This window comes from Culicoides brevitarsis, chromosome 1 (assembly GCF_036172545.1).
Source record: "Culicoides brevitarsis isolate CSIRO-B50_1 chromosome 1, AGI_CSIRO_Cbre_v1, whole genome shotgun sequence".
Classification (NCBI taxonomy): domain Eukaryota; kingdom Metazoa; phylum Arthropoda; class Insecta; order Diptera; family Ceratopogonidae; genus Culicoides; species Culicoides brevitarsis.
The window spans coordinates 28,208,573-28,496,930 of NC_087085.1; the positions used below are offsets into that span (position 1 = coordinate 28,208,573).

General features: G+C 27.3%; 23 protein-coding genes across 24 annotated transcripts; 10 read left to right on the forward strand and 13 right to left on the reverse strand.

Annotated features, from left to right (window-relative positions):
• The first annotated feature begins 332 nt into the window (after positions 1-332).
• Positions 333-3,740, forward strand: LOC134837569 (uncharacterized). The gene is made up of 5 exons (XM_063852951.1): positions 333-645; positions 1,342-1,582; positions 2,904-2,989; positions 3,056-3,355; positions 3,419-3,740. Exons 1-5 carry the CDS (start codon positions 333-335, stop codon positions 3,676-3,678), a joined length of 1,200 nt encoding a protein of 399 aa, XP_063709021.1. The 3' UTR covers positions 3,679-3,740.
• Positions 3,741-4,639: 899 nt separating this feature from the next.
• On the reverse strand, positions 4,640-8,006 carry LOC134837570 (uncharacterized). The gene is made up of 5 exons (XM_063852952.1): positions 7,936-8,006; positions 7,741-7,878; positions 4,988-7,611; positions 4,847-4,933; positions 4,640-4,788 (listed from the first exon to the last, which is right to left on the reverse strand). The coding sequence occupies exons 1-5, from the start codon at positions 8,004-8,006 to the stop codon at positions 4,640-4,642; spliced, it is 3,069 nt and encodes a 1,022-aa protein (XP_063709022.1).
• A 5,611-nt stretch (positions 8,007-13,617) lies between these two features.
• LOC134837571 (uncharacterized) lies at positions 13,618-15,159 on the reverse strand. The gene is made up of 5 exons (XM_063852953.1): positions 14,809-15,159; positions 14,134-14,320; positions 14,032-14,079; positions 13,846-13,973; positions 13,618-13,785 (listed from the first exon to the last, which is right to left on the reverse strand). The coding sequence occupies exons 1-5, from the start codon at positions 15,031-15,033 to the stop codon at positions 13,618-13,620; spliced, it is 756 nt and encodes a 251-aa protein (XP_063709023.1). The 5' UTR covers positions 15,034-15,159.
• Positions 15,160-16,755: 1,596 nt separating this feature from the next.
• On the forward strand, positions 16,756-17,470 carry LOC134836923 (protein Abitram). The gene has a single exon (XM_063852208.1). The coding sequence runs from the start codon at positions 16,888-16,890 to the stop codon at positions 17,398-17,400; it is 513 nt and encodes a 170-aa protein (XP_063708278.1). The 5' UTR covers positions 16,756-16,887; the 3' UTR covers positions 17,401-17,470.
• A 1,266-nt stretch (positions 17,471-18,736) lies between these two features.
• LOC134836525 (F-actin-capping protein subunit alpha) lies at positions 18,737-20,744 on the reverse strand. Its single transcript, XM_063851709.1, has 4 exons — positions 20,619-20,744; positions 20,220-20,468; positions 19,802-20,145; positions 18,737-19,136 (listed from the first exon to the last, which is right to left on the reverse strand). The coding sequence occupies exons 2-4, from the start codon at positions 20,455-20,457 to the stop codon at positions 18,861-18,863; spliced, it is 858 nt and encodes a 285-aa protein (XP_063707779.1). The 5' UTR covers positions 20,458-20,468; positions 20,619-20,744; the 3' UTR covers positions 18,737-18,860.
• A 1,218-nt stretch (positions 20,745-21,962) lies between these two features.
• On the forward strand, positions 21,963-30,504 carry LOC134836914 (bifunctional heparan sulfate N-deacetylase/N-sulfotransferase). Its single transcript, XM_063852197.1, has 6 exons — positions 21,963-22,149; positions 24,416-24,870; positions 25,652-26,955; positions 28,059-28,798; positions 28,857-29,209; positions 30,097-30,504. The coding sequence occupies exons 2-6, from the start codon at positions 24,623-24,625 to the stop codon at positions 30,197-30,199; spliced, it is 2,748 nt and encodes a 915-aa protein (XP_063708267.1). The 5' UTR covers positions 21,963-22,149; positions 24,416-24,622; the 3' UTR covers positions 30,200-30,504.
• On the reverse strand, positions 22,388-23,257 carry LOC134827198 (uncharacterized). Its single transcript, XM_063839770.1, has 2 exons — positions 22,725-23,257; positions 22,388-22,667 (listed from the first exon to the last, which is right to left on the reverse strand). Exons 1-2 carry the CDS (start codon positions 23,228-23,230, stop codon positions 22,424-22,426), a joined length of 750 nt encoding a protein of 249 aa, XP_063695840.1. The 5' UTR covers positions 23,231-23,257; the 3' UTR covers positions 22,388-22,423.
• On the reverse strand, positions 30,480-33,836 carry LOC134836915 (zinc finger protein 557-like). The gene is made up of 5 exons (XM_063852198.1): positions 33,662-33,836; positions 32,820-33,602; positions 31,204-31,289; positions 31,001-31,142; positions 30,480-30,938 (listed from the first exon to the last, which is right to left on the reverse strand). The coding sequence occupies exons 1-5, from the start codon at positions 33,797-33,799 to the stop codon at positions 30,543-30,545; spliced, it is 1,545 nt and encodes a 514-aa protein (XP_063708268.1). The 5' UTR covers positions 33,800-33,836; the 3' UTR covers positions 30,480-30,542.
• Positions 33,837-33,921: 85 nt separating this feature from the next.
• LOC134838503 (uncharacterized) lies at positions 33,922-35,494 on the forward strand. The gene is made up of 2 exons (XM_063854047.1): positions 33,922-34,096; positions 34,161-35,494. Exons 1-2 carry the CDS (start codon positions 33,971-33,973, stop codon positions 35,298-35,300), a joined length of 1,266 nt encoding a protein of 421 aa, XP_063710117.1. The 5' UTR covers positions 33,922-33,970; the 3' UTR covers positions 35,301-35,494.
• A 693-nt stretch (positions 35,495-36,187) lies between these two features.
• Positions 36,188-38,274, forward strand: LOC134828226 (zinc finger protein 90-like). Its single transcript, XM_063841257.1, has 5 exons — positions 36,188-36,329; positions 36,399-36,561; positions 36,613-36,934; positions 37,934-38,103; positions 38,166-38,274. Exons 1-5 carry the CDS (start codon positions 36,201-36,203, stop codon positions 38,216-38,218), a joined length of 837 nt encoding a protein of 278 aa, XP_063697327.1. The 5' UTR covers positions 36,188-36,200; the 3' UTR covers positions 38,219-38,274.
• Positions 38,267-42,158, reverse strand: LOC134828225 (ATP-binding cassette sub-family F member 2). The gene is made up of 5 exons (XM_063841256.1): positions 42,083-42,158; positions 41,479-41,835; positions 39,660-40,914; positions 38,793-38,916; positions 38,267-38,730 (listed from the first exon to the last, which is right to left on the reverse strand). The coding sequence occupies exons 2-5, from the start codon at positions 41,825-41,827 to the stop codon at positions 38,596-38,598; spliced, it is 1,863 nt and encodes a 620-aa protein (XP_063697326.1). The 5' UTR covers positions 41,828-41,835; positions 42,083-42,158; the 3' UTR covers positions 38,267-38,595.
• A 1,716-nt stretch (positions 42,159-43,874) lies between these two features.
• On the forward strand, positions 43,875-45,339 carry LOC134836993 (zinc finger and BTB domain-containing protein 20-like). The gene is made up of 2 exons (XM_063852296.1): positions 43,875-44,068; positions 44,126-45,339. Exons 1-2 carry the CDS (start codon positions 43,943-43,945, stop codon positions 45,272-45,274), a joined length of 1,275 nt encoding a protein of 424 aa, XP_063708366.1. The 5' UTR covers positions 43,875-43,942; the 3' UTR covers positions 45,275-45,339.
• Positions 45,340-46,597: 1,258 nt separating this feature from the next.
• LOC134831078 (chromosomal protein D1) lies at positions 46,598-47,930 on the forward strand. The gene is made up of 2 exons (XM_063844724.1): positions 46,598-46,804; positions 46,872-47,930. Exons 1-2 carry the CDS (start codon positions 46,676-46,678, stop codon positions 47,814-47,816), a joined length of 1,074 nt encoding a protein of 357 aa, XP_063700794.1. The 5' UTR covers positions 46,598-46,675; the 3' UTR covers positions 47,817-47,930.
• Positions 47,931-50,075: 2,145 nt separating this feature from the next.
• On the forward strand, positions 50,076-52,289 carry LOC134838096 (zinc finger protein 578-like). Its single transcript, XM_063853553.1, has 2 exons — positions 50,076-51,081; positions 51,815-52,289. Exons 1-2 carry the CDS (start codon positions 50,169-50,171, stop codon positions 52,234-52,236), a joined length of 1,335 nt encoding a protein of 444 aa, XP_063709623.1. The 5' UTR covers positions 50,076-50,168; the 3' UTR covers positions 52,237-52,289.
• Positions 52,290-55,456, reverse strand: LOC134838095 (protein singed wings 2). The gene is made up of 7 exons (XM_063853552.1): positions 55,342-55,456; positions 54,999-55,281; positions 54,070-54,226; positions 53,491-53,633; positions 53,254-53,427; positions 52,744-52,902; positions 52,290-52,688 (listed from the first exon to the last, which is right to left on the reverse strand). Exons 1-7 carry the CDS (start codon positions 55,398-55,400, stop codon positions 52,314-52,316), a joined length of 1,350 nt encoding a protein of 449 aa, XP_063709622.1. The 5' UTR covers positions 55,401-55,456; the 3' UTR covers positions 52,290-52,313.
• A 221-nt stretch (positions 55,457-55,677) lies between these two features.
• LOC134837572 (zinc finger and BTB domain-containing protein 17-like) lies at positions 55,678-58,256 on the reverse strand. The gene is made up of 4 exons (XM_063852955.1): positions 58,119-58,256; positions 57,192-58,060; positions 56,047-56,185; positions 55,678-55,989 (listed from the first exon to the last, which is right to left on the reverse strand). The coding sequence occupies exons 1-4, from the start codon at positions 58,254-58,256 to the stop codon at positions 55,678-55,680; spliced, it is 1,458 nt and encodes a 485-aa protein (XP_063709025.1).
• A 1,287-nt stretch (positions 58,257-59,543) lies between these two features.
• LOC134838094 (PR domain zinc finger protein 5-like) lies at positions 59,544-61,168 on the reverse strand. Its single transcript, XM_063853551.1, has 4 exons — positions 61,030-61,168; positions 60,134-60,969; positions 59,938-60,076; positions 59,544-59,873 (listed from the first exon to the last, which is right to left on the reverse strand). Exons 1-4 carry the CDS (start codon positions 61,165-61,167, stop codon positions 59,559-59,561), a joined length of 1,428 nt encoding a protein of 475 aa, XP_063709621.1. The 5' UTR covers position 61,168; the 3' UTR covers positions 59,544-59,558.
• A 1,895-nt stretch (positions 61,169-63,063) lies between these two features.
• LOC134830727 (amyloid beta A4 precursor protein-binding family B member 1-interacting protein) lies at positions 63,064-224,580 on the forward strand. 2 transcript variants are annotated; one of them, XM_063844298.1, is made up of 7 exons: positions 63,064-63,142; positions 77,467-77,519; positions 102,142-102,371; positions 136,165-136,334; positions 221,353-221,814; positions 221,880-222,286; positions 222,347-224,580. In XM_063844298.1, exons 4-7 carry the CDS (start codon positions 136,176-136,178, stop codon positions 224,310-224,312), a joined length of 2,994 nt encoding a protein of 997 aa, XP_063700368.1. In that variant the 5' UTR covers positions 63,064-63,142; positions 77,467-77,519; positions 102,142-102,371; positions 136,165-136,175; the 3' UTR covers positions 224,313-224,580. The 2 variants fall into 2 exon arrangements, with proteins under 2 accessions (XP_063700368.1, XP_063700377.1); XM_063844307.1 differs by lacking the exons at positions 63,064-63,142; positions 77,467-77,519; positions 102,142-102,371; positions 136,165-136,334 and adding an exon at positions 164,684-164,879.
• On the reverse strand, positions 74,801-77,020 carry LOC134829800 (sialidase-like). Its single transcript, XM_063843064.1, has 2 exons — positions 75,134-77,020; positions 74,801-75,058 (listed from the first exon to the last, which is right to left on the reverse strand). The coding sequence occupies exons 1-2, from the start codon at positions 76,950-76,952 to the stop codon at positions 74,883-74,885; spliced, it is 1,995 nt and encodes a 664-aa protein (XP_063699134.1). The 5' UTR covers positions 76,953-77,020; the 3' UTR covers positions 74,801-74,882.
• On the forward strand, positions 85,238-85,954 carry LOC134837573 (cilia- and flagella-associated protein 299-like). The gene has a single exon (XM_063852956.1). It carries the CDS (start codon positions 85,238-85,240, stop codon positions 85,952-85,954), a length of 717 nt encoding a protein of 238 aa, XP_063709026.1.
• Positions 105,319-106,734, reverse strand: LOC134837574 (progestin and adipoQ receptor family member 3-like). The gene is made up of 5 exons (XM_063852957.1): positions 106,648-106,734; positions 106,304-106,588; positions 106,060-106,248; positions 105,825-105,996; positions 105,319-105,398 (listed from the first exon to the last, which is right to left on the reverse strand). Exons 2-5 carry the CDS (start codon positions 106,526-106,528, stop codon positions 105,319-105,321), a joined length of 666 nt encoding a protein of 221 aa, XP_063709027.1. The 5' UTR covers positions 106,529-106,588; positions 106,648-106,734.
• A 1,183-nt stretch (positions 224,581-225,763) lies between the features above and the next one.
• On the reverse strand, positions 225,764-227,705 carry LOC134827145 (uncharacterized). The gene is made up of 6 exons (XM_063839701.1): positions 227,599-227,705; positions 227,453-227,522; positions 226,697-227,392; positions 226,557-226,632; positions 226,393-226,499; positions 225,764-225,972 (listed from the first exon to the last, which is right to left on the reverse strand). Exons 3-6 carry the CDS (start codon positions 226,767-226,769, stop codon positions 225,860-225,862), a joined length of 369 nt encoding a protein of 122 aa, XP_063695771.1. The 5' UTR covers positions 226,770-227,392; positions 227,453-227,522; positions 227,599-227,705; the 3' UTR covers positions 225,764-225,859.
• A 3,036-nt stretch (positions 227,706-230,741) lies between these two features.
• LOC134837575 (uncharacterized abhydrolase domain-containing protein DDB_G0269086-like) lies at positions 230,742-233,515 on the reverse strand. Its single transcript, XM_063852958.1, has 2 exons — positions 233,507-233,515; positions 230,742-232,808 (listed from the first exon to the last, which is right to left on the reverse strand). The coding sequence occupies exons 1-2, from the start codon at positions 233,513-233,515 to the stop codon at positions 230,742-230,744; spliced, it is 2,076 nt and encodes a 691-aa protein (XP_063709028.1).
• Between the last annotated feature and the right edge of the window lie 54,843 nt (positions 233,516-288,358).

Sequence of the window (288,358 nt, forward strand, 5' to 3'; positions counted from 1 at the left end):
AAAAAGAAGAAAAAAATAATTTTGACCACATTTCTTCATTATTAAACAAACAAGTGTTTGTAGCGAGACAGTCTGAACGATGTAGAACAATAAAAAAAACGAAGAATGTGAATGAAAAAAAAAAACAAGTTGTCGTTACTTGCTGCTTCAACAGTTTTTTTCTGCTTGATATTTACACGGTTCAATAACAACAAGCAGAAAAAGAGCAAACGTGACTTGGTAAAAAAATTGCGCCAAAAATGTTCGATTAATTAATAACTCATCATCATCATCATCATCTTCTTCTTTTGAAAACGGGAAAAACTTTTGGGTGAGAATCAATGTTGAAACACATGCCTCCGAGTAACAATGGAGGCTCCTCGGCAAACACACATCCGCGTCCTCCAAGGAGTCTCAATCGATCGATACAACCGCTGAATGTCTCCACGCTGACAAATGGCACGCAGCAAACGCAAAACAGTCATGTCCCGAACGGGCACGTGCCAAATGGCAAAGTTATGAATGGATATCCACCGCGGATGCCAATTTATCATCCGACACCGATACCTGCTCCGTCATCCATGTCGTCGCAAAATAACTTAATTTACAACAAAGAACGTGCGGGAGCGAGAGAAGCTCTTACTAGCTTAGGATTATTATGTTTAGGTGAGTTTTTTACAATTTTTTTTAAAAAAAAAAAATATTTTAAATTTATTTAAATAAATTTAATTTAAAATTAATTAAATAAAATATTTTTTTCAGAGATTATTTATTCAAATTTAAAAATTTGTTTTTAAAAAAATATTTTTTTCTTTTGTAAAAAAATAAAAATAATTAAATAATACTTAATTTATTTTTTTTTTTAAGTAAAAAAATATTAGGAAAATTTTAATTATTTTAATAATTTTTTTAAATAAATTTATAAAATTATTTTTAAAAAATTGTTAAATAAAAAATATTTAAATTCTATAAAAATAAATTTCAATTAATTTTTTTTTAATTATTTGAAAATTTTTAATTATTAATTAAAAATTTTATTTTATTTTATTTAAAAAATTTAATTTTTTAAATTTTTTATAAATAAATTAATTATTTTTTTAAAAATTTAAATAAAATATTTTAAATAAATTTATAAAATTATTTTTAAAAAATTGTTAAATAAAAAATATTTTTTTAAACAAAAAAATTATAATTTTCACTAAAATAATATTTGAAATATTTTTTGTAATTAAATTTTAATTATTTAAAAAATTTAAATATTTTTATTAATTTTTTATAAATAAATTAATTTATTTAATTTTTTGATTAAATATTTTAAATCTCTTTTACTAAATAAATTTTAATAAAATAATTTTTTTTCAGTCTCACTCTTATTAGCGTTATTATCTCTCATATTCCTGCTAAAAATATCTCCCGGAGGTCGAGAACCGCCGCCCCCGCCGATGCTCACAGCGCCCGAAGACTATGCCATCGTGTATGATGTGACACTCGCTCTTTGCGCTCTCTCGCTGTCCCTCAACCTCTGCTGCTTACTTGTCTGCGCCATTCAATTTCTGTTTGCCGTCAAACTTGTGAGAACGCCGCCTCAACCAATCACTGGAAGGTAATTATTCTTCAATTAATTCCCTTTCTTTTCACTAAAAATCGTAAAAAATTGTAATAAAAAACGAAAAGTGTGCCCGAATTATGTTAATAATTTATGTATCATATCACGAGTGACACAAAATAAAACAAAAAAATAAAAAAGGGGGAAAGGTGCATCATCATTAACGGTCACTCGAAGCAATAGACCGTGACACCTACTTGCAAAAATGCACCTGACATGTTCCCTGAAAAAATAAAAAAATAAATAAAGGGACGAAAAAAAAATTAAAACGTGAATTGAACGAAAAAGAAAAGCAACTTACTCGAGCAAATCGTGGGCAAATTGCGAAGAAATATGTTTGCACTTGACTTGTTACTTTTACTTTGACAACAAACGAGCTTCATGTTACCTCAATTTTGTTTCAAATGTTTTTGTTTTAAGTAGATTATAAATTAGAAAAAGTAAGTTCTTAACAAAAGTTGTCATTTTTTGAATGAAACAAGGAGATTAGAACTGCCTGGCGTTAAAATACGTGTCGGGCATTTATGGGGTTTCAACTTTTGTCTAAAAAAATACAAACAGAAGACATTCAAGTGAGTTTTAGAAAAGAGGGGAAATCATTAAATTTGTTTAAAATTAGTAATTAAATAATAAATTTAACTAAAATTCAAAATAAAAAAAAATATTTTTTAAAATAAAAAAAAATTAATGTGTTTTTAGTACATTTTTAACAAATATTAGATAAAAATTAAAAAAAAAAGTTAAAAATATTTTTTAAATTTTTTTTTAAATAAATATTTTAAAATTTAAAAAAAAAATTCTTAAAGAAAAATGTTTGGATTTATAAAAAAAAATCCATTTAATAATTTTCACTGAAATACCCCAAAAAAAAATTTTTGAAAAAAAATAATTTTGAATATTTTAAAATATTTTTTTTTTGAAAATATTTTTATTTAAAAAATTTAAATATTTTTAAATCAATTAAATTTAATTAATTAAAATTAATTTTAAATTAATGTTCAAAAATATTCAATAAATAATTAAATAAATTAAATTATAAAACTAAATAAAATATTAAATAAAAAATAAATTAATTTTAATAAATTTCAATTTAAAAAATTTATAATTTTTAAAAAGTTATTTAATAAATTTGGTCTTATTTAACTCAAATTTTAATTATTTAATTAAATTTTAATTTTAATTTCGTTTTATTTTGGTTAAGATTTAATTAAAAATTTAATTTTTCTGTAAATTTATGTACAAAAATAACCAAAAAAGCTCAAATCCAAAATTTTTCAGTAAATATAACTAAAAGCAGGTATCATGTTATTCATTTCAGAGGCAACAAGTACTTGGAAAAGTCGAGTGTGAGTCGCGTTTGTGCTGTCGGTGGATTCTTCATCTCCATTCCAATCTTCCTAACAGGTGCGTTAACTTTTTATATCAAAAAAAAAATTATTAACCAATTTTTTTTAAATTTATTCTCCACAGGCATCATCTTGTACACATTCACGCAATTCCATTCAACACCTGCCATCGTCACGAGCATTCTCATCGGCATCGGGATCCTCTTTTGCGGCGGTGCGATGGTTCACAATGTCTTCGTATGGCAAAAAGAGAAAACCATCAGTGTGCGTCAAATGGCCATGCCCCTGAATATCAGTGCAATTTCGCAAGGCACGACGCCATATCTCAATCATCAGCTCAACAGCACTGCCACGAGCAACCATCAAGTTAGTTTTAATCCGAATTTGACTTACAACACCAACAACAACAACAACACGGCGCAAAGTAATCACAACACGACGTTCAATCAGACGCCCCTGAATCCGGTTTTGCATACATTTAGTCGAGCGACGCCCGTAACGCAATTGACGCCAATGTCTGGGGCGCATTCTCACATCAGTTTTGGGCATCCGTATTTGCCGTATGGCGTAAGAACGGCAACAGCAACGCCTCCGACACCGAAAGTTGGACCGATGGGACCAATTGGACTCGTGGCACGTGATGCGAGTGGATCAATTAGTCCGGGAATTGGACCGGCACCGACTTTGGATGTCAGCAGTGTTACGGCAACGAATTCGCCACATCACGAACTATCGACTTTAGTTTAGATATAAAATTAGTTTAGATAAGGTTGAATCAATTTTTAAATTTTTTGTTCTTTGTTCCATTTGAGAAGTCAAAAATTCAGTAAAATGGCGAAAAAATTAAAAAAAAAATTAAGAAAAAAAATTTGATAAAACTAAGTCGATTTTTAGGAGTTTTTAAATTTTTCAATAACAATTTTTCACAAATTTATAGAATTTTTTATCAATTTTATATGAATTTTTTTATTTTATAATCTGAAATATATTTTTAAAAATTTTGAAAAATCAAATTAAATACCTAACATCAACAAAATTGAAAAAAACGGCTAAATTTTGTCAATTTTTAAATAATATTTTTTTTAAATTAATAATTTTAATTTGGTTTTTTATTGCAATTTTAACAAAAATTGAAGAAATTTTATTGAAATTATTAATTTATTTAATTTTAATTTTTTTGAAAATTCGATTTTAGTCACTAATCACGTTCTTATAAAATTTATTTTAATACAAAAAAAATTATTTCAGATGTAAATTTGAAAATTCATATCAATTTGACATATATATTCGATAAATTCATGATAAATTTTAAAAAAAAAAAAATTGAAAAATTAAACAAAAAAAAAGTAAAAAAATAAAATTAAATATAAAATTTTATAAAAAAAAATCAAATTTAAAAAAAAAGCTGCCTGTCAAAAAAAATTTAATATAATAATAAATGATTATATAATAAAATAATAATTTTTAAAAAATTGAAAAAAAAAATATTTAAAAAAAAAATATTGAAAAATTCTCAAAAGCCTACTAGAACTAATTTTTGATGAAACTTTTAAATTTTTAATTTCACAAATAGAACTTGGGACAAAAAATTAAAAAAAATTGAAGCAGGATAAGAAACACGAAAAAAATTGTAAATATCTCGAATAATTTTAACAAATAAATAATTTATTCTTATGTTTAAACATTAAATAATTCTTGTTTTTTTAAATTAATATTTTTTGAATAATCCTTTTTGAGCCTTTTTCGATGGTTTTTCACTTGGAAACAGCGATTTCATGGTCTTGGCTTTGTCTTGTTCCTTCTTTCTCTTGAAAAGATCGCTCAAAAAGTCCTTTTTGGGTTTTTCTTTTTTCAAAACTACAAGAAAAATCTTAAATCAAGCCAAAAATTTAATTTTAAAAAAATCAAAACTTACGACTTCGCACTGATCGTTGTTGAGTTTCAGCTTCTTTGTCCTCAAATTCCTTGTTTTTTAATGCTTCTCGCTCTTTTTGTTCAGAAACTATCAAAAAAATTAATTTAAAAATTTTTTTAATAAAAAAAATTAAAAACTTACGACTTCTTTCGTATCGCTGTTGAATATCGTCATCCGTGGCAAAGACCGTCTCAGCATCCGGATTGTAATTAACATTCACGTCATTTTCATCTTCGTCCAAATTTGGGTTCTTGCCTTGACGTTTCATCAATTCCTGCTCAATTTTCTCCATTTCCGACTTAATTTTCGACACCAACGTATCGTAGCTCGGTGGATTTTCGGATTTTTTCTCGGTTTGGTCCTCGCCATTTCCCAAATCGCCCATTAAACTCAAAATTTCGCCATTTCCTCCTTCAACGGCGGCACTGTCCTCCCAAACGGGCACATTTTCCTCCTTGACATCATCTTCTTTGTCCACTTTCGAGTCTTCTCCGTCAGCTTTTCGCTTCGTGATATACAACTCACTCTTGGTAAAGGCATATTTTCGTGGTTTTTGATGGCTTTCGTGCAACGTGCATTCCGTCATCGGCAAAAAGTGATAAAAATCGGGCCCCGAAAGGTGTTTTAAGAGTGTTGCGCTGTGATGAACGGGCGATTCAGGTCGTTTCAGGCTCTCATATCGGTTCGGATGGAACGCCAGTGGTAGTTGATGATGATTTTTCTCGCACGAAGGACGCTCCTTTTTGTGCAGGTAACGCGTCACGTCGTTAAAATACTTGTGCGAGTCCTTTTGGTAGTACTTCACGTAGTCATCGAAGGGTTCGAAGTGCGGTTCGTAGTATTTATGCGACTTTGGCGTTGGCGCGGGCTCAGTAGAAGGCTCCTCCGGCTCGGGTGTCGCTTTGGGGCGAGGCTTTGAATGTTTTTTGTGGTCCCGAAAAAATTCCTCATCGCCATGCTTCACATCGAAGACGTATTTGGGACCTTCTCCGTGCTCTTTTTCATAAAAAGGACGATAAGTGGTCGTTTTTTCGTGTTTCGGATGGTAATAATGGGGTTTCTCGTACGAAACTGGTCGTTCGTAATGAACATCCGCGTGGTAAAAATCCTTTTTGTGAGGCTTAGACGTTGTTTTTTGCTTGAATTCGTCATATTTTGAAGGATAATGCTTCTCTTCGTCAAAATGGGACTTGAAAGGCTTCTTTGTCGTAAACTTTTTCTTGCCATGATGATCTTCTTCGTAGTAAAAAGGCTCGTATTTGGACTTTACATGCGATTTTTCATGGTGCTGATGCGAAAATTTTTCTTTTTCCTCCTCGAAATGATGATATTTGTGAGGTTTTTTCGTCTCATGCTTGTGATAAGGCTCTTCTTCGTGGAAATAATAAGGATTTTCGTGCTCGTAGTTAGACTTTACAAGAGATTTTTTCGAGAAATGGTCCTCATTTTTCGAAAAATAGTGTTTGTCTTCGTAAAAGTGATGTCCGACGGTTTTGTGAGGCTTCTTTGTCGTTTTTGGCTTCTTGTAGGATGGTTCGTCGTCATGTTCGGGATAGCGATGGACCTTTTTAGGCTCAAAATCATCTCCTTTTGGGTAAAAATGTTCTTTTTGTGGCTTTTTAGTGGTTTTTGGCTTCTTGTAGGAAGGTTCCTCGTCATATTCGGGATACTTGTACACCGGTTTTGGTTCGTAATCGTCTCCTTTTGGGTAGTAATGATGTTCTTTATGAGGTTTTTTCGTAGTTTTTGGCTTTTTATACGAAGGTTCGTCAAAATGATACGAAGATTTGTGCTCAAAATCGTCTCCTTTGGGGTAAAAATGTTCTTTATGAGGCTTTTTGTGACTTAAAGGCTCTTCCCTGTGATGATTCGAGTGCAAATAGTAAGGAACTTCAGCAACATAATACTTTTCACAAGGCTTATCGTGCACCGGAAACTTTTCTTCGCGATAATTTAACTTTTCATGATCGTGCTTCTCGTAAAAATTCGGTTTGTAGGAAGATTTTTTCTCGTGATCGACCTTTTTTGGTTCATATTTCTTGTCTTCGTGCTCATAATGATACTTTTCATGATGTTTCGGGGACTTTTGGTCGTAATCGTGTTTTTTGTGACTCGATTTCTCCTCCTTGGACCAATGTTTGTCGTAATAATCGTGCGATTTGTGCGTTTCTTCCGTGTTTGTTTCTACTTGAGGATAATTTTTTTGAGGAAAATCCTTTTTTTCTTTGTACGAATGGGATTTTTGATGATCACGTTCGTAGAAAGGATCTTGCGGGTGGTACTTGGGCTTCTCAGTTGTAGTTTTTTTGGGTTCCGGAGTCGTTTTGCGATACGATTTTTCAGTAGTTGTCTCGTAATGGGGCTTTTTGTGGGAATATTTGTCTTCGTGATGGTCATGGTGAGGATGTTTTGGCGATTTTTCATGGCGATTGTGAGCGTAATAGTGTTTGTCGTAGTTGCGATCGTCTTCTTCGAAGTGACGGCGATGCGAGACAGCTTTGAAATTTTTTGGTTCGTCTCGTTCGTGGTAACTTTTGTACTTGTTTCCTTCGTAAGAAGCACCTTTTTTGCATCCGACACATGGAACGGGCTTGTGTTCTGCCTCTTCTTTGACTTCGCAATCGGTTTTTAAGTGATACAAGTGATCCATTAAATTTTGTAATTTTTTTAATAATTCTTCCGAACTGGATTTTGACAACTTTTCCAAGTCAAATTCTTTTTTGAACTCGAAATTTAGTTGATTTTTCATCTCAGAACAGGATTTTCTGTGAAAATTTAAATTTATTTTTAAATTAAAAAAATAATTTAATTAAAATTTTTTATTAATTAAAAAATATTAATAAAAATTTTAATTTTTTTAAAAATAATTTAAAATAATTTTTGAAAAAACTTACTTGTCACTGCTTTTCGGATCGTGAACTTTTTCCAATTCAATTTTGACCAATTTGTAATCTCCTCGTTTTTCGCGTTCAAAATCGTCGTCAAATAATTGATCTTCATGCTCTAAAACAGCAGGACCCTCAAAGGAAACTCTATTAGAAAAAAAAATAATAAAAAATTTTTTTTAACAAATTTTATAAGAAACTTACTCCTCAGTGGCTTGTATCCTCTGTATCGAAAATGCCACAAGACATAAAGTCAAGAAAAGTATTTTTTGCATTTTAGCAAACTTTTCTATTTTTTTGTTGACTCAAGTTGAAAAATTGCTTTTACTACCGTTTTAGAAGAAAGAACTTCTTGGTATGCACTTTTTACAAAGAGAAACGTGGTACTTATACTAAAAGTTTTGCTTGTTTATTTTTTCATTTTATTTTGGCTTAGGAATAAACAAGTTACATTAGCACTTTGGGCAAACTTGATAAAATCACGCTTTTGGTTTTATATCACCACAAAGGTTAAGGGCAGTTGACAAAAATATAATTATCTTGATAAAACAAAGTTGTGGGTTTTTGTCAGTTTTGGGGCACGCGTCACGTGAAAGAATTTTTTAATAAAATTTTTAATTTTTAAAGTTTCTAGGAAGTTCTGCTTTTGAACGTTTAATGTACGAAATTAAATTAAAATTTAATTAAAGTCGTATTTTAAGTCTTATTTAGTATATTAAATCAAATTGGATTAATTAAATAAAGGAAAAAAATTGATTGAGTAATTTTGTCCACGATTTTTAAGAAAATATAGCTTTGGAGAAAGAAAATTCCAAAACGAAGGAAATCGTGCCTTAAAGGAAATGTGTATTTTGTTGAAAAAATGACTCCTGACAAATTTAGCTTCTATTAATTATTTTTTTTTTAATTTTTTTTCAAAATCAAAGAAACTGCGGCATGCGAAATATTTAAAAACAGCTTGAAAAAAAAGTGATAAAGAGGATGATATATGAATTTATATTGATGAAACGTATGTCAAAGTGTAAAAAATCTAGTGAAATTTATTTAATATTTTTAATTTTTTTTTTAGCTTATTACTCCAATATTGCAAATTAATAAATTTTTGTGAAGCACGATCTTAAACATGTGAAAATTATTAAATAAAATAAATGAATAAAATAAAATAATTAAAATATTAAATAAATAAAATTAATTAAAAAAAAAGAATTTTGAAGATCCTTATTTAATATTTTGTTGAATATTTGATATTTTTATTAAAATTTTGTTTTTAATTATTTTTTTTTTTTAATTTATTTATTATTTTTTTTTATATTTTTATATGCGAATAATGAAATTTAAAAATCAAAAAATGAAAGAGTTTCATAATAAGTACAGTGGCGGATTATCCTGTAGGCTATAGGCCCCGAGCATTCTGTAGAACAAAAATCTTTAAAATATTGAGGCCTATTTAATGGTTCAAAAAGGTCAATTAGCCAATTAATCCGCAACTGAATAAGTATTATAAAATTCTGTAAAAAATTTCATTTAAATATTTTTTCATACTTAGGTCGTAATTTGTACTTCGTTCAAAATAAAGAAATAAAAATTTAAGAAAAAAAATATCACATTTCGACTCATATTTTACACAGTCAACGTCACAAATAAATGGCACTAATGTCGATGATTTTCCATTCAGAAAGTTTTTTTTAAATTTCATTTGTTGAACATTTTTTTTCATTCTTTATCAAATTTATATTGATGTTGCCATACAAGATCTGTTTTTACAATTTTTCGCAAAAACTATGCGTTTCCGAGCATGAAAAGTGATTCTTATGACTCAAGAAATGTTTAGCGCGAAAAAAAAATTCAAAAAAATTTTCACTGAAATCCTCTTATTTTTAAACAAATAGAAAGTAAAAGGCGCTTCCACAAATTTATTAGAATTTTAAAACTGAGCTTTAAACAAGGTTTTGCACTTGAACTATGTCATATTTTTATTATTATTTTTTTCATGAATATGTTTTATTATAAAAAAAATAAATAAATAAACAATATCACAAGAGGTCTTCGGACCGCAGTGATGCAACCTCAAACTTTACCTTAATAAACAAGTTCAATTATTATTTTTCACCTACCTGTCAGAAAAAGCAAAATTTCAGACCTGTATTAACTTCGAGTATACTAAAAACAAAATAAAAAAAAACTAAAAAGTTATTTCAAATTAAATTAATATCAAAATTATATGAAATTTAATTAAGAAAAGTTATTAAATTAAATTATTAAATTTTAAAAATTAAAAAAAAAATTTTTCAGTAAAAAAAAATTAATTTATTTTTAAAAAATATTAAAATAATGTAAAAAAAACAAATAAAATATAAATAAACATTTTAGTGGCTATTTCTATAAGATACATCATCAATGATGGGTTTTCCTGCTGTCGCAAGATCGGTATCTCCCAATTCCGCTGAATTTTCATTTCCATCTACCAAACTTCTTTTTTGGTGAAATTCCAGTTTTCTAAATCTCTGATCTTTCGACATCAATTTCTTGTAAAGTCTCGCTCGTTTCCTCTCTTCCTTATTTTCCTTCATTTGAGCCTTTTTGGCTTGCTTTCTACTCTTAAAGTCGTCTGGATGTGAATTGTTATCCACCGACACAAATTCAACTTTTACTGGCGTGACCATATTATGAGGGTTGGATCGGTCGTAATTCAAGGCTTCCTTGCTGTAATGCACTTTTAGCATGTCCTTCTTTTTAGTTTTATATTGTTGATTGGTGTAATAAGGCGAAACGTAGTCTGGCGTCTCGTAAAAGGGCTTCGGAGGCAAGAAAATTGCTGGAATTCGCGTTTGTTGGTGATATCCGTAACGGTCGTAAGATCGCTCGTCTGCCAATTTTAACATCACCATTTTGTATAAAATTTCCATGAATTTTTGGGATAAAAGTTCCTGCTCGATTTCACGTTCTGCATGAGTTTTGATGTCGTAGTAGTAATTCGCTATCGGATCTCGTCTTAAGTGATGTAATTTGTTGAAGGCACCGAAGCAGTTTTCAATGTAGTTTTGGAGGGTTTCACTGCAACTGAAAATAAATTTTAAAAAAATGTAAAAAAAAATCGAATTTTTGACATAAACTTAAGAGATTTATGAGACTTAAACTTAAGTTTAAGTAAAATTTTGACATAAACTTAAAAATTTTGAGACTTAAGGTTAAGTTTAAGAAAATTTTTAAGAATTTTTTGAATAAATTTTTAAAAATTTTGACTTAAACTTGAAAAAATTTAATTTAACTTAACATTAACTTAAGCTTAAGTCATAATATTTATAAAATTTTACTCGAACTTAAGCTTAAGTCTCAAAAATTTTTATAGCTTAAGTCAAAATATTTTCAAAAATTAGTTCGAGCTTAAGTCCCAAAATTTTAAAGTTTAAGTCTAAAGTTTGTTAAAATTTTACTTGAACTTAAGCTTAAGTCAAAATATTTGCAAAACTTAATTCAAAGTTTTAAGTTTACGTCTTAAAATTTTAAAAGCTTAAGTCAAAATTTCATAAAGTAACATTTAAAAAATTTGACTTAAACTTTAAAAATTTTAATATTTAATTTCAAAGTTGAATTAAGTTTTGCAAATATTTTGACTTAAGCTTAAGTTTGAGTAAAATTTTGACTTAAAAAAATTTTTACTTTAACTCAAAACCTTTTTGACAATTTTCTAAACAAAATTTAAATTTTCTTTAAAAAAATATTTTTTTTAACAAAATTTGACTTAATGTGACTTAAGCTCTGACTTAAAAAATTATTCAGCCTTGAGAAAAAAACTTACTAAGAACTTTCTCGTGACTCTTCTAAAGGAACACTCCCTTTCACGTAAAAATCTCCCGGTCTCTTATCATGTCCTCTCATACTGTAATATTCCTCAAAATCCGGGTCATAATTCAAAAAATGATCCGCTGGACCTGGATATCCCTCATATTTCCCTACTTGATAATCCTCATAATCGTAATCGGGCTCAAAGGGTTTTTTGAAACGATTTTCCTCAAATCTCGGTGCATCATATTTCGTCACATATTTCGTCTCTTCATGTCTCGGTTGATATTCTTCCTCACGTTTCAAACTCCTTTCGTGCTTCTCTCGTTCCAGTTTCTCGTAAAACGGTTCCTTCCACTTGTATCGCGCAAACAACGGCAAAAAATTCCCCGAAAACACCAACAAAAATATTAATTGCACGAAAATATTCGTCTGCATTGTGTCTCGCGTGTCAAAAATTACAACGGAAAAGTAAAAAGTTTTTATTTATTTATTTTTTTTATGAACCACTTGTTGCACTGCGCGATTTTTCCTGTGATTTTATTAAAAATACTGCATGATGTCGTAACAGAGTGCAATAAAAGACTGATTCTTAAATGCTTGGATGCAAAGAAGTCATCATCGTAATTTTTTTTTGCTGCTGTTTGTTTTTTCGCAAAGCCGAGGTAACACACGAGGAAAAAGGTCATTGTAATATTTATTTATTTTTTTTCAGCAAATATGTTAAATAACGCATCCAAGAACGCCAAGCGCTGTCATGTAACGTCAACTTTGTAAGAATTTCGCGAGCAGCCATCAACCTTCGTGAGTATTGATTTGTTATAGAAGGGTTTGAAAAAATTATTAGAAATGGAAAATATGAAAACTTGTAGCACAGCCAGTCTCTATATCAACCTTCAACCACAACGGTATCAATCAATCAACCTATTTTTAGTAATATTTTTGATGTTAATAACCAAGCGAGTCGTATATCCTCACAAAAAATATAATAAAATGGAAAAATAGCGAAAAAAAAGTTCGAGCACATGATAATAATTTAAATGTTGTGTGAGGTCTTGCATGTGTGAGAATGATTTGCGAAACTTTTTTTTTTGTTGTTGTAAAATAACTTTTCCAATTATCATTTCCGATGCGTGTGTGAGGGAATTTTTACTTTTATGACGGTTTTATTTTATTTTTTTGATTTAATTTTATTTTTTCAACTAAAAAGCTCAGAACTAGTGAGTTTTTCAACAGAATTTTAGAAGTTTCAAATTTATTTAGAAATTAGAATAAATTTTAAAACCTTCTTTAAATATTATTTAAAATTAAAAAAAAAATGACACTAAAAAGAGTAAACTATAAAAATCGATAAAAATATTTTTAAAAAAATTAAAATTAAAAAAAAAATACAAAATTAAAAAAGTAGGTAATAATTAAAAAACATTAAAAAAATAAAAAAAAAATAAAAATTAATTTGAAAATTTAATTTTAAATTTATTTAAAAATTAATTATATTTTAATTAAATTACCTTTAAAATTTCGATTTTCATTATTATTTTTTAAAAATTATTTTAAATATTTTTTATTTTTCTCAAAAAAAAAATTAAAATTTTACTTAAAAAAATATCAATTTAATTCCAAAATTTAAAAAAATTGTGAGACTAAAAGAATAAAAAAATTAAAATTTAAAAATTGAAATTAATTTTAAAAAAATACCTTTAAAGCTTCGAACTTTTTTTTATTTTTTAAAAATTATTTTAAATAATTTAAATAAAAAAAAATTAAAATAAATTGAGATTTTTTTAAAGAAAGAATCAAAACTTACTCGTAATTTTATAATTTTAGCCAAATTTTTTTTAGCAATTCTTAATTCCTCCAATTTTTTTATTTCATATTACTCGGTACTCTTTTTTTTATTTGTTTTTTGAGAAATATAAAAATTATTTTTCAGAACTTTTAAATTTTCACAACATTATATATTTTATAATTAAATTTTCTTAAATATTTTTGTTAATTTTTTTCATTAATTATTTTAACCACTTTTTTTTGCTAATTTTGAAAAATTGGAACTTTAGAAATTTTAAATCCATTTGTTAGATATTATTATTAAAACACAATTTTTCACTTATTTTTCTTTAATTTCTTGTTAAAATCATACAATTTGGTAAAATCCTGCAATTTCGGGGTCTTTCGTATGAATAAATACGCCGTCTGCTCATTTTCTATATTTTTGAATATTCGTTCTCCTACGTTATCCGTATAAAATGCATAATGAATTTCCTTTGATAACTATTTTGAAAAAATAAAAAAATATTTTTAAGATAAAAATTAAAGAAAATGATTTTTTACATGCATGTGCGCCGCTTTAGCTTTCTCAGCTTCTTCCTTTCGAAAGCACGTATAACTAAAAACATCGGTTTTGAGACTTTTTGATGCCTCGTAAGCCTGTTTCATGAGGACTTCTTCGAAGTTTTTCTCTGAAAATGATGAAAAATTTAAAAAATTTCAAGAAATAAGGGAAACATTTTAACAAACCTTCAATTTCATCAGAAACGCACAAATCGAAGCAGTGAAAACAGGTACCTAAGTTTTTGGATCGCAGAACGTTATTTGCAGAAAATGGCAGTAAGGACATACCTTTTGTCAGTTCCGACGTTTTAATGATGTCATATTGTAACGTAAAAATTTTTGATAATTTTGTGGAAATTGTCGGCATAATTTTCCACAAGGTCCAGTCGTATTCGTCGATGCTCATTATTTTGCACAGTGCGAGGCCAAGTAATTTTCCCGTTTCAATGGAAATTGCTGCGATTGAGCAACAGTCCTAAAATTTAATTTAATAATTATTTATTATTTACATTTTAATTAATTTAAAAAAAAATTAATTTATATTTAATATAAATTTTAATTATTTTAAAATTAAAAAAATTTAATTAATTAATTTTAATTTAAAATAAATTATTAAATAAACAAATTTAATTTTAATTAAAAAATATAATTAAAATTTTTAATAATTCAAATTTTAATAAATTAATTTTAAAAAAATTATTTAATTAATTAATTAAATTAAAATTTAATATAAAATTTATTTTTTTAATTAATAATTATTATTTTTTCATAATTTTTTAAATTTATTTTTTTAATTATTCAAATTTATTTAATTTAATTAAAATATTATTTAATTTATTAATTTAATTAAAAAATTAATATTTAATTAAAATAATTTATTTCGAATATTAATAACTTTTAAAATTATTTTTTAAATTAATATTTTTATTTTTTTAAAAATTTTTTTTAGGAAAATTTCCTTACCTTCAAAATATGTAACAACCGCGCACAATATTCCTCAATAACCTCTTCATCCTTGTCGATGCCCAAATTAATCCACAACGGATTTGTAGTAATCGAAAATTTCTTCAGCAATTCCAGTGAATCCTGAATTCTCGTGACTGGCAGGTCCTGCAGCCGAATATCGCCACGAACATCCCAAATAATCGGATCGAACTCATTGTCAATTACTTCTTCTTTTTCAGCCATTTTAGAATTTCACATTTTATAAATTTTCACATTTTGACATAAATACCAAAATAAATTTTTGTTGCTACTTTGTTAACAAAAAAAAAATAAAAATTCACCGGTGCAGTAAAGAAATTCTACTCGACTATTTTGTTGAACGATTGGCGCGATACTGAAACGTTGAACATGTTTCACTTCGAGTTTTATACTTATAATAATAAATTTTGTATCTGAAATCAATATGTAGCAACCACAATATAGTTGCTGTTGTTGTGAATAGACAGCTGAGCGAACTGAACATACTAGCGATCAAATATTATTTGCGATATAATAAATTTTGGCGATTATTTTCCTTTTGTGCATGCATGGTAGTTATTGTTACCTATTATTGTTAATGTTTGTGTAATGTCATGTTCTGTTTAGGCAATCGAAAAAATGACGAGGAAAATAAAAAGAAAATTTATTACAATTTTTATTGAACAATGAATATTTTTTATGTTTGAGGTTTTTGATGATAACGGTGAAAAAATATCCGTTAGATGGTGTTTTGGAACTTTTATTTTATCAAAATTTCAAATTTTTTAATAAATTTGGCCGCTCCAAATTTTTTTTGAACTTTTTGTCAAATGCCCCATTTCAAAAGACGAATGTGGCAAAATAAAAAAAGGTAAAAATTTCTTAAAAAATGACCGTTTTTGGTCTATTTTCATAATTTTTTAAACAATTTTTAAAAAATTTTTCATTTTTTATTATTTTTTTAAACTTTTGTATTGAAAATGATATTTTTACAAGAATTTTCTTCTCTAATTTTTTTTTTCGAAAATCAATTAATTTTTGATTAAATTTAATGAATTTTTTTTTTGATGTTTCAACCCCCCTTTCCGATTTTGCCGAAAAAATTCAAAAGGAAAAATAAAAATAATTAAAAAAAGAGTAATTTTATCAAAATTTTTCAAGAAAATTCATTTTTTTTTAAACAAAAATTTTTTTTTTAAGAATTTTTGTATTAAAAAACGATAATAAAATGTCCAGTTTTTGAAAAATTCGGAAAAAAATATTTTTCAAAATATGATGACTTTACTTGCTTTAAAAAGAAGTTCATTATACCTAGAAACGAAAATTTAATGACAAAACCCTAAATTTTTGAAAACGTTAATTGACCAATATTTTTATTTTTTCTTAAATTTTCATTTTGTGAAATTTTAAATAAAAACTTAAAATAATAAAAGTAAAAATTATTTTAATGTGTTCAATCAACGATTAACCTTCAAAAACGTCAAAAAAATAGTAAAAAAAATTAATTTTTAATTTTAAGGCTTAAAACTGGTCAAATAGTTTGTCCGAAATTTTCATTCAACCGCCATTTTCTGATTTTTTGTTAGAAAAAATGTAATTTTAAAATATTTCCAACTGTTTCATTTTTACCGTAAAAAATATTTGAATTTTCTACTCAATTCACTCAAATTTTGTCGCCAACATGCGTCAAATGTTCAAAACAATTACCGCATCGCTCGCAAAAACACTTCTTACTAAAAAAAATCCTTCATTAAAAATTCAATTTTAGTCAATAAATCGCATCAAATGCACACCGATTTATCGCCGCACCTCCACACACCCGAGTGTAATTTGTTAATTAAAGCTCTGAAAGACTGTCATCAAGAATATCGCTTCAGAAGGTTCTTAGGTAAGCTCTAATTTTTTATTTTTCTCACCTTTTCACACGATTTTTAATTCCAGGTGCTTGCAACTCATTCGATGACGAAGTAGTCAAGTGTTTGCGAAAAGAACGAAAGCAACGTCAAGCTGAAAATTTCGAAAAATCCAAAAAACGTCTTGAACGTCAAAGACAAAATTCAAATTCAGAATAAAAAAACAATGAAGGACGATTACCACGAAAGTTTCACCGCTGATGACATCCAAAATTTCCCTTCTGTCGTCGATCGTTTCTACGAAAAGTTCCGATATTCGTACCAAACGGAGGAAAATCACCTCGTTCTTGCCCATTCAAATGGCATCGTCCTTGTGCAATTGTGTCCCGAGCATCCCGTGTTCCAAAGTGGCATCGCCGAAATTAGTTACGACGTGGGGCAGGTCGATCGGAGCAATAATGAGGTGAAAGGGAAAAGTAAACGCGGGGGATTGGTGTTGCAAGAAAGGACACAACTTGCCGTAATTCGGTCCAAAGACGGGAAAGAATATAAAATTGTGTCGCCATTGGCGGGAAAATTAGTAGAAGTGAACAAAAGTTTGGCGGAAAATCCAGATTTGGTGAGAAAGGAAGGCGATGGTTATGTTGCGATAATTTTACCGAAGCAGGATGTCCTGAAAAAGGAGAAAGTTAAATGGGAGCAGATTGGAGGTCCAATTGTTAGAATAGAAAATGTTTAAAAATTTTTAAAAAATATTTAGTAATAAAAGTTAATAGAGCAATAAATTGAAGAAAATGTTTTGAATTTTATCATTTTTAATTTTTTTTTTTGGGAAATTTTTCAGAAATTTTCGTAACCCGAATATTTTAAAAGTATTAAATTTTTCTATGTTCAGTAAACTTTTAAAAAATTTATGTCGCAAAAAAATGAAAATTTCCGGGGGGGGGGGGACAAAATTAATGAAAAAGACTCAATTTTTTTTACTAAATTTTTTTGATTTTTGAACGTTAATCGTTAATTGAACACATTAAAAATAATTTTTACTTTTATTATTTTAAGTTTTTAAGTAAAAATTTTAATAAAATTTCACAAAATAAAAATTTAAGAAAAAATAAAAAATTTGGTCACGTGACTCAAAAATTTATTCATCAAATTTTCGATAGATAATGCGTTTTTAAAGCAAGTAAAGTTCATATTTAATATAATTTTAATTTTTACTGGACATTATTATCGTTTTTTAATCAAAAAGTACCAAAAAAATGTCAAAAATTTTCCTTTTTTGTTATTATTTTTATTTTTCCCCCTGAATTTTTTCGGCAAAATCGGAGGGGGGGCGACATAAAGTGAAATAATTAAATTTAATGGCCTCAGTAAACTTTTAAAAAATTTGGAAAAAAAAGGAAAATTTCCGTTTTTTTAAATTTTAATGAAAAAGACTCAATTTTTTCTCAATTTTCAATTTTATCAAAAAGACTCCGATTCGACGAAAAATTTAATTTAATTTTTAATTTTAACGAATTTTAACGCTTTTTTAACGAATTTAATTTTTCCAAAAAAATTATAAAAATATTTAAAAATTTTCAATAATTTTTTTAAGCCACGCTAGTCGAATTTCTAAAATATTTTTCATTCAAATTAACTTAAATTTAAATACTCGCTCCAGTCAATTTTCATTCGGGTTACGGGCAATTGTCGTCGTAACGCTTTGAAGGTGGTGTCGGACATCGTTTGAAAAACACAATTTAAAAATTTTTTTTCAATTAAAGTAACTGATTTTACGTTCAAGAATGTTAGAAAAAAATAAAATAATTAATTATTATTAATAATTAATTAATTAAACTTAATTTTATTCAATAATTAATTTTTATTAATTTTTAAAAAATTTAAATTAATTTTAAAGTAAAGTATTTTTCACGCTCCTTACCAAAATTTTTAAGCGATAAATTTTTAAATAAAAATCGAGGTGAAAATTGATTATTTTCCTTTATTTTAATTTTTTTTTAATAATTTTTCAATAAATCATCGGATCACGTTGGATCGTTAGCCATTATTATTAATTAATAGATTTCAATATATATATTTATGAAAATTATTATTATTATTAATATTAATTACTTTTTTGAAAAAAAAAATAAGGTTTATAGAAAAAAAAATATATAATAATAATTAGAAGAAGAACTTCGTTTTAAATGCTAGTTATTATTGTGTCTTCAGCTCTTTGCCAATACTGTACGATACTATCTTGCTCCAGTCAATTTTCATTCGGGTTACGGGCAATTGTCGTCGTAACGCTTTGAAGGTGGTGTCGGACATCGTTTGATAATTGTCCGAAATAGCTTGCTGGTAATCGTTTTCCTCATCCTTAATTAATTTCATAATTTCCTTGGCAGTTTGTTGTTCGTTTGACACAGCAAATGATTCCTTGCACTCCTTCGAGGAGACAAGTTGGACGTTTCCATCTTCGTAGTAATGGACCTACGGGAGACAAAAAATCTATTTTTAGCGAAAACTATAATTTTTGTAGGCGTGAAAGTGAAATGAAAATGTGAAAATTGACATTTTAGTCAAAGAAATTTTTCTATTTAAATGCATATTATGTGAAAAATGCAAATTTACATAATATTTCCAAAATTTTTTTTTTGCGAAATTTAATTTTTATATTTAAATACATTATTTAAAAATTAAAATTCAATAGAACAAAATAAAAAAATTGGTATCATTTTATAATTTTTGAAAAATTAAAAAAAAATAATTTTATTTAAAAATTTTTTTTTATGAAATTTTAAAATATTAGGATATGAAAAAAAAAATTAATTATTTTGTTTTATTATAAGAAAAGAAAAAGTAATTTTGATATAAAAATCAAAAAAAATATTAGATTTTTTTTTAAATTTAGTCATTTGCTTAAACCTTATTTTTTAAAATTATTTTTTTTATTAATTATTTTATTAAATTATTTTATTATAATTTTTTTATTTTGATTTTTTACCGAAATATTTTTTCTTGAAATTTTTTTTCTTGTTATTTTCTAGATAATTAAATCAAAAATTTTCAAATTTGTCAAAAATTTCAATTTTTCTTATTTTTTTCCACTTTTCACACACAAAAAAAAAATATTTCACGCTGAATATTTCACTCACCTGAACTTTTAGCACCCCCTTCAGCTCACCCGTTGCCGTTCCCGGCGTAAAATGCACATTCCACTGCGACCTCCATCGACCGTTCCAGTAGTTTTTCGGTTGGAATTGATGATCTTCGATGCAAATTGCGAGACTAATCTGTCCGCCACTCGATTTCCCAAAGACGGAACAAACGCCGTGACGATAGTGATTCGCTGTGTAGGCAAGAGCTTCGAGATCCAATGCGGCGCGCCACGGCTCAGCCAAAGCATCGACTTCGTACGGCTGATATTCGCTCGCTTCCTTCCGTAAATGCTCATATTTGAATGATTGTTTTGTACGGGGATCATAAAAACGACCTCCTCCTACAAATTGCATCGAAAAAAAAAATATTTTTTTTTAGTTTTTGATAAGCGAAAAAGCGATAAGAAATCATTACCCAAGTCATTGTATTCGGTGATTAGACCGGGATATTGACTTTGCTCGATGCGGACTGGCGTCAGTTGATCCTTGTTGTATTGCGCAAAGGCATTGCTCGCACCTTCCTTCAGCAGTGTATCGTTCTTGAGGAGCTCTCGCACATCGTTAAACACTTCGTTGAATTCGCCAGGCGGTGCGTGAAGAATAAAATCCGACACGATTCGCACTTTCTCTTGATCACTGATTTCGGGTTCCATCACTGCACACACTGGAAATTCGACAAAAAATTATTTTATTAATAGATGTGTCGAAAAGAAAAAGTAATAATAAAGGCAGATGACACATCGGCACTCCCATTCATTTAATGCGTTTCGATCGCCGAAAAGTAGACCAACAAGTGTCTTGCGGCGATGCTCACCTCTTCGGGGGTAATTTGTCGTGTCGATTGGTCACTTTTGAGTTGATTTTAGCGAGGATTTGGCCTTATTTTGAGTTTAAATGTTTACGATTGCCTTGATACACTTTTTTTAATGAATTAGTTACGCGAGACGAATGAAAGTGATAAAAAATGACCCAATATGAAATTTAAAATTTGTTTGTGTATTGGGAAAATTAGTTGAATTAACAGAATGGTGAATTGAGTTATCAAATTCATTCGTCTCATTAAGTGAGGGCGAATTGGGCGTCATCCATTAATGGAGTCAAAAGATTCGGAGGGGGAATGGGGGTCAGCAAATTAACGAGGGAGAACAAGTTATTCGAGATTTTCAGTTTTAAGTTTGTTTTAAAATATTTGTCACTTAATTTTACCGATAGGAAATTTTCCTTCGGGTAAAATCAAAAAATTCGTAGAATATATTTGAAAAATTTTAAAATCTCAAAATAAAATTTTGTTTAAAATATTAAATTTTGTTCAAAATCATTAATTTGTTTCAAAATTTTTAAAATCGAAAATTTCCAATTTATTCAAAAAATTTAAAAAACATCAAAATCATGGAAAATAGAAAATCTTAAATTCTTAGAAAATCAGAAAATTATTTGAACAGAATTAATTGAAATGCGGTAAAGTTTAAATTTTCCAAAACTTTTCCCAATTTAATTTTGAATTTATTTAACCAAGATTTTAAATATTTCGTTTACATTTAAATTTGAACATTTTTAAGAATTTTGATCAATTTTTATTCAATTGAAAAGATTTTTTTTTAAATTTTTTTACGAGTTCACATTTAAATTTGAAGTCGTCTATTAAAAATGTTTGAAATTTTGAACTATGTGTGTATCTTGAAAGGTTCTACAAAATTGTGTGAAAAATTTGTAGTATTTTTGAATTGAAATGGGGCATTAAAGAAAATGAAAAATATTGAAAAGTAATTTCTCGCACGGTATACACAACCCCTGAATGTAGACAAAGTATTCCTTCAGATATTCAGAAGTAGCTAAAAAAATTTGTTTCTGAAGGACTATTCCGAAAAATTTTCACAAATTTCAAAAAATCATAAGAACAATTTTTATTTAACGAGAAAATTTGGGAAATTCTTACTTTTTTTTCTAAAAAAAATTTAAAAATCTTTAAAAAAATTTTTTTTTGAGGAAAAAGTTTTTAACTTTGACCAATTTACTTTTGAAAACGAAACTTCGTAACAAAATTAACCAAACCCGCGAAATTTCGAAGAATCATGATTATGGGGGAGGATAAGGGTCAAAAACTCCAACGCCCCAAATGAACGACGCCCTTTGTTTGAATTAGTAGTTCGCAAATTGAGATACCAATAAACTAAAACTCGAAGATGGAAAATTGAAAAATCTCGGAAAATTAATCAAAATCACAGCGAAAAAAACAAGTAAACTCGAGTGCAATAAGACAAAAGGAACACGAAATAAATGAGAAAGTTGGGAAGTTGTTCGAGTACGGAAATTCTGGCGATGGGACAGTTACAAACACACAACAGGTACAACAAACAATCGTCGAACAACAAAAATAAGTAGTTGCTAAGTGAATCCAAAAGGAAGTTTTTTCCTTAAAAGGACCTTCCTGTCGCCCCACAAAAACCATTCCACGTATCTTATTGACCAAAAATCGCATCCCCGGAGTCATTTTAAGGTGAAATTGAATTTTCTCCTCACTTCCGTTCCCCGTTCTTCATCCTCGAAAAAAATCCAATCAGAAAAAATCAAGTGTTTGGTTGCGTGGGTTGAACGTTGATTTATTTACCATTTCTTTTTTCAAATATTTCGTTGCTCGTCGTAGTGATGATGATGGGTGACGGTCGGCGTTCCGGGATACAAATTAAATTCAGCCAACGTTCCCGTCGGCAATTTCGCGGGCTGATTTATGTTGTGAATGGATCGGATAATGGAGAGCGGGAGCGGCGGGACAGGTGTCGGAGGTCTCTGGGGATAATCCTCGTACTCGTAATCGTCAATTTTTAGTGTCCGTTTCAAGTGGTGAATGTAACAAATCGCAATTCTACCAAAAAATTCATTTAAAAAATATTTCACGAGAAAAAATTGACAAAAAACTCACCGTAAACACTCGATTTTGGAATATTTCTTGCCCGACGGCTTCGAAATGGGCAATTTTGTGCGAAGTAAATCGAAAGCCTTGTTCATGTCTCGCATTCTATTCCGTTCGCGGTCACAGGCGCTCTTCCGGTACTCCTGATCAGACATTTTCGGAGAGCTTTTAGCTGAAGAAGTCGTATTTTCGCGCGATATTTCGCCATTTCGATACTCTTGAACCGGATAATAAGGCGATCTCGGGTACGGAATGACATTCGGCGAGGGGTAAGCAACCTCATATTCGATATACGGATACGGCGGAAGATAGGAAAAATGATGACGGGCATCAGGTTTGTAAATTTTTGGGTACTGTTCGTCGTTTTGTGGCTGGTAATGTTGCGAAGTGCCAATTTCCAGGATAGTTTTTTGTTGATTTTGATTATTTTGTTGCGAATCAACGTGCAGGTCAAGCGCTACGGGCTCCGCGACATACGTGAGGTTTTGTGGGGCAGATGGCGGAGTGTCGTCCATCGCGTAAAAAACTTCATTGAAGAACGTTAGAACGTGTCTAGAACTGAAATGAAGACAAAAGAGAGTGTCGTTGAACAATGAAACGAGTAAAAAGAAGAAAAAATATTTTGTTTGAACAAGTGTAAAAGTTTAAATAAAAAACATAGTTATTGATACTCACCTATAGCTTCATTATTCACGGCATATTGACAACTTGAAATAATTAAAAACAGCAGCTAGGTTGCAGGTTTCTCGAAATAATGATTCACTGGAATTTTGATAGAAATCTCCAAAAATTTTAAAAATAACATTTTGAAAAATTTAGACTTTAGAAAAAAATTATTTTAGATCTCGAAATGAACTTTTTAGATCTCGAAATGAAATTTTTAGATCTCGAAATGAAATTTTTAGATCTCGAAATGAAATTTTTAGATCTCGAAATGAAATTTTTAGATCTCGAAATGAACTTTTTAGATCTCGAAATGAAATTTTTAGATCTCAAAATGAACTTTTTAGATCTCGAAATGAACTTTTTAGATCTCGAAATGAAATTTTTAGATCTCAAAATGAAATTTTTAGATCTCGAAATGAACTTTTTAGATTTCGAAATGAAATTTTTAGATCTCGAAATGAAATTTTTAGATCTCGAAATGAAATTCTTTAATCTCGAAATGAAACTTTATCTCGAAATGAACTTTTTAGATCTCGAAATGAACCTTTTAAGTTTCAAAATGAAATTATTAGATCTCAAAATGAAATTTTTAGATCTCGAAATGAAATTTTTAGATCTCGAAATGAAATTTTTAGATCTCGAAATGAAATTTGTAGATCTCGACATGAACTTTAGGTTCTCGAAATGAAATTTTTAGATCTCAAAATGAAATTTTTAGAACTTGTTTTAGATCTCGAAATGAAATTTTTAGGTCTCAAAATGAACTTTTAACAATTTAAAATGAATTTTCAGATCACGAAATGAAATTTTTAGATCTCGAAATGAAATTTTTAGATCTCGAAATGAACTTTTTAGATTTCGAAATGAAATTTTTAGATCTCGAAATGAAATTTTTAGATCTCGAAATGAATTTTTACTTTTAAAAATCAAATTAAATAAAAAAAAAATCATGGTCATCCTATGATAAATTACAAACCAATAATTTTCATTTTACTAATTTTTCATAATTTTTCGTTCTATTTTTATTCTTGCAGATGTCGCATGATACGACGATCGAGAAAGTAAAATGTCCTCGAAGCTGCTCGTTTATGGAAAATGAATGCCAATAATTGACACAGCAACACTTCTATATACCATACATATGCCATTGTTTGATAATTTATTTGCCATCGAACGTAGTTTTAGTTTTTATTTTCGTGCTATAAACAAACAAAGTAGTCGTAAGAGTTAAATTGTAAGAGATGGAGGCTGTTCCGTTGTTACATGGCAGCGGAGAGGAGCGCGTCGAGAAGCAATCGTCGTCGTCGTCGTCGCTGCTGCCGCCGCCGCTAACCTCATCATCAAAAAATAGTAGTAATAGTTGTTTCTCCTGTTGCGTTTACTTTTTACCAAATCTAAATGTACGACGATGTGTTTCGATGTTAATCGTCCTCACGATTCTCAGTATTCTCTATTACACACATTTGATGGACGATTCACCGATTTCAAAGTAAGTTTTAAATTCAAATTTTATTTTTTTATCAAATTTCGAGTAAAAATTGCTCTAAATAAAAATAGTTTTGCAAAAAAAAAAAAAAATTCACTAAAATTTAAAAAAAAAATTTTTTTTTTGTTTCGTGAAAGTTTGCAAAAAATTAAATTAAATATTTTAATTTTAAATAAAATTTTTATTTTTTAGAATTGTTTTTTAATTTTTACGAACTTTTAGTTTAGTTTTTTAATTTAAAATCATCATATAAATCATTTATTTTTTTTAAGAAATAAAAAAATCGAAAAAAATTATTATAAAAAAAAGAAGAAAAATCAGTTCAAAATAATACAGAAAATTTTTGAGAATTTTTATTTGATCTTAAAGAAAATTTTCAATATTTTAAACATTTTTTTATCTTTTTTAATTTTTCTTTTTTTCTCATTTTTAATTAATGTAATTTAATTTAATAAAATTTAATTCTTATTTTATTTAAAATTTTATGATTAATTTAGATTAATCAAAGAATTTTATAATTTTTATTTCAATGAAAAAAAATAATTGTTTTTTTGCTTTTTTGAAATTTTGATTTTTATATCAAATTTATTTTTAAAAAATTAAAATTTAATTTATTTTTTTAAAATTTGTCTAATAAAGAGCAGAGAAGAAGAAAATTTAAACTAAAAAAAAAAATTTTTAATAAAATTCTAAATTGACAAATTTTTTTTTAAAAGAATTTTGCGCTAACCTATTAAATTTTCAATTACATTTTTCTAACAAAATTTTTCTTAATTATTTTCAGTTTTATTCGTCACGACACGAAACCAACGCCAGTGATCCATTGTCGAATGCTCGACGAGTTAGGTGACTTTGACGACTTCAAAACCATCGATCATCGTTCCGACGCCCGTCTGCGACTCGAGCGCAAAGTTTTGATCTTTGTCGAGACTCTCTACTCGCGCATTGGTCGCGACATCGCCGAACTGCTCGTTTACAATCGAATAAAATACAAATTAGAAGTCGCGGGAAAAAGTCTGCCCATTTTGACGAGTCAGGACAAAGGCAAGTACGCTGTCGTGGTGTTTGAGAACATTGACAAGTACCTGGAAATGGACAAATGGAATCGGGAGTTGCTCGATAAATATTGTCGCGAATATTCCGTGGGCATTGTCGGATTCAAGGGACCCACAGAAGAGCCGTTGCGACAATCACGGATGAAAAATTACCCCTTGTACTTAAATACGAACCTGAAATTGCAAGATGCGTATTTGAATCCGAATTCGAACGTGTTGCGACTCACAAAAGCAGGTGACACGTATTATGGGGTCCTGCCGGGTGCGGAATGGACCACTTTTGAGTTCAATCATTCGACGTACGAGCCAATTGAATGGACGCAGCGTGTAGAGCACGACGCAACATCACAACGGAAGCCGGAAGTGACGGTGCTGCAAGATCACGGACAAGTAGATAGCATCAAAAAAGTGCTTTTTGGTGCCGGATTACGATTCTGGCTGCATCGCTTGCTCTTTCTCGATGCCCTGAGCTACTTGAGTCACGGACAACTCAGCATTAGCTTGGAACGGATGATTCTCGTCGACATCGATGACATTTTTGTGGGCGAAAAGGGAACGCGGTTGAAGCCAGATGACGTGCGAGCTCTTATTGCGACGCAAAACAAGATAAATCATCTCGTGCCCGGTTTCAAATTCAATCTCGGCTTTTCGGGAAAATATTATCATCACGGGACGCGCGAGGAAAATTTGGGAGACGACATGCTGCTGGAAAATGTGGGTGAATTTAATTGGTTCTCGCACATGTTCAACCATCAACAACCCCATTTGTATGACAATATCTCGGCTTTGGTGGCCGACATGATGCTAAATAAGGATTTTGCGAATACGAAAGCGATTCCCGCGGATTCGGGGTACTCGGTGTCGCCACATCACTCGGGCGTGTATCCGGCGCACGATTTGCTGTACATGGCATGGAAGAAGGTGTGGAATGTGAAGGTCACGAGTACCGAGGAGTATCCGCATTTGCGACCTGCAAGACTTCGCAGGGGATTTGTACATAGGAATATTAAAGTTTTACCGCGACAAACGTGTGGTGAGTAGATTTTTTTCTGTTTTTTGTGTGTTTTGAATTTATTTTAAGTCATTTTAAAAATTAAAAAAAATTTAAAAATCGAAAATCCAATAAGAAAATTTAAGAAAAAAAGTTATCAAAATTATTTTTTTACTTTTTTTCATTGAAAATTTTTTTAGAATTGATTTTGCCACTTTTATATTCTTAAAAATAAAAAAAAAATTAAATTCATACCTACTTTGAATTTTTAACATCAATATTTTCCGAAAAAAATCATAAATTTATTTTTTTAAATAAATATTTAATTTGGCTTATTTTATTTAAATCGGTAGAAAAAAATAAAATAAAATAAAGTTATTTGTTACAAAAAAATAATAAATAAATTTTGTAAATGAAAATTCATATAAAATACTGATTTAAAGAAAAAATAAAAAAAAATACAATTTCACGAAAATTTTAATTTTTTAAATTAATTTTTATTCAAATTTTTAAATTTAAACTTTTTAAGAAATAATTTTTTTTTATTTCTTAAAAGTTGCTTTAAAAAATGAAATTTTGAGACAAAAAATTTTTATCAATTGAATTTTTTTTTAAGTTAATCGATGAAATATTTCTGAAAGTTGAAAAATATTGTGAAACTTGTTTTTCTATTTTTTTTCGTTTATTTTCAAAAAAAAAAATCTAAAACTAAAAATCTTAAAATTTTAAAAATCTAAAAATCTTAAATTCTTCTTAAAATTCTAAAAAAAAAAGTACTTTTGATGAATATTTTTTTTTATTTTTTCCTATTGGATTTTTTTTCGAGTTTAAAAAATTTTTAGATTTTTTTTTTAATTGTTCATTCGATTTTAAAAAATTTTTAAAAAGCAATGTTCGAGAACGATTTTTCGTTATTTTTGAGAAAAAAAAATTTTGAACTTTTTTTTTGAAAATTTTGTATGAAAAAGTATTTCAAAAATTATATTTTTATAAATTTTAAAAAATATTTTTGCTAATTTTCAAAAAAAAAAATCATTTTTAGAAAAAAAAAATTTTAAATTTTTATACAAAAAGTTTGAAATAATTTTGCAGCGATTTAATTTACCTAAAAATCTTTTCTAATTTAAATATTTTTCCAATTTCAGGCCTCTTTACTCACACAATGTACATCGATCGCTACCCGGGAGGACGCGACAAACTCGACGAATCCATCCAAGGTGGCGAATTATTCCAAACGATGGTCTACAACCCCATCAACATCTTCATGACACACATGTCGAACTACGGCAGCGATCGTTTGGCTCTCTATACCTTCGAATCCGTGATCAAATTCCTCCGGTGTTGGACCAACATCAAACTGACATCCGCCAAACCCGTCGAACTGGGCGAAAAATACTTCAAACTGCATCCCGACGAGATCGATCCCGTTTGGGGAAATCCGTGTGACGATCCGCGTCATCTGAAAATCTGGTCGCGCAACAAAAGTTGCGACACTTTGCCAAATTTCCTGATTGTTGGTCCACAAAAAACGGGTACCACTGCCTTGTATACGTTCCTCAGCATGCATCCGCATGTCGGAAGTAACTTACCGAGTCCCAGCACCTTCGAGGAAATTCAATTCTTCAACGGCAATAATTACTACAAAGGCCTCGATTGGTACATGAACTTTTTCCCCGCCCAAACGAACGCGTCGGGCGGCATTCATTTGTTCGAAAAATCCGCGACGTACTTTGATGGCGATCTCGTGCCACGACGAGCGCATGCCTTGTTGCCACACGCGAAAATTGTCGTCATTCTGATTTCGCCCGCGAAACGAGCTTATTCGTGGTACCAACACACAAGGGCGCATGGAGATGCCGTCGCCAATAATCACAGTTTTTATGAGGTAAAATTTTTTTAATGGAATTAAATTTAAATTTTTAACAAAATTTTTGCTTTTCAAGGTCATTTCGGCGAATGACGATGCGCCAAAACCGTTGAAGGACCTCAAAAATCGATGTTTAAATCCTGGAAAGTATGCTCAACATTTGGAAAGATGGCTCAATTTTTACTCGGCTCAGCAGCTGCACATCATCGATGGCGAACAGTTAAAGTGGCATCCGGTGCAGGTGATGAACGAGCTGCAAAGATTCCTTAAATTACCAAACATTATCGATTATGCGGAACGTCTGAGGTACGATACGCGCAAAGGATTTTTCTGCCAAATCATAAATGACACGAAAAATAAGTGTCTCGGGAAATCCAAAGGTAGACAATATTCCACGATGGATGAACGGAGTGCGAAATATCTTCAAAGGTGAGTTTTGTTTAGTCTTACTTCGACAAAAAATTATCATAATGTCTTTAAATTGACTAAAAATTTACCCGAGTTGAACTCAAATTGATGAAATTTGACCTTGAATGAACTCAAAATGAACCTTTTGGACCCTAAATGAACAAAAATGAATCAAATTATACCTTAAATGTCCTCAAAATGAACCTTTCTGACCCTAAATGAACAAAAATGAACCAAATCAGACCTTGAATGAACTCAAAATGAACCAAATTAGGCCTTGAATGAACTCAAAATGAACCTTTTGGACCCTAAATGAACAAAAATGAATCAAATTAGACCTTGAATGAACTCAAAATGAACCTTTTGGACCCTAAATGAACAAAAATGAATCAAATTAGACCTTGAATGAACTCAAAATGAACCTTTTGGACCCTAAATGAACAAAAATGAATCTAATTAGACCTTGAATGAACTCAAAATGAACCTTTTGGACCCTAAATGAACAAAAATGAATCAAATTAGACCTTGAATGAACTCAAAATGAACCTTTTGGACCCTAAATGAACAAAAATGAATCTTAGACCTTGAATGAACTCAAAATGAACCTTTTGGACCCTAAATGAACAAAAATGAATCAAATTAGACCTTGAATGAACTCAAAATGAACCTTTTGGACCCTAAATGAACAAAAAGGAATCAAATTAGACCTTGAATGAACTCAAAATGAACCTTTTGAACCCTGAAATGACTAAAAATGAATTAAATCAGGCCTTGCATGACCTCAAAATGAATCTTTTGGACCCTGAATGAAAAAAAATGAACCAAATAAGACCCCAAAATGAACAAATATGAACCCCTGAAATCCAATAAATTTAAAATTAACCAATTAACCAATCTTTTATTTTCAGATTTTATTTGGCCCACAACACCGCACTCGTGAAGCTCCTAAAAAAATTGGGCTCCAAACCGATTCCACAGTGGTTAAAAGACGATCTTTCGACAACATCATAGCAATAACTGAACTTATCAGCAAAAAATTAGCTCTTATTTATAAAGTTCTGATATTACTGATAACAATATTTATATACGAGAGTAAACTTTGACTTCTAATTTGAACTTTAACATGATGGAATTAAAAATATTTTTGAGTTAATTCTAGATTTTAAGGAAAAAATGAACCTGTACAGTACGACTAAACACGATTAATTATTATTATTAAAAAAAAATAAATATATGTTCAAAATTTTAAATATCTCTAAAAAATACAATAATAACGATAAAAAGTAAAATGTTAAAATAATAAATACTTGAATTAATTGAAAAAATCTCTTTTTTATTCAAATTTCAATTTTTTTTAAGTTTGTTGAAGTTGCAAATGTGATTTTTCCTTTTCCGCCAAATAATCCCAACTCTTTTTTCCGCAGATTTTTCGAATGTCGGCGCCACTGTAGACAATTCCGTGAACGCGTTCAAAATGTTTCCGCAAATACTCGTTCTGGTAGTAGCCGGTGCTGCAAAGGTTGCAGTTGAAAGGTCTCGTCTTCGTGTGACTAAATTTGTGTTTCAACAAGGTACCGGCTGTCTTGAAGGTCATATCACAGAGATCACATTTGAATTTTCGGAGTTGTTGATGCACAGCAGACATGTGCGTTCGCATCGAGCTGCTTTTGAGTTTTTTGCCGCACACTTTGCAATCGGCGAACATGCCTTCTTCGCTGTGGTACGACTGGATGTGCTTCCGAAGTGTCGTCTAAAAAAATGAAAATGAGATGAAAAATTGGATTTTTTGGTGAAATTGCAGAAAAAACTTACAGCAAAAGCGAATTTCTTGCCACAATCGCTGCATTGATGCGTTTTTTCGAGATGTGATGAAACCTGGTGCATTCGGAATTGAGATCGAGTTTTGTAGGTTTTTCCGCATTCGTTGCAGATGATCGGGGATTCGTTGGGAGCACTACAAAAATAATCTCAAATTTAATTTTTATGATTGAAATTGGAAAAAAATTTAAACTTACTGAAATTTTTTCATGTGTATCCAGAGAGCTGATTTCCATTTGCATTCATATCCGCAGTGGTCGCAGTAGAATTTTCGTCCATTGATCTAAAAATGTAAAAAAAAAAATATTTTTTTTTCAAACAAAGTCATTCTAATTTTTTTTTTTAATTTCTTGTTCCAAAAACTTTAAGAAATAAAATCCAAATAAAATAAAAAATTAAAATAAAATCACTGATTAAAAAAATAAATTTAGAATAAAGAAAAAAAAAATATAAAATAAAAAATAAATTATTGGTTTTTAGATTTTTTGAAATTTTGTCTTTTTGTCTATTTTTTTTTTAATTTATTTATTTTATTTTTTTATTTTAGAACCATGGATTTTTTTTCCAATAAATTTTCGTTTTGAAAATAAAAAAAAATAATTTTAAATAATTCAATTAATTTTTTTTCATGCAAATAAACAAAAAAATGAAAAACATCACAATTTAATTTAAAAAAAAATCATTTGATATTTTTTCAATTTTTAACCCATTTGTGGCCGGCGTTGCGTTTTCGAATTTTTTGAGTTTGGCTCGGAAATTTAAACCTTTTTTTTTTATCAATTTTGAAAGAAAAAGGATTTTTTAGCGTGTTTTTTCAAATGCAATTTCTTATTTTTTAATTTTTTTTTTTATTTAAAAAAATTTTCGAATTTTAAATACCTACAAAATTTTTTTGGAATATTACAGTTCGAGCAAATAAACTAATAAAAAAAAACTTAGAAGTGCAAAAAAATATTTTAACTTTTTTCCTTCAAAATTGATTTTTTAAAAAAATTAATTTCAAAAAAAAAACGAAAATTTTTTACCTCGAAAGTCTATTTTTATTTTAATTTTTTTTAAATAAAATTTTTAAATTTCAAAAGTTTTAATTTTTTATTTTTTATTAGATACTTTTTTCTTTCCAAAACATTTTTTATTTTATTTAGATTTAAAATTTGATCAAATTCAAAAATTTTTTTTTTGAACGTTGCGTTTTCGCAACACCATTTTCTCTATTTTTTTGATGCAGTATTTTTGTAGTCAAAAGGCTCTCACTATACCAAATTTCATCATAAAATTCCAACGTTTTCTCAAAGTGGCAAAATGGGTTAAAAAATTTTTTTAAAAATGTTTTTTTTAATTTTTTTTAAAAATTTCTCAACCTTTTTTTATTATAATTTTTTTTTTTTATTTTTTTTTTTTTCAAAAATTATTTTAAAATTTTAATAATTGATTTTTTAATTTAAAAAACAAAAAAAAAAGTTAAAAATTTCATCAAAAATTAAAAATTTTATTATTAAAAAATTTTTGTCTTAAAATTGGTTTTCAAATAAAAAAAAAATTTTTTGTAGTAATAATGAAAAAAAGTTTTTGTTTTAAAAAATTTTGAAAGTTTTTAATTTTTTGAGTAAATTTTTTTTTAATTTTAATTAAAGTCTATTCTAAAAATTATTCGAATAAAAATTAAAAAAAAAAACAAAGTACTATAAAAACCCCAAAAACGGTAACTTTTGAAGAAAAAATTATTTTTTTTAATCATTTAGGCTTTTCAAATGAAGCATGAAGCTCAAAATAATTTGTTGCAGCGTAAAATCTCTAAAAAAAATCATCTTACCTTTTCCTTTTCCATCCGTACATGCGTTTCATACTCATTTTGATCGAAAAACGCCTTGTTACAATAACTACACTGCATCGCGCCTTGATGTTTCGACATGATATGATACTTTAAATTCGTATTTGACGAATACGAGGCATCACAACAGTCACAAACGTACGATCTCTTCTTCCTTTCCTTGTGAACTGCCAAATGCACTCGATATTCCTGCCGATTTTTGAACGAAGCATCACAAATTTTACAAACTTTGGGATGTTCGTAGTCCCGATGCTTGTTGAAATGCTCCATAATGTGACCGGAATCACGTAAAATCTCCTGACAAACGTTACATTTGTACTTTTGGTCCTCAATTTGCATGACATGAGCACTTAGAATATGTTTCACTAAATATCGCGTGAAAAATTCGCCACAAATGCTACAAAAAGCAGCTTCACATTTGGTTTCTTCACGATTTTTCGTGGATTTTTTTGATTTTTTCTGCTTTTTTGGTGGCGGCGGGTCTGATTCAGTCTTTAAAATGTTCGATTCGCCCTCTTCAAAGAGTTCTGTCTTCAAATGGGGCTCATTTTGGTCATTTTCATCTTCTTCGTCGAAGGTATTTTCGACTTTTATTTGTGTTTCATCGGATTGCAGATGGTCAACATACACGAAATGGGTACTGCCTCCAATGATATTCCGTCTCAAAATCTCAATTGAGTTCAGGCATTGCTTTCTGAAGGTCCCGATGTTGTCCAAAGTTTCTATACAATCGTCACAAAGCTCAAAATTTGTAGTTTCAAGAAGCTAAAAGCCCAAAAAATTAAAAATAAATGAAAAATTTATGAAAATTTTGGGGAACTTACTTCATCATCGACTAATTTTCGGTAAATTCTGATGACATTTTCACTGATTTCCGTTTCATTATGCGTCAAACTCTCATTTTTCAGACAAATAATGCAACAATTATATGCTGAACGTGCTGGTTTCTCGTCAAAATCCATTGAAAAAAATATTTTTCCAGCTTCCTTTCAGCTTAGAGATGTTTGTTTATTTTTTTCGTGCATCGGCGACACTGAGTTCTCGTCCATCGGCGACAAAAATCCAATGTTGATGTTTGAAATTGGTAAAATTGTGTGTCGAAAAGTGGAAATTAATGCGATTTTTCGTGGAAAATGGTCAGCACTGAGGATATTTTGGAAAAATTGGAGCCACGATGTTTGTGTTGTCTCAGCGAGGCATCGGAAAAATTCTCCGCGGAAAATTTGACGCGAATTTTGCAGGATTTAGTGCATGCAGAGGTAAGTTTTTTGCACGTAAAATTTTTTTCCGTCAAAATTTACGCCAAAAAAAATTTTTTTTTAGCTGCCACAGTTGTTCAAATACGTGCCAACGGTATTTTGCGTGGATTGTGTCGCAGCGCTGCAGTTATACGAACAGTTCAAGGCAAAAGTGCAGCGTTCGTTTGTGTCGCTGGAGAAATTGGTCATCGATAGGGGTCTCAATAAGAATGATTATTTGGAGCAGCTGGAGATAATTCCGCGCGTGAGTCCGGATCCGTTTGCGGAGGAGCGAAAACCCATCAAACTGCCTCTAAAAGTGCTGTGGAAGAGTCCGGGTCGCCCACGCAAAGACGGAACCGCAGCACAACCGAGATTTTTCAAAAAGGAGCCAAAATCGCCGCCCGTTTACATTTCCGACTCGTACAAATCCGACAATTCTTCCGAAGATGAGAACTACTGCCGCCGCTCCGACAACGAAGAATGGAATCCGGACCAAAAAAATCCCAATTTAATGAAGAGAGAGAAGAAATACAAGACAAAACTGCCCGGCGTCATGATGAAAGGCGGCAAACGGGGACGTCCGCGAAAAACAACCGATGATAATGCGCCGAAAAAATCAAAGCCACACACGAATGGCATCATGAACAATCATCCAACGGAGCGACTCGAACAATTAAATGGCAATCACACCAAAAATCCTTTTGCGAAACGACCACGAGGTAGACCTGCACGAGCGTCAGATGCCACGTCGATTCTCGTGAAAAAGCAAATTTTGCAAAAATCCAACGAGAGCAATATTCAAGAGTCTCCCCGGATACTCGGCGCGAAAAAAAGACGAGGACGCCCCAAAAAGACCGCATCATCGCCGACCGCCACACTCGTCGTCACGAACAATAAAAAGCTGAAAAAATGTACAAAACCCTCGATGGTCATCAAGTCGTTGCTGAAGAAGAAACCGGGAAGACCGCGAAAAAACTCGGCGGAACTCGCGGGAATGGAGGCAAAAAATAAATCTTCGCCAGAAAGCGAGGCGAATCGCAAACGGAAACGAAGTCAGTTGGAAAAGAGTGTGGGATGGACCACGGAGACAGAGGAAGAAAGTAGGGTAATTAGGGAGGAATATGACTCAGATTCAGTTATGACGGCGACAACAACGGGCACGTTACCAGCGGGTGACGTTAGTAGGTCTAAGAGTTACAAAAGCTTTATTTTAGCATCTTGAATGAAACTTTTTTTGGAGAAATTGTCATATCAAAGATTTTTTTTTGCTGGGCTAGCAGTTTTTTAGTGCAATTCGACATTTTTTTTTAATTAAAATTTTTTAAATTTAATTTTTTTTTGTAAATTTAATATTAATTTTAAAAGAAAATCGAGAAAAAAAATTAAAAATATTTTTTTTTAATTTCATAAAAAAATTGCGTACTCAAAATTATTTTTAAATTAAATTGTAATTATTTTTAATTAAAAAATATTTTTAAAAAAAATTAAATCAAATAAATAAAAATTGTAAAAAAATATAATTAAAAATAAACTTTAAATATTTAATTTTTTTTTTTTGAATTTCACTAAAACTGCAAAAATTTTTGTTAAAATTTCATTTTCTAGTTACCCAAAAAATATTTTTAACTCTTTTTTAGTTTTGTAAGATTTTTTTTTGTTTTTTTTTTCTTGTAAAATTCCATCTTTTCTCTTAATATTAACAAAATAAATCAATAAAATCTTTAAAAAAAAAATTGGTTGGATGAAACATCAAGTCTTTCATTTTCCAATTTTTTGTGAATATAAAAAAAATAAAATAAAGAAATATGGTGAATAAAATAATTATTAATAATAAATTAAATAAATGAAAAATAAATAGAATAAAAATTATAAATAAATTAATAAAATAAAAATCTTTAAAAAATACTTTTGAATTTTTTATTTGAGTCGAATTTTTTTTTAAATTTTTTAACGAAAAAATTTTACTAATTAAAAAAAATTGGAAAAAATTAAAAAAAAAATTTAAAAAAAAATTCAATTGATATTTTTTAATTAATTCGTATGAAGTTAAATAAATTTTCTGTCAATTCATACATGAACAGACCCAATAAGTATTTTGCAGTAAAAATAAACAATTGATAAGATGATGGACAAAAATTGTCGAATTTGTTTTAAATTAAATACCAATAAAATTATCTCACTTCTGGATTTTCCAGAAAATTATTCAATCGACTATTTGTCAATTTTGAAAATGTTGCTGCCGAATTTCGAAGTAAGTTTTTCTTTGTTTGTAAACAAAATTTTACTCAATTTGAATTTTTATTAAATAAATAATTTTCAGCTGATGGAAAATGACTCATTACCGAAACATATATGCAGTGTGTGTGCAAGTGAATTATTAATATCATACAATTTAGTGGCCAAGGTGAAAAAAACCGAGCAAAAAATTAAAAATATTTTGGAGGGTCGTGTAATTAAAATTCCTGTTAATGATATTGAAAATTGTAAGTTTTTTTTTAATTTTTAATTTTTTTTAATTAAAATATTTTTTTTAGCTGACGAAATTCAAGAAACTTGTGATAAACTTGGAGCTTTATGTGACCAATGCTCTTTTGGTTGTGCAGCTGCCAGTAACATAACTGCAAATACTTGCAGATTTTGCGGAAATAAACGTGATACTTGCAATATTTGTAGAATAGAAGGCGATAATATTCTGGATACATCGCTGAATATAATAAAAGAAGAAGTTATTGAAATTCCATCAATTCAATATGAATGCAATGAATGTGGGAGAAAATTTTTAACAAAAACGAAATTGAAAAAACACATTAAATCGCACAATCCTCAAAAGACGCATTATTGCAAGGAATGCAAATGGTAAATAAAATTTTTATGTTTAATTAATTAAACGCAAAAGGCTAATTCAATTTTGAAAAATGTTTTTTTTTAAATTAAATTTTTAAAAAGTTCTCGTAAAATAAAAAAAAATGATTTTCTTATTAAATAAAATAAAAAAGCATTTTTTTTTTAAATTTTTTAAATACTTTTTAAAAAAAAATTTTTTTTTTTAAAAAATTTTCGATGATTTCTCGACATTAAAAAAAAATCATAAAAAAAAAAAGTTTTGAAATACTGTTTCATACAAAATGCCAAAACTGCCAAATATTTTAATTTTTTTATGGTATCTACATTGAGATTCAATTTAAAATTGATGCTAAAAAATTTTAATGATCAAATCTGATTGAATTTTCAAAAATTTTAACAAAAAAAAATTTCATTTTTTTTTTGAAAAATTTTTTAGGAATTTTTTCGAAAAATTTTTTTTTTCAACACAAAAAAATTTAAAAATTTATTTTCTAAAACCTTGAATGCAATTCCTTAAAAATTCTAAAATAAGGAAAAAAAATTTTCAAAATGGTCAATTTTGCAAAATTTAATTGTTTTAAAAAAAGAATTACATTTTGTCATATTTTTTTTTTTTAATTTAATTTTTAAAAAGCTCTCGTAAAATTAAAAAAAATTTTTCTGAATTTTTGAAAATAATTTTTAAAAAATAAAAAAATTATTTAAAAATTTAGAATTTCTAAGATTTTTTTAAAAATAACAGAATTTTTTTTAAAATATTTTGTCATACATTTTCTTTTCAAAATTTTTCAATTTTTAAAATATTTTAAAATTAATTTCTTAATGAATTATGAACCTGTTTTGATTTTTAAAATCAGAATTTTGGACTAATTTATTTTATAATGTTTTTTTTAATTTTAAAATTATTTAATTATTTTTTTAATTTAAATAATTTTAAAATTTGCGACATTTCCGATTTTTGTAATGACCTAAAAATTTTTAATTAGTTTTTTTTTAAATAATTTTTTTTAGGTCATTTTACACATCTGCACAATTAGAACGACACATGATAGTAAATCACTCCGGAGGTAACAACCAATGCATCCATTGCCAAAAAACGTTCAAAGAAAAAAGATTACTTCGGCAGCACATGATAACTCACAATCAACAAAAAAGGTTTAATTGTCAATTTTGTAGTAAAGGTACATATTAAATTTTATAAAATTATTTTTTTCTGATTAAAAATCATTTTAATTTTTTTTAGGATTTAATTTGCTACATCACCTGAAAAATCACGAGGCAACACATAAAAAATAATATTTGGGGCAAAAAACTTAAAATAAATAAAAAATATTTTTTTAAAAATTGTTTGAAGGAAAAATCAAAAAAACTTTTTGATCTTCCAAATAATTTATGTTTTATTTCCGTTTCTTCTTAATAATTTTTTTTTATTCAAATTTAGAGTTCTTACAATTAAATTACAATTCGCTTCAATACTTGACGTGCACTTCTTCGGACCAAAAGTGGCTTTGTTTATTTTTTTAGTTCATTAGAGATTTTGTTGGAGGAATATTTTTTTTTGCTATTGTTTTAATAATATAGATTATGGTAATTTTTTTAGTGGTATAATTTGAGCTAAATAATTTAACAAAAAAATAAAAAAAAAGAAATTTTCTTAAAATGTTGCGTACTGATTATTTTTTGCGAGAAGCTTCTTCCTGTTTAATTGCTTTGTCTAATTTTTTCTTTAAATGTTCTTTGTATTTTATGATATCACCTTCCCATTTAGTAATGGTTCCATGTTCACAAATCCAGATTTCTTCAGCCACCTAAAAAATTTTTTTTTTTGTTAATTTTTTGATATTTTTGAGAAAAAAATTGAAATTTTTACCTGATTGATGAGTCTAAAGTCGTGACTAACGAGAACAAGGCCACCTTCAAAGTTCAGAATTGCGTCTGCCAGCGCGTCAATTGTTTCCATGTCTAAATGGTTAGTAGGTTCATCCAAGAAGAGCCTGAAAATAAAAATAAATTTTTAATTATGAGGGCTTTTTACAAGAAAAATTTGAAATGCTTAAAATGAAAATTAAAAAAAAAATTAAAAATCTAATTTTTAAAAAAAATAGAATAAAATTAAAAAAAAAAATAAAAATAAATTTAATTAAAAAAAGTTAAATAAATTTAATTAAAACTTTAAGTAAATTTATTTTAAATTTTAAAATTTTAAATAAATTAAGTTTTTCCAAATAAAATTAAAGTCCAAAATTTTTGAAAAAAATTCAATAAAAAAAAAATTTTTTTTGAAATAATTTTCATACAAAATGACAGAATTTTAAAAAATTTGAATCAAAATTTTTGTTTTTTTTAAATAAAAATATTCAAATTTTCAAATTAAAATTTTTTAATAAAAGTTAAAAATTAAAAATTAAAATTTCATAAAAAATAACTGTAAAAAAAATATTTGAAAACATAATTAAAAAAATTTAATAATTTTTTTTAAAAAAAAAATTTAAAAAAAAATCCAATTTTGATTTTCAAAACATTTAAAATTTTTTTTTTTGAAAATTTTGAAAAATTATAAAAAAAAAAAAAAAATTTTGATGAAATTTAAACTTAACTTTTTTTCAATTGGAAAAATTTTTTTTAAAATGCCATCAAATCTTTAATTTTTTTAAATATTTTGGAAAATTATAAAATAAGGCATCAAACTTAATTTTCAGGTTTTAGTTTTGGTGCAATTAATTTAAAAAAAACTTACATATGCGGCACCTGCCACGCGAGATACGCAAACACAACTCGACAACGTTGCCCATCTGACAACTGACGAATCGGGCAAACCTGTTGACGTCCCGACAATCCATATCTGCCGATAATTTTCCGCATCTCGTCACGTTCCTTCACTTCGGGGAACGACTTCAACATGTAATCCAACGGACTCAGATCCATGTCGAGCAACTCGTGCAAATGCTGATGATACCGGGCGATGCGCAAGTGCGAATTAGTACGAATCATGCCAGAAGTCGGATGCAGCTCGGATGCCAAGAGTTTCAACAATGTAGATTTGCCGGCGCCATTCGGTCCTACCAACGCAAGTCTCGTATCGAGGTCAATGCCGAATTCGAGGTTCTTGTAGATGTAGGGTGTCGTGTCGCTATACCGGAAACTCACATTTTGCACCATGATGACGGGCGGCGGGATTTTTCCGCATGACGGAAAGCAAAAATTGATCGTTTTTTCGTCGGTAGCTTTTTCGGTTAAACCACCGGCGACCATTTTGGCGAGCGTTTTTTCCTTGGACTGCGCTTGACGCGCCAATTTCGCGGATCCGTGACCGAAACGAGCGATGTAATTTTTCATGTGTGCAATTTGGTCCTGTTCCCAGTTGTACTGCTTCATCTGGTTCTCGAGCAACTCCATGCGCGTCTTCACGAACATGTCGTAGTTACCGGTGTAGCATTTCAAGCGTTTTTTCGTCATGTGAATGATGTTCGAGCAAACGCCGTTCAAGAAATCCTGCGAATGTGAGATAATCACGAGAATCCGTTTGTACTCCTTAAGTTCCTCTTCCAACCAGACACATGCCTCCAAATCCAAGTGATTTGTCGGTTCGTCCAACAACAACAAATGAGGCTTCACGAAAAGAGCGCGTGCCAGTGCGATACGCATTCGCCAACCTCCGGAGAAATCTTTCGCCTTTTTCTGTTGCATGTGTTTGTCGAAGCCGAGACCGAACAGTAAACGGGCTGCCTTCGCTTCCGCCTGATCCGCACTCATTTCGTCGAGCCGCTCGTAAATATCCATCAACTGATCCTGTGATTCGTCGTCTTCGTTTGCCACCAATTCTTCCGCCATCTTCTCCAACTTGATACGTTCCTCGTCGACTTCCATTACGCATTCCAGGGCAGTTTTCGAGCTCGCAGGCATTTCGCGGTTCAAATGATAGATGTCAATGTGACTGGGAATAGGCACCTCGCGGTTACCGAGCACCGATAATAACGACGATTTTCCACAACCTGAAAGGAAAATTTTATTAAAAATATTTTTTTTTTCCAGAAAAATTAGAAAAATAAAAAAAAATAAATTTTTTCAAGCCTTTTGTCTCTTGCTCCATTAAAAAAAAAAAAAAAATTTAAAATTAATTAATAAAATTAATTAAATTAAATAATTAATTAAAAAATAATTTTTTTAAGTATTTTTTTTAATTTTTCGATTTAAAATAAATCAAAGATTTTAAATAAAAATTTAAATTTTTTCTTTAAAAAAAATTTTTTAAATTATTTCCAAATTATTTTTTTTATTTTTGAAAATTTTTTTTTAAGAATAAAATTTTCGGATTTTTCCGAATTAAAAAAAAAATAATTAAAAAAATTTAATAATTTAAAAATATTTCATTTAAAATTTTTTCAAGAAAAAAATTATAAAATTCTTCAAAAATTTTGAATGAAAATCTTATTTTAAAAAAGATAATTGTTTAAACTTAAGCCTTTTTGTATGAAAAATTATTTCAAAAATTTTTCCGAAAAAAAATTTGGGACGAAAAAGTTCGAAAAAAAAATTTAAAGGCCTGAAATTCTCACCATTTGCTCCGAGTAAACCATAACGACGCCCACAATTCAACTCCAACATGGTATCTTGCAGTAACTCGCTTCCGAAGAATGTAATTGAAAAATTGGAAATTTTAATGTCACGGGAACGCGGATGAAGGGCAAAGGTTCCAGTGCATGACCGTGCCTCGGCATTAATGCGCGCCTCCAAATCCAACTTGGCACACAATTCTTCCTCCTCGGTCAATTCAACGCCATTGGCAGCTGCCGCGGCACCATTTGTCGATGGCTCGGGCTTTTCCTCCTTCTTGACAGTCGCAATTTTCTTGTTGCGAGCGTCTTTTTTGCGCTGCATCTCCTTTTTCTTGGAATCACTAGGCATTTTGCTTACTGCAAAAAAAATCATAAAAAAATTACATTAGAGACACGATTTTTTTCCCAATAAAGAAAAATTGCATGACGTATGTGAATGTGTGTAGTTATGTGGAAATATGCAGCCTTCACACAAAAAAATTAATCGATGCTCGAATTTGACAATAACACACTTGAGATGGGAGATTTTTTTGTGCTGGCACGCAAGAATGACCCTTGGAGATGGTAAATTTCCGGTTTTTGGAAATGTTCTCGGGATTATTACCTGGATTTACTTGAATTAATACAGGATCAAGCGAGGAATTATCACGCTTTCCGAATTCAATTTTGACAAGAGAACGATGAGTGGTTCAGACAGTCAATGGCGACCACGTGGATGAGTGGTTTGGGCGACAAACTTGTACAAGTAACTTGGATCTTGAATCAAAATGTTGGAAACTCACACTGTGAAAAAATGATGTTTCGCGCGTGTTTCGAAATTTTAAATAATTGCGAGAAATTTAAAATTCAAAATTTTGACTAACAATTTTTCATGTTTTTCAAAATTTTTTAAACTTTTTGAAGTTTTGATTAAATTTAACCAAAAAACATATAAATAATTACTCAAAATAAAAAAAAAACTTGTTGGAAAGATTTTCAGCGATTAAATTTAAAAAATTATATGAATTTTTGTCTGATTTCCTTGTCTATATTTGGTAAAATTTAGGTATCTTTTTGAACAAATCATATAAATCTCATTTTGAGATTAACAAATAAGTTTTAGTAACTTTAATGAATAAACACAGACGAGAAACCAGTTTTACGAAGATCTTTTCTAAGGACTTTTAAAAAGTTATTTTAAGGAACTTTTATGACTCATTGACTCACTATATTTTACCTATTTTACAATATACCTAAAATTCATCACATTTTTCTGAAAAATTTGATATTTTCGTACAAAATTCAATGATTCACGATCTAAGCTAAGATGCTTTGCAAAACTTGCTTTGTTTTTTTTTTTGTATTTTTTGAACTTGGGAGTTGCGGGAAACGTGATATTTCTAATAAAATTAGAAAAACTGGAGAAAAATCATTTTTTCAGACAAAAGTTTATTTTTATATTTAACACAAAATATTACAAAAATTAAATGTCAAAAAGATTTTCACCATTGTCGATAGAACATTGTACAATGTTAAAAATTGCATGAAAAACTTTCGGGTGCTTTTTTAATGGGTGTCGACAAATATATCCCAAGATTTCGAAATTTTTCAGGCGTCCATTTAAAGTCTCGTGACGTGCCAGAATTCTCTTTTCATTTAGAGAATCTGGAATCTTGAAACTCTTATGATGTCTATATCCTTTGTCGGCTAACGTTACTTCACCTTCTGAGACGTAAATATAATTGTTGCACGCAATTTTTAGGTCATTCATGATTGAAACACCAATTTCATATCGAGCTCCTGCCCCATTGAACTTGTGACTAAACCACTTTTTGTCAAATGGGGTGGGTTCACGTATGCGGAAATCAGTGCCATCAAGAGACCATTAATTTGGTCGTTCCTCCCTTTAATCTTTTTTTCCATTTAACCTGTAGAACATTATTTTTTATAAATTTTTTAAATATTTATTTTTAAGTAAATTATACCATTTCCAATGACGATAAACAATTTATCGTAAACCAGATCAATTTTCGAAAAGTTTTTGGGTTACATTTGACTATCGCTGCGTTAATATGCTCCGTGTTGCACTTCCTCATGAAAAGCAAAGCACAAAGTCAGCAGTTAACAAATCAATTTTTGTTAATTTTTTTTATAACTTCATACGAAATCTTTAGTTTTTTTCAGCTTCAAGAGATATTTTTACTCTTAGAGATTCTTTTTTTGACGAAATAATTTCAAAGAACATTAAAAAAATGTTTTTATCAATTTTCCAAAGTTATTAAAATTCTAACAATTTCTCGCACCACGTCTTGAACACATTTTGGTTGCGAACCATCAGCTTCTCATAAAAATCCAAAATAAACTTGTACAAGAATCTCTCAAATCTCTTATCTCCCGAGTTACTCGAGTAACGGACTACTAAGATTAAGCGCCTCTGTAAGAAGATCCTTGGATTTTTCCATTTTTAGCGAAAAATCTCTGCAAAATGGATATCAATTACAACGAAAGTCTGTTCCCAAAGCCTGTTTGCATCGCATGTCTTGAATTTAATATCAAATTAACCAAAGATGACGAGATTTTTTCCATTTTTAAGGATTTACTTGGAGGGCAGGTACGAAAAGTAACTGTTTTTCGTAGAATTTTATTAATTTTAAATATTTTTTGGTAGTTTCCAGCAAATATCCAGGAGGAAAACGCCCAATTTTGCATTAATTGCATTTTGCAACTGAAACGAATCCAAGTTTTCAAAGATAGAGCATTGACGATGCACGCAACTGTCGGTAAATTGATCAAAATTCACAGTCCAGTTGAGATGAAAGCCCAAAATGACTCTTTTACCAAGTCACAAAGTGCATCAGGGACTCCTTTCAAAGGCTATGCCGTTTACGAACGGATTCAAACTCGCAGCGCAAGACGTCGCGACTCCACAAATGACGTTCCAATGGTTGAAATTCCTCTGAAAACCACTGAAAAATCCGATTGGCGCCAAAATTACGCCGAAATTTTGCGAAACCAGCCAATTGTTGCACTGAAAAAAGTTTCTCCCAACAAATCTGCGTTGCCTGATTTGATGCTGAGAACTCCAACGCCCACAAAAGCTTCGTTAAAGGATCATTCTCTGCCCCGAGGATACTCGTCAACACCTAGATTACCGAAAAATCCGCCATCTTTGCAACGCAGCTCATCGACAATCGTTCCGCCAAACCCCGATTCGTACTGCAGCGAATGCCGATTGTACGTAGACCTGAAAGACATGACAAAACACATCATGAATTCGCATTTTCACAAAACCAAGGCGGGAATTTTCCACTGTCACGTCTGCCAAAAGACCATGAGATCGCAAAGTAGCGCCGTGAGACACTTCCAAATCCATCGCAGCTACGAAAAAGTCCGAAAATGCCAGGAATGTCATCTGGCTTTCGCGAAAATCACGCAATTCAGTTACCATTTTAAAACATTTCACATCAAAAGTCACTCGTGCGACTATTGCAGTGAGAAATTTTCGCGAAAATTCGAATGGCAGAATCACGTGGCGCAATGCCATCCGGAAAATATTCAGTGTTTGCATTGCGGAGAGGTCTTGGATGATCAAACTGCCTACTACGAGCACATTTCGATCCATCCGAATTATCCAAAGGCACGAAATTCGTCGCCAGAGAGCCTTTCGATGCCGTCCGTGATGAATTATCCCGACGAGGAAGCGAGTTTTAATGGATTTCAACAAGGAAATAACACGAGTTTGTTGTCCGAAGATGAGTTGGAGCAGTTTTCCATTCCCTTGTTTGGTAATGAGGTTGATCCAATACCAATTGACTAAATGATTGCTTGATTTTTACCTAGATTTTTTCAGTATTTGTATTTAATAAATGATTTTTTGATTGATTTTTGTGTTTTTTTTTAAAGAAAATTTTAAAATGAAAGAAAAGAAATTTTAAAAAAAAATTTTATAAAAAAAAAAAAATAAAAAATTAAAAAAAAAAAAATTTAAAAATTCCTAAAATTTAAAATTTTTCAAATTTTTTCTTCATCGTTTCATCAAAAGTTGAAAATCCAAAAGGACAAAAAAAAAATTAAAAATTCAATAAAATTTTTTTTTTGGGTTTTTCCTCAATTCGCAAATAAATTAAAGAATAAATTATGGATTTTCTTTCTCAATTTTTTAAAATTATTTTTTAGATTTTTTTTTTTTTTAATTTTTTTTAGATTTTTTTTTTTCAAAATTTTTTGGCAGTTATTTTTATATTTTTTTTCAAATTATCATTAAAAAAATTCATAATTAATTCATAATTAAAATTAAAAAATTAAAAAAATACGAAAAATAATAAACTTTTGTCATTTTTTAAAAAAAAAGTATTTCAAAATATTATTATATTTTGTTTATTTTAAAAAATTTTGGAATATTTTTGAATTTTCATTTGGAAAAGTTTAATAAATAAAATTTTTGAATTTTTGCAAAAGTTTAAGAAAATTATTAAATTTTTTAATTTTAATTTAATTAAATTATTTTTAATTAATAAAACCGTTCTGAAATTTTCGACTAAAATTTTGTTTGTCTAACATTAAAAATATCAAAAAAAAACAAAAAATAAATAGAAGACGAAAACTTACCCTTTTAGTTATTTTGAGCACTTGGGTATTAATATAATTTTTTTATTTAATTTTTTTTATTAATTTTTAAAATAAAATTAAGGCGAATAAATTTAATTTTTTGACAATTTTTTTTTCTTAAAATGAAAAGATGAAAAAGAAAAAAAAATTAAAAAATTTGTTATTAATTATTAAATATAATTTTTTCATGTATGTATTTTTTTACCCGAAAATCGAAGTTTGGTCAAAGTTAATAATTTTTTATTTTATTTTAAATTTTTTCCGTCAAAAATTTTAGATTTTTTGAAATAATTAATTTTTGTAGCGAATTAAATTAAAATTTAAATTAATTTAATTTTTTCATAAATATCTTAAAAAATTATTAAAAAAAGCAAAAAAAAAAATCCCAAATGAAGCTTCTTTAAAAATTAACTGTCAAAAGTTCAAACGTATTGACGACAAAAATTTGTCGCCAAAACTGTTGATTGAGGAGTTCAAAAATGAGTTGTCGCCAATAACCGCGTGCAAGTTTCTTGTTCAACTTTCAGACTGACTCGACTCCATGAAGATTTAAGTACCGTCATAATTTTTAATTAAATTCCATTCAAATATCGCATTTCAACCGAGCAAGATGGATACAAGTGTCGAGGAACAAAACTCGCCAACCGAATGTTGCATCGCGTGTCTCACAAAAGACGAGAACAAGCTCTCAAACGCAAATGCCGCCGGCTTGCTTAAGGATTTCCTGCCCCAGCGCAATGTAAGTTGTTTATTTTTGTGTCTCGGAAAAAAATAACGCCATCGAACAAAATTTTTTTTTCGCTTAGTTGTCACATTTATTCAAGTACATTCCGGCTCAATTGTGCACCGAATGCCTCACGCAGATGGAATCCCACATCAACTTCAAGCTTTGCGTCGAAAATTCCATACAAGAGTTGGAGAATGGTTTGCCAGACAAGCCCAAGGGACGCGGTCGCCCAAAGAAGCCCGAGGGTGAAAAGAAAGCAAAACCCTTGCAAAATGGCAATCACGGGCGTCGAGGACGTCCCCGCAAATCGGATTTGGAGCCGAAAGACGACTATGAGGACGAATCGGAGCGCTCCACAGCAAATGCCGGGGATTCGCCACCGAAAGCGAAGGGCAAACGTGGAAGACCCGTTGGATGGCGCAAATCGACAAATGGCGACACTTCGATGGGAAATGGTTCAACTCCGGGACGTGGGCGCGGACGCCCTCCAAAACATATCGATGACGACTCCAGCAACGAGGGCAATTTCTCACCGGCACCAAAATCCACCGGAAAACGCGGACGTCCCGTAGGATGGCGCAAATCAACTTCGGATTCGAATGTCAAAATCAAGATTGCCGTCCCAGGGAGCAGTGGTCGCAAAGCTGGGCGTCCCCGTAAATCCGAAACTGCTTACAACGATGGCGACGACAACGAAGACGATTCTTCCTCCAATGAGTTGCAAGATGACGAAGATGGAAAGCGTAAACGCAAAACTCTTTATTTTGACATTGACAGCGATGATTCCGATGCTTTGGTAGCCAAGAAGAAGAAGGCAGCTTCGACTTCGGGTGGTTCTTCGTCGGGCAAGAAACGTGGGCGCCCAAAGAAAGTCGATGACGAGGAGAAAGATGCTGACGTTGAACAGGCTCCATCGGTTCCAGATCCTCTTGCTACCCCGGAAAAGGACGAAGAAGAAGAAGAAGAGGAGGAGGAGGAAGCAGCAGACAATGCCGAGAGTGAAAAGATTCCTTCGTATTTTTAAAAGCATAAAATTTGCTTGATTTTCAACTTTTTTGATTAGAACTTTAATATTTCCTTATTTCTGTTGTAAAAACTGACACATTCGATGAAAAATTGAAAAATATCCTAAATTTAAAAAAAAAATGGTTTTTTTAATTGAGCTTCTGTCGCTTGTCGCCCCATTTTTTTTCAACGGTCGATTTGGTACGTAGGGTTACCATATTTGTCTTGTTTAGATGTAAAATTTCAAAATTTTTGAGTTTTTTCAAAATTTTCTGAATTATATTTCATTATAGAATTATTTTCATTATAAAATACAAATTTCATAAAAAAAAAACAAATTTTAAAATTTTCTCAATTTTTGTTTAAAAACTTTTTGAACATTATTTTGAAAAATTTAATTAATTTCTTAATTTTTAGAAATAATTCATTTAATTTTCTTTTTTTTTCTAAAAAATTATTTTCTATTCATTAAAGGCAATTCTTCAAAAATTTTATTTTTTTTTAAACTCTGATATAAAAGAATAAATCTTTTATATTGCTTTTCGAATTTCTAAATACTCAAAAAATCAGGTAAGAAAATTTCTACTTTTTCGACTTAAAACCTGTTTTAAAAAATAATAATATTGTGATAATTTAGCAATATTTGTTTATGGAACACAAATGTTCGATGCTCCATTTAAAGATCTAAAGATCCTTATTCAGGTAAAAAACAGCTCAAAAATTTTCAAATATTGCCCTATACTGTTCAATATTATACCTACTCTTTTTTTGAAATTATTTTATTTATTAAATTGATATTTAATTTTTAAAAATAAAGTTTTTAGGTATAAATTAGGTACATATTTACGATTTTATTGAGTTTTTGGATAAAATTTTTATTTTTATTTTGTTTTGTAAGTATTTTATTTTTAAAAAATTATTTTGCGTAGAAAAAATAAAAAATTCAAATAAAATAAAAAAAATTCATAAAAAATAACTGTCAAAAAAATTAGAAAAATAAATTCAATAAATTTGTGAAAAAAATGTAAATAAGAAAATTTATGTTAAATTAGGATTTTTTAAACGAAAATTATTAAAAATTTAAAACTTTTTAAAAAAATTTCTAAAATTCTTCATTTATGAAAATACACCTAAAAATTTTTGATAAAATTTTCAACTTTTTTTTTTGCCCCATTGGATTTTTGACTTTTAAAATGGGGCATCGGACTTTATTTTTGATTTTCATTTGGAGCGGTCTAAGTATTTTATTTTTAAAAAAATTATTTTGCGTAGAAAAAATAAAAAAATCTTATATAATAAATTTATTATAAAATAAAATATATATTTATTTTCATAAAATTCTTATTTATTTAATACCTACAGTATAATCTCCCAAAATGGGCAATTCTGAGATTCGGCATATTCTGAAATCGGGCACCCCGATTTCTATGAAGTTTTGACCAAAAATTCAAGTTTTATGTTTATTTAGAATATTTTCAATAAAAAATGGTTTAAAATTATATAAAATATCATTAAAAAGATTAAAAACTACAAAAAACTCAAAGTTTTGATGAATTCAAAGTAATCATTTTTTTTTTAATTTTTAAAAATTAAATTTTCTTTTTTTTGTAAAAATTTCTTAAAAATAATTTTTTGAAAATTTTCTCGACAAAATATTATAAAAACGTGCCTAATTTTGTAGGGTAAAATTTTCAACTTTTTTTTTATACTGTATGTACTGTACTATGCTGTATTGGATTTTAATTTTTGGAAAAATCAAATTTTTTTTTTAAAAAAAATATTATGGTCATTCAACTAATTGTCACTATTTCGCCTAATTCATTTTAAAAGTAAAAAAGTGGGTTAAAATTTTATTTTTAAAAAAAATTTTGCGTTAAAAAAATTAAAAAAATTTTATATAATAAATTTATTACCGGTAAAAATACATCTGGAAAATAATTTATTTTTTCATAAAATTCTTATTTATTTAATATATTTTTATTTCTCTGCCTAAAAATTTTGTTCAAAAAAAAAAATTTAGTTATTTATAATTTTTGAGTTATAGAATTGTGCAAAATTAAAATCCAAATTTGAAAAACCATTTGATTTAAAAAAGATTTGATATTTAACTTAAAATTTTATTCTAAAAAATTAATTATTAATACATATTTGAAACGAATTTGAGATAAAATTATAAAAAAAGTTTAAAATAACCTAAAATATTTTTGGAGCGAAAATCTCAAGCAAATAATGAACAACTGGCAACCCTACTAAGTCGCCATTCTCAGGTAAACAAAACAAAAAATTTCCAGAATCTATCATAAATTTGACAAAACCAACAAAAAAAGTAATTTTAATTAATTTGTGGAGCATTCCAAAAGTCTTCGACGCCATGAGTTTCGAAGTGCAAATCTGCCGAACGTGCTTGAGTCGCGAAAAGGCAGAAAACACGAAAAATATCCTTACCGATTATCTGCAGCTGACAACTTACTCGATGAAAGTGAGCATTGTGGAGGCTCTCCTCGAAATTACCAAGATGATTGTGGACACAAACGAGTCCCTGACGCACCGCATTTGCCTCACGTGTGTCCGAAAACTGCGCCAAGCCTACTTGTTCCGCATCATGACGACAAAATCGTACGAAACGCTTTGCGAAGTCACCGACATGGACCAAATTCCGTTCAAAACGGACGACGAACGATCATTTTACATGCAAGAACCCATCAAAGAAGAGGACAGCGAGATGCTGGAAGAGGAAATGGTCGTCGAGGATGATCAAACGACGGAATATTTGCAACTAATTGACGACACGGAGGAATATGACGCTGACACACAAGCCAAAATTACGATCCAAATAAAGAAGGAAGACATGGAAAACGGCGAAATTCGTGATTTTATCGACATTTCGACGAAAAAACCCGTGAGAATTGTCAAAAAAGTGGTCGTGCAACAACCACAGCCTCAAACCGCGACAAGAACTCAAGCAGCAAAACGAACGCCAAATAAGAAGGAAACGCTGAAAGACGGAATAATTTATTGTGACTTGTGCCCGGCGACTTTTAAGAATATTCGAGCGTGTTTCATTCACATGAAAAAGTATCACATGTCGAAAAAACCCTATAAATGTTGGTACGAAGGATGTGGGCGCTTGTACAAGTCAGCGGGACAACGGAAAGCGCACGAGAATTCGATTCATTTGAAGTTGAAGCGATTTGTGTGCGCAACTTGCGGCATGTCGTTCACGGATAATCCAAAGTTGACGAGTCACACGAGGATTCATACGGGCGAAAGGCCTTACAAGTGTGGTAAGTTGAGATTTTTAGGACAGAAAACTTAATTTTTTGAGGTCAAATTGCTAATTTTGTAAGTTTTTGTATAAAAATTGATTTTTTTTAGTTAAAAATTTTGAATTTTTGGCATTTAAAGGAATTTTTGTAGAAAATTTTCATAAAATTTACTCTTAGACCCTCGAAATTTTCGAATTATTTTTAAAAAATTTAGTAAAAAATTTCATTTTATACTTCAAAAATCTTTTTTTGTCAATCTTTGTATGAAAAATTGCTTTTTATGAGCTCAAAAATGTCAAATTAATAAAAAATTTTACTGATTCTCATAGAAAAGTTGAGAAAAAATATCTGTTAAAGCTCAAAAATTGTATGAAAAAATTTTAAAATTAAAAACTTAAGTCTGGAAAAGCAATTTTACCCACTTAAGGTTTATAAACTTACAGAAAATTGAGATTTTGAGCACCCAATTCATCATTTGAAGATCTCGACTGCGTTATTTTCTCAATATTTGCATAAAGTAAATGTTTCATTATAACAAAAATTATAATTTTTAAGCGATCAAATCATTTTTTGACAAAAATTTGGTAAATAAAAATCTCTCTTTAAGCTAAAAAAACTTTTAAAAAATTTAAAAATTAAAAATTTTAATTTTTTAAAGCAATTTTAGCCATTAGTGACGTCAAAACTTTAAAAAAATCGAAATTTTAATAAATTCTTGTCATTAAAAATTTTTTTTTCTTAAATTTTTCAGATTTCCCCAACTGCACGGCCCAGTTCAAGCAACAATACGATCTGACGAAGCACAAACACAGCATTCACTCGACCGAAAGACCCTGGATTTGCGAAGAATGCAACGCCACATTCAAGCTCAAAGGCGGCTTACGTGCCCATCGGCGTCTCATGCACAGTCGCGAAAACCTGAAAAAGTGCTCGGACTGCGAAAAGGAATTTTTGAACATTGCCGCGTTGAACAATCATTACGCCATCATCCATTTGGGGCAACGGAACCACATTTGTCCGATTTGCGATCGAACGTACGCCTATCGCAAGCACATGTTGCGTCACGTGAAAGAGAGTCACGCACAGGAATACGCGCAAATGGTGAGCACTGGCGAAATTGCGATTCGCATGAAGGAACAACTGCTGCCACAGGCAAAGGCAGAGGCACACTAAACGTCGATTGTACTTGGATAAGTTATGAATGGAGTTAAAATAAAAGAAAAATATTAGAAAATTTCCATTTTTTTAAATTAAATAATTTTTACAAGCCACGGTATCCTTCCGTAGTGTCGATATTGGATGTAGTCATAAAATAATTTCGCTAAAATAACGAAAATCAAAAGTCCTAAGATGCAATTTACGATATCAATGACGAGAAATTCTTCGTTTTCTTGGTGACAGAGTTCATTTTTCGTCAATGACATCACTGGACGATTCGAAAAAGGGTTGTCTTGCTCAAAACGACACGTTATGTTGCGAGCATCTCGGATAAATTCGAATTTTGCAAGTAATTGTTGGAATTTTGGAGTGAATTTACAGTTGCAGGTCCACGGGTTTTGGCTCAAAAAGACACTTTGTAGGTTCGGGTTGCGACTAAAGGCGTTTTTTAGAGGGAAAACTGAAATCTGAAAAAATATTTTTTAAAATTTTATGGAATTTTAGAAAAAAAAGGATACTTGCCTTGGAAATTTTATTGGATTCGAGGCTTAAAAGGCGAAAGTTGTTCAAATAAACACTGTTCTCTAAGACTTCAATCGAGGTAACCAAGTTGTTGTTCAAATAAATGTCGTCGATGTCGTGATAAAGGGAGTTCGTTACAAGAGGACGTAAGTCACTGATCTGAAATGAAAAGATTTTTAGTTCATTTTAGATAAAATGTTAAAAAAATTATATTTTAGGCGAAAAATGCTAAAGAATTAAAATTTTGACTGAAAAATTTTTAAAAATCATAAAATAATTTTATTTTTTTTTCATAAATCGTTTTTACGTCACTGAAATTTTGTAAAATTTTCTAAAATTATTTTTTTTTTAATTTCAAAAATTTTCAATTTGAATTTTCTATCAAATTTTGCAAAAATCCAAAAAAATAAAAAAAATATAAAAAAAATTAAATTAATTATCATTTAATTTTGGATAGGTATTATTGTTGAATTTTATCAAACGGCATAAAAAAAATAATTCAAAACTTACGTTATTATGTGAAATATACAAAACAGTTGTGTTCAAAGGCAAAATCTCCGGTAAACTATAAAATCCTCTATTGCTGCAATTAACGGAATAACTTGGCGAGCCTTCACGTTGCATGTAATAAATGCTGCAAGTACAATTTTTGAGTCCACTTTTGCGGCAACTTTCCTTCACTCCCTAAAATTATTTTTAAAATTTAATAAAAATTAAGTGAAATTCATTAAAAATAACAATTTTTACCAAATTATACTCCATAACGGTCACTAAATGTCTCGTATGATATTTTTTGTCGGAACATTTAAGAGTTTGGAGATCCGCGACATAACTTGAGTGACTAACGTTGAGAAGCCATTTCATTGGTTTTGTGCAGTCCCAATGGTTTCCTACAATTTTTAATTAAAATTGTAATTAAATTGTAAAAATAAACATAAATTATAGATAAATATTATCAATTTAAGATCGAAATAAAATTAAAAAAAAATAAAGAAAAAAATTATTTATATAATAAAATAATAATTTATTTCGAGAAAGGTTTTTATTATTAAAACAATTAAAATCGATTAAAACAAAATAAAATTATGAATTTGATAAATACTAAAATGCGAAAAATTTCATAAAAAAATCATAAAAAATTATTTTGGTAAAGAAATTTAGAAAATTCTCAATTTTTTTTACAATTTTCTTCAAAAATTGATCAAAAATTATCAAATAAATTATTTTTTTTATCAGATCGTGATCATTTTAAGACGTTTAATTGAAAAATTTTTATTTTTACTTAAGAAAAAAAATCGATATTTAATTTAAGTATTTAAAACATACCAAATAAATATAATTCTGAAAAGTTTTTCGCCAAAATAAAAGCCTTCGTGATTGTTTGAAGATTATTTCGCCTCAGATCAACAGTTTTCAGTTCCGGTAAATTTTTAAACAGTGTGTTATAAACATCCTTTATCTTGTTATCCGTTACATTTATTTTCTAAAATATTTAAAAAATATTTTTTTTAATTTTGTCTGTTAATCGATTAATTTATTTAAATTAATTTTTTGAATTAATTTATTTTATTTATTAATATTTTTTTAATCATTTTTGAAATATTTTTGTAGAAAAATTTTTAAAATCTTTTTTTTTTTTAAAATTTATAGAAGTACAAATTTTAAATAATTTTTATAAAAACTTTTTTTATTTTTTTCTTTTTTTTTTTCAGGTATTTTTTGAATTTGTTTTAAAAATTGATCATTAAAAATTTTTTTTTAATTTGAAAAAAATTAATTTATTAAAAAACCGTCAAAATTTTTTTAAATCTTTTAAAAATTCAAATTTTGATTTTCTAAAAATTTTTTAAAAATTTTTTTTATTTTTTTTTTTTTTTAAATATTGATGAAATTTTTAACTTTTTTTTTTAATTTTGCCCCATTTTTTTTGGAATAAATTAAAAAAATTAAAAAAAAAGCGGCCTTTAAATAAAATTTTTTTTAATTCTTTTTTTGTTTTCGTAAAATTTTTGAATTTTAAATATTTTTTAAAAATGATCTTAATTTTTATAAAGTCATCAATTTTTTTTCTTCACTAATTTTTTTTTGTAAAATTATTTTCTTTTTTTTTCAAATATTTTTTAATAAGACAAATACCTTTTTATAAAATATTTTTTAATATTAAATATTTTTTTATAAAAAAAAGAAAATTTTTCTGAACTGCAGTTTTTAATTGAAAAGCACAGAAGACTTTCATAATAATTAATTTAACACACCTCCAAATAATTTAAAGCAGGAAAATCCCCCAAAAACTTCGTTAAATTTCCACTTTTTAACGTAAATTCTCTCAAATTTGTAAAATTTTTAAATATTGAAGGTTTCACCACTTTTTCTTGCCAATTTTCAATCGTTAATTTTTCTATTTCCTCAATTACGTTCAAATTTGCAGACGATATCCAATTTACAATGGAAAGTGCGTCGTCACATTCGAGAAAAACGTTATTTTTAACGATACAATTGCTCGTTTCTGTCAATGTTGCTTGAGTAATATTTTCTGCACTGTAAATAAATGTTCACTATGTTATGAAAAAAAAAATAAATATTTTGAATTTACACTACCAGAAAGATGTTGACAGTTGTAAAATCAAAAATGCACAAAATAAAATATTTTTTGTCATCTTTTCTGGTTCAAGGCTTTTTTGTAGTTTTTGTTGCCGCCTTGTAGCCCAACTAACTCAATGGAATAAAGATGATGTACTGATTGTGATACTATTTACATATTTTGATAAGATATTATATTATATGTGTTAATTACCTACATTTTTGCCACACATGTGTCTAAAGTCGCTACACGAAAACAAAACATTGAGATTTTTTCGAGTTTTATTTCTCCCCGGTAATAAAAACAAAATTTCAATTTAACTTGTCAATCTTGAAAAACGCAAATTTTTTTGTTTAATCTGTATCAGAATCTCCTGTTAACTTAAATCCATTCATTTTTCGAATTTCCTTAGCGCTGTGAACGACGCCGTGCACCCTCAGGTAGTGATTTCGCAGGTACTCGTTCATGTAATAGCCAGTGAAGCACATGTGGCAATTATATGGTCGCGTCTTGCTATGCGAGAATTTGTGCTTTTTAAGGGAGCTTTTGTAGAGGAATTTTGCGTCGCATTCATCGCAGGCAAATTCACGAGTTAGAGGAATTTTGTTCTTTTTCTTTCTTTTCGTACCTTCGTGATTGTTAGAAACGTGACGTTTCAAGTTTTTCTGGAAAAAAGAAAAAAAAAATTATTTTTTTTTTAAATTTTTATTGAAATTTCTTACCGCATTTGAGCACTTTTTGCCACAATGAGGACAAACTGCTGATTGTTCCGTGTGATATCTTAGAACGTGGTCCGAAAGTCGTTTTTTTGTCTTGAACATTGTGTCACACTTTTCGCACTTGAAGATTTTGTCAATAGCACTGAAAGAAATTTTCATAAAAAATTATTTTAATAAATAAAAATTAAATTAAATTAAAAATTAAATTAAAAAATAATTTAAATTTTAAAAAAGTTGCTAAAAATTTATTTTAAATTTTTATTTCTTGTTCCATACTTAAAAAATCTAAAATTTTATTTAGGCCGCTCCAAATTTTTTTCTATGTTTTTGTCCCCTGCCCCATTTCAAAAGCCGAAAATCCAATGGGGCAAAATAAAAAAAAAGTTAAAAATTTTATCAAAATTGACCATTTTTTGGTCATTTTCCTTACTTTTTCAAGGAATTTTCAAATTTTTTTTAAATATTGTTAATATTATTTGAAATTTTACATGAATTTTCTTCTATAAAAATATTTCCTAAAAATTATTTTTCAAAAATTTTTGACGGTTATTTTTATGAAATTTTTTTGTTAAAATTTTTAACTTAAAATACTTTTAGATCAATTTTAAATCATCAAATCTCAATGAATTTTAATAAAAACTACTAAAATATTTATAAAGGGCCCAAATTTGTTAAAATTTTGTCATTTTGTTTGAAATATTATTTCAAAACTTTTATTTTTATTTTGCCCCCCCCCCCCATTTTAAAAAAAATGTTTTGGGACAAAAACATCGGAAAAAATTTGGAACGGCCTTACTAAATTAAAAATTTTAATTTAATTAACTTAAAAAAATCAACTTATGATTTTGATTTTTTTTATAAAAAAAAAAAATAAATAAAAAATAAAATAATTTTTATAAAAAAAATTCTTAAAAATTAATTTTTTTTTAAATTACAAAAAAAAAGTTTAGTAAAATTTTTGAAAAAAAAAAAATAAAATTAAAAAATAATTTAATTATTTAATTGAATTTAAAAAATTAAAGAAATTAAATTTTTTAAAATTTAGCTGCTTTTAACTAATAATTCATTTTTTTATTTATTTGATAATTTTTAAAAATAACTTTGGAGCAGCTTAATATTAAAAATTAAAAAAAACGACTTTTACTTACTGTTTATTGAACAAATGCATTTTAATAGCTGCTTTGGTGTTCGTTTTCCGATCACAAAAATGACAAATGAACAGAATTTCCTTTCGTTGCTCTTGCTTTTCTATGTGTTTCTCTATATGTTCTTGTCTTTTTGTCATATCAAAAAATACTTCATGGCAATGATCGCACTTTAGTCCGCCTTGATGCTGCCAAATATGAGCCTTAAAAAATACTTTGTCCAAATAAACTGTCGGGCAAAAGTCACAAATGTAAATTCGCTTTTTGTTCGGATAATGAGTTTTGTGCACATGATTGATGTACTCTTCACGACTTTTTGTCTCGATTTCGTCACATTTTCCGCAGCGCCTTAAGTTTTCGTATTCAAAATGCGAATTTTTTTGATGTTCGTAAAGATTTTCCATCTTGTCGTAGCTTTCAAGGCACAATGCACAGCAAGTTTCGTTGTTTTCACGTTCGATTGTGTGATTATAGTAGACATGCAAATTTATTTGCCTGAAGGAAGCGCAACAAATGTAACAGTAGGTAGTTTTTTGAGGGGCTCTTCTGATGATTTCACGAATTTCCGGCTTTGAAACTGAATTTTCTTTAGTTTTTAGAGGCTTTTTAGTGACTTTCTTTGCTTTTTGTGGCTTTTTCATAATTAGAACAGGTGTCACAGGAAGTTCTTCGACGAAAATTTCTGGTTTAATCTCAATTGTTTCATAATTTTTCAATGAAATATCTTCCAACATCACAACCGGTTGCCGATAGACTTTGGTGCTCAATATTTGAACGGAAGTAATACATTTGCTGCGGAATTCTAAGATGCTGTTTAAGGTATCAACGCATTCAAAGCAGATTTTTGTTTGGATTTCTTGCAGATTTTCGACCTAAAATTAAAAGGAACTTTAAAAAATTAAAAAAAAATAAATAAATAAATAAACTCACGTAATCGTTGATGAAATCTTGGTACAAGGATAGAATTTCTGTTCTGACTTCATGTTCTGTGAGCAATTGGATGTCCGTTCGTAAACAAATTACACAATTTTCTAAGTCAGACTCCCTTTTTATTAATAATTTTTCCATTTTTGTAAATTTTTACCACCGAATTTTGTTTTGTTTACGTTCTGAAATTAAAATTACATTAAAGTTACATTTGCTAATTCAAGAAATTTCAAATTGGCAACACCTTCTTACTTGTTGCGCGGTTTTTTAAATAAGAAAATTATTTATTTTAAGATTTTTCAATTTTATTTTTCATAGAATAAATTAAAAATCGAATTTTCACTGTCAACTCAGATTTTTTTTCTTTTTTAGAACAATAAAAAAAAATAAATATTTTTTGTAAAATAAAAACTTTATTTTTTTGTTTTTCCTTTAAACTTTCTTTTTAAATAAAATTCAGGAAAAATTCTGTTTTCAGTTTTGTAAAAACATATTAAAGATAAAATAAGTTTTTATTTAATAATTTTTTATAATTTTTCTAAAAATGAATATTCTTGCTTATTTCTTACCTTTGAATGTTAGTGCAACAAAAATTAAGTTACAAATTTGTCAAAATTTTTTTAAAATTTGAAAAACATTTTTTCATGAAATTAAATTCGTACACTTCAATTTAAAACAATATTTTAGAGGACAAAATAAATACTGAAAAATTATTTTTTTTTGAATTTTAATTTTTTTTATATTTTTTTTCGGAACAAACAATTGAAAAACATTGAAAAGACAAATTTTAGAAAAAATAAAATACCGCTAAACGAAAATCAAAAATTTTGTCCGATGCCCCATTTTAAAGGTCACTTTTAATCCAGTGGGGCAAAATTTAAAAAAAAGTTTGAAAAATTTTTCAAAATTGATCGTTTTTTTTGTATTTTTCAATATTTTTTTCAAGAATTTTTAAAAAAATCTAAAATAAAAAATTTTCAATTAAATTTTTGTTTTGAAAATCAAATTTTTAACTTAATTTTCTTCTCTAAAAAAATTTTCTAAAAATTAATAATTCTTGCTTATTTCTTAAATTTTTTCAAATTTAATGTTTAAAACTCGGGGAGTTAGACAACAAAAATTTTTATAAAATTTGTAAAAATTCAATTTTAAAATTTTAAAAACATTTTAAATCATGAAATTTTAAATTCGAAACTTCAATTTAAAAAATTTTTAAAAAACAAAATAAAATGAAAAATTATTTTTTTCAAAGTTTTTTTTTTTTTTTCGTTTTAAATTTTTTCGGAACAATTGAAAAAATTAAAACGAAAATCTTGGACTTTATTTTGGACTTTATTTTTGATTTTCATTTGGAGCGGCCTTAATAAAGTAAAGAAAAACACATCAAACTTTTTTTCGATGAAAACATTTTGAAATTTAATTATTTCGTAAAAAATTTTTTTTTTAATCTGGATCCGAGTCCCCAGGTAACTTAAACCCACACATTTTCCGAATATCCTTAGCACTGTAAGTCACATCATGCACTCTCAAATAATGCTTTCTCAGGTACTCGTTCATGTAATAGCCAGTTGAACACATTTGGCATTGATACGGTCTTGTCTTGCTATGCGTAAATTTATGCTTTTTGAGTGTATGGTTTTTATAAAATTTCATTTCGCATTCATCACAGGCAAATTCACGAGTTTCGGGACGAACTGCTTTCTTCAGCGGCTTCCTATTTTCGTTGTGTTTTTGGTAAATGTGACATTTTAGGGACATCTGAAATTTAAAAAAAAATAATTTTTTTTTATTAATTTTGGGGATTTTTGATAAATTTTCTTACCGGACTAGAACACTTTTTGCCACAATGAGGACAAATAGTCGATTTTTCTGCATGAGATCCTAAAATATGGTCCGTAACATGCCTTTTAGACTTGAAAAGTTTATCACATTTTGGACATTTGATAGTTGCGACATTGACACTAAAATAAAAATTATTTTTAAAAATTAAAAAATGTTAAAAAATAAATTTTTCTCACTGTAGATTGATCAAATGAGCTTTAATGATAGCTTTACTGAACGATTTTTGTCCACAAAAATCACAAATATACTGCGTTTCTCTTTCTTTTTCATGTTTTTCTATGTGCTTTTGTCTTTTTTGCATATCAAAGAACGTTTCATAACAATATTGGCACTTTACTCCCCCCAGATGTTGCCACACGTGAGATCTGATGGAAACTTTTTCCAAATAAACGGCTGAACAAAAATCACAAGGATAAATTCGCTTTCTGTCTGGAAAATGCACTTTATGGACATGATTGATGTACTCTTCGCGATTTTTCGTCTCGAAATCCTCACATTTGCCGCAACGTTTGGAACTTTCGTATTCCGAATGTGAAGTTTTTTGATGTTCGTACAAATTTTCGAGCTTTGGAAAGGGTTTAAGGCACAAGGAACAACAAATTTTGTCATTTTCTCGTTCGATGACGTGGAATTGAGTAATATGCAATCGAATTTGTGTAATAGAGCAGCAGCAAATGTAGCAGTACGGACCTATTTGAGGCTTTTTTGATGTCCTAACTTTCTTTTCTTCAGACTTCAGTGCTTTTTTAGTGATTTTCTTTGATTTCAGAGATTTTTTAGTGACTGGCACAACTTGTATGGGAAGTTCTTCAGCGAAAATTTCGGATTTGATCTCGATGGTTTCGAGATTTTTCATTGAAATATCTTCCAACATCACAACCGGTTGCCGATAAACTTTGGTGGTCAATATTTGAACGGAAGTGATACATTTGCTGCGGAATTCTAAGATGCTGTTTAAGGTATCAACGCATTCAAAGCAAATTTTTGTTTGGATTTCTTGCAAGTTTTCGACCTAAAATGAAAATTTGTGTCAAAAATTGAAAAAACTAAAAAAATTTTTAAATTTTCTCACGTAGTTTGAGATAAATTCCTTGTACAAAGATAAAATTTCAGCCTTGACTTCATGTTCCGTGAGTAATTGGATGTCCGTTCGTAAGCAAATAAGACAATTTTCTTCGATAAATTCCGTTTTAATTAATAATTTGTCCATTTTTCTATGACATATTTATCACTGAATTTTATTTTGTTTACTTTTTGTTAATAAAAATCGCCACATCTGCTAATTCAAGATTTATTAAAGGAAGTTCAGATTGGCAACACTCTTTTAACGGCTTAAAATTTATAATGAATAAAAAAATTACTTATTTAATTTTTTGAATAGAAAACCTGAAAATAAAAAAAAAGATATATTTTTTCTATGGATTTGTATTTCAGTGCTCGTCAAATACGGATTAGAATAAAAAGGTTGTCAATTAAGCTACACTGACAAACGATACCTTTTTGGAAAGGTAAGAGAATTAGCAATCTGATAAAAATATTTTTAGGCTCAATTTTTAGCATCTTTTAAGGCTCTTGGAGGCTTTTCCATAAAATTTCTTATATTTTGGTCTAATTTTCATTTTTTTTATTAACAGTTTTAAAAACGTTTCCTGATATGAATGCTATCTATGAAAGCATCATCTTTTAAATTTAATAATTTTTTGAAAAAAATGTTGCATACTTAGAGCCTGAGTGACCTATGAATGACTCATGTACCTAATTTGATGATTTAAAAAAAAATATGTTTTTGGTACAATTTGTAATTACATTAATCATGGAATTTCTTATTTAACAAAATTTTTATTTTAAATTAATAAACTTGAATTTTAAAAAATGTAACTAATAATTAGAGCCTAAAAATTAAGCCTTAAAATATTTTTTTCAGATTGCTATTTCTCTTAATTTCAATTAATTTGTCAAAACTTAAAAAAAAATGTTTTTCGTAGCTCCAAGCTGACGAAAATACAAATAAAAATTTCGAAAAAAATTTTACCATTTAAAAACCATTTTAAGAAAAAATTTTTTTCAGCATTGTTAAATTTTCGCTGTAAAATTTTTCTCAAGATTTAATTTTTTCATAATGGAAAATAAAAAAAAATCATTTAAAAATCATAAAAAAAAATATTATTCAAAATAAAATTTTAATTTCCATTAATAATAAAAAAACTTTTTTGAAAATCGTTAAATAAAAATTTTTTTAAAAAAATTTTTTGGCTTTTGAAATATTAACTATTAACTCAAAAATTTATCAAAAATGAAAAAATTGAAAAAAATTGAAAAAAAAACTGTCATTTTTGAAAATGAAATTTTTAAAGTTTTTTTTTTTATTTTGCCCCATTGGATTTTTGGCTTTTGAAAAGAAGCATGGGACAAAAAAAAATTAGAGCGACCTAATGTACTTAAATTTTTTTCCAACAAATTTTTCTTTCATTAAACCAAACATTTGCCCAATTTGAACCCCTCACACTCCCGCAACTGCTCCTTTACGCGCATGTTCTCTCACATTTCTCACACAAGAAACTTGTTTTCTCGCATCCAAGCAATGTTTATGGGACTATCGACTGTTCCCAGTACAACAATTTCCCATTTCAAGCGATTTATTGAAAGTTGAACGCGACTCTTGGATCAAATGTATGTGTCGTATAATCACATGTCTTCACATAGCGGCACATTAATGTTTATGAAACAGACGAAGGAAATGTATCAAAACAAACTTTTTGCCTCAGTTCTTGAACGCTATTCGAGTGGAATGCATCGTCGTGCCGTTTCGCGATTATTATTATTATTCATAACAGAAAAAAAGTATAAATAAAAAGTAATTGTGTAACTTTGCCGGTTGAAGGCGATAAAAAAAATTAAAAAATAAATATAAAAAATTTTACAAGTGCATTAAAAATAATTTGAAAAAAAAAATTAAAAAATTAAAATTAAATTATTAAAAAAAATAAAATAAATATAAAAAAATATTTAAAAAAAAATTATTTCAATTTTTTCTAAATTAAAAAAAAAAATAATAATAAAGTGCAGTGTAAAAAATAAAAAGAAAATTAAATAAAAAAATTGGCAATTAAAATTAATTTTTTAAAAGGAAATACGAAATTACGAATTAAAAAAAATAGGATTGATAACATCACAAAAATTATTCGGTAGGTATGAATCATTTTCAAAAAATAAAATTAAAAAAAAACGACAAAACTGACCATCCACAAATCTCAATATTTAATTTTGACATCCTGTATTGATTATCATTTCCTCAACATATTTTGCAAAAAAAAATTATCAAAATGTATTCTAGAAATAAATCATGAAAAAAATAAACATAATAAAAAAATATTAAAATTGATAAGAAAATGATGATTATACTACATTGAAAAAAATCGTATAATTTTTTTATATTTTTTTTTCGTTGCCTCGAAAGTGTCAAGTACCTACATTCATATAAAATTTAATATTAAAGACATTATCAGAAACCATCAATATCGAGTCACTTCCTTATCGAAAAGTTAAATTTTTTTTTTGTAGTGAAATGCCAGGCGTTTGCATATTTTTAAAGCCAAAGTGCAAACTCCAAGTAAATATTTTTTTTTTACGTAAAAAGTCATCACTTTTGCTGCACACATGTCACGGTGTGTCATTTTACACGGCTAAATCAATCAAGTGTAACGATTAATGTAATTTTATTTATTTACACAAATCAATTAAAGCTCGAATAAAGAAAAACTTACTCATGTTACTGTAAGCTTGGTTGTTGCTCAAACAGATATACGACGAACGAGTGACTTTATCAGCTGATAATAAATAATAAATATTATTTATTGAACTTGCCGATTGTGATTATTATTTTTTTTTTATTGAAGACATGTGTGTGACATTTTCTTTTTATTTAATTTTATTTGTATTGAAAGTGTTTAATAATATTTTTATGAAGTCAGGTTTTTTACGTAGATGAATTATTTTCCTGGTAATGATAAAAAATTATCGATTTTGATAAGAATTTTACTAAGAAATTATTTGGTCAGACGTCTGAAAAACCCTCGATTTATCGATTATTATTATTTATTTACCTGTACTTAAAAAGATAAGATTTTATTTTGTAAGACTTTCAGTAATTTATTTTTAGACGTGATTGGTGGCAATCCTTTCAATATAATAAAAAAGTTTTTTTTACGTCAATAAAGTTCTAAAGTTCAATAAAAATCACTGCTTGACTATCAATGAATTCTTATGCATTTCGAAAAGAGTTCAATTTTATGGCATGATTTAAAATTTCGGAATCTCGAGAATCGAAGATAAAATAAATAGTTGAATTTTAAATTTTTTTTTTATAAAAATTACTCTAGATATTTGTAATTTTATAGGACTTTATTAAAAAAAATAATAAAAATTAATTTAATTTTTTTTTTAATTATTTTATAAAAAAATATCAAAAATTTCGTAAAAAAATTAATTTTAAAAATATTTAATTAAATAAATTAAATTAAATATTTTTTAAAACTTTAAGAAGTTTGATAATGTGATGAAAATATTTTTTTGAATTTTTTAAATTTTTTTATATTTTTTTTTGTTTAAAAATCTTTTTTTTTATTCTTATTTATAGAAAATAAAAAAATAAAATATTTGTAGAAATTTAAAGAAATGTAAAAAGTTATTATAAAAATTTAAATATTTTTTTTTATGATAAAAATAATTAACTAAAATTCGATGTTTATGTTAAAAAAAAATTATAAAATATATATATTGAGGAAGTTTATTTTAATTTTTTAAAAAGTTTTTTAAATTTTCAAAAGGCATTTCATTATTGAAGATTTAAATTTTATTTTTTTTAAAAATATTATTCATTAAAAAAATATATTTTTTTAAAAATCTATTGCAAAAAATCAAAACTCGACCAGTTTCCCGTTTTTAAATCTCTGAATGAAAACTCGAAAAATGTCATGCCGCGTTGTGTAAATTACCATCGTTTTCTAGATAAAACTCTCCAACTAAACGAAACAATAACAAACGTCGAACAACGAACGGCAAGTAACACGTAATCCATTTTAATGTCATAAATGTCAACTATTATATTTTTTTTAGTACAACTCTAAAGTGAGTCTGTATCGAATTTTATGTGTTGTTTTAATAATAATAAAAATAATCATAATCACAATATTAAAAGAGACTCAAAAAGGTGTAACACACAACTTCTAAAAAATAATATTTTATTCATTTTATCACCCATTGGCCATGTACTTTGTGTGCAGTTTAGATCTCTTTTTCACTGTCTCTCTCACTTCTCCGGTCTGGAACACTCCTCCATATACGGATTTCATGTAAAAAATATTTTAATACTCGAAAAATCTGATTTCTTGTGGACTCGTTCACGCTGTTTCATGTACTTTTTGACTGCATTTATTATTTATTTTATTTGTAGTCAGAGTTTGTGTGTGCGTGTCAGTCAAGCAGTTTGTCGCTGCCTACGCGAAAATCAAAACTTCAAGAGATGCAAGAGAAAATTTTCTGTCGCTGTTTGTTATTTAACATTTTTAACAGTTTTTTCGGTAACAATTTTATTTTTTTTATTTCGAGAAAATTTCTCACTATCATGATTTGATGAAGGAACGACGATGACAGAACAAACAAAATAAAAAAAAAAATCTGAAAAAAATGTAACGATGTACGAGCTAATGATCTGAGCAAACATTATGAATGTCATACCGTTCCGTATATTTCTTCGTCGTCGTTCAATCAAGAAAAGACAGCAAAATGCACTCACTTTTGTGTACGTAAAACATTAATCTTGTAAGGTTGCTGTGAGTTATGAATGAACGATATTTACAGAAATATCTTGAAAAGCTGTCGTTTCAGCTCTTCGCTGTGAAAAAGTACCGAGTTTGTTGTTATTTAATGTTTGCACTTTATGTTCATTGGAATTTATGTTATTTGAACTTGCTAGCTTCTTTTTGATAAAAAGCGAGAAATCAAACACAAAAAAATCTAGCCACAGGTCTTTTGATCCATTTTAATTATAAATAACGCAAAACGATAATTACACATGACCGACAGGCGATTATTTGAAATCAAAACTATAAAAAAATAATCATAACCAACAAACATCACCTTCCTTTGTTTTATTTAAACATTCATATTGTTTCTAATGCCACATCTTCGTTAAGGTGTATGAAATTGGGCGTGCCACAAATGACGGGCAAGAGCAAGGCAAAACTCCCAGACAGGCAGCAAAAAATACAAACCAGCACTTTGATTTCTATATTCTGTCAAAAAAATGGCAAGTTTGCCAATGGGTCAACAATTTTAATGATACATCATGAAATATTTTTGCTAATTATAGTTATTTTCAATCAAAATCTGATATTTTTGATATTTGATACGCATTTAATTCTGCCAGACAAGTGTTTTTAACTCTTAATTAAATTTATTAATATTATTATTAAAAGCAATAAATTTGTTTGTGAAAATAAATCATTAAACTTAATCAAAAATATCTCCAACTGTTTTTATCACCTGAAACGGCATATTTGCTGCACTTCTGTTGGTTTCAGTTTTAATGCAACCGAAAATATGCATTCCATCGATTAATATGATCGGAATCACAGTAGGTCTGATTGAATTTAAATTAGAAATTATAAATGGCTTTATTTTTAATGAATTTATTTTGTGATAAATGCTCGTCACAGCATTTAAAAATGTCATCATCATCAGTATTTTTTTTATATTTGATAATTTATTTAAAGTCTGCCGTCGATTTTGGGAGATTTGGTGGCGCGACTGATCGATTGATTTGCATTTTGTTTTGTTTTTTGACTGTTTTGGAAGACTAGAACTGTAGAAAATGCATGGTTCGCAGCAAAAATAAAACTGCTGGAGAAATCAGAATTAAATTATTGCTTGAATGATTAATTAGGCTTTGGATAATTTTCAGTTGAACTCGATTTTAAAGAATCAATATTCTTTATTTATTAATAAGAGATAAAAATAAAATCGAAGTTTTATAGTACGAAGCTTAGCTCATGATATTGCTCTTCTATTTTGATAGTAGGTCGCGTTTTTATTAGATGTAAATTTCAAACAGACTCCTTATCCTCCAGCTCGAACGTTTTAACGGCATTTGCGAAAGACTTGCCTTTGGCCGGTACATATTTCAAAATGTGAATGTGTTGTCAATTTTTTTTCCGAAAGCAGCTTTCGGTGTCATTGCATGGCTTATCTGCAAAATTATCGTCAGGAACGATTGAAGTTTTGATAAATTTTGCGTCGCCAGCTTCACCCAAGCAATTTTTCTGACTCGCATGAAGGTTAATTGAGCGATTACTTCCTAAATTTCGGTTTATCTGGGCCAACAATGACCATCCTAGTCTGCTTTTCAAGGCAACAGGCTCGAAAGAATCTCCTTCCAACGAGCGAAAAGGTGCGGTAAGCAGTGGCGAATTTTCTCAGCAATGGGGCCTGAGGCTATCATTCTTTCTCAACAATTTTGGGGCCTATTTTAAAGAATTTTGCAATAATGATCCAAAACCCACAGTTGACCACGTACATAAATACCTAAAGAGCTTCAAAAACTTACCGTTGTCACAATTTTTTATGCCTAATGTTAGATTTTAGTCTATGTCTCACTGCCATACAAAACAATTCATTGAGTTGAAGATATAAAGCTTTGTCTTTAGGCTAAGTTATATGGTATGCCATATTTACCTTGAATGCAAAAAAGCTTCTTGTACCTTTCTGATGCGTTGATTATGGTCTTTTTGGCTTCGTCATCAGTTGTTAACTTGTTACCTATAGGAAGAGTTAGATAAATTTATTCTGTAATTTGTTTTCTGAATAACGACTTCGCACCGTATCTCAGAAAAAAAAAGTTTGCGATACACAAATTTCTCACAAAAAACTTAAATGATACTCGTTACAATTTTTAAGCTACTGACTTTTTTCTTTCTAATACTTCTACAAGAGAAAAGTCTAAAATATTAATTTTTAATCTCGCGTAATTTCTTTCTTTCATAGCTCTTTCAAGCCCTTTCTCAGATACCAGTTCATAGTAAAAAATAAGAAAAAAAAGAATGCAAATGACATGAAAAATATTAAAATTTTTAATAAGATCACTTCAACACAGCGTCTTATTAACCGTTGAACAAATTCTTGTGTGGGTTGCTTGAAGAAAAAAAAGGTTCTGTTATGAAAGCCAAGCAAGTATGTCTAATCCATGTTTTTATGATGTAATCGAATAGAATATCATTATTATCAGGTCTCTTTTAATAAAATAATTTGTGAGCGCATTAAATGTAAATATAACAAGCAAAGTATTGCTTGAAAAGAAAACGAAGAATTGTACTAAGTAGAGTCATTACCATTCAAGAGGTTACAAATTTTAAATGAACGATATCGTCGTCGCAACTGATGGCACAGAACAAAAGAAAGTTCCCACAGTGCATTAAAAATTCTTATCTAACATTTTGTGGCAATAACATAACAAAAAGTACAAGACAATGAGACACGTCCAGAATAATTCTTCTTTATTATACTGACAAACAACAACCGATATTGGGTTAAATATTTTCGGGATGGCACACGTTGAATGTTAAAATTTCTAATGATGGTAATAAAAGCGGTGTGTGGAAGAATGGGAAAGGCTTTTCTTTGTTTTTGTATTTTTTGTTCAGAAAAATATTTTGAGAAATTATTTTAATTTTTGGCCTTCTTAATTCTTTAAATTTATTGCTTGGTTTGAATTAATTGGAATAGATTGAAAACCTCAGAGGGTTTTTTTTTTGAAAATTATTAAAGTTTTTAAAAATACTTACCTAAATGAGTCCTCTATCCATTTTGCCTTTAAAGCTGTATCGTAAATAGAATCCATTAACTTTGTTTAATAAGAACAGGACATCCTCTGCATACATTCCAGCACTATCATCATTGCCGCAGATCTGCCTCTGACATTTTTTCATTACTCTAACACAAATATTTCAAATGCATTTCAGGTGCACTCAGCTACGTTATCTTACATCTGCAAATGTTGGTATCTGGTTCAGTAGGTGCAGAAAATTTTATGATATTTTTGTTTTTGCCTACGACATTCTACTCGACTGCTCCAAATATGCAATTTAAATAAATATTTTTGCGTCATATGGCATTATTATCATCATCATTGCAGTAATGTCCTCTACTTCTCCCTTCGACTTTCCCTGCTGGCAATTCCTAATGACACTCTGATATGACTCTATTATAATATCCGATTAATAATGTCAAGAATTTTGTGTCGCATAGCGAGATAGAGAAAAGAAGTAAAACTATTTCTTAATGTATTCTGCATGCACTTCATGTTATGAGTTGGTTTCTCTGTCTCCTTCTATCTCTCGAACGAACTAGTTTGGATTATTTAATGTCATTTAATTTAATAGTTTGAATAGTTTAGGTGAGCGACAGATATTTGTATGTTATGTTGCTTGTCTTTTCCTCGGCATAACAGCAGGTAGCAGCGCATGACAACGTCGTCATGAAAAAAAAAGGTGTAAGAAGGTGGATTGGATAGTTGATGTGTGTTTCGCATGCATTTGCACACCAAACTCGTGAAATTCTATCGCTCGCGTTAGAAGAAAGTCTAAGAGTGTGTGGGATGTAGAAGTAGGCTCATGAAGATAAAAGATGAATTTTTGCCTTGATAAAATATTTATTTGCATTGCGTGACGATGACGAGTTTCTTGGCGTCTAGCAAATATTTATTTCCTATCTTAGGCTGATGCAATAAAGAGAAATGTTTCAAAAAAAAAAAAAATTAAATAAAAAAATAAAATATTTTAAACCTAAAAATTAAAAAATAATTAGTAGGTATATAATTTAAAAAAAAAATAATAAAAACAAAATAGTAAAATAAAATTTTTGGAAATTTAAATAATAAAATTGTTAACAAAAAAATATTTTCATAAAATAAAAAAATAAATAAAAAATAATTATTAAAATTTTTTGTTTTTAATTTTTAATTTTTAGGCCGCTCCAAACGAAAATCAAAAATAAAGTCCGATTTAAATTATTTCATTTTGAACAAAAGTCAAAAATCCAAATGGGGCAAAATAAAAAAAAAGTTAAAAATTTCATCAAAATTGATCGTTTTTTGTTGTATTTTCATAATTTTTCAAGACATTTTCAAAAAAAGTTATAAAAAATTTTCAATTATTTTAATTTTTGTTTTGAAAATCATATTTTAACTTGAATTTTTTTCTCTAAAAAAATTTTTCATTAAATTATTAAATTTTTTTCAAATTTTCTTGAGAGTTATTTTTTATGACATTTTAATTTTTCAATTTTTAACTTAAAATGATCTTAAATCAATTTTTAATTTGAAAGTTTAAAAATATTATTAAATTAACAACAAAAATTTTGAAACGATAAAAAATTATTAAAATTTTGTCATTTTGTATGAAAAAAAATATTTCAAAACTTTTTTTTTATTTTGCCCCCCCCCCCATTTTAAAAAAAAAATTTTGGAAATTTTTGAAAAATTAATAAATAAACGAAAATAAAAATTAAATTAAAAAATTAATTTATAAATTAAATAAAATAATATTTGAAACATTTTTCCTCATTGCATCAGCCTAACTCTTTTTTTGATAGAAAAATAAATATCAAACCGTTTAATAAATTTTTATCAATTAAATACAAAACTAATCCACCACAGGATAGAACACGAACGGTGGTCTGCTTCTAATTCTTCGACTTGGCGTTTTTTATTGCTATCGCAGTTACATTAATTTTACATTCTGGTTTCTTTTCTGACATGTTTACGATATTACCCAGCCTTAGACGTAAAGAAAATCGCTGAAAGTCGTAAAACTCTTACATTGTTAGTTTTTTTCCAATCTATAACAATCATCATTAAATTCATCAGTAGCTTTTTAATTTCCTTCTTGATAACAATAATTACGGATATTCATTTGCTGCTCACCCACACTCCATGAGGTAACTGTAACTTGATAATAATTTTCTTGTCAATATTTTCATACATCATACAGAAATCAGGTTTGATTAGCCACATAATTTTTTTTTCATTAATGATTAATTGATTAGTAATTGACAAGTTGCTGGAAGTGGGTAAACTGCATTTTGTTAAGTGTAAAATTATGTAAAGTATTGCAGTTTTGGTGTTAATGACCGTGTTCAGCTGGAAGCAACGGAGTCGATGGACAAAGGAAAAAGGCGTTAGTGTGATATTACCTGAGAGTCGTAATAAAGCTAAGTAGCTGCTAGCTGCGAGGAATATCATCGAAAGAACAAAGAAAGCGCATTTAGTTTCGAATTTCAGTCACAATGAATCGATATGCGATTGGAAAAAAGTGCTCCTGCATTGAAATTCAATTAAAATAAATTAATTAAATCTATAGCACGTTCAATTGAAATGTAAATTGAAATGAAAAACGTAATCACGAGCGTTGTAAGTGCAATGGAGTCGTGACGTGAGCGTGTTGTTTTGTCCTGAAATAATTTAAAATTTTTTCAGAGGCTAGTATTAATGGACTTTTGTTTATATTTTATAATATTTAGTCTTACCTTTGATTTCAGGTTAAAAAATTTCAATTAGTTGACAGCAAATCAGTTGAGCAAACTTCAAGTTTTGACAAATCGCATCTTCCTCAAAGCACGTCTCTTTTCCTAAAACAAAAAAATGCAAAAAGAATAATTTATAAGTTCATCTTGTACTTTACTCTTTTTTCATTGTATCACTTTCCTAGATGTTCGCGACATAAGAAGTAGCAACACACACACGAACTTGTGCATATATTTGCATTTCCAATTAAAGACTTTACTTTAACAAGCAACGTACATTTACCTCTTCTCCACTTTTTTTCCGTATATTTAACAGATCGGCAAATGATTGTGAACGAGTAAATTTTATGTTTTAAAACATTTATCTTTTTCTCTTTGCGAGCAAAGTTACTTAAATTACCTATTCCTAGGCAGCTTTTATAAAGTTCAAGATGAACAATGTTTTTTCTTCTTTTTTTTACGTGGATTTAACATGAAACCGATGAGATACACGATTTACCTTTTAGCTTGTCTCTTGTCTTTCGATGCACAATAAACAATGGTCTTTATTGTTTTTTATTCAATTAAATTTCAAAAACACTAAATTTTCCACAATCTTTTAACCTTTAAGCAACCGCATTCCATCGCCTGCATTTTGACACATGAATTGTCAAATCAATCAAGATTTATACCGAAACAACTCAATCCACTTGATGGCGCTTCTGATGCACTTCTGTATTCGATTATCGTTACACATCTGACCATATTTGATTGGAAATTGTAACTTTATTTGTGTTATTTTTACGAAGCAATTTATCGAAATATCGAGTCGAAATTTAATCTCTTGGATCAATCTTGGATGCATAATGATTGGCAATTAAAACCCACACACGTACGCACGGAATATGATAATTAAGAGAACACACCAAAAATTTATAGGAGTGAGACACAAATGTCAGGTCTTTAATGTGACCGAAGGTAATTTATGTGCATATAAAAGTTAACAACTAAACTCTATTTTAATTTGAAAAAAGAGGGAAAATATCGGAGAAAAAATTTTTTTGTTTGTTCAAGTAAAGTGCATTTTATCAAATTATTGTCCATTTTGTGACATATGTCTTTTTCTCTGTAAGGGGACTAAATTTATCTAAGTGTAGTAATTAATCATAGACGAATTAACGTGGATAATTTGTCGTTTTTAGTGAATCACAAAGACAAGTTGAGTATTTTTCATTTTTGATAACTTTCATACATTGTGAAAAATTGAAGTCTCTCTTTTTCAAAGAAGTGCGGTAAAAAAATTATTAAATTATTTTGTTAATCAAATTAGAAGAAAAATTATACAAAAAGAGAGATATTAAGTTTAATAAATTAAATTTTAAAGTGTTGATATTGATTCCAAAAAACATCGCAGAATCATCAAAAAGGATGGAAAAAATACAATTTTATGACTTATAGGACCTAAGTCTTATATAAGAAGTCTCATATCCTTAAGGTGAATGACACGATCAAATACGAACAAGCAATGACAACATACAATATGACAAAGGGACTATTGAGGATGAATCTTAAAATTCCTCTCGTTTGGGATTGACATGATTTCGACATAAGAAGAAGATCCGGATTTCAAATACCAATGTCTCGAACGAATTTCTCACGCCACAGTATTTTTCATGAAGGGATAAACTTCTTCAACAGACGCCCTTTAGAAGTCAGACGCACTGACAACTTCCTATTATTACATTTATTCAAAACTGAAACATTTTATCTTCATTTTGATTTAAGTTGCGAAACATTGAGTTTTCACATTATACTCAAAATGCAGAAAAAAGCAATATCAATAAAAACGAATTTGTGTTTTGTTGTTTGTTTTTATTCCGTTTCATTTGCATGTCGTACGATATGAATTTCATATTTTTTGACAAAATGTATACGATAAAGTCCATGAAGATAGCTCATAATAAAATAAAGATAATGATCATAATGTCATTTTGTGTTCGAAAATTGGTCCGGCAATAATAATAATCTGACAAATTATTGGAATATGGGGAAGATTAAAGTGTTTGCGATGGATAATGAAGGTCGAATATTCAAAAATTGTAAATACGTGAGGAAAAAGCTGATGAGCGGCTTACGGAAATTACATTGGCAAGGTTGAAATCTGGGTCAGATAGAAATCCAATCCACACCCCCGGATTTTTATATCTTTTGAAGATTTTTTTCTTTCTTTCAAATGTAGAGTATAAAGTAGACAAATACTGGCGGTGTCCCCAAAAGTCCCCTAAGGTTACAGATAACTATAATTTACTGAATATTTGTGCAATTTATCTGAACAAACAAACGTACAAAATATGTCTTCATTACTATTTTACTCTTTATTCTTACATGATATCGATTCATGTAAAGACATTAAAGACAAATCCTTAACAAGTTTGCTATTTTGTTCGATTCATGTTGGAAATCCGGAGTGTGCAGTAAGAGATAACATTTTTTTCATTTCTGACATTAAACAAGATATTGATGTTTGAGTGTGTCGAATGGAGGTAGGAGGAACGGGTGAAGGAACGATAAATATTGGAACATACTGTAGATTGCAAGTGCAGTTAAGGCTAGAGTAGGTGTTAAAAAAATATTGTTTTTGAATGTTTCTGGTTTGACCTGATCTATAGTCTGCTATCTGTTTGATTGGCAAAATAAGTGGGTTAAGTCTTGTGGGATTACAGGCTGTAAAAACTGACCATGATAAAAGTCAATAACATTATCTAATCTTATCTTAAATGTGTAAGACAAGCTTAATTTGAATAAAAGTATCCAACTTTAAAATTTCTGTCTTCAAAAATTAGCGTTAAAAGTACATTCACCCTCAGTATTTGCCTATCAATTCACTCCGCTATAACCACAAATCAAACAAAGCGACTCACTCATCGCCCGAAAAATCCATTAGTCAATTAAAATTCTGCTCATATGTTGCAAAAATGCGCACAAATATAATCAAAAACGTTTTTCCGCTTCAAACGACTCTTAACTGAATATGCGATAAAAAAAATGTATGTTTGTGTGCATTTACCGGTACATGACAAAAATATTCAGAAAAAAAGAGCTATTCATAATTTGTTTTCATTCATGCTTTGGGGCGATATATGGAAATAAAGCATACATATGGGACAAACAACAAAATTTTGTGAACAGGTTGCAAGAGACTAGTTAGTTAGTGAGTACATGTTCTGCTTTTGATGACTTTTTTGCTACAGGCAATTATTTTTTTTTGCGTTTTTTTATGTTTATGAGGTTATGTCATCAAAACTCGAGTGTATTCGTAAGATCGTTTTTTATTTTTTTCCACCATCACCAAAAGTATAAAAAGTTTTAAATTTATACATAAGTCAGAGATTCTTCGGTCCAAGATTCTGTGACATTTTCGTCGGTGGCAGTCTCATCGTTTGGATCTGCGTTTCCTGCTTCAGCTTGAGTGTCATTTCCGTCGGAAGTTTGGTTGTTGACGGGAGCATCAGTGGGAACTTGCTCTTCTGGTTGAGATGTGTTTCCACCTTGAAGAAAGATTAGAACGGGAATTGGATGAATATGAAGAACATCGTCGTGGATGTTGAGATATAGATATTTACCTGGAGCAGCACCTTCTGGGTTTGATTCGGCTGGTTGTTCAGTTGGAAGTCCTTGTTCGGGTTGAGAAGGATCAACAGGAGCTGAGGGATCAACAGGAGCTGATGGATCAACAGGAGCTGATGGATCAACAGGAGCTGATGGATCAACAGGAGCTGATGGATCAACTGGAGCAGATGGGTCGACAGGCGCTGATGGAGCAGATGGATCAACTGGAGCTGATGGATCAACTGGAGCTGATGGATCGACAGGCGCTGATGGATCAACTGGAGCTGATGGATCAACAGGAGCTGATGGATCAACTGGAGCTGATGGATCTACAGGAGCTGATGGATCTACAGGCGCTGATGGATCAACAGGAGCTGATGGATCAACTGGAGCTGATGGATCAACTGGAGCTGATGGATCAACAGGAGCTGATGGATCTACAGGCGCTGAGGGATCGACAGGCGCTGAGGGATCAACTGGAGCTGATGGATCAACTGGAGCTGATGGATCGACAGGAGCTGATGGATCAACTGGAGCTGATGGATCAACAGGAGCTGATGGATCAACTGGAGCTGATGGATCAACTGGAGCTGATGGATCAACTGGAGCTGATGGATCTACAGGCGCTGACGGATCAACTGGAGCTGAGGGATCAACAGGAGCTGATGGGTCGACAGGAGCTGATGGATCAACAGGAGCTGATGGATCAACTGGAGCTGATGGATCAACAGGAGCTGATGGATCGACAGGCGCTGATGGATCAACTGGAGCTGATGGGTCAACTGGAGCTGATGGATCTACAGGCGCTGAGGGATCAACTGGAGCTGATGGATCAACAGGAGCTGATGGATCAACAGGAGCTGATGGATCAACAGGAGCTGATGGATCAACAGGAGCTGAGGGATCAACTGGAGCTGATGGGTCGACAGGCGCAGATGGATCAACAGGAGCTGATGGATCAACAGGAGCTGATGGATCAACTGGAGCTGATGGATCTACAGGCGCTGATGGATCAACAGGAGCTGATGGATCTACAGGCGCTGATGGATCAACAGGAGCTGATGGATCAACAGGAGCTGATGGATCAACAGGAGCTGATGGATCAACAGGAGCTGATGGATCAACAGGAGCTGATGGATCAACTGGAGCTGATGGGTCAACAGGAGCTGATGGATCAACTGGAGCTGAGGGATCAACAGGAGCTGATGGATCAACAGGAGCTGATGGATCTACTTGTCCTGGTTTCTCTGGATTCTCTTGTCCTGGTTGAGAAGGATTTCCTTGTCCAGGTCTTGATGGATCAACTTGTCCTGGATTTGTTTCTCCTGGTTTCGATGGATTACCTTGACCAGGTTGAGATCCTTCAGGGTTTCCTGGCTTTGATGGTTTGTTTCCCTCTGGCTTTCCTGATGGTTTGTTTCCAGATTGCGATTGTTCATCACTATTGTTACTTGTCGAAGAATTAGATTCATTCGATTCTTTTTGTTTGTTGGCTTCTTTTTCTTTCTTTTCATTGGCTTTCTTTTCTAATTTTTCAACTTTATCGTAAGCCTTTCCTTTTGTTACACCAACACACTTTCTGTACAACCAAAATGGTCGTCGCTTCGACACTAATTTCGCACAATCTTTTAATCCACTCTTGAGATCATCCAAAACCTCTTCAACTTCGTCATCCCATTCATCGTCCAAGTTCAATTCTTTCAATCGTTTTTCCACGGATTTGGTGACATCTTTGTTAACTTTTTCAACCAATTCCTTGTTTCCGTGACGATCGTCGTTGTTGCTGTGAGCAATTACTGCAGTCACAACTGCGAGAATAATTAAGATTTTCATTTTCGTTTCAGTATTTCGTTTTTGATAACTCCCGAATATTATACTTAGTTCTTTCGTTATCAAAGTTTAAAGTGAGACTGATGTTTTTCTCCTTGAAACATGCCAAATTTATAGAGAGCCCTCGTGCTAGCGAAAAATTTGGTGCGTCAATACGATAAGATTGTTTGTCAACTTGATCTTATTTATCTTACGTGTTTTTTCACTTATTCATCTAAGCTAAACCAGTTGCTTATCAAACTTGAAAAAATGTGAGATGATTCACATATTGCAGTACATTTTAGGACATCATACGAGAAAGAATCAGCTGAAAGAGCTTACGTTGTTTTGACGAATGCTGCATTCTGTATCAGTCAATAATAACAAGTTGACAACATCTGTATTCATCTCTGTCGTAAACAGGGCAATAAAGATAACTTGGACCAAATTTTCCTCTTTTCCGTTCCAAAAATACTTAGGAACTACGTGGCTTTTTGAAAAAAAATCATCTAATTTCTGTTTCTATCTTTCATTTCAGGAATTTTCGCGTTTCTTGTGAATCATAAATCAAACATCACAACTTCAACAAAGGTAAGTCCACGTATAGCTTTTGATTAGGATTACTCTAGATAAAAAAAAATCATAAAGATAACGAAAAAAAGTGCATCATTGTAACTAAAAACTAGTCGTCTAGTCGCCGTTCATTGTCATTCCAACACTTTTTTGTTCGTCTTCTTGTTTAAACACAAGCCAAATGAAGACAAATAGTGACGTGTTTCTTCGTTGGCGGTTTATGGCCTTGGCTTTGAGTAAGTCATTCACTGTTTCACATATCGGTTAGTGCATTAAAGTGGTGAAATTGTTTCTGGGAGTTATTTTGACCTCTTCGTCATAATTTTTGTGTTCTTAAATATTTCCAAAAAAATATTTATGTGTAAAAAACATCTTTTTTAATTAATTTAGATGTAAAAAAGCTGTTTTAAATCTGAAGCCTTTTTTTTCTTTATAAAAGGGTTTGGATTTAAAACAGCTTTTTCACATCTAAATTTATTAAAAAAGATGTTTTTAACACAAAAATGATATTTTTGGAAATTTCCAAGAACACAATCATCAAACAACCACAAGAATTTTTCTGTTTTTCATCAGAAGTAAAAATTAGTATTTTCATTGGAAATTTGTTTATTTAAAATTTCATTAATTAGATATTTCCCTTGTAAATAACGAAGCTGTTACAACTTTGACTGTTGAGTTTTTGGCTTTGATCCATCGGAAATTTTGACTTTAGCTTGGTTTCCAGTACTTTTTGTACCATTTCTTAATGAACAGCCAATGCTAGCTAGAACAATAGATGAAGTTGAAACAACAAGCTCAGTTACGTCTTTCATCTTCACAGGTCTATGAATCACTAGCGAAATTAAAAAAAGATTTTGAAAAAAGTCATGCGCAATTTTTGTGATAAAAAAAGTCATAAAGATACTTTTGTTTTATCTTTAATTTGACTTTTTTTTTGTATAAAATCAGTGTCTTCATAACCTTGACTGAATGCAAGTCATTAACACTTTCGACTGCAGACTTCGTTCCAGACGATCCGAGAAACTCACTGAGACGTTACATGAACGCTAATCAATAATAATCAGCTTAATGTCAACTTCTCGGTGCAATTCAATTCCCGTTCAATCGAAAGTGATTGTCAGTCAAGCAAGTGACATGCATTCATAATATTTGTGTCAATATTACTTTTATTTAGACCCACACTCCATTCCAAGTCGAGCATTCAAAGTGATTTATGAACGACTTTATTAATTTAAATTCAATTAATTTTTTTTTATTTTATTTTTTCGTCGTCTTGTGTACAATTTTTAAGTAAATGGAGAATTAAGTCATTGTTTCCATGCATTTTAATTTATATTTTGTCACATAATAACTGCAGAAACGAATAAAATTCATTATTTCATCCTACGCGACAGTTCAGCTTGATTTGTATCTCTTCCATAGACGCGATAATAATTGCATTGTGCGACACTTTACGACACTTGGTAACATAAATTCAGCGTCTTTATTGCCATTAATCATGAGAGCGGCGCACAGCGCAACATAATTCACTCGGCTTTGACTTTTTTCGGGTTATTTATGAAGTTTTTTTCTGGAATTCGAATTTCTTTTTTCCTATTTTTGTCGCGTTTCGGTGGCCTTTTTTATTTGTTCAAGCAAATTGCTGCAAAAATGAATGTCACGAACGATGAACTTTTCCCATCGAAACTTTCGATCCGAAAAGTAATGTTCTCACAAAAAAAAAAAAGTTGCAAGCAAGAAGCTGCATAATAATAACAACAAAAGAAATTCCTTTCCTGATAATAATAAAATTCTCGTCTTTTCAACTAAATAAAAATCGAAGTCTTCGGCAACGAAAAAAAAATTGTATCACACACAGAATGTGGCAATACAAATGCATTCCATTTCTCAACTTTCTTCCAAATAAGGTAGAATTCCCAATTGTCGATTCTTCTTCTATTTATCATTTTGTGTTTGGCAAACATGTTTTCCATCTATGGCTCTTTCGCTCGTCTCTTCTTGTGTTCATTCGTAACTGCATCGTCAAGTAGCGTATCGTCGTCCTCCGTGAATTGCGTTGAATGGCACTCGATGTTTGTTCTGAGCAGTGGCGGACTTAGATTTATGGGTTTCAGGCTCTTCAATGAATTGAATTGTGTTTGGTTTGGATTAAAAATTTTTTTTGAGGTTGTTTGAACTCTTTCAAGGGTTCAGTGTGACCTTTTAGGAGTCAAATTGATTCCTTAAATACAAATTTGATGATCCTTGAAGCTTGAGGAATAAATTTGATCATTTAAGGAATCAATCTAACCTCCAAAGAGATCAGCTTAACCCCTTTTGAAGATCGACAGACCCAAAAAATTAATCTCTCCAAGAGGTTCATTTCATCTCTTAAAGAGGTCAATTTGGTTCCTTTAAGAGGTATATACTCAAAAAGGGACCAAATTGACCTCTTGAAAAATGAAATGAACCTCTTGAAGGTATTAATTTTTTTGGGTCTGAAGATTACTAATTCAAAAGGGATTTAAATTGATCTCTTAGGAGCTTAGATTGATTCCTTAATGAATAAAATCAGTTCCTTGAGGGATCAGAAAATTCACTTAAGGGATCAATTTGACCTCTAAAGGGTCTATTTGACCTCTAAAGGGTCAATTTGACCTCTAAAGGGTCAATTTGATCGCTTAAAAGATTAATCTCATCCATTTTTAGTCTATAGAGTAGATTTCATACCTCAAGAGACATTTTTGAAGAAATACGGGCTCAAAAACCTTAAATGCCTCAGGATACATACGCAACTGATCGTGAGTAGGCAACAACAATGCAATGTAACAAAACTTAAAAATTGAATTTAAATTTGTATCCCAAGGATGCATTTTGTGACTACATACAAGAGTTTTGTTGTTTGAAGTCATGTAATGTTCTGCACATTACAACTGAATGATGATAGACTTTTGTTATGGGCTTAACTTTTTTTCCGATGCATTGATTTTATGTGCAAGAAACTTTCCAATAAATAAAATAAAATAAATGGCAAAAACTGTCGTTGTCAATAAAAAAAGTTACACAAAAAAATCTTGACTTTTTTCCCAAAAACAAAAAAAAATGTTTCTTTAATTTTTATTTATTATAACTTTTATTTTATTACCTTCCCTCAGAATACAAGAAACAAAAAAAAACGCATCCAATCCAGTTTTAATAATTTATTACAACCTATTATGGCATTTTTTTTTCTTCGCCAGTACTTACGTGAATGTATGGGAGTAATACAAGAACGACACTTAAGTACATTAGAAGTATCATTACTCGGCATTTTTAAGGACTAGTAATAAAAACATAACAATAATAACGACGAGAAGTAGTGTTTTGCGTTGCGGAGTTCTTCAGAGTTCTCTTATGACCACTTTTGAGATGTTTTTCGTGGAAGCAATGATTTTTTTTCGGTCTAGCGTTTTTTTCCTGCAAAAGTGGCAAATTACTGGCGTGCAAAAGTAATTCGAGTGTTTTAATGTCTTTTTCGGTTGACAAAAGGAGTGTTAAATTATGGCGTTATCGGAAGAGGAATATGGTTACAGTCAGTTTATAGAAGATTTTTTTCGTAGTTGGAAGAGAATATGGTTGAAAGAAGAAAAACAACTAATTACGATCTTAATGTAGGTGCAAAAAAGCTTTTATTTGGCGTTGAAAATAATTTTTGATGTATTTTTAAATGCGATTTTATGAGAAAATTTTATGATTTTTCAAGAATATTTTTTAAAAATAATTTTAAATAATAATTTTAATTAAAAAAAAAAATAAAAAAATAAATTAATTAAATAAATAATAAAATTAACAAAATAATTAATTAATATTTATTTTTATTAATTTTAGAATTTATAAAAAAATATATTCAATAAAAAATATTTTTTTTTAAATTTTTTTTTTTTTTATTTTAATTAAATTTTTTTATATGTTTTTGTCCCCTGCCCCATTTCAAAAGCCGAAAATCAAAAAAAAATTAAAAATTATTTTTGAAAAATTAATTAAATTTAAAAAATCAATTTTTTTAAAAAAATGGACCAAAATTTGAAATTTGAAATGAAATTTTTTTAAAAAAATTTTAAATTAATTCAAGCATAATAATTAATTAAATTTTATTTATATATATTTTTTTATTTTTACGAAGGAATACCAAAATTGTTTTTAAGATTTCAAAATTTTCATATTAATTTAAATTTTACGTTATAATTTTAAATTTCGATATTATTAAAATTTTTAAAATTTTTATTATAAATTTTTCAAAACTTTTTTTTTATTTTGCCCCCCCCCCATTTTGAAAAAAATTAAAATTTTTTTCGACACTTAAAATATTTTTATAAAACTTGAAAAAATTAAAATTTAATTTTTAATTTTTGAAAAAAATTAATAATTATTTTTTTTTGAAAAATATTAAAAATAAATTCAAGCAAAATTAATATCTAAATTTTATTTAAATTTTTTTTTCGATTTACAAAATTTTTTTAAGATTTTTAAAAATTTAATAACATTAAAATGGAATTAAAATTTTAATTTTAGATTTTTTTTATATTTTTCAAATCTTAAAAACAATTTTGTAATTCCTTCGAAAAAAATTATAATAAAATTTAAAATTAATTATTAATTAGGCTTGAATTTATTTTTAATTTTTCAAAAAAAAGAAAATTGTTATAAAATTTTAGTTAAATAGATATGGATGACTCCTACGATGATCCCAAGATTTTTTTTTTATTTAAAAATTTAATTTTTTCGAATAAAATGTCTAAAATATGATTTGTAGTCATCTGAAAATGACAACAAAAATATTTAAATAATTTTTAAACTAAAACAAAATTCTCAAATTGAAACATTTTTCATTAAAATACAAAAAATATTCGCATATTAAATTTAATTTCTGCAAAACTCCTCTTCAAACCCAACCACATAACAACCACTCAAATCATTCATATCATTCAAACAACCAAAATGAGCAGACAAACACACTCTTTGGGAATGCTTTATTACTCCTGAGGGTAGATTATAATTGATAAAAATGATACCTCTAAAATGACTGATGGATTTGTTATTTTTTTTTTCAAATTCTGAGGGGAGCATTTTTGTTTTTGTTCTTTTCCATGTTTTCCTGTAAAAATTGCACATTTTTTGCATGACTCACCGAGACTCCCCCTCTGAATAATTTTTCAAATGCAGCAAAAAGAGTGCATCAGACAGAAATTGTTTTCCTCTCCTCAATCGGAAAAATTTTTACAAAGATTGAGGTTTTTATTAATTACTGTCTTTGTGGCGGATGGGCGGTTTTTGTGGATTCCTCTCGTGATAAATGACGAGTAATTTGTCATTTTGCATGCGATAAAGTAATGAACTGGAAGAGGAAATGAAAGGACTTTTATTGACAAAGACAATTAAGGAAGGGAATTCCGAACATATGTGTCTCTCTGCTGCCGTCGTTGATGAAGTGCCAATGCGAGAAATTTTACCGCAATAAAATTTAAATGTTTCTAGATTGAAATTTATATCCGAACGTGCTGGCAAATGGAACGATGTCACATTTGCTGAAATACAAAATTTAATGAATTAAATATTTCCTTATTTCAAAATAAAATTTTTCAGTCGAATTACGAAACGTTTCGTTTCAAGGTTTACACGTATTTACATGAATTTTGTGTAAATATTTTCGTCAAAACCGAGTAAAGTCATGTCACTGCTTCAAGTTGCGAATGCGTGTCAAAAATTGTCAACAATTCAGTTGAAGTTTCTTCGAAAAAGGCAGAAAAATGATCAGTCTTGTCTTTCTGTTTGGTAAATTAAGACACAGAATGTCTCCATTCCTCAGTTTTACACTGAAAATTTTATTTATTTTAAATTTTGTGCTTTTCATTTCGGGTCTACCCACTGCTAAAAGTGATAAAAATACGAATTCGACAAGAACTTCGAGACATGCCAGATATCCCTATCAACAATATGTGCCTTCGGGATATTCTAACGTCGATTCTGACTCAGCTGAAAATCAATCAGTTGGTTTAGATCCGTATTACCGACACAACGACAGAAATTCTTATCGAGCACCTTTGCACCATAACGAGGTTCATGTAGAAAAAATCTACAATCCTCATCACGGTTACCAAAGACGTCGATATGAGGATCGTGAAATGGAAGAATTTTATCGACAAAAGGAAAAATTGCTGAATGAACTTCAAAAAGCACTTCATGAGAAAATTCAGAAGGAAGCAGCGGTTGAAGCAACTTCAAAAAAATCAGAAAATCAAGACGAAATAGTGATCGGGCAAAAAGATGCACAAAAAATGGGAGAAAATACGCAAGTTTTGTTGGTGAATTTAGTGGCAATTTCGAACAAAGTGATGGACTTGATGGATAAATTTTTGGAGAAAATGAACGATAAATTAGATCAATTTCCGGAACCGAAGAAAAATGAGTTCGTTCAAAAAGTTGGCAAAAAAGTTGTTAGTATTACTACTCCTCGAACCGTAAAAGTAACGCAACAAACAACAAAGAGAATCAATGAAACTATTACGAAATAAATTTTGTCTTTGAAATAAATGTCAAAAAATTTCATCGACACATTTCAAAAAAAAAAAAAAAAAAAAAAATGCGTCTGTCTGTTCATGATAAAAAAATAAATTAAAAAAAAAAATGATAAATTAAGTAGGTAAAAAATTGAAATTCTATTTTCATACAAAATGAAAAAAATTTTAACTATTTTTGAGTGTTAAATATTTTTTATTTATTTTTTTAAATTATCTTTTTAGAGATTTGCTAATTTAAAATAGATTTCAGAATATTATGTATTAAAAATTAAAGAGAAAAAATTCATAAAAAAAATTCAAAAAAATTTGAAAAATAAATTCACTAATTTTGTAAAAAACAATTTAAATAAGAAAATTTATGTTAAATTACGATTTTTTAAACAAAAATTATTAAAAATTTAAAACTTTAAAAAAAAAAATTTCTAAAAACATCTTGAAAAATTTGGAAAATACACCAAAAATCGGTAATTTTTGATGAAATTTTTAACTTTTTTTTGCCCCATTGGATTTTCGACTTTTAAAATGGGGCATCGGACTTTATTTTTGATTTTCATTTGAAGCGGCCTAAAACGGATTAAAATTAAAAAATTTCAAAAATATTTTTTTTTACAAATTAATAATTAATTTTTATCTAAATCCAGAAATTTAATTTTAAATAAAATAAAATTTAATTTAAATAAACTTTATAAATTATTTTTTTTAAATTTATTTAATTTTAAATGAAAAAAAGATTTTTTAGAATTTTAAAAATTTTAGAAAAAATTTTTAAGTAATTAATTTTTAGCAAAATAAATAAAATTGGTCAATTTATGGTTAATTCGTTTGAATGTTCAGTCAAGTACAAGAAAAAAAAATTAAAATTAAATAAAAAATAAAGGCAAATTAAAATTCGTTAAAAATTTTAAAAGTCAAAATATTTGAGGTAATGTTAATAATTAAATTAATAAAAAATTAAAATAAATAAATAAATTAATTAAATAAATTATAAATAAATTAAAATAATTTAAAAAAATGTAAAAATAGCTTCAAAAGACTTAAAACATCTTTTTTCTAAAAATTATAATGAAATCTTAACTGAAAAAAAAAATTAAAAAATTATTAATAAAAAAAAAAAAAAAATAAAATCATAAAAATGCGATCAAGTTATTCGTTCCACGACAGCTTCAATTTTTTTTATATTTATTTTTTTTTAATTTCGCAATGAACTCAACTTTCACGGATTTCCATCTCATCCAGTTCAACACTTACGACGATTACCTTGACTCGTATGTCACGAACGACGATCTCCGTAACTTGCGCTCTTCAAAATATGCACGTCTCGTTGCCGAACTCGGTTACAACGCCACAACCGAAATGCTCACAAAAGACGATTTCGAACAAAGAAAAGCTTTTGCCACCGAACTTTTGAATCCAACACGAAAAGGACATGAACTTTTCAGTGATGGCGCTGACTTACGAGACCCACTCTTAAAAGAACTCGCTGATCGCGAACGTTCAAATCGCGTCGGAATGCTTTCAACGATAATTTTCTTGCGTCACGTCACAAAACGCGGCGTTGAAATTTCGGGTTACATCGATTTCGAGTGGAGTTTGCGAATGTCTCGAAGTCGTCATGAAGATGCCGTTGATTGGGGTGCCGTTTTCAAGGGAAAGCGCCATCTATGGCCGTCGAAGAAAGATCTCGGGTACTACAACTGGAAAACGGGCGTTTCATTGCTGAATGACACGGAAAATTACAAAGTCATCAGTGATCCGATGCAAGGCTTGATTTTTCTGAATCGTCATGATCGAAAGGTTATTTGCCCGGATCCAGCTTTGGAAACACCGGGCGTCAACACAACAAGAACTGTCATTCTGGATTCGCCACGTTATAATCACTGCGTCCTGTATGATCACGTACTTCGGAAAATGGTATGAAGAGACACAAAGTTGGTGCACAAAATAGTTTTATAATGGAGTTTTATCGCACATCCAACACGAAACGTGACAAAATTCAACTCTGCTGTGTGAAAAATTCACATTTTCCGAATAAAATGAAATTTTTCGGTCTGCAAGTGTGTTAACACTTTTTGAAAAAAAAAAAAAAATCATAACACACACCGGTTTCCCATTACGTGTCATGTTTTTCTCATTCATTCTGCGTCATCCACACCAGAAACATGTTCAATGTTATTCCGTTCCGATGCATGTACATTTTGCTATTTTTGTCGTTATTATTATTATTTTAATATAAAAATAACAATCATACACAAGACTCGTACTAATGAAATGAAAAAACGTTGAAAAGGCATTCAACTGGTAAATTCATCGTTTTTTTGCTACTTACGCATTAACGGAGCGACAGAGAGATGCAAGTAACATCATCATCTATTATGTATGAATACGCATCGCCGTTCGTTCGTTGGGTAGAAAAGTCATCAGAAATTCATGTGACTGTTTCAAATAAATAAATGCATGAAAAAAGAGCCGAATAGAAAAGAAAACATATCGGAGAGAAAACAAAAAAAAAATAAATAAAATAAAAGAACAGAAGAAAACAAGCGTAATGTGTCAAGTTGTCTTGCATAATAAAGTTTTTCTTTCTCGCTTTTGTCTGTGCGACTTTGGCACCGTCTCATATTTCGATTATCTTTATCTGGTGTAATGTCTTTTTATTTTGTAGTTGTAGAATATATTGCCATTCGGAGTAGATGTGAAGTTGCGGAGGGGTGTCAATCAGTCATTTGACTTTTTTTTATAAATAACACAGAAAAAAATTGAAAAACATGATTTTTCACTTAAAGTTTTTAATTTTAAAATAATTTTTCTCAAAATCTTTTAACTTTTCTTTACTATTTTTTTTATTACGAATTATTTAAAAAAATAAAATTTTTCTTTTACTCAATTTAATAATTAAAAAAAAAAAATAAAAATTAATTAATTAATTAATTTAAAAAATATTTTTATTGATATTAAAATTTAATTTTATAAATTTAAAACTTCATTCATAAAAAATAAAAAAAAATTATTTTAATTTTATAAAAAGTCGAAAAAAATTATTTGAGATATTATTACAATTTTTAAACTTTTATTAAAATTAAAAATTTATTATTAAATAAAATTATTTATTTAAATTTATTAATTTTTTTTATTTTTAATTATTTTAGAATTAAGATGAAATTAAAAGCATTTAAAAAATATTTTTAATAAATCGAATTATTTTTTTTAATTTTTTAAAAATTTTATAAATAAAAAAATAATATTTTATATTTTTTGTTGTATTATTAAAAAGTAAAATAAAATTAGTGAAAATAAAAGATAACAGAAAAATGTAATTTTTTATTTTAAAATTTCTTCCAATTTTATATTAAAAAAAAAATTAAATTTAAATTAAAAATTATTTTTATTTTATTATTTATTTATTTTTTTCAATTTTTTTTATTATCAACTTGAGTTTTTTTAAATTAATATTTTTTTAATTAGTAGGTAAGAACTTATGTTTAGGAAAAAAATTGCATTGACACTCCTTCACTTGAATCTGCTTTAAGCAACATTAGCACCAACAAGACAAGAATAAATGAAAGATGAGTAAAAAATATGTGTCGCACACTGGGAGAATAAAAGTTGAACGATTTAAAATCAGATCACTTGAATAAAATTTCTTTTATTGCTTTTGACCCACAATAAAAATTTTCCATGAAAATTGCATAGAACTATTTTTATGGATTTTTATGAGAAAAAGTTTTAAAAACTAAACAATTTTAATGTTTTCTAAAAATTTAAAGAAATTTTTCTTTTTTTAAAAAAAATCATCCCACTGTGATGACTCTTCTTTCTTTACTGCGACAAATAATAATAATAATAATAAAAAGGTTATATAATACCTTTGGATCAACATAGATTATTCGGTCGATGTTACCTCCGTCATCGTCGTGCGCCTCTCTTTTTTACTTTTAACACAAAATCAAACGCCACACAGAACGTACCGTGGTATGAAATTTTCACTTCATTTGACACCATTTAAATTTTCAAATAGATTCATGTGACATCTGAAACATGTGTTAGACAATATTTATGAGGAATTTTTTTTTCATTTCGTGTCTCGTCTCGGAATCTCTTTCTGTGAAAAATTTTCAAATGAAAAGTCAAATGGAGCAGAACGAAGGGAAAAAATTACCTGGACAAGGAAACTCGAAACTAATTATTTATTTTATTTTGATACAAAATATCACTTTGCACTTTACGGCAGCTTGTAAATCAGGCTTAAGAGCGAATTAATTGAATTTAATGTGATAGGCGCCTGTCGATATTTATTACCGTGCATGCTTCATCCATAGTTTTTACAGTTTACATGGTAATCCTGTTTTATGTGTTTTTTTTTGTCGCGATCGTCGTTAATGTTCGTTAAAACATTTAATAATAAAGTGACAATGTTTTAATTTGTATAATGCGACAGAGAGGTGTCAGAAGTGATAAATTCGGAACTGTAACTCTTAATTTTAAAATTAAATCTTTTATGGGACCAAAACTAATGAAATATTACCGCATTTTCATTACCGTTTTTCGGGATTTATGGACTTTTGGGTTATTTCAAGTGTTTTTAAGTTTTATTTGTTATTTTTAGTAGAAAAAAAAATTAAAAATAAATTTTAAAAATTGGGGAAAAAAAATAATTTTTTGTGATTTTATGAAATGCGGTAAAAAATCTAACCGATTTTTCAATAATTTTCAATATAATTTTTTTTATTTTTTTTGTAATAAAATAAAAAAAAACTAAGAAATTGACAAAAAATGAATATTTCTGCATTTTTATATTTTTTTCTAAAATGAGGTAAACTAGAGATATGCAAATTTAATGTTTTAACATTTATGTCACAATAAAAAGTTTCCATGATGACAACTTTGCTACTGTATCTTTTCTCGCTTCACTAAACTTTGTTAAGGTGATAAAATTGATTACTATTTTTTCTCATGCATTATTAGGTTACCGTCTGATGCACACACACTCCCAACACTCTATACAAGAATATTTGTAAAAAATTGGTATTTCGCTGCTAAAAAATATCACGAGGTTTTTTTTATTTCGATTTTTTTTTAAGATTAAATTTTCGAAATTTATTTCTTTAAAATTTTTTATTTTCCTCATAAATTTAAAAAATTATAACCACGTGGTTTTATAATTAATTCATGTGCTTTAATTTTTTTAATTTTTAAATTTCCTTTAATTTTTTTTAACCACGTGGTTTACTTAAGTTTTTCTAATTTACGAGGTTCATTTAATTTTTTTTCAAACCACGTGGTGTAATAATTTTTTTAGTTTCATGGTAATAGTTTAATTTTTTTAAACCACGTGGTTTATTTATTTTTTTATTTTTTAAATTTCCTTTAATTTTTTTAAACCACGTGGTTTACTTAAGTTTTTCTAATTTACGAGGTTCATTTAATTTTTTTTTTCAAACCACGTGGTGTAATAATTTTTTTAGTCTCATGGAATTAGTTTAATTTTTTTAAACCACGTGGTTTATTTTTTTTTTAATTTTCTAAATTTCCTTTAAATTTTTTTAAACCACGTGGTTTACTTAATTTTTGCTAATTTACGAGGTTCATTTAATTTTTTTAAATCACGTGGTTTATTTTTTTTATTTTAAATTTCCTTTAATTTTTTTAAACCACGTGGTTTATTTAATATTTTAACCACTTAATATTTTATTTTATTTTTTTAACCACGTGACTTGATTTTTTTTTGCTAAAACTTAATAAAAAAATATAAAACAATTTTTTTTGGCTGCGATACACAAATTTCGCACAATTTAAAACTTAAAAATTTACAAGATAAATCGTGATCGCTACTGTCGCTTTCTTGCATACTCACATGGCATGCTGCTGACAATTGCTTTTGATTATCATGCTCTGACGGTTTCTTTTCTTTCGTTGCCACGCAACTGCCTTGCTGCTCAAGATGCAATCAATGCACATTGTTTTCTCGCATTCTGCTCATTTAACTCGACGAAGAATCAACTCGAATCAAGCGAATAAATTTTCATGTGTGACGTCTCCCTTCATCATCGTCTTCTGCTTCTTGCCATCCGTGTAGGCAGCGAGAAACATTATTCACAAAGAAAAAACATCCATAAAAAGCATTGACTTTGAATCTCTTCCATGCTTTATCAAAACATTTAATGTCACATAAAATACATGAAAAACATGGCATTTAAAACTATCAACATGGCAGAGACTGAAAATTACTTGTTTATACAAACATTTTAATGCATTTACGACCATTTTCCATCCATACGAACATTTACACAAAATAGTAAAATATTTGATATTAATTTGTCACATTTTTGATATATCGGATGGAAAACACGCATTTCTCCTCGTCTTCGGTCTTGCGTGCACTTCAGCGCTACCAGCAATAGAAATCGTGATACAGATGCAATGTTAAATGTAAATGTCATTCGTAATTAGTGTTTTATGACATTTGATTAATGATTATTAACAATTTTATAACTCTCCGTTGAGCTTCACGATAATTTTATTCAAACATTGTAAATATGTCGAGAGAGGAGGTGTGCAAATGTTAAATAAATTAATAATTATTTTGAAGTGATAGTGTGGTTAAATGTGTTTTATTTGGATAAATAGCGGTTTGATGGAATAAAAATAGGGATTTGTGTCGTGCGTCGTGTTAGATTTATGATTTTTCTTTTCCAATGGAGAAAAGTGAAATTATTACAAAGTCACTTCAGGAAAAACTAGATTTTGGATGAGATATATGCGAGAGTTTAGTGGAGGAAAGGTCAATGAATTATTTTTGTAAAAGCTTAGTTTTATTTTAAAAATAAAAAAAATAAATAAATAAAATGAATAAATATCTAAATAATTCTATTTTTAAAATTAAGATAATATTTAGATTTATAAAAAATCTAAAATTAATTTTTTAAACTTTAAATTATTAATTATTTAAAATAATTTTATCAAATCTAAATAAAAAATAATTATTTAAATTTTTATTAAATTCAAAAATTAAATTTAAATAGAAAAAAATAAATTTTTAAGACAAAAAATAAAAGAAATATTTTAAAAATAATATTTTTTTAGGTATTTTTGCAATAAAAAAAAATAATAAAGAAAAAATATATTTAAAATTAAAATTATTTAAAAATAAATTTAAAAAATTCTTTAATACCTAATTTTATTTAAAAAAAATCTTACAAATTTTTAATTATATTCTAAATACTGGAAAATTTTATAATTTTATATTTTTTTTAGAGAAACTTTATTCAGCAATTTTTAAAAAATAAACAAATATATGGTACATTCCATTCTAAAAAATACCAAAATCACGGTATTATTATCAGAAAATTATTTTGTTTTAAAAATTAGATAAGATAAATAATAATAATAAATATCTTTTTATTTGCTTTTTTTTTTATTTAATTTTTAATATTTTATTTAATTTTTTGAATTAAATAGAACTATAGAAGATTTTACAAAAAATCTCAGAAATTTTTTAAATAATATTTTGACATTTTTTATTAATTTTAAAACAAAATAAATTTAAATTTTAAAATAAATTTTTGTAGCTTCAGATTTTTAGATGTGGAAATTATAAAAATGTTTGTCCTGGTTTTTAACTTTTTTTTTGTAGTCAAAAAACAGTTACAATATTTTAATTTTTTTTAAATAAAACTTTTCTGAAGCATTTTATCAAAAAAAAAAACTCATTTCGTTTTCATTTTTATAATTGCAACTTCAAAAAAATTATTCAAAAAATTTCTCTCCCAAAATATTTCGTCATATATTTAAATAATCACCATAAAAATATTCCTATCTTCTTCCATTTTTTTTATTAAAATTTTTTGAGAGAATAGAAGAACCACACAGAACCGCTTCACATTGCTTATGCAACTCACATTTAATTTATTTGTTCCGTTTGCATTTATTTTTCATTTTTTTTTGTTCGTTTTTTGCCACTGTACTGCGTTTTGCCATCATCATCGCATTACTTACTGCATAATACGGATGTGCAATATTAAAATATCTGCACACTTATAAAATTTTTAAAACCTCTCCTCATACATTGCGCTGCGGTCGCTTAGAATATGCACGAACATTGCGGCTAAATTATTGTTTATATACTTTACGATTGTTGTTGTTGGAATGTGTTTGTTTAGAATTTTTTTTCTGTTGTTTGGTTTTTCTGGTTGCCGTGCCGAGTCTTATTTTAATATTCATATCATTCGTATCACGATGCAGCTATTTTTTTCGGTTGTTGTTTATTTTTCGCATAAACATAAATAATTTTTTTTGTGTTCGTTGCTTTAAAAAAACCTTCTTTCATTTATTTAGAAAATAAAATAGAAATTTTCATGCCCAAATATGTCGGCTTTTGTTCGACTGATTGTGAGATGAACGCAGATGAACTACATAAATAGCGCTAAATGATAAATCTCTGAAGCGAAAAAAGAGAAAAAAAAAACGAATATCAGAAATAAATCAAGGCCACCCAGAGTGCCGCTGACATTGGCAGCCAACTTTGACTACCAATTGATTTACGAAGTTCAATAATTTTTTTTAAATATTTAACAAAAATCGTGTACGAGCGAAAAAAAACATAATTTTCATCAAACTTCCAATCAAGTCTAACCTTTCGCTGTCAGAGACTCGAAAAAAAAAATGTGGAGTGAAATATTCTTCTTTAAAACTTATTGAAGTTATTTATAAATAAATATAATTTTTAAAATTTACAGTGCTTGCACATGAAACTTTCCTCGGTCTGGATAAAATTTATTATTATGAGAACGTCAATTCGTGCAATCAAACTTTGTTATTGGAGTTTAATGAAAAAGTAAGCAAGAAATTTTTTATGCATTAAAAAAAGTTTTTTTTTATAAAATTTATGAGGGATCAATTTTTTAAGTGCATTGCATGCAAATTTTCATCTGCGATGACATTTTCGCGTACTTTCTGCAATGCACGGAAGGTTGGCGAAGGAAAGAAAGTTTGAGTCAATATAAAGTTCTTCTTAGGGTGATGAAATGTTTTGAAATGATTCAATTTTTAAGTTTTCTTTAATTTTAATATTTCAAAAAAATATATAAATTTCATAAAAAAAATAATTGAAAATAAAAAAAAATTATAAAATTTAATAATAATAATAACAAAAAAAATATTTATATTTTTTAATATATTAAAATTATTTTAAGTTAATAAATAAAATCTTGAATTAGCAAAAAACGATTTTCAAATTTTTTAACTGTCATTTTTTTAATTGACATATAAAAAAAATTATCTGAATAAGAATTTTATATTTTAAAAATAATTTTGGAAATTTTTATTGTTTCAATATCTGAAAAAAATTAAATCATTTAAATAATCAAATCGATTTTATATTTATATTTTATTTTTCTAAAAAAATTTTTTTTTATTTTTTTAATCATATTTTTTTTGAAATTTTTTTAATATTTCAAAAAACATTTATAAAGAAATTTTTATTTAAAAAAAATATCTATTTTTTAAGTTCAAATGATTCAAAAAACGGCCGAAAAATTTTTTTTAAAAATTTTTTTTGTTTTTTTAAATAAAATTAAAGTTTAAAAAATAAAATTAAAAAAAAAAATTAAATAAATAAAATATTTATTTTTCTTTATTCATTTTTTATTTAAAAAATTATTTATTCTTTTAAATTTAAATTTAAAATATTACAAAATAATAACAAAATAAAAATTTTTTTAAAATAAATAATTTTTTTATTTTTTTTAAATAAAAATTTATTTAATTTATTTAAAAAGTGAAAAATTTTTCACTTGCACCAACTTATTGAAAAAAAAATTTCCTTGATAAAAAAAATCTCAACTCGTGCATGACAAGCAATAAATAAAGCAATTGTGCTAAAATTGCAATACATAAGCGACAATCGAGTAGAATACACGAAAAACATGCGAACTCGGACAAGAACAGCTGTTTGCTGCCGTTGTTTTTAGTTGTGCAATATCGCTACTGGAAATACGACACAACAAAGTTATAAATCAATATTTAATAGACGTTTATCAATTATTATTACGTTAAACGCTTGAAAACTGCAGCTTTTTGTGCAGCCATTGTGCGGCATGTTTCTGAGATTTAATTTCTCATTTATCTCGATAAAAATTTACATCTTTACGTAAGTTGCAGCAGCCGCAAGGTGATTTAACAAAAGTAGGTAAAAAATAGCATAAAATATGCTAATAACGTTCGCAAGCCACACAGCAATGATGAATATTCCAATTTTTTATTCTCAAATCAAAATTATTATCATTCTTTTTTTCTTCAATCTTTTTTTTTGAAACGAAAAAAAAATCCTGCGAAGAACATCGTCAACGGTAATTTATGAACATCATGGATCAATATGATGGCAAAACGTTTGTTTGTGTAACAATATAAATGATTGTTGAACGTTTTTCTTCTCGTCCTGTGAGAAAATCGAGAAAAACGAAAGAAAAATGATTTTCTACCTTTTCTCTTATTCGCAAAAAATTTTTTTTTCATATCAATGATTTTCATATATGCAAATCAGTTCGTCTCGGGAAGTGTCCTAAGAAAACACACGAATGGAATGTTGCACCCTTTGTCACCTCATCCCTGATCCCCTTTTTGCGAAAATTCAACAATATCATTCTTCTTCGTCTTTTTAGGCTAATAATGAAATGCATGATTTCTTTCCCTTCGTTCCCGTGCTTTTTTAATATATTTAAAGGAAAAAAATGAGCAAAATGTGAGAAAAGGCTTTTTGCCAAATTTTTTTCATATAAGACGGAATATTGATGGGAAAAGTACACGCTTCATGCATTTTTCTTTTCTTTGAACATTTTTTTTCCTTCATTTTTTACTATTTGATGATGCGTAGCTCCGTTTCTTGTTGAAAATTCTGATTTGGATTGTTATTATTATTTTTATTATTAAAATTAAGGTTTTCCCTTTTTTATTGTAATTTTCCTTGTTAAACATGTTCCAGTGATGTCAATATGCGGATTTATGACAAATTTATAAACACATAAAATTTTTGTGGTTTTGGGGAAAATTTATGATGATAACAAATTTTTCATTTTTTTTTATGTGGAAAATGGTCAACCATGTCAAGTTTTTGTGCAGTTTTGGTGTTTTTTCTTCGGTTTTGTGAAGGATACAAAATAAATTATTGTTCGCTATTCCCTTTTTTGATCATTTTCGTAGGTTTTTCAGTGTGAATTCAGTGAATGAACTTTGTGTTTTTTTTTTGCTCTTCCTTGTCTGGCATAACAGAAAATTAGCGAAAACTTTGTTTTTATGATTTCTACTCACGTATTTTGTTTGGAGGAGAACACTAATGAAGGAAAAGAGGAAATGAAAAATTTAGCGGAATTTTATTGAATTTAAGGGAAAATAAGTTGCGCGGTTGAGGGTTTTATTTTTTGGACATCGATTTTCGCCTATCTGAAAAAAATTGTAGATAATGTTGTTTTTAAAAAATATATAAAAATAAAAAAAAAATATTTTTTCATAAAAAAATAAATAATAATTTTTTTTAAATTTTATTAAGATTTATTTTATTTTATTTAATTAATTTTATTAATTTATTTAATTTTATTTTTTTGATGAATTTTTTGTTAACTAATTAAATTAAATAAAATAATTAAAATAAAATAAATTGAATTAAAATATTTAAAAATTTTAAATTAATTAATTGTTAAAAATTTAAAAAAATATTTAAAGAAATATTTTAAGAAATTTAAAAAAATCTGGTTAATTGAAGTTAAAATAAAAATTTTAAAAAAATTAAATAAATTTAATTTGATGAAAATTTATTGATTTTATTTTTCAAATGAAATATTTTATAGGGTTGCCTCTTAAAATATTTTTTCCAACAAATTATTACAAACCACGAAGAGCTCGTAAAAAATACAAAAAAAAATATTGTTCTGGGCTGTATTAAAATTTTCATACAAATATCCCTTTAATCATTGACTTTTCCCAACAAAATAATTTTTTTACTATTTTCGAAACAAAAAACTTTTTTATAGCAAAATTTTACTACATTTTCCCATATTTTTTTTTATTATTTTCTGCTCCTGATAAGGCTGCTTGACTAAAAATGCATACAAAGTTGATGCGTGAGAAATAAAATTATCTGGCCATAAATCACGCGATTTGAACCTTTATTCATTCCTCACAGTGTGTTAGTTCAATTTTTTAACGAAACAATAGACAGTTTGGTCGTGACATTAGCGAAACTTTTCTGCGCTACGTTTTTATTCGCATTTTAAACAAAAGTTCAACATATTTAACGATTTAATTAATTTTATAAATTTATTTTTTTTTCCATTGAAAAACTTTTTCATTCAATTTCAATTTCATCCAGATTTTAGATAATAACCGCCCAATCTAATAAAATATTTCCGAATCACATTTTCCATAATCACACCAACCACTTGCCACCCACAAGAAGAAATGAAAACAGGAACATGTTCTCTCCAAGGAATTGCGTACAAATCTAATTTATCATTTTTTCTTGCTCCACATTTCATACTCAAGGAAGATTCCCATCCAACTCCTTATGCGATAAATCCGACATGTGCGATATATTTCGTACAAAGAAAGAAATAAAGGAGGAAAATAGTCATTTTTAATAAAATAATATCTCTCAAGTCATACCAACATATCGTATTTCTTAGCGTAAGCGACTATAATTCTATTAAAGTAGAACATAACTTTTCTCGCAATAAATGACAAGGAAGCACGACTAGCTGGTAAAAGGCAAAAAGGAAGGGGTTTCCATGCATTATTGTGAAAAATTTGTGTATCGCATAATTTAATAAAAAAATTAATTTAAATTAAAGGATAAAATATTTAGAATTTTTATCAAAAAAAAAAAAAAAATAAAAAATAAAAAAATAAATAAAATTAAATAAATATATAAAAATAAATTTAAATTAAATAATAAATTAAAAAAATTAAATAATTTAATTAAAAAAATAAATAAATTAATAAATTAAATATTTTTAATTCCTAATTTTTTTTATAATTAATTATTAGTCAATTATTATTAATTATTCATTTACAATAAACAATCTTTTTTTATTTTTTTTAATATTTTGTTTTAAACTTTCTAAATTTAATTTTATTTTTTTTTCTTTGAACAAAAATATATTATTTTTTTAAAATTTAAATGGATTCGAGAATTAAAAAAATAAAAGAAATTATTTTTATGAAAAAAATAAAAATTAATTGAAATAAAAAAAATAAAATAAATTAATTTATTTTTTTTTTTTAATAAATTAATTTTAATTAATTTTATTTTCATCAATATGTAAAATTTATTTTGAGATTTATTTAAATTAAAATTTTTTGGTTTATTAATTTTTAGAATTTTCTTAGAATAATTTCAACTTTATATATTTTTTCAAACAAAAATGCGAAACACAAATTTTTCACAATCCAAAATGGTTCATGTTTTTGCAAATAAAAAAAACCCGAACAAGGAAATCTACTCCAACATCCTCCGCTTCTCCTCTATTTTATTTATTTTCCGATGCGATAAAATTATTGCCAACTTGTGTGTGTCATCTTCTTTTATTTTATTGCACAAGCGTTATTATTAAGTCAATTACTCAACTTTATAATTTCCTCATTAATCATCCGCACGATATTTTTTTTGTCGTCAAACACTCAACGAACATTTATGCGAAAGATGTTCTTTTGATCTACAACTTTTTTATTATTTCTTAATAATAATGTTGTATCAAATGAAATTATTTTTTCATTAGTTTAAACATTCAACATATGTTTGAATATGCGATTTATGCAAATATTAATTGTAACAGCGCGAGTAAATATTGACATTTCTCAACAATTCTTGTTCTTTTGACTTTCAATATTTAAACGTTGAAGACAATTTTCTTTTGTTCTAACTTCTTCCATAGACAAATACAGTGAAAGTCTATTGTTCTCGGTAAAAGGAATTCTTCGTCGTTGGATATCTTTGTCGTCAATAATACATTGTAATTTGAATTGTTGGCTAGCTAATCAAATATTATTTTATCATCGTTCATAGGTCAATGACTTGGGTCTTTTATTTGCAATTAATGTCTCTTTCTTGCCATCTTTGGTGCGTTCGTAACGAAATTGATGTGCCAAGATTGTGAATACTAAGTAGGGATACAATAAAAGAACAAATAATAATCATTTATTATTTAAAGTTAGTTAACAGTGAACCTTAATGAGAGGATTGTCTCTCCAACTCGTGCTTCTTCTTTTTTTACGAGTATCGGTAGTGCGTGCTTGCTGGCTAGGAGTCGTTTTTCTTCTAAGTGCAGATTATCGTAAAGAATGACGGGATAATCCGATGGTTTATTGGACATGTTTACGTTTTTTACGCAGTCACTTATTCGCTATAGTTAACTGCCAACTATTTATTAGTCGTTAAAAACTGCTTTAGCTGTCGTTATGTGAGACTAAAGTCCGGTAAAGTGCAAAAAGTCACAATTTTATGGATTAATTTCATGTTTTTTTATGACTTACTTTTTATTTTTAAATCTAGAAAAATCAGGATGGAAAAATTTTTAAAAGGAAATCTAAAAAAAATATATTTTAAAAAAATGAAAAAAAAAATAAAAAAATTTGAATATTTATTTAAATATCAAAATTTTTAAAGCCCGTTAGCCAAAGAATTTTAAACATAAATATAATATGTATTATTTTTATTTTATTTAAGAGTTTAACATAAAACCGTTAATTTAGTATAAATTTATATTTTCCCGCCAAAAATATTTATTTAAATATAATTTAATAGTTTTGGCGGGAAAATAGTATTTAATATAAATTAAACAATTTTGTATAAAATTTTACCTGAGAATTCTTAAAATTTAATATTATTTTTTTCTATATTACAAATTTCACATAAAAAATCATTTTTAAAAAAAAACTAAAAAATTTCTATATATAGGGCATAAAAAAATTAATTTATATTCTCTATTAGTATAAATATTCAGAAATATTTTTTCCGCCAAAAATATTTTTTAGTGTTTATTTAATGTTTTGGCGGGAAATTTTTATTTAATATAATTTGAACAATTTTGTATAAAATTCAAAATGATGAATTTCTTTGAATTTTTTTAAATTTTTAATTTGTTTAAGGTTTTTTTTCCTTAATTATCATATTTTAGACAATTTAAAACCTTTTTTTCATTGAAAATTTTTAAAATTTTGAGATTTCGAAGTTGAAATATAAAAAATCGATGTAAAAAAAATTATTTTATGCCCTAAAGTATTTGTTTGATAGTTTTGATAGAATTTTCACTGTATTTAAAAAAAAACTATTTTCCCGCCAAAAATATTTTAAAGTATATATTTGATAGTTTTGGCGGAAAAAAATTTTTTTACTGTAAATTGAACAATTTTGTACAAAAATTTACTTAAGAATTCTTAAAATTTAATTTAATTTTTTTAACAAGTTTCACATAAAAAATCTAAAATTTAAAAAAATTCTATTTTCCCGCCAAAAATATTTTTGAAGTATTTATTTGATAGTTTTGGCGGGAAAAAAGTATTTACTGTAAATTAAACAATTTTATATAAAAATTTATAATTTATTGAAGGAAAATAAATATATTACTAGCCTTTTGACTTTAAAACTTTTGCAAACCTAGAAAATAATTTGATTTTTTCTTAAAACTAGCAGACCAGTAAACTTCGTTCTACCCCTAGTTACTTTTTAAATTTTAAAATAGATTTCAGCTTTTGAGTTAAGGTCGAGAGAGGAAAAATATCACAAAAATTGTCAAAGAACTTCATCCAACCGGTCACTCAAATACTCAAATCCATCAATAAATCACACGTTAGATTTTCTCACAAAATAAATGCTGTTAAATACTTTATCTGGCACTTCATTGTCGCTTCATGTCCCACATGTCACACTGCATTTGTGTCACTTTTATGCTTATCATCAACGATCTCTGCCTAATTTGCAAAATTGACGACAACGCAAATCGACGACGACACACTTTTAATTACCGCGCTGTAATTTATGTTTTAATCAGCGACTAATTAAGCAATGCACCATAAAAAGCGTCTGAATAATTAACAAAGACTATCATCGATATTTCTCCGCGATTTCCTTATTTGCATATCAATTTCAATTATAATAAAAGTCTCGAGTGTTGTACTTTTTATAGCTCTCTCGTTATTTGTTCGTTGCTAATGTTATTACCGGCAATTACCTGCGAGTGGTATGTCTTAAAATTCAATCATCTCCTCTATCTTGCGCGTCTATCTTGTCTGTTTTTTGCCATTTCTTGTACGCTGCATGAAATTAAGTAAAATGCTTACTTCATCAGATAACGAGCAACAAAATGCCATTTCATGACATCGCATCGAGAGAGAGAAAGATGTAAAATTGTAAAATAATTGTAATTGCAGGCAAAGGCGTTTGATTGCAATTTTTTTTTTCTTATTTTGCTTAAATTGTAAAAATATTTTGTACACAATTTATTTGATTTAGATGCCAAGATAAGCCAAATAAATGTTTCATTTACTCACTCGTCGCGTCGTTTCGTCGTCTCTCCAACTGACAGATGGTGAATATGAGGAGTTTCAGATAAAAATCGCATTAGCCTCCAGGTTGAGGTGCTTACCTGGTGTGCTTTTAATTAATCTCACATCCAGACGAAGAGTTGCAAAGAGTTCAGGAAGTTCATTAATAACTAAGAAAAAATATAATTAGAAGAGAAAGTTTCACATTGAAGCGCAGCATGAGATTCTCGCGTCGTCTTGCTTCATCGTCTCGTAGTTTATGTCGCGGAATGCGAATTCAGTAGCAACGTAAATACAAATGAGCATCAATATATCTTTGGCCGATAACATTTTTCATCATCATTATCTGATTGGATTGTTCGTTGGTCGCATGCTGCACTTTTTTATGCCAGTAACATGGTTTTTTGTTGCATTTAATGTGAGGGTCCAAAGGCGTAATTTTGTGATTAAAATTTTTATTTAAAGAATTTTTTTATTTATAAAAATTTTTAATTTAAAAAGTAAAATTTTCACGATTTTCTTTGTTTTTTTTTTTAATTTATTTTCTTTTTAAAATTAAAGTTTTTTATTAATTTTTTTTTGTATTTAATTTTTTTTTATTTGTTAGAAAAATATTTTTAAAAAATTATTTTTTACTTCAAAATAAATAAAATTTCAAATATAAAAAATATATTTAGAATATATAAAAGCTGGTTTGAAAACTCTAAATGTGTACTGGGCTAAAATTTAGAATGCAGACTGGGTAGACACTTTTAAATGTCTATTAAGGCTAAAAATTGTTAATGTGACTTGGGAAAAATTTAAGAATGCAAATTGGGCAAAAAGTTTAAAATGTTTATAAGGACGAAAATTTGAAAATATGTCTTAGGTCCAACTTTTGAATGTTCATTGGGCAAATTTTGTTTATAAAAAGTTTAAATGTTTAAAAAAAGGCAAAAATTGAGAAAAAATCTTATTATAAAATTTACAAAAATAAAAAATCAGTTTGGAAAAAAATTGAAAATGTGCATTAGGGTAAAAATTGTAATTTTTAAGAATTTTAATTATTTATTTTTTTCACAGAAAATTTTTTAATTTTGTTTTAAATATCATCAAATTTTTTCAAAAAAAAAAAAAATAATAATAATTAAAATTTTGGAAATATTTTGTATGAAAATTAGAAAATTTAATTTAAAAATTTTTTGAACTTTAAAATTCTAAAAATGAAATGAAAAAAATTGAATCCCAGTCAACATTTTCATAATCCCCAACAAATTTTTTAAATCGAAGTACAAATTTGCGTGTCTGCCCTTGCAGATAAAATAAATTCCCGACATTACATTACACATTAATGCACTAAACAACATTAAATAATTCCAGTAGCACTTAATTAATTGACTGGCGCTTTATATGTTCGACTCTTTTTTTTTCTCATCACGCGTGCATTTCGCTGGCATTTCACGCTGGTTACTTATAATTATGGCTTACGAGTGATTGCATGACGTGGAAACAAACAACAAAGACTTTGCTCGTTGTAGTAATTAATTTGATGTGCAAACACATTTTTTAAACATTTTTTTCTCTTTCTTTCTTTTCAGAATGTGCCATGAAGTCATCGTCGAAGGCATCGCTGCTGATGGTGTGCAAAAGATAATAAAAATAAAATATTAATAAACGTTAAACACAGAAATGGACAATTTCAAACAATATTAAAAGAACAGAGAAAAAATTATTATTTATTTATATTAAAATTAAATTAAATTGATTGTCTCATCAGCGCATTCATTGCCTGGCTGCATCGTTTGTCGTGATACAGATTGCTTACAAGGTAAGTGTAAATTTGTTTAAATATCACAACGTCGTCTTTTATTTAGTTTGTTGTTGTAGTGAATTGAATTTTAATTCAATTAAATATTGTTCTTTTGCGTTTCTGTGGATTCGAAGCAACGAGATGCAATTTTTTCTTGGAAATGATCTTGTTTTATTTCTCTTTCAATATTATTGTTGTTATTAATAATATTGAAGTAATTGTATTGTTCTCTTCTTTTCTTTTGTGATTTACTGGAGAAGAAGAAGGAGATAAGTTGAGTCGCCCACACTATTTTAGTTTTGTTTCTGCGAATTGAAAAAAGTTTACGTTCATGATTTTTTTTTTTAATTTTAAAGTGAGAAAAAAATTTTAAAACTTATATTTTATCTTATTTTTCCAATATTAAAAAATAATTAAATTATTTTCAAAAATTTAGATTTTTTTTTATTTTAATTATTTTAGAGAAAAAATTTAAATTTTAAAATTTAACTTTATCTAAGTTTTATTAAAGTATTATTTAAAAAAAATATTTTTTCTCTAAAATAATTTAAATAAAAAAAAAATCTAAAAATTTTTAAAAATAATTTAATTATTTTATATTATTGGAAAAATAAGGCAAAATATAACTTTTTATATTTTTTTCTCACTTTAAAATTAAAATAAAAATGAATTTATTTAATTTAATATTAAAAATAATATTTTACATTAAATAAATAAATATTTAAATTTTATTCGTTTTCAAAAACAAAATAATTTTAGTATAAATTAATAAATTCTATTATTTTTATTTTTCCTAATTTAAAAAAAATATATTTAATTAAAATATTTATTTTTTGTTGCTCAAAAAATTTAATAAGAAAAAAAATGATTAAATAATGTTAAAATAATTTTTAAAATTAATATTAAATAAATAAAAAAAATAATTTATTTTAAGTTAAAAAAAAAAAAATTATCGCTCCTTAAAAATTGAATTTGATTGAAAATTATGTTAATAAAAAAATGCAAATTATTCAAAAAAAAAAGAAGATTCAATTCTTATTCTAAAGAATCCCTTTAGACAACTTTTTCCTACGAATAATTTTTTCACATATTTCACCAATAATGATAATAATAATAACAGAGTGAACGACAAACAAAAACGCAGAAAAAGACAAACAACAACGAAAAAAATGGAGTTCAAAAACGAAAGATTAATGTACTTTTTATGAATAATTTATGATACTTTTGTAAATACTGTAACATTGCTAGATAGATTATTACTCACTTTTTTCTCCGTGGATGTCTAGCAACGCAAGATCTTGTAATGTAAATCTGTTAAAAGTACCGTATCACAGAAAAAATCATTTTTATTGGATTTTCACTTGGAAATTTTCTTGTTTGTAGTTCCGTCCCCTCAAATTTATTTTAGAAGAAAAAAAAACAACAACTTTATATTTTTTCTTGTTTGAATACATAAATAAATCATTCATTGCTGCTGCTGCGTGCGTTGTCGTGTCAGGTGCATACGAATTTATCTATTGTAGATCTATTTTGTTGTGCACAAGACATCCAGACATAAACAAAGCAGCAAAACATATAAACAAACATAGCAGAAGAAGAAAATAAAAGAGGAAGTGACCTATTTATGAGACCGAAGCGAACGAGAGAGATCCTCCTCTGGCAAAAGTTATTTGTTTGTTTTCTTCGACAAGTCTAAATAAATAAAGTTTTATATTTTTCATTGTTTTATTGCATTAGGGTCAAGTACCAGTTGCCAAATGCTTAAGAGTTGCTGAAAAAATTTGATTAAAAAATACTCCAAATGCAGTTTTAATAAAACTCTTAAAATTTGACTTTTTAAGGCGGAATCTGATCAGTTTTTTGAATCAAATTGAAATTTTTATTCAAAATTCTTAGAGCTGGTAACTGGTATTCGACCCTAAAAAACGAACGAAGATGCATTTCTAATTTTGTAACTCAATTGTTTCCGATTTTAACTTTTTCTGTTGTTTTTTTGCTGTCTATGCGAAGTGAGATAAACAGATCAAAACTAACAGATACAGCAATAATAATAAAGAAATTCAATGATTGCGATCACATTTCCTTTTGTTTTAATTCAAATTGTTGTTTTGCGGTTTACTCCATTATTCCCTTTGTCCGACAACGTTTTTGTATCAATTTCGTGCCTTTCTTTTCCTGCTTCTTCTGTCTGCTGATAGATGCACTTTCTATTCTTTTCTATCGGCAAAATCAGGTCGATATCTCGGAAAAGTGTGTTAAGAGACTCTCGAAAAGTTCACGAGTTCACACAATGATTCCCCAGAGTGCTTTTGGAAATGACTTTGCAAATGATAATCACTCAATTTAATTTCAAAATTGTGCCAATAGCAAAGTATTTATTTATAAATAAAATGATAATGCAAGAAAATTTATGGCAATGACTGACAGGCAATATAATAATTTGCAAGACAAGTCGTCATCGTGTGCAAGCAAGCAGCCGGTCGCCATTAAACGCAATAAACAGTTAGTTTTAATCATTTCTTCCGCCTTGAGCGATGCGCGGCTTTGAAGGAGTTTGCGGGGAAGTTATGTAAATACAATTTGATTGTAGAAGACGAAATTTGGCGCTTGTTGACTTTAGTTTAAGAATAATATTAAAATATTTTTTTTTGATATAAATTTTTTATTGAAAGGGGAATGTGGAAGGAAAGTACAAGACAAGAACGGTAATAATTCAATTTTATGTTTTTTTCGTGATTTTTTATACTTACGACCGTGGTTCATGATTTGCATTTGGAATTTTGAGTACTTTTCATGCAAATATTTTTCTTGTCATCTTTCAAATTAATTTTGAAGGACTTTTGAGCTCGGAAATTGAAGTTAAAAAATAATTTGTGTCATAGAATTTTTCTTCTTTTGGAACTTTAACTTGAATTTTATTTTAAATTTAGTAATTTTTTTGAAGGTAAATATTTTTTTAAGTTTTTTAAATATTTTGAATTAAATAACATTTTTCTCTGTCATCAATACATCCGTTATCCATCATAAAAACTGCAAGCATTATTCCTAAAAAATTAAATTTAATGAAAAATTAAATAAAAAAAAATAATTAAAAAAATAAAATAATTTAAAAAAAAAAATATTTAATTAAATATTAAATTTAATAAAAAAATTAAGTTACAAAATAATTAATCAACAAAAAAATATATTTAATAAAAAAAAATCTAAAATAAAATTTAAAATAAAAATTTCATAAAAAAAACCGAAAAAAAATTTTTAAAAATAAATTAAAAAATAAAAAAAAATTATACAATAAATTAAATTAAATAAAAAATTAAAAATAAATTTAAAAATAATTTTTTTTTTTTAAATAAAAATTATTTTTTTTTAAAATAAAAATTATTTTTTTTAAAATAAAATTTAATTAAATTTAACAAAAAAAAAAATAATAATTAATAAATTAATTAATTAAAAAATTAAAAAAATTATTACCAGTATTATGCCAATAATTTAGTGCAACCAATACCAGAATATGCCACAAATTATGAGAATGTCCTAAAAAATCTACTTTTCCAGCAAACCATCGTTCAGGAATTCGAGATGCGTAAAAAAGAAACGCAAATCCAGCTATTGCATAAGCTCCTATTATTCTTGGAATAAAAATCTAAAAAAAATATTTTTTTTTTAAATTAAAAATTTTATGTTAATTTTCAAAAATTTGCCTTACTTCAACCATTTTATTTGAAAAACCTCCCATTTTAAAGAACCAATGACACGAAGGAACAACTCCATAAACTGCCCATAAAAGTAACGACAACATTTTGACATTATTGGGAACACCTAACTTTGGAATTTGTAAAATCATCGCAATCATAAAGATAACTGCAACTGAGGTCAAGTAAAAGTTGCGTGTTTCCTACAAAAAAAATTCTAGAATTAATAGTTTAACTCACGTAAGATTAAAAAATTACCGTTTGAGTATAAAATGCATAATAAATTCCACTTGCAAAGATACAAAATAATGCAATGCCAATTCCAAGCAAATCAAATGTCAGCAAGCAATCGTAAATTTTGGACGATCGACAGCAAAACGTGTGATAAACAGTTGAACAAACGAGACAAAGCTCAAATGATGTCAAAAGACACCCAATTATAATTATGTCCGTTAAATCAGCATGAGCACTGAGATATGTCATGTCCACGTAACTGAGCACTGCGAAATATATGCATCCGAAAAGATGGCTCCAGATATTGATCTGTTTGATAAAAATTAAGTCAAAAATTGTTTTTAAGGTAAAATTATGAGATTTTTCACTGTTTCATTTGTCCACCAAAAAATACTTTCGAGACATAATTTAATTGAAAGTTCTTCTCGATAACCTTTTCTTATGAAAGGATTGAATTTTAAGTGATTTGGCGCATTTTCATAGGTACAAAGTTGAGTTTTAGATGAAATTTCTTCTTTCACTTGTGATTTCTTTTTATTTTTATCATTATAATTTTTATTTTTAAATATTTCTAAAATTTTTATATTTTTTAAAATTTCTAAATTATTAAAAATATCAATAAGTTTCATATTGATAAAAAAAATATTTATATCATTTTTTAATAAATTTATTTTTTTAATATGAATCACAAAGTGTTACTTGAATAACCGCAAAATATAAACTAAACTTTATATCTACCTATATCACAAATAGAAATTGCTTTAACCAATACAATAATATTTTATAAAAAATTCTTGAATAGATTTTATTATAAAAATTACCTTTTGTAATACTTATTGCATATTATTGCACAAAATCGTATGTCTTCTACGCAATTTTAATGAAGAAATTGAATTGAAATAGAAAGTAACTGTGTCAAGCTTATTTATTGCCTATTAGTATTAAATGTATCAATATTTGTAAAATTAATATGATTTCATGTATAAATTTAAAAAAAGGAGCAAACATAAAATTTCGAACTATTTTGTAGAATTTTTAATTAAAAAAAATTGGTTCTATAAAAATATGTGTAAATGCGCTTGAATTTAGTATTAAGTAACAGAGACTATATTTTATGCAAAAAATGGTTTATTTTTATTTATTGGCGGAAATTAATAATTTATTTTATAAATCGTAATTAGTTTTAGTTGATTAGTTGGCAATTATTTTTTAAAAAATATATCAGAATTTTTATTTAGGAAATTTAAATTATTTTTTTTTTTAAATTTTATAGTGAATAAAAAAATTGTATTTAAGGTTTTTTTTAAACGAAATTTAAAAAATATTTTTATTCGATGTTAAATGATTTTTTTGTTTTTTACTCATTTTTTTTATTTTATTTAGTTTAAAAAAAAGCAAATTAAATTTTTAAAATACTTATTTAAAAATAATTTATTTAAAAATTAAAAAATTTCTTTAAAAATTTTTTTTTATAACTTTCAAATTTTCAAAATCAAAAATTATCAGGTAATTTTATTTTTTTCTTATTTTTCGTTTAAATTATTTATTTTTTTAAATAAAAATCAAATTGATTTTTTTGAAAGGTTTTAAAATAAAAATTATTTTAATTTAATTTAAAAAATATTTTTTTTAAAGCTCTTAAATTTTAAATTTTCAAAACTTAATTTTTTTTATTTTATTCAGCAAAATAATTTTTTAGGCAATTATTTAAATATTTTTTTTTAAATTAAAATTTTTTAAACTTTTAATTTTTCTTTAATTGAACACTTAAATCAGTTTTTAAAAAATTCTCAATCAAAATTAATTATTTTTTTTAAATTAAATAAATTATTTTTTTCTGCAAAAAAATAAAAAATATTTTAATTTATATTTTTTAATTAATTAAATTTAAATTTTTTAAATCTCATTCTTTTTAAAATCCAGTAGTGAGAATTATTTAAAAAATTTTTGCCTCTTAATTCTCAGTAATTTATTTCAAACAAAATTGCTACTTCTCAATTTCCAATCGTGTTCCTACAAAAAGATGTCAACTGATATAAATTCAATTTTAATGGAAATTTGAGTAAAACAATACATTTTGCAATCAAACTCATTTGTAAAATAACATCAACTTGTATCAAAATATGTTGCTCAAATGTAACTGATGTTCTTACTCAAACACACAGTGAAGTGCCATCATATTGTTTGTTATTTTATGACAAAGACTTACAAAATAAATTACATTTCATTCAGACGGAAAAAGATGAATTGTGGCTTATTATTGATGGATCGTGAGCTCCATTGACATTCTGCCATATTACTGACGTGCACTGTCGGCGATTTTATTTCATTTTAATTTATCGCATGTCGAAATTATTTTTTGAAAAGTACATTGACATGAGTGGCTCCCATGCTGCACTTAATGACCAATTTTAACGTGCATTAACTCCACAATTTACTGACTTTTTGCGATTTTCGAACAAAAGAATCAATCAATAACTCGAGTCGCAATGATTGAAAATTGCAACATTGTTCGTTCATTTAATTCAAATAAAATGAAACTATTCTATTGTGGTTTATGGGATCTTTTTGCACCGATTGAAAAGTGCAATTTTCGCAAAATAATAACGACAAACGGGAATGGAGGTCAATAGGTTGACGACAATTGAAAGTAAAAATAAACCACAATGATTGTCAGCTCGTGACCTCCTTTTTTGCGGCATTTGACGCGCCTGTGTTTGATTCACAATGCGTCAACTTCCAGAGAATGCGAGAGATTATGAAGTCTGAAATAAAAAGTATAAATTGAATGCAAAACAAGAAAACAATTAGCAACTGCATTAAAATGTGATTTATAATTGCGTGGCGTCAACTGTCGTCTACGTGACGCGAGACGGATGAATAATACTAAAAATATTAATGATTGCTGCTGTGAGTACATAATGAGCTCAATCCATGTTAAGAACTCAATATTTTACTTTTTATGTGACTTTTTATTGAAGTTGTCACGCTTTTAGACATTGTTTCTCGAATTTTCAAAATTGTGTATTGGGTCAAAAGTCAGAATTTTCTCTGGGTCAAAAAAAAACTTTAAGTTGGGTCAAAAAATTAAAATTTGCTTTGGGTCAAAAGTAAAAAAATTTGCTTTGGGTCAAAAGTAAAAAATTTGCATTGGGTAAAAAATTTGCTTTGGGTCAAAAATTCAAAATTTGCATTGGGTCAAGAGTAAAAAATTTGCTTTGGGTCAAGAGTAAAAAATTTGCTTTGGGTCAAAAGTAAAAAATTTGCTTTGGGTCAAAAGTAAAAAATTTGCATTGGGTCAAAAGTTAAAATTTGCTTTGGGTCAAAAATTAAAATTTGCATTGGGTCAAAAGCTAAAATTTGCATTGGGTCAAAAATAAAAATTTGCTTTGGGTCAAAAGTAAAAAATTTGCTTTGGGTCAAAAATTAAAATTTGCTTTGGGTCAAAAGTAAAAAATTTGCATTGGGTCAAAAATTAAAATTTGCAATGGGTCAGGAGTAAAAAATTTGCATTAGGTCAAAAATCAAAATTTAGTTTGGGTCAAAAGTTAAAATTTGCAATGGGTCAAAAGTAAAAAATTTGCATTGGGTTAGAAATTAAAATTTGCATTGGGTCAAAAGTAAAAAATTTGCATTGGGTCAAAAGTAAAAATTTGCATTGGGTCAAAAGTTAAAATTTGCTTTGGGTCAAAAGTAAAAAATTTGCTTGGGGTCCAAAATTCAAAATTGGGGTCAAAAATAAAAATGCAAAAAAATTTTTCTCTTGCCAAAGTTGAAAAATTTTCATTTATTTTTTACTTTTTAGGACTTTTTATAATAAATCAAACTTTAAAAATATTTTTAAAACATTTTCTTTTAAATTTTTATTCGCATAAACAAAACTCTTGCACCGTCAAAGTTGTCGCGAATGCAGAGTGGGAAGTGACATGAGTGACGGATGCATAAAATGCTCATTTTTATAGTTTCGTAAGTCTTAAGTAGTCTCATAAAGATATTTTTCAGTGTTCCTATGAGTGTACTTTTATTCACCCCTTGCGCGATTGACAAAAGAATCTAGACAAAATTGCTGAAGAATAAAAAAGGAGACACGACAGAACATTTACTACACCATTTTATGACAATCGTAAAACACGATGAACATGAAGTGACACAAAAAAAGTGTTCCAGACATGAGAAGCAATAAATTCCGGAAGATAAGAGCCAAAAAAAAAAATTACAAATATCGCCTTTGGCTTGTGATTCCGCCGTACTTGAACGAGTGAACGGGAGAATTGGGGCAATCATAAATAACGAAATTGTCGCAGTAGTATTGCCCCCGATAAATGCAAATTTTGCAAATCGCTGTTTTTTATGCATATTTACAAATTCAAGACAATTTATTTATTTATTATTATTTTGTATCTGCGTTCGTTTCGTTCGTACTCGTTATTTGTAATAATTTTGTGTAAAATATTATCATCATCGTTGGAACAGGCGGACGGTATTGAGTGGTGACAGCACACTTACTCGGAGCTGCATGCGTTATTTGAATGCATTACACTTCACTTTTGTGCAATAAATTATTCATTACTATCAGTTATGACGTTTCGTTGTTTGTTTGCTCGTTCATTCGTGGAAGAGGAGAATGTACCTTTCTATTTGCATGAAAATGTCTAATGGATTGATAAGATGATCATTGTGAAGGAATGCAAAAAAATTAATTGACGTTTCATGAGAATATGGGAATTGACTAAGTTGCAAGGTTAAAGTTTTTAGGGATTAAAGTTTTTTTTTTAAATTACGAACTAATATTTAAAATTTTCAAAATATATACTGGGCCGAAAATTAAAAATGTGTATTGGGGTAAGGTTAAACTTTTGTGTACTTTAAAAATTAAACCGCAAAAAAAAATAAATAATATAGTATTAATAATAATAAATTAAAATAAAAAAAATTAATAAATAAAAATAAATAAATAAAATAATTTTTATTTTATATTTTTTAAATTTTAAAATACATATTCTAAATTAGGTATATTTTTTCAATATTGAAATGTTTATGTTTTTTTTTAGCAGTTTTAATAAATTATCGTTCTTGAGTAATTCATTGAATATAATTTAAAATATTAAGAAATTGTTTTAGAATTTTAAAAAAAAAATATTTTTAATTAAAAAAATAAATAAATAATAATTTTAAAAATAAAAAAATTCAAATCTTCATAACTTTGCATGGACAAATTTAAATTATATTTTAATTTTTTTTTACGAAAATATAACTAATTCAAAATTAATCATCTTTCACGTCACATCCAGTCACATCGCAATTATAAAATGCAATAAAACTATTAAAAACACTCATAAAGATAAGCTCAACTTCACTCATTCCGCGCTCTTTCACAAGAAAAAAACCAACCTTGAGATACTGACCCTTTCCTGACCTTTTTTTTATGTGCAACAACACGTTTTTTTCGACAAAGTTCCTTATTAAGCCATTTTACTCTTACATAACCCCGCGCCGTTACATGAATTTTCACACCAAGCCTGAATTTTTAAATAACTCACGATCCAGGCACAGCAGCGACATAATTAACTCATTTTGTCCATTCAAATCTCATTTAATTGCATTTAAATAAACTCATAAACTCTTAATGTCGCTCGTAATTTGTGCAACACCGATTCTTGTGTCAGATTAAATCGCGAGAATTGAAAGAATTGTAATCACAACAAAATGTTTTTTTTGCGTGTGCGTTGCCGCCAACCTGTTTCGTTAAAATTATTACGTTTATTAAGGAATATGGCAAAACCTTTTTATTTTTTTTTTGTCATTTTGGACTTTGAATGGTCCGCGTGTTAATAATGATCCGACTACATTTTTTAACAAGTAATCGAGTAACATAATAATAGTAAAATTGTTTGGATATTTAATTTTTATTGCAATAATTATAAATTTTATTAATTATTAAAAAAATAACCGCGCCTTTAATTTTATCTCATAAATTTCATCCGAGTTACGTAATTTTTTATTAAAATTGAATTTTTTTTTACGAAAATATTATTTAATCATCAATCTTCGCTAAAAATTTCAATTAATTCGTAAATCACAAATTAGAGATTCTACGATCGCAATAAAATGCAATTATTAAAAACACTCATAAAATTAGCTCAACTTTTTCCGCGCTCTTTCACAAGAAAAAAACTTGAGATACTAACCCTTTCCTGACCTTTTTTTTATAACAACACGTTTTTTTCGACAAAGTTCCTTATTAAGCCATTTTACTCTTACATAACCCCGCGTCGTTACATGAATTTTCACACCAAGCCTGAATTTTTAAATAACCCACGATCCAGTCACAGCAGCGACATAATTAACTCATTTTGTCCATTCAAATCTCATTTAATTGCATTTAAATAAACTCATAAACTCTTAATGTCGCTCGTAATTTGTGCAACACCGATTCTTGTGTCAGATTAAATCGCGAGAATTGAAAGAATTGTAATCACAACAAAATGTTTTTTTTTTGCGTGTGCGTTGCCGCCAACCTGTTTCGTTAAAATTAATTACGTTTATTAAGGAATATGGCAAAACAAGCGATTTTCATTTTTTTTTATTCGTGGACTTTGAATGGTCCGCGTGTTAATAATGATCCGACTACATAACGAAGTAACAAGTAATCGAGTAACATAATAATAGTAAAATTGTTTGGAATTTATTTTTATTGCAATAATTATTTTTATTATTATTGTGCACCGCGTCGAATCTCTAATTTGTATCCGAGTTACGTAATTAATTCATTAAAATATGAATGGAAAAAGTGAGTAATAAATTTTTATCGCATTGATGCTAATTTGCATGAAAAATCATCGAAAGGCGCCTGTTCTGAGTTAGTTAATTACTGCAAAAATTTTTTTTTTGCATCGTGTCAATTATTTATATTAATATATCACTGAGCCAACTAAAATATATCACCTTCCATTAACTCAATTTATTTCGTTTTATGCGATTTTAATCACATTTTTAATTAACATAAATGACAAAACATGCAAAAATATTACAAATATGGTAAATGGCGATATTATATGTAAATAAACTGATATTTATGTCACCAATGTACTATGAGCATATTTTGATTGCAAACTACTTGTTAATAATATAAAATTCACATTCACTTGTAAAAAGATTTTTCAGCTCATTTCTTGAACATAAATTTATGAATTTATTATCAAGTCTCATTATTTTATTTGATGTCTAACAAGGTTGACTTTTCATGAGAGTTTATCATGAAATATTCATGAATGAATGATATCATAAAGAAAAAAAAATTACGGTTAAAAAATCGTTTTACAATGTTTGTTGACTTTTGACGATAAATCACGTGAGGAATTTAATAATTTTTTAAAAATAAAAATAATGATAAACATTGAAATAAATTCTGATTTTGTTAACATTTTTAATTTTATTATTTTTAAGAATTTTTTATTATTTTTTTTAAATTTAATAAAAAAAATTAAATAGGTATTTACTAATTTTTCTTTTTTTTTTGTCTATTTTTAGGTAAGGATTGCAAATTAGAAGCATTTAAGAAAACTTATGGTACTTACAGCTTTAAATGCAATTGGCTCAGTTTTTGAGTAAAAATAACACATTTTGGTATGAATTTTAATTAAAAAATTTTTGATAATGAAAAATATGATAAATTTTGCAAATTCATAGAATGCGTTCGCAAATTCTTCATGAGTTAAAAAAAATTAGAAAATTTTTTTAAAATTCAAGAATTTTTCATTTAAAAATTCAATTTAGTATAAATTAAGATTGAGATTGGTTTTATATGTTATTTAATCATGTTTTTTTAATAAATAATTTTAAAATACAAATATATAATTGTATCTAAAAGAAAAAATTAAATTTGTAAAAATTTTAAAATTCAGTATCCTTTTTAAGATCAAAAACGCAAAACGATTAAAAATCAGTTTTTAAATTTTTTTCGATTCGTCAGAATCTTCTGTATTAAAAAAATTTAAGAAGAAAATTTATAAAAAAATATTTAATTTTTTTAACTGAAATTTCTTCGATTTTAATTAAAAAATATTAAAAATTCTTAAAGCAACTGAAAAGTACAATTCAATGTGAAAAATTTTGTCATTAGCAAAAAAAAATTTGTTTTCATGTTCCGATATTTCGAAAACAATACCTTTTTAATGAACATTTTTCCGCCATTTGTTCGAACATTAGCGACACAGTGAACGATATGCTAATAAACTTCATTTATTATTATTATCATTACTACTAAAAGTACAACCGTAGCGAAACAACATGAGCGCGGGCTGTTTTAATTTAATTCACTTCGCGTCAAACATTATACTATATTAAAATATTCGCCGGAAATGTATTTCCACACACACAGTCACTTCAATCTAGGCTATAAACGTGCAAAATAACGTTGTTTGTTCGTACATCTAACTCGTACCGCGTAAACAAAAAATTCTGACAAAATTCCGTTAAATTCTCGAAACCAATTGAGCGTTGATGAAAAACAAAAATTGTAAACATTAACAGTGGAAATTAAAATTTCCGTAAGTTTTTCCGTAAGAAAAAAATAATTTTTCGAGGGGAAAGAAACTCAAAAGTGGTCCATTGTGGTTTTAATATTTCCCGCGTTGTTTTTTCACCACTTCCTCTTTAACGTGTCTTAATTTGTTTCAAAGGTATGTAAATGATATTCGTTCATTGTTCCGGTGCGTTTGTAACAAAACTTGGAGAAAAAACGTACAAATGTGACCTATTTTTGTACCTCTTCCAACAGTTGTGAGTGTTTTTATTTAGTTACAACTTGTTCTGCTTATTTACTCCTAAAACGAATGCGGTTTGTGTTTAAAAATAAATTTTTATATTTATTACATATTTATATTTGAACCGAAATTTAAACAAATTCTTAGCTTAACATTTATTCACATGCGTAGAGAAAAATTTGTCTAATGACTAAAATAAATTTGGAAAAGTTGCACGAGGAGAAGAGACAAAAAAAAAAGAGCAGAAAATGAACAAAAGAGCAATTTAAACAATTTAAAAAATTAAAATAGGCTATAAATTGTGGGAAATTTATCGCACTTTTCGTTTAATTAATTTTTAAAGTATTTTTTAATGAAAATTTTCAAATAAATTATTAAAGAAAAAATAAAATTTTTCCCAAGATCGTAACTTAATTTGAGATTTTCACAAAAAAAAATAATAATAAAAATAAATAAAAAAATAAAATAAAATAAAAAAATAATTAAATTAATTTTTTATTTTATTTTAAATTTAGTTTTTTCATTTTAAATTAAATTTAATTTAAAATAAAATATTTTTTTAAATTTAAAAAATTTTTTTAAATTTTTTTTTTATATATTTTATTTTAAATTTAGGTATTTTATTTATTTTTATTTTTTTATAAAATAAAATTTAAAATTAAAAAAATTAAAAAATTTAAATTTACAATTAAATAAACAATTTAATTTTATAAAATAAAATAAAAAAAATAAATTAAATTTAAAACAAAATATTAAAAAAAGTATTTAAATTTAAAAAAATATTTTATTTTAAATTAAATTTAATTTTTTATAAAACAAACTTTTATAAAATAAAATAAAAAATTAAATTAAATAAAATATTTAAAATAAAATAAAATAAAAAATAAATCAAATAAAAATTTGTCACCTCATAATATTACATTTACAGCCCATTCACTCCATTTTTGTCGTGCTGCCCTTTGACTGTCATTTATTTACGTCAATTCCGAAAAATTAACAACTTTCTTCGCACACAAAAAGTGTTGAAGGTGTTTATTTGTTTAAAAAATACAAAAATATTTAATTTTTAAAAACATTTTTCAACATTCCCATTAATAATTATTTCAACGCCTTCGAACTTTTACATGTTTATTCACTTTTTCTAACGAAAAAAAAAACGAACGTCTGTTGGATTTATTATTAACTGCATTTCCAAGAAGTTTCGTTAATTTTCTTCCAATTTCAAATTTATCACTGGTTTATTTTTAGTTTGCTCATGTGAAAAATTTGTTATTTTTATTGTTTTTTAAATATTTATATTCGTTGAGATCTTTATTAAAAAATTAAAATTTATTAAAAAAACATCGAAAATTTAGCGGTTCATTGACATGGCCAGAGTCTTTTTCCAGGAGCCGATGAAAAAACAATAAATCGTCTGTTGAGATTTAATTAATTTTTGGACGTGTGAATTTTTATTTTTTTTTCGACGTAGTCACAACACAAATCGTAAAACTGCCGAAACTCATGTTACCGCCAATAATAATCGCAATAAAAAAAATAAATAAATTTTTTTTCTCGCAAAAGTAGACATAACCATGAAATCCATGAATGAACGTCGCGTCGTAAAAAAAACGAACATATTGATTTGAGCAAGTCTCGTTTCTCGTTTCTGAAGAAAAAAAAATTGTTATGGGACGTGTGTGCGGCACAAATTTTATGAATGAACGTAAAATTTCAAATGTTGTTCTAAGAAAAAATGTAAATAAAAAACTGATTCATGAAATGCGGATCAAAGTGTGGGGGTCTATTTTTGCAAGTACACGTAACATTATAATAATGTTTGCCAAATCAAGTTGGTGTGATTGTGGGTTGCATAAGATTAGTCACTTTCATGCCTGCGAGATTGCTTCGTTCAAGTACGTTTTCTCGTATATTGATTTTTCTTACGAAATGACGGTGTTTGGGTGTCAAATAAAAGTTTTTTTTTTGTTGGATTTGCACTTTTTTTGATTGCGTTAACGGAGTAAGAAGAGGAAGAAGGTGTTTACAGCGAGAAACGTGAAGAGAACTTGTAATGTCTTGTTTGTCACGTTTCGAGTAATCGTTGGATTTTATTTCGTTATGCGTGTAGAAATTAGGCAAAACATGCGAGGGGGGATTTTTGGAGTTTTATTTGAGTTTTTCTATTTTTTTCATGAAAATCCTGAAAAATTATGAGAAACGGGAAAGTCTATGAAATATTTTATCCAGTTAGAAAAAAAGAAATTAATTAAAAAAAATAACAACATTGAGAAAATTAAAGAAAATTTATAAAGAATTTAAAAATATTTTTTTTTAATAATATTTATAAAAATTACAATTTTTTATGATAATTATTTTATATTATTTTTTGTATACTATAAATTATTTTATTTAAACTTTTTTTTATTTAAAAAAATTCTATAAAATTAATATAATTTTTAAAAAAAATTTTAAATGATTCAATTATTTTATTTACAAATTTTTTAAAAATTATTCTGACACTTTTTTATAACAAAAATTTATTTATTTTTATATTAATAAAATTTAATAGTAATTTAATTAAATTTAATTAATTAATTAATTTAATTTTATAATAATAAATGAATAAATAAATCAAGAAAAAATAAACTAATAATTAAAAAAAAACAAATGAAGATAGAAATTAAATTTAAGTTTTTTTTAAATATTTTTGTAAGGTAAATAATTTTTATAATAATTTAAATAATCAAAAATTAAATTAATTTAAAAAATTTTTAATTTAAATTTTATTAAATTTTAAAAAAATTTTCAAAAGATTTTTTGGAGGAAAAATAAATAAAGTTTTTGCAAAATATTTACAATTTATTACAAGATTTATTTTTTTTAATATTAATATTTTATTTCATAAATTAAATAATTTAAAAATCTAATATTTTGACTAAAGTATGACAAAAAAAAAATATAAAAATTTTACCTAAAATTTATATTTATATTTAAAATATAAAATTTTTGAAATAAAAAATATTAATCCTACCATCAAAAAATGAAAAAATGTCCTAAATTGTGAAAAAATCTAAAAAGTAAAAAAATCTAGGTCAAATAAAGAAACAATTTGAAAAAATTGAGGAAATTGAGAAAAAAAATTCCAAAAATAATGAAAATCCTGTCGTAAAAAGGTTACAAGTGCAAGAGTTTAACGAGAAAAAATTGACATACGACCCTTATTTACATTAACATCAATCGACGGAAAAAAATCAAAGTGTAAAGTGCTCTTTTGCCCCTAATTGCCTCCTTTACAACTGAACTCCACGCACTCACACGACGACAACTCCTTACACACATGTCGTACTTTTTGTTTGTTCTCCTTTTGTATTGTGTTGATTGCACGAAAAAATAACAAAAGCATGGCAGTCTTGATACGAAAATCTACCTCGCAGTGCGGTAATAAAAAGTAAATGAAAAAGATGAAGAGACACAAAAACAAGCACTTATCTATACGGAGATACGGAGGAAAAAATGTGTAAAAAGGAGTATTGTTCATTTCTTTGTTGGAGCGGGTTTGCCAAAAGTAAATATCAAAAGAAAAGTGTGTGCGGCACAATAAAAGGGGGGAATCCAACAACAAATTCATTCATTGTTCAAATAAATGTTTTTATTATATATACTTTTTTTTCGATGGAATCGAGGGAGTGAGTCATGGATACGACTGGTATTCACTGAGCAAAATAATGAAATAAATGAAATCAATCGGTTTGTTATTGCTAATGTGCGTCGGGAAAATTCCGATAAAATTTCAATGAAAAAGTTCTTATTAAAAAATAAAACGAACAATTCTGGGTCATAAACTCGCATGAGACGACGAGATACGGGAACGGAACGAAAGTAAAAGCAGACGATAAAGATTTATTTATTGCCAATAACTTGTCTGAATTCGTACTTTGAATGTTCAAATAAACTTTGACTAATAATCATAACTTTGTCTCGTGTGGAGTTTTGAAAAAATTTTCTTTAACGCCAAGAAAAAAAAATTTTTCCATGGAAACAAGTCTTTGTCCGTGAAAGACGTGCCAATAATACCGGAGAAAATATATCGAGACAACTGTGCAATAAATTAAATCCGAAACTCTGAATTGAAAAGAAGGAAAAAAGTTTTTCATTTGCTTGCCTTGGAGCTGTCTGTATTTGATTACAAACAATCTTTAGCACATCACAAAACTTTTTGTGTGCCTTGCCATTTTGCAAAGCATTCAGACACAATAATATTTATTCAATTGATGTAAGTGGCTTACTCTTCACGATGCACAAAATAAGACTACAGACAAAGAAAAATCTCACAGCTGGAGATGAAATGAACAACTTTCCGAATATAATTTGCTTTGCTTTTTGTCTCTTGGTTGCTTGGGCTTTACTGTAAGCTGATGAATTTAATATATCTAAATGCTTTTTGAAATAAAAATGTCTGTCTGTATAAAAAAATATACAGAAGAAAAAAAATTAAATAAAAATCATGAAAAACTTTAATTTTTAAAATTATTTCATAGAAATTTTAATTTAATTGTTATAAAGGAAAATTATTAAAAAATAAAAAAAAAATATTCAAAAAATTTAATTTAGAAGTATTAATGAAAATTTGTTTCAAGAAAATGATTAAAAAAATTAAATTAAATTTTAAATTTAAATTTTTAATAGTTAAATTAAATAAAAGTTAACAGTTAAAAAGTTAAATTAAAGTTAAATTTTAAAAATTGTTTTTTTATTTTTAAAATATTAATTTATAAAAAAATAAAAATCGCAGAAAATGAAAAATTATTAAATAAACAACAAAAAGTTTTAAATTTAACAAAATTCTTAGAATTATAGAAATTTAAAATTATTTTTTTTTAAAACTTCTTAAAAAATAAAAAAATTCCTGAACATTAGTAAAAAATTATTTCAAGAAAAAATATCAATTTTTTTTTAAATTAGGTACAAAAAATTCGTTAAAAATTTTAAATACTTCGCACTTCATTATATTTACAATTATGAAAAAATTTTGGACTTGAAAAAATCAATTAAAAAACATTCAAAAATTATAAAATTTTAAATAGGTTTAAAAATAAAGAAAAATTAGAGTCGCAAAAATCCTTAAATAATATTTAATTAAATAAATTGCTTAATATTTTAAAATAATTAATTAAAATATAATTTAATTGTTGTTAAAATATATATTTTGACTTACAAATATTTTTTTATAATTTTTTTCTATTTAATAAAATTAAATAAAAGAAATCATTTAAAAACATTTTTAGGTTAAAAAAAAATTAAAAATAAAATTAATTAACAAAATAAATAATTAACAAATAATAAAAATTTTTAGAAAAAGTTTAAGAAAATTTTAATAATTTAGAAATAAATGCGCTTTAGTCAATTTTTTCTCAAAAAAATATGAAATAATATTCGTCTGATATTCGACTTAAACTGCCAGTGTCATTTCTCACAACGAAAAAAAAAATGAAAACTTCAAAGTATCATCTTTTTCGCAAAGAACAATAAATATCACAAGTGGATGCGTATAAATATCAAGGGGTAAACATATTAAAATTGGAAGTTTTCTCGAACGAACGTCAAAAAAGGGGGGAAAAGAACTCCAATGCGTTCGGAAAATCATATAAATAAAAGTTTGTCTGGTCTAAAATATTTATGTGATGAGTTTTTTCTTCAGAGTCTTCTTTTTCTGTAAAAACATTTTTTTTTGTACGGCTTTCACATTACTTTATTATTATTACAACAATTTTTGCGTCCAACTCCGAGGAGGAGGAAGATCATGAGGGGAGCACATTTACTGGTAGTGTCTCTCTTCCCTTAATTTGAGGCGGATAAATTACATTCCCGACATACATTTGTGTGTGTGTCATGTGAGTGCAAATAAATGTGATTATAAACACGAGGAGGGAGGAAAACAGGAAAAAATATGTCGAAAAAAAGGTAAAATTGGACAGTTGAGTGGAGTTAATAAAGAGTTATGTTACTTTTAACGCAAAATATGCCAAAATTCACCATAAAAACAGCAAATAATAGAAAATTCTCAAATTGCCGGACGAAACGTAAACTTTTTTTATTGCAAGGCTTTTTTTAATCGCTCACGAACCAATCGCCAATTGCCATCGAAACACGAGAAAAGAATAAAAATCACGAGTAACCTTGACAAATTGATGTTCCTTGCATCATTGACTTTTATTTTACACTTTTTAAAAGTAATTTTGGCATGTTTTAGTACGGTTCCCCGAATCTACATAAGAAATTACATCAATTTGTTTGATCATCATGTTCGACATTATTCGTTTATTGCGCAACGTTGAGTAGGATGTCGATTTTCATGGCGTTCAAGGCAGTTCAACGTGACTAGCTAATGGCATAAATTATGCTTGTGAGAGGAAATCTAGGCAATTTTTTTGGGTAAAACTAATGTTCAATGATGATGTCGACTTTTTTCCATTTCCTTGAACAAAACAAGAGTTTGAGAAAAGAAAAAAGGAAAATTTTCTCATCGTTTATTCATTTCTTGGTTGACATTTGGTGATGAGATGAGATTTTGTTTTGTCTTTGTCCTTCGGTTTAGTCCTCTTTTATGATGATGATGACGACCGAAGGATCTGATTTCATTAGCTCGATAAATTTTTCTTTATTGTTTTTATCGGAATTTATTAATACACTTGAACTTTCGTAAGATTTTTTCATGGCAAAGGAGACGAAGGTGAAGGATACTCAACAATTTTTCATGCTCCTTTTTATTTACAATTCTATCATTTTTCAAGGTAGGTCCAATCAATTTTCTTCCTTGAAAAAAAAAAAACTAGAAAAATATCTTGAAAATAAAATTGATAAAAGTTCAAGAAGTTACAAACAAACAACAAGAAAATAAATAAAAATCGATCAGAAAAATTTTCTCATTTTTTTCTTTTCCTGTTTTTTTTCTCATTTCATGGACACAACATCAAAAGACTTTGAAAAATGGAATTGCATTGATCCAATTGAAGTACTTGTTTGTGTTCCATTCAATCCATTCATATCAAAATAAATCCTCACTTTTTATGATGTTTGATCTTTGCTTTTCACCACCAGCATATTTCGTCGTCGAACGTGCAATGATTGCAGTTTGCAACTTTTTTTCTCGGAGAAATAATGAGAAATTTAATAAGATTCTGAATAAAAAAAAAGTTGCTCCGTTTTACCCTTTCCTTCGGTGAAAAAACATTGCCTCCTGTAGAAAAATAAGCAGAAAAAATGTTGTAGAAAAAACATTTTTTTTCTTCGTTTATTACTTTTTTATACAGTTCAGTGGTGAAATTATGGCAGCGAGCAAAAACAAGAAAATGAAAGGCTTAGTTTTGAGTGAAATTGGCTTTAGTGCATTTTTGTTACTTTAATTTTTCAAATATTTTATTTCTTTTCAAATAAAAATTTTTTTTTAGTTATTTTTTTTTTTTTTTTCATTATTTCAAAATTTTAATTCAAAAAAATACTAAAAATCAAAAATTTCTAGAATTTTTAAATTATTTTTTTATTAAATTAATTTTAATTAAATTAAATTAGAAATTAGATTTTTTAGAATTCATATATTTTTTTTTCTTAATGAATTTGACCGACAGACCCAGAAAAAATTCTCAAGTAAATTTTCGTAAATTCCTCAAAATGTGGTAAAAAAAAGTATGTTAGTGGAATGGAAAATGCATTTCTGGAATCTTACGATTTTTTTTTATATTCAACAATATTGAAATGATGGTCGTAGTAATATCACAAGATAAAAATAATAAAAACACAGGGAAGAAAAACTGATGCTGTTACGTCTAATATAATAAAATCTGTAATAATATTGCTTCTTCTCGTTTCTCTCTGTCGTTCTCATTGAATGAATGCACACGAACGAGAGGATAAATGAACGAATGCACAAACCACATAATATTATTTTTCCTTCGTTTCCTTATTTTTTCTCCCATTTCTTGCTGTGAGAGTTAGTCATGATCATGAAATGAATAGAAGAATTTCCTTAATGCTGGATGCAATGCGTTGGTTTTGAAATTTAATAGAAATAAGTGGTTTGGTTAGCTACAGCTTTAGCCACAGAGGCATTACGTAAGGCTATCAACGTTAAGGCAGCACAGACGAGGATATTAATATTACTGAATAACAAAGTTAATTTAGAATGTTCGTCTCGAAAATGAGAGAGAAAGGAGAATGCACTTGTGCATGATATTCGAAGGATATTAATTTAATTTCCGAGGTATTTACTCCATTCATTAGCAGTGACACGTGCATTGAGGGAGAAAAAAATTTATTTGGTCTAAGAAATCCATTGTTGCAGAGCATTGTCGAGACGCGCGTAAATAAATGAGAAAATTGTTTCCATAATCAGTTCGAAGTCGCGTAAAATGCAAAATACTTGAGAAAAAAAATAAAAGTTTTGCGAATACTTTTTTTCGTTGGCACTCTTCTCGGTGTTTAATTACAAAACTTTTGAAGAACTTGTAGTTTCTCCTGCAATTATTTTGCCTCTTATGTCTAATGCTCTTATTTGTTCGTCTTTTTCGTTTTGTAGAATTCGTACAAGAACATTGCTAAATGTAATTAAAAGTGAGGAGATAAGATTTCTTCGACATTTTTACGAGAAATGCATTCAAATTATCTTAATTAAAGCATAGCTTTCTTAATTTATTCACGTATCAGCAAGAACGCACACATTGTCACTTTGAGTTATTCCAGGGACGTAAATAAATTTCGTTTAAGTAGGGGCTGTGGCTTTTCTCATTTTTAAAAAATCTTAGTGTATAGAATAAACTGATATTCTTTTCATCATGCTATGAAATTTCGTTTCAAAAAATAATTTCATAAATTGAAATTTTCTAAGCTTTTAATCCTTTTTGATTAAAATTAGATTAGATTTAAAAATTTTATGATATTATAGGAAGAGTTATGGATCAAAAATAGTTTTATATACTAATCCCAAACAAATCTATGTAAAAGTTTCAAGACTTCAAGCTTTTAATTGAGTCTGCAATGGACGTATTTTTTTTTAATAAAATCTTGTAATAATATTAGCTTCTAAAAATTGTCATTTTTCTGGATGCTGTTACGTCTTCTATAATAAAATTTTCATTGAATGAATGCACGTTCTCATTGAATGAATGCACACGAAAGGATAAATGAACGAATGCACAAACCACATAATATTATTTTTCCTTCGTTTCCTTATTTTTTCTCCCATTTCTTGCTGTGAGAGTTAGTCATGATCATGAAATGAATAGAAGAATTTCCTTAATGCTGGATGCAATGCGTTGGTTTTGAAATTTAATAGAAATAAGTGGTTTGGTTAGCTACAGCTTTAGCCACAGAGGCATTACGTAAGGCTATCAACGTTAAGGCTGCACAGACGAGGATATTAATATTACTGAATAACAAAGTTAATTCGAGGATGTTCGTCTCGAAAATGAGAGAGAAAGGAGAATGCACTTGTGCATGATATTCGAAGGATATTAATTTAATTTCCTAGGTATTTACTCCATTCATTAGCAGTGACACGTGCATTGAGGGAGAAAAATATTTATTTGGTCTAAGAAATCCATTGTTGCAGAGTATTGTCGAGACGCGCGTAAATAAATGAGAAAATTGTTTCCATAATCAGTTCGAAGTCGCGTAAAATGTAAAATACTTGAGAAAAATACAAAAGTTTTGCGAATACTTTTTTTCGTTGGCACTCTTCTCGGTGTTTAATTACAAAACTTTTGAAGAACTTGTAGTTTCTCCTGCAATTATTTTGCCTCTTATGTCTAATGCTCTTATTTGTTCGTCTTTTTCGTTTTGTAGAATTCGTACAAGAACATTGCTAAATGTAATTAAAAGTGAGGAGATAAGATTTCTTCGACATTTTTACGAGAAATGCATTCAAATTATCTTAATTAAAGCATAGCTTTCTTTTCTATTTTCGCATTATGTCTTCTAGTTCGTTCTTTTCGTGTTGACGAAGAATTTATTCACGTATCAGCAAGAACGCACACATTGTCACTTTGAGTTATTCCAGGGACGTAGATAAATTTCGTTTGAGTAGGAGCTATGGATTTTCTAATTTTTTTAAATCTTAGTGCATCAACTAAACCGATATTCTAGTCTATGCTATGAAAATTCGATTTTAAAAATAATTTTATAAATTGAATTCATTTTGAAATTATTTTGATTAAAATTAGTTTAGATTTAAAAATGTTATGATAGTATAGGAAGAGTTATGGATCAAAAATAGTTTTATATACTAATTCCATACAAATCTCTGACTTCAAGCTTTTAATTGAGTAACATGCACAAGGCAAAAATGGTCGTACTCTTTTGAGTGATGAAAAAGGTCGTACTCTGTTGAGTGATGAATATTAGTCTACCTTCCATAAGCTTTGTCATTTCGTTTGTCAATATGCTTTTTTTGGGATATCCAGAATATGCATTTTGTACTTCTAGCTCTAGCCTTTTATCTGATGGTTTATTCGTTTCTTGTACTTATTTCATCATCGGTTCATTTTATTCCGATGAACAAAGATCCTAAAGGAATATACTTTTTGCAATTTTGAAGACAGCTGTTGGAGACTTTTTTCGTAATAGAACTTATAAACGTGTTTGATTTAAAGTCTGTTTTCACGGTATGTTTTTTTCTTCTCTATCTCTAACTCATTTTTTCTTTTTTGGAGCTCGAGATATCTATTTTACAATTAATTTTATAAAATTTAAGGTTCACCTTTATGATATCTCTTCAAATCCATCTCTAAGACTTAGAATTTTTAGTCATCTTGACGATGAACTCCTTTAATTCACTCAAAAGTTCATTGTCACCGTCGTATTTCTATAGAAAAATGTAAATATATGAAATATGTAAGAGTAAGATAAATGTATATTTAATAAAAAAAATCAAAAAAGGCTAAAAACAAATGAAATCTTACTTATTCTGAAAGTACAAAAGTTACTTGGTTCCACTTTGGCTCCTTTGTTCCATCTACGCCTCTGACTAGTAAACTACAAGGATTATGCCACCTAATCCAGAAATATGCAGACAAGCGATAATCCAGAAAAAAAGTATTTTTCTTGTCAGTCATTGTTAATTCCAGTAGCAGTAAGGAATTTTATGCAATGTAACACTGTCGATAACACTATCATTATTTTTTCTTCTTCTTTCGAGAATGAAGTGAATTTGTAGTAAAACATTCCTCATTATTCGACTCATTGCTCTTGTCTTTCTTACTCTCATCATCTCAAGCTTTCGGACGTGATGACGAGGGAATTTGCTTATTTAATGACTTAATGAAGGATGAAGGAATTCCAGTGAATGCGCTTTGAAATGTAAATCCATCTTTTATTATTTTATTTTTCTTTCCTGAAAAAAAAAATGAATAATAATGTTCACTTTATTAAAATATTAGATCACAATAATATAATTGGGAGTAGCGTGATAAAATGTCATATATTTTCATTAATGTTTCTTTGTAAATATATTTGAAAACAATTTCCTCTTTGTAACACATTTTTCAATTTATTTGCTCCAAATCACGGGAAAGCACGATAAAATTGATTTAATTATTTATGTTTTTAATGTTATTACATCGTCTAACGACTAAGGCAGGGAGCGTGCTTAAATACACATTTCCCCCCTTTTGTCGACAAAAAATTGTTATTATTACAGAAATTATATAAAAAAATGTTCAAAATAGATATTTTCTTTAATGTTTATTCTATTTATGAATGTTAATATATAAAAAATCACAAACGACAGAGAAATAAGTGAAAGCTTTATTTTTGGGGTCGTTGGGTGGATGCCCGCGTTTTGCCCGTGAGCAACTGGCGATTAAGTAAACAATGCGCAAATGTGTTGAATTTTACATTACTTTTCGGTTTGTGTGTATAGTTTTGTTATTATGATTATTATTTACCATCACATGATTCATCTAAAATGTTAATAAATCTAAAACTCTCCATTGTTGCTCATACTATTCACAATTTATTTTAGAAACGTAGCAAAAAGTGGGGGATTTATTGCTTTATTGTTCGAGAACATGCAAATTTTTTCGTAAATGCAGTACTTCAGTCGAGACTAGACCCACTCTAGACTCGAAGGCGGATGAGATTTTAAACACATGAATATTGAGTGAATGAATAAAATGGGGAAATGTTGCCTTGGGGCGTCTTCATGGGCAGAAATTCCTCTGCTAAAGTGATTTTTTCTGTTAATAAAATCCAGAGAGAGGAAGAGAAATGTCAGAAGCAAAGGTCTTTTGAACAAATGATCAAACAAAAGAGGGATTAATTAAATTATTGTTTCAATTAAAGACCTTTTTCTTGTTTACTTTGCTTTGCTTCGCCAAAGGGCATCGTTTGAAGTTGTGTGATTGACCAATAAAGGACGTGTTTCCATAAAAAAAATGACAAAAAGTCGTGAATATAAGTAGGTCAGTAATGTCTTTTATCTTCATCACTCAACAGTGCGGGTTTCAATGTGGTTCAGGATGGTTTGCCAAAAGCGTCAAGATGATAAATAATTAATGGCACATTTTTTCTGGTTACTTTTTTCATTACTACAAGCACACTGACATCCTTTCGGAAGTGGAATTATTTTTCTTGTCACATGAAATCCACAAATTTATGGCGGAACGAAATACAGTGAATTTATTTTGTTTCAAGGCACAAATTAACCACAACGACAGAACACAAAAGTAAAGTAGAAAAGAGAACAATGCAACAGCTTTTCATTCTCTTTGGTTTATTACTTACTTTTAAAAACGTTTTTCATCCACTTTTCTCGCATAATTCATGCGTTGAACTGTTAGCTCTGTGTTTTTTGGGGACGATTTATGATTTTTTTCAAGTTTTATATTTTATTCGTAAAAAAAAAAAATTTTAAAAAAGTTTTTGTGACTGTCTGTGTTGATATTTTATTTTTTTCATCTGAGAGTTCTTAAAGATTTATTAGAAAAATTTTTAAGGCTATGCAAGACCTTTATTAAATTTAGTTTGAACCCTTAATTTCGCTAAAAAATTAGATTTATCTTTTCAAGGTCATATAAAGGTCACTAAAAATTTTAAAATATTTTCAAAAGACCAATTCGAAAGAAAAATTAAAAATCAATTATTTTCCTTAATTTTTTTTACCAAAATTATTTATTTTTAGAAAAATTTTCAAACAATTATAAAATATTGTTTAAAGCTTGACCTTGAAACTTTTAAAAAATTTTTACATTTTTAAAAATTGCTTAAAAACTTTAATTTTTTTTATAAAATTTTAAAATTTATCTTAATTTGCTGTGAATCTATATAATTTTTATTTATTTATTTCAAAAAAATAATTAAAAAAAAAAATAATTAAATTTTTAAATTTTCCAAGGCTTGATTTTTTTTTTTAAAATAGCACTTAAAATAAATTTAAAAATAAAATAAAAATTTAAATAAATTTAGAAAAAAAAAACACTTATGTTACTCACCTGAACAATTTTCCAAAAAATTTCCATAATCTCGTATACAGACATAAAAATGGCATTAATCTACCTTTTTACATCGCACATCACAAAGGGCATAAAAAAGTGTCGCGCGAAAAAAAGTGACATTTATTCACTTTCTTTATTTCCTTGTTATTCTTCCGGCATGCAACGCATTATATTTCTGCCCCAATTTCACTTTCGCTGCTAAAAAAAGTTATAACAAAGATCGTGGAAACATGATAAACGACTGTTATTGTTGATTTATCATTAAAAAACGTGTAATTGAGTCCCAACTCCCATAAATTTATCGATTACACTTTAAATTAAAAATCTGTCTCTTTGTCCATTATTCAGACAATTTTTTTTCGTTTAATTTTTGGCACTTGAAAAGACACTCTTGAACATCAAAATAATGTTTTTTCGCTCAATTTCATGGACTTACGAATTTCTTCATGAAAAAAAGTATGAAAAATGCTAAATAAACAAATAAACATCAGGCAAAGACAAGAAAAGAAAGAAAGATCACGAAAAAAGGGAATTAGATGAAAATCCACTTGATTGTCAACTTGACAAGCAGGGAACAGCTTCGGCATTATTGAAATTAGATATTGATTTTGAGTTTAAGCCATCCAAAATATTTTCCCTTCTAATTTTTTTGTCACCCACTTTTTGCTCCTCCTAAACATTGTTTGCGAAAAAAAAAACTGTCTGATGGCAGATTATTGATTTAATTTTTTACATGAACGACATTTAATCTCTCTTCAAGTATATGGAAAAACCTGAAATGAGAAGATAATTCCCCAAAAAAGAAAAAAAGGCAAAAAATATCTGTTAGAAATCAGACGAGAAAAGGCGAGGATGAGAGAGAGATGATAATATGATGGGATGGCGTGTTAACATCTCCTTATCATCTTGAATGAATATTTTTTGCGCTACTTTTTTTTTGCCATTGTGTAATATTATTGCGTTTACTTGTCGTCGGAAGGAACGTAATATGCTTGTGACATACCTTTTCGCCTATTTTTTTCGCCGAGCAATTTTCTGGCTGTTTGTAAAAGATTAGATTACTAAACACCAATAAATGGTTTCTGCTTGTCTTGTTCCACGCAGCAGCTTAAGGAAGGATTTCGGAAGCTGTGAATTTGTAAAATATGGTTATGGATTTTTTGTGTTTTTTTTGGCGGTGAAAGTAAATAGATTTAACAAGAAATCTAAAAACTAAATAAAAAAAATTTTGAAGCACCCGCGATAAGCTGCATCGAAGTCCATCAATTTTTCATCATAATCAACATCGAGAAGTGTCGAGTGTTATATTTCATTAGTTATTCAAAGCATGCACGTTTAGTCGCATGTATATCTAGCCAAAGCACCACTATTAATAATAATAAGCGCGTTTCATGACAGCTCAGGTAGATTCTCAAACCGCACTCACTTTTCGTATCGTTTTATATTTCATAGAGTCGAATGATAAGCTTTCAATTTTCGTATTTACACTAAAATTTTTACTATGTTGAGGAAAGGGTGATTTTAAAAAATGTTTCATATTATTTTGGATAAAAAAAAAATCGAAAATAATCCTTTTAAATTAATGAACAAGCTTAAATTAAATTTTTTATTTTTAGCATTTTTCCTAGATTCTTTTATATTTTTAATAAGAAATTTTCAAGTTTTAAATTAAAAAAATATTTAAATAAATTTTAAATTTAAAATTAATTTTATTTTAAATAATTTAATTTTTTAAAATTATTTTTTTTTTTAAACTCGAAAATTTCTTATTAAAAAAAAATAAAAATGAATCTAACAAAAATGCGAAAAGGTAAAATTTTTCTTTAATTTAAATAAATATAAATCAATTAGTATAATTATTTTAATTAATTTAAAATTATTATTTTTTTTATTTTAATTAAAAACAAATTAAATTAATTAAAATAATAAAAAATTTAAATTAAAAAAAATAATTTTAATTAATTAAAATAGATAAATATTTTTTTTAAATTTTTTTAAACTTAATTTTTATTAATTTTTTATTATTATTTTTTTAAATACAATTTTAAATAAATTTTTATTTTTTTAATATGAAAAATAAAAAATATAAATTGTTATATTTTTTTCATTATTCCTATTTCGAAAAAAATATTAAAAAAATTAAATGGACCAAAAACTTTAACATTTTATAAAATTGTACTCACCTAAACTCCAACATATTTTTGTGTAAATCGATATACTCACAAATCGAATAAAACAACCGACAGAAATAATAAATTAAATTGACAAAATAGTGTCGTATCTGCATGCGCGCGATCAGAGTGAATAAGTAAGAGAGTTCCGTTCGATAGAAAAGTGCAATTTCAGTTCGTTGATGATTGCGATGAGTTGATAAAATAATAATAATGTTGATATGTTTTCACTAGTACCTATTTTACTTTTGTCGTTGTTGTTTCTCTCGATTTGTTTTTTTTTTCTGTATTTAAGTTATTTATTGTCGCTCGAGGTTTTTTAGCTGTGTGTTGCGGAGGTATTGAGTTGTAGTTGAAATAAAATAAGCGGTAATGTTGTATTCCGTTCTCATTTGTCAAACAAATTATCTTGATTTCGGTAAATTAATGTGGTTGGCGAGTATTGTAGTTTCGGTTTGTGGAAAAAAGCATTAATGGATTAACGTGAGCATGAGGGATGAATAAATAAATGAAGGTTTAATGAAAATTAGTATAGAGGAAGTTGGAATTCGGGTTTTGGAGGTTTTGCTAATATTTGACCTTATTTCTAAAATAAAAATTAAGATTAAAAAATGAAAATGTTTTTGTAATTTTTTCATAAAAAAAAATTTAAATATATTATTGGAGATCTTTTTAAATCAAATTTTCACAGAAATTCTCGATTTTAGGTGAAAATATTGTAAAAATGAAATTATTTTAAATTTTTAAACCATTTTAACGCCCAATAAATTTAACTTTAAATCGTTTTTCCAAAGGAACAAATTTTAATTTTTTTAAGTTAAAATTTATTAAAATGGTTTAAAAGTTTTAAATAATTTCAATTTTACAATATTTTCACCTGAAATCCATTTTTCCGATTTTATAAAAATTTCTTAAAAGCGCGAATTTCCAGTAAAAATTTCTTTTAAAAAACCTTTAGTAAAAAATTATTTTTTTTAAATTGATTTTTAATTTCAATTTTCTGTAAAAATAAAAATGAAATTAATTAGTAAAATTCTAAGAAAAATATTAAAAATTCCATAAAGCAAAATTTCTTGAAAATTTCACCAAAAAAACAAACTTTTCTTAAACAAAATGTGTAAAAACAATAAAATCCACAAAAAAACTTTTTATTTCTCCCTCATATGAAAGAAAAGTTGATTGCATACATTTCAGCGCAAGAACAAGAAATTATGGCATTTCCGTACATTTACAATTAAAACAGACATTCATCCAATAAACAACAAAACATTGTTTCAAAATCCAAACATAAGCATATGGTGGCAGTAATAAAAACAATAATCTCATTACTTCATGTCTAAGTTAAGCAAAGGCAGCCAGCAAGTAATAGATAAATACATTTTAAAACATTTAAAAGTATTAACATGTTAAGGAACAAAGTACATTTTTTTACTTCAACTTTATATGCAAGCCTTGCGAATGCGCAACTTTTTATGGTCAAATAAATGTAATTTTATTTTATTAGTAGTGCCAAAACATTATAATCAATTATTTGCCGTTAACGTTCCGCGTTGAATTTGCTTTTTTTTATGAGATTGCGTGGATGGATGTAAATGTTTTTACCCTTTTTATTATAAAATTCAGCAATTTTACATAAAATAAGCAAAAAACAGTTAAACACCTCTAAACAATATTCAACTTGGCACTTTGAAAAATGCTAAAAGTCGTTATTAGAGTACGATGATGATAATTATGGTCATTATCCCAAAGTTGTAATATCGGGCAAACGGTGCATTATGGACTGCGTAGTTTAACGGCATTTTAACAGTTTTTTACAGTTGGCAAAAAAGTGAAATTTATCGTATTTTACAGGACTCGAAGAGTAATAAATTTCAATAAAGCACGCAATTTTGCATTCAGGAAACCCCGTAAATGGCCTGAAATATTATTGACATTTATTACCGACGTTAAACTTTTGCGGGAGACGCTAATTAAGTTATTAGAGTTGTTCCACTTTTAAAAAAAAATTGTTCGCACTTTACGAGATCGCCGAGAGTTAATCACACAAGACTTCGACTTGAAAATTATGCGCGCGCGATAAATTGACTAAATGCGTATAATAAGTAATTGTCTGGCGCCGCTGTTTATTTATGATATTTTTGTTGTAGTCGAGATACTTACTTGAGATACGCAAAATTATTATAAATTTTGTATGGATCGTTTTATATTAATAGGCGCGAGTATGGAGAATTACTCTTTGACAAAAAGTGTTTATTTTGCGAAACATTTGCAAACACATGTGTTAAATTACCAGAGAGAGAGAGAGGCTAAAGTGCGTGGGTTACGGAAATTCCAACACTTTTTGGTCCAAAATTTTTGTTTATATTTTATGTCAGTGACCTACGAATTTTTGCAACTCTCATTGAATCTCCGTTCAATCCATTAAATTACCAAAAAATAACTGAAACAAAGAAAAGTAGTTTAAAAAACAATAAATAGGTTAAAATCGTCAATAAATCACCTCATAAACCGCCTTTCTTTAATTTATATTAAAAATAATTCTTGCTTTTGTTGCTTCCCACTTTAAAACGTCGTCTTTACAACAAAAATCATGGCATGAGCCCAATAAATCCGGTTAGTTGTCATCCACCTACCAACTAGTCTTTAAACACTGTCATTAGTAGATCATTACATGCCGGGTCCATTATTATTATTTTAAAGTTCAGTTCGAGAAAATTTTCGTGAATCATCACGTCTCATCTCATCGAATCGGAAAAACACTAAATTCGATACATTATTTTTGTCATCTGGCCAAAAACTGTTTTTATCGTTATATTATTTTATTACCTACTAACTTTTTTTGCTCATTGTCGTCTTCTTCTTTTTTTGTATGTAATTCTAAGAAATCCTGCGTTTTGCGTTACTATGACTAAGATGATTATTTTCACATGTAGTGGCGCCCGCCATTGAAAGACAAGGCTGAGATGTTGTTTTTATAGTTAAGGTTGACATTAAAATATATACAAATCTATTTATTTTTTTTTGCTGACCGTCGCGACTTTGCTTCTTATTCGCACTTGGTATCATTGTGAAAAGTTGATGTCTCGCAATTTTTTTTATCGTTAGAAGATTTTAAGTAAAATTGTATCAACTAACACTTTGAAGTTTGGTTATACGGACAAGGACATTCATCTGGAATCAAAAAAGGACATTCATCTCGGAAGAAAAATATTGTAAAGAAGCAAAAAATTGGTGTCTCAAAGTGTCTCAAAAGAGTTCAGCTTTACTTTTGTAAAAATAAAATTTGGTTGTCAGAACTGAAATTTTTGAAAAAGTAAGTTCATATTTTGATTGTAAAATTTATTACATATTCTTTATTTCAGGCTATTGTTGTATGAAATTTTTGGCAAAATTATAAAATTCAATCTTTGGTATATTTTGTAAAAAAAAACTATTAAAATTTAATTTTAAATGTTTTGCGCGATTTTTTACATTTTTTACGCATCATCCAAATAAAAAAATTTATTTTCAAATTTTCAACAACGACTTATGTTGTTAAGCTCAATATTTTACATAAAAATTGTAAAAAATTTAACTTAATGAATTGATGAGATAGGAAGAACTTGAAATTTTTCATAAGGTTCGAAATTAAAAAAAAACGGTAAAAACGAAGACCTATTTTTCACAAACTCAAGAACAGTCTGGACTTAGAAGATGGTTGTCGAAGATGGGGATAGAATTTTTATTCCCGAGTCATTGCCACGTCAGATGATGAGTTTGATTTACAAATAGAAGTTGATATTGTAAAATGCAATCAGCTTGTAAGGAAATTTGTGTGATGGCCGTCAGTAGATAAAGATATTGAATATGTGATACAATCATGTGATGTATGTCAAAATAAATGGAAACTACCATGAAAGAATTCAAACAGATGTTTTTTGGAAATTTTTCTAATCATTTTGGATGCTTTTATTGAAAAAAGCCCATCCTACATTACAATTTACTATTGAAAGGAGAATTTATAACAATGATGAAAGCTTTTGGTAACTGGGTAGATGAGGTTTTAGGCAAAATTCAGACTCACTATCTAAATTTGGAAACTTTTAAATTTAAAAGAAAATGCAAACAGAATGCTAAAAGGGTAAAAAGAATATTGAATTCTAAAATTAAAAGGAGAGAAGTTTTTAGATAAAATAACTCAGTTAAGTCCTTGTACTGTAAGCTATGACTTAAAAGAATCCGAACAACAATGTATCCTCAATCGGCAAAAGTTAATGTCGCTATTACCTGTCGTCAGAATGGACACTTTTGTTGCATAGAAAAGCTAAAACGGACGCGGGTCCCGAATTTTCGCGATTTATCGATTAAATAAAGTACTTTTTGAAGTAGAAAAAGGCTTTTAAGTTTCAATCGGGTTACAATTTGGAAAATAAAACATTTGAATGACGAAAAAATATAACTTTAAATCTTCATAAGATTTTTATAAATTTTTTACTCTCGCATGTAACTCAACTTGCGACAAATTCCGCGAAACACTATTCTTTTACAATATGCGACAACTCGTTAATTTATTGTATTTCTTGTCACATCACTTTAGTTGTCCAAAACGTCATAACAAATTGAATTTCAGAATAAGATGAAAAGATGAGATCTTCATTAGTTCTTTGATACTCAATTAAGTCTCGTCGATTCGACTTTTGTAAAATAATTGCATTCGGTTCAAGGTCTCTTTTGTCGCAATAAAAATTTGCATCACAGCTGTTACAGAGATTTGTGCAGACAACAAAGGATCACACCGCAATCACAGAATATTTAAATCCATGTTTCAACGCGATGCCAATGATGATGTAAACATTCGCGTTCTTTTTTTTTGTGAGCTATAATTAATTCAAATACAACGAGGCACAAATTCAATTGAATTACAAAGCACTCCACCATGACAACCATTAATTATGTCCCAAAACACATATTTTTGTACTAGTGTGGTCTTTTATGTTCTATTGTGTATATTTTTAGTTTGTTCCAATCAAATCGACAAGGGAACGCAAAAATTTAATTGTAATAATTATTTCTGCACAAAAATAATTTATATAAGCGAAACGTCTGAATTGTTTTGACGACAGACTTCGTCTAGATAAATAAATTAATTGGGATGATGAGCGAACGTAGTCAATATAAATTAAATTGTCATTTAAGGTTTTTGGTCCGTAAATGATGAGTGGATTCGCTATAATCGGTCTGTAACGCGATTCATTAAAATTAAACCGTTTATTTGTGCAAATATTGAAGTTTTTTGATTGAAATCGTTTAAAATGGAGAATCGTTCAAATATGAATCAAAGCAATTAAAATTTTGCCAATTTTCAGTTTTAATTTTGTATTTTTGTTCAAAATTGCTGATGATGAAATTTTTTCGCATCCATTATTTTAAAATGAGCTAATATTAGAATCAATTAAACTTGTAACAAAATTTTCTAATTTTCCGGGTTTTCTTTTTATTTTCAGGAATTTGAAAAATGTCTTCGACAACTACGACAACTGTCGTAACGACGACGACACAACAGCAAGCCACACCGCATGGCACACCGAAGAAAAGTAGCACAACGTTGCTGGCTGACACAGATCCCGATGCATTACTCAGCGAATGGCTTGGTGAATTGGAAAATTTAATTGGGGTAAGTTTCATTTGAGTTATTTGAGGAATTTTTCTGTCATCGACCTACCAGTAAACCGCTCGGAAAACTAATAATGTTAAAGGCAAAAAGGACACAGAGGAATTTTTCCTTATAAAAAAAGGAAAATGGAACGAACAAGTTGTAATGAAAGCATGACAATCCAATAATATGTCATTAAAAAGGGAATAAACGACAAGTCGACAAGTACACATGACCTAAATATTGAAATATTGTCCTTTGGGAGTCGTAAAAGTTAAATTAATTTCTCGTTTAATGCGAAATTTTTTCTAGGATGAAAATTTTTTGAAGGATTTTTTGTGTTTTGACCCAGATTTGCTCCAACTTTGAGATTTTGATGGCTCATGTGACCACTTTTAGTGCTTCAATCATTGCTCGTCATAAATAAAATTAACTAAATTTCTCCCTCATGGGTATTTTTTTGCAAAAAAATATGTTTTAAATGTAAAAATTTATTTTTAAAAGCTTTTTTCTCACCCCTTTCTCTATTTTTGTCTCTTCAACTGTTCATTAAAGTTGCGAATGTTACCCTAATTAAGCAATGATAGAGGTAGGACACATTTTATTACCCATTGAGATTTAACAACTTTCATTTAAATAGCAAATGAGTGTCAAATGTCAAAGAACCGCTCCCACGTTGACGAAATTGTGTGGTCCAAAGTTTCGAACATCAATGTCGACAATGTTATGTCGTCAACGCTTAATTAGAATGAAGTTTATTTTCATAGTCAAATTTAGACAAGTTCAATGTTAGTTTTTACAACCGAGTTGGCAAAAAGTATGAAGGACACCATTCCCGACAGATTTATTATGCTTCTATCACTTTAACGACCCTTTTGTTGGCAGTAAAAATGCTCTTTTCACCTGTGAATGTATTTTGGACGAGAAACTATTGCCGGGTAAGGTCAGTGGCGTAGTTAAAGAGGGTCTTAATCACGTCACTATATCAGCATTTCATCGATTTTGGCAACTCTAACTCTAACCTCTTTTTAAGGCTCTGGAGTCTTCAAAATAAGGCCCTTAAACTTTTTATGAAATTTTTATTGAAAAAATGAAAAACAAAAATTTTTTCAAAAAAATAAAAATTTCATAAAATTTCCATGGAAAAGTTTAAAGGCCTTAATTTTAAGACCTCAGGGCCTTAAAAAAAGGTTATTTTGTCCCACTGGGTTGTGTCCTGATTTGGTCACGATAGGTTCAAAATCATCCATCTGGAGACCCGAATCTTTTACATCTATTGAACTGGGCCCATAACCTATTGATACTAAGTTTTATTAGAGAATGACTTAAACTATACATTGTCTTTACAAGTAAATTATCACAGTTTACTATAATCGAACAACAATTATTATGCCAACAAAACTCACAAAGAGTCCCGTTTAAGTACTCATTGTCGAAAAGGTGCTCTCTGCCACTGGATTTTAAACAACTACTGCATTCGAGGCAATTAATTTTTCGCAACAAACTATCCAAGTCAAGCCAAGCCAGTGTAGTGCCTGAAGCGTGACATAAGCGTGCAGCAAACGCTAGAAAAAAGTTGGGTAAATAATTTAGTGGTCCCCTGCGAATGTCACATACGTTTTTTTCCTGCATGCAAATTAGTTTGTCGTGTGTCTACACCTCGACTCCTGTTTTTTTTTCAACTACTCTTTGTCGGCCGGCTACTTGGCTTGTTTTTGTCATAATTCTTCCCTTATAGTTATTAAATATTTGTTTTTTCCTTCCTTCCAATTTTTTTCTCCCGACTTAATCAGAATTAATAATGAAGTTACTGGAATGGTTTGGCAGGAAAAGGAAGAAAAAAGTAAACCCTTTTTTGTTTGTTCTCTTTTATTTCTTACTTTTCAGTAATCCTGAGTAATAGAATAAAAACTTTTTTTGGTGCAAAGTTTTTTGTTTAAATGTCGTCGAAGGTGTGAGCTAGCAACACGAAAAAAATAATAAACTTGGGATAATATACTTTTTGCAATAGTGTGGCTGTGGAATGGCAGCACGTCGGCAGGTGTTGTTGAATTGGAGCGTAAAATTAATTTTTTATTAAACAATTTTTTTTCTGAAAGATTTTCTTTTACGAAGGAAGTGCAAAGACAAATTCAAGACGATAAAAATCTTTAAAATTTCGAAAAAAAAAATCGTAAATTCAAGAACGTGCAAAAATTAGGGGTTGTTTTATTTCTTCTACCACGAATTTTTTCCGTAAATATTAATTTAAATTTAAAATGAAAAAAAAACGCGATACCATCAGAATTATTTGTTAACTTTATCCTTCGTAATTATATCTCCAGCGTTACCAAACGAACAAGTGAGAAATCAAGAAATTATCTGCGATCAACATGTACATCGCGTCAAGTCGATTAATGTTTATTTTCATTATTTTTCAATTAATTTTATTTTACTTCGCAGCGAAATGCTGACAAACGACAATGGAGATAACAAGTTTTATCTCGTCCCTTTTTAAATTTAAATTTTTCTTGTATTCTGGATCAATTACTGAAGATAACACTTTGAAATGTATCTTCGAGCACACTAATAATATTAAAGATAAATAAGGAAAAAGGGGTGAACTCAGCGAAGCGAATTTAAAAAGCTGGTTCAAGTTCACTGAAATGAATATTCGAAATAAGTTAATTGAATTTCGTGGAATTTTCTCCTGTAATAAACTTATGGTTTTCTTCCATAAGCGAACTTCCGGACACTTGAAACGTTCCAAAAACTCGCATTTTAATAAGGGGGCTCATGAATGTCACTCGTTAATGCTGGATCTCATGTCACTTTATCCCAATTAACGTCACGATAAAATTTTTAGAAGAATTAATAATCTGTCAGGTTATTCGAGTATGAATATCGGCAGCAGCACCAAAATGGGGGTCGTGGCACGTTATTTAATTGAAAAACGCTCAAAAATATTTTAAAATTTAGAGGGGAGAATTTTTGGACTATAAATTCAGGAACTAGTCAGCCAGCATTTGTCTGCGTCATTTTAATTATTCAAATGACGTCTCTTTTTAAATTCTATTGTACACTCATTAAAAAAATGCAATGGAATTTTTTCGCTGAGTCATGAAAATATTTCGCTCTTTAACAATTGCGCTTTAAATTTGCTTGAGAAAATCGATTTTCTCGTAATTTTAACGCATTATCTGATAAAATTCGTTAGAATCAGGTCAACATTTACGTGTCTTTCCTTTTGCTCACATTTTCTGCGGCAAAACCTTTTTTTCTAATGGCACCGGCAAGCTTATCGCCGCAATTACCTTTTCCTGGTTGTAGAAAGGTTGTGTTTATGCCCATTAAAAAGTCATACATTAAATTAACGCATTACCTTCCAAGCCATTTCCATCCGTATGGCTGTTATTACATGTTGGCTAATCCTCTTGGTTGTCGTGAAAAATCACCTGGAACAAACAAAAACATTAAAAATAATGTCTTTTAAGCGACAAAAAACGCGACAAAATTTATTTCCTTACGGATTAACATTTATGTTTCCATTTTTTTTTCGTGTAAAAATCGAGGCAATTATTTTTTCTCGGTCAATGCTAATTTTTTTTTGCAGCTTGTGCCTCACATTTGATTGCTATCTTCATCTGCGGATCGGAATTGGACATAAAATAAACAGAACAAATTAAAGAAAACGAAATAATTGCAAATAAAAAGTAAGTAACGCAGCAGCTGGACACCTGACTGACCTGCCTTTAAATGCTCATAAACATAAAAAGGAGGGATAAAAGAGGATAATAAATTATTTATTATTATTATTGAAATATTAAAAAAAATGTCGAAAAAAATAAATAATAACATGGAGTAAATGTATAGAAATCACGTACAAACGTGTGGATCCATATATACAAAAAATGAGCAGGTGGCACGCGACTTGTGATTTAAAAAATAAATATTATCAAGAACGTTGAACAACGAACAGAGGAGAAAGACTTTAAACGTAACTTACCTGCTTACTCGGTTATCTTATCATCTGCTGGCTTTTATGTTTCCAAACAACATTGGAACATTAGCAAAGTAAGCGTGAAGTGTAATCAGGACAACATTCTGTGCTGCGTTCCTTGTGTTTACGAAGTTGGTGCGTTTCAAGTGTCCAACAGACAAAAGATTTCAAATAAATGGTGAAGATGGAACATCTGCTGCCTCATGTTACCTCCATACCCGCCTATAAAGAAAAAGAAGATGAATTCAAATGAAACTTATAAGAATATGTTTTTTCTTATTTCAACATGAGTTGAAGAAATAAATAGAAAAAAAAGAGTAAGAAACTAGATAAAGATCGAAACGAACAGCAAAAAACAGAACGAATTGCATCTTTTGTTCGTAAAAAAAGGCTGCAAATTATCTAGCTGTCACATTCGATTGTGTAAAAGAAACGTAATAATAATGAACATTTTATTGATCAATGCAGGCAGGCAAGCAAGCAAAATGTACTCCATTGACCCATTTCTTTTGTGCAATCTCTCGGCTTGAGTTGAAGTTTTTTTTTTTGCAAAACCACGCAACCATTCATCAATATTGTTGTTAACACTTGATTTAATGCAATTTATCACCATAACACTTATTCATCACATCACAAGCCATTTCTAATTCAATAAACCAAAGACGACGTCGTGCGGTAAATAGCACTTAATTAGATGGCTGAACACTATCGTAATGCAATGCATCATAATAGCTTAACTTTATATTTTCAACATTTTTCACGAGTGAATAGGAATCGCATCAAAGAAATGCATGCTGGACGTTAAATGTAATCATTTATTATATTATGTTATGTTGCGTTGTTACGAAGACTTGCACGCCACATATTTCAGAGCTGTCTATATGTTTTTTAAAGTGTCTATCAATCCTTCAATATCTACTCATGCAAAAATGCAACAAACATATTTCATGTTACTTTGCGGAACGGTAAAATGGGAAAAAATAACCAGTAGTGATGGATTTTTTTATTCAATTTCGTGATAAAACCTCAAAAAGTGTCCTTGTCAAAAGCAGTGAAAAGTTTCTCTTTAATGGGAAAAATGACAGTCTTTGCCAGCCCTGATATGGATAACGCATGCAAATGTTTGGGAGACACTTAGATGAGAAAACTACAAGGAAACATCAGAAGGGGTTTGTTTTTCAAAACTATATGTTAAAGTCAAAAAAAAGTTTTGGATACCTTTACGTAAGTTTTCATTAAAAATATTATTTAAGAGATTTTCATATAGATAATCTTAGTTTTATTTTTTATTATTTATATTTATAAATATATTGATCCGAATCCAACTGGGTAAACAATGTGAGCGGAGGGCTAATTACAGTTTTCGTACACTATAAAAGGGAACTTTTCTCTTTGGAAAACAAAAGACCAAAATATTGTACATGTATATCAACAACTGAATCTGAATACAAACAAACATGTCTTCGGAGATCTTTTTCAATACAGCTTCAAATAACATACGACGAAATTTTTGCTGATCATGTTAGACAAAGTCTAAGTGACAACTAAGTACTAAAAGAAGCTGTATATTTCAATACTAAGTCCATTTTATTCATACGATTTCACAAATAAACTATCTAGTATTCGTTTAAAAAACGATAAAAGACGAGCATTGGTATTTTTGAAATTAGAAAGCTATACAGGACTAGACATCATTAGACAAAGAGATCAAATACCAAAAAGAATTCACGAAGATAATATGGGATGTACCATCGCTAAAAACATTCTAGTAGATTTTGGATGAGCTTTGTCGTCAACTATATAAACCAAATTAGTTTTTTTACAGTTTTCACGCATCAGTCATTTGAGAATCTTAAATTAAAATCACAAGATTCAATTCACAAGTTTAAAACTTTTTGTGGAGTACACAAGTTCCAAAATTTTATAAATATGAAAATTATTTGTGATTATTTTAAAACTCTCTTCTAGTATGAGTTTTTGATGAAGTTTTCAATTTAGCACAATTTCAATAATTTTTGAAATACAATTGACGTTTCAACGTAAAATAACAATTATCCACACATTTTTTACACTTCGATTGTTAAGTTGTTTGTGAGCGGTAGAGTACTTCTGGTACCTCCAACTCCATCGGTTTTTGCTTCACTGTGTATTCAACGTGACTAAAGCATTGAATATAATAAATCAAAATATGAGCCTTTGATATATGGTAACTTCATTCGACAGTCGACGCATAGAAGCATAAAACTCCAAGACAAGCAAGCTTTTGTAATATTAAACTTTTCTCCTAAAGACTTCACATTAAAAATTTCATATCGAGCTCTTTTCTTTGCACATTGCATGTAGAAAGTTTGTCTCTTTCATAACTGGACCCAACAATTTAATACTATCATTTCATTGCATTTTCCGAGTTAAACTGCATGGCAAACTAATAATATTGCAATGCAAACATAATTTATGGTCTTAGATACAAAATATTTGATATGTTACAATATTAATATTATTATTACGATTATCACCTTTTTGCTTTTCGGTTTGGCTATTGCCACACAGACACACTCCAAAAACACATAAATATTAGAATTAATGATCTTTCACGCCAAACCACCGCACGAAATCCGTATTGATTACGACTAATGTGACAACGTGATGATTGTAATACGAATGTTAGATGCACTTTTAATGGTGTTCGAGTGGTCGTCTCGAATTTACTAAATGATGAAGTTTGGTAATGTGATTTATGATGACAGGCAACTTAAATGGCAGGAAGGAGAGTGAGATTTCTTTCGTTTCGAAATTCGCATAAAAATATCTTTGCGTGCCACAGAACCTCCCATAATGAATTTTTGGTAAATTAATGTCAATCATATATGAGCAAACACGTGTTAGAATGTCACATAATGATATTTACCACTAATAAAGTCATCGCCAGCATCATCATGGCACGCTATGAAATTTGATAGATTATTAGGATGTTCGGAGGATGTGATACTCCGAATGAATATTGCGTTCAAACTCAAGTCACCAATGAAATGGTCCCATTCAGAACAGCTGCCGTTATTTTATTAATAAGTTTATCATCGGTCGCATCAGCAGCTTTGTTTGTTTTTGTCGATCCTTGATATGATACAACAAAGACAAAAGAAAATAAACCTTTTTTTTCGTGCGTGTAACTTTTTATCTGAATTAAAGTCTGATCTTGATACAGTCGACCTATATAAACATCAAGCCATGTTTTCATTTATTTCTCTTTTTTTGTAAAGTTTCAAGAAAAAACAAACAAAAAATTTTCAATCTCTAATGTGTTCATAATGTGATGTTCATACTTTAAGGGAAATCATGCGTAATTTAAACATAATGATGCATTTTAAGCGCATTTTTCGTATGGTTTTTTTTCTCGTTACTTTTTTGTGTATCATCTTCGCAGTAAACGATATTAAAAATAGACTACGAAAAATGTTAGCACGTGCTCTAAATTTCGTTTTTATGCGAGATTTTTTTTATTTTCTTCACATATTAGGCGTGTTCAAACTCATAATCCAGAAAAAAACGAGAGAATGTTATTTTTTCTTCGTCTTCCTATAAGACAATGAGATGCAACTGTTGAAGATTATGAAAATTTATGGATCTAAAATTTTAAATAAACGGAAGTTCCCCACATATTTTCAGCGTTTCATTGAATTTTTCTTGTACCGTTAACTTGCTCGAAAACCAGACAAGGCAAAAGAAGGTCATTAAATCATTGCTGCTGCAATAAAGAACTTTTAAATCTTGGGTAACGGGCAGGTGCATTCAGTACCTGATTTTATTAAACGCGACATTTTTGCAAGACTTCAAAATCGTTCGCGCAAACATCTGTCGCTTTAAAAAAAACTTCACTTAATTGACTGCCAAAATTTGATTATCGGTTTAGCGCACATGGATGCACCTGCCTCTGTAAATCTTTTTGCAACGTCATAAAATGAGAGAGAAGAACGGCTAATGATTGGCAAGCACGTGCATTGAATGCGGTTGATTTTTTTTGCACGCAACTTCGATAATAATAGTGATACAGTGCCTCGCAGTTCGTGAAGAAATCTGAAAATCAATAAAAAAAAATAATAAATTGATGATGTTGTTGATGAAAATGAAGAAAGTTGTTATTGAAAGGGAACGACGTCGAATAATGATGACCTGTTTATTTCTCTGCGTCGTCCCAATTAAGAAAAACAACAGGTTTTGTCCAGAGGGGATTTGATACATTTCTGTTGTTTTGTTATTTTTCTTGTTCATTAGAGTAATTAGTGCTTTTAGTCGTGATAAGCGTCAGAAATGAGTCATCGTCAGAATCTTGACAAATCGATCGATTTTTAATTGATTTTACTTCTAGGTAACTGAGGCAAGTGCAATTTTTAAAAATGTTTCAGATTTCATTCTTTTAAGTCTTTAGGCCCTCTAAAGATTTTTCTACCCGTTTTCCAATTTAGTTTTTTAGAAAATTTGTAAAATAAATGAAACTTTGAGTAAATTTTCGTGTTCAATAAGCTTCTTAGTTCATAAAATAATTCTACATTTGTTAAACGAATTTTCCTGAAAAAAATTAAAAATATAAAAAAAATTGGGAAAAAAATGTAAAATCAAAAAGAAAATTTTTGAAGGGATTAATTCTTAATTTTAAATTTTTTAAATAAAAAAAATAATAATTTTCTAACGTCAAAAAATAATTTAAAATAGTTTAAAACCTATTTTGAATTTTTATTTTATTATTTTTTAGACGTTAGAAAATTATTATTTTTTTTTATTTAAAAAAAAAAAAATAAAAAATAAAAAAAAAAAAAAAAAAAAAAAAAAAAAAAAAAATAAAATAATAAAATTTAATTTTTTAACATAAAACATTTTATAAATAAATTTTTTTTATTTTTTTGTTTTTAAATATATTTTTTTTTTTAATTTTTTTTTATAAAAAAAAAAAATAAATTTTAAAAAATTTTATTTTTTTATTAAAAAAAAAATAAATTTTTTTAAAAATTAAAAAAAATTTTTTTTTTTTTTTTTTATCCAACATTCTATTCTATTTAAATTTTTTTCCTAAAATAATAAAGTGAAACATTTTTCGAAATTGTACTTACCTATCTAAAATTGATATTTTGTGTCATTTTGTAACAATAACTGAACCAGATTTTTCAATTAATCTCTTTGCGAGACGACAATCCTTATCGATCTTTTAAAATCTGACAGAACTCCATTCTTGGCTCCTCTTTTCTGTCCATATTTTCCTCACATTAATCAAATCTTGATTCAAAACTTCTACCTTTATCACTTTAAATCTCTCGTACCTTGTTTTTTTCTATGAAATTCGACTATGGACCCTAGATTTTTGAAACAATATGTAACAAATTCACTTTTTGTAACTCGATACTTTTTGTCCCAATCTTCTGTTCGTATCACAATTGTACACAATTAGTATGAATCATTGCAACAAAAAGGGTTTTCGGTGCGTTTTATTCAAAAACTTTAAAATTTACATATGCCGAACACAATTTTATGGCCAATGTTGCATAAAATCGTTGCTCGTACGGTCTTTTGTTCTCTTTTGAAACTCAATTTGTTGTTGCCTGTTGTTGATTTTTCAACAATCGACAAACAACGCGGTATCATAAACCACGAACAGGCACAAAAAAAGTGTATCCATATTCATATTTTAATTAAATTATTGAGAAAATAAACGAAATTTATTGTAAATTGCATCATTCGTGCCTCTTTTGAAACCAGCAACAACCAACGAACGAGGATTAACCATGATCAAAGGATTTTTTTGTGTTCGTTATGGGCAACCAACGAAATTTATTTACAAATCCATTGTTTTAACGCCTCCTATCTGTTCTTTTGAATATTCATCCGATTTAATTCAAAAAAAAGAGCATAGGAAGTTTGTTTGCCTGAACATTCGTTCGGATATAAACGAAATTTTGAGGAAGTCACAAGACAAAAAAAAAAAATTAAATTCAAAACAAAGAAATCATAAACTAGGCGACCGACAGAATTTGCAACGAAACCAGCCAGCTGCCCATCTGTCGCTACAAATATTTGTTCAGGTCCAGGCAAAATTTCGTGATGTGTGAAAACATTGGGATACGGAAATAGTTGTCGAGACACAAGTAACTCAGACATGGGAGTATCTTTGGAAAATATGAGACGAAAATTGTTTGTTGATTTATCACTGGGTATTACAAGAAACGTGACTAAAATCCTCCTTCTGGATTTTTTTTTTTGAAAAACGATTTAAACCGATCCAACTTAAATTATGTTGTCTGGTAAATCGTTTTTTATCGTTTTTTTATGGTTTGTTTATTTATTTTTTCTTGTAAGAAATCCTGATCGTTTAAAAATAAATTATAAAAATATGACCTTGTGGATTAGATTTTTTTTACTGAAATCGAATTTTTAAAGAGACAGGTAAACGATTTCGTTTAAAAAATAGAATAGTTTATGGTAGGAGTGTGTGTTGTTATGGTAGGTTTCAAGTGGATTTCCAGGATGTATTTTTTGTTGTGTATTTAGGGACTTCTTATTTTTTTATTTTACCAATTGAGTTTCAAGAGACGTGTGATGTGATGAGGGTTTTCAGTGACGTTTTACGTTTAAAAAGTTTACATATGCCGAAACAATTTTAAGGCCAATGTTGCATAAAATTTCTTTTGTTCTCTTTTGAAACTCAATTTGTTGTTGCCTGTTGTTGATTTTTTAACAATCGACAAACAACGCGGTATCATAAACCACGAACAGGCACAAAAAAAGTGTATCCATATTCATATTTTAATTAAATTATCGAGAAAATAAACGAAATTTATTGTAAATTGCATCATTCGTTTTTTGAAACCAGCAACAACCGACGAACGAGGATTAACCATGATCAAAGGATTTTTTTGTGTTCGTTATAAGCAACCAACGAAATTTATTTACAAATCCATTGTTTTAACGCCTCCTATCTGTTCTTTTGAATATTCATCCGATTTAATTCAAAAAAGAGCAAAGGAAGTTTGTTTGCCTGAACATTCGTTCGGATATAAACGAAATTTTGAGGAAGTCACAAGACAAAAAAAAAATTAAATTCAAAACAAAGAAATCATAAACTAGGCGACCGACAGAATTTGCAACGAAACCAGCCAGCTGCCCATCTGTCGCTACAAATATTTGTTCAGGTCCAGGCAAAATTTCGTGATGTGTGAAAACATTGGGATACGGAAATAGTTGTCGAGACACAAGTAACTCAGACATGGGAGTATCTTGGAAAATATGAGACGAAAATTGTTTGTTGATTTATCACTGGGTATTACAAGAAACGTGACTAAAATCCTCCTTCTGGATTTTTTTTTGTGTTTCGAAAAGAACTTAAACCGATCCAACTTAAATTATGTTGTCTGGTAAATCGTTTTTTATCGTTTTTTTACGATTTGTTTATTTATTTTTTCTTGTAAGAAATCGTTTAAAAATAAATTATAAAAATATGACCTTGTGGATTAGATTTTTTTTTACTGAAATTGAAATTTTAAAGAGACAGGTAAACGATTTCGTTTAAAAAATAGAATAGTTTATGGTAGGAGTGTGTGTTGTTATGGTAGGTTTCAAGTGGATTTCCAGGATGTATTTTTTGTTGTGTATTTAGGGACTTCTTATTTTTTTATTTTACCAATTGAGTTTCAAGAGACGTGTGATGTGATGAGGGTTTTCAGTGACGTACCTGAAGTTAATTTCAAAAAGTTTTTTTGTCAGAAAAAATTTTAAGAAATTTTAAAAATTTTCACTAAAAGTTTCGCTGGTAGGTAGGACGAAGTTAACGGGTCCGTTAGTTTTCGGAAAAAATAATTTAATTTTAAAATTTCTTTTATAGTTTTTAAAAACATTTCTACTTTTTTCAAAAACTATTTTTGAAAAGTTAAAAAATTCCTAAATTTTAGTCAAAATATTTTAGATTTTTTAACTTAATTTGAAGTTTAAGCCAAATGATCTCTTTGCCAAATGATTTTAAAATTTAGCCTTTAATTACTTAGGGCGAAAAGAGGGTCAATTTGATCCCCTTAAATGTTGAAGGAATTTTTTGATCCCTTAAGAAAATCAAAAATCATGAAGTTGGTCATCTAGCAAAAAGTGGAACCCTTCCAGAGCTAATTTTGATCCCTTAAAAGATCAATATGAACCCTTAAGAGGTCAATTCGAACTTAAGGGATCAAAATGATCTCTAGAAAGATCCAATTTTTAGATCTGGGAATGACCAAATCGAAAGGAGATAAGGTTGATCCCTTAAGGAATTAAAAAATTCCCTTAAGGGATCCTATCAGGACAAAATTACCTTTTTTAAGGCCCTCTTGAAAATAAGGCCCTCAAATTTTTACATGGAGAAATTCCGAAATTTTTATTTATTTGGAATTTTTTTTTATTTCTACAAAAAAATATAATTTCCGAATTTCTCCATGTAAAAGTTTGAGGGCCTTATTTTCAGGACCCCAGGGCCTTAAAAAAAGGTTATTTCGTCCCACTGGGATCAATCTGACCCGCTTTTCGCCCATAGGGTAACAAAATCGGGGCTATATCAGTTTAAATAACTCTCATTACATCCCTGACTTTACTTAAAACAAAAACTTTTCATTCATTACATTTCTTGAGGCTGATGAAAAAGTTATCAAACTGCCATTATAAGCCAATAACGTGAACAAACTTTTCTCGTAATCTCCATTTAGCTCACTACTTCGCTCGATGACTTCAAAAAATCTCTTGCAGCAGATGTCTCCAATCCATCCTCTCCAACTTGCCACAAAATCAATTCACTTTTTCAAAAAAAAGTCTAGATTTTTCTATATATAGACAAAAATAAATTCCTATACTCACCGAAAATATTCCTTAAACGCACACAAATACACGCATGAGGGTACAAAAAATACACGAAAAATAAGGTAAAAAAAAAGTTGATGTACATCTGCTGCTGCTGTCAATGTATTCGTATGTGGACCTTCGGTTGTAGTTGTTGTTGCTTTTGTAATAAATCTTACATTTACACAAACACAAATGCATACATAGGAGGTGCTCCTGCATAAATGTTCAATTTTTAACAACAAAACATGTGGTGTATCTTTTTGATACCCTGATGATGAATGCATTTCATGTGTGAATGTTAGTATGATGTTAATTTCAAAAGTGAGAAGAGTGAGTAAACAATTTCTCCTCCCTTGCTTGAAATTAGTTTTAATAATTAATTCCTAAAAAACCGGAATACGGGCTTTAATTCGTGGAAAATCGTTAATTAAAACATCTAAAAACTAAACAAAAATTAATTTTAGTTAATTAAGAACCAAAAGTGCGCCAAAAATTCACAAAAGTGCCTTCATCTACCTGAAATCCAGTTTTTGGTGCATTACAAAACACGAACAAGGATAAAATCTACAAAATTGGATCAAAAAACTTGGATAATTATCGTTAAAGTTAACAACCACGACGCTTTTTGTGGACAAACAAACCATAACTGCTAATGTTGAGTGTTATTACAACGAATAATAACCAAAAAGAATTGAATAAGAAAATAAGGAAACACAGGTCATCATCCAAATTCGGGATAAGGAGATAATTTAATCATATTTGAATGTTTTTTATGTGTGTCATTCCACACAAAAGCGAGAAAAAAAGAGAATAATCATAAAATAAAATGAAATGAATGCGGTCGAGGGTCTATTATAGTGGCTTTTTGTTGTAAATATAATTGAAAGTAGAGAAAAAAATGCTATAAAAATTAATAAAATAGAAGAAGTGTGTAATTTGGTGTGAAGAAACGCATCAATTTTGATATGATTATCAAAAATACGATAAATTTATATTTTAATTAAAAGAAAAAAAATTGAAAAATAAGAAAAATGAGTAAACGAAGTGTAATAATTACGCGACGAAATTCGTTGCGATTGTCAATCGCCGGAATATTTGGATTACGCGAACTTTTCGAGCGTGAACAGGAGATTATGGAAGAAGAGGTAAGACAAAAATGTCTGGTTTGCTCAGACAAAATCCCACTTATGAGCTGTTTTGTAAACAAAATAAACTTTTTTCCATTGTTTTCATTGCCAAACCAATATTTTATGGCATTATGAGGCAGGCGACGAATGAATGAATGTAAATCCAATTCAAATTATATTTTATTGCGAGAGTTGTGTCTGTTATGAACAAAAAAGTATTTCGTATTGTGAGCATTTGAGTAAATATTAAGTTGTCAGGGCTGTGAAGAAAGGTTTTTTACTTAAAGTTTGAGATTTTTGATTAAAAATTGATTTAACTTTGCTCAAAGTTCCAATTTTTTCAAAGAAATCTTAATTTTTAAGTGAATTTTAATCAAAATTTTTCTTAAATTGAGCCTCAAAACGAAATTTTGAGAACATATTTTATGTCAAATGACTTCGAGCAATTGGCATCCCATTAAGGAATAAACAAAATTCTAATTAGGACTCAAACTTTTGAAACCTGTGATAAAGTAAATTTAGAACTAATTGCTAGACACATCCCTGACGCTTTGTTTCGAGCTTTATTTTTTGCAATATCCAACTATTGAGCATTTTATTGTCTGGATTTTTTTACCATTACCACAGACAACCAGTAGTCTTAAAGATTTATTACAAATGGCATGATTAACTCTAAATGTCTTTCACTACAAAAGCCAAACCAAAGCAAGGGGTGTTGAAAAAGTAGTAATACTCAGTATTTAATAAATTTTCTATAGACAACTACCAACGCGCGACAGACGTCTGTCTGGCCTTGACTCCAACAAAACTTCCTTCTGTGGCAAAAATTTCTTTCTTTCAACTTTTTTTCTCTCCCTCAGATGATTCAACACAAAAATCTGTCGAATGATGAGTATTGAACACAATCGTCTTATTGTCTATCTTCCTACTTTTTTTTTGCTTCTGCTGGAATCCGAACATTCATACTTGACTAAGCAAAGCAGCAATTTGTATGAAAATCTCCTCACATCCTCGCAAAATTTAACCTTGACGCACCCAAAGTTTCATCAAATATGTGAAAGACCATAAAAAAAAGAAATAAAAAAGGAAATGTAAATAAAAAAATCCGCAGTAGCGATGAAATGACAATGACAATGATATTGCCGGGTCCCGGCGAAAAAAGCCGGTTTAGGATGAGTAAAAGCGATAAATATCTGAAATATTTTCGCTCATATGAATGAAAATTTTAATACTTTTTTTTCATTTTGGAATTCACCGCGCGCTTGTAGCTCATCACTTTAGCAAATTGCTTTTTTTTGTGCTGTGCTAAAAATTGAATCGGATAGCATTTTATGTAAATCAGAGAAATTTTAATCGGTTTACATCACATTTTGTCGACGACTATTTGACTACCGAACAAGGACACAACAAATACTGTTTTATTCATCAGATCCGTTAAGCTACAGAATGCAAATAATAGTCTCTTGTTGTCTTGCTGCGATGATAATTTCGAGACAATGTGTCTTGCATAACAAGCAAAACTTAATAACACTCATCAAGTAACAATATTTATAAACTGAAAGTTAAACAAAGTCTTCTTCAGGCTACTACTGAGACTGCAATGATACCGAAAAATAAGGATTCTTGCCAGAAACATGATAGAGAAGATAGATAAAGCTGCTTATGAATGAAAGGGAATGGAGTATAATCTCTCATCATCATTTTAATTAAATCACAACTTATGCAACGAAAGAGAATTTCGCTAGCATTTTGATGACGATACAGATAAGAGATTTACTGTTGTGATTTACTTGAAGAGACGTTGCAAATTGATTTATTTAACTTTTATGTGTTTATAATAAAAGGCATCAATTTTCATCAAGTTGTCTCTCATCGATTATAAAACAGAGACGGATTAGGAGAGGGCCCATTTTTCTTGGCAATTCACTTAAAAAATATTACAATATTTTTACTTAGTCGAATTGTCAAGTACAACTTTAACCATTAAAGTTCTGTAAATTTATCCGATTGCAAACTTTTTTTGCTGCTATTTAATGAACAATTGCATAAAAAAGTATGAAATTTAGATTCCTTTAGTATTTGAGTTGAGTTTGCATTTGCTTGACAATGTAAGGTAATACCTGTGACTTCAAAGTTTCCGAGACCAGATAAAAGTTGTTAACTGCCTTTCTGGAAAACATTTATTATAGAATTGGCTGTTTTTTTCCTTCGGAAGTCTGTATATTTTTTTGAAATTCTGACTCTTTCGAAGCCTTCATGTATGACTTCTCCTATTCGTATTTTTCTCTATGTATGATCTTGTTGTGATACCTCTAGAGTCACACACTACAAAGGCGCTTTTGAATTTTTTCGAATAAAATGTTTTGTTCTGTTACTCCCTTTTTGGTCAGTTTGATTGCAGAAGCTACCAAGCTAAATATATGGACATATTAAGGCTTTGGATCTTTAACTCGAAAGTTGATACAAATTTTCAAATTGCTTTCTTCGGCAGTACCAGTAATTTTTCTAAAGTTTCATTTTAAGCTGTTGACAATTTTTTCATAGCTACCCTGGATGGTCGGTATCCTAAAACAAAAAAAAAACATTTTAAAAATTTCTATACGTTACCAACTTCTAATTCCATCCCTGTCACTAATGATGATGATGCCGAGTAATTCCTATCTGAACAAACACTTCACTTGATGATTAAATGACAAACACGAGCACAAAACATCTGTTTTAAGTTAATTCAAGTTATTTACATTTGACAAGTTAGATTTCCTGGAATCTTTTGACGTGAGTCCAGAACATTTCTAATTGAAATGATTGAATTTTATCATTCACCATCGGTACAAAGGTCAACAAATTGCATTCCAACACTTTTTGGATGCATCCATTGATTGAATGTCAGTCATTTTACTCTGTAATTTGATTAAAGTAACACATGAAATTTGTCTCTTTCTCTCTGGTTCATAAACTAAAACTTGAAAAGATGCGGGTACGATGCTTTTACATGAGATTACAACAACAATCACACAATTTTGAGATTACCATCGGATCGGTGATGTCTCGTCTATATTGCGGTTTGGTTAGTCCACGTTGAATGCAAATCTGTAACAAAAGTCGGCAAACAAGGAAAATTGATTAACATTCGTAATAATAAAAGCGTAGTAAATTTTTGGGGCAATAAATACTTACTTTCGACGATGACAGCAAACGAGTTACTTATTAAAATTCGACACAGCACATAAATATTTGATTGATCCATATCTCATGGCCTTTCACCTCGCGTTCGTTGTTGATGCTCGTTGATTCTCTCGTCTAAAGTGAAAGAGTTACATGATTAATGAATCGATAGTTTGTAACTGAAGCAAGCTGTGTCTGTTTGGACAAATATCTACCAAAAGTTGGTCATTGAACTCGACGACAAACAATTATTTGCTCTGTGTTGCGGTGACATCTCCCATGAGATAGTTCAAGAAAAGAAGAAAGAATTTATGGAGAGATTTCACACTTTTTTCTCTTGCTTGCACGAAATAATTTCAAATTCCTGTGGGAACAATTTATTAAGTTATGCGGATGAATGGTTGCATGGATGCAAGATCAAAAGAAAATCTTCTATTTATGGTTGTTTGTGCGTGTGCCACATATGTTGCACTTCCTATTTTGATCTCTCTCGTGAGGGTCTTGCTGGCATATGTCAATATGTGAATGCCCCACACAACCGAGAAAATTCCAATTTGTGTTTATTTGCATTTTTTTTATTGGATTTTGGGTTGGAATGCAGGAAAATCCACAATTAAACAATTTCATCGGATTTCAATTGAGCCGTTTTCTGTTTTTATTTTATTTTTGATGTGAAATTTGTTTCATTCACATGTTTTTCCGTCCATTATTGGTACGATAGATAGGAAAATTCCGTGTTTTTTTGGGGGAGTAAATAAAAACAACGTACGACTAATGTAGGTCTTTGTCTCTGTTTTTTCGGCGTTTACATGATGGATCCCTCTGTATTTTAATTTTTCATGTGAAATCTGTGTTTGTTTGCATTGTCGCGCATTGCTCACAGATTTAAAATAAAATAAAAATAAAAACATGGAAAAAAAGATGGAAATGGCACCGGGAGCAGAATTGTTAAAGAAGATCAAATATGTAACGAAAAAAAATATCAATTCACTTCTGAATAAATATTTTTCCAGAGGGGACCCTTTAATTGAATTCTACGCCTCGAGGATTACCAGAAGGACGGGAAGGTCGACCTTCAAATCGAACGAGGTGCGTCAGTTGTTAGTTAATCAACACGACAACCCGAAAAAAAATACAGAAAGTGCATTAATTACCAAAAATTTATTAAAACATGCATTTCGTGACTTGACTTGCAGTCAGGCAGCATTGGAAACGTGAGTCATCATAAAGTTGAATGAAAACTATAAATTACACTTCAGTCGTTATCAGATGCGTTTTTAACCATTATCAGGATTATTATTATGAACAATGGGGAGTTCATGTTAGTGTCGGTGTCAAAAATTATCGTAAAGGTATCAATTAGGTGATAATTATAATTTTTATGCTTGCACACAATTTTGAATGCACGCAAAGGTTAAGACTTATGTTAATATATTTTTTTTGTTTTCGAAATAAAACAGGATAAAAATGCAGGAAACTAATACGATTATAATAGAATTTTGATAATGGTTCCTTTATGTCATAAACATAAAAAATTGGACTTGAATTGAGTTCATCGTCATTGTTGGTAAATTAATAATATTTTGTTCTTGCTTTTGTTTTGTTTTGAAGCTGTTGTTTACGATCATTAATAATTTTTGATTTTTTGCGTTGGTTGGTTGGTTGTAAGATTTCGTGTTTGTTTACTACGCTTCGATTCTTTAAACAAATAAATATCGAGTCGATACGGGTGACCCTTAAATTTCAGACAAAACAGAATGATTTTGCTGAATTAGCCTTTGTTGACATCGAATTTAAGGTATCTTTCTATTCATAACTATTTTTATTATAACTTTTACGTTTTTTAGAAGGAATTTTGTTAAAATTTAATCATCATAATACTTTCAGGATATCAGATGGCATTAAGTTTTTTTTTCTTCTCTAAATTTCTCCAAAAATCTTTCATTAATTTTTGTCGTTATTTATTGTAATGAGAAATCCCAACAAGAATTGAAGTAGTTAGCGAACTAGAGCACTCAAAATTAATTTCATATTGTTAATTGATCGTTTCATGAATAAAGTTTATCTGATAAGATGGCATTTAGAAACATACTCGGGATGCGAACTTATTAGCACTTATTCAGCCGGTCAATTGCCATCCAGCGAGATTTCTGCAGCTGTAGCTTACCTTCCTCACATCTTTCCATGCCTTTCAAATAAAAGCTTACCTCCTTGGAAATGCGGCGAAATTCCTTCACCGGGTCTGTGGCACGATCTTCTTCCATCCTTTTTCTTTGATCCCGCTAGACTATTATTATAATTTTTCTACCAATGAGGCTTTTTGGTCAGTATAGTATATTGCGAATGGCAAAAAATTATATATTTTTTTGGAGTTTTATATTTGCCATTTGATATCTTCAACTACTTCTTACTTACCTTTACCTAAGTAATTAGTGAAGAATGGAAATATTCATGGATATATTAAACAACTTTTGTGATTAATGCATAATTGAACTTCGATTAGATAAAATATATGTTATCGGTTAACCATGTAAGGTCATTAAATCTATGGGACAAAAATCATGATCAAAATTAAAAGGTCTTAAAATATACTTACCAATTGGGCTTGTGCTTTATCCATTAGACCTAGGGCCGTCATAATAACTTTTCAAATGTCAGTTAAATATATTTTCATTTATTTACACAAAATAAATTTTCGATTATTTCAATATAAAATTTTCGAAACTATCTTTATAAAAATAATTATATTTAGTTGAATTTTCAATCCTGATGAACATCTAATAACATTTTACGTTCAAAAATATTAATTCAATAACAACTCCCTCTTACAGTCGTGCCTTTTCTTTTGTTATTATTGTTATTACTACAGTTGCCGTTGTTTTTATTTATTTTTTTTTGTGTGACTTCTTTGTTTTTCTACAATATTTCGCTTACTCTGTCACACATATTTTTAATAAATTTCATAAATACACAACAGACACAGCTGGGATTATTAACCTTGTCATTGATACATTACAACTTGCATTCTAATTATATATCGTGGTGCAATGTACATGACATGTCATTCACTTTTTGGTTTCAAATTTACTTTACGTGTTCATATTCTTGTTGATTTATTACTTTTCTGTCTCTCGATTGAAAGTCGGGAAAATATGAGCTTACTTCCGATTTGTTTATTTATTTCTAGAAACAAAAATAGACAGAATTTCTCTCTTTTTTCCATTGTCCGGCGTTGTCATAATTACCAAGTCAGTAAACGAAGCCAATCATCATCACAACAAAAGACAGAAAAAACAATGCGTTTTGTTTTTCAATGAACGAAACTCGGCCGTCGTCTATCATTCCTTCTCGACACAACTCGACGCATCACTATCCCCAGCACATAATATGTTTACCATATGGCGGTTTTGAATATTCTGATGCGTTTTAATTCATTATATAGTGTTGTCTCTGTTCGCATGGACTGGAATATCAAAATATATCCCATATAGACTCTAACGATAAAATGTGAAGAACAATCACTTGATGATGATGAAAAGTTGCTTGTCATAACTGGCATACGAGAGTGTGTGCTAAAAAACTTGCGGGAATCTATTTTTTAATGGATGCGAAACGTTTTTAATATGAGTGACATGTTTCCTACATAAATCATTTGCCAGTTTTTTCACTTCTAAGCGCTCTGTTGGCAAAAAATGACCGACTTTGGAAGACTTTATGCAACTTTATTAATTTTTTGTGTGCAAAATTCTGTCTTTTGATGAACATCAGTGCAATACCACCCAATTTTAACAAACTTTTGGTGTCAACGCGTTTCATGATGTTCCACAGCGACACGAGATTGATGTACAAATTAATTAGAAACTTTGTTAAAATTGTCGTTCGTTCCTTTTTATCATGCGGCGATGACTGAAAATAGTTCAAATTTAAAAATTTTTCATAAAATCTTGTATTAATTTTTATTTTTTTTTCTCTTTTCAGGTAAGAAACTTTAATCAATACCTTCTTGAATGAAATTCGTGAGTACCTTAAAGAATCCTCTTATAAGAAAAAAAACAAATAATTGCTTCTCAAATCCGTCACTAATAAGCCAATCAAACAATCGAATCAATCACAATGACTTTTTTATTGACGAAAAAAAATCAAGAAAAAAAAACAATCAATCTCTTGTCTATCATCTTTATAATCTCTTCTCTTTTGTTTTATCTACTACTCATTGATTGACTGACGATCATAATAAAAAATATAAAAAAAATCATTTTTTAAAATGCAGCAGATTATTAAATTAAACACCCATTTATTGTGCATCGTCATTCAACTCACAATCTCTCTTGTATTTATAAGTGTATCAGCAGCTGCCAAGAATATCTACTGTGTGTCTGTCTATCTCAATTTATTTTTTGATTCGTTTTATGAAATGTTAATAAAGAAAGAACTGACCAGAGTTTTTTCAATTTTTATTAAATTTTATTAAAAGTTCATGGAGAGTGAAAATTTTAATGTGTGAAAGAGGAATTTTTGTTTACAAAGTAAAATTTTTTTTATTTTGTATTTTTTTTTTAAATTAATTAAATTAATTTTGAATTAAATTAATAATAAATAAATTAATTTAATTTAATTAAAATGAAAATTAATGTTTTTTTACCAAATATTGCAAAATTAATTTAACGTTTTTCCATATTTTATTTTTTTTTTTTTTTAATTTATTATTTTTTTTTTCATTTATTTTATAATTTTTTTTACTTTTTTACACAACATTTTAAATTTTATTTAACACAGAAATTTTTTTGATTTTTAAAAAAAACTTTATTTTTTTTAAATATTTATTAATTTTTTAAACATTTTTTCGACTTTTTTTTGTTTTAAAAATTTTATTCAAGAAAAAAACCTTTTTAATTAGTTATTTAATTTTTTATTTAAAAATTTTAATTTTTATTTATTTTTTTTAAGTTTTATGTAATTTTTAACAATTTTTTCGAAAAAAACCTTTTTAATTAATTATTTAATGTTTAATTTAAAAATTTAATTTTTATTTATTTTTTTAAAAGTTTTAAATTTTTAAAAATTAATTAAATTTATTTCAAATATTTTTTTTTATGAAATTTAAAAACATTCAGTTTAATCAATTTATTAAAATTTGTATGAAAAAAATATATATTTAAATTGAATAATTAATATTACTTTATTTATTTAAAACTTAATAAAAAATTTTCAAAATTTTCAAATATTTTTAAAATTTTATAATTTAATTTAATTTATTTAAATATTTTTATTTAATTTGAAAAAATCTTAAATTTAATTGTTTCGAATTTAAATATTTTTAATATTTTTTTTCAGAAAATTTAAACGAATAATAATTTTTTTATTGCCTTAAAATTACTGAAACATAAAATAGAAATATATTTTCTAATTTTCACAATGAAATATTTAAATTTGCCTCAGACAATCAAACAAATATTACACTTGAAACCTTTTAAATCCGAAACTTTTGATTGAAATGTCTCTTTACTTTATTTGCATGAAATTCCCATTTCCGTACTTTTCCTTCCCATGACAAAACATATGAATCACACCCCTTTAAACTTTAAATATTAACTTGACGGTTTACCAAAAACTTTAATTCTTCCAATATAGAGTCCCGAAAAATTTGCACGCGCGTTACAAAATTAATCTGCCTAAATGTATTCCGTAATAGGACAATTTAAACGGGTCTCCCTTCTTTCTAAAAACGTGTAAAAGTTGCACTTTTTGTACAATTTAAATCCTTTTATTGTTCAGGGGTGTTAGAACACTCATTCTCTCTCCGATTTTTTCTATTAGTGACTTGAAGCGTGTTATTTGCATATTTTTCAGATGCAATAAAAGCATTTCATGATATCATTATTTATTTTTGTCCGGGGAACATTTTGTCCTGAATTACGTTAGAATTTGTTGCGAAGGGATGACGCACTTTTATTAATGTTATTAAAAATATTGCCTTCGTCATCATCTCGTCTCGTCTGGATTATCGTTAAATATCGTTAATGTGTCGATTATTGTTCTTTGTCTGAAAAAAAAGGTTTTTTGTTGGTAAGTGGATTGGGTAACAAAGCATCAGGTGGTTTGTTGGATGCTGATGATGACGAAACATTAAATGGAAGTACCTCGATGAGGTGTTTAGACAAGGTGATGATTATTTCAATAATTAATCATTATTTTGATTAAAGATCCACGAAATCGATATCATTATTCCATAAAATCATAAAAAAGGATTTTACAGATTTTAATTGAATGTAGGATCAGCCTCAGGTCACAGTCACTGAAAAAAATTATAAAATACAATAATGATCAACTTTCTTTTTGTTGTTACTTCTTCTTCGTACCAAAATGCATCATTGAATAGTCGCGACGACCAAAACCACAATTTATATGCAAATGGAAATCAATTATTATTGTTATAATGCGGCGTCAAGCGAACCCACGCAAAAAGGGTGTGATTTTTGTGTGAGAAAGAAACAAAGTTTCAGTTTCCTCTGACAACAAAACCTTTCTCATGTTCTTCGTTTGCACTAGAAATGATCGATTTTACGTCATTTGAAAAAGTTTCAACCTACCTGTCAATCTTTATCTAATTTTTCTTCGTAATACTTTGGCCTACATGACAAAACAAAAACTCGAGAGTAATGCAGAAGTCATTTTCGTGAAATTTTTGACCTTTATTGTTCGAACTTGTGTTCGACAACTTTTTCAATTTTGTTGGTCAGATTCCCACTGTGTAACAAATGAACGAACCAAAAAAAATGTAAAGAGACAGAATTTAAAAGTTGAAAGGTCACGATCGATGTTGCACCAAATGGCACCCAAATGACCATGCTGCATTTTTTTAAAAGAGATTTTGTGATAAAAAACTGAGTTGAGTCAGTAATTTAACACAATTATTATTTTTTTAGCACATTTTTATGAAAAATTGCGATATTAATGAGAAATACTGTCGGATTGTCCGTCTGGAGATCTGTCGAAAATTTTTAAAATGTTCATTGGGGCAAAAATTTTAAATATGTTATAGGGTTAATTTCAAGTTAATTTAAAATGGTCATTGGGATCTAATTCGCATTAAAAATTTACACTCCTGATATCATGGTTTGAATTTTCGCCCAATTCACATTTTTAATTCTTGCCCCAATGCACATTCTTAATTTTTTTTACTAAAATATTTTTAAAATTGCAGTTAATTGAAAATTTTAACATTGGGATCATTCTGTATTTCTTGTCCCAGTGCACATTTTAATTAAATTATTTTATATTTTCACCCCAGTGCAAATTTTTTAAGTTCTAGTTGAAATAATTTTTAAACTTAAATCCCATTGTACATTTTATTTAAATTTTTAATATGGTTGAAAATTTTAACTTATAATCCCAGTTTACATTCTCTGTTAGATAAACTCTATAAATTTTTATCCCAGTGCACATTTTGAGCTAAAAAAGCTTTAAATTCAAAGAGCGATACATTCGTCCGTCATTTTTGAAGTGAAAACTTTCTAGATATTAAATTTAATATAAAAGATTAAAAAGTTTATTATTTTTTGTGATACTAACGAAGAGATAAGCTGCACAACGCCACCCACATTTTTTGCCTTTGTCTTAAATTGCATGGTAAAAAAAAATGCCATGCCGTGTAATTAAGGAATGAATGGAACAAAGTGCAGATAGAGTTACAAACTACTACTAAAGTAAGTAACTTACTGGAAGAATGTTACAGAATGCAATATGTTCAGAAAATTTTAATTTTTTGCATGCATATGTGTTTTTTTTGCACGAGTCTTTATTATTATTATATAAATAATAATGTTAGAATGCTGTTGTGTTAAAGTAAAGCGAAAAATATAATCTACTTTGCAGTATTTTTTTTTGCCACTGCGCTGGATGCTCTAAGACAATTATTGCATGACATGCATCACCATTTTTCAGTACGAACCCAAAGGAAAAAGTAAAGAAAGAGAGAAAGAAAAAGACAAACAACCACACATGCCAACATATGCGTTTACTTAACAAAGCGAGTCTTATGCTGGTATATTGTTTGGACTTATTTGGAAAATTGCAATAAAAATTTTAATTAGAATGAATGAGTAGCGAGTGGCAAATATAATAACAATAAATATCTCTTCGTGGTGTTTATGGAGTTGTGAATGGCGAGTCTTCGTTCAGTCATGATATCAAGTTGCAAATGTTAGTGACCGTTTGTGAGTTGCAATTTCTTTTAAATTTTTTAATTCTCGGGTATTGAGTTTAAAAAAATTGTATGGAAATTGACTACTGACATGGACATTGGTCAGAGCCAGTAGCGGATTTACGTTTTCAGTGGCTTAAGATTAAGACATAAAGTGCTTGGTTTGAATTAATTGGAAAAGATTTAAAGTTTGAGAATTTTTTTTTCAAAGTATGAGCTCATCTAAAGGCCTTTGCCTGAAAATAAAAAAAAATATTTGTTAATTAAAATAAATAATTAAAATTTAATTAATTTTTTTTTATCCAAAGTGCAAACAAGATATTGTTTTTTTCTCACCTTTTAACAAAAAAAAAAAAAAAAAAAAAAAAAAAATAATAATAATAATAAAATAAAATAAAATAAAAAAAAAAAAAATAAAAAAAAAATAAAATGAAATAAAATAATTTTTTAAATTTTTAATTTTTTTTATTCCACATAATTAAGAAAATAAATAAAAAATTATCAAAAAATATAAAAGTCGAAAAAAAAATTCAAAAATTTCATTCAAAAATTCTAAAATTCAAAATAAAAAAAAAATTATTTTTTAAAAATAATTTTAAAATTTAAACTTTTATTCAATTTTTTCTTAAATCCCCAAAACTTGAATAAAGACTTGAATTTAATTTTATTTAAAAACAAAAAAAAAAATATTTTAAAAATAAAATTTAATTAAAAAAATATTTATTTGCTCGAGTTTTAATCGAATTGGAATCTCCAATGACCGCGAATGTTAAAGACTCCAGTAAATTCTAATTAATAGAAAATAAATTCTAATGCTTTTGACATAAATTTATCATCATTCACATTTCTTTGAATTGCCGCCTGAATTTGCCCGGATTTTCCCGCTAAACTCCCAGGAACAAAATGACGCGGCAAACAAACTGCATTGTTTATGCTGCTGCTCCAACAACTCCAAATATGCACCGCATAAATTATGATTTGTAAGACGAAAGTATGAGTCATCGCCATAATCTCTGTCAATGTACGACAATCGTCGCTTAAACACTTCTCGAGAGAGGCAAAAAACATTTCAAGCGAACGTAAATGAGTTCTGCCATAAAAATGCATTCAAAGTCCCGTACAGAAAATTCTGTTATACAAATTTTGCTATAAAAATGGAGTTGAGTTACCTTTTGTTGTGCTTTTTGTTCGAATCTTCGTCGATTCTCTCTCATTTTTTGGTCTCTCTCGGAACACATGTTACACACATTATCACACGTTGTTACTACCATAACCCTCCGACAATATGGACGTCTCCAGCTGAGTTCTCGTAGCGCAACGTACGATTCACGTACAAAACAACTCTAAACTGCTATTTAAAGTTAATGCCATGCCATAATAAATAAATAAATGTGTATGTTAGTCGCGTGTTTACTCTTGTGCAGTAGAGAGTTGCGTTTCTCGTTCTTTTTCTCGAGTTATAAAGTTTCAAGTGTATTCTTTAAGTCTCTTTCTAATATAAGTAACTAAGAAATATCAAAGAAAAGACTTGAAATTCACTAGAAATTTACGTAAAAAGTAATAAAAATTTGTGCAAATGCAATTTCGTAACAACTTGAGTTAATAATATACATATAAAATTAAAAAAATATAAATAAAAACCGGACAACTAATAAAAAATATTATTAATGTTAGTTATTAATAAAAAAAGCGCTCCACATTAATTTCGTATCAAAAAAAAAATATATATATACAAAAAATGTGTTTTTAAAAGTGTGTTGATATAAAAATATAACAAAGTACGTAAATATGTTTTAGATTAAGATATTAATATATGTTATAAAAAAATTTGTGGAAAAAAAATTTAAATGAAAAAAAATATATTATACATGTATAAAAATATATAACATAGATAGAAAGAACAAATATTATCATTGTATCATTTTTGTTGTTTTTTTTAGTTTTATATTTTATTCATTGATATATTATATATAAAATTATGGTATTTGTGGTGTAAAAATAACAATGAAATGATAAAAGTTTTCAAGTTTTTCATCTTCTTTTATACAATAAAAAAAATATTAAATAATAATAATAAAGAATATAAAAGTATGAAAAGCCGCAATAAAAAGTCCACAAAAATGATACGATCATAATATAATAAAAAGAAAAATAGTAAAGCAATTGTAATAATAATAACGAACAATGATAGTAGTAGCAATAAAGTGGTCTAACTATTATTAAACAGTGCTCCAAAAAATTTTTTTATTTTAATTTAAAGAATTTTTTGAAGCACTGTTTAATAAATAAAAAAGACAAAAAATGTATATCCCACAAAATGCAACCCATTTTTTTTTTATAAAATAACAAAAAAAAATATAATAAAAATTTATCCAATTTTTTATAGAAATACAAAACAAAACCCGAAAAAAAATAAAACAAAAGGAATAAAAGAAACAATTTTTTAGCCACTTAACAACAACTGTTACAGAGTGTTTGTATTGTTTGTAGTGAATATGATATATAAACGACTTTAATTAAAAAAAAGAAGAAAAATATACAAACAAATATCCAAAAAATTAATATTAAACAAACAAAAACAAAAAAAAATATATAATATCAGAAATACAAACAAAACTCTATGTTTTATTGATTTATGATGATAAAAACATTGAACTCTATTAAAATCAACGTCAAACCACGCAAGAAGACTGTCATATCGTAAGGGTGACACGAACATATCACGAAAAGAAAAAAAAATATCAACAAATATCAAGGAAATAGCTTCTTTTGTATGTAAATGTGTGACAAATGACAACTGCAGACTTTTTAATTTAAACACATTTAAAATAAATCAAAATAAAAGGTGTTTTGAAATGCGTCGACGTACAATAAAATAAACATATCACAACAATATTTTATTTAAAAAGATAAAAATATTATGAAAAAATTCATATTTTTTTATGTTTAATAAATAACGTTAAAAATAAAAAAAAATATTAAACATATAAAATTGTGTCAATGGTTTTCAATAAACGTGGCTTTAAAAAACTGCATATATGGTGTGAACTTTAAACTTATTCATTCAACTAAACACATCACATCGCGATGCAATAAAATTCATTCATCAAGTCAATTTTAAAGTCTACGCTTCAACATATATAAATAATATATATCATATATAATAACGTACGATAAAAATAAATTCAAAAATGGATTACAATTGGTCGGACTATGATTCAGTTTCAACATATTCAGATGAATCGGTGAGTTAATAATTTTTTTTTTGGAATCTTGATCTGGAATTTTCTTGCAGTTTTGCAGTTAATTTTAATTAATTTAAATACAAAATGACCAGTTTCTTATCTCTCACATATTATTCAATTCATTTTTTCTGCGAGACAGTCTGAACCTGTTTTATTTATTTATTAATAAATATAAATAAAAGCAGATCGACACAGTTATAAAAGCGGTTGCGGTTCGCTTTTGTTTAGAATCCTTCATTTTCTATACTTTTGCACACATGAAATCGTATCTTAGTAATTCACAACTTCCGCGGTCTTTTGTTCGGTACAAAAAGGTTCGTTCATGTTACTTTGGGACCGTCTTTCATGTGTTGTAACTTAACATGTGCGTATGGAAAAACGAGCAAAAATTAAACATATGTCTTGAATAAATTTGTTCCTCTCTTTGTGAATGTGTGTTAAAGACGCTAAAATTCTAAGAAATTGAACACATGCAATGGAATGCAGAATTTTTTATGTTTTTTTTGCCTACGTCCGATCCGATGTAAAACAAAAAAATATAAAATGAACGAAAAAAAAAATCTGGTTAATTATTTCGAATTTCTGTATCAAAAGAGAATTGATATCATAAAATTATTATGCAATCGAGCATAATTTCCATTACAAATTGTATTGCAACATTGTAGTATCTGCTTATCGATGATTTTATGTGTTTATGAGCAAGGGCTGGAAAAACTTTTTAGTGAAAAATTAATTTTATTTTTAAGTAAGCGAAAAAATAAAACGAAAAAAAAAATAATAAAATAATTTACAAATCTAAGAGATAAATAATATTTTTTTAAATTTTAAAAAATTTGTAATTTTTTTTTTAATATGGCTTAGTTATTTTTTTTTATTTATTTTATTTCAAAACTTTTTTCAGGCTTTAAAAATTTTTTAAGTCTTAAATCATTTTTACTTACGTTTAAGTTATTTTTAATTTTTTTTTATCAAAAAATAATTTACAAAATATTTTAAAAATTAAAAAAAATTAAAATGATCGAATCAGAAATAATAACTAATTTTTGATCTTTTTTTTAATAAAAAAAAATTAATCAAATTAAATAAATTTAATTAAAATTAATTTTAAATTATTATAATTAAAATTATTATTAAAAATTAATTATTAAATTAATTAAATTATTATTGAATTAATATAATTTATTAAAATTAATTAATTTATTTTAAAATTAAATTCAATTAAATTTTTTTATTTAAAATAAATAAATAATTAATTAAATAGAATTAAATTAAAATTATTAATATTAAAATTTAAAAATAAATTTGAAAATTCAAAAATTTTTCCAACCCTGTTCCAAACAAACCAAAAAATATCGATGAAAAATTTGTTGAATTGTTCAAATTCACGGACCCTCCTCTTGGTTATTGAGTAGCAAGCATGTCACGCATAAACTCACGCAGATTCATCGATGATATAAAGAAGTTTGCCAAAGGCATAATTAACTTTTATAATATATTAACAGCTCTCTCGCAAAATTTTATACAAAACTGACGATGATATTTTTTTTTTGTTTGAAGCGAAAAAAACAGCGAATGCGAAAAAAAAAGAATAAATTGATTGTGCCAAAAATCCAGCCATATGTGTTACTATGTGATAAAAAAAATATTTTTTATACTGATAAAAGTTACCCACTCAAAGAAACAAGAAAAAAAATCGTAGACGGCAAAAAATCTGCCCTAAAAATGTCACGCCTATAATATTAATTTGCTCTTTTCTCAAGGTTTATATTTTCATTATACATAAAAATCGTGTCGTTCGCACGCATAAATATTAATTTCGCATCAGATCGCATCGAAATGAATTTTATTAGGCCGAAGCCATCAATATTAGTTGCTGACATATTTTTTTTACTTATTTTTTTACCGGAAAATATTTTTATTTTTTATTTATTTATTTATGCATGCAAGTGATAATTATCACATCACTTATTGATTGAACTGTAATTAACGACATGCACTGTTATATGTCGATGCACGTCAGTCAGTCAAAAATGCTCTCTGTCCGAGAATGACACTGCGGTATTGCAACACAGAGAGGTAAAATTACACAGAGATGCAACTTCTAAGAAGTTTGTTACACATTCCAATCATGTTATATAAATACAAAAATTAAAATATAAACAGTTTATTTATAAATATATATGTTTATATTTATATGAAATTACTTCCTGTGTGCGATGTGATGATAAAATAATCGCAAAATTATACAAAAAATACAAAAAAATAATAATAATAAATACTTGAAGTCAATTAAGAAAGAAAAATATCGAGTTTGTAAAAATATATTATAACAAAGGAAAGACATGCTTAGTAAAAAATACGTGTTATTGTTATTAATTGAATGATTATTTGTAAAAATTAATTATGTTGCCGGAGAAACGAATATCGCGAGAAAACGTGAGAGTAATAATTGGTTAAATATACTCAAAGAATAATAATAATAATAATAAATATATATATTTATAACATTAACAATTTTTTCGTTTGTGTTGTTTCAATTTAAAAACCATACATCGAACTCGAGTTTCGCAATAATCGGCAATAAACGAAAAATTAGTTCCAGATTTTTTTATGTATAAAAAGTTTAAACATGAATAAACATGAGAAATTATACTTTAGAAGAGTTAGACATCATTATCTTTATATATAAAAGAAGAAATAGTTTATTATAAAAATAAATATATTTCACAGAATAAAGAGAAGATAAATGTTTCATGATTCATACAGTACAAACAAAAATTTGAAAGAAGTTTCTGTTTCGTGTTAAAACTCAATATTTTCACAAAGTTAAGTTCATGACCCATATTTTAGTTTAGATAAATTTATACAATAAAACTTTTTTGCGATAAAATTATAATTTGTACTTGTTCTAGTTGTTCTTATACTGTTCCAGTTAGAAAATTAAAATAACTCTCTGAGAATATTTTATAAATTAATATTCAACAACAAACAGTAATTCATCTTAATTCTCTTATCCTTGAACTCTTTCTTATCAATTTGTTTGAATTATAAAATTTTATTGTATTGAAATGTGTGTAAGTCGTCGTTGTTTAATTAATCTTGAAAGAATTTTTATTGGTTGTAACTTTACAGTTATAGTGCCATATAAAGCAAATATATATATAGAAATGTTTAAAAACAATGAAAAGTGCATTGTAATGTATGTAAAAGAAACTTCACACCCAATTGTAATATTTCTTGTAATAATTGTAGGTATTTACAAGAAAAGAAGAAAATTTGGCTATCAAAATATCTTTTTTTGTGTAGGCTGACGGAAAAGCAAACATCATGTTTATTCAATGTTTTATTATATTTGAAGAAGATACGTCTCTGTTTATTCAAGTTTAAGATATAGATGATAATAAAATATCTTTATCATCATATTTATATAGAAATATATTCTATACAGTGACGGATTTTGATATTTTGGTATATTGTTAGTCATCTGAAAATCATGAATTCGTATTTTTTGCTTGGTTTGAATTAATTGGAATAGATTTGAAGTTTCTTAGTGACCTTAAGAGGTCTTAAAGCTCTCAAAAGGTCGAAAAAAATCCTTCAAATTTTAAAAGTAATTTTTCTTAATTATTAGATTTTAATCAGAAAAATCCTTTCAAAATTTTGAGGGATATTTTTAAACCCACAAAGCTTTAAAGTAGCTTCAAAAGACCCATAAAGGTCTCCAAAAGACCCATAAAGGTCTCCAAAAGACCCATAAAGGTCTCCAAAAGACCCATAAAGGTCTCCAAAAAACCCATAAAGGTCTCCAAAAGACCCATAAAGGTCTCCAAAAGACCCATAAAGGTCTCCAAAAGACCCATAAAGGTCTCCAAAAGACCCATAAAGGTCTCTAAAAGACCCATAAAGGTCTCCAAAAGACCCATAAAGGTCTCCAAAAGACCCATAAAGGTCTCTAAAAGACCCATAAAGGTCTCCAAAAGACCCATAAAGGTCTCCAAAAGACCCATAAAGGTCTCCAAAAGACCCATAAAGGTCTCCAAAGACCCATAAAGGTCTCCAAAAGACCCATAAAGGTCTCCAAAAGACCCATAAAGGTCTCCAAAAGACCCATAAAGGTCTCCCAAAGGACCATAAAGGTCTCCAAAAATCCATAATGGTCTCCAAAAGACCCATAAAGGTCTTCAAAAGACCCATAAAGGTCTCCAAAAGACCCATAAAGGTCTCCAAAAGACCCATAAAGGTCTCCAAAAGACCTCATACAGTTTCATTAAGACCTTTTTAAAAATAATTTGGACCTATTTTGTAGACCTTGACTTATAACTAAGGGTCCTAAGTCTCCAGCCTACTGAAGTCCGACCCTGAAAATAAAAAGAAAAGAAGAAACATTATTAAAAAGAAAATATACAAAAAATTTTAATGCCTTTATTGTTGATATTCTGTACTCCAAAACATGCTCAACTCATGTCATTATATATTCCGTCTCTCCGCTCTCATTTTATCTGCATTTTATGAATACAACCTTTGTCGCATTCTGTCGACAACTTATCATAAACAAACACAATATGTAATAATAACTAATAACATGAAGAATTTGTTAGCCAAACAAACTGTAAATATGACGAGTATTGGAACTTAAGTATTTATTGACCCACGAGCATAATAATTGAATAAACGCACGGCATTCACTCACAAAAATGAGTTCAATTATAATATCTTTAAAAAAACATTCAGTAGGAGGTCTTCTTACTGTCTGTTCTGAATGTTTAGTCTATAAAATATTTTTTTTTCTTTATCTATTCATTATTTTTTATGTTTTCATTTTTTTTTGAAAGTACTCAAGAAACGTATAAAATTTCTGCAAATTAAATTAAATTAAATCAACCAGAAACATGGCAGATGTCTCCATTTGCGTTTATCGTCGTTTCTTCTTCATTTTTATAATGTGTAAGTTTTTTTTGTGAAGTTTATATCAATAACATACACAATGCGTCGATTGATGGAAAAGGTTCTAAAATTCCTTTTTTTGAATTCAAATGAAATTCGATACTAAAAGGAATTTTTGCGTATATTAGAAATGTAAATAGAGGTAGGGCTCGTTCTGTGGGCGTAATTCGAATGTTTCCTGACACAATGCTGTCGAGTGTGATGTAATGAAAAGAACATCGTGGAAATGGTATAAAAATAGAAGACACGCTCAATCAATAAATTTTTCCATCATAATTTTTATTATTATTACAGAGTAGAGTTTAAAAAGTTTATGAAAACTTTTCTATAAACGCCAATAAATTATGCGTTATTAAATTTTATAACAACTAGCAACGGCCGACTTGGCGCATCATATATCAATTCTCCTCTTTATTTTGTACTCTTTTCGATTTATTGCAATGAAACTTTAGTGGAAGTATGCTCTCGACGAGAATTACAAACAAAGTAAAAACAATAAATTGCAACAATTTTATTATTATTCATTAAATTAATGATAGTGTTTGTAAAATGATGCATTTGCTTGCTCAATTGTTACTTGACGAGTACAAAGTTTAAAATTTTTTATGTTTTTTTTTCAAGAGATTCAATTTCAAAGAGACGAAGTAATACGACGCCGATCCGATTCGATCCATCGTAATAATTAGATGACACATCGAAAAACTAAATATATTTATGTTGATGACAATTCCGGTCTGCCATTAGTAGAATCACATTACACGACGAGATCTGAGACGCAAAGTAATTACAAAAAATTTGTGGAGCGAGACATGTTTCTCAAAATCAAACAGAAAAATCATCCGTTTGAAGAAGTGTGAAGGCCAGAACATTACTTACGAGCGCAAAATGCGTCGTGCGATTATTTATGACGTTACTTGATTATGCGATGAGAATTAGAATAAATAACGCGCGAATAAGAACAATGGGGACTTGGCGATAAATTTTCATGTTTGTCGACAGTTCAAGGTCCTGATAGGCGAGCGCTTGATTAATTAATTGGCGTTATTATGGACTTGGTATGATTATCCATAAAATTTTACGAGATTACAAACGTAATTATGTAATGAACAGAAAAAATCTATAAAAGTTAAAAAAGCATGAAATTAATTCAGTATCAAATATCTGGCAATAATACTAATAATAATTGTAACAGAAGCGATTCACCACAAAAAAAAAATGCTCATTGTCTCGTGACTCATCACAATCAGCAGTAGACCGTAAAGTTCTTACCTTACCTTGACTCTGCTTGAGATTTTATTTTCCAAGTGAGTAGTTTTTGCCTCTTCAAAAACCCGAGTACCCACTACTGTGTTGAATTCTCGCATGAAAAGCGAAACTTGTCTGTAATTGACTTGTAATGTAACAAAAATGTACAAAACTGAACAACGTTTGAATTAGCAGGTAAGCGATTTTGGATAATGGTATGAGATTATGGATTAATTTATAGAGACTTCAAGACAGAAATGGAATACTCTAAGCACAAAAAGTTAGGAGACAATGATCTTTCAGAAAGATTTGTTAAACATATGTTGAATCGTATTAACCAATATGCAATATGCATTAACCTTTTATCAATTTTCGGAATAGAAGGAGAAGAGCCAGCCGTAGTATTTGATGCTTTAGGGCTTGCGTTGATGGACCATTTTCTATCATGTTATCAATTTAATGATGTAGATAAATATGTGCCAAAATTGTAGTAAAAAGCAAGTTTCTCAAACGAATAATGTCTATAGTTTTTCTACAAAGGAAACAACCAAGCAGCACAGAAGATCAGATCAAGCAGCACAGACAATTTCGCTTCGTTAAAATTATAATAAGATCGCTTAATTTCGTGTTTTTACCTGTGGATATTTTCTACGAAAAGGCAGATTATTCAAAAGGAGTTTGTTGAACTAAAGTTTGCCATGTTAACAATAAGACCGAGTGCGCAATTTTGAAGAAAGTATCCATCAACTTTCGAACAATTTATGTCGAGCATTATAAGGACTTGCCTCTATTGTAAACCAATCTAAATATCATTTTGCAGAGACCACTCATTATAATTTAAAGAAAACTTAAGACCTATTTAGAATTTCGCGATAAACTCGAGCATAATGCTTTTGACTATTGGAGCTATGGCTATTTATCAACCTACTTACTGAAAGTCTATTACTGAAATTTTTCAGTTAATTTCACAAGGTATTAGATGAACGTCGTATAAAATCATTTCTTAATTCATTTTATAATAAAAATATAAAATTAACTATCAGAAAAAATTACTTCATTATAAAAAATGTTCTAACCTACCTTATTGAACTTTAAAGACAGGCTCGAAATATATAGAGATTTAAAAGATATCACGAAACCAAAGTAGTATTTATAGATAAATTTCATACCACAAAATACTTTTTTTTTTGAATAAAAGGAAGTAATTTACATAAGTTTTATAAACAAAATTACGCCTCTTGTGTACTAAATAGGGTTATTTTTTATGCTTATTACTAACAACTTCTTTTACATATCTACGACAAAAAAAATACGATTGTACTTATAAATATTATTACAACGTAGCAGGCCGTTGTACAAGAAAGATAGTAAGTAGGCAGAAGATAGAAATAAAAAACGGAAAGGAAATGGATGTGTCGATATTTTTCATTCTCGTCGCCGCTTGCATGTTGAATAATATTTATTTATATTAAACTTGACAGTAATCCAATTTGAATATTTTAAATGAACAATTGAAGTTTTTTTTTAGAACTTTTTCTATTTCAACAAAAATCCTAAATTTATCATAGGACCCCTTCAACATAGATGTTTTGTTTATATTTTGAGCGATTATGATAAATATTCTTGAAAAATAATATTTTCATAATTTTTGTTATTGTTGGTACGCTTACCTAGCTATTGACGGGAATGTTTTACCAGACAAGGTCTGAACAAACAATTCATGTTGGGAGATGTTTAAACATGAATCAAATGTCAAGCATCAACTATGTTATTATTATGATTACATTTTTTTTTCTTACAAAACTGTTTTTGAGCTTTGTATGGACTTAGCATAAATTTAATTCAAAGCATTAAAGGAGGAAAAAAATCATCAAGCTATTGTTCGTATTATTATTAAAATGTTTATGAAAAGATCTTTTAATCTTCACTTGTTGTGACAATATTATTTTTACCTCCGGCAATTTGTTATTATTTTTATTAATAAAACGGGTTTCTAAGTCGACTTTGTTGCAATAGATTTTTTTTTATGGAGAAGAAGATGTTTGAACTAGTTGAGACTCATCTCCTTATTTTTTTTAAAAATATGCAAAGAAAAATATTAAAATTAATGCTTCATGGTCTTCATATTTCAATTATAATTTCATCACACTTCTCAACGTGTTTGCCTACAAATTTATGCAATATCGTTGATTGTTTGCTGTCTGCACTTGTTTCGCGCGTCGAGTCGTTCGTTCTGTTACTCGGCAATTATATATTAATACATATTAAGAACATTGTTGTTGTTGCCAATATGATTATTATTATTAAAAAGCGTATATTAAAACAAGGCTATGAACTGAATTGCCCTCGCGGGCGAATAAAAATGCCGAGTGAGGAGATAAATTGCTGCATGCCAATAATATAATACGAGTAGCGATATCAGCATATTTTTATCAGTAGAATGCGCTGGTATTTAAGAGTGACTTAGGAATGGTTAAGAATGTTGTAAATGTATAATAAATAATAAGTGGATGTAAAAATAATAACGAGATTCTACGGAGAAGTTGGTGTATTCAAATGCGCTCCAGCTTGTTACGGAGGCAATTGATGAGTGTTGTTGATTAGGGTTAGATGGAAAGTTGCTCAATTTTTACAAAAAAAAAGAATTTTTTTAAATTAAAAAAAAACTTTTTTATGTAAATTTAATTAAATTTATTAATCTTTATTTTAAATTTAAAAAAAAATAATTAATTAATTTAATTAAAATTAAAAATAATAATTTAGAAAATTATTTATTAATTTTTTATTCACAATAATTTATTTTTTAATTTTAAAATAAATTTTTTTTTTTAAATTTAGTACAAAATAATTAATTAATTTATTTAAAATTAATAATTTAATAAATTATTTAATTATTAATTAATTATTTTTAATAATTTTATTTATTTTTTTTAATTTTTAAAATTTTTAAAATTAAATTAATTAAATTTATTTTTTAAATTTTTTTTTAATTAAAAAATTAAATTGAATTAAATAAATTTTTAATTAAAAAAAATTGTTCTAAAAATTTTACTATAAAAAAAAATAAAAAAATTTCATAAAAGCAACTTTTTGAACCCTCCAACTTTTTTTTTCATAATAATCAGAATAAAGTTACAGTAAATATTCGAGATGATTAAAAAAAAGAGTAATGCACTGCGAGTCGAGAAACACAGTCATTATTTAATGTCGACGTCCATTTACGGTCATTGATATCCATACAGTTCATTTTATCATCATCTAGCGTGTTTTTTTCGAAGAACAATAGCAAACAACCAGACAAACAGTCACATTTCTAATCTTCTGACACTATTATGTTATTTTTTTTTCGTTCATACAATAAACAACAGTTTCTATGGTGAACTAAATAAATTCTTTTGATGCATTTTTTCCATTCATTATATTCTTCTTTATTATTACATTATTATCATTAATTTAATCATCAGCTCGAGTGTTAGACCATTTATAGAAAGAACTATCCCAGTTCATTCATTTATCTCGATAGAAAAAAAATAATAGAACAAAATTGAATTGAACTCTTTTTTTTTGTTCTTTTTTGCACTTTAGTTGAAATTAGATAAAAATATAATTTAATTTAATTTATTGAGAAAATAATAATAATATTAATCTAAATAAATCTCGTTTTAAGTGAGATTGAGAGACAAAAGATCATCCATAAGTGGTAAAAGTCGTGCCACAATCTCTTTAAAACTTGAAATAAATGTTTATTTATTGTTCAACATTTTTTTTTTAGAAAAAAGTGCAATAATAATGTACAATAAATTCAAGTAAAAAAGATAAAATATCACTCGATCCTTTGTTCTAGTACAAGTCAACAATTTTTTTTTCACATCGGAAATTGTTCAAATATTGTGTTAAAACATCGCCATTTATCATGACGGTCATCATGTTCATCATCGTTTTTTTCATTCGTAGTGTTAAAGTGCGCCATACCCACCGTGGGACTGCACAAACTTGAATTTTTTAATACCGACAATTCGACAATTTTGGACAGGAAGATTGAAAAACGTGACTTTCATACCGCTCTTTTTGGACATTTTTCGTGTCGTGTCTCGTATTGTCGAACAAAAGAAAATAGAAAGAACTATCAAATATGGAGAAAGAAGTGATTTGACCGAATATCTCTTTTTTTTCTAATGAGATTTAACGAGAGAAAATTGAAAAAAAAATCCAATAAGACAGGTTTGAAACTTGGTTCAGTCCCTTTATAAATAAAAACAAATATTTAAAAAATGACAAATATGCGGCGACATTTAAAAAAAAATTGTATGTCAAAATTGGATTTTGCCACAAAGAAAATTTCGGTAGATTCCATTTTACGACAAAAATTTCTTGCACATGTCACGCGGTAAAATTTGAATAGACAAGAAACACCTAAAAAGTCATCAGGCAAGCAGGTTAATGATCCGGACGTCCAAATAAGGCGTTGTCGAAAAAAAAAGCTACCGAAAAAGAAACATAAGAAAGAAATTGAACAATTCAAATAAATTTCCGTCATTTGACGGCAACAACATAACAATGGCAGCAAATACACGTGAAAGGAGCATAAAACATAATTTTTGGACAATCAATGGAATTATTTTGGATTATCCCAAAAACGTAATATTATATATGTGGCATGAAAATGGATATTATTAATTTAAATTAAGCCATTATTATTTGTATTAGTTCGTGACATATACGGTCAAATGACGCCGGATTGTTGAAAAGGTAGCCAAGCTTCTGTTTTGGTATTTGAATGAGGACGTTACAAGTGAATTTTAATTTTTTTTTTCTTATTGGAATTTTTAAAAAATCATAAAATTTTATTTTTGAAATTTTAGTCATTTTTTGATCATACTGAATTTTAGTTTAAAAAATTATTTTTTACATTTTTAAAATTTTTAAATTATTTTAAAAAAATAAATTTTAATATTTATTTATTTTTAATAAAAAATCGATTAAAATTCAATTAAAAATAAATAAATATTAATTTTTTTTATCATTTAAAAATTTTAAAAAATGTAAAAAATAATATTTTAAACTAAAATTCAAATAAATTTTTAATTTAATTTTTATACAATTATTTTAATTAAATTTTTCAAAAAAAAAAAAAAAATAATAAAATAAATAAAATAATTTAAAAAATTAAATGGTATAAAAAAAAATAAAATAAAATAAAAATTAAATTAAAAATTCAAAAATTAAATTTTTAATTGAATTTTTAAAAAATAAAAAAAAAATATTAAAATTTAAAATATTGTAAAAAAAATATAAAATATTTTTAACAAAATTTTTAATTGCACTGACTTCATTTTATTTGTTTTTTTATTCAAAAAAATGCAACCTCAAACTCTATTTTTAGTTAAGCAAGCGTTTCTTTTGATTTATTGGGCAACATATAAGAAACCGTATCTGGCAATATTTTTTTTTTACTTTTTCAACTTCTAAGAAAATAAATAACAAACAATTAAATAATAATAATAAAAACAACAACCGAACATTAAAGCAGATAATTGACTGTTGGTGCAAAGAGTAATTAAACAGACCGACATCATCGACAACTACGACGACGTAACACAGACGTATTCTCGAAAAAAAAAATCTACAAAATTACTTAATTGAAAAAAATAAAAAAAAAATGGATGACTGATAAAGATAAACAGTGCATTCCTGAAATATTTTCGAAATTATACACATTACCTCTCAGTACATTACATTAATCTAGTTAGTTAGTATTTACGTTAAATTACGACATTGTCGTTGTAGCTGAGAACTCACACGTAGTTGACTTGACGCGACAATGATACGTTATTTCTCGTTATTACTACAATATTGATTGATAACAAATGTCTGTAAATAATAATTTTTATTTTTTTTTCTGCTATTTATTGATCACTTTTCGAGATCATGTTTCTCGTGTGTTTTTCTGGCGCGGACCTTGGACTCGTGAAGAACCTTTAATTAAACTAAAAACAAGTTCGCAGCGTAAACAAATCAAAAACTATCAAGTACTTTTGTCTGGCTAATGACATTTTTAGTGAATATTACGCAGCATATTATTTTTTTTGTTCGTGCGTCAAGTATATGATGAGAGACCCCTGTGGATGTCGACATTCACGTAGCGTTTATGCAAAACAACAATGAAATTATTTTGGAAAATACCAGAGGAGACAATTATTATTACATTGTTTGTCGACGATTATTATTTGTGATTGCATTGCAGTCTCTTGATACGATTTTGTGACGTTTTTGTGCGTATTGTAATAATAATTGAAGGACAAATTTATGTTAATGACTTGAAATAATGAAATTTTTGGTGTAATGAATGCATGGGATGATTGCGTTGTGATAATTTGGTGTCTCGAAATTGAGAATTTTTTATGAGAAATGGAGCGAAATATTTTTTAAAAATATTTAATAATTAATATGGATTAATTTTAATTTTTTAAAAATTAATCAAAATTAAATTTTTATTTTTTTAAAAATATATTTAAATCTCAAAAAATAAATTATCTGATTTGGAAAAATTAAAAAAAAAAATATTTGTTTTTAATTAATAGGAAACAATTTTTAAAAATAATTTTCAGGCCTATTTTAATATAAAAAAAATTATTAAAAATATATTTGAGTCTTAAAAAATAAAATATTTTATTTGAAAAATAAAAAAAAAATATTAAAAAAAAATTAATAAAAAAATTATTTATTTTTTAAAATAAATATCTTAAGAGCTTAGATTTTTTTAAAATTTAAAATAAAAATTTATTTCAAGTTTGAATTTAAAAAAAATAATAATAAAATCAATTTAAATTATAATTTTTAAAATTATTTGTTTGACCTCAAAAAAATATATTTCTAAAAAAATTATTGCTTGGTTTGAATTAATTGGATTAATTGAAGTCTATTATTGCCTGAAAAATAAATAAAAAAAAATAATTAAAATTTTTAAATAAATAAAAATACTTCCCTTTCAGCTCTGCGAAACATAACAAATTTACAATTTTCCCAAATTACTCCAAAAAAATTCACAGTGGGCATCACATTTATTGCCTTTGCTCAACAAGCCGTCTCCATTGAAGCAAAATGTGTCGCACGCAACGTCACGCCGAACAATACTGCGTCAAATTATGCCGAAAAATCATGATTATTCTGCCCGAACAAAAATACTTAATCGCATTATATTCAAAAAGCAATTTCAATTTGCCATTGAAAACATTTCATGGGCGAGCGCGTAAAATAATTTAATGTAAAGCACATGTATGCAGTTAAATTATATTTTTTTTTATTCTGAACAACAATGGAGAGAAAATTATTATTTCGCTTACCCAAAGGAATTTGCTTAACATTTAAAAATTTTAATATTTTTTTTAATATTATAAACAAAAAAAAATATTTAATTTTATTATGAAGACATTCCGTTAAACAAATATTTGGCACACACACGAATTTCAACAGTTTTGGTCGCCCCCAAAAATTTTCACTTTTTGGCGAAGTGCCTCTCGTTTCTCTTGTTCTTGCCATTGGCAAATTTTTTAATTAAAACTCGTGATTTATGAACTCTTCTTATTCATATTCTCATAATATAATAAAATAATAGTTTCACAAAAAAATTTTAAAGTTAAACATAAAACAGCAATTACATGCATTTTCCGCCAAATTTTCGGGTTTGTAACGCAAACTCTCTCATATAAAAGAGCAAAATGATAATAAATTCGAGATAATTTATGCATCATATATAAAATGTTGTATGCTTGTAACATTATTATGATGCTTTTTTGAGTGTTCTCTCGAGACTCGCGCTGTATTGTTTGTTGGTAATAAAATCATGATTACTTTTTTTTATTATTAACAATCATTTCATCGCGTTTTTTATTTATTATTAACACTTGCAGAAGCCCACCGGCCTTTTTTATTATACCATTATTTTGATTATATAATAAAATTAAATTTAAAAAAAATAAATAATCAAGCAAATATTGTTATAAAATCAAATTAAATTGAATTTCGAACAAAAAATGAGTAATTTTGCAATATTGCTAATTTTTTAGTGTCATGCAAAAAATTAAAATTAAAAAAATAAAACTATCAGTAGCAATGAATAATAAATTAAATAATATAATTTGATTATTTATTTATGTATAAACATTCAGAGTTTGCTAAAATGGCCCATTAAAAGTTTAAATTGCATCATGAAAAGTTTTTCTATTATTTGCTTTCGTTTTTATGCAACTGCAATATTCCCTTTTTTGCAAGGATTTTATTGTTTTATTTTAATTTCAACAGAAAATAGAAATAAAAATAAAATTTTATTTTACTTTTTCGGAGTGTTAAAATTTTAATAACCCACTTTTTAGTTAAAAAAACTTTTTTTTTCTATACAAAGTTCAAGATTGATTAAGAAAAATTGATAAAAATTTTTTCAAGGCTTTTCTTCATAAGAAACTCTAGAAAAAAAGTAATCATCTCACGTCTCTGTACAATTTTAAACGGTCACGTGCCGCCGCGTGTTTGATCATTTACCGAGAAAAAGACGAGATTTCTTGTGATAAGCAGCAAGATTCATCATCATTACGTACAAAAATTATCTCGTTTCGTGTCTTGAGTCTATAAAAAAAAAATTGTTGTTACGTTAACAAAATCAATATCGCACACAAAATGTTACCCCAGTTACGTGCGACAAATACATCATTCACAGTGCATCGAAATATTATGTTACACAAAGAAAGATGATAATAATGAAGGTGCAACAATGACGATGATAGTAGTGTAAGAAACGAAGAAAGGATGTTCATTGTGTATTTTATTCCTGTCACGTGTCTAACAACTTACATGCCCTGCCTTAATAAAATTTGTGCTTTAGTGGCTAAGATTTTGGAAACGGGTCTTAAGTGAATAACAATCATCAGTGTTTTTGTATAAATTACTAACATTAGAAAGAAATGAAAAAAAAACGGAAATAGAATAAAAATAATGGAAATGTACTCCGACTCCACATGAAAGGTCGCGTTGATTGAATACAAATTATGATCATTTATTTTTTTTTTAATAAAATACATTTTATTATAATGCATGTTTGTAAAAAAAAACTGATGAAGTATAATATTTTATAATTTATTGTAAAACTTTATGATATTAAGTCATTAAACGTATTCATTTTATGAAGCATTTGAACATCTAAATCATTCAACGTTGGAAACGGGAATGGAATTAATGATTTTATAATGAAGATATATGTGGAAGAAAGTTTGTTTTGTATGGTTTCTTTTTTACTCGTTTTGTATAAAATAAAATATTAAATGATAAAATTCCATAAAATTCATACAAAATTAAATGACAGAAAATATTATTTTTTTTATAACATTATGGGAGTAAATAAGAACAGAAAAAAACTTCTTTGTATTTTATGAAAGAAAAATAAATTTATGTAAAAAGTAATCTAATTATAATTATAAAAAGTAATTAAAAATATTTTTTATTACTTTTGATCTGATAATGGAATGGGTTAAGTTAAGACTTGACTGGGAGAATGTTTTTGTATATTTTCTCAAAGAATAAAAAAATACTCATTAATGTTTTTTTTTTATTTATTTACATTATTTATTGAGGAAAACAATGCGATTGATTTTTATGAAAAATTATAAAAAATTATTTTTAAATTAATTTTTTTTAAATTTTGAAATTAATAAAAATTTTATATAAAATCGTATTTTTATGAAAAATTTAATTTTTTAATGTAATTGAATTTTTTTGACCTTCGGGTCAATTGCATCTAAATACCTTAAAGATAGCCGATATCTATGAAAGAGATAGACAGGAAACAAACATCCTTCATTTTTTTCCCCAATGATTTTTTTTCGTTGCAAATTTCAGTGGTGTACTTCTGAAAATTTTATTTAAAAAAATATATTAAATAAAATTTGTTAATTTGAACTATAAAATTTATTTTTTTATTTTTGAAAATTTATAAATATTTTATTTTTAATTTTATAATTATTTATCTGCTAAACGAAGGAAAATAAAAAAAAATAATTTTTTTTTCTATTAAATTTAATATTTAAAAATATTTGAGAAAAATTTAAGAGTAAGAAAATAATTAAAAAAAAAATTAATAATAAAATAAAAAAAAAATTTAAATAATTCAAATAAAATTAATTAAAAAAAAATTAATTAAGGCAAGTAAATTTCAAAAAATTAAATAAAAGATTTTTTATTTTTTTTAATTATTTATTTTGCTAAACGAAGGAAAATAAAATAAATTAATTTTTTTTAATTAAATAAAAATTTTTTAGAATAAATTTAAAAGTGAAAATTTAAAAAAAAATAATTTAAATAATTAAAATAAAATTAATTATTGTTGGTGGGTGGACATTAAATTAAATTATTTAATAAAACTTTAAATTAATTTTTATTAAATTTAATTAATTTTTTTATAATTAACTTATAATTTTTAAATAAAACTTAAGATTAATTTAAAATTTAATTAAATTTTTTCCAAAATTTTATATTTTTTTAACTTAAAAAAAATTTTATATTAAAAATATTTTTTTTTAAGCAAAAATTTGTCACACCTCTGTCAATTTAAAAAGTACAAAGTACTCAAGAGACTCAAAAAGTGAATTAAATTAATTTTAAAATGTAACCACAATGTTGTCTCTCCATCTGCGTTTGTCTGTCTCCGGCTTACTTACCAACTTGCTTGTCATGTAAAAACACTTGAAGAGACAAATATTTTCTACAACAACGAAATTTTAATACTTTTACCTCACAAAACTTTGTTTGTTTTCTTCATGTGACATTTTACGAGCATTTTACGGGAAAATTATGCAATATAATTCTAATGGAAAATTTCTAAAAAGCGGGAACAAGGGGAAGAATGACAGGATGACACAACAACAGACGACAGTGCCGCGGTTACTTACTGTGTCATGCTTATTATTTATCATCATTATCGCAAGTAATTTCCATACGCGGCATGCTCATGTTATTAGTCTTCTATTTATTAATAAAATAGAAGAAGAAAAGGCCTGAATATGCTTAGATAAATTATTCGTCTGTATAATTTATTTTTGTTGTTGTTGTTGTTGTGTGTTATTATGTGGAAAGCCATCGTTTGCATACTTTTCCACTTCTTTCATCTTCATCTCAACTCTTGAAAAATATTTTAAGTACAGCACGCGCGTTTGTTGGTTGATCTTCACTTGTTGTTTTATCATGTGGTTTTGTTACAGACAAATAAAATGTTGCTTTGTGTCTTGTTTAGAAGCAAACAACAACAGTCGAGGTGAAAATTATCGCACAAAAAATTGTTGCTTTTGTTGTTTGGCTGGATGATGAGTTTATTTTATGTGACTTGAAGTGTGAAATGAAATGAATTTTTTTTTGTTTTAATGTTTTTCCATCTTTTTCCTTTTTTTTTGTTTTTCATACGAGTCATAAAGCAGGTGAACACCATCAGTCATAACAAAAAAAAAAAATATAAATATGAGAGATAAGAGAAAAAAATAACGGAAACAATTATTTTTAAAGAGGAACTTTTAGGCCGTTTCAAATTTTTTTTTATTTTTTTAATTAAAAATTTTTTATCAAATCCAATAAACAAATTAAAGAAATAATTTTTTATCAAATAATTAAATTTATTTTATAAATTGAATTAATTATTATGGTAAATATTTTTTTTTGTTATTTTGGAAAAGTTGAAAATCAATCAAAGCAAAATGAAGAAAATAATTAATTTCATAAAAAATTAGCATTTTTAGATTTTTTTCATAATTAAAATAAATAAATAAAAATTATTTATTAAATTTAAAATAAAAAATTTAGCAATTTGAAAAATATAACGGATTTTTGTAAAAAATATTATAAATAAATAAAAAATCAATTTTATTTTAATTATTAATTAATTATTTATGAAATTTTTTTTAAAAATACTAATTTATTTTTTAATAATTTTTGACGATATTTTTAAAGAAAATTTTTAAAAAAAAAAATAAAATTAATTTAAAACTGTTAAAAAAATTCGAAAAAATTAGCGCTTTTTGAGATTTTTTCATAAATAAAAATTAATTTTAAAATTGAATAAAAAAAATCATTTTAAAAATTTTGTTTTATTTATATTTTTTTAAATTTTTTACTTATTTATTTTAATAAAATAAATAATTAAATTTTATAAAATAAAAATTTAATTTGCCTCTCCCATTCCTAAAAAAATGTCAATATAAAGTTAGAAAAATTTTTAAACGGCCTTTTTCAGAAAAAAATGAATTAAATTTTAAACGGCCTTTATCATGAAAAAAAATTAATAAAAAACAGAAGCTTCGTAAAATAATTTTTCTAATAATCTGTTTTTTTTTCTTCTATTTTTAGGTAAGCAACAAGACTTTCATTATGAATAAAATTAGACAAGACAAAACAATGGACTTCATCGTAAGTAAAATAAAACTTCGTTACGGAAAAATAAGATAATCAACAATTCTCGAGAATTTCTCTTGGAAAATTGATGAAAACAACTGAAATCACCCTATTTTCTTGTTATTGATCGACAAAACTACCACTAATGGCAACGTGAATGGGAAACACAAACAAACAATTGTTGATAAAATGATGATCCGACTCGTCAAATTTACAGACAATTACATTCAAACGGCGATAAGAGACACTTGAAAGTGATTATTTTTCCTTTTTCTGCTATTATTCTCTTCGTTCGAGGCAAGCACAAGATGGATTTAATTCGTTTTATGTCTCATTTGCCTCTCTTTCGGGCTTTTTTGAATGAAAAACGTAGGAAAATTGTCAATTTCGTCAAGCACATGCACTTTCATAAGAGAAAAATAATGAAATTTTCCTCGTTTATCCCTTTTTTACTCATCATTCGACGTCAGATAAAGTCATTGTCGTCACTTCAAACGAAAATAATAGTTTTGCAAGCTGTACCAGACTTGACAAATTTGAATTACCTTCGTAAGACGAACGATAATCGTCTACCTTATTTATTTATTTTTGTATGAAAAGGATAAAAACGGATTATGGAACAGTCTGGTTCCGTAATTTTACCTTTTTTTGTGGATTTGGTTCGAAAATTCAGTCAATTAAAGATAAAAGGAAGAGAATTCAAGTGCGACAGACAAGCACCACCCGATAATAATTTCAATTTCAAGGTTGATTTGGCAAAAAAGAGGAAAACCGTTGACCATTTTCTCCGTTTTGTCGGCTTAATTAAACAGTCTCTTGTTGTAATTGATTTAAATATGAATGAATTTAGTTTTCCCTGAGGCCACTTTTGTGCGACATACATAAGTTTGCGGTGAAATTCATTGGCATGTAATAAGATTATGCGATTACTTTTATGTTTTTAATGGTTTTTGTGTGTCTCTGAGGAGACTACAATCATTAATTGGTTCTTGCGTTACGTTGAAAAGTGAGCAACAAATGAGCCATAATCTCTTGCAAAACGTTTAGAATTTTACGTTATGTGCATTAAATATTGAAAGTACGTCTCTTGTCATCGTCACAGTTCAGCATGAATATTGTAAGCTTATTAAGGCGAATTTGTGCAAAAGGAGGATAAGTGTTTTGATAATAAAGTGGAATTAAAACTTTGTGAGGTGTTCGGGTGGTTAAAAGTTCACATATGAACAGGGATGTAGCTGATCTGGAATTTTAAAAAAATAATATTTAATTAAAAAAAATAAATAAATAAAATTTTCAAACATTTTTAATAAAAAAAAAAAATAAAAACAGTTATTAATTAAAATATATTAAATTATTTAAAAAAAAATTTTTTAAAAAAATATTTTTTTTAATTATTTTATTTTTATTTTTTTTTAATTATTATTAAATCAATTTTTAAAATAAATTTGAAAAAATAATTTATTAATAAATTTAAAAAAATAATTAAAATTTTAAATAAAAAAATATTAATAATTCAAATAAAAATAATTAAAATTAAAATTTATTATTTTTTTTATTTATTTTAACTTTAAAATTACATTAAAATTAAAAATGATAATTAACTCAATTTTAAAAAATGAAAAATAATTTAGTAAAAAATATTTTATAAAAATATATGTTTAAATCAATTGAAAATAATAAAATTAATTTAAAATTTTTATAACAAAAATTTTAAAAATAATGGTATTTATTCCATTTGAATTTTAAACTCGAAATTATTTTTTTTTTAAACCTCAGAAATAAAATTATAAATTAATTTATTTGATTCATTTTAATTTAAAATTTTAATTATTTTTTTTTTTGAATTGAATTTTGACTAATAAAATAAAAAAAGTTAAAAGTTAAATTAAAAGTTTTGAATATTAAAATAAAATATAAATTTGAGTTTTAGTTCATTTAACTAATTATTTTTTCAAATTAAAAAAAATTATTTTAATTAAAAAATAAAAAATAAATAAAAATTTGCTACTAAAAAATGCAGAAAAAAATAAATAAATTTTTAATTTAATTTAATTTTTTAAAAATAAATTTGTTCAAATTTTATTTTTTTTTATTTTTAATAATTTTCAACAATAAAAAAAAATTTTCTACAAAGTCTTTGCCACCTACACCTCTGATGACATGAAACACATAACCGACACAAAAGAAAAAGTTTTACATGCAAAAATAGCTGTTAGCCTTATTATGAAGCGCAAACAAGTTAATCTTGTAAATGGAAATGCTAATCATAGATTGTCATGTGGTTAGATTATTATGGCTACTTCAACAAGGATTTTCTACTAAATCCTCATAATCCTTCATTTAATCATCAAAATCGCCTTATTAAAAATTCTTCAATAATTCCAACGTTTTTTAAATGCACAAAAATTCAAATTTTCCTCCTCTCTCAAAGTTTCCATCCCCAAAAAAACGAGAGAAGCCACCCCACTGAGTTACCCTTATCAACCTGTTCTGTTATACAACACCATCGACAACAACAACAACAACCGCTTTCAGAATGAAGTAACAAAATTATAGTAAAGTTACGTAAGAAAATGTGTACGGTTTCATTGACTGAGGAGGAAAGCTCTTACAGCATTCACATTTTTATTTTTATCATCAACCTCCCCCCAAGTAACGAACGTCGTCTGATTTGATTTCGGCCAGTTAACAGTATCCACACAAAATGTCTGTCTGGTCGATGGAAAGTTGCGCATGTCCTTTATGGAGGGTGGTTTGAACATTGGGGGGTTCCGACTTTCCACAAAAATAAAATCTTGCATTTTCGGCGAAAGTTTTATTTTGTTGATGATGAGTCATCGACTGCTAATCAGAATTCATAGCGATTGCATAGGGTGACTTACGGGGCATTCAATTTAGTTGCCTGTCATTCATTGTGGTTTAATTAATTTGTAATTTAAGACACAATGAGGTGGATTATGAAACAAAATAAAAACATTTTTTTTTATTTCATAACAAAAAAAAAAAAATCCAGTTGATTGGTTTTGTGTCACGAAAATGCAATGAAACGAGAACAAAACTCCATTTAATTATTTTTAGAATTTTTTTTTTATAGTTCCAATTTTCTATTTAAAGAACTTTTCTCTCCAAATGACATCGCATTAATTTTATGTCGATCTTTTATTATTATTAGCATTCATCTGTCTCCATACGGTGTCTGTCAAACAAATGCGCGCCGTTCGGAAAAAGGGCATAAAAAAAAGTTATTTGAATTCAGCGTTGATTGCACAACAATATAGAAATTATATAGGTTCTCACACCATTTTTTTCCGTAGAACTCGTGCTTACAATGGCAGCGCAACGACAACAATGTCATTCAGCGATTGATGCCGGTCTCATTTTAGAGCGTTACATTGCATCACATACGCTTTGTTTGTTTGGCGTGTAATAGAACGGTAATAGAATAAAGTCGCATTGATGGCTTTGATAGTGTATTAAAATAGTATTATCACGCAGATGGATCGGCAAATGTTGTACGACATTTGCATGGAACCGAGGTCTATGACTCTTTCATCGCATGTAATAATGGAAGGCAAGCACGATGAATGGCACTGTAAGGGAATTTGTGTCGCGCAACTGGGAAAATCTGGTGACAAATGAGCGAGATTTGTTGCAATAAAAAAATAAATGAAAAAAATTAATTTATAAAATTAAAAAAAAATTTGAAATAATTATTATGAAAAATTTTAAAAAATTTTAATAAATAAAAATTAAAAAAAAAAATTATTTTATTTTTAAATTTATTTTATTATTAATAAAATATTTTTTTTAATTGAATTTTTTTTAAAATAATTTATTAATTAATTTTAATTTAAATTAAATAAATATTATTTTTAAATCAAATTTTTATTTTAATTTAACTTTTTTTTTATTTAAAGGTTAAAAATTTTTCCTTCACTAAATTTTTTTTTGAGGTTAATAACTTATTTTGTGATTTATTTGGATCTGACCGGAAAATCCATTAAATATTTATGACAGTAAAAATAGATGAACTCTGCCACATTTTTCTGTCGGAATGCAAATTTTTATTTTTTTTTTCTTAAAATAGAAAAATTTTATTTTAAAAAATTTCAAAGATTCAGATACCATTAAAATTATTTTTGTTATCGATTTTACTTATGACAAATTATATTTTACGAATTACAAATTTTTCAACAAAAAAAAAAATTTTTTTGTGATTCTTGTTTGTTCAACTAAAAAAATTATTTAAAATTATTTTTATTTAATAAATTGATAGATGTATTAAAAATTTAAAAAAAAATAAGCATTCAAAAATTAAATAAATAAATGAAAAATTAATTATTTATAGAAACATTTAAATTTAACAAAAAATAATTAAATGTATGTTAAAAATTTTTTCAATTAATTAATTATTTATTAAAATTAAAAATTAATTAAAATAAATTAAAAATTAATTAAAATTAATTAATTTATTAAAATTTTAAAAATAATATTTTATTTTAAAGTTATTTGTGTTTTTTTGGTTAACTCAAATTTCAAATTGAACTGCATCAAAAACAATTTTGTAAATTTATTTAATTTGATTTATTCATTAAATTATAAATATTTTTATTTCTTAAAAAAAAATTATTTTAATTTTTTTTTCTTTAATTTTTAATTAAATTATTTTTATAAATTTTTTTAATTATTAATTTATTTATTTTTACATTTTATTTTTTTTTTGGTTGCAAAACATAAATTTTTCACAAATCCATCCCAAAAAACAAGTCACTCCAACACCCGTTTTTGCACAGTGCTTTTTCCATTAACATCACATCTTCCTCTCACTCACTTCCATACCGAAAAACACATTTTCCACCGGATCTCGTACCGCGGCATACGACAACGTTCTATCTAGACTAGAATCGCATCAGTCGTCAGTACGTTGTCGTAAAATTCACACGTCGTCTGTTTGCCCGTAGATAACTCGACATCGACATCGTTTTGCAGTACGCCGCTTCCATCCTAAAAATATCTTAGTTTTCATTGTTTTTGTTGCTATTCTCGTCGTACAGAACATTTTGGGAGAATTTCCAAGCACGGCATGTGTCGTGTGTGTATCGTGTGCAGCATAAATAAAAGCATAATAACAAAAACGTTGTAGGTACAAACATTTTAACAAAAATACGTGAAATTCAGTTTCATGCCAAATTTCATCGGGATCGGTTGGTAGGAAGTTTCGTATTTTATTAAATAAAAATAAAAAAAATTTTTTGATACGTTCTGTAGATACCCAAACACAGACAACGGTAATAAAAAATTAATCTGCAATAATTTTTTTTATGAAAAAAGGATATTATTTGATAAATGACTGCCATGAAATAAAATGTCATTAAAATAAAAGTGAATCCTGTGAAAATTCATTTAAAATAAAAAAAAGTGGCTGGATGAACTTAACATTTAATTGTGTTTAAATGCGAAAATAATAGAGTGTGACAACACAATTTTATTCAAACAAGAAGGCAGTCTATTAATTAATTGCACAATTTTAATGACGTGTGTTAAAACTCGTTTCGTTTCTCGTATTTCTGTACAAAAAAGTTAAAAAAAAACAAGAAACGTGGTTTTATGCGGTGCGGAAAAACCATAGAGTCACAACAACTGCACCGGTTGTGTCACTGTCGTGTGCCAAGAAATTGACGTGAATTAGTGAATGAAAAATTGGATTAAATTCTATTTATTACACGCACAAAAAAAACATAAATAAATTTTTTGTATGAAAAAAATACGTGGTCTCGTCTCGCATGCAGTGTCAATATAATTCACATGGTTGCTTAATTAAATTTACTTTTTTTTTTGAATCAAACTGAAGCTCAATGAAGCTCGTGTTGGGAAATTTTATTTTTCAGTTTAATGTAATTAAAGAACGAAGCTGAGCTAGACAGAGTTGAAAAAAAAATAAATAAAACTCGGGTGCCAATCAAAAAAGTTTGTAAATTTGTCAGTGAAAATATTAAAAATTAAAAAGAAAATTCGAGAGAAAACAACAGCATGCACGGAACGGATCGTCTTACTAATTGACTTGTAACAGACTTGACTTGATCGTACAGTAACAGAGGTACGAGTGGATAAAGGTATGACTTTAATGGGTTGTCAGTTAATTTGTGTTAGACTATAACAAAGTTTTAAAAAAATATTTGAAAAAAAAATAAAAAAAAAAATAAATAATAAAATAAAATAAAAATAAAATGAAGAAAAAATTAAGATATAATTTTAGTTGAAAAAAATTAATTAAAAATTTTTTTTTTCAAATTTATTTAAAAATAATTAAAAATAATAATTAATAATTTAATTTTTCTTTAAAATCATTTTTAATTAAAATGAAAAAACTCTAAAATTTTATTTAATTTACATAATTATTTGATAAAAATTTAATTCAATTTAATTAATTTTTGATCATTTTAAATTTTTAAGAATTTTTTTTTAAGAAATTTAATTTAAGAAATAATAATTTAATAAATTAAATTTATTAAGAAATTTAAGAAACCGAGATTAATTTAATTAAAATTTGAAAATTTAATTAATTACATAAAATTTTGGTCACTTTGGTATTAAATCATCATTTAAAAAGCAAATTTTTACCTTTTTCCTCAAAAATTTAATTTTATTTGTTAATTTAAATTGAGATTAAATTTTTAAAATATAAAAAATAGGATTTAACTTAATTTTTTTAAATTTAAAAATTTGAAAAAAATCAAGATATTTTATTTAAATTTCAAAAATAAATTAAATTTTATTTTTAGAAAGTTTTTCAGTTAAAATATTTAGCTTAAAAATTTTCAAAAAAATCTAAATTTAAAAAAAATAAAAATTATTAATTAAATAAATATTTTTTCTTCTAAATTATTTATTTTTAAATTTTAATTAATTTTTTATTTGAGGAAAAAAAATCAAAATTTCAATTCAAAATAATTTTTCCACTTGAACCAGCCTAATTTCCGTTTTTCTTTTAATTTAAATTTTTTATAATAAAATAAAAAATTGAGCTTGTCAAAAATTAATCTCGCCTTGTTCTTTATTGGCCATTCTTCACAACAAACAAACATTTTAACCAGCAATTCTCTCGAGCATTTTTCAACAAGAACTTAACAAGCAGAAGATAAATTACCCATCTAGATATTTAAATCGTGACGTTACTATTATTAAACACTTCTACTTCTCAAAAGTCAACTACTGTGTCGTTTAATCGAGAAGAAGTCGAACGAACGAACGAGAGAGATTGTTTGTCGTCGTCGTCTTCTTCTCTAATTTATCTAACACACAAATTTTAACATGCATTTCAACAACGCCTTTTTATTTGTTTTCTGAGTGGTTTTCTTCTGTTGCGACGTGGCGCTGCATTACTTGGATGCAGTCATTTAATGTCACTTCGGTGCAGTTTTATTTTTCTACTTTTTACTATTTACGAGAAAAATAAAGCATTGCAAGAAATTTAAATTGATGCAACACTTTTGGCTTTATTTTTTTGAAAAACTTTACCACATTATAATAAAATAAATTACAAATGCACGACGACAATTTTTTTTTGCTTCACACTTTGAAGTCGAAAAACAAACCAACGACTTAAATGAAACTTTTTCTCCTCCGTTATTAATAATAAAAATATTATGCAAACTGATAGCTTATGACTTGACTAGACTCACATGAGCAATGCGAGCGAATGACAAAAGTTTTGCTTGCGGAACACGTAACAAAGCTAAGTAACGTTAAAGTCATGCTGGAAGAAAAAAATATTTATATTTATTTAATAAAAAGAAGTTTTCGTGCTGTTACTTTTAAAGATGTGGCGAATCTCTAGTCGCTCATAGCACAAAGAGAGAGCAAAAAATGCGATGATAATGGCAACGATGATGCAGTCAAGTCACAACAAACCAGTCTGTGAGTGACATGCGAAAATTGGATTGAATACTACTGCGATGCGAATAATTTGTATGGGGATGGAAAAAATTTTCAAGGGAAGTCAATCGATGTCGAGGATAAAGGCAGTTATGATTGGTTTGTGATTGCTTTAAAATTGGATTTTATTTTACGCGAAAAAATAGTGAAGAAAATTGAGGATGACATTTAAAGTCAAGATATTTTTTTTTGGGAAATTTTATTATTTATAAAATAAAAAAAAAAATTAAAAAGTATTTAAAAAAAATTAATTTTTAAAAAAAAATAGAAAAAATTTAAAATATTTTTATTTTAAATTAAAAATTTGGTAAAAAGATTTATTTTTAAAATTTTAATTTAATTTTTAAATTTTAAATAAATTTTTTTAAATTTAATTAATTAAATTTAATTTTATTTTAATTAATTAATTTAATTAACTTTTTTATTCTGTTAAAAAAACCTATTTTTTTTTTTATTAAAATTTCAGTAAATTAAAAATTTTTTTTTGATTTGTGTAATTTTTTACAATAAAATTTTTTAATAAGTTTAATTTTTGGGATAGCTTTAATAAATTAATAAATATTTTTAAAATAAAATAAAATGAAAAATATTAAATAAATAAATTAATAAACTAATAAATAAATTCGATAAAATAAAATAAATTTTTATAAAAAATTAGATAAATAAATTTTTGGAAATAATAAAATTTTATTTTAAATTTTTTAAAATAATTTTTTTCAATATTTTAAATTTTTTTTTTTTTTTGAAAAATTTAAAAAATTTAAATATTTTTGAAAAAAAATTTAATAAAAATTTATGTTTAAAGATTTTTTAAAAATTACTTAAAATATATTAAAATTGCTCTCTTAAGAAATATTTCACGAAGAAAGCAATTATTTTAAAAAAATAAAAATCATTTAAAAAATCCAAAAAATATCCTTTTTGCCCGAAATTCTTCTCATTCTAAGTTTTCACATAACCAAACCACAACTACACCCCTGATTCCCAACCACCTAACATCCACCTAACTCGCGTCTAGGAAATAAATTTGCCTGTCTTGTCATTTCAGAATTTAGAAGAAACTCCGACTGCTGCCATCAAGTCACATGTGGGACAAATCTACGCCGCTTCACTAGTAAATTTTTCGCACACTGACACAAAGCACCAAACCATAAACGCATAAAACAAACATAAATTCCGCTCGAAGCACGTACGGTTGTCTCGTTTTCTATTTATCTTTTTCTCTTCTCACACGAGAAAAACGAGAACTCTGTATGCAAAAATGTCAAAAAATTTATTCCCAGAGTTCATTTTCTCACACAAACACAAATTATTATTTTTTTTCTCTAAAAACGGAGTTAATGGGAAGTTAGAGGACATGTGTAGAAAATAGAGTTTCGGGTCCATTGTTTTTATGATAATTATTATTTGTCTAAAAAAACAAGAAATTCCTATTTTCTACGCATTTTGGGTGTGCAATAAAAATCTATTATATTATTATCCTTGCTTACTTTGCATGGATCTTCGTGAAAAAGAGACACTTGTGCTCCACATGTTTTTTTTTCTTTGTTCATTTGAATGTTTTTAAGAGACATGACATTTATGATTTTTTTAAGTGCTCTTGTGTGGGTCATTTTTTGTCACATCTTCGTCCTTTTTTTTGCCAAGCACTTTATTCAAGTTTATTATTTTTTATGAACAATTTTTTCCCATTGTTTTATTAAACTTTTTTTTTATTAAAAGAAAATTTCCGAGAGCAAATTTTGTTCATGCGGAAACTTTCAACTCTTATAGCGGTTTTAATATGAAAAGCACATTCCTTTGTAAATTTATGTTATTTGAGGCTCGTTTGATCTTTCTCCTTCGTGTGTGTGAATTCACGTGTTTAGTCATTTGCAGGCACCATGGCAACTTTACTTATGCATGAGATGCTGCGATATACGATTACTGCCACAACATTTAGTTCTAGTACGTGAGCTTTGATGACTTTAAGAGTCCATTGGGCGTCATAAAGCGTGAAAGTTGTCCTTTTAAAAGCACTTTTCTCGCGATTTTTCTAAAAAATACGAAAAAAGCACAAGAAAAAAATTGTTGTTCGTTCTAAAGCGAGACTTCCATTACCATAACATCTAATTTTGTTTATAAAAAAGTGAAATAAAAGTCATTCCCGAACAAAAAGAATAAAATAAACATAAAATCCAATGGTTTTCAAACATATTCACCTCCGAGTCTCATTATTATTTTTCTCATTTTGAGGCACAAACAACAATCGTGAGAAAAAAATTCCTTTTTTACACTTGCACTGAAGTCACTTGTCGTCGTTCGTCGTCGTCATAAAATGATGTTTATAATAACAACGTTTTTGTGCGCCTTTTTAACGTCATTATAATAACATATCACACACAATTTAATGGCATTCAAAAGTTAACGACGTTTTCAGCATCGTTCACTTTATTTTTTTGGAAATACGCAATTTTTGCGTTTTTTTTTTGCTCATGAGAAACGAGTCAAAAGCCTGTTAAATGGAGTGTAATTTTCTTTTTTAAATGAAATTGAGATGTTTACGTGCTTTCGAGAGGAAGTGAGCGCACGATTACCATTTAAAATGCTCTTAATCGAGTCATAAATGGGGAAAGGTTTAAGTCCAGAGAAGTGTTTTGATATGAAGATTTATGACAACCATGAAATTTTTGATGAATTTTTAAATTTTTATCCTTTTTTGGGTGAATTGGGTTTAAAATTATATTTTACGCTTTAAAAATTTAAATATTTGTGATTTTTTGCTTGGTTTGAATTAATTGGAATAAATTTTAACTTTCAAGGCACCTTTTAGATTGAATTTATCCTGAAACAAAAAATAAATTATATTTAAAAAAAATTGTTTAAAATTAAAATTAAAAATAAATAATTACCTAATAATAAATAAATTATTAAAATAAAAATTTTAAATAAAAATAGCATATAATTTACCAGTTCAGCTGAAAAAAATCCAATATTTATTATTAAAAAAACTTGTATTAAAAAAAACTATAAATTAAAAACGAGGGATAAATTCACTAAAATTTTTATTTTGAAGAATTAAAAAAAAAAATAAAAATTATTTTTGTGTAACTTAAAAAGGATTTTTCACATTCAAAATTATTTATCAATTTTTCCATTATTTCAATTTTTATAAATATTTTTTAAAAATTAATTCAAAAAATAACATACAAAAATTAACAAATTTATTTTTAATAAATATTAATAAATATTTTATTTAATATTTTAATAAATTAAAAAAATTATTTAAAAAAAAAAAAATAATTTTTTTTATTTTAAAAATTTCTTTTAATTTTATTATTATTATTTATTATTTCTCTAAAAATTTAATTTTCGTTAATTTATTAAAACTTTTATGACTTTCAAAATGATTTTTTAAAAAGAAAATTGAAATTTCTTCAAAAATATTTTAAATATAATAAATTATTTGAAAATATTTTTTTTATTTTATAGAATTTTTTTTATATTTAATTTATTTTTTTATTTTTAATTTTTTTTATTCGTTTATTGTTTAAGGAATTGAGAAAAATAAATATTTTTGTATATAAAAAATTATAAAAATTTCTACTGTAAATTTCTACTGCAATTTTTCTACTGTAAAAAAAAATTTTGTGAGAAAAATTCCTATCGAAAAACTTACTTTAGAAAAGCTTTAAGTTAACACAATTTTATTAACATCCTCATGTGAATCTCGAAAAAATCGATAAATTTCATTTCGTTCCATTGATCACCTTCGGCGTTATTCGAAAATTAAAAGGAAATTCAATCCAATTCATCTTCGTATGGGCGGACAATCCAGCAATCGACTTGTGACTTGTGTGGCGGCATCAAAGGCGGTCAATTTTTTTTGTCAATATTGTCGCAATAAAGTTGTCCTCTGTCGCTCTCCACGGGGGAGAGATGTCTCGCAATCATCTCTTTCTCTCCTTTTTTAAAAATAAAATAAAATATTTACAACAATTCAATTAGACTCGGCCACACCGAAACAACATCATTACTTCGAAACTCGACCAAACAGTTGCCGAAGTTGTACTTGGAAGTGCCTTTTTCATGAACGAACGACAGCCACCCAGATGGTTAAAAATTACCTTTTTTATTTTTATTATGACACAGACGACACATACCGTGCGGCATTATTACTTTCCAAGTCCGCATTGTTCTGTGGAACGTTCTTTTGTTTGTTTGTTTGCTTGCCATGGAACATTAAAAACCTACGTTTCTGTAATGAAATAGAAAGAAAAAAATGTAAGCTTGTTAGTGAAATAAAATTAATTATGGGTCTTTTGACCTGGTTTTCTTGACATCTTATTTACTAAGTTTCTCCATAAAGAAGCAGCATGTTGCGCGGATCCTTTTCAGACCGAAAAAAAAACTTTTCTTGATTGAGTGACACTCTAAAAGTTCTTGAATCGATGCCGATTAGCAATTTTTCCCCCATAATTTAACGATAAGTGCCATAAATTGATAGACAAATAATCCTGCGCAAATAAATGTCATGGGAAAAAATTAAAGAGCATCAATCTGCTTAGAGCTATGTCGATTGAGATGACAATGATGCACACAAAATCAACAAAACAAGCGATATTTATTTATTTAGAAGTTGCTCTTTCACTTTTTTCGTTCGTTATTGTTGGCAATAATGACATGACTCAAAAAAAAACTTTTCTTCCCAATTTTACGGAAGAAACTTTTTTTTTGTTAAAAATAAGAAAAGAAGGATAAACAAAAAAAAAGAATGAAATTGCGTTTTCCAGCTTTTTTTCTATCTTTGAGAAATAAAAACAAATATTTTAATATAAAAATATCAAATTTTAAAGAAAAATGTTGTTTATTTATTTTATAAGAACGAAACGAAAAATATTTCAGTCTGTTTGTCTCGAGCTCGGGTGTTCATGGCACGTTCTTTTTTCGGCTGTTATTTTGTTTAGTTTTGCACTTTTTTTCTTGAACAAACAAATTATTGTCTGGGGAGGCAAAAAAATCAAGATTCAACGACCTCGAGAGTAATTTTCTATTATAAAATAAATAAATAAATAAAATTTTTCGGATAAAAAGAAGAAAATTGATCTTCATTAGAGTCGCAAGAGTAAAAAACAAAAAAAAATTACAAAGTCATACATTTTCATTGTTGGACATTTATTTAGCAATAAAATAGAAATATGAGGACCAGAAAACGACTGAATTTGTGGAAAATCATGAGCACATGAAGATTATTACAGACACAAATTTCTGTTATGTTATGGTCAATAAATTCAATCGAATTTTTTATACACTGGATTCGGTTACTTCATGTGGTACATTGGGGAGATGAAGAGAAAAATATTTGGAAAATATGAGTTTAGTTTATTATGGGCGATAAAAAATATTTCATTTTAAGAGAAATAGATGAAAACTAATTTTTGTAAAAAAAAATCTAAAAAAAATTAAGATTATAAGTTTTTTCAATTATTTTAATTAAAAACCTCATTTTCTCATGAAAATATTAAAAATCTTCCATTTTTAAAAAAATTATTAAAAAAATGAATATTCCTGCATTTTTTAAAGTTTCTTTAAATTTTTGGCAAGGTTATGGGTCTTTGGAAAAAAAGCACTACTCATTTTTAGTAGAATTTGAATTTTAAATAAAACATAGATCTTAAGATCATTTTTGAGGTTAGAATTTTTTAAATCTATAAAAGTTGTTTTTTTTTGAACAATTAAAAATTTATTTTTTAGCAATTCAACCCTGCATTTTTTAAATTGACAGTTAAAAAAAATGAGCTTTTAAACAAAATACGTCTTTTTGTTCTTTTTTTTGCAATACAATACAATACAATATTTTATTCAACCAGGATTTAAATTTATACAATAAATGATATTAATTAAAGGGACTTGATTACTAACTAATGATAACATCTAATATATAGAAATTAATTAATATGTAGTTATTTTTTTTTCAAAAATTTAGTATTTTTTAAGATTTTTTTAAAATTTAATTCCGAGTTTTTAAAATTTTTGATAAAATTTTATTCAAAACCTGATGAAAAATGATTAAAAGTTGAAGTTTCTTTAAATTGTTGGCAACCCTGAAGAATTTGAATTGACCGTTACAAAATTAGATCACAAGATCATTTTGAGGTTAGAATTTTTTAAAATCGATAGAATTGAATTTTCGAATCAAAATAAATGTTTTAAACAATATTCATTAAGAAATAATGTCCTAAAAAATTATTTTGACTCAAAATTTCAAAAATATCGATTTAAAAAATATTTTTTTGATCAGATTTGTTATTTTTTCAATGCCTATGTATTTCAACTCCCCAAAACCTAAAACATAATTCACTACAGTTGTTGCCCATTTACGTTCTTCTTCTATATTTTTATCCGCAGACACACAACACTCGCTTAGTGTTTCTGTTTTATAATCCAATTCAGCTGTAATATCATGCAACAATGAATCAAACATTTATATTTATTTTCTCGAAGAATTTCTTCAGAGACAGAACGAAAGAACGAACGAGAAAAATATGAGGAAAAGATTGAGTCATGTCGGTGTTGGGTTTCACTTCTATTTTGTCACAAGGAAGGAAACCGAGGCACGTAGAAAGTTAATCCAAATAAGTAGACAAAGAATTGCTTTTAAATCTTGTTATATTTATTGTTACGTTTTTTCGTCGTTCCTCGTCTTTTGTTCGTTGCTCTTTGTGGCTTTGAATCGATTTCCATTGAAAAATCAATCAGCGCGCTCTCAACAAGTTAAAAACCAATTTTACAACTTAAAATTAAATTAAATAGGAAAAAAAGAAATTCCCGATGAATAAATTACAACAACAACAAAAAATCTGCAACAAAAGCCGTTTTAAAATTAATTGACTGCATTTTAACAACACACCGCAGCGACATGCTTAACTAGGCTAATCCCAACAAACAACGTGCATTACGTAGCATGTTACATGATCGTTCTATTTTTTATTTATTTATTAAAGCATATAAAAGAAACATCACACGAAACACAAAATTAATCTTTATTTAACTAGATAATGACCGTTAGAAAGGTTTTTTTTCGTTGTGTAAATGATCTAAGAAACATGCAAAACTTTAAATAAGTTTATTAATGCTCACGATAAATTACAAAATTCCAACATTTATTCGTAAATTAGTGAGATGAGATGTGTTAATCTCGAAAATTGAGCGATTACGGGTTTTTTAATGAAGAAATTGACCTGAGTCGCGAAAAACAAGAACCTTCACCACGCATTTGAGAGATGTTTCTTTCTTTTAATGCATTTTAAATGGGAATGAAAGATTAAGTGGTGTTGTCATAACCTTTGCCAAATTTAGTTACGCCTTTCATAATAAAATGAGTTTTAATTCATTTTGAGGAAATTTTTAAAAAATTATTTGTCTGTCTTTTTTTTTGTAAAAAAATATTTTAAATTTTAATTTTTAATTAAATATTAAAAAATTAAATAATTAGTTATTAATTAAATAAATAAATTTATTTTTTTTAATCCATCAAAATAATTTAATTAAAATAAAAATAAATTATTAAATTTATTCAAAAATAAAAAAATTTTTAAAATTAATTTTTTTTTTAACTGAATTGCATAAAATTATTCAAAATTAATTAAATAAAAAAATTAAATTGAATAAATTTTAAAAATATTAATTAAAAATTAAAAAATAAATAAAAATATATTTTATAAAACCTTTTTTTTAAATAAAATTTTTAAATAATTTTAAATTAATAATATTAATTAAATAAAAATTAAATTAATTAAAATTCAAAGAAAAATTATTTAAATAATTATTATAAATAATTAAAATAATTAAAAAAATTAATTAAAAATTTAATTAATTTTGATAAAATTGACAAATAAAAAAATAATTTATTTAAAAATAATCTATTTAAAAATTCATGCTTTTAAAAAAATTCTTTAAAAAAATTAAATAATAAAAAATGCGCTCAAATTACTCATTTTACGACAATTTTTAATAAAATTTTATTTTTTAAAAGAACAGTCATTATTTTTGATTAACATAAATTGAATTGTAGCACTTTTTAATTGGACGTTGTCTCTTTGTAAATATTTCAAAATTCTGTGTGTGTCTCAAATTTTAATATTTAACAATAATTGCTGCGTGTAAAACATACAACTCCGAACATTGAATTGATCTAAATTGATGGCGCGGTAAATAAATCGTTAATCTGTTTCACATTTTTTTTTTCGTCGTCATTTACGAAACAAAGCTCGTCAAATTCTAAGCTGAGCTGTCATGGTGTCAAATTCGGTTGGTGATAGACAAATAGTTGGACACAAGAGATTTCTGGTCCATTACACTTCATTCAACATTCAAAATATTTCAAAAGCAAACTGACGTGCCTTACCGCCGAGATCTGATCCGGCAACGAAACACGGGTCACTGCTTTCTGTCAAAAAATTAATCAAATTTTGTGGTTGCTCGTGTGCGATACTGGTCTAAATGTTTATTAAAAGATTGCGATCAGCACTGACCAGAAGCTAATTTATCAACGGACCGTTGTAGAGCTAGATGAATGATTTTTTACGATAAAATCGATGAAAACCACAAGATTAATAATAATTGATTTTACGGCTGGTTTGGGTTACTATTCAAACAAAACTTGAAGTGGATGAAAACAAAAATATTTTTTTTTGTTATTTAACAAGAAACTTACACCTTACTCACCTTTTTCTACATTTTTCTTTGGTATCGTGATGTTTGAACGTTGCGATTTGTGTCTTTTGTCTTCCCGTCAGGTAGCTGTTCTGACACGTAATCTGCCAATAAATAACTCAAAAGGGTGGTTGGAATGTCTGGAAATGGAAAACTATAAAAAATAATGGATTGGTAATTGGGAAGAAGAAAAGAAAAATGAGTTTTTGAATGGCTTGGAATGATTGCTGAAGTGGAAAAGAATTATTACTCGAGAGATATAAATAAATAGGTCACACTTTATGCCTTGAAGCATAAAAATAAATCGATTTGATGGACTAAACTTCACTTAATGCGACTTTTTATTATGTTTTTTATGCTTTTTCCTGTACTAAATTTTATTTTTTTTTCTCTTTTTAGGTAAGAATCATCAAAAAATCATAAATATATTATCAGGTCGTAAGTAAATAATTGTCACTTGAAATTTTTTCCCATCTATGGTTATTCGAAGTAAGCTTTAAAAAATTATTTTTTATTTATGGGATGATTTGGAAATTCAACAATATTTTTTTTAAATATTTTTTCTTTACAGTTTTTTTTTTAAGATTTAATTAATTTATTTAAATAATTTATAGTGAGTGATACACGTTGAACCTAAAAATTTTAATTTAATTGAAGTATGCCTAGAAAATAATTTTACTCAATTTATGATGAAATAAAAATCAGTCGAGTGATTGGATTAAACAAGTAAACACGTACTTTTAATATTTCCGCTACAAATTAATTTATATTAAAAATTTAGAATTAAAAAAATATTAAGAAATTATATTAAATTTATTAATATAATTAAATAAATTTTTTAAAATTATTTTTTCAAAAATTATTCCAATTTCAATATGAATTAAATTAATATTTTTTAAATAGTTTATTAGGATTTTATTTAATAAAATTAATTAATTAATTAAATTTTTATTAATAAAGCTATACCTACTGTTAAAATATTTTATTTGAAAAAAAAAAAAAAAATAAAATTTAATGAAAAAAAAAATATTTAAAATTAAATTAATTGAATTAATTAAATTAAATTAAATAAAATTAAATAAAATTAAATTAAATTAAAAAATTAATTAATTATTTTTTAAAATATTTTTTAATAATTTTTTGAGACATTTGAAAAATAAAAATTAATTTTTCAATTTTTTTTCTAATAATAATTTATTTATTGCCTAAAAATATAGGCTTTAAATTATTTTTCCCAAACTCAAAAACCAATTCACGGTCAATAAAACCATCAATAATCCTTCGTATCTCAAATTTCGTCTTAAAAAATTTTCTGTTGACATTAATGACGATGCCAAGCGATAAAAAATTAAATAAAATAGGTAAATAGTCCTCTTTTTGTTTGTTCCCATAAAAAAATTGAAAGGAAAAAAACGAAATTAATTTACATTTTTTGTCACTTTTGTAAACACTTTGTCATGTAATGTAACAAAATAATCTGACAAGAACGAAAGTATCTCAGGTACAGGTGTTTGACTACCTTTTTATAACATTTTTTCTCTATTTCTTCTACTTTCTCGTTCGTTATCTCGTCTCGCATCGTGATGGTGACAGCGACATTAACGATTGTTTGTCAAACACGAGATTTTTTGTTGGGCAGTTATGTAACTTTTATTTTTTTTACATCACAGAGCAAAATCCTGACGAAAACAAATGAGTTTCGTCACGATCCTTGACAGATAAAAAATGTGTCTGCAAGATTTTTTTTGTGACTTTCAATTAATTTTTATCTTTTTTTGCTTCGGCACTGAAGCTTGAATTCGGCAGAAAAACACAATTTTCCCGGTCATTTAATTTTGTTCATCATTAAAAAAATTTCGTTTTCACTTTTTTGCGACACCTTTTTAGCTTTGTCTCGCATGCAAATCGTCTTTGAAGAAAATATCTCATGAAAAAATCTCCGTTTTTTGGGTCATCAAAGGAATTTTTGTGAACGTTCTTGTTAAAAGTACAACTTTTTTGGGACCGGATTGTGTTTCTAACGAAATTTATTATCTCCAAATTGAATCTTGATTCCATTATTTTATTGGATGGGCTCTGTTTGTGTCTCTCGCTGCATGCCGACTCACAAATAAACAGAAAAACAATGAGAAAAAGACGAAATAACTGTCATTTTATTATATTTTTTTGTCTGTCCGAACCGAAATTCCTGAATATGTGGCGCAATCTTTCATTAAATTATGTGTCAGACCAACAAAATATTTTCGAAACTCAATTTATGACGGGACTTCAGAGCCATAAATTGCCAATTTATTGGGAGACCAAGCAACCAACTCACTTTATTAAGATATTTTATCGCAGATAATATTCGTTCGATATTGCTTGAAATGTAATAAAACCCGAAAAGGAGGCTGAATGAGCAATAAAATAAATGAAAATAGTAAATGTCTCGTACGGGTGTGTTTTTGTAGTAAAAAGGAGTAGAAAACAATTGAGACAAGTGTAATGAAGTCCCAAACATGTAAGAAAAAGTGGTTTACATCAATGATGATGACTTTATCGATATTTCTGAGCAAATTGATGGTTTTTGCGTGTAATTTGACCTACTTTTTGATCTTCTTATTGTTTTTTGATCCTATTTTGGACAGTTTTGGAAGATTTTATCACGATTGGGCATCGACCTTTTCTTATAAGAAACGTCTTTAGAACACGTGCCATTGAGCAAAAATGTCCGTTTAATTGAATATTTTCTTAAAGTCACGTAGTTAAATATTTATTTCTTCGCTTTAAGGAGGATAAAAGGGATAAAGATGATGAAAAACGGGACCCTCTTTGGGAAAATGGACACTAAAAACAATCAAAATTGTAATAAAATTTAAATAAAAGACTTTTCCAGGTCTTTCTTTCGTTTTGAAATTGAATTCAAACGGCTTCATTGACCAAAATTACAAACGTTCTTGCATTTCAGACAAATTGAAGGCAAATACGTGAAAAAAGTATAAAAGTAAAAGTTAAACGAAGTGTAAAATGATTGCAATTGTGCAAACGAGAAGCACAACTTTTACGAGTCTCACACCCTTTTTGAGGAAGATTTTAAAGTCAAATGCTGATAAAATGCAAGTTTTTGTGGGAATGAGGGAAAATTAGCAGAATATATCCTTTTTCCCCTTTCTTTAAGAAAAAAAAATTCAATTTATATGAAATCTTTGATGATAAAAGAAGAAGGAGTTTTTATAACAAATAAAGTACCATGATTTGCGTTCTCGTTATTATTTGTTTGTTGAACTGTGAAAAAATCACGTTTCTTCATTCAAAAGTAAATTTACAATTAATAAAATTTCAAAAAATAAAAAAAAATAATTTTAAATATTTAAACTTAAAAAAAAATCGAATTAAAATTATTTTACATTTTTTTTTAAATTAATTTAATTTAATTGGAAATATTTTTAAATTTTTATGAAAAATTTACTTATTAAATTATTTAATTAAAAAATAATTAATTAATTTTAAAATAAAAATTTATTAATTTTTTAAAAATTTAATTTAAATGTTTGTATTTTTTGTGTCAAAAAAATTTAAAATTTATTTTTTTTTCTAGTTTTTTTGTTTTAAAAATTAATGTTTAGTCAAAATTTAAAATTATTTTATTTTTTAAATTAAATTGGAAATATTTTCAAATTTTTATTTAAAATAATTAATTAATTTTAAAATAAAAATTTATTTTTTTTTATTTTAAAAAAAAAATTAATTAAAAATTTTAATTTTTTGATTTTATTTAAAAATTTTTTAATTTTTAAAAATAAATTTATTAGCTCAAAAATTTTTTACAAAACAATAAATTTTCACAATTTTTTTTTAAATAATCAAGAGCGCGACAGACAAAAAGTCTGGCTCAAAGAAAAAAACCATTAAAAAATATATTTAATTTTCCCTTTTTTACGATTTTTTTACACTTTTACTCGCATCTTTGTTCTACAAAGGCAAGAACACGAACGTGACGATTATCTAATTTAATTTATTTTACAGTAGCGAGAATTCACAGCAACTGAACTCAACTACGAGCGAGTTACGATTTCTATCTGCGTCACTTTTGTTTGAATTAGCTCTGCTTTTTTCTCATTATCTTTTAATTTTTATTTTTTATCATTTTCTGTGTTCTAGACTCATTTTCGGAGTCAGATATGAAAAATGATTATAATGTAGCCAACACACGGTAAATATCATCGTTTTAGGGGGGAGTGGGACACATAATTTATGGCGCATTCAAAATTATTAATTTTAACTTGCTTGTGTCAGCAGGAATATTTTAATAATAATTGCTGTTATTATGACTCTGATACAAACTTTGAACTCTACGCAGGAGAAAAAAAATTCATGAAGTGAAAGAATTTATCTCTGGATTGTTATGATCATTATTATTATTATCATGAGGTACGAAAAGGAGTGTGAAATATTTTCAAACTTTGGAAACCTGCGTGCTTTTTACACATTTTTGATGATACTCGTAGAAAAGTTTCGGTTCATTAACGATTATTTTATACAATTTTAACGTAGAGACGGATTAATAACGCTCCTTTTTCCCTTCACAGCTTTTTACTGAAGCAGGAAAAAACAGGAATTGAAGAAATAATCCGGGATTATGCAGTACTGCGTTTTTCGAATTAACTTAACAGTTAAATCTGTCGAAAAAAAATGAATTTGGGGGAAAATTTGTGTTAGTGATGCGAATGCCAAGTCTAGCCAGATATCCACTCAAATAAAATCATCATCATTAATAATGAAATATCTCAAGACATGAAAAAACAGATGAAAAAATGCAGATTTGACACATTTTTTATGCGTTCAGAAAACACTTGAGGGTCCATTGACTAACAAATGCGAGACAAATGCATTTGCTACATGCTCATGAATACATTAAAGGACATTTTTTGTCGTCTTTATCATCATTTACGGGAATTCTTCCCTAATTTTTGATGAAAAAAGTCCCGAAACCAGATAAAATATTAGAAGGAAACGTCCCTTCTCTTCGAATTTTATTAATAATCTAACGAAATGGGTGTGTTTGTGTCCAATCTCGAATAAATTTCGGGACAAAAAGGGAATCGTGCTAAACTGATATTACTGAGAAATGGACACTAAATGGATACAAAATTGTCTGAGAAAAAAGGCTTGCATGACGAGGGGAAAGCATCGATAAAATATGTATTTTTTATTATTATTTTATTATGATATCGGCATTATTGTGGAAATGTTTTCCATTTTTCATGGTTTTTTTCTTTTAGAATGATATATGGGAGAATCAATTGGATCACTGTCATCATGAATATGGGGCTCCGGATGTGATGAGATCGGCTTTAAAATGAGAATAATAGAGTTATCTCATGAAAATTACGTTGAAAAGGGACTCTTAGAGGGAAAATGGGATTACAGCTTGAAATGTTAAGCAAAGTCCCATTGAATGAAGGAGACTTTTGAAAAGAACATCAAGAGGCTTTTTTTTATTAGAGTTCATGGCACTTCATGACTACTTTAAAAAAATAAGTATAAAAAAATTTGCGATTTATTTAAAATAATTAGGCTGATGCAATTTTGAAAATTGCTTTTTGGGGGACTAAATGAAGGTATTTCTTCGTATTTTTTTATTTTATACATATTTTCAACTTTCTTTCAGTACAAACTGCTTAATTTTTTTTTAAATCACAATAATTGAAAAAATGGACCACGATACAAAAGAGAAGTCCAGCACATTCTTAACATGGTCATAAAAATATTATTGAAAATGATAACCAACGATAAAGTAAGATGTCTTATAAATTCCCTATCTGGAAAACGAAAGTATTTACAACAGAGTGAAGTCAATTTAACAAGGATATTATCAGTACACCAAGTATCTAAAAAACAATAAGGCTTAAAAAACGTCAGAATATTTCAAGTTTCGCCTTGTCTATTAAGATCTATTATATAAAGAGGATGCTTACCAAAACTTATTAAGATATTTTTTCGTAAAAGGATTGGATGAAAAAAGACGAAAGAAGTTCAAATTATAAATCTTTAAATCACAATAACTCAAATTATTGCCAACCAAAAGCAACTGAAATTGTCAGTCCTTTGTTTGAAGTGAATTCCACAAGCACGAAAAAAACTGCCACGTAAAGCTTGGTGCAATTTGAACAGATTAAGAATGGTCAACACTCAAAAAAATGGGGATATACCAACGATCGTAAGTGTATATGCGGACATCGCATACAGCCAATCTCACACATTTATAAGGACTGCCCACAAATGACATTTGAAGGAACAGATGATGATCTCAAGGCGCTGACTGAGCCCGCAAAAGAATAACTAAATTTTTTAATTACAAACGAGAATTTTATTTGAAGAACTAATTTGTGCAAATTAAAAAGTTTATGTCAAATAATAATTAAATTTATGAACTCGCTCTTTTGCTAATTCAAACTAAAAACATTTTAAATTTTTGGCTTAGCCTAAAAAACAAACTTGAGCTTTCGAGCTAAAAATAAATGAAAACAGAGCACAAATTACATCATCATCATAATGCTAACTTTACAAATAATTCGTCGCATATTTTTTATTGTGAACAAGAACGCTCCTTGTCACTATTCCACACTGTAATTTACAATTTTACAGCGAAAAACGACATGAAAATGTAAATGTAATGGAATAATAATAACGATAATGATGATGACAGCATATCCAGCTTGCCTGTCAAATATGGAGAAATATGGAAAATTTTTGTCTTTGGTTGAATTAATAATCATAACACAACGAATGATGAAAATAATTGATGTAAGCAGCATATGGAAAAATCATATGGCATAAAGTGAACACGCAGCAAGGCAAAAATAGATCCTTTTGTGCTACGATGATGAATGTTAGTCATTTTTCATTTGTTCTAGCGACGTAATTAGAACAGTACCTACTTGTACTTGCGTGAAACCGAATGACGTGAAAGAAAAGTGGGTAAGGTTCCATTCATGAAAACAACAATAGGTCATGAAGTTGTCATAAAAATAAAACTTTTTGTCCTTCCGTAGCCTAGATTTCATTGTCAATTGCGACATTTGCGGATTTCTTGCGTGATATCGTGAGAACCACGTTCGCCAGCCAAGAGTTCATGACTTCTTGGAACATGAAACGATAAAAAAAACGGAAGTTTGTGTGTCAAAACCGATGAAATAAAAACAATTTCATGCTGAGAGCGAATTAACAGTGATACGTACCTTTGCCATGCCATGTCGTTCTGCCATTTTTTATCCGAGATATGAGAAAATTCTGTCTTTCTTCATTTATTTTATTACAATTTACATTTCAAGCATGTCGTATAGCGAGCGAGCGAGCAAGCAAATAAAATAAAATAATAATCAAATACACAAATTTTTGCATAGCAAAGTCAAATTTGTTTAAAAATGCATGAATGAATTCTGTTTCCTCGGCGTTGTCGTTTATTCATAAGACATTTAGTGTGTAGCGGCATGGAATCGGAAGCGGCTTGTTATGCTTGTCTCATGTCTCTGTCTTATGTAACAAAATGTTTTGTTTCTAAGTGAATTGGAATTAAATAATAATATTGTGGTAGGAATTGTTGATGTCGCAGACGAGATGAATGAATGGATTTCTGACAAATGAAATTTTAACACCAGGCGTCTCCGTGTATTTAAGTGTTTGTTTTAAAGCCTGAGGCATGAACATAAAATAGCTTATGTCTTTGAATTGAGACAGAGAAAAAAAGCTTAATTGAATTTTGTGGTGTAAGATATTTTTTTTTTAGGAAATTCAATTTTTTATGATTTTTTCTAAAGAAAAATTTTTTTTTAAATTGATTTTTAAAGGAAAAAAAATTTTTTTTTCTTTTTAACCAAAAAAGATTTTTTTTTGTCAAAAATAATTTTTTTAAATATTTTTTTAGTAATACAAAATCTTCTAACTAAACCGAAAATTTTCAAAAAATATTTAAGTTAATTTTCAGAAATTTCAAATTTTTATTATTATTTTTTTGACAATTGATAAATTTAAGCTAAACTTTTTTATCAAAAATTTTTAACAATAAAAATTTAAAAATTGATTTTCTAAGGAAAACAATCATTTTTTCCTTTCTTGACCACAAAATTGAGCTCAGATTTTTTTCAAAAAAAAATTTTTTTTAATTAAAAATTTTTAGTACTTAAAAAATTTTAATTTTTTTTTAAAATTTAAATAAAATTTAAAATTAATAGTTAAATTTATTTTTTTTAATAATTTTATTTCCCATAAATTTAAGCTAAAATTTTATTAAGAAAATTTTTTAAAAAATTATTTTTTTTTAATAAAAAATAAAAAAATTTATTTATTTTTGATTTTTTTTAAAAATTTTTTTCATCAACAAAATTCCAGTAATCGAAAAATTTAAGAAAATTGGGACACTGACATCCCTTTTATCAACAAAACATGAAAATGGCAAACAATTCAGCCAGAGCTTCTATTCAAGTTAATTGGAGTGACATGTATTTCTAATGCAAATAGTGTGTCCAGTAAATATTTCAAAACGATTTCAAACAATTAAAAAGGGATATATTTGAATTATTTATCATCATTTTTGGGAATAAATAAATTCAATTTGCTATCCATTTCAAATTTATTCACACAGAACACAAAAGGAAGAGCGTCTCTCCAATAAAACAAAATTTTATTTGCTTTTTGTGAACATTATGTCATGTACATTTAGATTTAATTTTCACAAAAGTACTAAAATGCCCCAACAAATTTTAAACATTTACATACATTTTAATCCAAAATTTGTTAAGGCACTCACTTTTTATTATTTTATTATAAAACGTTAAAAGGAACATTTCATTGCATGTTTAAATTTTCATGTCTTGTCGTTCCTTTTTTCGTGTTCCTGTCGTACCAAAAAGACCATAGTGAGACGGAGTGAGAAAGAACGTGATGAAATTTATCCGTTTCATTGACATGAGAATATCATCTTAATCAGATTTGTGGCTTTTACTATCTCACTTTTATTATTTCAAGGAATGTTTCCTGTTTTTTACTTCCTCCTTGTGTTCCCTCATGGTTGTTTGGATGTTTGTCGGAGCAAATCGTGTTATCGTGCGTAAATTGAAAATTATATTGACCTACTTTACGCGAGCGCTTGTGTGCTTTGATTAGAGAAACAATCTTGTTATCTTGTTAGTTGGCGATACAGGAGAAAACTTGATATGCGCATCGTCACCATTCATTCCCGGGATGCCATAGAATTGCACATGAACATAGAGGAAAAAGGACGTAAATTAAATTTAACACACAATTAATCATGAAAATGCTCTCATTTCATAACGTAACGTTAAATATTTGTAATTTTTATCTTTTGGCGCAGAACAATGGACGAGAGACATTTATTACTCAGACTCCAACTTGTTGTTGTTTAGCGAGAAAAAAATGGCCAGTTACGCGATGATGAGGAAAGACGAGATGAAATATTATGTGCGAAATATTTCATCAATTACAACTAATCCTGCCTCATCCCTAATTTTTTTTCGCTTCTTGTTTCATAAAGTTACGAAGAGACAGGAAGCAACTAATGAACATTAGCATCATTTTTTATCGTCCATCGTCCGAAATAGGAGGAAGAGGAAACAAAAAATGCCGAAACGATTTTTTTTAAATCCCACATTGAACGTGGTTTGGCCATAACTCTCCAACCTTTTTTTTTTGGCAAAATAGACAAAAAAAGAAGAAAAAGGACATGCAAAGAGGGAATTTTAACGGGCACCTAATTAATTAAGCGGACTGTTACCCGAGTAATTCCCCAGTTTTATAGTTTGGCATCTAATTTTTCCTTGCAGCAAAAAAAAATGTTTCTGGCTTAAAATTTGATGAAGAAGGAATGAGTGTAGCGGATTTTGATTTTTTTAAAATTTTTTCCTATTTTTTGAATTTTTTTAAAAATATTTTAAGGGTTTTAATTTTTTTGATCAAATAAAAAAAAAATTAATTTCATAAAAAAAATTAAAATTTTTCAATTTTTTTTTTCTAATATTTTTTATAAAATTTATAAATAATTAATTTTAAGTTTTAAAAAAATTATTTGATTTTAAATTAAAGTTGAAAAATGAAAAAATAATTAATTTAAATAAATAAATTTTAAAAAGAAAAAAATTAAAAAAAAAAATTAAAGAAAAAAAATAAAAAAATATTTTTTAAACTTTAAAAAAAAAATATATAACTTTAATTCTTTTTCAAAAATTATTAAAATTCTTAATTTTTTTTATTAATTTTTTAATAAATTCAAAATTAAATTATTAATAATTTCGTGACTTAAGTATTTATTTTCTCAACGATTTTTCATAAGAATCTTATTTAAAATTATTCTTATTTTTTTTTAAATTTTTAATGAATTTTGTTTTTAAATCAGACCAAAGAATGCTAAAAAAATATTTTTATCTTAATCCTTCAAAAAATCTCAATAAAAAATTCCGGAAGAAAAAGTTTTAAATGAAAAACGCAACTGTTACATCATCAAGCATTTAAGCTTCAACTTGAACCACACATGACGCGGTCATTAAAGAGCAATTTTCCTCGTTCTGCGAGATAACGAACCACAGCGAAAAAAAAAGTTTGAGAACAATTTGAATAATACTTGATGATCGTAAAAAAAACTCGTGGTGGTCGTTGACTCCAATGTCAATCATCTCCCAAAAAGTTTAATGAAATTTGTTTTGGAAATTCGTGATAGAATGTCAATTATCGTAAACTAAACACGGTTCAAGAGCACTCTTTCAACAGCATGCGAGACGACTCGACATAAAAAGTGTTGTTCATAAAAACTTCACTACTTCAAGTTATTACTCATCATCAGTTCGTTTCAAATAAAATCTAATAAAAGATTGTATCTCTAAAAAAGGGGGAAATTTTTCCGAAACAAGTGCTTCGGCATGTTTTGAACATATGTTCAGATCGCACTTTCTTATAAGAGAAGACGTTTTATGACTCATCCATCAATTAACTGACAAGACATCTTTTGACAAATGTTCATGAGTTGTCATTTTTCGTCGTCTTTTGATGCTCTAGGAAACCGAGAATCGATTCGGGATCTCATTAATCGCAATTTATAGAACAAACTTCCTTCCTCATAACTTTTTCTACCAATCTCGTTTTAATGATGCATTTTCCATTATTTTCTAACGAATGAATTATTTATAAGGGAGTGCAATTTCCATAGCGATTTCCTATCTCACAATCTGCCCTTGACAGAATTTTCATGTGGAAATCCCCTCGCATTGTCATGTTATCGATGCTTCCCATTTTAAAAACTTTGCTCGCAATAATAATGACAGGTTAATATCGTCCCGTTGTCTGCCGAGAGTTGTTACGAGGGGACACTTTTTGCCTGTTGAATCCATTTTTATCTCCATCAGGAGCAAATATTGACACACAATCATACAGTTCACTTAATTTTTGCGTTATTCTGACTGCTACTGATGCTGTTGGAAATTGTAGATTGGAAAACCAAAAACTGTCAAATCATGGGTATCTTCGCACCACCATCAAAGTGAAATCCACAGAGATTGTCTCTTCTGCATGTTAAACACTTTCATCTACATCTCCCATAAATGGCGAGAATGACATTGAATTGCAAGTTCGCTTAAATGAGAATCATGAGTAATAAAATAAATCCCTGGATTTGATTAGAATTTTAGAATAGAATTATATTGCATATCGATTGGATTGTGAAAAATTTGTGTTTCTCCTAAGTTAAAATATTTATATCATCCCAACGGTCCGAACATTTTTTATTTATTTTTTTTTTTAATAATTTAAAATACAAAAATTAAAAATATTTTTTTTAAACATAAGATTCAAAAAAAAAAAATAAAATAAAATAAAAAAATAAATAATTTTTATTTAATAATTTTTTATTTATTTTATTTAATTTTTTTTTTAATTTGAAGAATAAGGGAAATTTTAATCATTAAACTTAGCTAGGTAAATTATTTTTTAAAAATTTTAATTTCAAAATTTTTTTTTTTATTTTTTTTTTTCATTTAATTTTTTGGCTTTAAATATAAAAAAAAATCAAAAGTTTTGAATTTTGCTGAGATTTACTTAAAAAAAATACAAATAAATTTTGTAAAAAAAATAAGTAAAAATAAATTAAAAAAATTAATAATAAATTAAATTAAATAAAAAAATAAAAATTAAAGCCATAAATTTTTTTAAATAAATTTAAGAGAAATAAAATAAATTTTCTAATAAATAAATTTGAAAAAAGGGAAATTTAAATCCTTAATTTTAATTAAATTATTTTTTTAAAAATAAATTTGAAATAAATTTTGAAAAAAAAAAAAAAAAAATTAAAAAAAAACCGAAGTAAAGTTTAAAACTATTTTGAAAATAAATTTTGTTTAAAATTTTTTCCGAAACTAAAATTTTTAATTTTTTTTTTATTTGAAAAAATCTCTTTTCTCGATTTTTGACAGAAAAAAAACTTTACGAAACACAAAACTTTCATACCTGCCTGCCTTTAGCCTTGCCAATATTTTCCGTCTCTTATGCATATTCACAGCATCGCTCGTTAAATTGATTTTAGAGCCAACAGTTTCATTTTCATTGAATATCGATCGCTTTAATGAAACTTTATCGTCTAGTCTGCCAGAAGAATTGCGGTTTTCCGAATTTAAATTTTTGTGTTCGGTCGCTTTAAAATATTCAAAAATAAGTTTAATTAACTTTGGTAAAAATTTTTGCAGACTCTAATTAAATATTATATTTTACCATAATGAAGTGAAAAATTTTATTCATCACTCACCGACCAACCTTCTGATTGCCTTTTTTCTTTATTTTTCATTTTTTTTTTTTTTAATCAACCGAATTTCATTCATAATATTTTTTTTGGATGATTGCCAAAAAAAAAATTATCTATAAATATTTTGTCCTTTTTTTTATTGAGGATAAAAAAAAATAAAAACAATTTCACTGATTATCGAAAAAAAATATTACGTTTCAATTTTTCCAATAAAATGTAAAGAAAAAGCATTTAGAGTGTAACGATGAACTTTATGACACGGGCATCGAGTAAAAAAGAACAAAGAATGGAGAAAATTGAAAAGTTAAGCAACTTTTGGATTGACTTGGGCTTTGTGCCAACACAAAACTTTGGGAATTTTGGAAAAATGGCAGCAACGGGTCTGCTTAAATATTCATTTGCGATTTTCTTGTAAAAGAATTTTGGCATGGAGTGAAATTTATGTCATGTCTGTATTTCCGCGCCCGGTCTATTGTTGGTGTTGTTACGCATTGCTTGTCATAACATCTATCTTGTACGAGAAAAGACATTAACGACACCACTCTCGAGAGGATGAACAACAATAACAACAACAGCGCGCCAAGTAATGTATCTATTATTGAGAAGGAAAATGTAATTTATCTTGTTTTTGGGTCACTGAACTGTGCGTTGATGTTCCTTTCCTCTTTTCTATTCACCAAAACGTCCTTCGAAGTTTATTTGAGGTTTTTTTTTATCTCTGTTTCAAAAAAAATTTTTTTTTTTAATGGGTAAATTTTTTCGTTATCTCCGTACCCAAAAGAAGAATTTATCGCCAAAAACCTCATTAACGATAAATTTTTGTATGAATCTCTGTTCATTTTTCATTTAGTTATGAGTTAATTAACAAAATATGCCCGCCAGCATTGAACAATTTATCATTAGGCTCGTTAATTGCTTTTTATTCATACAGCTTTCCTTTTGTGCCTCATGCGATTGCGGTATAACCACGAACAATAGACTCCATTTAGTCATGTTTTGTTGTTATGTTACATGTTTTCACAGTTTTAATCAGGTTCGCGTCTCAATTAGCGCTACTCGTCATTAGTTCGTGCGGCGATTGATATAAATGGACGTCGCATAGGTCATGTTTCATGCGAAAAATGTTGCGCTTGAATGATTTTTTTGGCAGTGATTCACCCGGGAAATGCGATTGCACGCGATAAGAAGGTGAATGACTCATTTTTATTTTTTATTTGAAAGCACTTGACACCTTCTTATCCTCTTTTTTTAATCTACGGGCGAAAAACGGGTCAAATTGATCCCTTAAGGATCAGATTAAGGTCTTAACGGAACAAATTGATCCCTTAAGCGAATTTCTTGATTTCTTAAGGGATCAATTTGTTCCGTTGAGGGCTCCATTTGATCTCTTAAGGGACCAACCTGATTCCCTTTTGAGTTAGTCATCTAAAAGCTCAAAAAATCGATCACTGCCAGAGGTCATTTTGAGGTCAATTTGATCCCTTTGAGATAAAGTTGATATAAGGCTTAAGCCTTTGTTAAAGAACTTCTTAAGGGATCAAATTGACCTCAAAATGACCTCTGTCAAAGATCGATTCTTATGGGTCATCCGCTGACCAACTCAAAAGGGAATCAGGTTGTTCTCTTAAAAGATCAGATTATTGTTGTTGATGTCAGGTCCAATTGCGAACGGGCAGGTAAACTTTTCACGTAATTGATTTCTTAAGGGATCAATTACAGTCTGTTTTTATTGTTTCGACATTTCATTAAAAAGTCTGACACCGTTGTAACACTGAATGTTGTTCATTGAACGAAATTTCTTGTCTTGGTCTCAAATGCGCATTATTTCTTAACTTATATGGCTGTATGTTGCCCACTTTCTCAATATTTACAGCCAGGTAATTCGGAAGCTGATTTTTTGTTGCCTTTAATATTAGTATCAAAACATTAAACGATATACGTTGATAAAAACTTAACAAATTAGTTTCCTGTAAAATTTGACAAACACTGCTTTCTATATTTTCGTGCGTCAAGATTCTTAATGCTCTGTTTTGTATTTTCTGTATTCCTCTAATCTCTTCTTTTAAATTTAGGTACAGATTAAGTCCTTAACGGAACAAATTGATACCTTTAGAATTTCCTTAAGGATTCAATTTGACTCCTGAAGGGTCAATGTATCACTTTAAGCGATCAATCTAACCCGTTTTTCGCCCGACGAGTATCTTCATCTCTTGAAAAAATGTTCAATTGTGCATTTTTCTTTAGCTTGGTTTGAACTATAAAATCTTTTGTTATTGAACCAATTTTAAATCAAATCGTCAAATGTTTTTCCCCCAAAAAATTTTTTTGTTAGATTTTCTTTGATTTCTTCCGATTATTCCGATAAATAAAAATCTCATATCAAGAGTGCTCAAGAGGAGATCCCTCTCACATTTATCTCTCGCCTTGACAGTCACAGTCACACACTGAGCGACATGCATTATTTTATCGTTAAATTTATAACATTTTTCTCTATCTCCATGCGATTTCGGGAAAGAATTTGGGGGAATTACATTCGCATTAAGGGATGTTATTTTAGAGTTTTTATTGGAAATTTTGAGTGTTATGGGGACATACAGGCACGCACATCTATGGAAGATGGATTTACAAATATTATTTTTATTGAATGTATAATCTTTCTTCCCTCTTTATCTCACTCGGTTACGTTTTCCCTGAAAATAAAAAAAAAAACAAATAAAAATAAAATCTAGGACAAATTTGCGAAAAACAACGTCGCGACACGACGAAACGCGCCACCTGCCAAAAATTCTTTCCCGTTGTTATTATTATTACATTTTTATTACAATTCCTTTCCCTTGTTAAAAATATGCGTAAAATATTTCAGAACTGGGACCAGAATTCTTGCATAATAAAATTTCAATTGAAACAGAGAAGAAGAAAAAAAATTTTTTTTTTTCAATAAAAATTGATACATAAAGGGACCAAATTTAACGAATCACTCGAGGCGACAATGAACAAAAAAGGTTCAACAAAAATTTGCATCACGTGTGCCTTTTGTCTCTAACACACTTTTTATTCAACGAGGGTGAAAATTAGGTTAACTGCATCAATAAAAAAAAATTTAGATGCAGGAAAATGTTCGTTCTGCCTCAATAGAAGTTAAATGTGGTGTCGGAAATTTTGTGTAAATTTATATTTTCTAGAAGTTTTTTTAGGGACGACCGACATTTGTAAACAAAAATTAATGTACTGTGCAATATTTCGTAATAATTTTAGATGCAGTTTTCTCTCACTCGAAAAAAAAAATATTTTTAAAAATTTGAAAAATTATTTTTCACTCACCTGTCACTCGTTTAAATCATCCGTTCCGTTCCGTTCATGATTTGTTGTTGTTTGTTTACGGGAAAAGTTAATATTTTACGAAACATTTTTCTTCACTTTTCATTTACTTAAAGGTACCTTTTTTATGGGCGAACATCCATCATTGAAAACAAGTAAATCAATCTTCTGTTCCTGTTTATCTGCTGTTCATTTGAGTTTCAGACTGAAAAAGTACGGAAAAAGTTTGTTTTTTAATAATAAATTGACTTTTATTTGGATTTGAAGTAAAAAATACAAAATTTACGTTCAGCAGAGGTGAAATGTTGGCGAACTGAAAGGTGAAAACGAGGAACAATCATTGAGTTAGTGGCTTGAATGCCAATAAATTTATTCATTTCTATGTGAATATCTGAAAAATTCAACAAAAAAAAGTTTTTAAAACTTTGTAAGCTGAATAATAATCGCGATAATCTTCGAAAATGGAGAAAATGGGCAATAAACACTCCATATGAGCAACTTTAGTAGAACCGAAGTAGAACAAAGATAGTTAAAATTAAAGTCTAATGGAGTTTGGAGGAAAAAACTTTCGAAATTTATACAAAAGTTGGTCTTTATTGTCGTTCCATTTCATTATTTCATAAAATTAGGCGCGTTGCCATAAGAAAAGTGACATAAAGAAGAGGAAAAAACGGAAAATTGTCTCGAATAGTTAAGGCAAGCACCGGAAATCTTTTCCTTTTATTTATCTCACTTTTACTTATCGTCATCGCAAAATGAGACAAAAACATTTTTTCCCGTTTAACTCCTTCTTCCTTTCCCTTTTCTAACAAACAAACGAAAAAATGCTCAAAAGAACAAAAAATCGTTTATCGTTGTTGTTTGTTTCTTCGTCGTATGAGGCAAAAAAGAGATCTTTTATAAAAATAATCATAATAATAGAAAACAATTCTACACAAAAAATAAAAACAAAAAAAAAATATCTTACTTTTAGAAAGGTTGCTTTCAGTAAGAAAAACAAAAAGCGGAAATAGTAAGACGAAAACTTTGTCTTTTATATGGCTGCTTTTCGGCCTCATTTTTCTCTAGATTTTTTTTTTTTTGTGAAAATCGCCAGACAACTCAAGTCAGACATATTTATTGTTTGATTCTACATTAATGAGCGTTGTTTTGTTTTCGTGTAGATTTAATGGAAAAGTGAATCGCAGATGGAATTCAATTCAGCAGAAGAAATAAAATAAAATAAAATAGAAAGAACAGTACCTTAAGGATATTAAGAGATAGTGAAAGAGTTGTGTTTGGAGGTAATAAATGTTGATTTCGTGGTAAAAACTAATAAATTTGATGCAATTACGAGGAATTTGCTTTGTTGGTAAAGGAATGTTTGCTAAAGGAAAAGGAGTGAAACCAAATTTTTTGGATTCAGGAGTAATTTTTATCAAAGTTTGAATAGTTTTGCCTACTTTTTCGGCTTCAAAAAATATTTTTAACATTATTTAAATAATTTTTTAAATTAAAAAATTTTTCCGATTTAAAAAAAAAAATAAAAATTTAAAAAAATATTTTTTTTTTAAATATTTAAAATTTAAATTAATTTATTTAATATTTTAAAACTTAGGTAGATTTTTTTTAAATAAAATAAATATTTTTTTTATAAAATTAATTTAATTTTTTATTAAATTTTAAAAATTTAATTTTTTTATAATTTTAAAATTAAAAAAAAAACGTTTTTTTTATAGAATTTAAATTAATTAATTTAATTTTTTAAAATATTTTAAAAATTAGATTTTTTTTTAATTTTAAAATTAAATTAAATTTTTTATTTATAATTTTTTACAAATTTTATTAAAAATTGATACCACATAAAAAATTAGATCAGGAAAAACTTTGACCAAAAAAATATGTTAAAGTTTAAAAAAGTCAATTTTAAATCGAAAAATTCAACTTTTGACCATATTTTAAAGAATTTCTATTGAACAACTTTCCAAACAACAACAATAACTGTTGCTATTTTAACAAGCTAAAAGAAAAACCGGCGGTTTAAAATTGTTTCCCCAAATTGGATTATGCTCCAAAGTACCATGCATGAAACTTTTAACATCAAAAAACGAGCAAAGTGCATCGAGAATTTCATGAATATTTAATGAAATTTATCTCTCGTCCTCACTAAAATCGAACACATGCATTTAAAAAACAATGAGGTTGTAAAACTAGAAAATTCCTCGTTCCCGCTTGTATTGAAAATGAATGAAAAGCATCACACCTCAATGATAACCGAATTTCCACTCGTTCATTAGAGCAACCTTTGGCATCGTTGCAATGCGGTTCACAAAAATTAAATTTTTGTCTCTTTCCCCCCATGTTTTCTTTGTTTGTTTAGCGCCACACAGACATGTTGCAAGTTGCATTCTAAACCAATATTGATTTTACATTTTAATTTAAAAATTAGCAAAATTAGGCAAAGCCAATTAGCATACATTGCTTTGTGAACAGGAACTGGATTGGTTGCAGGTGAACGGAACATTGTGTGGCTTGATTGATCAATTTTCATTAAAATGTTCGATCCGGCAACATGCGTTATGTCAGGTACAAGGACTATCTGAAAATTCATTAAAATTTAATGAAAAGTTGTCTCTGAACGTACAATTTTAATTTGAATTGTTCAATAGAGGTTACGGTGACAAAAGTTTTTGACCGATTTTCACACCTTTTGATTCATTTTAATGACTTAAAAATTAAAAAGAAAAATTTTTCAGAGATAAAGTTTAAATTACAGGGAAGAAAAACTTTTATGAAGCAATTAAGACCACTTACCTCCCATTATTGGATCTTTGGCCATTAGGCAAAGTGATGTCTGTCATTAAAATAGACAAGACAAGGAACAACAAAGGGAAACGTAACACCCCATTTCCTCTATTATTTTATTCTAGAATTATGTCATTTCTTATCGTCTTGTCGTCGGTGTTATCTGCAAAATAATTTCATTGTCTTTCGAAGAAGAACATCATCCGAACAATAAATATTTTATCTTACTGCATGTAGATTCGATTATACAGTACTTGAACAAGACAATTAGATTTTAATTCCCAAGCTCTCAACTGATGCTGGAGGGGCAGGGATGTTGCCTTCGCAGTGTGACAAAATTATTTATTTATCGTATGATTTTTTTTTTGAAAATGAAATATACATTATACTGATGGAGCTATGTTTGATAGCCAGTCTATCGCATCTTGGTTAAGTTCATGTATTTCTCGCAAATCTCCATTGAATTTTGTAATCGTACAATCTTGTAAAATGTGACTCATAGTTTGTATTGATCCACATTCACAATTTGGCGAGACCTTTTAAAAGGCCTTGGGTTCACGAAAATAAGGCTCTCAAATTTTTAGATGGAGATTTTTTGAAATTTTTATTTTTTAAAAGATAATTTTTTTCCAAAAAAATAAAAATTTTAAAAAATCTCCATGAAAAGTTGTAGGGCCTTATTTTTGAGACCCCAGGGCCTTCATAAAGGTTTTTTTGTCCCTCTGGGCTGTTAGAGTTTGGCTACGGATGATGTTCTGAAATTCTTGGTTTAATTGAAAGCTTTGAAAAAATCTAAATTTTATGTGAATGCTTGATTTGGATAAAAAAGTATAGATTTTAATTTTTATTTTGACTCACAAATTGTTGACCAAAATTTTCCTGAAACTGAAAAAAATATATATTAAAAAATTAAAATTATAAAAAAAAAATTAAATACTTCCCTTTCGATGATGAGGCTACATCTCTGTTAGTCTTGTTGATAAAACGTCCAATTTTTCGTTTCATAACCAATCCTTACACAAAACAAGGATTATGTCACAAAAAGAAAAGTAACTAGCTCCTACTTTATATTGCAATAAATTATAGCTTAGAGCAATCGAATCCGGAGATGAAACAAGTGTGCAGTAAATTTACTTCTTTCTCCTTCGCTATATTGCCAGTAAATTCTTCGAATGTGTTTGTGACCAAAGTATCACATTTATAATCCTGTGAGTTGCGACTGCTACTGCATTACCAATGAATGAATCGGAATGAAAGCCTGCATCAAAATCTTGTTATTTATAGAAAAAAAGACAAAAAATATGCTGTTTCTGGCATTAGTTTCAAACAATATCGCTCTATGGATTTCAATGGGCTTTTATGATATTTTTTTTCGCATATAGCGATTCTCGTAAAAAAAAGAAGTAAAAATCGAGTAAAAATGAAACGAGAGTTAATCTTCGACAATATGTTGGAGCTCGATGTCGTAAACATTGGCGTAGCGTACTAAAATTGGTCGAAAGTTTTATTTTAACAAAATATGGCTCGAGCGTATTTTAAAAATTTCTGCTTTTCATTGTACTTGTGAATTTTCATAATTTTCAAAATTTTTTCTTCATTATTTTCTGCATCATTGATTTTTTTTGTATAATTCAGAAAAAATTTCAGAAAAGTAAAAAAACCTGAAAAATTTTTTGGCTCCAAATTCTTTTTACTTAAAAAAACCTTTTCAGATTTTTTTTTGAAAAATAAGTTTTTTTAAGAAAAAAATTGGAGCCAGGAAAATTTCCAGAATTTTTAAAAATTTAATGATTTTTTCTCCAAATTTTACCAAAAGTACTCATGAAGGACAAAATCGATTTTTTTTTCTCAAAATGTCCTAAAAAAACGTCATGAATGCAATAAAAAGCAGCCAACCACCTGAAGTTGAATGTAATATTCAGTAAACAAATTTATTTTACGCCATTCACGTTGTGTTTTATTGCTTGATGACGAAACGAGAACGTTGCCATAGTTTTTGGCTGGCTTCTCCACAAAGAGATAAAGCACGATTCGCATTCAAGCCAGAGTCACATACAAAAATAAACAAAAACTGTGCGACAAATCCTTTATGGTTTTAGTAGAAGCAGTAATTTTTTGGGAATTTTACTTTTCTTGTTTATTTGGTGAATTGCAGTTTATTGCCTGTATAACTTACTTTCATTTCCTCAAAGCAAAAAGGGAGATTTCCGTCTCCACTCTATTATATTTGTATGGCAACCACTTAAGTTCAAAATATTTACGAGTAGCAATCTTGTGACAATTATTTATATGCTTAACCACTTAAAGAACTCCTTTTAATAAATTTCTCTTATTTTTTCTTTGCAGGGATTAGACGTCTCCAGTCCTTCATTACCTTCCAAACCGCGTCTTCGTCCGAAAAGTCAAAATTCGGAAAACAGTCGAACAGACTCGTATCGCTTCTCGATGGCAAATCTCGAGGAGACGCACGAGTCCGAGTTAGACGCCATTTTGGGAGAACTTAGTTTGTTAGAGAAACGTCAAGATACCATTCATCGTCGAGGTCACAGCAGAAACAACTCGATAGTTTCCGGCATGACAAATACCACAATTTCGTCAGAAGCCAGCGGCTGCGTTACCGCAAATGGCAATGTTGCAACAGAAAATGGCATCAACGGAGTCAACCGAGAGCCGAGAACAGACAGTCCGGATAATGATTCGGCATTTAGTGACACAGTGTCGCTCATGTCGAGTGAAAGCTCGGCTTCGAGTGGCGTTAGTGCCGCACATAAAGCCATGAATAATGGTCAAGGAGTTTTACAGAATCAGGTGAGTTTTGATTGGTTTCAGTTTTCTTTACAAAAATGATTTAATTTTTAATTTCTTACCTCTAGATGGACAGTGCAAAAGTTGCCAAAATCCAACTTGCTCTTCAAAAGCTCGAACAAGCATCCGTTCGACGACTTTTCGTAAAAGCCTTCAGTGCTGATGGCGCTTCCAAATCCCTCTTAGTGGATGAAACAATGACTTGTGGACATGTCACGAGATTACTCGCTGATAAGAATCATGTACCGATGGAACCACATTGGGCACTTGTTGAACATTTACCAGATTTACAGATGGAACGATTGTTCGAAGATCATGAGTTACTTGTTGATAATTTGATGTTATGGAGTCGCGATTCCAAGAATCGTGTGTTATTTTTGCAGCGAGAAGATAAAGTTTCTCTATTTAATTCGCCCGAAACGTATTTGCCTGGTACACAAATGGCACCTGGTAGTGATCATGATGAACATACAAGGTAAGTTTTTTGATAAAAAAATGTTTGAAAATTTTTACAATTTTTTTTTTGTATTTTTAGATCCATGTTGCTTGAAGAATTCTTCTCAAGTGGCGGTCAAATTCAACTTGAAGGACCACTTTACCTCAAGAGTGACTCAAAGAAAGGCTGGAAAAAGTATCATTTCGTATTGAGAGCTTCCGGCTTGTATTACTACCCGAAAGAGAAGACAAAGTCTTCGAAGGATCTTTTATGCCTTGCATTATTTGCGGGACATGATGTTTATCGCGGCATCAGTTGGAAGAAAAAGAATAAGGCTCCAACGGACTTTACCTTTGCTCTACGTTGCCCTAAAGCTCCTCCTGGCGCTAAAGGAGCACGCGCGATCAAAATGTTGTGCACAGAAAATATTGAAGAGCTCGATAAATGGGTGACTGCCATCCGAATTGCAAAATACGGCAGAAAAGTTTTGGATAATCACAAAGTTTTATTGGAGGATTTGGCACGTGAAGAATTGGATAAACTCAGTTCGGCGAGAAGTGGTAGTATGGGAAGTATTGCGTCAGCGGTGCCATCTCAATGTAGCAGTAATGGAAGCAGTAATGGCAGTAATCCAGGCGGATCCTTGCCTAATGGAAATGGTCGCTTATCACGTGCTTCAAGTTCGAGCTCCAGCGGATGTTTATCCGATGATAACAATGGATTTGATTCGGAATTTACGACTGGTACGATTAAGAGAAAGCCAACGATGAAACCAAACTTACCATTGACTTCGATGACGGGCAAACTTAAAGAAGTTGGTGAAAATACGAGATTTTCTGATTCAAATCCTGCCTCGCCAGAACGTGGAGGAACTTTAACAAGACGTCACAGTCGCAAACGAAGTGAAGAGTCAAATAATGGAACACTGAAACGACGAACAAGTCGAAACTCGGTAGATAGTTCGAATGCTTCAACACCAACAATTACTCCGACAAATAGTATTCCCGGCACTCCAGTTGCTGGCAATGCGAATGTCTTTGTGAACGGAGACCCGAATCTCGTGAGTCCTTTGGAAATGATGCCATCTTGCATGAGTGATTCCATGTTCTCATTGCCACCGCCTCCAGATGATTTGAATAGTACATTATCGTTATCGACCTTGTCATTGGACTCTCTTCCTCCTCCGCCTAGTCAGTGCGAATTGGATAGCAATCTCTCTGGGTCGCAAATTTCCCTTGCTTCCCTACCGCCTCCGCCGCCCGAATTGAGTCCTATTGTTAACACATATGCCACAGCTCGCATGCATCCCGAAGTCGAATGTCCAAAGAAGCCCGTCGTGGCGTTCCAACTGCCATCACAGCAACAACAACAACAACACTCATCACCTCAAAAGTCGCAAATCCCGCCACAGCCAAATCCAAAGCCAGAACCGATCTACGCCTCGAGTCTCAAGTCATCCATCAAGGCACCGCCATACAAGAGTCCTCCACCGTACAACGGAAATCTCAATGGAAACAGCAACTCCCTACCACCGCCAGCCTTAAAATCCGTCTCATTCGCTGAATCGCCCGTGTTATTGCGTCGCAAAGTTTGTTTCGAAGATCAAGTTCAAACGATCCCAATTTCACCGAAACGTGGCAATAGTGCGCCTCTTCCTCCGCCACGCGCAGAAGTCACGCGTCTCAGTCAAACATCACCCAAACGATTGGTAGATTCAATTTCCAATCCGCCACAAAACTTCTTGAAAGACCTTCAACGTGTGATGCGCAAAAAATGGTCCGTTTCACAAAAATGCAAACAAGATCCAGCAACAACCCCTCATGAAGTTCTTGGATTCCGTGATGTTCCCGTTGGGCAAGATGCTTCGTCGCACTATTACAACAGCGCAAATGTCTCGCATTGGATTCAGGAGAACTTTGGAGACCAACTATACGACAATTTAGGCTCCAATATGGGCGTCGAACCGAATTTCCCGAAACAATTTGCGCAAAAACGTCCTCCACCCCCGCCGCCAAAGCGAAGCGATTCAACGCACTTGACTTCGACTCACCATCAAAGAGTGTAAGCAAGGATAACGGATAAAATCGAGGACATGAACCACATTTCATTTTCATATCCTGTGAAAATGAAACATGATAATTTAAAAAAAATGTCCTCAAAAACGGTTGGAATGTGATCAAGTTCTTTCAAAATATTGAACGAAAAAATATTTTATAACTAAAACTACCTAAAAAAATATAATATTTAATAAGAAAATATATAATGAGCAAATTTTTTTTACATAATAATAAAATTTATACAAGAAATATGTAAAAAATGAACAAAAAGCATGGTACGAGATTACTAAAAAAAATAATATTGATATAAATGAAACTTAAGTCTCGATGTTCTTGGAAACAATTTAAATGTCGTATATGAGAAAAGATGTTTCACTGCCTAGTTTTTATGTAACATAAAAAACAAGCACAAAATTTTTCCAAATTTTATTTACGAAAATTGGACCATCACACAAGTTTTTGATGTTAGTAAAAGTTTACTTAACATTTTGATTTTTAAAAAAATTAAAAAAAATAAAGAAAATAGGAAAAAATATTAAAAATTATATATTATTATTATTAAATGTGTAGAAAAATATTTATTCTAAATATTATTATATTATATCTATTGTAATAATTATTAATTGATTAATTAATTATTATTCACCTATTATATTATTATTGATTAAAACTCTATAAAAATTAATAATAATAAAAAATAAAGGAAATTTTACTTACTAGACTTATATTATAAAATAATAAATGAAAAAAATATATTAAAAATATACAATAAAAAAATATTAAATGTATAAAAATGTAAATTTGGAAATAAATTTTAGGAATGAAAGAGAGAATTTGTGCCATCAAAGGCCAAAAAAGTACAGTTAAAGATAAAAAAGAGAGACAAGAAAAATCCAAATTTATATTAAAATAATATAAAACTCTGAGGAATAATTGTAATTGTCCGTGCTTTATCTATTAAACAAACAAAAAATAAAACTAGCAAAAATTTTTAAATGTTTTTTAAGGCAAAACATACCAGCCTAAAGACTTTTGTCAAAAAACATTCAATTTTGAATGAAATAAATGAAGAACATCAACGAGCTTTTTACAAAAAAAAAAATAGAAAATCAACTTTTTACGAACAAGAAGTTTTTACATTTTCATACGACTAGAAAAATTTTTGCATTTTTGTCACAGTTTTTTGTATACAAATAAAAATATGGTTAAAAAATTGTGCAATCCACGAAAAAATAAATTAATAAAAGAATGTCATCAATGATAAAAAATAAAATAAATATTATTAAAATAAGTTTGATGGAAAAAAATGAAACATCTTGTAAATAGATTAAATAAAAAGTAAAAACCAATGATTATAAGATTGATTAAATGATAATAATATTAACAAAATATATGAAGTAAAAATAAACCAACATCATGGATTATCGTCATAAATAATGAAAATTCTTGTTTTATTTTAACGAAAATCGTTTTATTTCTCATGAAGACTTTAAGAATTAACAAATTTGTATACCTACATTTTGAACGTAAATGTGGGATTTGGTTTGAATTATTTTTACAGAAGTCTGTCTATCACTTTTTGTACGGGGTTTGGTATTTTATGTAAGAAAATATTCTGAGGTTTTTCAGGATCTTTACCAGGCGCTGGTGTCTGGTCGATAATGTCGTCTAATTTTGTGAAAAAGATAAATTTTATAGGAATATACAGTGAAAATTCTATTATAGGTGAACTCTGATAATCTCTAATAGGGTACATGATTTTCTATGGAATTTCAATCAAAATTTCAAGTTTCAGGTTGATTTTAATTATTTTCAATAGAAAAAAGTTTAAATTAGTACTAAAAAATTTGATATTAAGGAAAATTAACTTAAAAATGTTCAAGATTTTTAAAAATTTAAAGAAATCTAAAATTTAGAAATTAAAAAAAATTGAAATTTTTTCTCAAAGAATGAAATATGTAATTTAGCTTTATGATCAAAAAAATAAGAATAAATATTCTCTTATTGGTACACTTATTTGAATTTTGGATGCCCTTAAATAGAATTTTCACTGTAGTTTTAATTTTGATCTTCAAAGCTTTGTTTTACCTTCGGGTTTTGATATTTTATGTAAGTAAATAATCTGAGGTTTTTCAGGATAGCCATGACAAATCATCAAAGTGCAATGTCCATATCCATCATTACCACATATACAACTAAGTATTGATAAAAAAAAATTATACGCGAAACCTTAAAAAACGGTTAAAACTTACGTATTGCAGTTTTCACGGTAAACCCAACCTGGAATGCAATCTTTACCAGGCGCTGGTGTCTGGTCGATAATGTGTTCTAGTTTTGTGAAAAAGATAAATTTTATAGGACTATATTTAGTTTTAATTTTGATTTTTAAAACCCTGTTCTTCTGCACTTGCTCCCATTGCCAATAATGCAAAGTTGACAAAAATCACACAAAAAAATAATTTCATGATGAAACTTAGATTTTTACTTGAAGACTTTTAAAAGATGACTGAGTTAATAACCAACTTATTTTACATTTTTATACAACTTCAACCGATAATATTTTTTTTACATTTGCATATTCCATTGGAAACGTGATATTAAAGCAATTCTGTGATTTTTTAATCAATTTTAGGGTAAATACTAAATAGGTTTATTTCAAAGACTTCAAATATTTTTAAACTGGTTTTGACTCTCTGATAAATTTAAAAAAACATTTTTAATTGATTTATTTTTGTTCTCAAAACATTTTTAATACAATAAACCAACATCATGGATTATCGACATAAGTTATAAAAATTCTTGTTTCATTTTAACGAAAGTAATTTTTTTATTTTTTATATTTTAGAAGCTTAAATTCATTATTTCTTTAACAAAAATTAAAAAAAAACTGTATTTTATTCTGTTTGAAATTTTACTCGTTTCGAAATTGTTTTATAAATTAGATTTTTTTGGAAAAATTTGTGTAGTACTTTTATTTTACATTCTTCAATATTTATTTAGAATTAAATATTCTCAGCCTGTTTTTGAAGTACTTGGAGGACAAGCCATTTTAGTGCAAGCTGGGTATCCACCGTTTGTACAAGTACATCTAACGATTGATAAAAAAGGAAAAAATATTTAAAAAATCTCAAAAGCACGATCTCCTTACGTATTGCAATTTTCTTTCCATGTTGAACCTGGTGTGCAAGCTTTTCCAGGCGCTGGAGGCTTGCCGCGTGCTTTTGTTTCAAATTTTATTAAGAAGAAAAATTTTTAAGAAATTTTATAATTTAGAGCTTTAAAATTCTGTTTTACCTTCTGCACTTGCTCCCATTGCCAATAATGCAAAAATGGCAAAAATTACACAAAAGAAGAATTTCATGACAAAAATTTGATTTTTACTTTAAGGCTTTTGAAAGATGACTGAGTTAATAACCAACTTATTTTGTTTTTATATATAATTTCAAGTCATTTTTTTTTAAATTATAAAAAACTCACATTCGTTGAATATATTCAAGATAGGTTTTTTTGCACTTGCAATGGAATGTGAGAACGTGATGTTAACTCAATTCTGTAATTTTTTTATCAATTTTATAAAAAAAACGAACATTTTAACGCTTTTTTAAATTTTAAGGCAAAGCGTCGCCTTACCTTTTTAAATTTTAAACATAGGTAACTCAAATAATAATCAGATAATGTATGAAAAATCATCAAAAAAAATAATATTTTAAAACATTTTTTTTTGTTTTAATTTTAGTATTTTATTTTTCTGAGTTTTTGTCTTAAAGTATCTTAAAAATTCTTAAAAATCTAATGAGTTTCAACTTATTTCATAAATTTACTTTATAATTTTTTTTTCAGTGGCTTAAAAGCACTTCAAATCCTGTCTATTAATCCAATTAGAGCGAATTTTTTTATATCAACTTTTTTTTTGTCTATTTAGGTCATAAGCCAGATCATCACTCACGTACATAAAAAAATCTGTCTGTCGTGGTTTGATCCCTTCTGAATAAATATCAAAATTCATATGAAAAAAAAAAAAATGTTTGTATAAAAAACGTCACCCCATTCGCAACGCTGCAAAGTGAAAACTATCATTATTAGAACACCATTAAAATGTTTTTATTATGTTTAGATAAAAAAAAATATTCTTCCTCCCTGCTCTGATTTTAAACTAAACTATAAAATCTACTCTTCTCTCTAATAAACTCGCACAAAAAAAATCAATGATAATCTATTTTAAACTCTTTTGTTCGTCGTGAAAACAGTAAAATAGCGGAGAAAACCATTAATATCATCAATAAAAGTTTAAAATCGAGCACCTTTTCATTATATTAACTACAATATGCGAGTCAGAACTATTTTAGATCATATATTGGCATTTTGGGTTGCGTTACGTGTGCAAAATAAAAAATAAATGAACGTGTGTGTGTTCGCATCTTTAATCTATCATAATATTTTATTCTGTGGCATGTTTACTGAAGATTTATTTTGCGTTCGATATAAAATTTTAAAATGTGTGCAAAAAAGTCGAGCAAGAGGATTACTTTGGTTTGGTTTTACTGTTTTTGGCTACTGTCTAGGTTGAGTTGAGATTTAAATGTCAAGTGAGGTGAATTTAAGTTTAAATTTTTTATTGAGGATTATTGAGTTTTGACCATTAATTTTTTTTTATTTATGTGAGAATTTTTTTTTTTATTAATGTCAAATTTTCTTTGAATTTGAGTTCTATTGATTTAACAAAAAAAATCAAGATTCAAGAAATTTTTTTTTTCAAATAATTTTTTTACAGGAAAAAAACTTTAAATAAATAAAAAAAATCAATGTTCAAAAATTTTATTTTTAAATTTTCTTTTTTAAATTTTCTCTTTATAAATTATTTTTTCTGTAAAAATTTATTAACAAAAAATTAATTTAATTTAATGATTTGATTAATTTGAATTAAATTTATAGAACTTTTTTTTCATAAAAAATTCAGTAAGAAAGCATTTTCAGTGAATTATATTTTATTTTTTAATTTAATTCATTTTTTTTTAATTTCAGAAATATTTTTTTTTAAATTTTTACTTTTTATTTATTTTTTTTGAAAAAAATTTTTTAAATTAAAAATTAATTAATTTTAAAAATTAATTTAATTTTTATTTGATAGATTTTTAATTTTTTTTTAAAAAATCAATTTTTATAATTTTGATTATTTAATTTATTTAATTTTTATTTAATAATTTAATTATTATTATTATTTAATTAAGTAGAATTTTATTTTAAATAAAAATTTCAGTGAATTTAATTTAATTTATTTAACTTTAAATTTTTTTTTAAAAAAATTTCGGCAAATTTAATTTAATTTATTAACTTTAAATTTTTTAAATTACAGAACTAATTTTTTTTTAATAAAACATTAATTTTTAATAAAATATTTAAAAAAATCGAAAAATTTTAATATCGAAAAAAATTACAGAAACAATTTTTTTTATTTTTCAGAAATAATTTCTAGAAGCACAATTTAAATAAAAATTATAAATCATTGAAAATTAAATTCTACCTAATCATAAAACGTGCAAAAATTTTCCTTTTGTATCATTTTCCCACAAAAACCGAATGACAGTTAAATCCCTCTTGCGAAACATTTTAATCAAGAAATTCCGAAACTCGTTCCGAAAAAAATCGTTACATTTCGCTGTCCTCTCATATTGCAATAACAACAAATTTGAAAGCGTTTTAAATGTCTCCTCTTTCATAAAGAAAAAACGTCTTCGAACGACATTCCATTGTTTGTCCCATGATTTATTCACCTTTCAAACAATATTTCATGCATTTCATAAAAATTCTCCTTTTTTTATTCAAATGTCCTGCAAAAGCAATAAAATAAATAAAAAACTTGCAACAATTTCGGACACAAACAATAACACTAAAAAAAATAAAATTGTAATTCCGGATAATTTTAATTTGATCAAGAAGATGACAAGATAATAAAAATGTAGTACGAAATTAAAAAAATGCAAGGGGATGGTCAAGACTTTTTTTTTACGTTTCGCGCAAAACTTTTGTATCGTTGTCAAATTAAATAAATCTTTTTTTTCTTTTTACCTGGGTGTAGGTCACTTTTGAGCAACGGGTATGACCTTTTCTTATTATTTTTATTGACCATGTAAATTTCATTTTAAACACTCGAGCATTAACGGAAGGGCGACCAAAGTATGTGAAAAATTCGGATTTTATTGCTTTAAGTAGTTGTTTGTAAGAAATAAATAATAAAAAGAACAAGAAAAAGGGTGAAAGACCCTTGCTTCGCTTAATATTTTTATGATTGTTGACCAATGGTCAGTCATTTAAATAAAACGTTTTTTAATTTTTGAAGTCGCTACTGGTTGTCTTCGTTAAAAGGGTCGCGCTGTATAAAATGAAAGATTTCTTCATATTGTATCGTCTGAACTTTATTCATTTCTTTGACAAAAAAATTACTTGCTGATGACGACGTTGGCGCCCAAAACGGGATCGCAAGGATCAGTCAAGCGACCAGCTCCGGATCCAACGACATGGAGGGAGCCAGGGGTTTGTGCCAAATATCTTCCGGAGGAACGGACGATGTTCTGGACCGGGGGATTGACAAGTTCTTTGCGGAAAAGGGGGTCGTTGATGATGAGTGAGTTGCCAGTTTTTGTTTCTTCAGTCTTGACAAGGAGAGATTGGGCTTGTGGGACTTCAAAGCGAGGTTGGATGAATTGTTCTCCGTAGTAGTATTGAGGGATAGTTTTAACATAAGTTGGCTCAGTGCGGATAATTTGTTGAACTGGACGAACGACAGTTTCGGTTCTCAAGACATTCGAAACCGCGGGAACGATTGTTTCAGTGCGGATTTTGGGAGTTTCCTCAACACAAGGTTCAGCTACCTTCTTCTCGATGAAAGTTGGTTCTTGAACAACTTGGTACGAGAAGGTTTGAGGGACAATTGTTTGTGGAACGACTGGTGCTTCGATTTTGACTGCTGAAGCTTGAACTACTGGAGTATTTTGGAGCTCAATTTGTTTCTTCTCGAGTTCAACAAGTTGCAATTTTTGTTGTTCAATGGCAAGTTCTTGAGCCTTAAGATGCTCAGCTTCAATAGCCTTCAATTCAAGCTTTTGTTTTTCGAGTTGTTCCAATTCAAGGGCAGTTGGCAAGGCAATTGGAGCACGAACCTCTTCGGTACGAACTACTGTTTGAACCACGGGGGTTTCAGTGACACAGGGCTCTTCAACTCTCTTGACGGTTGTTGGTTCAACAACTTGTTGAACAGTGTTGTATTGGAAGGTTTGTTCAACGACTGGAGTTTCAACAGCTTTGGTATTTTGAAGTTCAATTTGTTGCTTCTCAAGTTCAACCAATTGCAATTTTTGTTGCTGAATAGCAAGTTCTTGAGCTCTCAAGTGTTCATCTTCAATAGCTTTCAATTCAAGTTTTTGTTTTTCGAGTTGTTCCAATTCAAGGGGGGTTGGCAAAGCAAGGGGGGCACGAACTACTGATTGAACGACGGGGGTTTCAACTCTGTTGAAGGTTGGTTGTTCGACAGCATATTGGTAATAATAGCCCGTAGTAGGGACTCCAGTTTGAACGAAGCCCGTTTGGACAGTTTCGACGCAAGGTTCTTCAGTTTTCAATACTGAGACTGAGGGTTGAACAGTTTCAACGACAGGTTCTTGTTGGAGACGGATTTGTTGTTTTTCGAGTTCAGCAAGTTGCAATTTTTGTTGTTCAACTGCGATTTCTTGGGTTCTAAGTTGTTCTTGTTCGATAGTCTTCAATTCAAGCTTTTGTCTTTCGAGTTGTTCCAATTCAAGGGCAGTTGGTTCTTGTTTGACGATCGTTTGAACAACAGGGGTCTCTGGAAGGGTCAAACGTTGTTCTTCGACTCTTTGGACCACGGTCAATGGTTGGTATTGATAAGAACTTTCATAGTGGAAGGTTTGGGGGACAACAATTGGAGCTTCAAAGGTGGTTTGAACAACGGGAGTTTCAACTTTCTGCTCTTCTTCGCATGGTTCCTTCAAGAGATCCAATTTTTGTTGTTCCAATTCCAAGTTTTGTTGTTGAATGGCCAATTCTTGAGCCTTGAGAGCTGATTCTTCAAGAACCTTCAATTCCAATTTTTGTTTTTCGAGTTGTTCCTGTTCGAAACGTTCTTGTTGCAATTGGATTTCTTTAAGTTGAGCTTCTTGTTCACGCAAATGGGTCTCTTCGAGACGTTGTTGTTGGAGATTTTGTTGAACTTGGACAAAGCTGGTTGCTGAAACAAAGTTTGGCTCGTTTGTGAATGTGGAAGTTGTCAAAACCAAAGGAGCTTGAATGGCAGGAGCTGGAACAACAACTCCTGTAGAGGCCTTCTTTTGTTCACACAAGACACAAGGATCTTCGGTAGTAGCCAAGTTTTGCTCAGACTTCAATTCGACTTCGACTTTGTAAGAACCGTCATCTGTGACGCAGTCTGGATCGACCAGAGTTCGTGCAGAGGCGATGCCAATGCAGACAATTAAAAATGCGAAAAGTTTCTGGAAAGAATTTTTCTGTAATTTATTGTCAAAGAAGGAAGAAAATTACTTACCATAGTCTTTCAAATGTCAAGACTTGACTGATGCCTTTACAGAAGAACTTCCGCTTTTTATACAAATCGCGAGAAATTCCAGAACTGCCTTTTGTTCTAATCAGTGTCTAGTCGTCACGTCAAAAATACTTGTAAATTTCAGGTTCTCCAATGCACTTTAACAACTTTTTCAAGGTTTTTTCTAACATCATGCGACCTATTTTTATTTTTGTTTCTGGAACAGGTCTTTTCGATTCCCAGCCAAAACTGGATATTTTAAAAATAGAAACATCACGCGTCGTTTCTTTATTCAAATTATCCAATTCACTCCTCTCAATTTCACTCTCAATTCAATAAACAATCAATTGTGCGTGGAACAACCCACGAAACCGCTCCAATCGTCGCATTAGTTCTCCCCTAAAAGTGACGAAAAAAATCAGTTTTGGCGAAATAAATATAAATCCGGGATAAAATGCACACAAATACTTTAAAATCACCTCAAAAATTTTACACTTCCATTAGAGTGCACCAGTGATATAAATTACACTTCCCTTCGTCGTATTTTTTTTTTGTTTCGTCCTCTGGTTGTGAAAGTCCTTGTTGTACGCGGATTTATTTTTACTTGCATCGCAAAATCATTGAACATCATTGACGCACTCACTCTACCTTTTGCATGTTTTCTGTTCCGCTATTTGTCCTGTTAATAATAATGTAATCGGTTTTTTAGTGCATTTCAAAGAAAAAATTAGTAGGCTACGGGATTTAAAATAAAAAAAAAAATAATTAATAAAAAATATTAAAAAATTAATTCACCACGTGGTTTAAAAAATTCAATATAATAAAATAATTAAAATTAAAAAAAAAATTATTAAAAAAAAACCTCGTGGTTTAAAAAAAATTGAATTAAAAATAAGTCAATAAAAAATTTTTAAAAAATTAAAATTATTTAAAAAAATAGTTTAAAAATCAAGTTTTATATAAAAATAAAAAAAAATAATAAAATAAAAATATAAAAAATAAAGCCTCGTGGTTTAAAAAATTGAATTAAAAATAAATCAATAAAAATTTTTAAAATAAAAATTACAAAAAAAAAATACATACAAAGCTAATTAAGTTACATACAAAGTTAATAAAAGTTAAATTTTTAAAAAAAGTTAAAATTAAAAAAAATAAAAAATTGAATAAAAATATTAAAAAATTAAAATTAAAAAAATAAAAAAATATTATAAAACCTCGTGGCTTATTAAATTAAAAAATATTTTAAAAAAAATTTAATTTTTTTAATTTAAAAATTCAAATAAAAACAAAATGCGGTTCCATCGTCAATCTTTCTCCTAACGACAACTTTTAATATATTTTTTTTTTATTTTTCGGCTGCTGTGATGCCATCGATTGAACAATGGATTTTAAAAATAAACATACACACCCCTGAGCATTCACTTTCTGCCTGTTATTTTTTTTTCGTAGATTAAATGAACGATAAAATTTGCAACGTGATTCGGGATTTGTCACTTTTGAGGAGAAACAACTGATAAAGAAGCTCCCGTTTTTTTTGAACTTTCGCCAAAAAAAAAACGTGAAAAATGTAGTTTTAACCCCATTTCCGATGAATTTCCGATAAAATTCAGACATAAATTTGTCAGAAACCCTTTCGCATTGTTCAATCCCGGTCATCCATACGAAATTTATCGCTCTCATAAATTACCGATTGTGCATTTTATGCAGTTTTGTTGCATCCAAAAGGTGACATTTTCGCTAAAAAAATAAATGACTCGCAAAATTTCACAAAAAGTTCATTAGAGTAGAAAAATTGTAATAATTTACCAAAAAAAACTTCATTTTTATATCAAAAAAGGGTTTAGTTCATGACACTGCAGAAATCCCGAATCGAATTTTACTTCATTAAGCCTTCACCTTTCGACATTATTGACCCTTTCCTTTGACTTTTTGTGTGTCCGTTAATTGCAACAACCAATAAAATCACCATTAAAGGCAATTTTACATGAAAAGTGATGCGCCCGAGGCATGTGCGAGACCCTTGTAACAAATTAACTGACCCATGAAGCAAAGTCCGGCACGAAAAACGAGTTAATTTGAATAATTTCCGAGAGAAAATCATCAAGATTGGACAAAACACTTAAAGTGATCTGCAAGGAAAAAAAAATTAAAAATAAGAAAAAGGGTCAAGATTGATGATCGGTCACTTAGATGATGAGAAAAATTACCATTTAATCCCGTACGAGTGGACATTTATTTTTTTAATTTAATTAAAAGTGACTGTTTTCGAGTTCATGATCATTTATTATTACCTGCGAGGAGCTCCTGTTTTGATGACCTGAAGGCAAAATCTGACCACACCGTAAAATTTTCAATTAAAGTTGTCCTCCTCTGTGATTTTGATGGTCAGTAAACGGGACACTTAAATTAATTCGGGATTTATTTTTTTTTATTCGGGTTCTCAATAAAAATTTGTCTTTGTTATTAAAATGTTAGTTTATTCGATGAACTTTGATGCGCATGATGTGTTTTTTTTTTGTGTCGTAAGTTGAACGGTCATCCATTGTACAAACATGACCTGGACGCTTTTGTTGTAATCAAGGGATAATCCTGTTGACCCTTACACTCTATTTGTCCGTTTTTTAATTTTTTTATTGATAAAAAAGATGAGTTTTCGCGCTTTAATTGAATTTTTCTAAAAAATCTCGCATCCCCTGAAAAAAAAATCAACTTGTTACTTAAATTTTTTTCATCCTAATTATCTTTCATGAGATGCACACTCAAGTGTTGGCATTGAAAAAAAAATAAAAAAAAAAATTATAACAAAAAAATGACATAAAAAAGAGAATTTTTTGCCCTTTATTGTTGCATTCCGTGTCCTTGTACGAAGCATTTGTAGAGCAACGCATCTTTTGAAGGACCCTGTACCGTTCGTTCGTTACACGTTTAATGATGATGATGACGACTCCGATTTGATTCGAGTGTAAAATGTTTTTCTAATGCAATGTTATTAATATTATTGCGTAAATTTCTGTGTCGATGCGAGATGTTCCTTGTACGAACTTTAAAATCTCTTCTTGAGAAAATTTTCTACCTGAGAACGTTTTGTGTCTGTGTTTGTGTGACATGCATTGAAAAAGAGCCCTTATTATTATTATTATTGTTATTAGTATTATATAAGTTTTCGGTTATCTTTCTTGTCTTGAGAGTAGTTGAATTTATTGTTATTACCGATCATGAGCAGTTGAAAGTACTGCGCGAGGATTTATGGGATCTGGCTGGAGGGCAAGAGCGGCTTAATGAACGGCGATATTTGATAAGGTTTTATTTGGAAAGGATTTAATTTTTTTTATTTAAATTTTTTTTTATTAATTAAAAATTTTTTGTAAAATTTCTTTTCAATTTGAGTAAAATTCATTAAAAAAAATTAAATAAAAATTTATTTAAAAAATATTAAAATTAATTATTTAGTTTTCATTATTTAATATTAATTTTTAATAACTATAAAATTTATTTTTATTTAATTAATTTAATTAAAATTAATTATTTAAAATTTTTTTTTTTTTATTTAATTTTTTTTAATTTTCATCTTTCATTAATAAAATATTAACAAAATAATTCTGACTAATTTTTTTAAATATTTTTAATGAATAAAAATTTTATTTAAATTATAAATTTTTAAAATTTTTATTTTATTTAAAAGTTTAAAAAATTTAAAATATCTATTATAAAAAAATAAATCTTGCCTATTTTATTAATTTTTACCAAAATTTCTAGAATTTTTTTTTATTTTAAAAATTTTTATTAAAAAAATTAAAATTAAATTTAAACATTTAAAAGTCCCTAAAACGACAATTTTTGATGAAATTTTGAAAATTTTTTTTAAATAAAATTATTTAAAAATTTCACCAAAAACTGTCGTTTTAGGGACTTCATTTAAATAAAATAATTTTAAATTTTTTGTAAGTACAAGCATTATTATTAAATTTTTTTGTTAAAAAATTTTTTATTCAAAATGTGCACTGGGACAAAAATTTAAAATACGCAATGGGTCTAAAAATTAAACAAAATATAAACTGGGATCAAAATTTTCAAAATATGCAGTGGGATTGAAGTTCAAAATGTGCACTTTCTCAAAAAATATACATTTAAAGTTTTCGCCCCATTGCACATTTTGAAAATTTTGTCCCAGTGCACATTTTGGATAAAACTAAAATTTTTTAGGAACTTTTTTCAGACGAAGCTTTGTAAAATTTCATATGAATCCAAAATCGTTTACAACTAGTGCTCATTCAAAAATTCTTTATTACCTTCGTTACACTATTAAAGATAGACAACAAAATAGAGTATTATAAATTATTACAACTACACAAAATTTTATATTTTTCGTCCTGTACGACGACGACGTCGATTTGATCTTCAAAAAATTGCTCTACAGTCGTCGTCTACAATCATTAACAAAACATAGTTCCATCCTTTATTTTGCTACATAAATTACTTTCACTTCGTCTCTGTTCCCTTCAACGTTCCTCGTACACGCTCAAATCTCCTTATAATGATGATGATGTCGATGACGATCGTTCCTGCTTCGTTCCTCTAATATCTTCAACAACACACAAAACTATTAAAAACTAAATAAATTACCTTTGTTCAGGATGATAGAAAATAAAATTAAATAACCGTGCACGAAGAAACGAGGAAATAACGAACGAACGACTTTTTTGGCAGTTGGTCGTCTTTTCAACCAGCGATGGGAAGGAAGATGATGCAAAAAATTTCAAGGGTGCGAATCGCTTGAATAGAGAGCAGCAAGAAATAAAAGAGAAATTCAATAGATGCATTGATCGTCAATTCAACGAAGAGTGTGAACCTGCTAAATCATCCTCCCTTAATGATTTTGGAAGAAAGAAAAAAAATCCCTTTGCAAAAAAAAGTTTGTTTATGCGAAGAGGAAGTTTTTATGATGATTTTTGATCCTTTTTATTATAAAATTTTTATTTCTCTTATAATATTTTGGTATTAAAAGAAAGTTGAGATGAAGATGTAGAGATGACTTTTATGGTAATTTACTAGATAAATTCGGAGATAATTTTATTACCGATCGTTTAAAAGTGCATTAAATGATCGTAAATTTTGTGGTAATTTGGTTACCTGAGAATTATTTATTTACCTATTTATTATTATTTTTTTCGGGATAAAATCTTCTTGACTTTTTAAGGAATTAAATTACCTTACCGCAATTGACAGAAAAAAAAATATTTTTTTTGAATCGATTTTTTAATTGTTTGGGTTTCGTAAATTGACAAATAATGGGATAATTGGTGAGTTTTTTTTATTTATTTTTAAATTGAGTGATAAATTACATTTTTTAAAAATTAAAGCAAAATTATTTTTTTTTTCATTTAAAACATTTTTAAAAATGTTTCTTATTTTGTTCTTTTAACAAAAAATAAATAAATAAATAAAAATAAAATTAAAACAAAAATATATATTATTTTTTAATAAACATCAAATCTCTTGGGGTTAAATTGCATTTTTTTGCAATTAATATTATAAATTTCTCATTTGTAATATTTGAACGGCATAAAAACAATTTTTTCCATTCTCAATCAGAAGTATCTCTGAATAATTTATCAATATTTTAAAATAAAATATTAAAATAATCAAAAATTTCCAAAAATATTTATTTTTATATCAAAAAAAAAAAATAAAATAAAATAAAAAATAAAATAAATAAATAAATATATTTTATATAAATAAAAAAAAATTAAAATTATTCTTCCAATTTTTTCTTCATTTTTAATAAACTTTTTCTTAATTGAAATAAAAATTTAATTAAAAGTTTTAATTTAAATAAAAATTTTTAAATTTTATTATATTTATTTTTTTAAATTTTTATTTAATAATTATTTATTTTAATTTATATTTTTATTTAAAAAAAACTAATAAAAAATTTTATTTGATAAAATAAAAAAAATAATAAATTTTGATTTAAATTAATTTTTTAGAATTTTGTTAAAATTAAATGTAATTTTTTTATTCAATAATAATTTATTTTAATTTTATTTTTATAAAAAAAAACTTTTTAAGAACTTAGAACCAAACTTGACTAATTTTTTTTTTAAATATTTCTTTAAAAAAAAATAAACTTCTAATGCCTCTTGGCTTTAAAATCCTCTCTTTGTTTATAATTGCAAAATAAAAAAAAAACTTTAAACAAACCCCAATTCCAAATCAAAAAGGAATAAATTTAATAAAATGTGTCAATTTTTTTCTTTTGGGATAAATATCTTGACTTATGTAAATAAATGAATACCTAAACAGGATTCAAGAAAAAAAAATCATAAAAAAACTTTTTTTTTGTTAGCAATAAAAATATCTGTTAAAAGCAGGAAGTCTCCCGAAAAAAAGTCCCAACAATTGAAGAATTGAAAAATAATTTGTGTGTTTTGTCATTCGTTATGACAATCATTTAAACTCACATCAAAAATGTTTTTTTTTTGCTCGTTGCAACATCGCAAGATGATGTCTAATTATCTTCTAACGTTTCTCACGTTGCTCGATGCGTTTCTTGCATATCACAACATATAATTAATGGAACAACATTAAGCAAAACAAATTGCATCTTCACCGTTTGAGAATCAAATTTTTCACTTTTCATTTTTTTTTCTTCGGCGCCGGGATGAGGAAGCAAAAGATGATCATGATCTCGGTGTTTGTGCTTTGCTTACAGTCATAAAAGGGGATAGTTTTGATGTATCACCACATTTAATATGCAAATTAGATTGTCTTGTCTTCCTCGTCTTCGTTCTAAAATTAAATTTTTTTCTCGATCGTCCCGAAACTCAATGAATGTTTAATTTATGCAAGGGGCGATCTGTTGATGTTACGTTTACAAGAAAATTTTTTTTTTCTCAACGATCAAGCGATATGCAAAATACACGCTCAAATGTAATCAGGAAGAAGATTAGTGTCATCTTTTGTTTGTAAAATTGAATGGTGATGATCAGTTAAAGAAGCGCAAGGGAATTTTTTTAACCGTTTTTTTTTCGCTTGGCGCTCGATGAGACGAGATAAATGTTGCAAAGGTGCATCGCAAGACAAAAGGGAACAAAGTGCTGGAAAAGAAAGACTTTGACTAACTTTGAAAATCACAACGAAAAAAAAATTGATTGTTGAAAAGTGAAACGAACATGCTGAGAGATGTTCTGTCAATTGGATTTTAGCAAAAAAAAAAAAAAAAATTAAACGATTGAGTTGCGGTTGGGTTTTTTGCGGAAATTTACCTGTCAAATTTTTAAAACGGACATCAATCAAAAATCCGAGCGGAAATCGAAAAATTGGTTCGACTTATGATGAAAATCTGTCTTTTTTTAGAAAAAAAAAATTAATCTGCATTGAAAGAGTTTGAGTAAATATTGAAGGTTTTTCATCATCTCTCATTAGTGTCAAGGGGAATTTTACGCCCGGTTATCATCAAAATAACATTTTAATACATTGTGAAAATTTTTTGTTTCGCTTATCTAAAAAATCTTCGAGAAAATAGACATTTTTTCTCATCGTTTTTTAATTTTTATGGCAAAGTTATTTTTTTTTAATTTTAAATGTTTTTTATTTAAGTCAAGCTTAGAAGAATTTTTTGTGAAATCATAAAATATTTTCTCGAAATTCTCATAATTGATTTTAATTAAAACTCATTTAAAATCTTGTATAAAATTGAAGGAACACAAAATGCATAAAAAATTATTTTGATTAAAAATTAAAAGTTGGTTCAAAAAAAAAAAATAAATTTTTCAGTACTTTGAAATTAATAATTTTTAAATTTTTTTTTCAATAAATTTTAACTAAATGTGCCAGATCGAATATTTATTATTTTTTTAAATTATAAAAAAAATTCTTGGAATTTTTAGACAATTTTAAAATTAAAAAAATTTCATTTTGAAGTTAAAAATAATAAATAAATTAATAAAATAACAATTAAAATTAAAATAATTAAGTAATTAAATAAATTGAATAAATGAATAAAAATAATAATTTAGTAAAATTTTTGGCATTTTTATTCATCCCAATATTGTTTTTTATTATATTAAAAAAATTGAAATTTTTAATTATTTTTTAAAGAAATTTAAACTGAATAAAACAAACATTTTTGTTAAAAAAAAATTATGGATATTTATCTATTTAACAAAGTTTTGCAAATTTTGATTTATTTGTATTTTTTTTTTTTAATTATTTTTAATCGCATAATTTTTAAAAATATGAAAAGTAAAAAAAATGTAAACTATTGAAAATAATAAAAAATTTATTAATTCAAAATAAATATTAAATAATAAAAATAATTTAAATTAATTTTAATTAATCAAAATTTTAAAATTTAAAAATTAAATTAAATAATTAATTAATTTAATTAATAATTAAATAATTTAATTAAAATTTTAAAATAATTCGCGTATAATTTTTTTTTTGCTATTAATGGCGCGAAACTCAAATTTTTTACAGTAAAAGAAAAAAAATGTTAAAAGCTGCAAAAAATTAACTTAAAATTGATGATGAGAGCAACAAACAGTCCTGCAAGTAAAAGAAAAAAGTAAAGAAAAACGATAGATAAATAATAAAAAATTGAATAAATATTGATGGAAAGGGTAGCACAAAGAACGGCAAAAAAATAAAGTAAAGAAAAAAATACAAAGAAAAGGTGGAGAATGGACTTTTAGCTTACAGTCCCAAAACAAAGTAACTGCCAAAAGAATTAAAATCAGGGTTCATTTGTTTTATTTTTTTCCTTTCTTTTGTATTTTTCTTTATTTTTCAATATTTTTTTTTCTGCGAAAATTGACAAGCCCGTAGTACTTTTCCACGACGACAAAAAGACTCCCATAAGGCACGAAGAAAAAAAAAAGAGTTCAATCCTCTTCAAACACGTACGCGAAATTATTGAACTCATTCATTGACGTTGCAATTCAATAAGATATTTGTGAATTGTCGCGCTAAACACACAGAAAATTGAACATCCTGCCCGTTCCCTCGACGAGATTGCCTTCAAACACTCTCCCAAATGACATTTTAACTCCATCCGTCGAGTGTTGCGAAAATAATAATTGAATGAACGTCGATGTTTTTTGTTGTTGTTGTTGTTCGGACCGAAAAGAAAAGTGAATAGAAATGAAAGAAAAAGTGCTTTTGTATGCGAGAAATTGAAAAGGACGACACATGCAAGCGAAAAAAAAAATAAGTGAAAGAAAGCAAAGCAGAGGAATGGAACGGAAAGGGGGAATATTAGATGATAGTGTTCCGTCGTTGATGTCGTTGCTGATCGAATAAAAGATTTTTTTTCTGTCATCAGACACATTTTCACTTCCTTCGAAAAGCAGGTTTTTTTGTGTGTGTCGATAAGTGCTCTGCACTCGATTTGAATTGGAGTTAAAAAGAGAGATGAATGGAACGTTAAATATTTATAAGGGAATTTAAATTTTTTTTGGACGATGTCAAGTTGAATTTGTAGATAAAAAAAAAAGTTAAAGATTTTACTCTTCTTTTGAATTTTTTAGAAGAAAAAAAATCTGTTGGCTTTAAAGATGAATTCGTTTACGTAAGTGCAGAAATAAGATTTAAAATTTAAAAATTAATCTTTATTAAATTTAAGGAAATTTCCTTATAAGACCAGCTTTAGCAGTTTTTTTCACGTTTTTTTTATTTTTGTTTTTAATAATTTATTAAGCCAAAAAATTATTTTAAATAAATTGAGTTAATTAAATTTAACTTCCTAAATATTTTTTTTGTAAAATTACTGCGATTAATGAAAATAATTAATCTTAAAACCTTCCACTTTTTATATTTAATTTATAATTAATTTTTTTATAATTAAAATATTAAAGAATAAAATTTGAAGAAATAAAAATTTTGCTAAAAAAATTATTAATTTAAAAAAAAAAATAAAATTAAAATAAGTAAATAAGTAGGCGTTGAAAGGAATATAGTTAAAGTTTTTCTGCTAATGAAAATTTGATTTAAAATAAATTTAAGCACTTTTAACAAATTATTTACTTCATTCAAAAACAAAGCTAAACATTTTGTCTAACGAATTTATTAAAATGAGCCTACAAAGAACATCTATTAAAATGCAGCTGAGAAATCGCAACAAAATGGCGGAAAAAAATTCTGGAAGATGACATAATTGAAATTAATGATGGAAATTCAAACAAAGGAGATGATACCTTCATGGAAGAATTGCTTAGAATTCCGGAACCTCGAGAAAAAAGAAAATTGCAATTTTTTTCAATTTGCGAAATAAAAAAAAGCTACACATTGAATAAAAAGAATAAATGTAATGTCTTCACAATGACGAATTCATTTAAACATGTAAATAAATAAATAAATAAAATGTAAATAAATTAAAAATTTTATAAAAAAATTAATTTAAAAAAAATAAAATGAAAAATAAAAATAATTTTTTTCCATTGAAAATTGATTTTTTGTACTCTAAGGATCATTTATTGAATAAAAAGTAATTAAATTAATTTTTTGTCGAAATCATCGAAATAAACCTTCTCGTAGCTAATTTTGATACGCTACAAAAATTTCCAAAGTAATTCTTGAAGCAAAATTTGAATTCTTGAAGCTATAAGCGTTACAAATTTTTTTTTCTAAATTTTTAGCTTAAAATTAAAAATGATAAATTGAGTGACATATATTTTAAAAATTTAAGAATTTTACAAATGAAAATTCTACTTAATTTTTTTCTTAAAAAAAAAAACAAAAAATCTAAAAAAATGTATTTAAATAAATTTTTATTTTTTTTTTTATTTTTTTTTTCTTTTTTTATTTATTTTAATTTTTTAGTTAAAATTAATTTTTTATGTAAAAAAATAAAGAAAATTTATATTTTTAAATAAATTCATGTAGTAAATTTTCTCCACAAAAGATTTTCCACAAAATTAGACGATTAAAAAAAATATACGGAAACCACATTTTTTCACAATAAATTTGAAATGCGGTAAAAAATAGTGGTTTTCATATGTTTGTCAACTTGTCATCGCATTCAATCAAATTCCTCCTCAAAAACAAACATTTCACTCATCAACATTTTTTTTTAAATTCCGCCAACCAACCCTTTCTTGATTGTGTGCCATGTCGATCTTAATCAGAGGATATGAATAAGATGTTGAATTTAAAAACACTTTTTTTCCTCATCAGCACACTGATTGAATTCACGTTCGTTCGGTAAGGTATGTCCCAATCATTGTTACGACCAACGAAAAAGACGACGACGCCGAGTGGTGATTGTGATGTACAAATCGTGCGGAAACGACATCACGGTCGGAATTTTATCTCTCTCAAAATTTGGACTATTTTATATTCCTTTTGATGTGTGTCCTGTGTGTGTGTGTGTGTGTCTTCATCATTATCATTTTCATTTTCTATTTTATGGAAATCTGATGATGGTTAAAAAGGACGAAAGAAGGGCGGAATATTTGAACAAAACCTAATGTGAAAGTATAAAGTTTATCAAAGAAGACTCGCTGCTCAATTATACTTACAACTACAACTTTTCTTCGCATTTCGTGTGAGTCGGCATCATCGTCATCATCATAATAATAATATTTAACAAGCTGCTGCTCCGTTCACGGAATGTGGGGAACAATAAAAGACATGCGGTAATAATAGTAATTGTTATAACGACGATAATAGTTTTGGAGTAGTTTTACTTTCGGCAAAAAGAGACATTAAGAAAGTGATGATTAAACCAGCAGAAAAGTTTCTGTGGGCGGCTTTCAAAGTTAAATTTTATGTTTATCTCTAAATAAATCTCCTTCGTCGTTGCATCATCCAGGAATTTTCATCTACAATTAAATGTTCAAAAGCACGACTGGGACTGAAAATCCGATTTCTTGGTCATTGTGAAGAACTAGATCACCAGAAATTACTAAAAATTTCGATTCAGGAAGTTCTGTAAAAAATTTAAAATAATTTTGCAATTAAAAATTTGAAGGTCAAATAATTTTTTAATTTAAAATTGTTATAAAATGTGATATTTTAAACAAAAAATGTTCAAAAAAAATTCTTATTCTTTTAAATTTAAATTCGCAATTTTTTAAAAAATTATTTAATTAATTAATAAATAAAAAAAATATTAAATTATTTTTAAATAAAAATTTTAAATTAAAAAAATAATTAAATATTATTAATAAATATTAAAAATAATAAATTTAAAAAAATAAATCCAATAAAAAATATTTTTTTTTATAAATATAATTTTTTTTTAAATTTTATCATTTTTAATTGTTTAAAACTAAAATTTTAGTTTTTCTGATACCTTCTCAGGTTTTTCAAAAATTCATGAAATTTTTGACTTAACTTAATTTTTTTTTTTTACCAAAAATCAACTTTTTTGAAAATTAAATTACATAAGTGAACAATTTTAAAATTTTCATTAAAAAAAAAAAATAAAATTAAATAATATTTTCGCTTCAAATTTTAAAATTTGTGGAAATCTTTTAAATTCTTTTTAATATTTGGTCAAAAAAGTCTTATGTTGGATTTTGTGTGAAAATTTAATCAAACTTGTTAAAAACAATTTCCAGAGAAACTCAAATTTTAATACTCGAATATTTAAAATTTTCCAACTTGATATCGGAGAAGTAAAAATTCTGGAACAATTGAAGTCTCTAATCACAAATCTTCCGAGAGCTCAGAAATAATCCGTTGCAGCAAACGATAAAAATGTAAAAATAAAAAGGGGTAGTGAATTTTTTCGTTCTCGCTGTCGTCCTCTTGCATGTCTCTGGCATCATTACAACTCCCTCAGGAAAAAATCTTTTAAATATTCATCTCTACAAGATTTCAATCTCACTTCCAATCACTTTCTACACGTTGCACTTACCCCGTTTATATTTTTTCATAAAGCGTTTTATTTTTTTTTCTCGTCTCTAAAAGCAAGGGCATGTCGACTTTCGTCTTCCGTACGACGCACATAAATCGCCATTTCATATCATCAAAGTGTATCAACGGCTTGAATGATTAGAATATGAGAGGAACGACGTCGATGTCGACGACGACGATGATGGTGTAAATGCTCGCATAAAGGAATAAAAATAAGACGAACGAAGGAGATTTGAACGTTTCAGTTTGATTAGATTACGAAAGTAAAGCAAATATTCAAAAAAAAAAAAAAAGTGAACATAAAGAGCGGCGAATAAAATAGAGAGAAAAGATGCCCTGAAGGTTATTTATTAAATGGAATGAAGCTCATGTTACTCAAAGGTCCAATATATGCAAAAATATCAAGAAAAAAAATGAAGATGTGTGTATAACGAAAATTGCCCGCTGTTTCATGCGAGTGTTTGATGAAAGTGATATGATTGAAGAGATTTTTGAGAAAAAAAATGGAGTGAGAAAAAGTCAAGTTTTGTTTCAAGTGGGTTTGAGGAGGGATTTTATAGAAGACTTCTTAACAACAAATTAGTTTTTTAAAAATCAAAAATTTTCAATTTCTTTTTGATTTAATATTTTTTAATATTTTTTCAGCAAATTTTCAAGAATTTAAATAAATATTAAATTTATTTAAAAAACTTAATGTTTTTAGCATTAAAAGTAAAGGTGACAGACAATTTTATGCTGAGTAAAAAAAAATAATTAAAAATTGTTTTTTTCCATAAGATTTAAAATATTTATATAAAAGGACATTATTTTAATTAATTTAAATAAATTAATTATTAATTATTAATTAAATTAATTATTAATAAATTATGATTAATTAATTTAAAAATTTAATTTTTAAAAAAAATTGTGTAATCTTAAAAAATTCAATTAAAATTTTAAAATAAAAATAAGAATTAAAAATATTTTTTTAACAAAATTTCTCCAAACATTTTTATTTTTATTTATTTATTTAATTTTATTTCTTTTAATTAAAAAGTTAGATTTTTTAGCGATATTAAACAAATTAAAAATTAAATAAATAAATAAAATTAAAATTATTAAATTTTTAAATCATGCCTTTAATTTTTTAATTTAAATAAATGAAAATTTAATTTAAATTAATGACCGAATTCAAAAAAAATTAGTGTAATCTTAAAGAAATTCAATTAAAGCTCATAAAATAAAAATACAATTGAAAATTTTTAAAAACAAAATTTTAACAAAATTTCTCCAAACATTTTTTATTTAATTTAATTTTTGAATTTTCAAAAAATTTAAAAATTAAAATTTCTTTTTGGCTTCTCAGGAGCTCCAATTAAAAAGTTAGAAAGAGCCAAAACTCAACTGTTTTTATATTTTTTAGAATTGCGATATTAAATTTTTAAAAATATAAAAAATTAAATAAATAAATAAAATTAAAATTCTCATTTAACATTTTTAATCAAAATTCTGCCTTTATTTATTAATTTTTAAATTATTAATGAAAATCATTATTTATTTATTACCGTAATGTAGATAATTCTTATTAAAAAAAAACCGTTACAAATTTAAAAAATACTAATAATTAATGGAACATCAATTTTGAAGTTAATAGAACAATATTTTTCCATTAATTTTTGGACTTTTTTTTTTAGCAATTATTTATTAAATTTTTCAAATTATTCCTCGTAAAATCATTAAATAAATTAATAAAGATTTGTCAAAATAATTATTTCTCAAAAATTTACTTAAAAATATTGAAAAAAATCGAAATTTCATAAATATTCGAAAATTTTATGTTAAAATGTTAATAGATCGAATTTTAAAACCTATTTTCGTTAATAGAACGCAATTTATTTTTCCATAAGAATTATCTACATTACGGTATATATTTAATTATTATTACTTGAAAGCATATTTTGACCTCAAATTTTTAGTTAAAAACTTTTTAATTTTTTTCTAAATTAATTTTTTTTTAATTAAAAATTTTATTTAATAATTTTACTTAATTTTTTAAAAATTAATAAATTAAAATAAATGAAATGATTTTTCTCTCAATTTTTTCAGTATTTTTTTTTCAATACCTATTTTTTAACACTAGATATAAAACTTAAGAATGTCGGTTTTTTTTATGAAAACAATAAAAAAATATTTCAGTCAAATTTAGAAACGAAAAAATAGAAATACAACAATTTTTTTTTCATTTTAAATCTCGACATAGTTCAAAGTAATATTTTATTCTAAATCACAAGTGACCAAAAAAATAAATAAAATATTAACATTCCTCCGCACAGGACATTGTCGACCAAGGAAATTTATTGTTTGCACCTTTCTTTACTATCTCCCTCTCAATATTTTATTACTGTCCTGTTTGTGACTAGTGTTTCATTAAAATTTGATATTTACTCGACCTTCAATTCAAATCCTTTTTATTTGCATACGAACTCCTTCCTCCCACAGAAGAAAAGTTTCTCTTTTTATCACTATCGAAAGCAATATAAAATTTTATTCTCGAGCCCAGATTCAATTACTCGTGTGTTCTTGTGTGTGTGTCGAGTTTCGTTTATTTATCCACTTGCGTAACTTGAGAGAATTTTCCCATTATTCATCTTCAAGTAACAACGCCATCCATCCACGTAACGAGAGCTGGACACACAATATGTTTTGGTCATATATCATCGCTCCGGTCACAATGTTTGCCAAACATTTTCAAATTTATTTTATTTGAAAGTTAAATTTAATACGAGCGAGTGCGTGGCGTTTGTGTGTGCGGACGGCCCCAAGAACGAGATAAGAGCTTCGTCACATGTGCGTCGTGCACAAATTGGATTGTTTAAAGAATACATAACAAACATCTCTCATCCCTCTGGCGTGTTATGGGCACGCACTGGACATTACATTTGCATGCGATGCTGTGCGCACAAAGTTTTCTTCCCCCTTTTCAACGGAAAATTTAAGCTGCTGACCGATCGATAGCCACCACCACGCACTTCTTCCCTGTGTGTGTGTGTGTGTGTGTGCCTCGAGATGGAGAAATACCTTTACATTACGAATTTTACATAACGAACGTCTCTCGTATGCGAGTTGTTTGCTTTTTGATACCCTGAAAAACTCGTACGATGGAAAATCTACATATTTATTATGTTTTTTTTTCTCGTGCGTACACACACTGGACCATTGCAGATAATAATAATGTATGTCAGTGCTACTTAAAAAGAAGTGCTTCACATGTGATGTGAGTTAGTCGCTCACTCGCCAGATATTCTGTAAAAATTTGTTGTTTCGATAGACAAAAATTTTGCGAGACATGAAAACATTTTTTTTTGTTTTTTATTATTTTTCAGCTTTTAATTTTTTTTAATATAGAATTTTATAAAAAAAATAGTAGAGTTTTTTTAATTTAAAAATTAAAATTTATTCAATCAAAAATTAATTTTAATTGAATAATTAAATTTAATTATTTTTTTTTTAAATAATTGAACTAATTATAATTAATTTAAAAAAACTAATAAAAAATAAATTAAAATTCAGTTATTTTGAAAATTAATTAAATTTTATTTAAATAATTATTTTTTTTAATTTAAAAATTAAAATTAATTTTTTATTAAATTATTCAATTTTATTTAATTATTTTTTTTTAATTGTAAACAAAAATAATAAAAATTTTAATTAAATAATTTTATAAAACTGTGATCAAGAGTAATAATTGGCGAAGTTTCAATTTAATTTTACTCAAATTAAAATTTAAGTTATTAAAAATAAAAATCTTCAAATTTTGCATTGTTTTCAGTAATTTTTTTTTTAATATTTTTTTTTTTTAAACAAATTTATAAAATAAAATAAATTATTATGAATTTTATTATTGTCTGAAAATAATTTTTTATGAATAATTTCAGAAAATTTAGGTACAAAAAATAAATTTTAATTAATTTACTTTTGACCAATATTGAATATAATTCTACAAAAAATTATAGTTTTTAAAGAAAATATTTTAGATAAATTTTTTTATAAATTAATATTTTTTTTTACGACAACTGCTTTTTGTTTAAAAAAATATTAAAAAAATTTTTTGATAGGAATTTATTTTTTAAATTTTAAGAAATTTTTCATTAAAATTAATTTTTTTATACATTTCAACACATTTTTGCCTATTTTGAGAAAAATCCTTTTAATCTCATAAATTTTCCTAATTTTTAAATTTTTATCTCGCACCATTTTTCACAAATTTTCAAACTTGCAAAACCCCAATTTTTTACAGTACATGCGAAGGCCACCCCAATTTTCGACCACCCAAGCTATTTACAACATACAAACGATTTTTTTTAGCAACACTTGAAATTTTCGAGAAATTTACATTTTTCGTGCGACAAACTGCCTTTCACATGTCTAACTGCTGACAAATATTTTTCAAAGTACTTGAGAACAAACACACATTTTTGAGTCAATATTTGGATTATTTGAAGAATTTCGTTTGACAAATAGCATTTTCCAGCACATGTGACTGTACTTTGATGTGAAATACAAAAATAAAAAAAAATAAAATAATAATGCGAAAAGGAGGGCAATTTTCCGACGAAAAATGGGCACCTTTATCATCATCATTCAAGCTCTCTCCTCGGTGTTTGTGATGCGTAATAAAACGTAAGAAGAAAAGAAAAATGCGCGCGAGACAAACATACATGAGCGAGATAAGCAAATATTTGATTATCCACAAGCGAGGCAATTTATCGTTCGGAACGCGCTCTCAAGCGCAATTGATAAAGCCAATTTGGGGAAAATTTTAAAGATTTTTGTTTACATTTTTCATTTCACTCAATTAATGTCCATTAACGACGTTTTAAATCCTTTTCATGTTTCCTTCGGGGTGTTTATCAATTTGCTCATTAAATGACTTGAAAAAACTATTTTTCGGATAAATTTTCGTTTGATAATATTTTTACACTACAACAACTTCCTCCAATAATAAATTTATTTATTCAAAATTTATTAATAATGATTACTCACCGAGGAAGTTAATTAAGTCTCATGCGTAAATGACGAGGAAGGGATAAAACTTTAAAAAGTTGTAACATAATATTTTACACAGTTAAAAGTAAATTTTCCACCTTCACACGTTAATTTTGTAAATTTATCTTGTTCCGCTCGTAAGCTCATGTTTCACTGCATCATGCGAGAACAAAACGGGAACAAGAACAAATTTTATCCTTGTTTAACATATTTTCGTATGAAATAATTATAAAATGTTTAGATGAATGATTAGCAAGAATTTTCGCACTTTTTCATGTGTTTCTGTAGCAAGAAGCAAAATAAAAGGGAGGAAAACTTACGGAATATTTTTAAAGTGAAGGTGATGAAAATTGAAAAATAAAGTGAATTTAATCAAGTAAGCTGCTGGTTGCCGCAGAAATAAATTTCAGTGGTTTTGAGGTTGATTCAATTACTTAAAGAAATGTGAAAATTGTGAGGTGTTAGTTTTTAATAGAATTAAATATCATCAATTGAGTGATATTTTTGATGTTTGTTGAATTAAGGTTAAAATAGAAAAATATTTATTTAAAAATTATTTTTATCTTAAAGTTTTCCCTCGATTTTTTTTTATTTTTAAAAATATTTCTGCTTTTATAAAAATTTTATTTTTTTTTTAATTTTGATTTTTTTTGTGAAATTTATTTTTTGAAATAAAATTTAAAAATTTTTCTTATAATTATTTTAAATAGAATTCATTTTTTTCTTAATTTTTTATTAATCAAATTAAATTTAAATTAAATCCTTTAAATTAAATTTTTTTTAAAAGAAATTCAAAGAAAAGTATTACAAAAATCATAAAATTTAAAGAAATAATTAAATTTTAATAATAAAAAATTAATTAAATATTAATTAATTAATTGATCTTCTATAATTTTGAGAAAATCATTTTTTTTTTCAAGATGTAAAAAATAATTTTCTAAAATAAAAATTAAATGAATATTTAAAAAAAAAAATAAATAAAAAAGCTTTTATGAATCAAGTATTAAAAAAAATAAGAAAAAATTGAATTCTATTTAAAATAATTATAAGAAAAATTTTTAAATTTTATTTCAAAAAATTAATTTCACAAAAAAAAAATTAAAATAAAAAAAATGAAATTTTTATAAAAGCAGAAATATTTTTAAAAATAATAAAATAATAAATTTACCTCAAAATAATAATTTTTAATTTTTAACTTTTTTTTCTTGGCTACATTTTTCGTAAAATTGCAATTTTTCATAGAGTAAAAAAAAATAAAATTTTCGATCAAAAATAAATAAATATAAAAAAGTTTAATGAAAAAGCGACTCACCCACTCATTCGTCGCTATGAATCCTTTTTTCTTCGCTCTAATAATATTAAAAGCTTATTATCCTTATTACTTATGGTTTACGTGCCCAGAAATAAATACGTGGAAATAATTTTGTTAAAAAAAAGTAAAATAATGAAAAAGGTTGATTTTCTCATCATTGAAAAAGAATTGAGTCTATTAAATTCGTCAGGACAGGTCGTCCATTACATTAGAAATCAACCGAAAAGCTGATTGTCTAAATTTATCTCTTTCATGTGTGTCTCCTACGTGGCATGCGGTGTAATAACTTTTCAATTACTGTCCCGAGTATCGAATGACCAAACCACTTAAATTTACTGAAAAAAAGAGACGAAATGAAAAAAATTCCATTTAAAAACTCAATTCCAACTTTAATTATGTTATTATCATTAAAACTCATCTTGTCTGTTCCTTGGACATAAAATACGCGCTGCTCGCTGAAAAATGTTACTGTCTCCATTAAAGAAACATCAAACCATGTAAAATTACGTCAATTGTTATTTCTTTCTTTTTTTCTCCAAGATTATTATTTTAAACGTGACATTTTCGCGTCGCACACTGTTTTTCGTTTTTTTTCTTCTCTTTTTTTCATAAATTACTTATTGTGTAAGAAGAAATGTTCCAAACTCACCCCCTTTAAAGTTCCTGGCTGTTACAAAAATTACAGCGGAAAAAATGGAGACATGAATTGCCCGATGATGATCACAATCGCCGCGCCGCGTTCCTGTAGCGAACATTTTTTTCATACATATATTTTTGGGAATCGTTGTCGTAAAATATAACAACAAGTACATAAACAATTAGGTATATAATTAAAAAGCGAAAGTAGCGTCATTCTGTGTGCGCTAAGGAGTGTGAGGAATAGAGTGATACCAAAATTATGGCGAAGTTCGTAAAATTAGGGATGAAAAATTAAAAAAAAATATATTTCAAAAATTTTTAAAATAAAAAATAATAAGTTTTTATAATTTTCTATCTTTGTTTTTTAAAAATAATAATTTTTAAAAATAAAAAGAAATTATTTTTGCTTTTATATTCAAAAGAAATTCAGATTTTTTAATATTTTTTTTTTAAATTAAATTTATTTATTAATAATAAATAGTATTTATATTATATTATTAAAAAATAATATTTTAAAAAAAAATCTTAAAGTGAATTTTACTTAATTAATTAATTTTAAACTTTTTTAATTTAGTACTTCACTGAATTATTATTATTTAATTTTATTATTTCTAATTTTTTAATTTATTTTTATTTTTAATATTTAAAATTTAAATTTTTAATATTTTTTCTGATTTTTTTAAACTAAATTAATTTTTTTATTTTTTTTTAATAAAAAACAATAAAAATTTTTTAATAATTTTCTGGTAATTTTTTAAATATATTTTTATTAATTAATTTCTTTAATCAAATATAAATTATTTAAATAATATTTTTTTAAATTATAAAAATTTTATTAATTTTTTTTAATTTTTACAACTCAAAAAGTATTCTAAAATTTTTTAAATCTTTGCGAAATTTATTTTTAATTTTATTTTTATTTTATTTTTATTTTTAATTATTTTAAATTTATTTCCAATGAAACAAAATAAATTTTATTAAACAAATTTTAAAATAAAAAAAAAATAAAATAAAATTTACTTACGATTTTTATCAACATTTGTCAATTTAAACATTTTTCACATCTTATCTATAAATGACATTTCCTGCATTTTTCTTTTACAAAATTTTGGTCACCCTCTAAAATTGTGTAAAAAATTAAAGAAAAAGTGAAATGTAGCAGCAAAAATAAGATAAATGTGTAGATGAATGTAGCGTCAATGTTTAAAAAAAATAAAAAAAAAGTGAAAGGAAAAAATAACGAACGGAAAATTTCCTCTGTACTCGCTGCCATGGGGTGTCATACAATTTTTTTCTCTTGTTGTACACAGAATTTTTAAATAGGTTAACGAAGCTTTAATTATAAAATATACTTTTAACATTTCCATGATGATGCTGCTGCTGCGTGCACGCAACGAAGTACGTTTTCATGTTCATTCGCGTGTGTTTATGTGCAAAAGATAACAACATTCTGAATAATGTATAAAAATTAATGTTTGTCGAGCAGCACGACGACGACGAAAAAAAAAACACAAGAGGAAATAAGTGCGAGAAAAAATTATATTTTACATCTACAGACGCACACTAAATAGTGGGTGTTCATTTAGCGTGAGGAAGGGTAAGGAGCTGGCAGAAAAAAGTACAAGAGAGCAGCAAATAAAAATAATTTCGATGCGAGAGACAATTAATGGCATAAAAGCAGCATGACAGGTAAATAAAAATGTACAGCATTCATGAATTAAGCATTCATTTAGTATTTATGTCGACAAGGAAACACGAGAAAAACGACGAAAAAAATAAAAACACGAAAAACTCTGACTTATTAGCAGCAAAAAATTAATGATTTCTCTTAAAAAGGAAAAAAATTAAAAATAAAACATTCGAGAGCGTTGCAAACATTAAAAATTCATCACTACTTCCATCAACTTTGATTGGCACAATTTTTTCCTTCGTTTTTTTTTCACTTTAAAAAATTATCATTTTAAAAAAATTATTTTCTCAAGTAAAAAATTTAAAGAAAAAGGGTCAAGTCACAAAAGGAAATCATCATCAACATCATCCCTGACCTGGTCAACGGTCATTTATTTTAATTTGTTTAGCACACTTTTACGATTTAAGGATTTTTTTTGCCTTTCCTTCCAACTTATGGATTTGCACACAAAAAAAAAATATAAATTTTATTACACTCTTTTCTACACATACAATTTTTTTTTTGAGTTATGTTGTCTGGATGTCTAGATAGAGAACCCAACAACTAAAAATTAAGGGATACGACGACCCAACAACCGAAAATTATTATGTGTTTGTACCGCTTTTTTACCGCCGAAGACAGAGAGAGAAAAGGAGAGATATGGGTCTGGGTCGCCAGTTTTCTGCATAAAAATGTTGTTTTATGCGTGTTTGTGTGTGAAACAAATAAAAACATAACAACTCAATAAATGTTTCTGGTGATGGCATGCCGGCAATTAGTCTATGAAACGGGAATCGCGAGAAAGACGTTAAAAATGACAATTCAGGTAAAAATAAAAATTATAAAAAAATTAAAAGTGTGTAAAGGTCAATGAATTTGTGACCTTTGCAAAACATAACAACTCAATAAATGTTTCTGGTGATGGCATGCCGGCAATTAGTCTATGAAACGGGAATCGCGAGAAAGACGTTAAAAATGACAATTCAGGTAAAAATAAAAATTATAAAAAAATTAAAAGGCTGGTAAAGGTCAATGAAGTCTTAGTTGACCTTTGGAATAATGAAAATTTAACGGATATCTAAATAAAAAAAAATTATTTCAATACTTCAATTAAAACTGGTAAAAAAAAATAAAATTTAATGAAAGTCTTGTTAATATTTTTAATTTTATTTTAAATTTTAAAAATATTTTTAATAGAGTTTCAAATCAAAAAAAGTTCAAATAAAAATATTTTAATTGTTCGTGAAGTTAAGTTCTATTTATTTTTATTTTTTTTAATATATTTTATAAAATTTAAAAAGTTAATAAAATTTAATTTTACTTTACTCTTTACGAGCAATAAAAATATTTATATTTAATTTTTTTTTCGGTTTCAAACTCATAAAAATAATTTTTTTCTTATTTTTTTTATTAAGAAAAAAAATATATTTTATAGCACATATAATTACATTTAATTTTTGGGAAATTCCCGGTAAAAAAAAAATAAAAATTAAATGGAACTGTATGGGCTCACGGAAGACGAACAGCGACAGCGACAAGAGCCGAGGCGAAGACTGAGGTCCTTCCAGAATAATAATGCTAACCTTGGACCAATTAATTAATTAATTGAAACCAAGACAGAAATTGTGTAGTTTTAAGACGAAAAATTTTAATAAAAGCAAAGAAGAAGGAAAATATAAATTAGATAAAATTTTAATTTTTAAGATTTTTTATCAAAAAATGTTTGAAAATTTTAATTATAATTTTTTTTTGATAAGTTTAAAAAACATTTTTTTTAAATAAAACTTGTTAATTTCTTTTTTATGGCTTATTCTGACGTATAGTTATTATTCGACCAATTATTAAAAATTCATCAATGTTTATAAAAATTTAATTTTAAAGCTCAATTTTTTCAAGACAAAAAGAATCAAGACTCATCTATTATCAATTTATTTAACTATTCAGAGGAAAATTCAAGAAAAAAATTAAACGATGACTCCACATTTTCTTTTAAAAAATAAAAAAAATAGCTTTGATAAGACGATAAACGACGTTAAACGGAATTTTTCGTCCATTAAAAGAAAAATTAAGCAAAATTAACATCAAAATTATAGGTTGAATGAAGGTCAACCCGCTCACTCCTCCCTGCAACCCTCGAACATCCTGCCTAATTTCTCATTCAACGTCCATTATTTTCACTTTTTTTCTTGTTGTTGGAGTGTTTGTTGCCAGAAATTAAAAATATATAATTTTTATCATCATTCCCCTTTTTTTCTGAAACTTTTTTTTCGGCATGATAAGGATTTTTTTTATATAAATTTTATCAAACGAGCATAAAAACATCAGACAAAAAATTAAAAAGCGCAATTAAAAACATTTTTTTCTGCGTACACGGCAAATATTTTTTTTTTATAAATATAAAATACTTTTTAATAAATACAACAACAACAACTATATTGATTAAGTACTCAAGAAGAGTCTTCTTATAAATAATAATTTTTTTCCACCCCTTTTTTTCACAGCAAAAAGAGTTAAAGAGTGGGCGGAAGGCAAACTCGCCTCGAAGTAATTTCCATACTTTTTTCCACTCATTCCACTCTAATTTATTATTTTTTAATTGAAATCTTATAATAAAATAAAAGAAAAAAAAAGAAGAAGACGACGCGAAAAAAAAGAAGAAATAAGTTTGTGCGCGTGTACGTTGGGAAAAATATAAAGAAAATTTTTTAAATTAGAAATTGAACTCTTTCTTTCAAACTTTCTTCTTCTTTTTTTTCCTCCTTCTACACTCACTCTCCCTTTTGCTACGAAAATTATCGTGTGTCAAAAGCGAAAGTGTATAAATAATGAAGGATGTTTTATTCTTAAAAAAAAAACGAAAGACAAGACGCAGCACTGGAATGGAATAAAAGAAAAAGTCCACCCCGTTTTTGCCTCATTTGAAATGTCCTCGTGTCGTTCACGATTTTTTTTATAAAAAAGTTACAATTTTCTGATAAAACAGAAAAAAGTAGGAGGACACGAGCATATCGTAACGACGACGACGACAGAGACACGAAATAATAAAAATAAAAACAAAACAGCAGCAGCAGCCGTGGAAATGAAGTGAAAGTAAATCGAAGATGACACAGAAGACGAAATTTCTCTGACAAAAAGAAGAATACGAAAAAAAAAGAATTGATTTTATTTTATAAATAAAAAAAGGGTTAAAACTTAAATGGAATTCTTGTGTACAATTCAATTGATTCATTTCAAATGAAAATTCAATTTCGAAACAACAAACAATAGGCGAAACGTCGTAGCGGACTTTTATAGACGACAACGAGTTAGAGTGATTTTTTACACAAATCACCAAACATTCAAATCAGCACAACGGGAATAATGATACACTCTAGTCTTGGTTCATCAAGAAGCAAAAAAAAAAGTGGAAAGGGACGATTTTTTTGTGTTTGTGTGGGATGGTGATTTATTTATCAAAAGACAATTTTTCTCGTTTAATTTTCTTTGTGCTTCTGAATTCTTTCAACTTCTCAATTGTTATAAATTTTCTTTTTTTTTTGCGAACAATTGAAATGTAAAAAGAGTTCATCAATTGAACTTTATTACTGAATTATGGATTTTTTTTTGATTTTCATGAAAAAAAATGTGAAAATCGATTGAATTAAATTTTATAAATTTTTAAAAATACAAATTTTTCAAAACTGATTTTTTATAAATCAAAATTAAATAAAATATTTTTTAATAGACAATATTAAATAATTAAAAAAATAAATTATAAATAATTAACAATAAAATAAATTTTGTTACATAAAAAATAATAATTTTAAAAAATAATTTTAATAATTAAAAAAAATATAATTTTTGTATTTTAATTTAAATTTCTTAAAACATATTTTCATTTGATAATATTTTAATTAATTATTTATTTATTATTATTTTTTTTTAAAACAACATAGAATAAAATAGAATTTTTAGTTCATTTTGCTTACCAAAAAAAATGTTATCGAGAAAATCAAGTGTTCTCTATTTAGGTATATCAAATTGTAGTTTTTCTGAATTTTAAAAAAAAATTAAAAAAATTAAAATAAAGAATAATAAAATTAAATATAAAATTGAAATACTAAAAAAATCTGAAATAAATAAATATAAAAATTGAATATAAAGCTTCTGATAAAAATTGAATAAAAGTTATTTTAATTTAAGTAAAATGTTTAATATCGATCTACAAATTTTAATTCATTTTCAAAAAAAAAAAACTTTTAATTCATTTAATGAGCAAAATTAAAGATAACCATTCCACTCCATCGATTAACATGAATCCATCTCACACTCCTCTAATCCCTTTTAACTAAAATCCACCAACGTCATGTCATGATAGTTGAAAAACTTTAACAACGTTCCGAAAATCCCATAAATGTAACATGTATTAAAGTTATGTCAGTCCATAATTAAGATAAATTGATTTAACTAAAATTTCAATTATGAAAAAGGCCGTGCGTGTGTATGTAAGAACTACTTTTATTATTATCTAAATTTTCCAACAGCAAACCTTCTTTTGTTTGTAACAACACACATTTACATTACAATTTTACATAAAAACAGACCCAATTTTATCCATTATTCAACATGTTTCTCTCGTTTTATTTTTCTTCTTCTGCATATTTGTCTAAATCAAATAAAAAAAATTATATTATATTTTATTAAATTTATAATGAAGCAAACAACCAGCCAGCTATATATTAGTAACTCGAAACGAACGGCACAAACGTAGAGGCATGACATACATTATAATGCAAATGTCCAAAAATTTCAAAACTTTTTTTTTAGAAAGTAAAAGTAGTTATACGACTGGCTTGCTTGTTTGGCAGCAAACGGACTAAGGCAGTCGTAGCTGGTTATTTTTATTATTATTACGAGACTCTTTATATATTATTTTTTGGGTAACATTTGTAGATAAGCATGTAGTCATATGATTTATTATACAATTTTATGTAAAATATGTGTTTTTCAGTCTTTATGGAGAGCTTTTGTTGCGAAGAGAAAAGCATGGAATTTTCTTTTGTTACTTTGAGCAAAAATTCGGTCTTTTCAATATTATTAGGCAAGGATTTACAATTATCAAAAATGTTTCACGTTGCATCTCGTCTACAAGTCTCGATATCTCGATAATGGATATTTCTTCATTTTTGAGGGTAAAAATATACAAAAACTGGTTTTAAATTTATTTTTTGGTCAAAATTTAAAACTTGTGGAACGAAATTATTTTGTTTTAACTTAAGGACCCGTACATTTCGTTCTATCCAGAACGCTTATTTGCCATATTTTAGAATATTTCTTAATTTTTCTTCAAATTTACTAATTCATTTTTTTCTTTTAAATCTTTTATAGACTTTTCAGAAAATTTTGAGGAGATTCTTGAAGCAAAACTTGAGTTATGGCGATAAAAAAATCATGTAGTTGTTTAAGTCCCATCAACAGGTTCAGCGATATTTGCTACGATGGTCTAACTCTACGTCAGAGTTTAGAAGGTCAGTCTCTAGCCGAAGAAAAATGAAACAAGGAATCCCGCAAATAAGTGTATTATCGCCGACTCAATCCAGAAATAGCCGATACTTGTCCTAATTGCAACACCTCCCCCCTACGACTTGGCACATCTTCTCGAGTGTCCTAGACAGCCTACAAATCTGACAACCAGAGACTTATGGGAAAACCTTGTAAAAGCAGCTATCTTCCTGGGCCTAGAAACGGAATCAGGGTAAATTGGTCGCTTCAACAACAACAACGTTGGTCTTACAAAGAAAATTCATAAACCCTGGGTACAAAATGACACAAAACAGATAATAATAACCAATAAATGAATAGAAATAGTCTTTTACGAAAATTTAGACTGCGAGAGTGAACTGGGAAGTTCAGCGACTCGTTCGCTTCTAGAAGAAAAGCAGGCATCACTTGCATTAGTAATGTTCAGAATCCTCCAGCATGCATAAGGATCTTATAGAATCTAAGAACATCAACGGCTAAAGATGTCCAAAACTAAACTTAAAATATCGGGAACGCCAAAAGAAAACATTCACGACGATTTTCAAAAAATTTGCTTTGGAATACCAGAAGACGTGCTCGAACGCATCCACAAATATGATGAGATGGTATTAGAATACATCAATTTTCTGTACAGTAAAAGCCTTTTGTTATTTTCTTATATAGAAAATTGAACTTCTTTATAAAGTCGGACTTTAAAATCTATCTACATTTTGAAATGTGATCGCTCAAATTCTACTTTGCAAAAGGAGTTTTTAAAGTATATCAGATTTAGAAACTCTTTTCGAATAATGCATGGAAGGATTTATATAAAATGAAAAAGTTTCATTTCATACCTAATTACATTATATTTCAAGTTTTAAAGTTTTTGAAGAATTTTGTAAAAAAAAAATTAAACTTTTGCGTGAAATATTTATTTTTCACAAAATTATTTAAAAATTAGGGAAAAAATTTCTCTTAGAATCAATGAGCTTAGAAAGTCCATCAAAATAAAGTGAAACATTTCTTATAATTGCACTTGCCTTTTTGTCAAATATTTTGATCGAATGACCCCTTTATCCATGCAAGTTATTAAAAATTCGCTTCTGTTACAACAACGATACATCGTCCAAAAAAACCGGTAATAAGATATCGTTCTCTCTACTTTTGATAACAGCAACAACTTTTGTGTCCACCGTACTTTTAATGTAAATTCCTCATCCCTTTCGCTTTTGAAAATGCTCCCTCTGCAACACACATGCGAATAAATTTTCGTTGTCAAATATCGCATTACTATCAGTGGAAAATTCACATGAGATGTTGTGTCTTTTCCATTTGAACCCCTATCATATCATGAAAATCATGCGTGTGCGTCTCTTCTAAAACTCTAAGCAAATAAATTGTGTGTCGTACTAGCCACCCACTTATATTTACTGCCCATCACATAAAATCTATTTTAATGTTGTTTCCCCTTTCTTTAAAATATTTACAAGCTCCGACGACGACGACGTTGCCATCTCAGTCTCCAGGCACGTAACTTTTTCCCTTTTTTTTCATTTGTCGAGCGTTGTGTTTTTTTCGTAATTAACTGGAAAATGAAAGATAATCAATACGTTTTTTATGCTAAATATACATATTTAATTATTTTTTTTTACTTTCTTTGCTGGCAAACGACGGAAACATTCGTCTTCAACTCATTCCCTTGACGTTCGGAAAGTAAGAAAAAAATCCACCCGCTCTTATCAGAAGCACACTTTTTATTTTTCTTGCAGCAATTTTTCTTTATTTTATTCTTTTTTGCTCTTTTAACTCATTTTCTAATACCACCCGCTCCTATCTATCTGAACATTGGACGTCCGCTATAAAAAACTGTTTAAAGAAAAGTTTATTTATGTTTCGTTTTTTTTCTTACTTTTTTTCTCGTTTTCTTTTTTTTTATTTTAATTTTATCATCATCATTATTATAACATTGAGAAAAAATTGCTATTTTATGTGCGAATGAACGGAAATTAGTGTCTTTTCACGTTAAAAGAGTCCATTGAAAGCGCGTTTTTGGGCATAAAAGTACACAAAAACTCGAGAAAAATCGAATTTATTTGAGGCTGGATGAAAAAAATAAACTTGACGACACAATAAAAACGAACGGAGATTGACTAATGGCTAAAAAAGTGATGGAATACGTAGCAACGAAGGATGCGGCGGAGAGAAAAAAGGAAAGAGTTTGAATTTCAAAATTAATGAGGCACAGAAAAAATATGCAAGGATCGATGGCAACCACGAATATCTGTCATATTTCGTCTTTTTTTTTTATTATTTTTCTTCTTTATTTTGAAGAAAAACAAAAAAAAAATAAATTAAAAGGAAAATTCATCATTAACAAAAAAAAAGTAATGAAACGAAGCTAATGACCAATTTCTTCGCGATTTCATGAACTTGGATTTTAATTGGAGAACGGGTTCTTTTTTTTAAACAATTCATCACCAACTGTTCTAATTTTCATCGAGAAACCAATAAAATTTCTGAAGCATGACATGCTGGTGAAATTTATGACAAAGATAAGGAAATTCATTTGTTTGAAATGAACAAACAGGTTTCGAATGGTCCAACATCATCACACCTAAGTGACATCACAGAAAATTGCCACACGACACATTTCTGTTTTCTTATCAATCTTTAAATTTATGTTATTGACACAATAGCCACATCCCCTATCTTTGTCGTCGTCACGAGTTTGTTGCAAGTACGTGTAATGTGATGCGAATGGTGATTTGCATACATTTTATTATTGCTTTTGCTTCCTCTCTTCTCTGACGATGACGATGGAATTGTGTGTGACCAAACATACGCACCGAAAGACATTAAGATAAAAATGTTTTGACAAGACATTATATTTGAAATGAATGGAGTTGCCATACAATGAAGGTAAATATAGGTATTGGGAAAAATTTAAGTTTCGCGTATTTTTCAATGTAAGAGACAAATTTGAAAAAATTTTATTGAATTTAAAGATTTTTTTTTTTATTTTTTATTAAAAAAAATTATAAGGAAAATTGTAGTTTTTTTATTTAAATTTAAAAATATAAAAAAAATATTTTTAAGATTTAATATCTATAAAAAAAATTATTTTAGAGAAAAAATCATAAATATTTAAGAAAATAATTAAATTTTTATTTTTTACGTTAATAGAGTAAAAGTTATAATTTTTAAAAATTTTTGTTTCTCAATTTGACTTCAAAACATTTTTTTAAAAATAATTTTTAAGACATAAAACAGTTAAAAATTGAACCATATACCTACGTATTATTTTATTAAAAATTAAAATTAAAAAAATATAAAGATTTTACAAATTTACAAATTTTTATATTATTTACTAAAAAATTGGTAATTTTGAAATTTATTTTAATTGAATTATTTATTTTAATTTAATTAATTAGTTAATTTTTTTTTTAAATTATTATTTTTTTATTTTATTTAAAAAATATTATTATTAATATTTTAAAAAAATAAAATTTTTAAATGATAAATTAAAAATGATTTTGAATTTTTTTAAATATTAAATTAAATTAAAAATGGCTTGAAAAATAATGTAAGTTTCGAAATTTAAATCTTTCACAGACCCAGGAGTAAAAAACGAAGAATCCCGAAACAGGATAGATAGACCATCATTACCATTTGAATGTATATTGATAGACAACGTACAAGAGAGACCAAAAACACACATCGTTTGATGACGATAAGATTGGATCCATTCATGTGCGTCGTTCATTGCGTATGTTTGATGGCCCATAGAAAATTTCAATTAAATCCAAGTGAAAACTTTGAATTTAATCATAAAGTTTGATGTTCGTCGTGTTCGTTATCGTGTCATGTTCATACATGTAGGCTGATGCTATTTGCATACACGAGAAAACTCGTTTTCTCCCCTCAATCAACATTTCAATTTCTTGTCCATCCTAAGTAAACACAGAGAGCTCAACATTGTCATTCCCATAAACTTAAGATAATTCAATATTATCCACTACACACACGGGAGATATTATGTCAAAGTCTAATTAAAATTTAGACAAAAGGAGTCATGTTTTATGGCCCACATTTCATTCAAGCAGCAAAATATCGCCTCACGGTGCTGCAAAAATTGAAATAAAAGCCAAAAAGTCAAAATTTATTCCAATTATTCCAAACCAAGCAAATATTTGTTTTTTTTTATTAAAAATTTTTATTTTGTATTAAATTTTTAGTAGATTTTCGAAAAAAAAAATCAATTCTGAAAAAGCTTTTGAGTTGAACTAGCCAAATTCTAAACTTGATTTCATATTTTTTAAAATTTTCAAAATATATTGAATATTTTTCTTACAGTAGACCAAAATTTAATTAAATTTATTAATTCAAAAGTTAAAATTATTTGACTTATGACTTAAGATTAAATTTAAGTCATTGACTTAAGACAAAATTTTTGACTTAATTTATGATTTTTTTGAATTTTTTTAAAATTATAATTTAATTTTTATTTTTTAGTAAAATATATTTTTTTCTTTCAAAAATTGGTTAAAAATCCAATAAATATTTGATTTTTTTAAACTAATTCTTATTCTTAAGTCAAAATTTTTACTATTAAAGATTTTAGTTCCTTATATTTTTTTAAAAATAATTTAAAATTTAATTTGAGTTTAATTTGAGTTAATTAAAATATTTTTTTGACAATTATTATAGAAGAGCTGCAGAAACTTGAGATCATAAATTAAATTTAATTTTAAGTTTTAATAAAAAATATATTTTAACTTAACAGACTTTTTATTTAAGCTTAAGCTTAAGAATTAGTTTAAAAAAATCAAATATTTATTGGATTTTTAACCAATTTTTGAAAGAAAAAAAATAAATTTTACTAAAAAATAAAAATTAAATTATAATTTAAAAAAAAAATTCAAAAAAATCATAAATTAAGTCAAAAATTTTGTCTTAAGTCAAACTTAAGTTAACTTAACTTAACTTTAACCTTAAGTCATAAGTCAAATAATTTTAATTTAATAAATTTAATTAAATTTTGGTCTACTGTGCGCTTTGCCTGGCACACGCAAATCATCTCACGTTATATGACGATGTTCCAGCGTGTGCGGTATTATTCTAGAATTATATTAGCCTTCCGGCATATAAACTTAATATATGTAAAATTTATATAAAATTTCGTGTGTGTGTGCGTCTCTTTTTACAAAATAAAATATATTATATGAAAATTCTTGCCATGCCAGTGTCGTGGCGATGTGATGCGATGCGATCAAAAAAGGAGGGAAGCAAAGGCTATTTTCTAACAACAACAACAACAACCACTTCCACCTCCCGCGTTGTTGTCTCCCACACCACACACACGAGTAAAAAAACGAAAAATTTTACATAAACTTAACTCATGCGTTCCTTCGCAGTGAAATACAAATTTTTCCACAACAACGTCACAAACATGGACAACGTCGTAGCTCTGTAAGGCACAAAAGACATGTAATTTTTGTGAAAATTTTTCCCTGACCATGTTGCGCGCACGTCCATCTCCTACGAAAAATTTAAAACTCATTCCATCGTCGTCGTCGTCGACTCACCCTCGGAACTTGTCCGAATAAAAAACATCTCCGAACCCATTCCATTCCACATGAGAGATGTAAAAAAAAACGTAGAATCATACATGACGATGATGATATTTTGCCTGGCAAGGAGGACAAGATATGTGAACTTTTTTCCGTGTCCATAGAGCTACGAGGAAAAACGTTGTCGACGATGACCGTAAGTCGAGCATGTCCATTTTTTCTGTGTTATAAAATAAAATAAGCTCGAGGAGAGTGTTTGTGTGTTTGTTATTTTATTATTTTTTACAAAAAAAAAAAAAAAAAAAATGAAATGAAAGGAAAAGTTCTTTCCCCACTTGTAATTTTTTTGCATAAATTTTGTAGGTGGACAAGTTGTTTGGAGAGTGCTTTAAAGTTTTTTTTTTTGCGTTTCTAACAGGAAATGTGATTGTCAGTTTCAGGCAAGCAGCGCAACACGGATGTGGAGAAATGATTCGAGAAAATGACTGAACATTCAATTTCCTTTTAGTTCTTTTTTTGTGTTGCTTTGTTTATCAGAGTAACAAGTCCCGGAATGGCAATTACAGTAAATGATTTGTTTAGTAATTTTTGCGTTAAAGCGTTAAAGAAAGAAATCAACAGTTTTTTAAAGGAGATTTTGACAAGAAGTTGATGAAATGGATGAAAAATTTCTTCAAATCTAGAATTTCATTAAATTTTAAATAAATAAGAAATAATAAAATTTTTTTCATTAAATTTAGTCTTTTGAAAGTTATAAAAAAATTTTGATTACTTTGAAAATTTTTTTTTTTTTTAATTTTATCAATTTTTAAAATATAATTTAGGTAATTTATTCATAAATTTTAAATTATTTATTTAATAATTTTTAAATAATTTTATAAAGTATTCAAAAATAAATAAAATTCGAAAATTTAAATAAAAATAATTTGATTAATAAAATTTGTCAATAAAAAAAATTAAAAATAATTAATAAAAAAATAATTTAATTTTAAATTAAAATTAATTAAATATTTTTTTTTTAAATTTTTAAGTTTTTTTAATTTTTTTAAATTTTAAAATTAAAAAAATAGGAAAATTAATTTATTATTTTTTTTATACTTAATAGGAATGTACTACAAGGCGCTTCCCAGAAGTTTTACCAACTCTGCACCAAGCCACAGAACAAGCTCGAAACTGGCTAATGGAACTCGATTTGAATTTATAAATTAATTTGTTGTAATTACATACGATGAAAAAAAAATTATATTTAATTCATTAAATTTTGAGTAATAATGAAATTTGTCAAAAATAATCATAATTTTTTTTTTGTTTATTACATAAATTAAAATTTTGCTCACTAAAGCCTAAAAATCAATCGAGAAAAATTTAAAACTTCTTCTGAATTTTAAAAAATTAGCAAGATTTTATTATTTTTTTGTGTTCTTTCAACTCTAAAGTTGTAAAAATTTTACGAAAAGCTGACAATTTCTGGCCAAAAATATTTTAAACCGAAAACAAAATTTCAGAAATTTTTAAAATTATTTCAAAACTTAAAAAAATTCAAAATTTCTTCCTTTTAAATGCAAAAAGAAGCTCTTTTTCTACAAACAAACAAAAAAAAACAGAAAATATTTTCTACCATATAAAAAACAATTTCTTTTGATGAGAAAATCGTCTTCTTCTTCTGATGTTTACCTACAAATATATTCGCATCAAAGGAATGTCCAATGTTTGATAAAATATTATCGATATTATAATCATCATCATGCAAATAACATCGCAAGAAGACGAGGACATGAGAGAAAGAAAGCAAATAAAAGGGATTTATTTAATGTTTGATAAGTGCTTTCTCTTTGATATGCTCTTTGGTTGCTTTTGGGAAAATTAAATGTAATTCAAAACTTTCTCCCTTTTTGCCCTCTAGTTTCACATTTTTTTTCCAATTCATTTTGCCAAATAAACTAAACGAACGCACATGCAAAACAGATCAAATAAATAATTTGTATGTAATTGAAGATTATTTTCGACCAAAGTCCTTCTTCTTTCTCATATTTTACTCTTTAAAAAAACTCATTTTTCATATTTTGACCATCACATGTGGATTTTTCTGCTTTAAACAGCACCAGTAGTGAGGGGGAGGAAATTTTTCATCTAGCTTTTATTCATGTATGTATGAAAAAAAAATTCTGATGTAATTTTTTGCCGGTTGATAAGACATACATAATAAGACTTTGCGTCGTTTCCCAAAAAAAAAGTAAAATGTAGAGGAAAAAAGTGATATGATTATTTTCTGAGCATGTACAACGCACACGAACGTATGAAAAACATGAAAACCGGGGTGGTCAGTCGTCTTTTTTTATCCATAATGCCAAAAAATATATATGAGAGCATGTTTGATTCATGATAAGAACATGGAAAACAAATTTAATTTAAAAAAAATCCATAGAGAGAGAGGATGAAAGATGAAAATGCGTGTGTTTGACCAAAAAGTAAGACATGACGTTGGAGAATATTGAATGTAATGGTTTGGTTACGTTCTTTGAATTTTACATTATTTTCATGTTTTTTACCCTTCTTTTAAAATAAGAAAAAAAAACTTGAAGAAATTTGGACCAGAAAAAGTCACTTGACCTCAATATCGAATTTTATTGACGACCAAATCCTTTCTCGAGTTCTTTTTATTTCGAATTTTTCCGTTATCTTAGACCATGCAGAGACATTTTTATTTTATTTTTATTTCAAAATTTATATTTATTTTTTTTTTTCAGATGATGGCGAAGAAGAAACTGTCCGATATTTGACATGATACAATATGATATATTCGGACAAGGAATGAAAAAAAAACTGAAAATAAAAGAAAATTTATGTATTTGTATTGTATTTGCTTCCAAATTGGCATAAGCTGGGTTTTACTTGTATATGTTTTTTTTTATTTATTTTTAATATAATGCAAAAAAAAGAAGAATTTTTCGGGGCATGTAAGAAGGATGATAAGTAAAAATATTCTGGATACATCGCTTGGCTAGCAAAGTGGAAGGATGGATGGACATTCAATGATGAAAAAAAAATATTTAAAAACTCATGGATGTTTCGATGTGAGTGCTTTTTTCTTTGATTTTCAAAATTTTTATTATTTTTAATTTTTATTAATTTTCGTTCACTTTAATTAAAAATCTTTGGTTTTTAAAAATTTTTAAAGCTTTAACTTATTTTTTTTTTTAAAAATTTATTTTTTATTTTAAACAAAATTTTTAATATTTTTAAGTTTTTAAATCGTTTTTTTGATTTATTCATTTATTATTTATTTTAGATTTCTGGAATTTTATTTTTTATTTTTTTTTTATTTTAAATTTTTTTTATAAATTTTTTTTTTATTTTTTTTTATATTCTAAAATTTTATTAAAATTTCGTTGACATTATGAAAATTTTTTGAAACTTTAAGTTTTTTTATTTTTCAATATTTCTTTGAATAATTTTAAAAATAAAATATTTTTTTGAAGATTAAAAATTATTATAAAAAAATTATTTTTAAAATTTTTATTTTAATTTAATTTATTTATTTTATTTTTTTATTTTATTTATTTTATTTTTATTTATTTTATTTATTTTTTATTTATTTTTTTTTTTTGATTAAAAATTAATTTAATAAATATTTAAGTCAAAAGCCTAAATATTTTAAAATTTTTTCCTAGTTTTTAGATAAAATTTTTCAATTTCTATTCAAAAAAATTTTTTTTGTTATTTTGTATCGCTTGTAAAATTATATTTATTTTTTGTAGATTAAAATAGGATTTGATATTTTAGTTTTTCTAAATTTATTTATTTTTTTTAAATTTTAATTTTTTTCTGAAAATTTAATTTTTATTTTTCAACAGTTTCAATGTGATTTTTATGAGTTAAAAAATGGTTTAAAAATTCACGGATGGACCTAACAAAACTTGTAAATTTTTTTTAAATCACAAAAAACTGTGGGAAAGAGGATCGTACGCATCCAACATTCCTAAGCAACATTGGCCTAAAAAGTATTACATCGAAAAGAAGCCACAAGTTGACATGGCTTTAAAAAAACGAAAAAATGTAAGCTTTTGTTCTTTGCTTAACCACTACACACACAGACAAAATTTTAATGAATAGCCTCCTTCACCTCTATCAACAACAAAATCCACAGAAATTTTTATGCTGCCCAACAATAATCACATTAAAAACACACCACACACTTTTTCACAAAAGAATAATTTAAAAAGTACACACACTCCCCGTCCTCCCTGCCCGAAAAATTACGGCGAATGTGGTAGAATTTCACCCATCCTCGAGCCTTTTCCATTGTTAAATTGCTTTTAAAAAGCTTTTTCCTTCATCTCGCAGCATCTCGCATGGCGCTCGGCATGACCGGACATTTATAATAAGTATTCAAAACATGTAAAATGCGAACATGAGATGAAAATAATATTGAAAAAAGGGGGAAAAACTGGGTGAAAAGACGTTTATCAAAAACACACGTTAATGCTCGTCGGCAGCAGCAGCGGCAGAGAGCCATTAATTTCCTTTTTCTCTGATATTTTTCTCCGCTCGCCCGTTTATGCAAAGTAACCAAATCATAATAATAAGTAAATGAATGAAACTAATGAAATAAAAGGGAGTACATGGTCAAGTTGGCAGCAGCAGCAGCACGATTATCGCATGCGATGAAAATTTATTTTGAACAATGGAAGAGGCAAGATGCAAAAATAAAGGGCGATTTTGTGTGTGTGCGAAGGTGAAGCGAAACAATTAATTTTATTCAGTTTATGTCATGTGAGAACTCATTTAAGTCGAGTTTATTTTCCTTAAATTTGAGACTTTAAATAATTTTACGGACCGGATCTTGTTTTTGTTATGATTTGATTAGAATATTTATGATTATCTGTTTTTGTAGTCCGCAAATGCCTTGGGGATGCTTCCTTAACGGCAGCAGAACATGAATTTCTCATGCATGATTTTAAATTAAAGATTTTTTTGATTATTTAGGAGAAATTTCATATGTGAAGGAAGGCAGATGGAAAATTGCTTTGATTTTCTTCTTTAAGTATTGATTAGGTTTGAAAACATATAATTAATTTTTCATTGAATGTCATTAAATTAAATATTTTAAGAAAATTCATACTTTTTATTAAATCTTCCAGATTTTTGTTTTATTTTTTTCTAAATTTTTCAAATATTTAAAAATAAGTATTAAAAATAAAAAAAATATAAATTCATAAAAATATATGATGATAAAAAATATAAAAAAATTTATGAAGATTTATAAAAATATATGTAAAATAATATATGAAATAAATAAATAAAAAAAATAAATAAATTTAGATTAATAACTTTATAAATTTTAATTAATTTAAAATTTTAAAATAATTTTTATAAAATAATTTTTTTTAAATTTTTTTTTTATTTATTTTTTTATTTTTTATTTACTATATTATATATAAAATTAAAAATTTTTATATATTTTTTTATCAGCATATATTTTGATGAACTTATATTTTTTTATTTTTAATACTTATTTTAAAAATTTAGAAAAAAATAAAACAAACATCTGGAAGATTTAATAAAAAAAGTAAATATAAATTTGATCTTAAAACATAAAACATAGTCTTTTTTATTTATTTTTTTTAGTTAAAACTTTATAAAACTTTAAAATGTTTATTCGAGGTTTTTTAAAATTTTTATAGAAAAAAACTTATTTTATTAAATGATTTTTTATAACACCCCATTACAGTTAATAAAAATAATTAAATAATTCATTTTGACAATACATAATTAATAAAATAAATTATTTTAAAATATTTTAATTTTTTTTATTAATTTTTTAAATAATTATTTATTTATTATTAATTTATTTAAATTAAATTTTTCATTTTATTATTTGATAATTGAAATGTTTTCTTAATATCTTATTAAAATATCTTATCTTATAAATTTAAAATTTATCTTTAAATATCTAAAAAAATATATTTTTTCATTTTCAGTTCAAACTTTTTATTTTTCGTAACCTTTAAAAATTTATTTTCCTGAAAATTTATTTTTAAAACCCACATTTTAATTTATTTAAAAAGTCAAATACTAAATTTCAAATCAAAACTGCATAAAATATTAATTTGAGTTTTCAAAAACTCTCCCCTGGTCCATAAAATTTTCCAAAGAAAAACCGGTTTTTTAGCCAAAAATCGATTCGTTTCAATGTAAAAACACACGCACCTGTTTCCACAACTCTCTAAAAACTTGCCAATGTCCACTCTGCCGAAATTTTCATTTTTTTACGACACACACGCACACAACGAGGGAAAATCATACATAAAACATGTATTACTTTTACTTGGACCTAATTTAAATCTTCTTATCACCCCCTTTTCGTTTCTCTTCAAATATTTATTCCCCCCTTCATTTCCTTTCGCATCTCGTCTCTTCTGCCGTACGGCAAAAAATTTACATTTACGTACGTAAAATGTTTGTACTTTCACTTTTCACTCGTATGGTCATGACAACGCCGCCGACCATCTACGGAAGATTTTCAATAAATGGAAAGTCTTACATAAACAGAGCTTCTCTGTACGCAGAGAGAGCTGCTACGTTAAAAAGTGAAACCCTTTCGAAGCAACGACGACAACGACGCGCGCTGGGGGAACGGGCGTATGGCGAGTTTGGGAGGATTTGCCACCCACTTTCTGTTGCGTACACGAGAGTTTCTCTTTTAAAATTTTCTCTCGTTCGGTGTGTGCGTGGCCAGCTACGTTCAACCCTTTATGTGTTCCGATTTAGTTGCGAAAGTAAAAGTTGATTGAAGGATGTACGGAACACTGAGAGGAAATTTCGGCATGTAGGCGTCATTGTTGCATATGTGAGAAGAAAGCTCGGCGTGATGAATGGGATTTTGATCGATTTTTAGACATCGCATTTTAAATCGCATGCCAAGTCCTTACGAGAAAAAAAACTTTAACATGAAGAAATGAAAAAAATGGACCGAAATCAATAAAAATCCGAACAAATTGCTGCAAGATTAAAATTTATGTGACACTTGAATTGTACAATTGTGTAAAAATTTCTCCGCTTTTTTAAAATCACTTCCATTTCAATTTATTTTCCTCTTTGTCTAATACTTTCGAGCAATTTGGCGACCCCTTTTTTCTCCCTGCGTCCGTTGTTTTAGCGCAAAAATCCATAAAATAATAGGCATGCTGCCGTGAAAGAAAGTGAAAGAGTGAACGAAGAAAAAATGTATAAAAAAGTATTAGCACTCTGCAGATAAATGTCAATTTTTTTTTCTCGTTACAAATATATTCAGTCATTTGGGAATAACGCGCTTATGAGACCATTAGGCATTAGCGTGTACTTAAAATACGACAACAAAGTCACCCCTTTCACTTACTTTCTTTTTTCGAATTTAATAACATTTTTCGTTTTCCATTACATCAGCTTTAACAAATAATAATAATAAATGAAAATAATGTAATAATATTTAAAAAAAAAATCTGAAAGAAGACGAAAAAGAAAGAGTGAGGATAAAGTTTCATTTCCATTATCTTTCATTGTTATTTTTTTCTCGCTGACTGGCAATAGAAAAGCAGGACATTCATTATATCTATTGCTTTTGCGTGTCAACTAAGCTCCTAAATGGAGATTGAATTAAAATTTTTTCACTAACTCTTTTTTTTTCTTTTTTATTTTAATTCTCAAAGGACAGTTATTAGCATTAATTCGAAAATTGGGTTATTTATGATTTAAGAAGATTTTGGAAATTAGATATTAATGATGAAAATTTTTTGGTTGACCTTGTTTAACCTTGGAAAAAATAATTTCAAGAAATTTAATTAAATTTTATCAAGAGAAAATATTTTATTTCTTATTAAATAAAATAAATTTAAAAAAAATTAGTAATTTTTCTTTTTTTTGATTTTTCCACATTTTTTGTTATTCTATTTATTTAAGGTGTTAAATTTTCACTAAAAATCTAAAAATATTAAAAAATTTAAAAAAATGTATAAAAATTTAACTCTTAAGTTTAATTTTGATTTTTTCAAGAAACATAAAATATCAAGTTCAAAAGAATATTAGAAAAAAATTTTTTTTTTCTGAAAAAGAGTCAAATTTTGATATATATCATTATTTTCTTTTTATTTAAAAATACATCACAAGTATTAATAGATTTGGTATCGAACAACGTCAATTTTTTACAGATTTTTTAATTAAAATAGTTAATTGAAATAATTTTTAAATTTTTGTGTTTCAATTTTTTATTTCAATGAAGTCCTTTGAAATTAAAATTGACACAACTAAAATTAATTAAAAATAAAATTAATTTTATTTTCGTATTTTTTAATTTTTTTTTCTACAGAAGATTCAAGGACAATTAAACTTATTTGCTCCAATTATTTGACAATTTTTATTATTTTGAATTGTAAAAAGTAAAAAAGTAAAATATTTGAAAAATATTTTTTTTTTATGAAATCAATATAATTTTAAATTTTTCGTTGATTTTTAAATAAATTTTAATTATTTTTTTTTTATAAAATTTTTTTTTAAATTAAAAAAAAACTTTCAATACCTAATTTCTAATTATTTGATGATTTTTCATTTTTATTAAATTTTCTTAAAACATTAGTAAACAAGTATTTTTTTATAAAACTTAAATCTTTTATAAAATATTAAGAAAGTTATTTAATTTTTTTTTAATTTTTGCGTCTTTACGGTCTTTTAGAACAGATCTGAGTGCAATTTGTCATTAAACCTCGATTTTTCTGCATTTTCTTATGAAAATTTTCTAAATATCGAGATTTTTCCCTCTATTTTTGCAGAAATTTTTCTAATATGAACCACTCCTCATCGTTGAAATATCCTTTGATGCGACTTTAATAGTCCAAACGCGAAAAAAAGTGTGATATAAATTTAAAACCAGGAAAATTTTTTTTATCTGCTTCATGCATACACAAATTTATAAGAGCAAGCAAACGATGGGAACAAAGTCAGCAGTGACGCAAAAAAAAAAAAGAAAAAAGAACTGAACCAATTAATGTACACTTTGGTCGTCATCTGAATACATGCCGGGGCGGTGGTTGTATGGGTACACAGTTGATGAATTTAGATATAAATTAACGTTTTTGCATATTAATTACGCTTTTCGTTTATTTTATTTTTTTTTCTTGTGCCTCGCGCTCTTTGAGAGCAATTTTTGTGTGTTATATAAGTGAAAAAAGTATTTTTCTTTTTTTTTCGTCGTCTTTTTCTTCATTATTATTTTTATAAATTTATGTCCGTCATTTGAATTTTAAAAATTGTCGTAAAAATTATTTTTCCTTGAGATGAAAAAACGAAGCGAAGAATTAAAAGAAAAACACTTGGCAAAGTAATGAACTTTCTCCGTGTTCGTCTCCGGTCCGTCTCTCCGTGTATTTTTAAAAGTTTGCATAAATTATTATTTTTAATTTGAATTTTACTTTTTTTTTCTTTTTAAGTGCACTCACTTTTATGAACTCGCTCGAACAAACACTTTGGATTAATTAAAAAATAATAATAATTCAGTTTGTTGTTATTTTTTCTTTTTTTTTTCGTGTCACTGTTGTGACAGGAGAGAGTGTTGTAATGGAAAGTCGTGCATGTTAATTTTTTTCCTATCTCGACGATTGCGAGTGTTTTAAATGCAAATTAAGATGCTCGAAGGACAAAGGGACAAGTTTGTGTTTCAATTAAAAAGATTCTTCGTCATAACTTGAGAAAAATACTCGACGATAAAAAAAATATTTTTTTTTGTTTTTAGCGGTTTTTGTTCACTCGAAGAATTTTTCATCGCAGATCGAGCGGCAAATTCAAATAAACAAATATTTTAATTAATAATCATAAAAATCATTCTAATAAAATAGACCACACACTTCATCGATATGGTAATAAGTTTTTGGCTCATCACATTTACGAGCAACTTACAATTTTTTTTTCTTCGCGTTTTTCTTCTTCTTTGTGCTGAATCGTAAAATCAATCATAAATTCAAATTAATTCTGTCGCAGTGTATTAAAATCACTTTTTCTCACATAAATATGAGCAAGCCAAATGTGTTAAAATCTAATCATGTGTCCAAATTAATACAACACACGAGAGTAACAAAGAGGAATTGATACGCGTTTAATAAAGAAAAAAAAAATATATGAAGAATTAAGAGAAACGGAACACGTTAATAACTGAATAAATAAATTAAAATAACATTATTATTATATTTTGGCCATTTTCTCGGTATTATTATTAATTATTAACATAAGATTAGTTCTAGTCGCCTATTAATTTTGATCGTTGTGTTCGTTTTCGACAGCGGAATGACATTGATTTCCGGACAACGGGAACTGGTCGGCGGTAAGTTACCGTAAAGATTGAATGGTGTGAAGGTATTTTTTTTATTAAGATTGAATTTTAATTGATTTTTTTTGCAGCATTTATTTTTTAAATGAAAAAAAAAATAAAAAAAAGTTGAACTCTAAGAAAAAATGATTTTTTAAATTTTTATTTTGCAAAAATTAAATTTAAAAAAAAAACTTAAAAAAGTAAATTTTTAAGACAAATTGAGATTTTTAATTTTTTGCAATGATTTATTTAAATAATAAAATAATTTTTTTTAAAATTTAATTTTTAAAAATAATTTTAAAATGAAAAAAAAATATTTCACATAAAATTTTGATCCAAAAAAAAATATCAAAATTATGAAAAGACTTTCTTCAAAAATTTTCTAATTTTTATTTTTTTTAATAATTAAAACTTAAATAAAATAATTAATTCAATAAAATCAATCATAAAAATATTTTTTTATTTATTAAAAAATATCAATTCAACGTTTTTTTAAAAAAAAACTTTTTTAACAATTTGACTGTTTAAAATATTTTTGACAATGAATAATTCGAAATTTTTGCAAAATTAAATATTTTAATAATTATTTTAGTCTGCCTTAAAAAACTTTATTTAAAAAATTATTTTACCTGGTCAAAAAATACATTTAAAATAAATTCTATTCAAAATTAAATTTAAAGAATAAAATTAAATAAATAAAAAATTAAATGAAAATTAAATTTTACAAAACTAAATTTTAATATTTTTAAATTTTAATTTATTTTTTTAATTAAAATTATATTTTTTTTTACTTTTTTTAATTTTATTTATTAAAATTTAGTTTAATTATTTTATTTAATTGAAAATTAATAAACTTAATTTAAATTGAATTTATATATTTTTTTTAATTTTTAAAACAAAAAATTAGCAAAAAAAAAACATTTTACTTTTATTTTTGATAATAAAAAATCAAATTAATTTAATTAAAATTATATTTATTAATATTTTTTATTTACTTTCATATTTTTTTTTATTTTTAGCTTTTATACTCCAATTAACAATTTTTGTCTCCAAAATAAATTTAATTATTTTTTCCTAAAATATTAATCATAATTAAATTATTATTCGTGCCTCATAACTCGCTAATTCACATCTTCCTCAGATTTTATTTTATTACATTCATAACAATAATAACATATGCATGACGCTTGTTTATTACTTTTTTTTCTCTTCTTGTATTTCATTTAATTTTTAATATAACACACAGATTCACGCAGCACTAAAACTCGCCTAAAAGACTGCAAGCCATAAAAAAGGCAACCAGTCAATATATAAAAATTGTATCAGATCCCCAAAAAAAAACGGCATACAAGCAATAACAATAATATTAATGGGCAACAAAAAATATATTAGTTCACAAATTAATAGTGTCACATTTTACGATTTCGCGAGACTTCTTGGTTGGTTGAGCATATAAATATTTTTTTATTGTTAAGATTATTGCTTCGTTTCGTTTTTTTTTCTTCTTACCGGAACGCAAGAAAATATTAAATAAGAGAAGAAAAATGAATCGACGGTGCGAAATTAAACGAGGTGTGCAAAATGAAATGATGCTATGAAACGATCGACGTGGGTTCTGCTTGATTTTCTTCCTTTTCGGATGTTGAATCAATTTAATAATGAATTCTAATGGCGTTGTTAATGGTGCGGTAATGCTCCATAACTAGCGAGCGATCACATAAAATACGGTAAGTTCCCTTTTTGATGTTGTGAGAATGATTTTTAACTTTTTTTTTATGAACAGCGCGGATTTTATGGGACGAAAATTATTATAATTACTGTTGAATGCTGATACAATTCGAAGGAACTTTATCAAAATGACACTTGATCCCAAAAATTTCAACAAAAAAAAAATTATAACTTTCGGGCCAGACACAACAGAAACCTTTATCGGTACATTTATTAATGGATTGTGTGAGCGGATGCGGACATCAACCTCCGTCGTCGTCGTATACAGCACGGAAAAAGGGAGAAAAAGGGCACCGAGACAGGGATGCATATAATAATAATAATGTCTGTCTCCGCAAATACCTTCGGCACACACACACTCGAACAAAAGTCATTCAAAAAAAGGAAAAAGGAAGACGAAGAAGAGGTACATCTTTATTACCAGTAGTTTTTGGGATCAAATCTCCAAATAAACGGAACGGACTGACGACGCCCGACGACCTTCATTGCCACACTTCTTCACACAGTTTAGGTAAGAGAAATAAATAAATATTTTTAGCGTGCGGTATTTTTGCATAAAGAAGTTCTGAAAGTAGCGCCGGTCGCCACAATCGATGTGTAGGTACTCGAACAGACGACGTCGACCTACAAATATGGGTCGCTCAATAAATAAAACGGAGAGAGCGACCTTTGTTTGTTGTTTCGTAATATTTCCGCATCCAATCCTCGAAATCAATGGATCACACAGAAACACACACACAGAGTAGTAGAAGTACAACAAAAACATTTATTTATTGGGTTATTTTTCCCTTTTCACACATTTTTATTTATTATTAAGTAGTATAAGAAAACCATCAACGAGACATTGACCTGCTTTACTTCTTTTTGCGGTAGATAGACGATTGCCAGACATAAACTATTATTTTATGATGACGCAGTCGTCAGTAAGTCAACAACTTTTATCGTTCATTTATCTCCGAGCATCTCGTAAATCGGATGTTGGAACTTGCGGTAAGACTTAATTAATTAAATGACTTGAGCGCATTCTGATTAAAAATTTTAATTCATAGTTAAAAGCTCAATAAATGACAAATCTGAAATCGATTTCTAAAGCTTCACAACTCAAATGATGACAATTCATGATTCGCCTTTTATCAACATGATGATATTTTTGGAATGGAGGAAGCAAGTAAGTATCATAACTAAATTTTATAGAGTGAGAGCTAAGTTACTTGAAAACCACAATTTTTTTTTCAGCTAGCTGAAGATATATATCTTCTTGAAGTAACTTCGGTTAACTAGAATACAACTACTTTATCAAAATCCAAAGGAAATCCACAATATCTTGTCAATGAAGTCAATAGTATTACATTTTTGAAGAAGAACACATATCTTAATCGGGTCTCCTTATTATGACAATAGTACAGGATAATATTCGGAAATGAATTTCTCATTAACGGCGAAATTTAAAAAAAACATTCATAACACTTATCGCTGAAGATAACTTTGACATGCAAGACTACCTCATCAAAATGGTTTATATCATAAGGAGCTCAAAAATTTAAACCTTTATATATGAAACATCTTTTTGTCAAAGGAAAACTAGTAGATCATTCGTCTTTAGTCCCAATTATATTTAAAATAAAACCTCATCTTAAAAGTATTAGTTGTTCATTAAAAGTATTCAAGTGATACTTTAAAATTTGAACTCTCAGAAATTATAGAATGGAGCCCTTGTGAAGATTGGAAACGAGGATCTCATGAATAAATTGAACTAAGAGTACATGATATTACCATGAGGAACTGGGTACCAAGAGTTTAAATATTTTAATTTTAATAATCGATTTTTGAGCATTTAAATTAATAAATTAAACTAAAGTTCTTGAGCGAACAACTAACTTCAAACTCAGACAGACAACGGACTGCCAATAAACCAAATTTTCCATCGTAATGCTCCTCGCTGTAAAAATAATAATTATCGGTTCTGAGAGAACGACGCGCCATTATAATGATCGCGTTTGATGATGATGAGACTCTTCAAAGTATTTTCGAGGATTATTTTAATGGCGCTTTAATTAGCTTTAAAAAAAACAACAATGTTGCAATTAACAACAGAGCCACTCAATTCTCTTTTCTTGATTATCACGTTCTCCTTTTTTAACAGCCCGACAATTGAACATCTCCTCAAACATTTGCATTAATCAATGAAACGATGCAAAAAAAGCCCCGCATTCAATTCAGTTATTGCCAGCAATAATACTAAACTCAACTAAAAGTTGAACATGATACGTGGCTTAATGACTCTTCAATTTTTTTTTAACAAAAAGTAATAAACGTCTGACAAATTTATTAGTCGAGCATGCTCTGCGATCATAAATAATACCTATATACAATGTTGGCGAAAAATTTTTTTTTCGCGAGTGATTTGACGAGGGGAGGAGGAGCAAAAATTTATCATTCATTACTTTGTCGGTCAAAACAAACATCAACAACAATAAAAGTGTGAGCATTGCCCCCGTGACCTTCGAAAAAGTCAAAAACACACAAAACCCGTGAATGAATGAAACACAGGATTTAACTTGTAACCCAATTAATTCGGATGGATTTTGCGATTCACACGCGCCGCGAAGAGGTGATTAACATAATCGTTTATTGATGATATTCGAAAAAAATTATGAGAAAAAAATCATGAATGAATGATGATGAAGAAAGTTTCATTTTTCGTTCTAAGACGAATTTTGTGGTTTATTATAATTACTTTTTTTCATTCAGATTAATCGTCTAGACGATTACTACTGAATCTTTGAGAGTTATTTTGCAACTTTTTAAATTTTTTTAAAGCAAAATGTGACTCATTTTATCTTAAAAACTTGTTGAAATTTGTAGTTTAATGATAAATGTTAGGCTGCAACCGCAAAAGATGACAAACTTTTTGCTGTAACAGTTCCCAGAGGAATTTCAAGACAATAAACAAACTCAAAATTACTTTTAGTGCTGACCAAAATTATTTCATGAGCAAAATTTTGAATTGAAATTCGGTATGAAAGGCATTGGGAGCTGTTCCTGCCTAATCGTGTCTTGGTTTTGCATATTAATAGTGGTTCTTAACTGTTTGTATTAATTAAAATGTGACTTCTATGTAAATGTAAATTTTATGGTTATAAAATAAAAATTTATGGTCTCTCGGAGAATATATTGGTTTCCATTATAATTGTGTGTTTAAGATGTGATTAAGAATGAGGCAAAATAAATATCAACAAACAACGAGATTTTGTGTGGCATATGTTGAAGTTTTACTTTATGACTTAAGTTGAACCAAGCAGCAATTTTAAAAATTTCTTGAGAATTTTTATTGAAAAATATGAATTTTTGTTCTATTGAAAATTCATTATTTTTTTAAACATTTGAAACTTTTCATAATTTTTAAAATTAAATTTTATAAAAATAATTATAAAAAATTATAGTTTTCAATTTTTTTAGTAAAAGTGTTAACTTTTTTAATTAAGTTTTATTTAATTAAAAAAAAAATCAGAGGTTTTCGAACTTTAAGCAATAAATAATTTTTTTTAAAGATTGTTGGTCAAATCTTAACTAAAAAAATTGAAAAATTTAAAAAAAATAATCCACTAAGCAAATTAATGATAAACTTTAATCAAATTAAATTAATTTTAAATTTAAAAAAAAAATCTGAATTTTTAAAATTGTGATTTTTTAAAATAAAATTTTATTAAAAAATAGTTTTTTTATTTTTTAATTATTTTTAAAAATATTTCTGGCAATTATTGAGGTCAAAAATGTCAAAATTAAAGAAATTTCTTAAATAAAAATAATTCTTTCACAAAAATCTTCTCAATATTGGTCATTTATTGTCACATATGGACAATTTTGAGATATATGACACAAAAACATACAAAAAAAGTAATAGTAGTAAAAAATCTGTTTCCTTTTCCATCCATTTTCGCATTAAATTTAAAGGTTCAGAGCAAAACTCATCTTGACTCAATTCAGAATCGAATTCATTTCAGTTTTATGTGTAAATAACTACTAGATGTCTTCTTTAAAATAATAAAAAAGGACGCACTGCGCCACATATCTCCAACAATTTCGCCAGAGATGTGTCTTAGTTTTTCACTTACACTTTCTTCGTCGTAAAATGGTCCAAACACACGCTGCTCACTGAAATAATAAAATAACAAGTCCTACATAAAACATTTGCGAGCAAGGGTTTATCTCGTTGCCGAAAAATTTTAGACAAGTCCATAATAAAATTTACTTCCACAATTTCACATGAAATTCAAAAGACATCTCACACACATGACTACACAAAGATATAAACACACACAGAGAAGAAGGTAAACTCATTTTCATCCACGCAGATAGTTCGGAGCGCCGAAAAAAGATAGATCTAGAGATGGAAAGATATCGAAATTGTAGTAAGTTGTTGTTATGTTAGAGCGAGTGTATAAATTTTAAATTATCCCCTACGGTAAGGTAAAGTAAAAGACAGAAACATGTAGAGGAATTTTTTCGGGCCCGAGCTCGATGGTGGTATCATCATATAATTTAATGTATCTACACAGTGCTCTTTCTCTCTACGGATCTCGGTTTTAAATTTCTGTTGCAAAATATAATGTACATACATATAAAATAATAAACGCACGGCATGACACATGGTACATTGGCAGTAGTTGCGAGGCAAGAAGAAGAAAGGGGTTAAAATAGATAACTATTGTGCGAGCAGTTTATATGGCGAGATGTACGGCATTTAATATGAAAGGAATCGTCTCATGTGTATCGAATTTGAGAAGACATTGTTAGATATAGTTTCGTAACAACATAAATATAAATAAATATAGTTTGGCAGGGATGGTGATAAGGAAAAGGAATTGCGAAATGATGAAAAGTAAGGCAATGGTCAAATTAGAAAATTTAAGATTTTCTTTAAAGTTTAATCAGGTTCAAATTTTTTGATGAAAAAAAGCTCCAAAATTTAATAATGGCTTAAAATTCTTAAAATAATTATTTTAAAAACAATAATAGTATCGGGCAACTTATAATTTTAAATTAAATTAAAAAATAATTTATATTTTAATTATGATCTTAAGCTTCGAGCTTTCAAATAAAAATTCTGTGTTAACATTTTTGCCTTTAACATCTTGATGAAATTTCAAATCTTTCAAAGGAAAAACTAGAAGTTAATACAATTTTAAATTTTTAAAACTTTAAAAAATACAAAAAAAAAACTAATTTTGACTAAAATTAAATGATGATGATAAAAATATTTGTTTTAAACTTTCATGAAATAATTTTTTTTCACCAACATGAAATTTTTAATATAAAAATTCAAAAAATTAACCAAATAAAATAATTTTGATTTTAAAAATCTTATGTAAAATCGAAAAAATAACTTGAAAAAGTAACTTTAAAAAATTGAAAGAAATTTTTTTTTTAGTTTAATTTGTAAATAATTTTAATTTGTTTAAGAAAACTAAAATTTTTAGTTAAACTCAAAAAAAAAAAAAATTTTTTTAATTTTTCTTTTTTATGACAACTTTTTTTCGATTTTTCACAAGATTTTTAAAATTAAAATTATTTTATTTGGTTAATTTTTTGAATTTTTATATTAAAAATTTCATGTTGAAAGCATTCGAAATTTTTGAGACCATTTTTAAAGAGAATTATAAAAATGATGTAAGCTTTTCTTTGTAAAATTTTTATTTAAAATTTATTTATTTTTTTTTTTTTGAAATTATTATTTAAAACTTAAAATTTATTATGAAACGTCAAAAGTTAAATAAAATTTAAATTTAATTAATCAAAAAAAAAAAATTAAAAAAAATTATATCACCCACGAAAGATAAAAAAATTATATACCTACCTAAAAATTTATTAAATGAATTTTCTAACTTTTTAGATGTTTAATTTTCAAAATATCTAATTCCATATCAGGAGCAAGTCTATTTCAACTCCTTTGAACCCTTTTTCCTTGAAAACTCCAACATCCATCCCTGCCTTTTAACTTCCATCCTATAACGATGTCGTCCCCTGTCCTAAAAAATTCCGTCTTCTTATTTACATTCAGACGTTTACGCTGCCATGCCATGCCATGCTGATACCGATATAAGCTCACTTAATCTAAAAGGAGTATTCCAACGGTCTTTTTTTATTATTTTTATGAGATGTTCAATATTCGATGTTGTTTGTTCTTGCATTATTGAAGTCTCTCCAACTCACGAAAAAAAAACCTAAAATGAATTTTTTAAACGATAAGAAATTTTTTTTTGGTCATTCGCCAATGCCCGCTCGCCAATAGAAAACCACATTTGGACGCTTCCTCGTATATGAAACTTATGTGAAAAAAAAATAACAAACAGAGAGATGATTGGATTGGTGCGGACGTGACTCACACACCTATCAAAACAATGTGCAGTGCTAGAGAGCGAGTCGATGTCGTGTGTGCAGTTATTTTTTTTTTCTTCCTTTTTTTAAGTGTGGAACAAAATTCACGCGTTCCAAAAAGACAAAAGAACGATGAATGGAATACGAGGAAAAAACATGAAACTGATGTTACGTCATCGACGTGCATTCCAATGCAATTATGTTACGGATTTTTTTTCATGTTTCGTTTTGTTGTTGTCTTCGTCTTTTTTTGCATAATATCCGCAGCATAATTTTATTTAAAAATTTTTATTTCAAAGAAATTATTTCTGAATCACGAAAATGACACATTTCCAATAAAAAAATAATTTTTTTCTATGAAATTGCATGACAAAACGGATAATTATCAAAAATTTTAGAGAAATAAATTGAGCTGAAATAACAAGGAAGTAACGCACTCAAAAAATCCATCGAAAATATTTGTTCTAACAACACAACGCCAGAAAAATTATTGTTCCTTAAACGTTTTAAAACAAACAACGGGGCAAATCTCATATTTTACTGCAACAACACGAACACCCGTACGTAGATTCCCTACATGACAAAGACACAAAATGCAAAAAAAAAATCCATTTAATAATATGCTAATCTCCATTTATTGCATTCTGGTACAAAATTCTGCTTTTTATTGCCATTCATGTGAAATTTGTTTATTGTTTTTATTTTTCGAGAAAGAATTTTCGTTCCTTTTATGCTCTCTATATTTTACGAGACAAGCACGACGACAGTAGTATTAGAGTCCATTGTTTTTAAATTTTTGCATATTTTTAAGAGAGAAGAAGAAACGATAGAATTTCACTCTCGTTCAATAAAAATTCCGCGAAATACAATTCTGTTTTGTGCAGTGAAGCAAAGTGATTTTTAGCACAATTCCAATTTGAATGTCAAAAAAAAATTTTTTTTACCTGGAAATTATTACTTTATTTTTATTTTTGGTGACAAAGTGCCCTCCTTGTTATCTGCAATAAAGTACGTGATGTACTTGCACTTTATAATGAACGAACGGTAGACAGCAAAAACAATTAAGAGTACTTTTAAAAACGCTTTTATTGTCTGTTTATCTGTCTGATAAGTACGGAGAAATGTGACGACAGAGAGATAATGAAAATAAGTCCTTTAAAACTTGTTTGTACTAGTTTTTTTTGTGTTCGGTTTTAGCGATGGAATTAAAAATGAAAGTAATTTTTTTTTCACGGAAATTTTGTTATTTTCTACTAAACATTAGTTATAAAAATTTAAATTTATTTTTTTTTATTTTAATTTTGAAATATTTTGATTTTCTTATTTTTCTTAATTGATTATAAATTGTTAATTTTTAATTAATCATTTTAATTTTTTTAATTAAATTAATGACTAATATTTTTTTTAAATTTTTTAAATAATTTTTCAGAAGATTTCTTTTAAAGATTTAATAAATTATAATTTTATTTATGTTTTATTAAATTTAAAAATTATGAAAAAAAAAAATAAAATTCAGTAAAAGAATAATTAAAAAAATATCAAATATTTATTGTCAGAAAAAAATCTCTTGAAATTTAATTTATAAGAACTAATTTAATTAAATATTCAAATAAAAAAAAAATAGTGAGGTTTACCAGTTAAAAATAAATTACTATTTAATTAATTAAAAAAATAAATTTAATTTTTTAAATTAATTTTATTTAATTATTTTATTATTTTAAAATTATTATTTATTTTAATTATTTAAATACAAATAATTGATAATTAAATAATAAAATAGCATTATTAAATTTTTATATAAAAATTTGTGAAAAATTGATTTTTATTACTTAATATATTATTACATGTTATTTGAAGACAATTAAAATTACAAAAATAAATAATTGTAACTATAAAAATAATTTCTATTAAAATTTTTTTTTCAGTAGAAATTTTTTTCCATTTTTTTTAATCAATAATTTTTTTTAATTTAAAAGCTTAATAAAAATTATTTTTTTTATTTTATTTAATTTTTATTTTTTTTTATTTAAAAATTAAATTAAAATTATTATTTTTAATGAAAAAAATATATTATTAAGTTGTTTTTTTTTTTGTTTTCGTAAATTTCAAATAAAATCTCATTTATATCCGCTTCAATAAAACCATGCGGGCAAATTTGACCTACTAATTCACGACTTTTATTGATATGACCTGAAAATTCATTCTAACCCAAAAAAAAAATACAAAACAAAAAAAAATGTTTTTGTCAAATTCGTTATCATATCAACATCATAAACTACCCGAAAAAAATTAAACGGGTCACAAAAAAGGTCAGTGTCAAAGTTCAAGTGTAGGGCTCCTTTTATATTTTTTGATAAAATATGTTGTTAAACTAATCCTTTTTTATTATATTACCAAAACAACAACAACAATAAATAATAATAGTAAACAATAAGTTGTGTCACGTACAACAAAAAAAGCGCATTACATCAATCAAGTGCAATTCCGATCCCTTTTTTGCAAATCCATCCCTCGATTTCACAGATTTTTACCTAAAAATGATTCAATTTCGGATTAAAATGATATCATACGAAAAAAATATAAAAGAGTGAAAACTTTAAAAAGAAAATATTTGGAACAGTTTTCATTCTTTTTTTTTTTTGGTTCCATGAAAAAAAAAGGTGAAAGGTCTCTTTTAGTGTAGGTCAGTAATTTTTTTGCATATATGGATTTTTTCCCGGGTAGCTTGAAGTTCATCACTTCATTCATGAAAATCACACAATTATTATTATTTATTAGATTGGGGTTAGTGAGGATGCTTTTTGTTGTTGTTGTTGTTGTTTTTTAACCCAAAAAATACAAAAAAGGAAAGTTGTCGGGAAAAAAGGGAAAGCAAAATGTGTCGGTCTGTCTCAACTTGATTGCGAAGGTAGACAAGGATGTTTTTAGGTACCTTGTTGAATCTAAAAAATGTTATTATTACAATAATTATTATTTTATTGTCTCTTTTTAAAAAGTCAACGATCCCTTGAAATTTCTTTATCCTCAAAAATTTTTAGCATTTTTTTCAGGAAATAACTCATCATTAGTCATTTTAATTTTTTTAAAAGAAAAAAAAATATTTTACAAGAATTTTCAATTAAAAATCTCGTTTTGGGAACAAAATTTATGATTTCTTCGAATCGCATCAAAATCTCATTCGTTACAAACTTGTTTCAATCTCTTTTGAACTTGCAGAAAAATGTTACGCTTCATCATTGATTTAATCTTGTAAACGTATCGAAATTCATCAACAGATAGTTTCTAGTTGTTTCACACACGCATACCATCACACATCTCCACAGGAATCTAGGAAAAGAATAGAAACGATTTTTTACATCATGCACATGTTCCTTTCAAACATGTAACAAAAAATTTGTGTTACAAAAGAATACCATAAAAATGCAATCGTATAAGGTTACAAACGAAATTTATTGAAAACTTAAAGGAATAAGATTTTTGCTACGATTTAAAAAAAAAATTAAGTTTAAAAAAATTATATAATTTTAAAATATCATAAAAACATAAATTTTAAGCATTTATTAATTTAAAAAATTAGAAATAATTAGAAAAAAATTCTTTTAATTTTTAATTTAATAATTTTTTAATATTTTTTTAGTTTCATTATACTAAAAATTTAAGAAAAGTTTAAAATTACTTTTTTTTTTGCTTTTTTAAAATAATTGATTTTGCTTAAATTATTTTAATTAAAATAAAAATAATTTTTTATGCTATTTTTTTAAATAAATAAATTTATGTTTATTCAAGCACATAAATTCGCATTTTAAAACAAATTTAATTTAAAAAATATTTTTAAATATTTAATTAATTTTTTGTTCCAAATAAATATTATTTAATAAATAAATAAATTGAATAAATTCGAGTAATTAAAATGTTGTGTTCATTGAACAGTTGAGAAGTTTAATAAACGAAATCTAAGAAAAAATAAAAAAAAGTTTAAGTTTAACAAATTTAAAAAAAATTACAAAAGCTCAGAACTTATATTTTTTTCTTTAATTTTTTTTAAATTGTTAAAAATTGTTTAATAAATTAAAAAATATATATTAATTATAAAAAAAAATTATTATATTAAATATAAACATATTTTTATTTATTCTTTATGCCAATCAAAACTCAAAGAAATTAATTTTTTTTAGATATATTTAATTAAATGTCAAATAATTTGAAGTAAACCTCATAAAAATAAATTTAGAATCAAAATTAATAAATAAAAACCCTTAAATTTATTAAATTCATCGACAAAATATCTTCTCAAAACATTTTTCGCCAAAGAAACATTTCAATTTTAATATCATCCTCCAAAAAAAAAAAAACGCTAAATAAAACATTGTTAAAAAAGAATTTCGATCCAAAAAAAATTCACATAAGCAAAGCACTTTCTAACAAAAAAAATCTTCTTTGTTGCTATGTATGTCCTTTTTTCTACATTATATATTATAAAAAAAAA

Bases quoted from the DNA above. Each gene is read 5' to 3' on its own strand.
- LOC134837569 (XM_063852951.1), top strand. From the start codon at position 333: ATGCCTCCGAGTAACAATGGAGGCTCCTCGGCAAACACACATCCGCGT. The intron at 646-1,341 runs GTGAGTTTTTTA...ATTTTTTTTCAG, and splicing joins CTTAGGATTATTATGTTTAG to TCTCACTCTTATTAGCGTTA. The intron at 3,356-3,418 runs GTAATCACAACA...CATTTAGTCGAG, and splicing joins CAACAACAACACGGCGCAAA to CGACGCCCGTAACGCAATTG.
- LOC134837570 (XM_063852952.1), bottom strand. From the start codon at position 8,006: ATGCAAAAAATACTTTTCTTGACTTTATGTCTTGTGGCATTTTCGATA. The intron at 7,612-7,740 runs GTAAGTTTTTTC...AAATTTTCACAG, and splicing joins GATCCGAAAAGCAGTGACAA to AAAATCCTGTTCTGAGATGA. The intron at 4,934-4,987 runs GTAAGTTTTTAA...TTTTTTTGATAG, and splicing joins ACAGCGATACGAAAGAAGTC to TTTCTGAACAAAAAGAGCGA.
- LOC134837571 (XM_063852953.1), bottom strand. From the start codon at position 15,033: ATGGCTGAAAAAGAAGAAGTAATTGACAATGAGTTCGATCCGATTATT. The intron at 14,321-14,808 runs GTAAGGAAATTT...ATTAAATTTTAG, and splicing joins GGTTGTTACATATTTTGAAG to GACTGTTGCTCAATCGCAGC. The intron at 13,974-14,031 runs GTTTGTTAAAAT...CATCATTTTCAG, and splicing joins CGTTTCTGATGAAATTGAAG to AGAAAAACTTCGAAGAAGTC.
- LOC134836923 (XM_063852208.1), top strand. From the start codon at position 16,888: ATGAAGGACGATTACCACGAAAGTTTCACCGCTGATGACATCCAAAAT.
- LOC134836525 (XM_063851709.1), bottom strand. From the start codon at position 20,457: ATGGAACCCGAAATCAGTGATCAAGAGAAAGTGCGAATCGTGTCGGAT. The intron at 20,146-20,219 runs GTAATGATTTCT...TGCAATTTGTAG, and splicing joins CACCGAATACAATGACTTGG to GAGGAGGTCGTTTTTATGAT. The intron at 19,137-19,801 runs GTGAGTGAAATA...TGTCTCCCGTAG, and splicing joins AGGGGGTGCTAAAAGTTCAG to GTCCATTACTACGAAGATGG.
- LOC134827198 (XM_063839770.1), bottom strand. From the start codon at position 23,230: ATGGACGACACTCCGCCATCTGCCCCACAAAACCTCACGTATGTCGCG. The intron at 22,668-22,724 runs GTGAGTTTTTTG...ATTTTTTGGTAG, and splicing joins TCCAAAATCGAGTGTTTACG to AATTGCGATTTGTTACATTC.
- LOC134836914 (XM_063852197.1), top strand. From the start codon at position 24,623: ATGGAGGCTGTTCCGTTGTTACATGGCAGCGGAGAGGAGCGCGTCGAG. The intron at 26,956-28,058 runs GTGAGTAGATTT...TTCCAATTTCAG, and splicing joins TTTACCGCGACAAACGTGTG to GCCTCTTTACTCACACAATG. The intron at 28,799-28,856 runs GTAAAATTTTTT...TTGCTTTTCAAG, and splicing joins ATAATCACAGTTTTTATGAG to GTCATTTCGGCGAATGACGA.
- LOC134836915 (XM_063852198.1), bottom strand. From the start codon at position 33,799: ATGGATTTTGACGAGAAACCAGCACGTTCAGCATATAATTGTTGCATT. The intron at 33,603-33,661 runs GTAAGTTCCCCA...TTGGGCTTTTAG, and splicing joins GAAAATTAGTCGATGATGAA to CTTCTTGAAACTACAAATTT. The intron at 30,939-31,000 runs GTAAGTTTTTTC...TCATTTTTTTAG, and splicing joins GCAAGAAATTCGCTTTTGCT to ACGACACTTCGGAAGCACAT.
- LOC134838503 (XM_063854047.1), top strand. From the start codon at position 33,971: ATGGTCAGCACTGAGGATATTTTGGAAAAATTGGAGCCACGATGTTTG. The intron at 34,097-34,160 runs GTAAGTTTTTTG...ATTTTTTTTTAG, and splicing joins AGGATTTAGTGCATGCAGAG to CTGCCACAGTTGTTCAAATA.
- LOC134828226 (XM_063841257.1), top strand. From the start codon at position 36,201: ATGATGGACAAAAATTGTCGAATTTGTTTTAAATTAAATACCAATAAA. The intron at 36,330-36,398 runs GTAAGTTTTTCT...AATAATTTTCAG, and splicing joins TGTTGCTGCCGAATTTCGAA to CTGATGGAAAATGACTCATT. The intron at 38,104-38,165 runs GTACATATTAAA...AATTTTTTTTAG, and splicing joins TTGTCAATTTTGTAGTAAAG to GATTTAATTTGCTACATCAC.
- LOC134828225 (XM_063841256.1), bottom strand. From the start codon at position 41,827: ATGCCTAGTGATTCCAAGAAAAAGGAGATGCAGCGCAAAAAAGACGCT. The intron at 38,917-39,659 runs GTAAGTTTTTTT...TTTTATTTTCAG, and splicing joins GCGTGGCAGGTGCCGCATAT to GCTCTTCTTGGATGAACCTA. The intron at 38,731-38,792 runs GTAAAAATTTCA...AAAATTTTTTAG, and splicing joins ACTTTAGACTCATCAATCAG to GTGGCTGAAGAAATCTGGAT.
- LOC134836993 (XM_063852296.1), top strand. From the start codon at position 43,943: ATGGATATCAATTACAACGAAAGTCTGTTCCCAAAGCCTGTTTGCATC. The intron at 44,069-44,125 runs GTACGAAAAGTA...ATTTTTTGGTAG, and splicing joins AGGATTTACTTGGAGGGCAG to TTTCCAGCAAATATCCAGGA.
- LOC134831078 (XM_063844724.1), top strand. From the start codon at position 46,676: ATGGATACAAGTGTCGAGGAACAAAACTCGCCAACCGAATGTTGCATC. The intron at 46,805-46,871 runs GTAAGTTGTTTA...TTTTTCGCTTAG, and splicing joins ATTTCCTGCCCCAGCGCAAT to TTGTCACATTTATTCAAGTA.
- LOC134838096 (XM_063853553.1), top strand. From the start codon at position 50,169: ATGAGTTTCGAAGTGCAAATCTGCCGAACGTGCTTGAGTCGCGAAAAG. The intron at 51,082-51,814 runs GTAAGTTGAGAT...TAAATTTTTCAG, and splicing joins CGAAAGGCCTTACAAGTGTG to ATTTCCCCAACTGCACGGCC.
- LOC134838095 (XM_063853552.1), bottom strand. From the start codon at position 55,400: ATGACAAAAAATATTTTATTTTGTGCATTTTTGATTTTACAACTGTCA. The intron at 54,227-54,998 runs GTGTGTTAAATT...TAAATATTTTAG, and splicing joins CTGCTTTAAATTATTTGGAG to AAAATAAATGTAACGGATAA. The intron at 52,689-52,743 runs GCAAGTATCCTT...ATATTTTTTCAG, and splicing joins AATCCAATAAAATTTCCAAG to ATTTCAGTTTTCCCTCTAAA.
- LOC134837572 (XM_063852955.1), bottom strand. From the start codon at position 58,256: ATGGAAAAATTATTAATAAAAAGGGAGTCTGACTTAGAAAATTGTGTA. The intron at 58,061-58,118 runs GTGAGTTTATTT...TTTTAATTTTAG, and splicing joins AAGATTTCATCAACGATTAC to GTCGAAAATCTGCAAGAAAT. The intron at 56,186-57,191 runs GTAAGTAAAAGT...AATTTCTTTCAG, and splicing joins ATGCATTTGTTCAATAAACA to TGCTATTGACAAAATCTTCA.
- LOC134838094 (XM_063853551.1), bottom strand. From the start codon at position 61,167: ATGGACAAATTATTAATTAAAACGGAATTTATCGAAGAAAATTGTCTT. The intron at 60,970-61,029 runs GTGAGAAAATTT...TTTTCATTTTAG, and splicing joins AGGAATTTATCTCAAACTAC to GTCGAAAACTTGCAAGAAAT. The intron at 60,077-60,133 runs GTGAGAAAAATT...TTTTTATTTTAG, and splicing joins GCTCATTTGATCAATCTACA to TGTCAATGTCGCAACTATCA.
- LOC134829800 (XM_063843064.1), bottom strand. From the start codon at position 76,952: ATGAAAATCTTAATTATTCTCGCAGTTGTGACTGCAGTAATTGCTCAC. The intron at 75,059-75,133 runs GTAAATATCTAT...TCTTTCTTCAAG, and splicing joins CCCAGAAGGTGCTGCTCCAG to GTGGAAACACATCTCAACCA.
- LOC134837573 (XM_063852956.1), top strand. From the start codon at position 85,238: ATGAACTCAACTTTCACGGATTTCCATCTCATCCAGTTCAACACTTAC.
- LOC134837574 (XM_063852957.1), bottom strand. From the start codon at position 106,528: ATGACATATCTCAGTGCTCATGCTGATTTAACGGACATAATTATAATT. The intron at 105,997-106,059 runs GTAAGGCAAATT...TATTTTTTTTAG, and splicing joins TTTCAAATAAAATGGTTGAA to ATTTTTATTCCAAGAATAAT. The intron at 105,399-105,824 runs GTAATAATTTTT...TTAATTTTTTAG, and splicing joins AAATTATTGGCATAATACTG to GAATAATGCTTGCAGTTTTT.
- LOC134830727 (XM_063844298.1), top strand. From the start codon at position 136,176: ATGTCTTCGACAACTACGACAACTGTCGTAACGACGACGACACAACAG. The intron at 221,815-221,879 runs GTGAGTTTTGAT...TCTTACCTCTAG, and splicing joins AAGGAGTTTTACAGAATCAG to ATGGACAGTGCAAAAGTTGC. The intron at 222,287-222,346 runs GTAAGTTTTTTG...TTGTATTTTTAG, and splicing joins GATCATGATGAACATACAAG to ATCCATGTTGCTTGAAGAAT.
- LOC134827145 (XM_063839701.1), bottom strand. From the start codon at position 226,769: ATGAAATTATTTTTTTGTGTGATTTTTGTCAACTTTGCATTATTGGCA. The intron at 226,500-226,556 runs GTAAGTTTTAAC...ATCAATACTTAG, and splicing joins TACCGTGAAAACTGCAATAC to TTGTATATGTGGTAATGATG. The intron at 225,973-226,392 runs GTAAAACAAAGC...TCACAAAATTAG, and splicing joins TAAAATATCAAAACCCGAAG to ACGACATTATCGACCAGACA.